At 40.8% G+C, this 258,605-nt stretch overlaps 5 protein-coding genes, 1 long non-coding RNA gene and 1 pseudogene across 16 annotated transcripts; 2 read left to right on the top strand and 5 right to left on the bottom strand.

The window, feature by feature from the left end:
* Positions 1-16,652: 16,652 nt before the first annotated feature.
* Positions 16,653-19,333, bottom strand: MOS (MOS proto-oncogene, serine/threonine kinase). The gene has a single exon (XM_061448452.1). The coding sequence runs from the start codon at positions 18,227-18,229 to the stop codon at positions 17,180-17,182; it is 1,050 nt and encodes a 349-aa protein (XP_061304436.1). The 5' UTR covers positions 18,230-19,333; the 3' UTR covers positions 16,653-17,179.
* A 7,201-nt stretch (positions 19,334-26,534) lies between these two features.
* Positions 26,535-79,305, bottom strand: PLAG1 (PLAG1 zinc finger). 10 transcript variants are annotated; one of them, XM_061448443.1, is made up of 6 exons: positions 79,071-79,305; positions 51,787-52,188; positions 49,386-49,613; positions 39,077-39,176; positions 34,788-35,146; positions 26,535-34,194 (listed from the first exon to the last, which is right to left on the bottom strand). In XM_061448443.1, exons 5-6 carry the CDS (start codon positions 35,027-35,029, stop codon positions 32,931-32,933), a joined length of 1,506 nt encoding a protein of 501 aa, XP_061304427.1. In that variant the 5' UTR covers positions 35,030-35,146; positions 39,077-39,176; positions 49,386-49,613; positions 51,787-52,188; positions 79,071-79,305; the 3' UTR covers positions 26,535-32,930. The 10 variants fall into 10 exon arrangements, with proteins under 10 accessions (XP_061304427.1, XP_061304428.1, XP_061304425.1 ...); XM_061448444.1 differs by lacking the exons at positions 49,386-49,613; positions 51,787-52,188 and adding an exon at positions 78,156-78,244; XM_061448441.1 differs by lacking the exon at positions 51,787-52,188.
* Positions 79,306-79,477: 172 nt separating this feature from the next.
* Positions 79,478-92,130, top strand: CHCHD7 (coiled-coil-helix-coiled-coil-helix domain containing 7). Of its 2 annotated transcripts, XM_061448450.1 has the most exons (6): positions 79,478-79,620; positions 81,733-81,907; positions 84,560-85,032; positions 89,933-90,007; positions 90,560-90,658; positions 91,440-92,130. In XM_061448450.1, exons 4-6 carry the CDS (start codon positions 89,957-89,959, stop codon positions 91,539-91,541), a joined length of 252 nt encoding a protein of 83 aa, XP_061304434.1. In that variant the 5' UTR covers positions 79,478-79,620; positions 81,733-81,907; positions 84,560-85,032; positions 89,933-89,956; the 3' UTR covers positions 91,542-92,130. The 2 variants fall into 2 exon arrangements, with proteins under 2 accessions (XP_061304434.1, XP_061304435.1); XM_061448451.1 differs by lacking the exon at positions 84,560-85,032.
* Positions 92,131-110,628: 18,498 nt separating this feature from the next.
* LOC133266828 (epidermal retinol dehydrogenase 2-like) lies at positions 110,629-122,083 on the bottom strand. The gene is made up of 7 exons (XM_061448438.1): positions 121,978-122,083; positions 118,935-119,278; positions 115,671-115,802; positions 114,524-114,623; positions 113,231-113,375; positions 112,519-112,644; positions 110,629-111,964 (listed from the first exon to the last, which is right to left on the bottom strand). The coding sequence occupies exons 2-7, from the start codon at positions 119,253-119,255 to the stop codon at positions 111,871-111,873; spliced, it is 918 nt and encodes a 305-aa protein (XP_061304422.1). The 5' UTR covers positions 119,256-119,278; positions 121,978-122,083; the 3' UTR covers positions 110,629-111,870.
* Positions 122,084-139,821: 17,738 nt separating this feature from the next.
* LOC133266351 (uncharacterized) lies at positions 139,822-150,048 on the top strand. Its single transcript, XR_009742337.1, has 2 exons — positions 139,822-142,166; positions 149,365-150,048. It is a non-coding gene; the product is annotated as an uncharacterized LOC133266351 (long non-coding RNA).
* A 12,445-nt stretch (positions 150,049-162,493) lies between these two features.
* Positions 162,494-170,638, bottom strand: LOC133266827 (epidermal retinol dehydrogenase 2-like; annotated as a pseudogene).
* An 8,491-nt stretch (positions 170,639-179,129) lies between these two features.
* On the bottom strand, positions 179,130-183,865 carry PENK (proenkephalin). The gene is made up of 3 exons (XM_061448437.1): positions 183,531-183,865; positions 182,926-183,068; positions 179,130-180,110 (listed from the first exon to the last, which is right to left on the bottom strand). The coding sequence occupies exons 2-3, from the start codon at positions 183,061-183,063 to the stop codon at positions 179,445-179,447; spliced, it is 804 nt and encodes a 267-aa protein (XP_061304421.1). The 5' UTR covers positions 183,064-183,068; positions 183,531-183,865; the 3' UTR covers positions 179,130-179,444.
* Positions 183,866-258,605: the final 74,740 nt, after the last annotated feature.

The following is a 258,605-nucleotide window of genomic DNA, read 5'->3' as shown; positions in this document are numbered from 1 at the left end:
GCTCCCCGCAGCATCCTCAGCGGCTGGTTGCCTCTGCAAGCGCGCTTGGGCTTTCTGCTGGGAGAAGTGCCGGGTTTTGATATAGCCAGTCTTCAGCGCTTCCAGTGGTAGCGAGCCCGTTCCCATCTAAGCCTTTATTTTCTTACTTGTTTTTTTTCCAGTCATTTTTACTGAAAGTGGAGGTGAGGGTACAAAAGCTTGAAGTAAAAGTGCAGGTTTCATGCTTAAATTTTAAGTCCTTAAACTTAATCACAGAATGACTCGGGTTGAAAAGAACCTTAAAGCAAATTCAGGTACAACCCGCCGGTACAGGCAGGGACTCCTTCCGCTAGACCAGGTTGCTCAAAACCCCATCCAGCCTGGCCATGAACACTGCCAGGGATGAGGCAGCTGCAGCTTCTCTGCACAGCCTATGCCAAGTGCCTCGCCACTCTCACAGGAAAGAACTTTCGAATACCTAAATCTACCATCTCAGTTTGAAGCCATCATTCCTATTTATTGAAGTTGCTTTATTTATTCAGAATAAGCATTGAAGAGAAGATTTTTAATGCAAACAGTCATTGATTTGGCCTGGGCACTGATAACAGACCCAAAACCAGTGTTCTGCTAAGAGCATGCCTGTTCCTAATTACATCACTACTTGAGGGGTTTATTGAACAGGAGAGACAGATGTTACATATTAGGAAATGATGGTCTATGGTAGTGTCGCTGTGATTATCTTTTAAAAATAATGTTCTAGTTTGGGGGTTTGTCCAGTAATGATGGACATGTGTAATGTTACCAAAACTACTGCCACCTTTGGAGGCTTAGTAATTACTAGTTACTCAGAAAAGCCTGCTTGGTGTTGTAGCAGGAACTTAATTTGAGCTATCATGCTGCACTTACTTAGTATTTTATTTTTCCCTACAAAATGCATTATACGTCTTCATATGGTCCTTAAGCCTCATGTGATGCAGTTAATTTTTTAATGCCAATTATTCAATTTTATGCACAATTTTATGCTCAATTTTAGGCTTGTTTTGCTCTTGGCTCATTTGTACTTGCTCTTTGAAATACCTGGTTTACTAATAACTTCTTTGGACCAGATGCTAAAGCAGTTAGCTTTAGCTCTGATAAAGCAGTTCCAATAAACACGGATACAGAAGTTGTCATCCTGTTGCTGCTCCCTGAAATGCAGCCATGTCTTTTGCCAATGGAGATCAGTACTTCAGACATCTGTTCTGATGGTAGTCCTGTTTCTCTGGCTTCTTTCTCCCTGCAATAAGCACAGAATTTGGTTCTAGGGGTTTGTTTTCTGAGCCATTTAACAATTACATTAACAATTTTGAACTTGTTTATGCATAAGCAACCTGGTTTTACTCTGTTATCAGCTATTCCAACTACTTCCTGAGGAAGCTTTCCATCCATAAGTGTTTTATATTCATCACTCTTAAATACGTGACGTCACACTGATCATGCTGAAACACTGAGTTTACCATTAATCCAGATGGTTCCCAATCAGCTGTCTTGCTACATTATTTACTTAGAGTTTTTATGAAAGTTCTTAGTAAACTTTATTTCCAGATAAAATACTGAGTAGCTTGCTGCCAAGAACTAATTCCTGTGGGATTCACTTAGAAATATGTCTGAGTCCTCAATGATGACACAGACCTGTAATCTTAGTTTTAATTTATTGACTATGAACTCTGCGTGCGAAACAGTGTCAGTTTGCATCCTACTGAACAAGTTAATGTACAGATGTGTTATATCAACACTGTGCCTATTGTCTATCAAATGTATGCTGTAATTGCATGAGGAAAAAAAAGTCAATCTGAAAATATCTTTTCCATACATTTAAACTGTGTAATTTAAGCAGAATTTCCTCATTTATTTCTTGTTCCTATATCTAAAAGTCAAGTTGTTGGGGTTTTTTCCCTCAGATTAATGCAAGGTTGACAGTAAGTTCCTGAATTTGTTCCTTTCTTTCTTATTTTTCTTGTATTGGCACCACCTCAGCTTTCTTGGAGATTTCTTTTTTTTCCTTAGCTTCCCCAGATTTCTCAAAGCTTATGGAAAATCCACATTAACAGCACACAACACTCCTTTGCCAGCTCTTAAAATTCTTGGATGCAAGCTATCTGGAGCTGCTGATTTAAAACCCGACTTACTTCTGTTCCTACATTTAAGGCTTTCCTTAGCTATTGTTAGAATTTTCTGATCTATGTTGGTTTTCTCCGCAAATGTAGAACAGAAGTTTTGTCTGAATTTTCTGCTTTCTGTGAAATAGACTGTAAACACTCCTTCATGCTGTTCATATGAGTAAACATCCATTGTGTATATCTTGACCTCTTGAGTATTTTGTCATTCTTGCCTTCCGATTCATATTTTGTGTTATGCCTGGTTTTCCTTTGGTTACATATTGGTTTTAATGTAGGCTTTGCTCCCCAGCTAATGCTAACTTTAGTTACAAGATTGTGAGTTTGGATTTACAATACACTGTTGGCATATGCTTTTTAGATTAAGCTTCCGGGAGTGTTTTCCTCATGACACGTAATTAAGAAGAGAAACTGTTAAGAAGCAAGACATGCTTTTAGTCTGTAGCAGAAACAATTTAATAGCTAATTTCATGATTTAACATGCACAATATTCTTCTGTGTGCATTCGTGACACTTTCTGGTTTTTGCCTGGAAAGAGTTAGTGGTTTGCTTTTTGCTTGTTTTCTCCTCTGTGACAGACCAAATTATACAGTTTTTACCTAGAAACAATGTCATAATGTTCTACAAATCTATCCCATTTAGTCTAGATGTCAGTTAACTTTTTGTCTTCCTTTGTTCATGTGACAAAAAGGGTATTTGAGGAGATCTGCTAGATGTTTTTTGTAGTGCTTGAGTGGTCATAATTTAAGAGTAGATCCTGGTATGAGTTTACCTGTGTGACTGAAGTGTTTACTGAACGAGCACATACCTGCTGTCACTCAGCACCTCAGTATCACAAGAACTTCTTGAAATGAAGGCTTGTGGTGTCTTCTGGTGAATGCTGAACTCTGATATACCTTTGGATGGTTCAGGAAGGACAGATGTATTCACCCTGGCTTTGCAAATGGGCTTGTAAACACCATGTATTTTTTTGAGTAGATTTATTCTGCTTATTTCAGACAGGTGGCTTGTGGATAGTTTTGGCAGGGCTCGCAGTAACTTCCTTAAATCTGCTTTGTCATAGGAATTATTTGATGTGGGCAGCTCCCTGGAAACTGGGTTATGCCAGCCTCTAGGCTTTGCTTTCAATGGTGATTAACATATTGCCAAAATATATTCCTTCTATATCACTTATATATAGTTATATATCACTTCTTCTCCAAGGCCTTTGGGATCTCAACACACTTCTAAAGGTTTTGTTTGAACTTCTGGTCATAAAATACCTGTGAAGCAGAGTCATACTCAAGGCTTTTCAGGAAATAAGTCAGTCAGTGTTGGAGTATCTAAACCAGTCAGCGGCAATCCAATGAAGGCTGTTCTCAAGCCTTTTAAGAAAGGCTTCAGCATCTGGTTGGTCTTAATTGTAGATATCTGCTGATCCTCTTGTGTTAGTTTGAAGTTACACAGTTGTAGCATGTCTCAGAACTCTCCTCCAAGTTCTTTGTTCAGCAGTTAGGTATTGCCTGTTAATATCCCTTTGTCCCCTCTAGGATTTGAACATCTGTATTTATTATGTCTACAGGTACTTCAGCTATTGAAACGTCAAGAAAACCCACTGGAACTGAAAATAGCCCCTTTTCAAAGACCGATTTGTGTAGCTGGGTAGTTGTAACTGGGAATTAATGTTCTCTGCAGGTAGCAGTGGGACAGAATAGCAGAGTGCATGAGCAGCACCAGCCTGCAGCTGGAGTTCTCATACCACACTTAGCCTGTCCATTTTAAGTTTTGTAAATTTTCATGCCAGTTCTGGCATAAAGCTTACCATATAAAAATGCACACCGCCCTAAAAATGCTGAGCTCTCTTTAACTTGAAAATTGCTCATGTAACCATGGAAAACATGAACTCGGGAAAATTGTGCTTTGACGGAGTTCTTTACTGTTGACAAAAGTTGTTGCAGATATTGATTGTTCAGTGACTTTTTCAGGTGGGCAGCATGAACTTCATAGTTTTCACCACAAGCTCTTTCCTTCTAAATATGTACTTTATACCTGAGGGATAGTCCATTTGCCTTCTAGTACCAGTGACCTGGTTAGAGCAAAAATTCGCCTTTGTTGGTTTGTTTTGCCTTGTTCTTCTGATACAAATCAGTGACAAAAAAGACATAGCTGCTAATATGCTAGAGCATTTCTGGTGACACCAAATCTGTGATAGATCACTGCAGTGTGCCTTTGAACATTCGGGGTTGAAACAGGATTGTACATCTGGACTGCTTTGAGGAGGATGTTATTTGAATTTGTCTTGCCTTAGTTCAGTTGTCTTTTCAAATTGATGAATTATATCTTCTGTGCTTGTCTGGAAGAATATTTGTTGCTTCTCCACTCCTTGCTCTGCAGATGTGATGCTTCTGTCAGATCTGTAATAGTGAAACAGCAACTTTTTGCAGAGAATAACTGCAACTCAGAGTCTTGACAGCACTGGGGCAGTTTAGTGATTAGCAACATGTAATTTGCCAGTAATCAGTGAACTGCATATTGTGGATCGATACCAGCAATACAACCGAAATCACTGTACTAGATCCTTACAAAGTGTTAACAAGCACCTACAAATTTCTTACACACCCTTCTACAGCTGATCCCACTCACCTATTCACACAGTTCTTATGCACATCCCCTCTCTTGTGAGAATCATGGGTTACAAATTCACACTTCCACTTTTGGGAGTGCAGATTCTCCTGTTCCTACATCCTTCTTGTTGGAGGTGTGGGCATGTGTACCTGTGCAGCTCATGCACGTGCCAATGGAAGCGTATCCTGTGTGTTCTCACATGTGCTCTTGAGCAGTGGGTCCCTACCGTTACATCTTATCCTCTCATCCCTTTGCCTGTACAGAGCAACTACGGACTGTGTCCAATGGTGAGGATGCTGTCATGCTTTAGAAGTAATAACACCTGCTGCTGCCACCCCAGGGTTTCTAACAACAATCACAAATTCTCATGCTGGTTTTCAAGCCTTTAAAGGCTCTCAGAAATCTAATCCCCTGGTTACTGTTTAATCTGGGTGATCATTGTCTTAAGCAAGCTTTGTTATTGTTAATTTCCTCTTGGTGTTATCAGGTTTTGGGCAAACATCCTCTCAGAACATGCTGGTTTGGGTATTCTGTTCACACACACTATTTACCCTCACATTCCTACCGTACCATCTGTTGTTATCCAGGCTATGTTACCAAGAGGGGAGCACACAATTCCTGTACAAAAAACACGCCAGCATCAGTCCAGTGAAAGCAGAACTAGTGGACACACAGAAAAAAAAATGTGGTTTTGCATCCAGTTTTTATTTTGGGAATCACCTTGGAAGGCTTCATGTGTGGAAAGGTTAATAAAGTATAAAAAATTAATTCCAAGCTACTGGAGTCTCTCCGGTCCAGATTTGGCCACTTGAGGCAGCACTGCTTGGCACTGTTTGTCCTGATCTGTTTCACTTTGCAAAAACAGACACTCGAAGAAGACTGCAGTAGTTTGTAGCATGTGTTGAAAAGTTGCATCTACTCCAGTAATATCAGTGAGACTGAACACAGCAAGCTGTGCTAACAGCTGCATTGGAAATGGCTTCCAGGATGCTAGTTGGCTTGCTACGCTTACCTGGCTGGCTTCTCTGTGGACACTTTGCCCTTGGAGGGTTTAGGAGCTAGGGGTGAATGCCAGTGTGTACGAACTCCCACAGTACTGTGCTAATAAAGACTCTGGAGTTGTCTTTCGTCCTGATGTCTACCTCCTGCAAAGACTCTGTGGGAAGCTACCAGCAGCGGAATGTTGGCATGGTTGGATGTCTGTCCTTGAGGAAGAAAATGTTGATTAATTTTACAGCAATTATGTTTACCAGTACATGTAGTCCACATGGACTTTTGCCCATGACCCTCTGTCTGCTCTGTCTGGGTTTTAGATCCCAGTTATGAAGCCACTGATCACGTTTTTTTCTTCCCCAGACCAGTTTAATCTAATCTAATTCTTTGTCGAGACAGGGTAGGAGGGAATTGTTTCATGGTCCTTGTGCTGCCCTTCTGTCATGGAGCAGGGATAATTTAGGGAATGATCCTGACCACACACTGCCTTACAACTAAAGGAGGAAGTTCTCTGGATGCAGCATCGCTGCATCATGGTTTTGTTGGTTTTTTTCCTGATAAGTGTTTCCTCATCCCGTTAAGATTAGTTTCCTCTTTGCGATGTTCTTGATACAACCAGGTTTCAGATGATGAACATTTCCAAGCACAAAATTTAGCAAATGCTTGCCATAGATGGTGAGATTTAAAGCGAGGGGGGATGGCAATCTTGATGGAACAGGACTGTTAGAGCAGCACATTAGTTGCATCTCACGGTTTTATCTAGATTACATCCAGGTGTCAGACTGACTTCTGCGGGACGTGTGAAAAAATCCCCTCCCCAACACCGGCATCTGTAAAGAAAGACTAAAGAAAATTCAGTAAAGCTTCTGCTGTTGTGACCTGACCCTCTGTGTACTAGCCAAGTTAAATGACTCAAAACCTGATAGAAAGAGGAATAATAAAACTTAGGACCTGGAACTAAAGAAGATGCTGTGCTGTTAAAGATATGCTTTGGAAACAGGAATTAGTAGCCACTGAGGAAATCATTACACTGTGATTGTTCAGAACAGCTGGTCGGATCCACAATGTCACATGAAAGTGATCCAAGAGGCATCAAGTATTAAGAAGTTTTGGTTTCAAAGGGCTCACGGACTTCTCTGGAAAGCTAATGTGGCAAAGCGGCAGCTGCAGTTTACTGCACACCAATTACAAGGTTGCAGTAGGGGGGGCAGGAACAACCACTGTAGAGTCTGTAGTGTCATTCCATAGGAGACCCAGCACTTCTGTTTATGAGAACAACTTACAGGAGTGAACAGCATGTCTATTAAACTCATCTTTCACCTAAATAGATGTCAGAAGTTCCTACTTGTAATGAAAATGAAGCTTGTACACGTCCTTTCATACCAGTGTCTAAAACATCATTGTTACAAATATGGAATGTGGTTTGATTATTCTCTCAGGAAATAATATAAAATAGAAAAGTCTTTTGCCCCCCACAGCAATCACTTAAATGTTGTAAGAGCAACTATCTGTAGATGCACATGAATGCACTTCCAACATTTCTACCTCCATGCACAGTGAAAACTAGCAACAGGTTTTCCAGACGCAGATGAAGGGGAACAGTACTGTCTACAGGTTTAAAACTGAGGAGATTGTAGTATTAGCATTTAATTCGATTTTTAGGCAAATAAAATGAATTACTGTGGTATACATAGAAGGTGGTTTTGAGGATTGAGCTATGTCTCCTGAAAAAAAATCCAGAAATATTAATACTTGTAGTTTTTTCAGCATGATGATCTCATGCTTTTCTTGTATTTACAAAATGTGTATATTACTAAATAATCTTTCAGTAATTAGGACTGTTGGAAGATGTTTCTGAGGGCATCCAGCAGGTACTTTGTTCTATCAGTGGCCCCCTTCCCACACCTTAGCAGCAGGTATATTTCCTTTTTGAGGGTCCCTTCATAGGTAGAGGAAGACTTGTGTCTCATATACTCTTGAGAGATGTTCCTGGTGTGAGGCAGAGCCAGTCACTTTGTTCTGGCAGGCACAAAGGCTCATGCTAATACTTAGGGATTTATTCTTCTCTTTCCTAAAAAAAGAACAACACACCTTTGATATGGGAAACTGAACTTTGTACTCTTAAAATCTTCTGTATATAGAAGAAAAATCTTTTCCAATGAAGAATCCATCATTACCTGTGTACTAGTATACATTGATAAACCATTTGTGGTGTTAAAAGTATACCACTAAGTAGCCATCACCATAATTAGCACATAATGCAATCATCAAGAAAAGAAAGAAAAGAATCTCACAGACACTTGGGGGGCAGGTAATGGTTTGTAGAGCATTTAAAATTAGCCAGTTTTTCATTTTGATGGGCAGGTGGGATTTGGGAAGGCTGGGAGTGAGGGGAAGGCTATGCTTGTTTTAACTAAACAAGACCAGTGATCGCTCTGAACTGAATCAGTGGTCTTGTCTAATTTTAAGACTAGCTCAAGACCTTAGTTTGAAAGTCACCCGGGTGCTGACAGCCCAGTGGGCAGGTAGCTCTAAGTCTAGAATAGAGCACAGAAATTCATGTGCCAGCATTAACTTTGTTCTCAGTGAGAGCTTCACTGATTGAAAGGCTTGTAGCATCCAGGTTTGGTTTTGGGGGTTTCTCCTCTCTCAGTGTTCCTAGCTTTTCTCATTGCCTCCTCTAGCCACCTCCCTTGTGTCCCTGTGCAAATGGCTCTTTCCTACTACCCTTGCTATGATTGCTCAGATAGTGCTAGTTTTTATGGTTAGGACCCTTTTCCAAATGCTGTTTGCAATTTAATACGCAACTTTTTTAAAAGAACTGTGTGTGAAAATTAAAAAATGTAAAGGAAATTGATTTCCTCTGAAGTCAGCTGTTGACAGGAATGATTAATTCATTATTAACAATATTCCTTTGCTCCCCTTTAAATTAGAAAACATCTAATAGCAATCATTTCATTCCCAAAAGCTATACAAGGACTGACAACTTTAAGGGAGATCTGGTGAAGTTCTTTCGCCTTCTATACAAAGAGAATCTCAGGTGGCATTCACCTTACTGGCATGTCAGTGCACTGATACATTCCTTCAGACACTTTGCGTGTGGCTTTTGTGTTATCTGCAAGCCATTTTATTGGAACTGTTAGATAAGAGAGAAACAAGGTTGTGGCCACAGTGAACAATAGGTCTCTAAACTTCGTGTATTATATATATATATATGTATATGTATATATATAGTATTTACTACTACTAACAAAAAAATAAAGATCCAGCCTCCCTGGCCTATCAGTTCCCATATTTACAGTCAGGTTTTTCCTACCTCTGTTCAGAAGCAACTTTTGATACTTGTCTCTGGGGCCAGCTTCACTTTCAAAACCCTCTTGCTGTTTTTGAAGTCAGTGATTGAGAAAAATATATGGCTTGAAAATAAAACCGGTTTTCCTTCCACCCTTTTTGGGGGGAGGGCCTTAAAAAGATCTGGACGTTTACGTTTCCAGTTTGCAGCCTACTTCACTCTTTGTAGCCTGGCACATGTGCAGTAGAATATTTATTAAGTTATGAATTACCCTATTATCCCAGGTGCCCTGCAAAGGCAAATGCGATCACCTCCCTTCTCTGCTGAACACTCAGGCTATTGAACCTCAAGCTGGGTAGAGACCGAAACTCAGTCTCGTGCTCAGAGAAGTCCAGAGGCGGATGGTGCCTCTACTGTCAGATTGTCCCATGGCATTCTTAGCTGATGGCAGACTGGGAGAGATGCCAGTAGTCTTTTTTTGTTCCATTTTCCTCCTTTAACTGGTTTTAAGGCTTTTCATCTGACAGGCAGACAAATATTTTGCAGCTGGGTTAACTGAAGCATAGAAAGAGGCTCTTTGAGCACTGCATTAAGGTATTTGCAGCAGATAAATGGCTAAAATACAGTTTAAGTAAAATGTTCAAAGTACAGTTAATTTAAAAAATAACCATTAATTTTCTAGTCCTATTTCTATCCTTGTTCTAGTGGATGAATTCATAAGCACAGATGCTAAAGGTGCAAAAATTGATATACAAGTCAAATATTAAGCATGCACTGAAGTCCCAGTGAATTTACAAATATTTATGGTATATTCTGTAAAACATTGTTTTGTTTTCTGTTCTGCAGATATATCTTACCACAGGGTATAGAAGACACCCATATATGCTTATGTCTTCACGCTTCCCATCGTACCTTCTGTGTTATGGATGTGCCCACCTCCAAGTTACATAGTATTTTTATTATTTAAGATAGCAGTGTTACCTCTTTCTTTCTGGGGTGAGATAAAGCACGGAACCAAAAACTAAAGGGTAAAATAATAACAAAAATAGGAAATAAATGAGCACAGAAGAAACCTCTGAGGAAAGAGAAGCAAACAACGAAACAAACCAGGAGCAAGATTCCAGAGGCTCCTAGCTGATGGGAAGCCAGAAGCTGTGTCAAGGAGGAACAGATACCCTCCTTGTTTAGTTATCAAATATGTTTAACCATAATGCTCCAACCCACCCCCAAATAAAGAGAGTAGCATCAGAATTGTAGCTTCTGCTTAAAAACTTATTATGAAAAATCTGTTGATATTTCTATTTGGGAACCAAAGCCACTAAACCTATAGTAAGTGAGGAGTAATACAGATAGATTGATAAAATTACACTTCCATGCTTTTTCTTCTTCTTTCTCATTCTTCCTAGAAGCTGTACATTACAACTGCGTACTTCCCATGCTCCTAGCTATCTATTCTTGTCTTTCCTCTAATTACTTAACCACTAAAGTAATTGTTGCACTTCACAGAACTCAACTGAGCACGTGGATGCTGCTTTTCATCATGAAGAAAAGTATGAAAAACAATATTTGACCAAAATCCATTTCAGCACTGACCAGTTTTGGCTCTTTTGGGGATTCAGTTTGAATTAGATAAAATTACCTAAAATCTCTTTCTTAACTGCTTCCTGTCAAGTTTTGCACAAGTGGCCATTTCAGGGAAAAAAGGAGACTGGGGGGAGGGGGGGGGGGGGGGGGGGGGTGTGCTTCTGGAGGCAGTGGATGCCACTTGTTACTAAAAAAAGAAAAAAAGCCTGGAATTAGAACTTTTAATCCACGCTTTCCCTTAGTAGGCATTGTATAAACAAAAAAGCACAAAATATCTCACCTTTAACATGGTTAGTATGTCCAAAGCTACTGCTGTCCATGATTAGATATGAGAATGCAGGCACTTTACAGTACCTTCTTTATATGCCCCTTCTGAAATTAGTAAATGCAGCCAGATGTGGTAGTTGGGTTGATGAGATCTAGCTGAAGTTTCCATGCAGGCTGTGGTTACCCCAGACTGGTATGAGGCAGGAACTCAACCTGGTTTTCAAAGGTTAGGTGTTAACTGTTGTCAGTGCTGCAGAGGTGGAAGTTTGAAAGGCAGCTTGTGCTACTTATGGACAAAGAACATAAAATCAGAAAACCAACTCACCTTGAGAACGTGGCCACTGGGACATGGGATCCCACATGAAATGGCACTTCAGTTCCTGCTATGAAAAAAACCAACCAACCAACCAACCAAAAAACAGAAAAAAAACAACCACCAAACAAACCTAAATACAGCAATTATTTATTTCCAATTAAAATAATAATATGAAGCTGTGGAACTTATTTGATGACACAAGAGATCTGACGTTTACCAGATGGGACAAAGGAGGTTTTGTTCCTTCCTAAGAACACAATCGAGGTGCACGGTTGCTCTTATTTGGGGAGGTTCAGCCTCCTCTTAGCATCACATAACTCATGCTCTGAATAGAGCATACCTGGCTGGCAGAGGGCTGGAGGGAACAGCCCAAAAAATTATTACAATACCACTGTGCCTACACTTACACTAATGCTGCAGCAGCTGAATCTGTGCAATATCAGATCTCATACTTCCAAATTTGCTAGACCCTTCAGACCCCACCAGGACTTGAATGCTAGTTCAGCCTTTCAAATTCCTTATGCTTTCATATATACACTGTGAAGGCATTTAGTCCAGAGAAAGAAAAAGTGATGTCCCTTTTTACGTTTGGTTGGCTGCCTGATTGGAGCAGCCATACAAAGTATCCTCAGCACTGGCTTCACACAGTTTCATGCTCAGAAAGCATAGCAAGATGTTGATAAACTACAATTACCTGGTTGTAGCACTTCCTCCAGGTCTTCAATACATCTTCTGTTCAGGCTGATCAAGCTGCTTGTGATCAGTTCCAGGAATGAAGAGAATAAACTAGGCATGAGTAGCCCTTAAGGTTTATCCTGACTTACAACCATGTCTTGCTAATCATCTGGAACTGTGCTGCACACATATGAATGGCGAAGGAGAGATAAAGAACAAAACCAACTTATAGAAAGACTTGCGGGAAAATATGGGTGAACAGAATCCTGTAAGAGTTGTAATGCAATTGCCAGCAGCTGCTCTGCTAGCATCATGTGCTTCTGCTAACATTTTATCTGGAGGTGTGCAAGTGTGATAAAGTCAAAGAGCCATGTGCTGCTACATTCATTAGCTTTTGTACCAGCTTTAGAAGCAAGAAGGCATCTTTTAAAAACCTGAAGCTGAGTCCAGGTGAAGGAAATGGAAAGGATAAAACTCTGGTGGATTAAATATAAAAATAAATGGAAGAAAACTTCAAGGAACTAAAGTAACCCCATGGTTTACAGTTTTCAGAATATAAAGGAATCTGTCAGACCTCCCTGGTGGATCCACCAGTGTCAGGTTTTTAAAAGAAAAAAAAAACAAAACAAAACCTAATCATTGAAACTTGATCCCTCCATAAACAACAAAGCCATTGCAAAGAATCAAAGTGTGTTCCTTGCATGTGTATTGTACCTGGAGGAAACACAAAATAGGCTCATGCTAGGAGCACTTCTGCGGGAGAGCTCAGGAGCTGTCTGAAAACCAAGCATCTATAAATGTTACTGTATTTTCAGAACTTTTGTGGTTGGAAGGGACCCTTGGAGATTGTCTAGTCCAACCTCCTGTTAAGAGTAGGGTCTGAGCAGCTTGGTCGGTACTGTGTCCAGTTGGGTTCTGAATATCTCCACGGATGAAGATACCCCAGTCTCTCTGGGTAACCAGTGTTTGACCATCCTCAGAGTAAAACTTTTTCTCTTGCACTTAAATGGAGTTTCCTGTCTCAGTTTGTCTCCAATGCATCTTGTCATGTGACTGGGCACCACTGAGAAGAGATTAGCTCCATAGTTACTGCCTCCCATCAGTATTTATACAAACTGGTAAGATCCCCTGGAGCTTTCCAGGTTGAACAGACCTGTCTCTTAGCCTCTCCTCATATGAAGAGGTTTCCATCCCATAATCAGCTTAATGGCCCTTCACTGCACTCCTGGTCCAGTACATCCACGACTTTCTTCTTCCGACAGAATCCCAAGGTGGCCACAGAGCTCCAGATGTGTCTCACCCGGTCTGAGTGGGCAGAGGGGAACGATCTCTTCTGGCAGCGCTGGCAGCACCCTTTGTAGCGCATCCCGGGATGCTGTTGGCCACCTTTGCCGCAAGGGCGCATTGCTAGCTCATGTTCAACTTGGTGCCTCCCAGGAGCTCCCCGTGCTTTCCTGCCAAGCTGCCTTCCAACCGATCTGCCCCCAGCCTGTGCTGCTGCATGGGGTTTCCTGGCACTCCATCAGGTGCTAGGCTTTGCAGCTCCCTGCACTGATTCTCATCAGCAGATTTCTCCAGTTTGGTCAGGTCCCTGTGAACACAGCACAACCATCTGAGGTACTGACCACTCCGACCAATTCTGTACTATTTGTGAGCTTGCTCAGGGTGCACTCTGCCCCACCAGACAGACACTTAAGGGAGATGTTAACCTGTGCTGGGACCACTATCAGTCTCTGGGGTACACTGCTAGTGACTGGTCTCCCACTGGACTTATTGCCGCTGACTTCATGCCCCTGAGTCCAGCAGCTCAGCCAGTTCTCAGTTTTCACTGTCTAGCCTGTACTTCATCGGTTTCTGCACAAGGATGCAATGGGAAATGGTGCCAAAAGCCACACTAAGGTCAAGATAAGCAACAGCCATTGCTCTCCTCTCATCCAGCAACCAGTAACCTCATCACAGAAGGCTACCATGTCACAACTTCCTCTTCACAGATCTGCCCTGACTACTCCCGGTCACCTTTTTGTCATTTGTATGCTTGGCAGTGGTTTCCAGGATTATTTGTCCCACCACTTCCCATGGGATTTAGGTGAGGTTGAATGGCTTGAAGTTGTCTAAATACTCTGTTCTAGCCATCTTGCAGATGTTAGATTTGCTTTCTTCCAATCCTCAGGAATCTCTCCTGACCACCATGACCTTCCAAAGTTCATCAACAGTGGCCTTGCAGTGACATCAGTGAGCATTCTTAGTGCATCACATCAGATCCCATGAACTCAGGCATGTGTCATTTGTTTGGATGTTCCCTAACCTGACCCTCACTACCAGCAGTGAGTCTTTCTTGCTCCAGACTTCTCCTGGTCTCTCAACCCTTGCATGTTTATTTGTTATGTTTCAGTTTAGTCAGGAGCAATATTTTATCCTTGCAAACATTCTGTCACCTCTGCTTGATTTTCTGCTCATCAGGATGTACCTATCTCGAGCTTTTAGAAGCAGTCCTTGACTATGAACCAGGTATCCTGAGGCTCTCTTCTCTCCAGGACCATAGCCCATGAAACTCTTTAAAAAAACCTCTGTCCTAGTTACATGGTTGACATATATTGCTAATACCACTTCGCTTGGAAGGAGTTGTGCTGTGTTGAATTATATTGGAATTCTTTAGGAGCACAAACAGCATGCAGATAAGGACCTGGCTGATATGTTTGCTCCCTTTGGATTTCCAAAGGTACCTGAAAAATCCTTCACTGCAAACTTTTAAAGGTACTCAGCAGCCATATTTAGGGGAGAAAATCCTGGGCTGGGTAAGTCAAAAGGTAGGAGCAGAGTGTAAAAGTGACAGTTCTCTCAACTAGGAAGCTCCCACTGGTGTTTCACAGGGTCATGTGTGGCTCAGCACATCCATAAATGAAGTGCAAAAGGGTGAGCCACAATATAACCCCACCCTCTGCAAATTTGTTTATTCAGGACATGAGTGCAAGGGCCAGCTACAAAGTGGCAGGAGAAAATTCAAGGTAGATTGACATAAAGTGAGGCAAATAGGCAAAATAATCCTTATCACATAGAACTATGGATTCTGAGCCATCAGGCCTGAGGTGTTCCTTGATTAGAATTAACTCAAGGCTCATCAGCAACCAAAAAGAAGCATATCAAATCTTTGCAGATGCTAAAGAATAGAAAGCATCTTTATGACAGCAGGTTATGATGTGCCTATTTTGAGGGCTGTGCAGAGTTCTTACTCCCATTCAAAAGGGAGCTCGGTAAAACGGACGGACACATCTGCAGAGCTGATTACACCTTCAAGAGCAGGTCTTGGCCATCCAGTATTCTTCTGTCAAGTACAACAGAGAATTTGAAGGGTGCTTGATTTTTCAGAGAGACTCAAGTAGCACTTATTGATACTAAAGTATCATTAAGCACAATAGCAAGTTCGTAGCAGTTTAAGCAACAAGCTACCTAGACTGTCAAAATAAATACAACACATAAGTATCTAGAACTACTAAAACGCTTTAATTCCATTTCTTTATTATATTCTTTTGAAGACTGGAGAATTATTTTTATCTAAGGCTTGATGTTAAGGTGAGGCATGCCAGTTTCTTTATCCAACATTTTATCTTATATGCCCTCAGCTAATAATTTTAAAAGGTAACTGGCTTGTTATGATAAGCTTTATAAGAGATTCTTGTTATGCAACATGAAAAAAAACTAAGTTCTTTTCCTATAGCACAATTATTTTGACAGAGAGAACGCAGGAAATCTATTCCAGAATTTACCTTGGGTTTTTTGATCCCACGAAGCATTTTACAGTTCCAATTAAGGGGGACAGAAGAGCAAGAAATAATTAAGCTTAGATATGCTTTATAAACCATTAATTTCAATGGCCAAGCCAAATACCATAAAGACCTACAAGAATCATCTCAAATTCACATAGCTGCTCACTTCCAGGATTTCACAGGGCTAAGAACAGATGTGTGTCAAAAATCAGGAAGCCTGCTTAATTCCTTTGGGATTTTTCTCCAGAATGGAAGCAAGAGGGAGGAAGGGGAAAAAAGTAAAACAGTTTGACTGAAACATCACTCACTCTCCTATGTCAAGAAGTGGAGTCTTTGAACTGAACAGCAATATCAGCTACAGCAGACAGATCTTCCTAGCTCCAGATAAGGGTTCAGAGCTCAATAGATGTATAATTATCAGTTCTGATAAATCAGGGATCAGAGCAGCTTTTTGTCTCCAGCATTGCCTACTTTTTTTCTCTCAGTACTTCTTTTCTCAGACACATTGCAACCAGGTTAGGAAAGATAGCAGAGAAAACATAAGCAGTACAGAGTATAGTTCAATAGTGCTTTGAGCAGTGGCAGAGGATCATTATTGCTGCTTTAATCAGTTTTCCTTTTCAGTATTTCAAGTATCTTATCTAATACTTACCCATGCATTACAAAGAGTAACACCCCCCTGACCACGATTTAGGAGGTTTTGGTATCTATACATCTCCCTTCATATTTTCCCAATTATTTTTGTTTTTATACTCTGCCTGTACCTCCAAAACCTGGGAACTTCCTATTCCATACAAGATACTCTTATAATACTTCAAACTAAATAAAGTTTACAATATACCAACTAGCAAGTTGCAGCTATACACCTGGCAGCACAGAGGTCTCACAAAGGCACAAATTGTTAATGATTGTTCTTACTCTTAATAGCCTTAGACTAACAAAAATGTTCCTTGTTTAGATGAGTGTATGGGTAGTTCACATCTTCCATTTCAGAAAGAGCATACTCACCGAGATTAAGTACATCTAAGAACAAGAAGAAAACCCACTGACACTCTATTTCTTTTTCTGTATTCATTGATTTGTGATGCATACTCATTCCTTCGTAAATGAGGAGGAAAAGCTCAAACACACAAACCTAGCAAAGAACTATTCATAGCTGACATTTTGGAAATACCAAAAGGCATTAAGTACAAAGAACCTTCCAGAAGCAGCCCCTTTTTTAGACTTATTTGAAAACAGCTATTTCTCTGCACATCACATTCCCCATTTTCTCCCTGAGCAAGGAAGCTCACAACAGATCAACCAGAGAAAGCCAGAGTTGCTGTCTCGATCCTCGCCTCTATCCCCTTCCATGCTAAAACCCCACAGTTTTGATAAATGTATTTATTTATAATCTTCTTACAGCAAAATATCAAAACAGTTTCTCTTTTTCTTAAGTATAAAACACAGCAACAAAACCTTTAGATCACACAGGGGCTAAATCATCATGTTCAGAGAAAAGGCAGGGGGAAAGAAGAGGCAGCAGCAAGGGAAACAGTCCCTAGTTTTCCTAGAGGCTCTGCTTGAGGGCCTTGAGGCTGGGAAGCAGCTGGGCTGCACTTAGGCGCTCCTCTACATTAGCCTTCCAGCAGCAGCTGATAATGCTCTGCAGTCTCTGTCCCACTGGTGACTCATGGAAAATGGCAGCAGCCAGCGAAGGGCGCAAGTTGTAGGCTACCACAGCGTAGAGCACGTACTGCCGCTCGCCCAGGTAGGGCTGCTCCCGCATGACGATCTGCCAGAGGGTGATGCCAAACGAGTAGATGTCTGCTTTGGCAGTGACCCTCTCGCCCTTCAGGAGCTCAGGGGCACGGTGTGTGTATGTGCCCCCCTGCTGGCAAACATGGGGGCTCTGGGACAAGCCCTCCTCCAGCTTCTGGGAGCATCCAAAGTCTCCAATCTTGCACACTCCCTGCTCAGTGATGAAGACATTTGCAGGCTTCAGGTCCAAGTGCACAATGCCCTGTGTGTGAAGAAAGGCTAAGCCAGTCACAATGTCACAAGAATAGCACACAGTCTCCTCCATGCTCAGGGCCTTCCCTCCACATCCTCCTTCATCATCTTCACCCTGTCTCCACACACCTCCAGTGCCATAGATTACATGGTGCAGGGTGATGTTGCCCACATACTCCATAATGATGGTGCCCAGGCTGTTCTGGCTGGCTGGGGCACACGTGCTGGCAGCCACCACACGTACCACATTATTATGCTGTAGCCAGGCTACATTCAGCTCAGCCCAGAAGCTCTGCCGTGACGCCAGCCGGTTTTTGCTGCTCTTCTTCACCTGCTTCACAGCCACAGTGGCACCATGGTAGGTGGCTTTGTAGACAGAACCAAAACCCCCAGAGCCAAGAGGCTGCAGGAGGCGGAGCTGATCCCAGTCAATGGAGCACCAGGCCAAGCGTGGAGGCAAGCGGCGGGTCCTGATAGATGGAGTTCCTCCCAGAGAGCTCTTGCTGTCTTTGCCAGGGATAACTAAGGGGCTGCTGCAGGGTCGCAAGTCCGCAGATGGGGAAAACTCAAAATGGAGAAAACAATTAAGAGGAATGGGTGATGGCATAATAAGGTGGAGAAAACAACAGGCAGGCAGTTTGTCACTAATTGTTTTCGCCTGTTAAAACAGAAGACTGAAAAGTTTTCCTGGCAGAAAGGACTCTGAAGAGGCTTTCAAAGCCTTTTATCCTCTCTTCACCATTCTCCATCCCACCCACCCCCAAATGAACTGCGTCTGTCACAACTAGCTGAACCCAATGAGGCTCACCTGGAAACATTCTCCACCCCTGAAGCAAATTTCTAGAAAGTCAAGGCAAATGGATTTAAAGCTAAAAAGGTATGAACTCACGTGTATTTCACATCATTTCTAATCTCAAGAGGAAAGAAAGATGTTCTGCCCATTGAATGCCTCTAGCAAAAATGCCCTGAGATTAAATAATGCAGTGATTGGTGAATCATTTCACCATGGCTTCAGGCACAAATGATCATCAGATACATTAAACAGCTCAAAGTCATATCAGAGGAAGCAGCTGAAATTGTGATTGCTAACATTTGATGAGGCTGTGGCAGGCATAACCGGCTATAAAAGTGTGTTTGTAGAAACTTGCCACTTAAACTGACTAGGATAAGGAGTCCTGTTTAGCTGCTCAGCTTTGCCTGTGCAGGACAGCAGCCTTAGTAGCAGCATAAACACAAATGATTGCTTTGTATAATCCATTAGATATAGCAGCTAGAATTATACATAAACATTTGGTCATCTTCCCATTGCACCCCATGCAGTTATTACAGGTGTGTATTTTATCTCTGGATCCTGCTTAGTGAGCTTATTGCTAAATTCACAGAGCTGCTGTAGCAGAAATCAAGCAAGCATGATTTCACCTTGCTGGTCCCAGTAGTTTTCAAAGGAGGTTTTGCTCTTTTCACCCTGCTTTCACGTATTCACAGTGTTTATGCTATCTGCCTTTGTGTTTGGCACCTGCTGTACCTGCTGTGCAACAGAACACCATTATGGGACCTATGGAGCTTTTGGGTATTTTAGTAAGTATCTTTCTTCATGTGTTGAGAAATATCTTGGAAAGTTTGGTCCCCATTTCCCTTCAGAATCTTCCTCTGGATGTCAGCTTTGCCAGTACAGATCCTGGTGTGGGTCTTCAAAGATCAGCATGCCTGTTTCTCCAGAGTTTACCTTGGTACTCTGCAGGCAGTTCCTGAGTAGTTTTCCTGGTATTTCCTCTTCTTTTTGGTTTGTTTCTCTGTATGAGTTGAGGGGTGCTCAGAACATGTGCAAGCAGAACTGGAGCATTCTCCACCTTAAGATGGGTTTAGTTGCTCACCCTAACAGACCCATATAATGTCCCAAAGACATCTTCTGACCTTACCTGAATTCAAAATCAGCTCAGCCAGAGGGTTTTGTAGTGAAACCAGTGATGGATATCTTCCCTTGTGCTGAGATTTAGGAGAAATTTGATCAGAAGAAATTTGTCATCACAATTCACAGGGAAGCAAACTTAGACCAGAGTTGAATGAGAATGGGGTATTTGGGTTATCACCTGCTACTGTGAAACAGATAGGCTGTGGAGGAGCTACATAAATAGGTGCTAATATGCATTCTAGGAGTTGTTAACAAGTGAGAGTGCAGGAAGTTAGGGGTGCAGAGGGCTTTCTGTGAGACAGTCCCTGCAGATGGGACTGCTTGACAGCAAAAGGCTCTTCTTCCCTTGCCCCTTCCAGGAGGGACTTGACAACCTTGTCTCTAAATTGGAGAGACATCAACTTGATAGGTGAATTGCTCAGTGGATGAAGAACTGGCTCGATGGCCGCACACAAAGAGTTGTGGTCAATGGCTCAATGTCCGGCTGGAGACCAGTAACGAGTGGTGTCCCTCAGGGATCGGTGTTGGGACTGGTCTTGTTCAACATCTTTGTTGCTGACATGGACAGTGGGATTGAGTGTGCCCTCAGCAAGTTTGCCGATGACACCAAGCTGTGTGGTTCGGTTGATACCCTGGAGGGAAGGAATGCCATCCAGAGGGACCTTGACATGCTTGTGAGGTGGGCTGATGCCAACCTCATGAAGTTTAACCATGCCAAGTGCAAGGTCCTACACCTGGGTTGGAGCAATCCCAGGCACAGCTACAGGTTGGGCAGAGAAGAGATTCTGAGCAGCCCTGCGGAGAAGGACTTGGGGGTGTTGGTCGATGAGAAAATGAACATGAGCTGGCTTCAGTGTGCGCTTGCAGCCCAGAAAGCCAACCGTATCCTGGGATGCATCAAAAGGAGCGTGACCAGCAGGTCGAAGGAGGTGATCCTGCCCCCCTACTCTGCTCTCGTGAGACCTCACCTGGAGTATTGTGTGCAGTTCTGGTGTCCTCAACATAAAAAGGACATGGAACTGTTGGAACAAGTCCAGAGGAGGGCCACGAGGATGATCAGGGGACTGGAGCACCTCCCGTATGAAGACAGGCTGAGGAAGTTGGAGCTGTTCAGCCTGGAGAAGAGAAGGCTGCGTGGGGAGACCTCATAGCAGCCTTCCAGTATCTGAAGGGGGGCTGTAGGGATGCTGGGGAGGGACTCTTCATTAGGGACTGTAGTGATAGGACAAGGGGTAACGGGTTAAAACTTAAACAGGGGAAGTTTACATTGGATATAAGGAGGAAATTCTTTCCTGTGAGGGTGGTGAGGCACTGGAATGGGTTGCCCAGGGAGGTTGTGAATGTTCCATCCCTGGCAGTGTTCAAGGCCAGGTTGGACAGAGCCTTGGGTGACATGGTTTAGTGTGAGGTGTCCCTGCCCATGGCACGGGGGTTGGAACTAGATGATCTTAAGAGCCTTTTCAACCCTAACTATTCTATGATTCTATGACATCAGACATGCAGGGAAGTTTTGGGGATGGGAGAACGACCAAAGGAGCTTGCGTGTAGTTTTAAATGTGCAGTGAAGTAAGCCATGGAGACAGCAGGTATTTTATGCTCCTTTTCTGAGTGGCACTATGATTTTATGCTTGTATGCAGAAGTCTTCACTTCTGATCTTTGCAGAGAATGTTTTCCAAGCAGGTCAGTTGTGATGGAAATGAAAAGCTGCAGTAAGCAGAATAAGCTGTAGGGGAGAGAGAAAGGAATTTTATGCCTATTTTCTGAGTGCAAATAGGGCTCCAATTGTAGCATGGACATCAGTGCCATGTAGTATATAAAAGCAGCAGGGAGACATCTGTGCTGTGAATTCTCCAGGAACCTCATCCTTCTCATGGGAGAGCACTGGTTACACCCTATTTTCACCAGGTTATGGTGTCAGAGAAGTTCAAAGGGAAAGTTGGTTGAGGGAGAGGAACTAGGCAGAAGGATGCATGGATGAAGGGCCTGAGAGTGGACTTGTTAAGCTGACAACTACAGGAGCATTTCTGGGGATTCTGAATGCTACAGAACACAGCAGTAAAATTGGCTGAAGTCTCATTTGGAAGGACAGAGCAGACCTTCCATGGTACTTTTTCTAAACTCCATGTTCTCCCCTCTCCTTCCAGTTGTCCCTTTTTTGGAAATTTTCCTGTTACCCTTTTTGGTTAGAAACCTTTCTGGTTTGCCCCTGTCATTCCAGGCAGGTTGTATTGCTCTTGGGGAATACACTGGATTTCTAAACTGGAAGACAACTGTGTTTTGGGATTAAATAGCCTTAATGCAACTCATTGTCATGTCTCAAGCTGACTGCTGAGGACTGGAGCAGGGAGACATGCAGTGTCTTGCAGCATGAATGCAATTAAAGCAGATTTAAAAGCAAGCGGGTTTTTAATAAATGTGATTTTCCTGTAACCCATTGATGGCTCAGGCCCAGTGACCTCCCACAAGACACAACTGCTGTACGACATCCTTGACACACTGCACAGCCCTGTTTGGCTCCAGCATTACCAGTGGCTGGAGGAGATGGCCACAGCATGGTCCAGGAAGCCATTTTCAGAGGCAAGCAGGGCTGCTGGGGACAAACTGCCCCCTCCCTCCTGGCCACCCTGCCCCAGGGAACCCACAGCATCACAACTGGTACCCAGGGAACCCATAGCATCACAACTGGTATCCAGGGAACCCATAGCAGTCTCCAATCACTCTGCTCCCATTTCATATTTCCATGAGGGAAAAGGAAGCTGTATGAACCAAAAGCCATCAGCAGAGAATGCAACAGGAACTTTCACAAGTGACAGTCTGTGTCCCAAGGGCTGCAGTTTGTCACAGCTACCATAACCTGTGGCAGTGATGGTTTTGTTCCAAGCTTGTGCGTCACATTGTACTTGCACAGGCAAGTAAAACATGCCTGTGCATCTGATGCTGCAATAGCTGCCCAGCCTAATCTGTGCTTCCAGATGAGAAGAATTGCTCAGTTCATGCATTTATATTTCACTTGGATATTGGGAATACAGAAACTCTTTGGTTGCCATCACTGTCAGTTAGTATTGCTGTTGAGTTGCTGGACAGAAGTCAACCTCAATAGCAAGGGCCTTAAAGGACTGTGGATGTAACCCACCACAATAGAGAACTTGTACAAAACACCAGAGTTTCAATCTAATCAAAATGCATTACTATTGTGGTTCTTAACAGCCAAAGTTTTGTCTAAAACAGGAGAAGGACAGAGCTGGTGGTTGGAACTGATTTCAGAGAGTCTAAGAGTGTATCACAATCATTACTTTGTACATTTGGTTGGTGTACCATGTAACAAACCCTTGAAGGCATGACTGTCCAGTGGCTTCTAAGAACTGTTTTACAGTATAGAGGTAGCACTGTATTTCTACTAGATTTCTTTATAATCTCGCTAAAGGAGTCAAATTTAAGTAATTAAATTACAGTCCTACTCTCAACACCACACTGTCCCTTAGCCTGTGTCTTAGTGATTTCTGAGAGGTTTTCTTCCCAGTTTCAAATCAAAGTTTTCTTTTTCTCTTCATTTACTTGTCAGTCCCTATGACCTCAGTTTAGGATCTGATGATGAACTTACATTCTTCCTTATGGATATACTGTTTCACTGTCCAAATGTTGTTTCCAGTCACACCTCATTTACCTCAGATGATATTCAGAGTTGCCTGAAAGCAGTTCTGATATGATCAGTTGCACAGATGTAAGTGATACCATTATTTGAAGCCAGTCCATGCAGGCTCGCTCTGAAGATACACCAACTGATTAACGTGAAGCTTTTTACTACAAGCACATGCCAAAAGAGAATCCAGTTCATGTTTCAGAGTTTTGTTGATTTGGTGAGACAAATGCCACCTTGGAATAGCAAATAAAAGCAAAGTTTCATTAAGGCAGTCAGAGGTAAACCCAAATGCAAAGAACAAACACATTTACAAGAATTGTGATGCTATTTTACTGATGAGAGACATTATTTACAAAGGCTAATCCCTAGTTTATAAATAGTAAGTTTCAAACCCACATTATTGCCAAGCAGCTGCTTGATGCTTTTTACCTTCCCAGTAAGGTTACTCCATGTGTTCAAGAGCACGAAGTGAAGGCCCTCCTTACCTGAGTGCATGAGGTTCTAACTGGAGGTACTGGCAATGCAGGTGAGGTATTTACTGTGGCCTTGGTGACCACCACTGACCAGGGTGGACCAGGGATAACAATCTGGTACTTGCTGCTTGTGATAAATATCAGAATTGCATAAGAGCACCTTGAGACAAGCTAAAGGAATCCAAACTTAGGGATAAAGGTAATAAATGTGAAATGTAGGCTCTCACTGACAGCAATACTTCCTGGCCATGCAAAGACGGTACCTATCCTGGCAGATTTACAGTTTTCACATGGCAGGCACCTTATGCAGTATTGGTTTTACAGTCTTGCCCCTGGGGTAAAACTGACTTTGCTGAATGACAGGATGATGACAAGAAGTAATGGCAGAATTTCAGACTTGTACTTAAGGACTACAAAACAGCTTCAATGCTTAATGAGAAGAATGAAATGCTCACAGCAAAGGGCCCAGAGGGTAACACTAGTGTGATTCCATTGCCTGGAGACAGCTGCTTTCCCAGGTATGTAGATTTAATGCTGATGACTAGGACGGAAATATGAAAGGGTCAGTCTTTCCCAGCAGCTCGCACAGTCCCATTCATGCACATCATGCCCAGCTCTGTGACTCTGTCAGACACATCACCATAGCAATGCAGTGGCTCCCTGCACACAGCACACCTTCAGAGAGCTGCAGAGATGCTGGAGGATTACCTAAATGTGGTGGCTCTGAAATGATGGCCTGGGCATGCTGATGGGCCACAGACAATTATCAGAAGTTGCCCTAAGTTACAGGGTTTTAAGACTCCCAGATTAAAAGGGGTTGTACAGTTTAAGTACGTTGTTACAAGGTTTGCATCAGTGAATAAGCAGAAGCTTCTTGTAAAAATACTGCTGAAGAAGCAGTAACTAAGCTGAACGGAGCAAATAAACTGTGGGGCAATCCTCTAATGCTTTATTGGTGTAGGGAGTCAGGCAGTGACAAAGTAAGTGGAAACAATTCTCAGATGAGGGCAGACATCAGTGAGTTGGGGAGTTTAGTCTGTGTTTGTCATTTGATATCTATTATGCTACAGCTCAGATGCTGCTCATTTGTGGCATATAACCGTAGAGAGCCTGTATTTTCAATGTAATAATTTGTGAGGGAACTTAAGGATTCACCCATGACCATGTGTGTAGCAATTTAACACAGCGCCAATAAGGCAGAGTGGAGCTTAATTTCAGAGGCACAGCATACAGACCTTTTCTACTGAAATTGTATCTAACACTCCACAAGGGTATCTGACAAACACCTTTCCCCCGGGAGTCACTGCGCCCTGGAGATAAATTGCTGTCACCCATAGATTAATCATGTATTTGGAAGCAGCTCTCCCAACTTGCCTGGGAAACCACACGCTGTGTTAACTAGGAGATACCTTTACAAACCGCATGATTCATTTTGGACTTGTAAAGCACAAACACCTTACACTTAACCTTTTTGAAGTCAACCGAAATGAAACAAGCGTCTCAACTTTTCCAGATTTGATTGCTACCCTCCCACGCACGCATACATACATACACACACACATATACAAAAGTTTTAGCAATGTACTAATTTTCAGAAACTGTGAGTATTCAGGTTCTCTGCATTATTTACACGCATCAACCAGAGAAAGGGGCCTGTAAGAAAGATGGGGAGAGACTTTTTAGCAGGGCCTGTAGCAATAGGATTAATAGTTTTAAACTAAAAGAAGGACATTCAGGATGGACATGAAGAAAAAATTTTTCAGTGAGGGTGGTGAAACACTGGCACAGGTTGCCCAGAGAAGTGGTGGATGCGCCATCCCTGGAGACATTCAAGGCCAGGCAGGATATCGATGAGAAAATGCACGAGCTGGCTTCAGTGTGCGTTTGCAGCCCAGAAAGCCAACAGTATCCTGGGCTGCATCAAAAGGAGCATGACCAGCAGGTCGAAGGAGGTGATGCTGCCCCCCTACTCTGCTCTCGTGAGACCTCACTTGGAGTATTGTGTGCAGTTCTGGTGTCCTCAACATAAAAAGGACATGGAACTGTTGGAACAAGTCCAGAGGAGGGCCACGAGGATGATCAGGGGACTGGAGCACCTCCTGTATGAAGACAGGCTGAGAAGGTTGGGGCTGTTCAGCCTGGAGAAGGCTGCGTGGGGGGACCTCATAGCAGCCTTCCAGTATCTGAAGGGGGGCTGTAGGGATGCTGGGGAGGGACTCTTCATTAGGGACTGTAGTGACAAGATAAGGGGTAATGGGTTAAAACTTAAACAGGGGAAGTTTAGATTGAATATAAGGAGGAAGTTCTTTAATGTTAGCGTGGAGAGGCACTGGAATGGGTTGTCCAGTGAATGCTCCATCCCTGGCAGTGTTCAAGGCCAGGCTGGACAGAGCCTTGGGTGATATGATTTAGTGTGAGGTGTCCCTGCCCATGGCAGGGGTGTTGGAACTAGATGATCTTAAGGTCCTTTCCAACCCTAACCGTTCTATGATTCTATGATACAGTTCTGGGCAACCTGATCTACTTGAACATGTCCCTGTTCATTGCAGGGGGTTTGACTAGATGAGTATTGAAAGTCCCTTCCAACTCAAACTATTCTATGATCTGCCTCATTATATGACAGTGACACTAAACCATTCTTCTTTGTACACTGTAGTTCAGTGCAACAGTGAAAATCAGTGTCAATGGCAACTATTATGGATCAGTTAAAAAGGTTCCCACCCAGCCACAGTGTGCAATACTGAAATCCTGCTTTCAGAGTGAGTGCTCAGCTGACAGTTGATGTTTCTTTAGTCCCCTCTGAGGCAATCTAGCTTCGTATCTGGTGATTTTACGACATAAATGTCCTTCAATGAGACAAGGCTGTGGAATGATGATGACACTGAAGAACACAAGTGTTAATTATATTTTTTTTAAATACTTATTTCTCTGAAAATGTTCATTTCTTGAGGACACTCAGACCATTACAACAAATAAATATTATGATTTAAAAATAAAAATACCAGGTAAGACGTTACACCTTTATTAGGAGTAGATAAAGCTTATATTGAATTACCTGGGATATAGCACCCAGCAGGAACTTGAAACTTCACAGTACCGCTGGGGTCTGTCACTTTCAACACCACTACCTCCCCTGTTGTTTGAAACACACAGAAACACAGCACTGCTGTTTATTTGCTAAAGGCTTCAGCTCATAATGATAAACAGCAGCTAATCCTCCAATACACTTCTCAAACTTTTAAGCACAGACTAGATTTTGCAAGAGAACTTACCTTACTGCCTGTTTGAGATCACTAGCCCTTGCTGTGCCAATTGTGGCAACTGCTGCTCTGGGAAACCTAATTTCTATCTGATTTAATACATTGTTTTGATTTGAAAAGCAGGGAAGCCAAGAGCATGTAGCTGCTTGGTTCTTGCTAGTCCATCAGGAGCTCAGCATCACAATTCTGGATTTCTCTGTCACCCCCTCCCCCCCCCCCCCCCCCCCTTTATTCTAGGGCATGCTTGTATGTAGGAAGGATATGAAGGAGAGTGAAGGGGGAAAACAGAATAGTCTTTCTCTTCTGCTCCTGGAAGGGAGCAACACCAGCTATAGAGGATGCTGAAGGACTATTTTTCTGTACTTTTTGATGCAAGTTTTGGAAAGGGATGGTTATAGGAATGAGGAAAGGGAAGATGCCCATGGCTCTGAATTTAACAAGGTGAGCTCCGGAGGGACTGCACCAAGAGGTCTCTGGATATAACACAGATATCATACATGCAATCACATTCCACTTACTACTCTGCTCATCTGGCTGCCTAGCACCTCTTCCCGCAGTACATTAGTCAGACTTCTTTGGCAGTGTCATGGGCAGATGGGAGATCTATAGGACCAAAGCAACAGAGTGTCTCCTGAAAGCATCTCAGAGAGACAACCCGCATACTAGGTCTAGCACATGCTACACTCTTACAGTGTATCCTGCGAACTATAACAGTCAATGTAAATGACTTGCATTAATCTGGAAATGATGGAGAATCACTCACCTACATCTCTCAGACAACTGGTCCCACTACAAAATCCCCAAACTCATCTTCCAGTGTTTCACAGCATTTCAAAGTGCAATTTGAGGGCAAGCTGACTTGCTTCCTTCAGTTCAGATGTGTCTCATCACAGACACAGTAGCATCATCCAGTTTGTTCCTTGGTGGAATCATGAAATGCAGATAATTTTGCTTTAAGATTGTCTGAAAAAATGACATTTTACCATCTGTAAATTAGAAAGACAATTACACCTTTGCACAGTCAGAATAACTACACCGAGCAAAACTGAATGCATTCTGTAATCCCAAACGTGCAGAACAAGGTTATCTATTGAAATGCCAGGCATAAGTTATTCATTAACTAAAACCATTCTGTAATTTTATTGATATATTTTGTGGAGTTCACATATTTTTGTACAGCAAACATAACACTGTAGGCCACAAGAAGCTGCAGCACTATTGTTTAATAGCAGCAAGGTATATTTTATAGTCAGGGTATGTGGACAATAAATAGTCTGTTTCTTTGGATGTGAATGTTTAAAATGAAGTTCTGCTGCAGCTTCATAATGTGATTGCTATTTTACAGAGCTTATACACAAAAATATATATGCAATCTTTTTGTCTATATTTTATACAAATACAACAGTAGTTTGTGAATACATTTTAAAGTACATATACATGATAAGCAACTCAATTTCCCATATCACAGGATAGCAAATTTTAAATGCAAGAAAAATATACAAATTCAGTCTGGAATGCAGGGTTTTCTGTGTTCTTTTTTTTTTTCTTTCTCTATTTTTGACTCAAAACTTTTCTCATTAAAACATAAAGTCCAAACCATTTTTCCACTAGCTAAAAATATAATTTCAGCAATCCAAGTCAGGTTTGGGTGTGTCATCATTCCCCAATATACTTCCCCCCAGTTATTGTCTAAATTCAAAGGCTTTTAGTAATATATAGTATGTTCTTCACTCCACACCATATAAAAAGCCCACATTTGAGTTTAACTAGCAGTCACCTGTGTTTGTGAACAAGAGCTGGGCTTGTCAGCGTTTAAATTTGCATGTCCAAAATTTTACTTTTGCAAGTGCATATGAATACATTGTGGTGTTGCACAAAGTTCATTAATGACAAATTAAGTCACAGTATAAAAATATATCATACAACTATAGGTCTAGTATAGTCCTTTTTTCTATGGGTAAAAATACATCTGAATGAGACAGGGAGGTTTGTAGCACCATGAGAGGAGTTGTATCCCAAGTTACATTAGCAGCATGATCCAATATAACAATATTGCAGGAGTGTTTCTGAGGAGATAAACATTCACTCTGGTTCAACTGTACCACTGAAGCTTATACTGAAAAGTGTTTACATATGATTAGCAATAGTTCTGTGTCACTTCCAGGGCTAGATAACTGTTATCAAAAGACACTGCCTTCCAACAAAAGTAAGACACCCTTATTGCATAAAAGCTTTGGGACTATCCAAATACATTTTGAACTACTGTGGCATTATCTGTACGTTGAGCATAATGCTATATAGGCTGTGGCTTTAACTGTACGCTGGGTGGATGCAGGATGGGCAGCTAAGCCTATGCGGTTTACTACATGCTAGATAAGTACATTTATTTCAGAGGCTTATCTACAGACTGAGAAGAATACAGGATGAGCTGCTAAACCAGTGTATGAGACAGACATAACGAAGGATGCAATCCTGCTCCCCCTGACCTTTACGGATGCAGGATAAGGCCCTAAGTCAACTTCAGACAGCAGCATAGCGATGACAGGATATGATAAAAAGATCTGTATCAAATACTGCGTGTTAAAACATTTTTGCCATAGTTTACCATACAGAACTCCAGAGGACACAGTTTGCATTTGGTGAGGACAAACTCCTTTCGTTTGACTGATATTCAAAATGGCAGTAGAAGACAGTGTAGTTTGAAACATGTAAACCTAGTAAAAACCATTGTAAAACCCTTAAGAAAGACACACTGGTTCTGTGCAATATAGCAAATTGATAAGAAAACACTGTAAAAATGTACCTGTTTAAAATTACAATGTCTACCATTTTGTACACAAAGCATTATACCAAAGGCCTACATATATGTAATCTAATGGCACTTGAAACAAATTATAATAAAAGGTTTTATAATAAAAAGCATAACCTGTAAGAAATTTTCTTAAAAGGTTTAGGTTTTCTTTTTGAAAGTGCTATATCTTGTAATATGTGTAACATAGAGGTTGACCAAGCTTTTATTTTAAAAAATATTGGCCTATAATACAAGTTTAGCTCACTAGGCAAATGATCCTGAAAATATGTACTCTTAACATTCATTATTAGCTTAATAAAGCAATCAGCTCTGGCTCATGTTTCAGTCAGTATATGGTTTTTAAAAACCGCTACTGCCAAATTAACAATAAATCACTCTATTCCACAATTTACTACTAAATAAAGCACAAGCAACAAGTACACAAAAATAGATATATTAAAAAAAAAAAAGGAAACAAAACCAAAACAAGAAAACAAAAGAACCTTACTAGAAGTCTAGAAGTTGCACAAAGAGTGGTGCATGATCAGCCAGCCCTCCCCCCTCCCACCAAGAATCCATCTGAAATGGAGAAGACAGGGTTTGAAAAGTGATGGTTTAGTAGTGGCCAATAGTGACTCCGCCTAAGTGATACTCAAAAGCACTCTGGTGGTGGTAGTATTGCTTACAGTGTCAGTCTGCTTCCATGTTACCATACATCCTAGTCCAGTGGCAAACATGCTTGGTGCATGTACCCACTGAAACCCTGACTGAATGAGGTTCAATACCTTGTCTGAGGTCCCTGTTTCTTAAGTGAAATGTACATCTAACTCCAAAGTGAAATGTCAATCCCTTTACAGGAAGCTAAGGCACAAAACAAAGTAGTAAGGATTCTGGCTACGTGCTGAGAAATAGGTGTTGGCAACGTGTCTGTTTGGGGTTTCTTTTTGTAAATGAAGTCTAATCGGCAACTGAGCCTGATAAACAGCCGCAATGGATTGGGAATTTGTGTGCCTGAGGCTGCACAGCCACACCGCTGGGCTGGCTGCAGGATGCTGAACACTCCCAACTTTCCAAACCACTGGAGGAATTAAGTTCATTTATCTTCATCTCAGACTGATTTAAAGGATTGAGAAAAAAACCGAGTTCCTCCTAGCTGCGTTATGGTTGCCAATTTAAACCAGAGTTACATTCAGTTGCTTCACCTTGTGCTCTGTTCATCTGTGTTTTTCTTTCGTTTAGAAAGGTGAAAGAGAAAAGAAGCAATATTGAACAAATCATTCAACTAAAGATGTAAGCGAGCAATCTGTTTCACAGAAACCAGAGGAAGCAGTCATGAAGCAGAGCTAAAAGCCCACTTTGAGATAACGTGCTCCTAAAACCAAAATCTAGGAGTAGTTTGCAGAATTTCAAAAGGTATTTTCCTTATTAATACATCCTTATTTTAATGCCTTTGGAACACAAACACATTTATAAAAATGTTATCTTTTAGTAATAAAATTTAAATACACATACGTATAAAATAGTAAAACTACACCTGCATATTGCTCCTAGAATTACAAAAAAAAAAAGTAGGAGCTACTGATAAAACATCCGGAGCATGAGCTCCTTAAATGGGAGCAACTTTTGTTTCTGTGAAGTATATTTAGTTTAACCACTTAAAACCTTGTACGAATTCTCATTATTGTTTGAGAGATACTAATGTACTTGATCTCTATTTTTTAATTCCTTGTACAAAAATGACAAGGAAAAGAACGTTACTGTTGAAGTACAGCAAATCTAGTTTGCTTTCATGCATCACAGGGTTGCTTGTTTTTTTTTTTTTTTATCTTTTGGTTATTAGGGGTTGGGGAATAGAATATATTGCATTAGGTAAAAGTGGTGTAAGCAATATGCTTTTACTTCACTCCTAAGAGTCCTGTCTTTAAATCTTGGCAATGGGCAAAAAGTCCCTAACCAAGTACCCAGGTGTAGAAAGTGTGATTAACATCTAACTTGTTGCTTAGGAGGACATAACACACCATGTAACACAACTGAAAAGATAATTTCAACAGGAAAAAAAAGAAAAAAGGCAAAACAAAAACAAAACCCGGTATTTGCAAATTTACATTCACTCTCTGACTGCACACTAGTTTTGAACTGAAAATAGATACACACTTTCTGGCTGGACTTGAACCACCCTTTGGCGGTGGCAGCTGGGAGAAGACCGATGCCTACAAATGTGAATACACTACTGGAAGATTCCTATGAAGTACTCTTTCTATACTACTACAGAGAAAAAACCAGCAAGAATTAAAACAAAAACTGCGACAAAATATTCTGCATTACTACATTACAACACTTTTATATTTCAAGATCAGCCATTCATTTTGCCTGTTTCCCTATACCAGAGTCATGAAAGCACAACAACAGAGTTCCAAATTCAACTTGAAACATTTGTCATCCAGGCAAGAAGAGATTCTCTGTTGAAATTCTATTCAGCCATGATTTTAGAGAATTAAACTAATTTTGTTTTTCATCTGTTATCTGTAACAGGCCAAAAAAATTTAAGCCAGAAAATGGCAAAAATTCTCAACACCTTTTATAATGACTTCAATACAAGTCAAATGCTATATATATGTATATGTGTATATATGGAGTTCTATATATACACACACAAGTTTTCAGAAAAATCTGAATTCTCTATTTATTTAAAAAATTTAGATTTGTCATTATAGAGCAGATCAGACATGACACCATATGGGAAGAGGATTTGTTTGGAAATGAACTGGAAATACATATTTTTTTCCCAAATCTTCAGGAATCTTTGTGATACATACTTTTATCTGGATTCTTTGCAAATAGTAAAATATATATTAAAAGTGGTGGTAGCTCTACCACTGACATCAATAAAATGGAATAGCTGGTATGGTTGAAAAAGTTATGACAAAGGGATGAGCGCTGAGAGTTTGCTTGGGATGACTGTCTACTGAGCATTTTCAATGTGTCAATTGGCAGTGAAAATGAAAACAATACAATGAGACTGCTTAAAAAAAACCCAACAAAGTAAACACAGCTGAGAATAAACACTTTCAAAACATTTTTAAAAAGTTAATTTAAATTTCTTACTGGCTTCATGAGATTGGTACTGTACAAAAGCAGAGAATTTATAATGTCTTATAGTAGGCACTAAGTTAAAAAAGGTCACCTAAGGCATTTCTACAAATAGACAGTAACAAGCCAGCTTTGTACATCCTATTGGAAAGCTTGATGAAATCGTGGTAGGGTGGTGGTTGTGCTTAGACTGCTTGTGAAAGCTGCTGACAACGAGTGCAGAGACCCAAGACCTATACTATTGCTAGGATCTTGTGGATCCTGGGTTTGTGGTGGAAGTTGAGTCATAGAAGAATGTGCCTCCTCTTGCGTATAACTCATTCCGAGGTTCCCCACTGAAACGGAAGGATTATAGGGAGGGCCGTTTACAGGTATGAAGTTGAACAGCTGAGAAAAGTCCAATGATGGGGTGTTTAGAGGTTCACTAATAGGAACAGAGCCCTTGGAAAGGGAAACCTCCCCAGACCCATCATCTAGTGGCCCTACTTGTGGATCCAGCCCTAGTTTTGATGAAGATGCTTGAGAATCCTGGGATGAAGAAGGCATACCACTTTGCAACTCCATTAAGTAACTTTCGATTTCCCCTTTCAATGGCTGTTCTTTTTCAGGCATAGAAATTGCGTATGAGGTAGTACCGAGTGGATATTTCAACGATAGCTGGTGAGGAGGGTGGACAGACTCCATATCTATTGGACAAGGCATTCCCAATGGTAATGATGTGGCAACCATTTGGTGTGCAGATGCAGAACTCTGCATGGACTGAATCTGAGTGTTGTAGAGATTTAATTGCAAAGTGTTTGTAAATGGCTTTGATGTCAGTTCACTGGAAGGTAAAGACATCACTGGAAGCAGCTCATCTTTAATAGGCACAGAAACATTGCAGGTAAAGGGATCTAGAAGGTCCATTGGCTCTGTTTTGACCTTCAAAAGTTCTTGGTTGTGACTTTTCTTCATGTGACGCGTGAGGTGATCCTTCCGCCCAAATCTCTGTGCACAGTACTGACAGAGGAAGTCCTTTCTTCCAGTGTGCACTACCATGTGTCTACGGACATCCTTTCGGGTGTAGAACCGACGATCACAGTGTTCACACTGGTGTTTTTTCTCCTTCACTCCACCCGATGACTTGCCTGCGTGAGTTTTTAGGTGCTCCAACAGCACTCCTGTGCTTTCAAAAGTCTGCAAACATACCTTACAGGTGAGGTCACCGCTTGTTGCAGCATGCAAAGCCAGGTGACGTTTGAACCCAAGCTTGGTATTGTAGTTCTTTCCACATTCTTCACACTTAAAGGCCTCTTTGTTGGGATTGTGTGTATGTAGGTGATTCTTTAGGTGATCTTTTCGGTGAAACATTTTCTCACAATAATTACACTTGTGGGTTTTCTCAGGAGAATGAGTAGCCATATGCCTTTAAACACAGATATATTCTGTAAGTAATTATTTTGATCAAAAAACACATGTGCTCATTTTTTAATGGCAGCTAAACACTACACTAAAGGCTGCTTTGCAACAGAACCTTTTAACTGAAAGCATGACACTACATAGACAGTTCAACAAATTTAAATATAGCAAAACACGAGCCATTTCTCTTAAATCGACACTTTTAGGTTTTGGTGGGTTTTAGCTAGTGTAACAGGGACATATAGGCAAGTATGAAAGTACTCATGTAAAAGTCCATAGCCAAAAAATTTTCAGTCCATACTCTTTTTCTCACGACAATTCCTTATACAAATGAAAATTCTATGCTCATTTAAAAACAAAACAAAACAAAAATAAAAACAAACAGAAAACAAAAGCAGAAAACAAATTAAGAAACAAAATCAAAGACATTAGCTTGCAAACTTAGGTAATTTAGAATTCTAGAAACAATCCAATGGCTACTTTAATTAACACATCCTCTCTGCAATCAGCTGAAGGCGTACAAATATATACTTTTACACGGCTTAACACGGCCAACATAAAATAGATAATATAATCTGAAAGATAAATAGAGTTTAATACCTTAGTAATTTGTACTTAGAAACAAAGGCCTTGGTGCAGTCTTGTTGTGTGCACTTGTAGGGCCTCTCTCCTGTGTGAGAGTATGAGTGAACCTTTAATTTCTCAACACTGTTAAAGGCCTTGTCACACAGTTGGCAAGGAAAGTTTTTTCTTGGTTTGGTTTCACCACGCTTACGTTTCCCTGAAGGGACTTTCTGGGTATCTCTTACTTCTGACAAATCACCAGGAATGACAGTGGCCATCGCAGCCTAAACCAGGCCTTCTTGTTGGACACTTGGGAATTGCCCAACTCCACTAAATGATTTAGCTTTAGATGGCTTCTCAAGTTTCATGTGGTCGTAAAAGAAAGCAAAAGGGGACTGGAAAAAAAAAATAAGAAACAACTAGTTTGTAACTAAACTTAGATTTTGAAGTTTACTTGCTATGTGATGCTTCTGAATAAAACTTAAAAATAAAATTAGGTTCAGCTGGTCTAATGTAATACCTGCAGGTTTGTTTTTTGTTTTTAACACTATTTGCTGCAACTCTTATAATGCATTGCTCAGGAAGAACAGATCCACATATGCCCTGAAATCACACCTCGCAACCTTCCCCTCAAGTACTGATGGAGAACAGCAAAGTTCCCGTCTCATTATGGGAGTCACCAGGCAAAGAGCCTACCTACCTACCTACCCAGATGGCTTTTGGCAGCTTCAGATTTCAAAGGAATTAAAGGCACGCCTGTGGTGTTTGCACAGACACACGCATACACACATGCACACATGCACACACTTATCACAGTGAGAATCTGTAAGGCTCGAAGTGTTTGAAAGCCTGGGCGAGAAGTGGCACTACCCAATGCTGACAGTCTGGGGGGGCAAAGCTCATGTTCTCAGGTGCACTTCCTCGCTGAGGTTACTGCACATCTGTGCATCTACTCTACTGAAACATAAGCACTGACACTGAATGCTAATGCCAGGTGAAATTCTCCTGTGAACTTACCCTTTGCTAATAGAGACCTGATGCATTAACAACAGAAATCCTATGGATTAGGGACAGATTAGACAGATTAGGGTTTTATCAGTGCAGTAATGGAGACCTCCACTCCCCTCATGCTATCCTAGAAGATGTAGGGGCTATAAATGTTCAGATTCAGGCTAGCTCAGGGTGGAGGCTCTTAGTCCTGTTGGGGCATTGCAAACCATAAACTAAACCAGACACTTTCGGCTAAAGGAGGTGCATGATACTCATGTCTAAGCTGTGGGTGAACAGCTTGAAATTCATCATCTGGTAACATATAGTAGCAACTGGGCACCTGCTATTACATGGCACTCAACAGCCCTCCTTTGTCAGGGGTAGCTTACAGCATTTTTTCATCATCAGAGCACAACTGCTACTACAGATACCAAAACCCAGTGCAGGAAAGGTGGAGTGTGAGGTCTGCGGCAGCGGGAATGAGGAAGACAACAGGAGGACAGCACTCAACACAAGCGTTTAGCAGGGCTGGGAAGCCCTGAAGAGTGGCTTTTCTCCCTCAAAAGCATGCCGTCCCCCCAGCCCCGGTGTCATGGCCCACAGCTGCTGTCCGCTCCAGCCTTAGCCAGGGCAGCTGCTGCAGCAGAGGCGGCTGTGCTGGGCAGCAAGGAGGCCAGAGGCTGTGGCTGGGACGGGGCCTCAGTGGCCGGCCACCCGCCAGCAGCTGCTGGGACAGGTGGAGCTGGGAGCCTGGAGCTGGGCAGGGAGCTCCAGTCCGCAGCTGCTCAGCCTAGCACCACCTCCTCAATGAACAGAGCGGGCTCCTCACTGCTGGCAATGAGGGAAGATGAAGAGCTCAGGGCGGCCTGGGCCTGGCCTCAGCTGTCCTCTCTCCCTGCTGAGGCTCAGCTGAGACCTGAGCAGTGCCCAGGTGCAATGGGGGCAGAACTAAATGGTCCTTGCAAGAGCCCCAGTGTGGTCCTAGAGAAAAGTGAGCCTGTGTGTTCCTCAATGCATGGCAGGATGGGAGGGCTGGAGGGGCAGGGAGGGGGAGAAGGGGGATGCACCTCCTTAATGTCTGCATTTTACGAAATACTCAGACTGACATCTCCACTTGAAATGCATACACAGAGCATGCTGTTGTCTATGCCTCTTCCTCCCTCCTCCCCATGACTTTTCCTTCGTCTTTACAAGAGGAGAGAAGTACTGGCACACCAAGATGGAAATCTGCTGCCTTCCAACCTAACGTCCTTGAATATCAGGTTAAACTCTACTACCATCTTTAAGTGAGACATTTTGTAAGACCACCTTTACTCCCCCCAGTTATATATGGAACCACTAACCTTTTTAAAGACACCCAGTGACTAAAGATCTTTCTTTAAGGACTCTTATGATTTCAGATTTGTCTCGGACTCATTCCCACTCATGCGACAAAGTTTGCAGACATCCGTTCCATGAATGGGAACATGCACAGGTCTTCAAAGGATCAGCTTAATTTTATGTTCTGTCTCATAACCAACTATCTAGCTCATAAGTGAAAAAATGAAACAGTTGTTTGGAGACTTGGGAGCAACAATTTTCTGCAACAGAAGTAAATGAAGACCAGGTCCAATGTCAATGAGGCCGCCAATGGAATCAAAAGGAAGGTCTCATTCACATCAAAGTTGTGATATATTTGTGGATTGAAAGATATTTTCCAATATACTCTTTAATCAGAATCTGGTAATAGAATTAATTTTGCTTTCCTGTAAACAAACACACTGGTCTTCTATGCATATTGGCCTGAAAATAGAATGAAATCTTGTTTTAGTCTAATGTCTTCTGACAAATGAAGTCTGCGGGCAGGGGGAGAAAAAAATCCAACCTGATCTACTTAACAGAGAGTATATCTATACCACGCAGGCACCTACAGAAGACCTGCTACACCGAGCTGACAGTGCAGCAGCCATGACCCTCACTGCGTCGCTAGGACACCTAGTTTCAGCGGGGCAAGAAAAGGCTGTGATCTCCTTCACCTCCCTACCAAATCTATAGGCTGGGACAAGGCAGCATTAGCAAGCAAAGGGCAAGAGAACCACCTCTGCAGTCTGTGGCTGGGGAGCATGGTTAATTTGACCATGCTGGGTCCAGAGTCCAGCAGCAAGTGGCTTCTCTGCCTAGCTGGTGACAAGGGAAGCAGGCACAGCTGGTAGGATACAACAGAGAAAGTGAACTGTTGCAGGGGGCACAACGGACAGAACCTAGATGGGGCTATAGGGTCAGGGAGGTGTAGGGAGCGCTGCATAGCGGTTGGGAATATCTAAGAACATGAGGATAGGAGTGAGTTGATGGGGACAGGTGGGGAAGAACTGAACATGCATCAAGTCTGGGAGATGCAGGATGTTAGGGCATGCAGAAGGGTGATATGCAGGGTCCGATGTGAAGCCAAAAGCAGTCCTTGCTGTGGAACAGCATACTAGCTTAAATTAACAACTCTGACAACTTCCCCCTCCTTTTCTCAATGCAAAGATCACACTTCAGGCTGGAGGTTTAGATTGGACATTAGCTAAAATTTCTTCACCAAAATGGTGATCAGGCATTGGAACAGGCTTCCCAGGGATGTGGTGGAATCACCATCCCTGGAAGTGTTCAAAAAACGTGTAGATGAGGCCTTCAGTGAAATGGTTTAGTGGTGGACTTGGCAGTCCTGGGGTAATGGCTGGACTTGATGATCTTAAAGGTCTTTTTAAACCCAGCTGATTCTATATTCAGGCCAATCTTCTCCAAAACTTCAGGTAACCTAGTTGCTGCACCAGAAGTAATTCAGAACATTCACAAGATGAATTCAGGATTTTTTCCTCGATGATCAAAATGAATTAAGCTGACTTTGAACTGTGCTTAAATGTCCTTAAATATGCATCACTAGAACAAATATAGTGTGGATCCAATCTTTGATAATGACAGTGTTTTATTAAAAGACATGTATGCACTATTATCTCAGTACCATTTCTCAACAGATGAACTTCAATATTGATCTCTGAATAGCAAATAACCACCTTTTTTTTTTTTTCTTGTGGACTGAGCAATGGAGATAAAACTTAAAAAACCACTGATCCTCAAATATTACACTTTCCAAAGACCAGCTGAAAGAATTTTATGAGTAATATTGCCTGCTTGTGTCTCAACATATTATCACTTAAAATCCTGATTCTTACTGGTGCTTTCACAACTGCAGGATGAATGATTATATGCAGTATCAAATATAACAAACACATTACACAAAACCTCATATAATACTATCTTTAAACAAGCATATACTTAAAGCAGAATTAAAGCAGCCTCTGTTCAATGCACACCTGATGTTTGCCCACTAAAGTCCTCAGATTTTGGTCTTAACCAGTTCCGCTGACTCTTCTTGGACGAAACCAGAATCCAGTACTTCCCATTTTTACTGGTCTGAAAAACAAAAGGAAGAACGGACTAGACTCCAGCGAAACCAGTACATTCAGAAAGGCTGGGATGCAACAAGACCGAGGGATGGAAAAAATCAGAAAGGAAAAGTTAAAAGGAATAGATCCAACCCATGCACAGAACATTATGTACTGTTAATTATAAACTGTAGGAATCAATCGTTCTTGCATTATCAGTAGCAATTACGCACTTCAATTTGCAGTATACTTACATCATTTTTCAACTAATGCTATGCTGGACAGTAACACATAAAGAGATAAAATTAGACAAAAGCAAAGGAGTTTTCAATAAAGTTAAAAACAAAACAATAATTTCCACAGACCACAAATAATTTAGAAATAACAGCAAAACATGTAAAATGTTGGGCCCTGACTTGAGTTTCTTACTCAGGAAGGACTGAATAAGAGAAGATTTCTGGATTAGGCCCAACTTTACTAGAACCTAATGCCTTCATTCTGCTTAATTATACAGGAAATAGCAGCTTAAAAGGTGACCTGCAAAGGAAAATAAAATTAATTTAAAAAATAATAAAGCCTTTTAATGATGTACATGCTACAGGTAAATCCCAGTGGAGGCAAGTCTAGGTGTGCCTGAGCAAATCCAGAGGGCCTTTCTGGAATTTCCCTTACATCTCCCTTTTCCTTGCCACCATCCTTTTGTAATTTGCAGAATGTCTTCCTTTTCTTGCTAGAAGGCCTCCTGGATGACACAGGCGTAAGTGGAAAATGTTCAGTGCCTCACTGTAATGGGAAGGTTTATCCCCTCCAACTCTTGCAGAGAGTTAAGGGCGAAGCCCTATGCAGTGTGCACATACCCCACGTGGCATAGCAGGCTGAAGGTATTTGGCAGGAACCCAGGAGTAATGTAACATTTCCCTCACACAAACCATCTTCCCTTCGCACTTCCCATTCACCCCATCAAAGTATTCTTCCTTTTGGTACCAAGTTCAGCTTCACACAGCCTCAGCCTCCTCTGACGGTAAGCATGAATGTGAGCAAACTAGCGTCCTTGAACGTCTATTAAAGGCAAAAGTGCTTCAGAGCAACCAACTGAAGCTGACAGTTGAAGAGCATTTACTTGGGGCTCCAGTACCCAAAGAAAAAGTGAGAGATTTGTTTTCCACTAAGAAGCAAGAAAGTGAACACAACTCTCATCTCTTTTGGAGGTCCCCAAGTCATCTTCTTTCAGGGCAAAAATGCCAATAACTCCTCATTCACTCTCCCAGCAAGACCCTTATAAATTAGTTACCCTGCAATGCCTATCTCAGCATCTTCCACTGTCACAGCAGAAAGGAAGAGCTTCACTATTCAGATTTTTCTGCTAATGTAGCTCACAGTATGTAGACAATATTTAAGACAGCCACACAAATGTAATGAACTAAGTCCTCATGGACTTAGTCCCTCCACTACTGGTATTTACAGACTATTCCCTATTCAAAACTACACATGCCTCCCGCTCCCAAATTCTGCCTAAAATATTATAATGCCCTCTCAACACTGTTCATTGTTTTCTCTTACATGCTTATAGTACTCGGTTCTCACCACACATCTAAAGTCTCTCTAGCAAAAAGCAGATGCCCTCAGAAGACAGGCCATTAGAGGCATGGAAAGACTTGTATCAGGGGAAACTGAAACAAGTAAGCAAGCAATCAGATGGAGTAAAAATGCTGAAGGTACTCTTTATTCATTACTTTATTAATTTAGCAAAATCACAGTGCAGTGGATCCAGACGAGGTCAATGCTATACCTACTATTAGCTGTGGTCTCAGCTTCTAGACCATGATTAAGCAGAGCTCAACAACATACACACAAAAAGGGGTAAGTCTGTATGAATAATGAAAACATTTGCTACACTTGACAGGATTAACACAAAGTATACTATAATTCTTATGCTTTGTGACAATAAATCAGCTATTTGATAAAAGACATTTTCTTCTGCACAGAATATAAAAGTTGTCTCTGATAATGCTGAATTTTAGAGCACCTTTCTCAGAAGCTTTTGGAGCTAGGAAACGTCTGAGAATACTGAACAAAGATGAACCATCCTTCTCATAACTGCTTAGAGTGTTATTACGTTTTCTTCTGAACTAGATGAGTTAGGAACAATCTTTTAACAAATAACAAAGCTCAAATTATTTTCCACGTGAAGCAAAGAAGCATCACACTGCAGAAAGCACTGTCACAGCACATGCCCCAAACACTTTTGCGAAGTAGTAACAAAATACAACTGCTGTAATTTGTCAGATTACAATTCCTAGATCATCTCTGCCAGTATCTGTGAGGCACTAATTCTGCTAATTCTCCAGGCACCCTGTTAATTCCAGATTAGACAATATTTGAATTTCTACCATCTAAGAAGCCAAAGAAAACAAAACAAACCCCAAACCATAAGCTACATCTTTTACTCCTAGTTTTAATATTAAAAAAGACTAACATACTTTTTTTCAAAACTCACAGTTCATGTTTAAAAATCTGAAAAAACAGCTACACTTGAAAATGCTTTAAAACATTATTTGATATCTAAATTAAAAGGATAATGAAGATATTACATGAATGCAACCAATAATCCTCCTCCTAACTTGCATTTGTTACTTTTCTTAAATGTCCAGGCACAGTAAAGGACAACACCAGTTTCATGGTTATTTTCTTGCAAAATAAGAGTAATAATGAGAACACAGCATTGAGAACACTGTATCTGTCGTTCTGCCTTGTATACAGGATAGTGAATCTATCGAATCTTGGTATTAATCGAATCGAATCTTGGTATTAATCCATTTTAAACCAGAAGCAGATTCCTAGAAACATTAGTCATAATAATGGTGGAACTGGTTAAGAATTTAATAGTATTACAGAGTCATCCTGGGTTTTAAATATTTCTTTAAGGAAACAAAATGAAAAGCAGTTACTTACCCTATGGAAACTGTGATTCTTTAATAAGTGCTGTCCACACAGATCCCAGGTGAGTATGTACTCACATGAACAGGATCAAGTTCTCTGAAGACAGTAATGTCCACCCAGGCTGTGCCTGTGAACCCTCCCAACTGCTACTGGCAGTGGCATGAGGCGAAGGGTTCCTGACCAGCGCCATGCATGTCATCACACCACCTAACACGCTCTGCAGCAACAGCAGCTCCCAGTTCTGCTCTTCACTCACGCCGTGGGGAAAGAGCTGTTACATATGCCACTGCCATCAACATACTGCTCTGGGAGGTGACAACCTCCCTCTTCAGTAGCTGACATAGCCCTGCTGTTCCCAAACCTGATGCTGATGTAGAGGAGCTGACAAAGTTTGCTGTGGCTGAAGAAAGGGAGCAGGGCCATGGGAGAAGAATATGTGGGCAAGAGGCGATGTCCTAGCTGGGAGCACAGTGTGAGGAGTGGAAAGCTGAAACACAGACTGGCATCCTGGGTAGGGAAGAAGGAGGATGAACATGTGCAGCCCAAGGAAGCCAGGAGCTGCTGCTCACGGTGGTAAGGGAGCAAATTAAGCTCAGGATGCCCGATAACCTCTCTCACTCAGGTTTGCCAACAGTAAAGGCTCATTCAGAGAGAAGGACAAGAAACTGCTTGTGGTGCCTCTATGGAGAGTGTGCCTGGAAGAACCACAATCACTGTAGCATAAGTAACCATTTTTCTTCATTTCTGTATCAGGAGACTATTAGTCACCTGACTAAAAATGTTGTCACAGAGGAAACCTGCTCTGTCCAAGCAGTCAAGGATAGCTGCGGGAGCTGAGCTGAAGGAGGCATCAGCAAGCATCAGTCAACACAGCCATGTACCGTGGCTCCGCTAAAGAGCAGCAGAACTGAACTACAGATTTCATCATGTCTGCTCCTCACAGCTGAGGCTGCTAAAACTTGCAAATGTCACCAGTGCTTCCAGAGGTGAAGAGATCTACCCCTGGGTTAATGCAACTGAAGAAGGAGCACCATTTAGCTGCCTGCTTTCCTTGTGCTATGGGCTTACACACAAGTCTCTCACTGGGCAGTTCAGTTTGTGGAGGTGCAGATTTAGCCTTCCTTCCTTCAAACACCTCTGCTATGACAGCTGTTGGAAGGGGCTGAGGGCATAAGTGGTGACGGCTCCAGGACAGCACACTGAGACCTGCAGCCCTGCAAAGCTCAGCCACTCTTCTTGGCTCATCAAGGATCAACGTGCCTACTGCACACTAGCACTCAGAGCAGTAGATCTCACAGGCTTTGTGGAAAAATGCTAGGCTTTTTGCAGCAGAAAGCCTCATCTCAGAGCGGGAAAGGGGAAACAAAGTGAGAACTCTATGGCCTGAGGTCTCCTACATCTGGAAGCTCAAGCTGAGGCTTTGATGGTGGAGGACAAGGAGGAAGAACAGGCATTGCTGGGGTGAGACTTAACCAGAAGGTGGGTTTGACTGGGGAGCCTGCCTATGCTAGGAGGGGCTCACGGCTGCACTTTCACAAAGTGATACTTCATTTAATTTCCTGCCTATTTTATTGTATAATTTGGAAGTGATTTGAACAGGAAGCGACATGTATGCACATGTTTCTGCCCCAAGCAGTGAAGACACCTGGCACAACTGTCTACAAACACAGCACTGCAAGACAGCAGGAGGGACAGATCTCAACCCCTAGAGCCCTGCCTGCAGCCACCATGGCCTTTCAAAGGGGAGGCAGCAAGAGGGTCAGAGCCAACAAGTACACTACTGGACAGCAGCCAGAAGTTAAGACAGGGCTCTACAGCTCCTCGCCTTCAGCTTGCGAGGGAACAGCTTGTAAGAAGACACAGGGGTCCACGCTGAGGCCCGAGGAGGACAAGGTGGCACTGAGAGGTGGGTGAAGCCACTTGGCCTTTTGCATATTGGGGCAACAGTTACTGTAAACAGCCATTCAAAGATTTAGACACTGGCCCTACCACACAGCAGTGTGTCATGTAAGGGGAACACAGACACACACGAACAGCAAAAGAACAGATAGTTTGGTTGTTTTTTTTTAATATATACAAGGCTGTATTTATCTTATCTTGAACTTCAGGACTTCTCCTTATAGCAGGCAGCTAAGCTCAGAGACATCCTTCATGAATTCAAGCTCTAGCCTATATTACAGAAGCCTGGCCAAGAGAGCATGGCAGGACAGCAGCAAGAACATGCACAGGCTTCAGGAAGACACAACCAACTCCAAGCATGCAGCAGGAGAACTGCCCATGAAAGCTGCTGCAGGGAAACAGAATGATGTGGGCAAAACAGTGAAAATATCTATCCAGTGATCTTAGGTATAAACGCAAGAAATACTTAGAGATAATAACACAGAAGACTTTACCCCTCAGGGAAACAGCCCAACAACAGCCCAACATCAGCACTGAAACTAAACCCAGGCAACCGTTATAGTCTACTATTAGTGACAGCACATTACTAATACCTACTGTATGCAGAACAATGCTTATGATGCAAAGGGTATTACATAGAAGGTAGAAAGAGACAAGAATTTAGGTATTTCATCAACTCAAAATTTTAACAAAGTCCTTGTTGGTGTTCTGGGGTTTTTTTTGAATACATCCACAAACACAGAAACCTACTGAATATGCATAAAGCAGGAAAAAACCCTGACCTTTCAAACTAGTGTGAAATATGGGTAGCAAGGGGAACAAATGCACTAAAATGATGAAATCCACTTATTTTCTTTTGGGCAGTAAATACACAGATTACACTAGCAAACTTGTTTTAAACATACATACCTTTTATTGATTAATAAAGCAAGCATTTGAAGGAAAAAACCACTAGGTTGCTGTGGGACAGTAACCCCCATGAAAATAGGTATTTATACAGATTTGAGTATGAAGTATGACATGGCTTTTTTCACGATTTTGAGTAAGACCACTCACAATTCTTAAAAGGTATACTACAGTCACAAGATTTGGACAACCAGATTTTTAATTTTAGAAAATAACTCATTATTTTAATATGCTACACTAGAAATGGCATTACACAACCTTTTTCAGAATATAGAGGAAAAATTCTACCATGCCTGCCTTTTTCTCCTTAAGTTTCTGGAAAAGCAGAACATGAATTTACCAACATTTATTTTATCATGACCTAACAGTCTGTAATTTAAAGGAAAAAAAAAATCACAATACAATTCAGCATTTCTTTGTGGGCTTTCCATGTTTCAAATTGCTTAAGTTCAGTTTAAGTCTGAGAGCTCAGTTTTGGTTACTAAATGTTCTAAGGGATTCCCGATTATAGACTATATTTAAGAAAACAAGAGCAGCCTAGAGTTAACCTATCTGATAACTGTGGTTTTATGGACTTTTTAAGGATCAATATGGCACTGCAGAGATGTTTTTCTAACAATTTGGAGAGGCCATCATACAAATAACGTTAATATTATCACTACTGTTAGAATGTTTAAAACATACTTTGGAATCACACCACCCCACTCCACCCCCCAGGAATAATCTGCATCCATTTTTAAAGTGATGATGCTTCTGTTTGGTTACTGTTTAATCTGCATACAGGACCATGTCAAGGCTGAGAGAGTTGGGGTTGTTCAGCCTGGAGAAGACTCCAGGGAGACCTTATTGCAGCCTTTCAGTACTTAAAAGGTACTTAAGAAGGTACTTATAGGAAAGATGTGAAGAAACTTTTTAGCAGGGGCTGTTGCAATAGGATGAGGGGTAATGGTTTTAAATTAAAAGAGGACTGATGTGAGGAAGAAATTTTTACAATGAAGGTGGTAAAACACTGAAACAGGCTGCCCAAGGAGGTGGTGGATGCGCCATCCCTGGAGACATTCAAGGCCAGGCTGGATGTGGTTCTGGGCAACCTGATCGAGTTGAAGATGACCCTGCTCATTGCAGGAGGCTGGACTAGATGAGTTTTGAAGGTTCCTTCCAACCCAAACCATTCTATGGCTCTATGATAAACCTTAATCAAAAGCAAATCCTGAATATGTAAAAGTAAACACAAACACACATCATAAAGGTACATATGAGATTATACACTAATATGATCAGAAGTTAACTGATGTTCAGAAGGAATATTATTTTCCTTTGTCTGAAGACATCCTAAAATGAGACTAGACGCTTAGGCTAGATAAATGGTACATCCAGGCCAGTATTCTATCTCTGGTAACAGCCAAAAGTACGGAACAGGTCACAAACGTGTGATTTTTTTTCCTGTGTACGTTCTTGTTCTGAAAGGCAGTGGTTAGTCTGCCTCTTCCTTCCTCTGCAGAGATCTTCATGATGTTGCCCTCAATTCATTCCTTTCCCAGACCAAAGCCCCAGCTCACAGAAGTGTTCTTCATATGGAAGCCACCCCATGTAACTCATCATCCTTGCTGACCCTCTCTAAGCCTCTTCCAGTTCTAATAAATCCTTTCTGAGATGAAGGCTCCAGAAGCACACATAGCACTAAGCGGGGAACTGGACCATGCACTCTTGTAAATCACATTATCAATTTTATTCTATATTTCTTTCCTCTGACATTTGGGTTGTGTTTTGGTGACCAATGAGCTCATGATCTCACAACCAAATCCCCAAATCTTACTTCTCAACAGTAATACTCAGCTCAAACTCATTACCTTCATATATAATCAGGATTGTTCTGCCCAGTGCTCCTCAGTTAGCCTCATTTATCTACACCGAGTTTCATCATCCGCCCTCAGCACTTCTATGCCTTTCTACTCATCTCCACAGCTGGCTCTCCACAGCAAACTCGTTCACCCAATTGCTCATCCCCTTACTGATACCATTTACAAATGAGTTGAACTGCACAGACCTCTGTGGAACATAACTGGGACCCTCGTTAACTGAGAATTGACTATCTACTTCTGCCCTTTGATCCTGCCTTTTAATCTGTCATTTACTTGTACAAAGACTTTGCTTTTACAATATGGCTCCTCAGTTTCCTTAAAAAGCCTTTTTGATAAAGTTCACTTTGATTTTTGAACCAGAACATCTTGCTGATGCCTCCAAAGAACTCCCAACTCCCTAAGACTCCCAAAAGACAACTCATGAAGGACAGAAGTGACTGTGAGAAAGGACAGTGTCTCCAGCACATACACCACATCCTGGATGTAGGTGGTAAATATGTGGTAGTCCAAAGAAAGCAGCAGAAGTCCAGTCCTGCCCTGAATATCACACTGCCTGAACAACACTGCTGGGAGCAAAAGCTGTGACAGGGTTTAACACTGCTTGTTCTGTAACTTTGGATTCTCATATGATTTATTGGAGGTATTCCAATTAAAATGCTGATCCTGGTTGCCAGTCTCCTCTGCCTCTTATCCCAGCCTTCAAAGAAAGGCAACATGCAAAAAAGAGTGCCCAATCCCCAAGCAGCTGCTAATCTTCTAAGATACCCTACAGTTGACTAACTGCTGTTACATCTGAAAAGAAAATACTTACTAGATTATTGTAATTTTATCTTAAATAAAAAGTGTCATGTTTAGTCATGATGTCCTTTACTCCTACTGCTACAGCGGTGATGTTGGGTGACTATATCAGTGACCTCATGAGCTAAAACACAAAAGCCTTAGGAAAGGATAACTAAAGGTGCAGAATACTTAGCGTAATACCAAAGCAAATCCCTTTTCAAAGCAGTAATCAATGACCCTTTTAGATCCTGCACAGCACAAATATTGAATGTATTTCTGACTGTTCACGTACCAGCTTTGTCTATGCTATGATGTTAGCATACACCTTAACAGCTTACTCTGATTAGGGTGACTTCACAGAGTGCTGGCATGTCATTTTGCTATGAGGGCATCCTTGTGAACAAGGTAAGTAAATAGCTCTGCATTTGTTCCCATCTCTCATTTAGTGCATTGTGCAGTTCATTCACAGTGCTCTGCTTCAGTTTCAGTCATGCAACACATTTTGGGATGTACATCTGAACCTGTAAGCATTCTGAGACTTTATGCCAGATTGAGGAACAATTAAAAGCAGTTATGCATGACTGAACATAGCAGAGGGAGATGAAGCCAGGCAGTTAGTATCCAGAACAATCACTTTGAGTACAATTTTTGGATTTAGGTGACTGGCAACAACTACTGGATTGGGTTTCAGGCAGCAAAGGCAGAACCTGCCAGAAGTCCACACAGATTCTACCCTGGAGCTGCAGGAACAGAAAATCAGTCTGGGAGCTCCTGTCAGCCTGATGAAAAGTTGTAACGATGTAGTCACCAAACAACTTTATCACTAAATCACAAGGTAATCAGCTTATTATTGGCAGGGCAACCAAGTCAGGAAGGCAGATGGAGCACGAGAAGGTTTGTTTGAAGGGATAGGGTTTCCTGCTGGCACAGAAGCAGGTTGAGAAATGCGTATCTGTTGCCCTACTCTACCCCAGCTCTACCTCCCAAACACACAGGCTTAAGACTTTACCAACACAATGGCATATTCCTTCACAGTCCTGTTGGACACAGTTTATGACAGTAAGAATTCACCAGTGTCAACAGTGGGTGCTCAGTGATGAAAGGCCTGTGTCCTGCAAGGTAATATTTGCCCTCCATAAGACACCAAAACAACTTAGTAGGTTCTGCTTCCCTGATTTCCAAGCCTACAGTAAGCAATGGGAGAAAAAACACATGAAAGACTCTGCCTTAAATAGCTGCAGACTGCCAGTGGAGCAGGCTTCCAGAAAGGTGGAAGGAAGATGGTGACAAAAAAGATGGAATTAAAAACAGTCTTATGACTGTATGGCATGCATCAATGTTTCATGCACATAATGGGAAAAAAAGTCCTGGAGGGCAGATGGAAACACGAAATGGAGATGCTTTTGAAGAGTCCCAGAGAATGTATTCCTCTAAAGTGCTCTCCAACAAGATGCTTGAGCTCCTTTCATGCTGTAGGTAAGTAGCTGTAGGCTAGCAAAGCATTTGCAATCAAAAAGGTATGGTTTAGTTTTATTTTACTTTTAAAAAGTTGTGAAGAGTCTTACAATAGTTGTGTTCAATTAATTTTTCAGACAGGTGTTTAGAAATAAGGATTTATTTACTGACTTAACTGATGGTGAAATTTTTTCAATGAAAAAGTAATGACCTTAAAAACAAAGGTCATGCAAGGAGTGCTCATCCAGATGACCCTGAATACTGTCCAGGAAACATTTCTGATTAGCTCAACTGACACAGTGGTCTCAATACAGAACATCTTTCATGTTTCGCAGGGTGTTGGAGGTAAAGTGCTGCTTGACCAGTGTTTTGTTACAACTGTTTACGTTTAGCACCTTTGCATTGCCTGTTTCTTGTCCCCTTCCAGAACTGTATAATCCATTTCAATCTTCTGGGAGTTCTCCAGGAAACCTTCCTTTCACCACTCTGCCTTTGCAACCTCTTGCTGAGCTGAGCTGAGAATTTCAAGGTTCAGATCCACCTTTTGTTTATCTTCTGAAATCTGATGGCTATCTTTTAGCTAATAATTCCCCTCTTCACATGGGCTGCAGCTTTTTTATGTGCTAAGAGAAATCAGAAAAAATAAAGATGTTACTGGTCACCCCACTCATTACAATCTCTATTTTAATATTGCTAATGAGTTCCTTTGTGACCACATTCAAATTCCTTTCCCCCAACTCTTCTTTTCACCGTGTTCCCTTCAAAACTGCAAGATGCCTTCCAAATTACTTCCACATACTACATATGCTGTTGTAGGCTTTTTTTCTGGGACATACGTAATGGGGTAAGTTGGTTGCTATTGTTTCAGAACTCGAAATGGTCATACACTGTTGGATAGGCATTTGAGTATAAAGCGTTCTGCTTTGGGATCTGTTTTTCTTTTTTAAAAAAGGAAAAAAGAAAAAAACAGTAGGCATTACATTTGTAACTGCACACATGTGCAACTGGCTGTCCTTACGCTGAAGGATATTACTCCCTAGGAAAATTCCTAGGAGACTTAAGGGCCTCATTTATAAAAATAACAGGCAAACTGTGATAATACACTGCAAGGCTATCTATCAGCAAGCCTTATCCAGGAGTGCTAGAGGAGCATTTCCTCAAAGGAAAAAAAACAAAAAAAAGAAAAAAAAAAAGAAGGGGGGAGTGGGGGTGGGGGACAGGAACAAAAAAGAAAAATGAGGAAATATGCTAACGCCTCCTTTACCTGCAATGTTTGTGTCAAACCTCCCTCCCACACACTCTTTTCACTCTTTTTATGGCTCCTACAAATTACTGTAAAATACACTGCAAAGTTAAGACAATTCTGTAGCAGTTGTTAGATACAAGCTCACTCTACTAAACAAAAGTTTTAGAACAGCAACACAGTTCAAAATTCCTTGTGTATTTCACCCTGAGCAAAGACTGAGCATGCCAATGAAACTCCGCAACAGCACAGCATTATAGTTGAGGCTGCATTAAGATTTATAAACACACTGAGCATGACTAAGGTCTGGAGCAGGGGGGCAGCATAACCAAAGCTGGAGAAGGCTGTGATTAGCAATGAGGAAATGAGATTGAATCAGCTGAGAGAGGAGGCAGAAGTACAACAAGTTTGGGACTTGGCATAGCAAAGAAATATACCAGCAGAGCTTTAAAGTGAGACCAATGAGAAGATGCCATTTCAGGGAGAGGAGCAAGAATTTAAAAAAAAAAAAAAAAAAAGTGAAAAACATAAAAGCATCAGAAAGTGCGATCAAGAGCTCTGGTATTTGTAGTGTCAGGTACTGAAGAAACTATGAAGCCTTGAGTCAGCAGCACAGATGTGACAGATGACACTGGCTGGAAGGCATACCAACACTTGTTAAACTGAAGGACATGTTGCATGGGCAGGGGTGCAGGCAGCAGCAGGAGGAAGCAGAGCCCCATGTAATGCCATCTGTCCTTTACATCCGTGCATCCCTCAAAACATGGTCCTGTTCAGCCTCCAGACTGTTTCCCCTTGCACACACACATGGAGCTGAGCTTCAGGGAGCACAGAGGTGAACCGTGCCATGGCTCCAGCTCAGCTGGAACACGAATGCTCCATGCTGTGTCCAGTCGGGCTGGGCTGCTTCCTGCCTTCCCCACAGCCCCAGGGCTCCCCAGGGCAGGGAAGGGGCAGAGTGCTCACCGCTGTCATCAGCACCAAGAGCAGGGTCACCTCTACCCTAGAGATCTCCAGGCCTCCCAAACAGGGCAAGGTGTCTACAGGGCAGAGCTACAAAGACTTGGGCAGTGAAGATAACTTGATGACACACCTCATGGGATGGATCTTTTACACAGAGGGTGGAGAGAATAAGGGGGAAAGAGAAGACATGGAGGTACAAGAGAAATTATATAGTAAAGTTTCTCAGAAATCCTTCAGTACAGCAGGACTGGTAACTAGACAAGGGTAGCTGAAAAGAATTTGCTGGATTTGTCATGCAAAATTTTGGGATAGAGGATACCAACAGTAAAGGCTGTTAATCTGGGTGAGACGGTTAGAGAAATGTAGGGATGCAGGGACAGCAAATGAAGTGCAGAGGTGGCCAGTGAGTGACAGTGCATCTGTGGGGACAAGGAGCAAATAAATAAAACAGGAGTCTGCTTTAAGTTTGAGAATGGCAAAGGGAAAGTTGCTACCTGAGCAAGAGAGCTCTGCTCCAGAAAAAGTAGTTTTTAAACTGTGAAGTTTCACCTCCTGTGAAGTTATTGTGCAATTGGGCATGCAATACTCACCAGATCGGCTTCCTCCTTCAGCCTCTGCAGGATCCTGTAGCAGTTTCTTGGGTATTGTTCATGTCTGATGAGTCACAGTGCGCGCAGCAGGCCCAGGCCCAGCTGGACACTATACCATAGGTGATGCGACTGACCTCTATTTGCTGGGTTTTTATCCTGTTACCTTGGGCCTCTACTATGGCACTGTGCAGCATCCCGCAGACGGGGTGGGGGGTGGGGGAATACAAATCACTCCGGGATTCAGCAGCAGTATCACTTGCAACACCACAGCCCAGCACACTTACGAGGGCACTGATCAAGAATTCCGTTGTGTTTCTCTTCTGCTACATCCTTTGATTCATTCCCAAGGCCAGGTCCAGGTTTGCTTTCATTTATGTGGGCAGTGACCTGTACCTATTCATCCTGTAATGATTTGTATCTAAGTAGGGTCAGACAGATGAATCAGAGACCACCAGAGCTTTGGCAGACTCTTCAAAACTAATCAGACATTACAACAAACTTGCTTACAACCCCCACCATAAAAAGGTAACTCTTGACTACCTACAACATGTGTGGAGCATTTACCTCCAGTCAGAATGACCCTGCATCAAAGTACATGGGCAGCAAGTCAAAAGGGAGTAAATGCAAACTCCAGCACATTATAAACAAAACCCAAAGAAACCTTAGAGTAGAAACTAACCCATCACAACAAGCATTTACTGCACTTGCTAGAATAAGCAGTCCGTTTTGATATAACCTTGAGAATTAAGTTCAGAATGGACACATGATGCCATAAGAGGAACTGAAGTGTGTTCAAGGTAACATCCTACTGCAGACTAAGCCGCATTAAATTTTGTTAGTTATTTCCCACTGATCAACAGCCTAGACATTCCCTCTCACTACCTCCATTTTAAGGTTTACAAAGGAACAATCCTACCTATTATCTGCTTGAGTGAATCCTATGTTTTCATACTTAGAAAAGCAAAATAAAAGCAAGAACCTGAAAATACAGTAAAGTTTGCATGCAGTTTCTGTTTGTTACGGCAAATCTTTATTTTTACCATGCAGGAAGAATATCATGCAGAAGACAAAAAAAAAAAAACAAACAAAAAAAAACACCAAAAAAAGCAAGCATTCAAAGGATTATTTCTCATCCTCTACCTTTAAAGACTACTCTAAAAAATAACACAAATGGGTCTGAACAAGTTTATAACTGTTTTAAAGCATATCTTCTCTAAGCTACTGATATGCCAAAAGAACAATTCGGGTGGACGGACATTTCAGATCTGCATAGTCTTGGTCCTCTCTCACATACCCCTCTGCAATTTTCAGCAAAAGCAGCTCATACCTACTGCATGTCAGCTAGTGCAATTTTTATCAACCTGCAATCCTTGCTCAATAAAGAAGCAAACCCACTTAACTAAATCCAGGCTACCTCTGTCAAGGATGCCCTTCTCCTGCAACCTGACCAAACCATCCCTAGTTCCCAACATACAGCCCCAGTTACTCTGCTCTCACGGATCCTCCATCATCCATTAGCAATTGCAGCACCACACTCCTCCTTTGAAGGTTTCACAGCTCTAATGGCAAAAGTTAAGGAACCACTTCAGCTCCTTGCTGCAAAAGCCCGTAGGTCACTGTGAATCAAGTGTTGGAGTTTTCTATTAAATACACAGGCTGATCTTTATTTACAAGGCGGATGTTAAAACACCACTACAAACAGAAGCAGTACTTATTTACAGATATCATTAGCAATTTGCAAGAAAATGTAATAAAAACGGGTCACATACGAATGTCTGAAGCACTAAGTGGCTAACTGGATATTTCAGCTATCTTAATTAACTTCAGTATTGCATCAAATGCTGTAAGAGAGCGACAAATCACTAATGCCAAGTTAGTCATTTTCAGTAACAGTTCACATGGAATTTTTTCCTTCTAAATAATCAAAACAATTGGTCATTGGACCTTATAAGGAAAAGTGCCGTACCAAACAGAATTCCATAAAATACAGCTGTTTTAACTTCACAGTTCCTTCCAGCATCTTTGCAGCACCTGAATTCTGGGGCTGCATTTTCACGTTTGTTTTTTAAACAAGAGGACAAGATAAAAATATTAAAATAATGTGCTCAGATGCTTTCATCAGTTCTTGCGACAAAGACATTCAATAAAACCACACCATAGCAGATTTTAAACTAATAAACACCAATACTTTATTTTTTACCAGCAAAGTATTAGCCTGTGAGATTTATTGCCAGAAGGTAGCATACAGTTAGACAGACAAGACTTCTACACATAATTGGATCATCCATAATTATAATAAGATTACAGAAAAAGAGGAACACCAACTCTCTTTTTTCCCCAGACAAAACCCAAACCACCAGAGAATTAAATAAGAGAGGGTCTTCTCCTCTGAATCTTGTTATGCCACCCTTAAAGCATCTATTAGTAGCTAATATCAGGACAAAATACAGGACTACACAGAACTGCAGTTAGAATTCCGGAATTCCTGTGCTGTATGAAATCTAGAGAGGATAACACTTTTATGAACCCCAAATAGCAGCCTCTGCTCTCTACAGAGCATCTCCTGAAACACTCAGTTAAGCTTGCCTCGAGTATAGCAAAGTATGTTTTAAGACCTCGGGCACTGGGATACCTGCCAAGTCACAACAAATATGTATACATAATCTAATCTACTTAAATTTTGAGTGGAAACTCTGTGCCCTTTAGCTATATTCCTCAAGGCTACAAATAGCATACTTGTCGGACAGGATGAAGTGTCCCTGTGTAAGTAATAACTGAGCTCTTCTGGCATCTAACCACGCCTCCTGACTTCTTCCAAAACCAAAAGATGGGGGAGGGAGGAGAGATGAGGATGAAGGTGAGGTTTGGAGATAGAGGCAAAAGAAGACTTAGGAAGGGGAAACAGAGACAAATTATAGGTGGATTAGGACCAAGAAAGCAATCTGGCAGGTGATGAGCTGGTAAAAAAAAAAAAAAAAAAAAAAAAAAGAAAAAAGAAAAAAAGAAAAAACGGGGAACCCCATGAAAAGGAGGCCTAAAAAGCAAAACGGAGCAAAGCAGAGGCAAAGTAGCAGACTTACACTGCAAGGCACTCACTGTCCAACAGCTCTGAATACAGAGAGGATTACTACCAGCCATGGTACAGTCACCTTTTCTTAGGAAGGAAAGCAGGTGAAATGCTTGGGAACCTGTATGGGCTTCTACTGCTAAAAATAAAACTAGCAAAACAAAAATCAAACCCATTCAGAATACACACAAATGTAAACAAACAGGGGCATATTTTGACAGCACAAAGCAGTAGCTAAATAACTGCACTGCCTTCTAAAATGAGGGAATATTACTATTTTGCTTTAAAAGCAGGTGACTACTGGGTTTGAAATTTCATACTACACTTGTTTCTGTGACCTATGAACCTTCTGTTAAGAAAAGCTAAACAACTGGATAAATTTTAATAAGAGATCTTTGCATTTGGACTCTAGAAGAAAAATTTCACTGGCAGCCTTACTTCCTACCACTAACCAATCTCTTAAAATATAGTATCTAGTAATCCTTTAAAGCACTTGGTGTAATTGCACACAATAATGGGCAGACTTACCTGAAGCAGATCTAATGTGGTCTATGGTACTTGTTTTAGCAATAAAGAGAAAAAAATAATCAACCTGCTACCAGATATGTTACAACTACAAATTTCAAACTGCAGCTGCCCTGCTTACCCAAATCTAAGTACCAGAGGGCAGACAAGGGAGATGTGGAGACTTGTGCCCATGCCACCAGTGTTTCCAACTGCACAAACAAGCAGTCTTTAAGAAAAAAAGAAATACTTGTGAACACTAAGCGCGGATTCACGATCAGCCAATGATGTGCAATACAGTCTGACAGCATGGCACCCACCCAAGCTTTCTATCATAAAGAACACGTGAGAAAGTAACACACTGAAACTCGGCTGTAGAAATTAGATTTCTTTCCTGCCTCCTATCATATCACAGAATCTGGTGGAGTCAAGAAAGGTATGCATCTCCTTCTCCGGCAGAGAGAGCTGGAAGCTCATCTTACTAAGGCACACTTGTTACATATTATCTACCACACATAACACTCCTTCCTGACCTGTAGCAATGACAATCTACCATCCCTCTCCCCAAACACACTGTTCTCTCCTAGCCCTGCCACTTAACATAAGCTGATGCCACAGATTAGAGCTAGGGAGAAACCTCTGCTAAAGGGCCAGCTATAAAATGGTCAAAGAGAGTTTGGGTTATGTGAAGGTATGGCTAAGAAAAACAACATAACACTACCAAAACAGGTACAAGTGCCTGATAACTTCAACATGTCCCTTTCTGAAATAATTTTGTTTCTTTACCAAAGAAGACATGTGCTTTCAGAGGAGCCTGTAACCCAAAACAGAACATGAGAACATGTCAGGCATCTGTATTTCAGTCTCATTATTACCACAGTTGTCACCAAAACTTCACTGTTTGTACCCAAAAGCCTGTACTTGCAAAGACAAGCGCTGATACTTCCCGCGAATTACAGTGCCACAGAAACCAGCAGTGAGACATCACTTTTTAAAGAACCAACAAAACCAACACAAAAGAAAACACTGAAGAATCACTCAGCATGGATATAGCTCTGGTACAGATAATTGCTGCCAGTTAACCTCAAGGCCTGATCCCTCATCAGATCTGACAGCTGCCTTGGCAAGCAGCTTCAGCAGCTACTTTCTCATCTCTGGACCCAATCCCAAAAGCAAAGCAGCCACCTCCAGAATTAGGTAATTCCACCCAAGCAAGCTCTGGTGCATCCATAGGCAGAGGCAGCAGTGCCCAGCCAACACTATGAGCCAGCCAGACACAAGCTGCTCTCCTGACTGGGCTGTGCAGTGAAAGCAGTGCCAGGCTCGAGTGCCCATGAGCAGTTCAGAGGCAGGGGGGCAACAGCTCTAGCACAGCACCTTGTTGAACACTTTGGGGCTGGAGATGGACACATCTGTCCAGCTGCCACGGTGAAAAGAACACAGGGCAGCCCTCTGTCAGCCTATCCAGACCTTTAGGCATTTTAGGTGTACCTCCACACTGAAACAGTTCTAGGTACAGTGCTTCTTCCTCCCTCCCTCCCTTTCCTTCTTGCACTGTGCTTGTCTGGCCACACAGTACCAGACCAGAGAGATAAATGAGCCAAATTAACCCTACAGAAAAAATGCTGTTTCAGTGCAGTCTAATTTTGGAGTATTTTGGTGCCAGCACAAGAGGAGGCAGAGAAGAGCTGTTTCAGGTACAGGGGTGAGCAGGCTAGAATTCCCGCAGCTCTAGCCCAACCTCCAATCACTGAGAAAGTGCAACCACAGATTTCATCCTGGCACTAACTGGAGTGAGCAGCTGTTCAGAATCAGAACAGCAGAAATTTCAGCACCCTACTAAACAAGGGGATTTGGCACCACCTCTGTTTTGCAGACCCAAGGTCCAGGAGGGCAGTGAGGGGAACCAGCCTGGCAGAACAGATTGAGCACAACAGACTGAGTATCACAACACAGTGAGATGCTCTCACCTTAGCAGGGGTGATGAGAGGTACTAACTGACTAAGTTCATTTTACTGGCAGTGCACAGATTTCCTTGAATAAACTTGGTCAGAACTAAGTCAGCCAAACATCTACAATCACAACAGAGAGAAGCACTGGCCAATTGTTCCAACTCACTATTTCCACCACAGTGAAAACAGGTAGAGGTTTACAGTCCTCTGCATCAGAGTTAGCTACCAACCATGGAGACCAACACAGGGGGTTCTGAAAGGTCAATCTGAAAAGTATCACCTGTATGTATATAACCTTACCTTTCATACTGAAATACTGTGTTCTGATTTAACAGAAAGCAAATTTGCCATGTGATGAGATGGAGGAGTCTTAAAACAGCATCAAATCCAAGTAAACACTTTTTGCCTTATTTCAATACTGAGGAAAGGTAGAGAAAAGTTATCTGGACATACAACTCCTAATGACATCACGCCCTCTTACTTGGAGCATGTTTTCAAAGAAAGAATGAAAACATGAAGGTAAAGAGAAAAATCGAATAAAATGTAACATGATTCTTAAAAGTTGAACCATGTCAAACATCCAACTTTTTTTCAACATGGCAAAATATTCTTTATACAAAGGAAGCACAAGAGTTCAAGTCTCACTTGGCAAGAAATCTGATACATTACCACCTGAACAGTAGTTTGTTGAGCTGAGAAGGGTTAGTTCAAGAACAGTATGGCAGGAAAAAGAGCAGATCAAGAAGAGATGACAAGGATTTCTTTCTGAAAGGTGGAAGGATGTTATTTATGGACCTCTGCCAAGACTGGTCTTCAGTCTTTCTTGATTCAACATTTAAATTTTTTTTATGCTTTTAAATGAGCACTACCAAAATGTTTAGAAAATACAAGACTAGGAGGTACCAGAAGTATAGTGCAGACTGAAACAACACATGAGAAAAATGGCAACAAATCTTAAGGTCAGCAGTGACAGAAGTGGGATGAAAAGTAACAGCAAAAGAGTAACAGAAAGTAGGGAGTTCTGCTGAAAAGTGACCAATCATCAGCTGGAAGTAGCAGAGAAGGAGAATGTTTGTGTATAACCATCCTGTAAGCAGCTAGTAAAAATCACTAAAGAGGTGCTTCAGATGAAAGAAAATACAGGAAAATTAGGAAAAGCAGCTGTATTTCCAGTGCAGAAAGGGACAAAGAGATGCCACTACAGCAGACTATCAAGATCTTGCTGGAACACCATGTATAAATTGGTAATACATATTCTCAAAAATTTATTTGGGATAGCACAACAAAACATCGGACCAGAAGTTAAAAAAAAAAAAAAATCTTAAGTACACCAATGAGACAATCAGCAGGGCTGGCATAAAGAGTAAGTGTAAGCTTATTGAAAGTAACTTTAGGCTGGAAATTAAAGGGGTTCCTAAGCAACCAAACACTGGCTTTAAATTTACATGTCAGAAGACAGGGATGTGATTAGAGGAAAAAAAATGTAACTAGCTTGCAAGTGAACCTATATAGGTTTACAGAGACAGACATGGCTTCTGTGTCAGTAAGGCATTTGGCTCAGGCAGGGTGATTTGTTCCAGTTCTGGGTGATTTGTTTCAGTTCTGGGCGCTTCCATACTCATCAGAACACAACGATGGTCCTAGCAGGTCAGAGCAGAAGCCCATACAGCCCAGCATCCTTGCTCTAGTACCAGCCAACAGCACATCATGAGGGAGGCAAGCATATAGTATTTTGGATAGTATCACCGTTTGTGATTTAGGGGCTTCCCAAGCTAGACACTAATTTGGTAGGCCCCTCTTGCGCCCATGTAAGCTTTTTTACTCACACCACCCAATAGCAAGGAGTTCCGCAGCATAATTTCACATTTTATTAACAACTGCTTTCTTTTAGCTTGTTCTGAACCCATATCCCACTATTTCTCTTTTCTCTGAGGTAATGATTTCGCTCCCTCTTCATCCCATCTATGCCACTCACGATTCCTTTCTGATCTCATGTGACATGAAACCTCTACTGTACTCTCCCTTTTGTAGTCTCTTACTAGGCTACCTAGCCCTTCCTTCCATGGAAGCCATTTCACTACTTATTTTCATATTCATTGCCTTGTCCTGTATTCTTGCTATTCTACATCTATCTTTTGTATAGTACTCAGGAGACAGGCACACCACAGATTTCTGCCTTTTTTATTGCTTTCCTAACAATTAATTCCCTATGTCCAAAGTACTAGAGTAAGCTTGACATCTACATCAGGCAAGTGAGCATAAACTTGAGTAACAGTGGGGGTGGTAGGAGGACACATGAACAAACACAACATATTGGTGAAAAGGTAACAAATCATGGAAAATCAAATCAAGCTCTGCAACGCAAGCAGAGTTCTCTGAAGGAATGAATACACATGTAGATACGGGAGATGCAACTGAATGACATGCAGGCATACCTGAAGTGGTTAGAGACTGACAGGTGAAGCTGAACAGACTGGTAGTTACTGCCTCTTCCAATAAGGAGATGTGAAATGAGATGACAAGGACACAGACTCAAGAAGGAAATGTACTGTTCTTCACATGCTTCTGCTGGGGAACTCCTTGCAACAGGGTGTTTAGACACCTAAAGAGTTTACAAAGGCTCTAGAGGTCACAGTAAGTAGCTACAGAAAAAGTCCAGTAAAGGTTAGTAAATACAAACCCACTATGCCTGGCTCAGGAAGCCTTTGACAAGCGAATTACTGAAGATCACAAGAATACTCTGAGAAAGCCAGCCAGATATGATTGCCCTGCTTCTGCACCTTTCACACCTTTGGTTTTGCCACTGCCAGAAACAGAACACAAGGCTTTGATATCCACACAAGTGTAATTATTCTTATTGTATAAAATGCAAATACAGAATTTGATTAGCATGTATCAGGTTGATTGAAAGCAGTATTTGTCATGTCAAGGCCTTGATTTGGCTCTTAAGATCTGCGATAACAGTTCTCTAACAGCTTGATCTGAAAGCAGGTCAATTCCTCTGTTAACTTGCACAAGAGCCGATACTGCTCTCAGTAGGTACAAATGCTAACTCAAATCCAGCATATTTTACTATTGGCAAAATGAGTAGGATCACATTTCACCATGCTGCCAAACACTTGCCATTGTAAGACAAACTCTTCTACATCAGAAAAATCATGACTTTGCCAAACTGCCATTGTTTGGGATGAAATTTTACAAGTTAGTGTCTGGTTCAGTGTTTTGGTTCTTCACTTTTTTTTTTTCATTCAAAACAGGACAGCCATTTCAAAAAATAAAGGTTAATGTAAAAAAAAGTTCTATCTGTGTTAAAAGCTTCTGGCAGGTTTTTCATATTCCTAGAGCTTTGAACCCGTCCTTTGGTATGGAGACTTGAAATTAACATGGGGATAGTGGTAAAGCTGTCATTTCTGTGAACTCTACCCAAATCAGGCCAATTTCTTGATTACTTATTTCACAAGCCCTTTATAGTCATTCAGAAACCAATCTTTTGAATCAGATAATTGAACACTGTCCTAGAGGACTCAGATTCTACTAGAGATCTCTGTGTCATCTAAACTGAATGCTACAGAAGAGGCCATTAATTTTCCAGGTCCTTGGCATGGGTCTAGAAGGAGTGATTTGCAGAAATACTTAGTGCCTGCAGCTGCAGTGGAAAGCAGTGAAAGTTGTGTTGTAAACAGATTATGAAGACAATGGTTTTGAAAAACTCAGCCTATGATCTCAAAACAGGTTCTCAAAAAAAAACCAACCCCAAAAAACCCCTCAGAAACTTGATTCTTAAAAAAACAATCCTCAGAAAAAAATACCCCAAAAGATCCATTTACTTTATTCTCACTCTTTATTTTATCCTGTGTATGCACTGCAGGGTTTGGTATCAAGGTGTTTACAGTACAAGCGTCATGATGAAGCTTGGGCAAGTAGTGTCTCTCCATCACAAGGGTCAGAAACAATGTACAAGCAGCTGGGTGTTTCACTAGGGTATGGACTGTGGCTGTAGGGCAGGATTTCTCACAGTATCCAGAGCCTGAGGCAAAACATCAAACGTGCTAGGGAGCATACCAGAACTCAGTATAAATATGTTCCATTGTCAAGATCCATGTATAAGTTTCCAGCCAGCAAACTGGCTTGTGAACTCCCATCTGCAGGATACATACAGCTCCGAGAACTAGCATCCCACTGGGTATTTGCCTTCAGCGATCCAGGGCCTGAAAAGCAGGATAGCATAGGAGTGCCCATTGTGATGACTGAGAGGAACATAATTTGGCTCTGTGTAAATGAGGGGCAGCTGAATTTACTATTTTATTTAAAATTCATAGTGTCAGCTGCTGTTGTTATATTAACACTCAAACAGGGTGCATATATGCAACCACAGGTACTTTAACTGCATTTCCCCTTTCCTTTCCATGTGTCTCAGTTCTCCTCCTTCAAGTAACACTGTAAGCTTGTCTGGGGAAGGGCAGATGCCTGCTCTGTTTCTTTTCAGCCTCTAGTACACTGAATCCTAAAAATGGATGCTACTTTTTTTTTTAAGACATGAACAAAGCAACACAACTCCAAAAGCCTCCTTTAGTTCTATTTATTCTTACCCAGTCATCAGTGCTTAGAAACAAACATTCTTCCTCTCTACTGCTCTCCTGTGAAAGACCACAGTATCTATAGTTACTGGAGAAGAGTGCTTCAGTTATCTAGGCTCCAATCCTTCCCATGCTTTACTTTTCAGCTTGCCCCAGAAGGCTTGCTTTCTCAGAGGACAGCAGAACCAAGATTTCTCCTTCCAAAGGCTACTGAAATTCTCTCAGATCACTGGGAAGCTCATCACTCCTTAAGGGAGCCAAATACCAAGATCACATCTGAAACTAAAGAGCTGAAGAGTCACTCCTGATCAACTTACAACTTCCAGACAACTTGCCAGGCCTCCCCAGTGCAAGCAAAGCAGTGAGACTGCAACTCTAGCCCTAACAAATGCTGTCTGAGAGCACAGGCTGAGCTTTATTAAAAAAAAAAAAAAAAAAAAGCACCATCAACTTCCCCCAAGACATTTCTTTTCCTCTTAGCTGTAGGTCTTCCTGCCAAAGGAAATCATATTGGGCAGGTGGCACACACCACCACAGCAACACTGCAAAACTCTCATCAGAAGGACAGAAGCAGCATCAGAAACAGCACCTCAACTTCCTTCAAAATATCTGTGATTTTCTAACAACCGTAAGAAGCAAACATCACCATAGCTCCCTATCCTAATACAGAATGGCATGACGGAAAAGGGGACAATTACATCAAACAAGAATCTTTCCTATTCCTTTCTTAAGCCATGCCTGCCCTACAAATGTCATATTTATGTGAGGTTGCCACATCTCCTCAGCCACTTGAAAAACAAATTTATTAAAGACAAGACTGTATTATTTTCATAGAGGTCGCTTAAGAGCTTTCCTCCTTAGAATCCATGTGAAGATACTTCCCTCTTTGGTTCAGTGGAGCAGCACAAATTTGTGGCTAAGAAATTTTGGGCGTCATTCTGAAAAGAACAAACAAGACAAAGTCCAAGTTCCCGCAAATATCCCCTCAGGACAGCTATTTATTTTACATAATTCTTCCAGCTGTGCAAAAGGTGCTCTAAACAAACACAAGTACGTTGCAGAAGAAAGGGAAGCAGCTCAACACAACCTGCATTACGGCAGAGCTCTTCCCCGCAGAGGAGAAGTCTGAGCCCAGGAAGCTGCTGCAGCACGTAACACAGGGCAGCAAGACTCAGGACCTGAAACTCTGTTGGCAGATGAACATTTCTGATGGTTCATCTCAAGGAATGCGTTAAGAATAGCACACAGGGATTCACTGAAGCATTCAAATAGTTAGAGGATCAACATATTTTGCAGGTATGTCCTTGGCCAGAATCTGCTAGTGCTTTGTTTGTAAACTACTTATCAATACAGAAATACACTGTTTTCTACTGCTCCTGTGTCACAGAGCAACATCAAACTGTGCAGAAATAAGCACACAAACATTTTTCTTTTGCAACCGATGAGTAATATGTGACTGAAAAATTATGAAAGCAGAGTAGAAAAGCAATCTGGGACTAGGAAATGATACATTAAAAAAGAATAGTAATAAAACATTCATGAGAGGATGAATCAAAATAAAAACCAAACTGAACATTTCCTATAAATCAAATATTTCAAAATACTAAACAGTAAGATCTGAGTATGCAAAACCTAAACGCATGCAAAACTAAAAGGGACAGATCAACAAGGTGTTTTGAAGTAGTATTAAAGCAGATGGTCCACCTTGAGAAGGTAGTTTTCACATGCACTGGTATCTCCTGACAACCTTATTTTATGTTTCCCCCCTTTTTTTTTTCCTTAGAGATATAAATAAAAGACGCTGTTGAGGAAAAATGCACAACCTTTGAATGAATAACAAGGTGGGAAACAAGTTATTACTAGGCACAAAAAGAGAGAAAGCAGAAATCCAGAAAACCTGAAGCATAAAAATCAAAACCAGTTTATCTTTTTTGAGGGCAACAGGATGCAGTGATGACGGCTAGGAACACACACTCTTCTGATCCTCTTTACTATAAGGAATTTATCATGGGCTTGACCTCTCATCTGTCTTGGCTTTTTACATTTAAAAGTTCTGCTTTGGCAAACACATTCTCATCTTTAAAATATAATTATGGTCTGAAAGTTGACACTAAAAATAGCACTAAGGAGATTCATATTTATGTCTTCCTGATTTGTGTATCAATTTACTTGATTGCAACTGTCAGGCGTTATGTCCTCTGGTCCTCACAACTGAGTTCTCTATGAGGGTTAGTCCTAAGGAGATGTTTGACAGGATGACACTTCTAAGTATAAATCCATAAATAACACTTGAAATATCAATGTGTAACTGTAAATACATATATATAAAGGACAAAGCACTCACAAGTGTTTAGCAACTTTCTTAAGAAAAGCAAGTATCCGAGTAAAAAAAGAAAAAAAATCAGATTAGGGAAACATTAAAAAAATAAAAAGAATACATATCCCACTAATCCATACTAGCATGCCAGGAAAACTTAAAGACAATTTGGAATAAACTTCACAAATTCTTACAATTAGGAAATACATGACGAATAACATCATGAATAAGACTTCAAATTAGGTCCTCAAATTAGCAAGTGACCAAGAAGTATATGCTTTGCCAATTTCAGTTCAAATCAAAATACTTTATGATAAAAGCATATTTTTAGTACTTTTACAAATAAGTGAGTGAGTTCTCTGGAATAAGATTCTTCACTCACGTTATTTTTTTCCTGTGGTGTCAGAAACAACCCTTTCAATATGATTTTTGCAAATCTGCAAATTGAAAGGGACAATTAACATGTAATCTCATATGAAGTTAGAGTCTTTGAAAAAAGGACAAAAAACTTTTAAATATGAATCTTGGAAAAGTTAAAAGTTTCGGGTTTTGGTTGGTTGTCTGTTGGTTTGGTTTTTTTTTCTTTCACTTTAATAACTGCCTGAACTCCTGCACTAACCTGATGACACACTCATTTACTATATTTTCTTATGCCCGTTATTCAGTTGTTGGCAGGAATACAACTTCATTTAGCAACAGCTTGGACCCCTCAGTAAGGGAATGTGTACATAGTAGCTCTCTAATCTTGCTGCCCAGCTGCTAAGACAGTCACATGAGTCACTTGCTGCCTTTAGAGCAACACACACCACTTGCTGAATTTAGAGACATTCTCTGTTTCTGCACTGGTCATACGTATAAATTGAGTAATACCCTATCCTAATCACACACAAAACTGTTCTCCGTGGTTTTTTGGTTTTGCTTTGTTTTGGTGGGTTTTTTTCAATTTAAACCGGTGAGTCAAAGAACGTATTTCTCACTAATGCAGTTAAAAACCCAGCTCCAAAAAGTGATTTATGTACCAGTTTTCAGCATTATCGTTTTCACTCCAGCTAGGTTAGCTTCAGGATTCAGTTCAAATGTAGGTAACTTCATCTAATTGCTCAGTGAAAATCCAGCCCTGAAAGAACCAGGAACTCTATCTGCCAGGACAATTCAGCATACAGCTTCGGAACAAACCACTTTACAACAATTCCTTCCTTATCAGGATCTTAAACTGTGACTGTTTGGAACAGCACCTTCTTCAACAGTCTATTTTAAAACAATTTACAGAAAGACTGGCACAGTTACTTTCATGCAGCGCTTCTGTCTACTGATACTTAAATCTCCTTGTGGAAAATAACTTTATTTATTAACATAATCTACAGGCACTACATAGGAAGTGCTATCACACACAAACAGCACGCAGCCTTACAGCAAAAACACTGTGAGGATAATCTTTTGTGGATTGTCACTGCGCCCTCAGTGTAGGCCCTACAATGTTTCATTTTGCTCTGTATCACACTCTTTCCAGTATTTTCACTGCAGTTTATTATGGCACTGTTCTTTGCAGATAGTTGAATACGGAAGTGATCAACAACACAACGTATTATGCTCGTATTACGGCCATAGGTGTTTAGACTACCAGTGTAACAAAAAGCCCATAGAATCATACTTCAAGGTATAGAGTTAATGCCACCAAAACCAAGGGTTCTTTTAGATTATATGAAACACACTTATCCAGTTCAAAAATACCTTGGCCCAAAAATTACAAGAGGTGTTTAGTGTCCCTAAAGAAGAAAGCAGCATGTCAAACCTTACCTACCTCTGTCAGTTTCACGTACAACCAAGCTTTCCTTAAAATGGTCTTTACAGACTTCTTGCCAGTAGGAAATCATAGTAGGCAATGTCCCAACTCACCAGTTGAGCAGCAGCATTTTTTCAAGTTAAATACTCTAATCTGTCAGATAACATTAAATGCAGCTCCGTAACTAGCCAGAATAGTATCAAGTAGTAACAACTGAAGTTTTCACTTATCCTGTGCCATTCTGAATCAGCATTTGTAACAATAAATGAAAATAGCTATTTCTAAGCTGTTTCAGCAAACTTTGCACCCTAACTCAACTTGCAAATCCAAGCAAATTCCTTGTACTGGCATTTAATACCTAAAAAGTAGGTGTTAAAAAGTAGTCACTGATGTTCACAGCGGCAGTCAACCTACAGTCAAACTTCAGGCTGACACATACGTATCTACTGTTCTTACAATTAACATGTAAGATTTCTGAAATCAAAAGATAAGGCAGAACTACATTTTTCTGTTGTATTTTTTGCATTTCACAGAATTTTCTGCCAAGTCAGTACTGCCAATTCCCATGTTCATGTGACACATTATACAGTGACAGTATGCAATTATAAACATTGAATGAGGAAAATGCAACTTCAGAAAATAAAGTGGCAGAGGAACATGCAGCAAGATTAGCAATTGAAACTACTAATGCAGTTGAACTTCAGAGTTTCCAATCCAGCTGGCATAAATTCTCATCCTCCTTTACTCTATCTTTCCTACAACTGGTATAGCATTCCACTCAGGTATTTGGCTATCACAACACAGTATTCTACATCAAAATTAGGAATTGCTACACTGCACACACTGAGAAAAGGTTTTTGCATATACCATTTTTAAGCAACAATTTGACTTGAATAACCAAAATGCCTTAAAGCAGGCCAAACCATGCTGACATGTAAAACAATTCTTGGAAAAAAGGCTGCAATTTGATAATGCATGTACTGTGCATTCAATTAAAGAAACCTCTCTCCTCAAGAATTTGAGTTTATGAGTATTTTTCTGAGATAACCTGAAGCCTGTCAGATGGACTCTAGTAAGAGGTAGCTGCCTGGAACAAAAACACTGCCTACAGAATGATGTATGATGGCTTAATGGATTAGCATGTTAAAAGCATAATCTCTTTGGACAAAGCTATTAAGTGGTCTTAGGAAAAAAAGTATAAGATGTTAATTCTGTTTTCCAATAAACATAACTTTTGATCTGCTGAGTCAGAGGTGTTACGCATAATCATCGCAGCAGGAGTACAATGCTATTTGTATTTGTTTGGAGGAAAAAGCATGAGCACAATTCCATGAAAATAAGAAGGAAAAAAAAAAAAAATCACTGAGCAAAATTCAATTAAAGGCAAATACACCAGAGAGAAACAGTATTTTCCGACAAAACAAAACACTTGTTTTCCTAGGTACAATCCCCATTACCAGTAAGTCAACTCCATGCAGTATTTACATTCAGGTTTTATAACCTACACTTCCAACGTTGGACTAAAATACTTTGTGCTACTACATCAGTACCATACCACTTCTCTATGTATCACTTTTAATTCTAAATTCAAACTCACAAAACCAACAAGCTAACTAACCTTAGAAAGCACTTTAGAATACACTATCTGCATGCAGTAGAAAAATCTGGTGTTTGTACAGCTCATAGAAATAATAATGGCAGGGTCCTGAATACCTACCATGCCTAGGTACCTAACCTTTACACTACAAAAAAAAAAACAAAAACAAACCCCCCAAAAATGGATGTACATGGACAAAACAGATTTTTTTTTTCTGTTTTCTTTTGATCAAGTTCTGATGTTTTCTTTAGTGAAAACTATATTCCTCTAAAGGTAGGTTATGTATTATTTTCATAAATATATTGATACAACACACATTCCCTGAGAGATCCAAGCCATTTGCTAAATGAATCTCCCACAACAGATATCCATGTATTACTTAGTTATAAAGCATCATCAGATTAGCATAGCAGGTATTTGTCTCTGCTTTTTAGACATGTAAATATTTTTCCAAGATCTTTAATAAAAGGATTTTTGTCCTTTTCAAACACTCTGACTTTGTATGTGGTTACACTGATTGCCCTTTCAAGTTGATAGACTTGTAAAAATCATCCTGAAGTGCCCATTTCTGACAGCGGAGGAAAAAATGAACATGTCAGTGAGTGAAGGAAGGATCTTATTCCAAATAATTGATTTATTTGTTAAAATCAGAGTAAAGCAGTTCTCTGTCCGCACAACAGAAAAAGACCAGTCCTTCACTGCAGGTCTACCCCTTCCACATTTAGGACACTGCAGTTCCATCATTAAGAAGCATCGCCTGCTGAGAGGCACATGATTCTACTGTTCCATGATGTAGCCTTAATGACCAGCAGTTTCCAAATAATGTTAAAAAAATTACTGGTTTCAACCTATAAAACCCCCAACCCTGACAAGCTTGATTCTTGACAACCTGAAAGATCAACCGCTTTCATGAATGCTACCTGAAACAATCTCAAATACGCATTACAGTAAAACAAAACACCAAGAAATAAACAGATGGGGAAGTACCACTCACTCTCTGAGAAACATTTCCACTTTAACACAGATTTCATTCTGAGACAAGCTTAAAATGTTAGCATTGCAGACTATACAGTTACTACTGTACATTTACTAATGACCCACCCAGAATTAGATAGATGGAAATGATGATATTTGGAAAGCATGAAGTAGAGGCTGCATACCCTGAAGGTCACAGTGAAAAGAACTGTCAGCGTCCAACTGGACTTTAACAAGCTTTGCCAGAGGGACCCAGGACATGCATTTTTATTGACTGTTCAATTTAAATTGTTCTGATTTATAGCAAAGCACTGCTGAAGAGGCCAAGGAAAGTTTCAAATAATCTGGTCAAGATCAGATAGGAAAACAAAGTCTATGTCTTCCATCTACAAATTCTGTAGTTCAGGTGATTTAAAAACTTTGCCAGCCACTGCAACATATAAAAAAACTACCAAGAAATGGAATTCCTAAACAACTGATGAATGCAACAAGTGGCAGGGAAAAAACAAACAAACAACAAAAAAATCACACAAACAAAAAAAAAACATTTTTATCATCACATAACAAGTCTACAAATACCTAAAGCAAGAAGATAGAATACTCAGGCTCTTCAGGCCTGATCTCTGCCACGCACAGTCAGGGAGTATACATATTTTTGACTATATACTCTCTCAGATGTACCCCCAAACACCAAAACACATCATGAATTAAGGAAATTGCTAAGTAATAGTTCATTCATAAGAAGGATACAAATACATTTACGATCTCCATCCACTAGACCTCTTACCTTCCTACAAAGGCCTAAGTTACAAAAGATTTGGAGAGGGAGATACATGGATAGATAATCCTCCAATCATTGTTGGCAGCAAAAGTGGTGGTGAATTTTTATGTATATTGGGAAAGGAAGAATTAATAATGAAACTAGCTCAATATCTGAATGAAACAAATGTGATTCAAGTACTACTTCAGGTAACAGTTACAGAGCACCTGAAACCTGACAGCAAATTTCTGCCTGCCTTTAAGGTTTTTTGTTAAGCTACCTACATAAAACCTTTGTGCTAAAACTACCACCAAATATCCAACCACCTCCTTAACGATAAATGTTGGACGCTTACAGAAAGCGTTATTTGACCTTAAACCACATTTTAACAACAAAAACTATGAAAGGAATAGGAGAGGTTTAGGTCATCTGTGACATCTTTGAGGGTTTGCTCAGGGTTGACTTTCTAGTCCTTGATTTCTGATAACTGGAACACACAGCACAGTACTCTAGTACTTATTCAAACACAACTTTGGGGAATTTGACCTGCTTAATGAAGAACTGTGGAGTTCACCTCAAGATAACTGAATGTATTATCAGTTTCGAGGCTGCACCATTACTATGCAGCCAAAATCACAAATTCTTAGGATTTAAATATTTTGAGACTGAGGAGCAGTGATTCAAGCCATTAGAGCCCCTTCCTGACCACAGCTCGCATTCCACTCAGGGCTTGAAGAAAGATCCAGTCTCCTTTTATGCTCAATATTTTTTATTAGACAAACTGCAGAAAAATAGAAAATAACAATACATATTCAACCTTGCCAAACTAAAGCACCTTTCTACTCCAACCAAATGAATGGATACTCAATGTAGTTTAAAACTGCTTTAAATGCACTTCCTTTTCAGTAAAAATATTTAAATACACTGAAGAGTAAGAAGTTTGTTTTACATGATGCATAGATAAAAAAACTGTACTAGAAACTGAAATGTATTACTCAAGATGGACTTAACTTACATTCTCAAATATTCTTAAGTGGTCAAGTTCTCAAAAGTAAAATGATACTGTATTACAGAGGAGACCTCTAAACCCATTTCTCCTTCCCTCTCCCTCCAAAACCTATTTCATAGCTTATCATTTCTGAAAGTGTAATCTAGATTTGTTTGCCTTCTACAGCAATTGATGCTAGGAGAGTGTTCGAGTATTTCTTATAAGGAATAGTGATATCACATATTTGATTAACACTACAAGGCTGCAAAACCCGACATCTTTTCCTCATAGGCTAGTTTAACATTCAGCCAGTTTGGGACTATTCCCATCATCTAAATACCATTACATTTGCGTTCCCCATGTTATACTACACCCAATTTTTATACTTGTAGCATCATCAGCACAAGTTAATTCCACAGTACCCCTCAGCACATTTTTTCTAGTACAAAAATTATCATGACCAACACTTAATGAAATACAAATTCATTCTGAGGGAATGAGAGAGGTTTAAACAAGTGAAAGAACTGCTGGGCTCAGGAACGAGTGTATCCAAAAGAAAAGGATACACTCGTCCAGCTAAGACAAAAACCCTTTAAAATTACAACAGGGAAAACATTGCATTTTACAAGTAATTAGAAATTAAATGAGCTTGATATAAATATTTCACATATAGATTTTAAAGCAATTTCAACACATATTAAAACCAGCCTGAATAATTAGGATAATTAACATATTATGATTCCCGGTTAACTTTTTAAGTAATAAATAGTGTAACTTTGCTGTTTAGGAACAAAGCTGATTTCACTGTACTGGTATGCTTATAACTGTACTTAAACACCATTTAAAATAGCATGTAGCAACACCATCCTTTGACAGATGCAATAATATTTTTATTACTTTTTCTGAAACTGATTAAAATACAGCCATAAGCTATATATTTGTGCTGGGGTATAATTAGAAGTGGTAAGTCTAAACACAAACCCAGTATTCAAAAGAATTAAAGAAAACTGTCAAGTTACAGAGGAAAAAAATTCTACAGATTCCAATTAATTGGCATTTATTGTGATCAGCTATGTCCAAGCTCTTCTCTAAGCTATGTGGTTCACCATTTCCTAATGTCTTAGATGAAACAAGTTCTGGATGTATCGACCACAATAACTTCCAGCGAACAAAATAAGTTTGAACAATGTCCATATTTATCTTTTAAACACAGCATAAAATCCTGACAGGATTTGAAATTTGGTTTATTTTAGTTTAATACTCACTCTTCTTGAAGTACTTGTGAGGGTAAGAGAGCCAGTAGCTGGTAGCTAGCACCACAAATTCACACCTTTGCAGTGTATCATCTTATGAAAACCTAAGAACAGCTGTAGGCAATTTCTACTTTTACATATATTGTACCTATACTTCCATGTGGTAAATACAGTATTAAGGCTTGCATGTAGGCAGCTGTAGTAAATGAACAATTAGTACAAATGAAAATTCCACATGTGACAGTAAGAGTTTGAAGAAACTTAACATTTACAAACTTGTAAATGTTTTATTACTAACTATACAGGCTTGATTGAAATTTAATAGAGAGCTGCCAGAATCTCTTTCTGCCTTTCCTTCAAACAGGTCTCTTTAAAAAAAAACAAAACAAAACCAAAACAACAACAAAAAACAAACGACAACCAAGAAAAAAAGAAAATCCTATTGCAAAGACATAATGTCATCCCTAAACAGCCAGATGTTACCTTAAAAGGGGTGTGTGTATATCTGTAGTACGTATAAATGTAACGTCCATGAGAAATACAGGTACCATGATTTAGACAGTTCTATTAGAAGTGAGAAACACTTGGGATAGAAATCTGATTTGCATACACATGGTCTTTCTGCTGCTCAAACATTCAGTGTAATAAGATCTCATTAATTCAGAATCAGATGATTTGCAGGGCTTTTTAGAGAACCCATGCACTAGTAAATCTGATATCATGCAGTATACAAGCAGATACTCAATAAATGAACAGGGAAGATAAGTTTTCTGACATTCTTGTTCTTTCATTACTTGGCAATTCACAGTAAACATGAAGAAGACAAAATCAACCATCTACATCTTGTTTCATGAGAAATACTTCAGATTTGACAGTCTCCAAAGCATAATGTGACCCACAACCATAAAGAAAAGCTTTTAGGGTGAAAGTTAGTGATACACAGCATCAGGCTACCAGGTAAATTACCTGTATCATATGTAAATCTACATGCAATCTGCACGGTGAAATGATATCAAATGAAGTATTATATACATAATAGGGAAGAGATTATTGTTAGATTATTATTAGTTATCCTAACCTTGGTAAAAAAAACAACTTCGACAAATAATTCCCCTTATGCACTTTCTAATCTGATTTCTAGGGATATTCTCCATTAAGAGAGGAATTTAGCACATTAAGTGCAAAAGAAGATTATAGCGATTCAGTTCTCTATAACAGACACTTTCTGCATTTTTCCAAGTTCCTTTACATAGTTATTTCTTAATTGCATCTGATGGCAGTTCTAGGTTTTACTTTCCTGATTCCCATCTGACTTCTCAAAGCTGATTTGAGCTATTTTACTTCAGAGCTTTGAGTTATTGTTCTATATATTACAGCCACAGTTGTCTACATACATTAGTTTTATCTATCTCACTTTTTTGTTTTATACTAGTTCAGACCTGTTTGTTGGAGGGGTGTTGTGTTTTGGTCTTTTTTTAGTCTGTTTTTCATCTTTCCTTTAAATAAATAAAATTATGCACACTGGGCCACATTCTACTTTCTTTGTGCCCTCTTGTAAGTCTACTAAAACCACCATAGTTGGACATGCATAAAATAGCCCATCGCTCTGGCCATGTATTTTAATGTATTTGACAAGGTATCTCTACACTCTGAACAGACAGTGAATTAGGAAAGGGACAGAAGTTATTACAAAGGTGGCTATAATAGAAACCGATTTATTCCTTCCACTCCAGAATAACTATATAAGCTTTCCCACTTTTTACTGTTAAGTATGTACTTATGTAGTCTTCTCAAAACCCTATGTGCAGCGGTTAATTTTAATGCCATGATCCTACAGTAACTGTTTACAAGAGATGCAGGGTCCACTTAAATATTAACAGTTTTAATATACCCTATGAGAAGGCCCCATACTGTATAACTATGATCACATAACTGTTTTCAAAAAGTTGTATCTTGTAAAAAATTTAACCCCCCCATCTAATTCTATTCATTTCTGCTAATTCATCCTTCGAAGATGAGACAGGAACAGGTGAACACTGATACTGAAGTAGACAAAAAACACTTTAACAAACCAATCTAAATAAAAGTAAAACTGAAATTGCAGTAACAGTTACCAGTTCTGTTCAATATTAGGCTTTTATAACTGGCTTACAATTAGAACTTTTCACATTTGATGTCTGGTGGACAACAGGTCATTTAAAATGCATTAGTAACTGCAATCTACTGAGTTTCACATAAAGGGTCCCTATATTCCTTGAAAAATTAAAAATAAAATACAGGCAGCTGTGTAAGTGATTATATTGACAGTTGATTTTTCACATTCAAATTACAAGTTCATACAATTTAAAAAATTAATATAAATTTACTTTAAATCTATATGTGATTTTTTTATTAGCAGGAAAAAACCACAACCCTCTACTAAGAAGATCTTCAGATAAATGAAAAAAAAATCCCTTACACTTCAGAAATGTAAACATTTTACTTCTGATCAATATAAAAAGTTACTTTGTTCTAATATATGAATTATTTTTAAATAGTTTTTTAAGGCTACCTAAATGTTTGGTAATTGGCGAAAGATGCTTAACAGTTCAGTGGATAGACACTGCACTTTTCTTTCAAAAGCAATGTAAGCTAAATCCTCACTGGTAGCAGGTATTTGGAGAGTATCTCCTTGAAAACAAGTGCTCTCTCACTTTGGTGGTGGTGGCTACTAGCTCCTTTTAAATCTACATTGATTTGAGAATGGTCTAATTGCTCTAACATATTTCACATTTTCCAGAGTATCTCCCTTTTGTAAACAGATAAACTTGTTCAATAACCCTCCCAAAAGGTACTTTCTGACAAAAACTGGTTTTAAATATGTGAGAGATTCCAGATACAAAAGTTAAACTTATGCTTTAGACTCTGAAGTAAAACATCTCTTTTAACAAAATAACCATGAACAGTTACAAACAGTGGTTTATTTAGAACATGAGCAGTGCCCTCTTTAACCCTTAATTTTAAAACACTTGCACTACACTGAAAGGAGGAGACTTAAGGGCACCATTTTGACTGACTAGCTGCGGAGATGGACAACCATTAGAAATGCCTGCACTTTGTATCCAGTGCCTTTTGGAATGACACAAACTTTTAAAAAGCTTCTTAATTTAATCTCAAAGTTCTATACTGGGAAACTCATTTTTCAGGATAATTACTAAATGAAAAGTACACACCAAGAGACACACTTGAACTAAGCATTCAAGAAAAGATGAATGCATGTCAGTTTAGATTTCTGTGTTTGCTGTACTGTTACAGAATACCATAGTTATTAACTTTAAAGCATTATTGAATAGGATTGGTAAGTATCTAAAAGGGATTTTAATACATTTATAACTCCCCAGTTTACCTACAAAAAGTAGGGTAACTTTGGCAGCAACAGCTTATTTGCTTCCCCAGATGTTTAGATTTTAAAAAAATCTTGAAAAAATAATACTGAACAATGTATAGAATCAAAGCAACATATAATACAGATAATTATCTTAACTCTTATAAGAAACTTTGAAAGTTACTTTTGATTTTATTAAACACCACATCATCCCTGCAAGAATAATTCAGTTTTCTACAAAAAAGAGAGTAAGTTTGTAAAAAACAATCCTAAACAACATTTACCTTCTGCCATCATTATCCCCATCTGGATTATACCTTAAAATTAAACCCAGCTCAGGAGAGTATCAAATTGTGTGAGAACACCCTTTCCTCTCTTTCCCCCCTATGTCCTGAATTTTATACTATGGTTGGATACCCTGAATTTACTTTGTAATGCATAACTGTAAGTCAAGAAAGATACTCCACAATGTGTGCTTCTGCCTTTTTTCAGGATTACAATATTAATGATTTAGAAGCTCTTAATTAAGTAAAAATGTAGTAGCACATTAAACACTTCATACTGATGATCACAGACACAGTATTTGAGGAGTTCTTAAATACTGCTCTCAGTACCATTAAGTAGTTTATGAATAAAGTTAGTTCTGCACATCTACTAGTACTTATCTACCCTGCTACATCAAAAACACCGACACATGGTGTGCTGCTATTAATTTATCAAATTTCTATGCATTTCAGCATAATGTTACTTCAGTCAATAAAAAGAACACTGTATGAAATATTTGGAAAGGAACTTTGAAGTATGAATTCTTTAAAACTATAAAAGAGATCTCTAAATCATAAAAAACAGCTTTGAAAAAAATGTTCAATTTCATTCCTTTATACAAACTGATTAATCTGTCTTCCTTAATGAGACTTTTTTCTAGCCTAAGAGTAGCTAGTGTGATTTAATTTTCACAACTGTGAGTCACTGGAAAACTTTGAAATTTCTTCCAAAATCTCTAACCACAAGACTATGCCAGTCAACAACTACTACATAACAGCTTCTTCGGTCACACTTGCAGAAAATGTACAGACAATTTGCAAACACATGCTATTTAATACAGAGAGCTATCACAATTGATACTCAACTTTCACAAGTTCAAAAAAAAAAACTATTTGCTGAAACTGCCTCCCTACAAGTTCAGTACTCCATCTTCCCTCTTGAGAACCACATACCTGTATTCAATTTTTAATCTAGAATTGAATACAAAGACTACAAAAACAAGGCAAATGTAAAAGAAACACTGTAATTCCGCATAAAGATACCAGATTGCCATGTTAAGAGGTGATGCAAGTTTCTTAAATAGAACATTTCAATAAAAATTAAAATACATAGGGAAAAGCAAAGCATTTCACATCATTACAGTCAAACATTTATAAGTTAAAAATTAAGCAAAAAAACTGTATCAGCCAGAACCCATGCTAAAATCATGCATGCACACACACATGCACACATATACATGAAACTAGACCACACTTAGGATGATTTTTCTTTTTTAAAACAAAGCCAGAGGCAACTCTTCCAAGTGATGTTATAATTACACAGCTAAGGTGTACTTGTAAAAAGCCCCTACTCTGGCCAATTAAAACCTACAGTTATTTTCACAATTTTCCAAACCTTTTGGGACTGTTCAGAAAGTTTAAGCATAGAACAAGCTCCACAATACTTTTCAACAAACTCAGGTGTCCCCAACAAAACTTAACTTATTCAAAGTAAAAATAACGTACTTCACAACTTCTGCAAAATGCCTGTGAAGCTGCCCTGTGCACACAGGTTTCCTCCCTGGGAGTTCATAGCCAGCAGAACAGCACTAGGTTTTAATATTAAACAACCTGAGACCATTTCATTTCTGCAACACCCATTCCAAAAAAAACGCTCTCCAAAACGCAGCATTTTAATTGACACACCAAGAGAACTCCCCTGAAGACCTGCGACACACAAAAGAATTGCTTTCATCCAAACGAGTCTGCACGTTTTCCCCTATTATCTTGCCTTAATTTATCAAACCAGGGCCGATTTGACGCCTTTCCATTACAAAAATAGACAACGAACCATCCCTCTGCTAGAGGCATCATCTCTGCAGAGGTGATGATAACCCTAGGAAAAGAGAACCTGTCTCTTTAAAATGCCCTGCTATGTCCCTGATCCCACGTGGAACCAACATCAGCAGCACTTTCGCATTAACTTCAATGTGAGGCGAGATGAGGCATCATTATTTTGCATAATTAAAACGAGGAGACTGCAGAACACATTCTTTGTAGGAGACAAACAGGTGAACTAAACGTGCCAGGGAAATCAGCAACCACCCGCAGAAGAGGTGCCCTGTGCCTGAGCCCTCTCTGCTTTCCCTATGGAGCATTACCTCAACCCCACACTACTCTGAAGAATTCAGTTTAAAGAGAGGAGGGAGCCACCAGGAAAACTGGAAATTCAAAGGCAACGAAAATGCACTTTATAAACCGGAAAGGTTTACTCTTTGCCTCACACATCCTAATTAGATCAGGAAAGTGACACTACAAAGGCATTACATTCCGGCCCGGGGAGGGACGCAAAAAAAAAGGAAAAAAAAAAAAAAGGAAAAAAAAAGGGGGGGGGGGGGTGGTGATAAAAGAAACAAACAAACAAAAAGAAAATAGAGGAAAAGAAAGGGGCCCCCATCTCCCCAAGACCCCCAAACATACAAAAAAGCATCTTAAAAGGAAGTTATAAAACAGTACATATAGCATTTATCTTATCTAGAATCACTCCACATTACCCCCAAGTTATGCACTTTCTGCACTATCATCTCCCCCTACCTCTCTCTCCTGAAAGGGATTTTCACGTTTTCTCATTGTCGGTGGCGAGTTATAAGAGGCTTTTGCCTTTCCAAAGAATTCATCAACAAAAAAAAAAATAATAAATATTAACTCTTTGCTCCCTGAAACCTTAAAACGGTCTCGGGAAGACACGGGTTTTATTCTGTTACCTTGACGAAGAAAAGGGGGAGCAGCCCCGATTTTTAGGTATTTTTTGGCATTTTTTTTCTGATTTTTATTTTGTTATATGCCTCAGTTCTCCCTCCATTTTGGTTGTTTATGATACTGACAACAAGCTGTCCCTGCTCTCTCTCTCTCTCTCTCTCTCTCTCCGGATCTCTCCTGCTTTCAGTTAGCAAACCCCCCTCCCCAATGCAACACGACTCAGCACTTACTTGGATCCACACTTTTCTCTAAACACACATCGATGGGGAAGGGAAAAGCTTCTGGGCCACTCGGAGGGGGAGAGCAGGCAAATTCGTTTCTTTATTACGAAAAAAAAAACTTTTGTCCAAAAAACGACGGGAAAGGGGAACCGAGTGCCCCAAAGTCACTCCGGATCCCCCCAAAGACGCAGCCGCCAGGTCCGGGGGACACCCCACGGGTAGCCGGGTCCACGGGGAAAATTTCTGTGCGAAATTCGGCCGGTTTGATGCGGGGGGCGAATTTATATTAATTTTTTCCCTCATTTTTCGGCACCGCGGTCTCTAATGTCTTCCGCTCCCTCTCGCCGCTCTAGCCGCTGTCATTGCATTCACAGCACAGGCTCCGGAGAGGCGAGGAGGGGAGGGGGCGGCCGCGCAGCTCCTGCTACTGCCCCACTGCCGCAGCCGCGGCCCCAGCCCCGGCCCGCCGCGGGGGTCGGCGGCGGCGGGCACCCCGCGCCCTCCTGCCGTCCCCCGGGCAGACCGCTGCCTCGCCCGCTCGCTCGCGAACCAACATAGCGCCGCGGGGAGGGAGGGAGGGGAGGAGTGGAGGAAACTCCTGAGAGAGGGCTTTTTTTTTTTTCTGAAAATCATCTCTTTTTCCCTCCGAGGGAGGGGAAGGGGGGGCACCGCTCGCCTCAGCTCTCCACCCCAGCTCTTCCCCTCCGGGGAAGTCCGACGCGGGGCGGTGGGGGGCTGCGGGAGATGGGGGGGGGGGGAGAGAGAGAGAGGGATGGAAGGGAGGGATGGTTAACACAAACTTTTCCTCACTGCTCCTCTCTCCTCTCCCCCCTCCTTCTCCTCCTCCCCTTTCATAATTTAAATAACCCTGATATTTCCCTGCTAAACCCCGGCGCCTGCCCCCCAAACCCGCAGCAGACTCACCGCGGGAGCCTCAGCATCCCCTCTGCGCCCCGTTTCCACCCTTTACAGTGTTCTCCGATTTTTCTGTAATTTTTTTCCCATATTTCGGGCTGGACGCGGCGGGCCTGGAAATTGTTTGCTTTCCCGTCTTTCCAGCAGCCATTGTAGTGTATGCGCTGCGGTGCAGCCCAGCCTGCCGCACACGCCGCGCCCACACCGCCCGCCGCCCACACGCACCGCGGGTTGGACACCTCCCCCAGTCAGTCAGGGCCGCAGCCGCGCCCCGCAGCCGGCGCCTCCGGCCCGCGCCGCCAGCCCCGTTGGTGGAAGGAGGCGCCGCTCAATGCCGGGGCGGGCCCGCCGCCTCCGCTATTGGCGGACAGGCGCTGCCAGTCAGCGCCGCCGGGGCGTGGGCGGTGGCGGCGCTGGGCCGGGGGGAGCAGCGAGGCCGGGAGCGGGGTAGGCTGCGCCCGTACTTAAGCGGGCTGCCCGAGCCGCTGACGTCTTTCGAATTGGAGACGAGCTGCCCCCCTCCCGTCCCGGGCTCCCGCGGACACGGCCGGGGACCGAGGTGAGTGCCGCCACAGCCGACTCGCGCTGCCTGCCCGTCCGCCTTCCTGTCATGCCTGCGGCTGGGCGCCGCTTTACCTTCCCTGTCAGGAGAAGGGGGAGGCTCGCTCGCCTTCTCGCCTGGGCCCGGCGGCGGGGCCCGGGCACCGCTTGCTGGCGGCAGGTGGTGCTGAGAGGAGGCTGCGCTCGCGCCTCTGCCGTTGGGGCACCGGTGGCCGTGGGGCAACGGTCGATCCCCGCGGAAAACGGGCAGAGGGGCTCGGGGCCGGGCTGGGGTGTTGAGGGGTCGGACCACCGGACTCCTCCAGACACTCCCCCGTTGGCGAGGCAGGGGCTGGGTGGTGGGCGCCGGCTGTGGCCGGTCCCGGTGGCGGCGTACGCGCACCTGACTTGCTTCCCAGCCCTCGTCTGGAGGCTGATCTGCGGGCTCAGCGGTGCCTAGCTTCCGGAGCCACCGGCTGCCCACTCCCGCTCCCCGCTCTAGCAGTGATAAAAACGGTAAGGTTTTTATACGGCCTTTGCTCCGGGGTTTAAGGTTTAACGAGTTGGGCTGTATTGCAGCGTAATTAGTAATTTTGTATGTATATATACGTTTAGAAAAACTCAAACACTTTTCAATGGGAGGGAGCCTACAGAAAAATATCCTGATGGTTTATGAACTGAAAAAGCCCTAGGGCTAAAGAGTGCTAGCAACAAATTCATTTCTCTGTGGTACAGTTTACAACTGTTAATGTGTTAAAGCATAATTAAGAACTGTGGCATAGACAAGCCTTTGGTTGTGGTTGAGTTCAGACCTGCAGTCTGCAAGCAGGAAGGGAAGCCCGTGCATGGGTACGGACTGGAGGGGAAGGCTTGCTTCCTGCCCAACTGCTCATTCAATCACACTGCAGCGTTTCAGCGTGACCTGCCTGCCCTTCTAGCTGGTAATGTTTCAAACCCTGAGGTACTTCTGGGCGGAGGAGGGAGGAACAGGCACTGGAGTGGTCAGACTTTGGTAAACTAAGTATGTGTAAGCTTTTGCCTACTTCAAACTAAGCAGCTTCATGAGAACCTGAACTGCCTGTTCACTAAGTAGCTATTTAATCTATTGTGTGCATTGTGCCTTAAACTGGGCATGGTTGCAGACTGGTAGTGTAATCAAGTTGAAAATGTTAATTGCAGCTTGTATAATGAGCACTGATGATGGTACATCTTATGACTCACAAATAGCCTTTCAGAGAGTAAGACTGAAGTCAGTACCGCACACCTTGAGGCACGTCTGCTTAGGTGGTACTTGCACCTCTAAAGCTTGCCAGACACAAACCAGTCTCTACAAAGATTGTGTCTGTCCTGCTGACTTAGATAAGCCACTGTGATATGCTGCCTTTGTTTTCTACTAATGCTCCTTTCCCTTTAAGTCTTCCTGATGCAGTTCTTTAAAAGGCCCATTTGTAGAAAATGAGCATGTAGAATTAAAAAAAAAAGTAAATCCAATACTTCAAGCACCAGGAAAGTATACTTGTAAAAGGTGCAAAATCTAAGGGTTAGTCACCTGGAATACCTTACTCTTACTGAAAGAAGAACCTTCATCTTGAGACCAAGCCATTAGGCCTTAGCTGACATAACTTTGCTATTTTGGAAGAGTATGACCGCACACACTTAACAGAAACCTGTCTGCAAGTAAGGACCTGCCCTCCTGATAGGGCATGATATACAGTAAGTTAAAACTCCAGTATGTAGGCAGCCTTGCATCTGTTTTTGTAAGTTGCTTATAAGCAGGGACATCCCTAATGGCAAAATATGATAACAGTTTGAATGAAGAACCAGGCATGTAGCTCACAGGTATTAGCAGTTAATAATACTAAGCTCAAAGGTAAACAGCTGTAAGAATCCTGATTGATACTAGCCTGTAGACTATAGTGGTAGCCCTAACCCAAGTGCACAACAGGATAAGAAAACCACAAGTTATGTAACTTGCCGAATTGTATGAATGTATCCTTTAGGTAAAATTGTATCAAGATGAAAAGTAGATTTAAAAGAACCCCTAAGATTTACTGTTCTTTGGGCAGGTGTATGGAGGTTTGAACCCCCATGTGCTCCTGGTGCCAATAAAGGCTTGTGCTTTACTTTACAGTGTGTACTGTGGAGTGATTTCTTTGAATCAAGTTGGCAATCCAGGCAGGAGACTGTCCATTCGGCTGTGAGACCTTCTGGGGCCAGGGACCCTCAGGGTGCCCCTGGAGAATTCTCCAGAGAGACTTTCTCGTTTCCATTGGATCATCACAGGAACGGACAAGACCCTGAGACAGGTACACAACTTCAAAGCACTACATTACTTTGAAGGAAACACTTAGTTTGTGGCTTAGGGCTACCCATAAGTCATATGCTGGGTATTGCAGCACTGACCTGCTAGCGGTACATAGGTGCTTGGGGTTAGAGTCCCCATTGTCGTTTGTGTGGATTGCAGGTTAAAGTCCTGCCTGGATTCCAGGCTATAGTCCTGATTTGGCATGTATGTAGATAGAGGCTGGAATTTGTGCAGTCCTAGCTACTGTTATCAGCTTCCTAATTTATTATGTACGGATATGTTTTATGCCTTTGAATTTGGTACCTTGTATCTGTTGAATAATGTCTGTCTCATAGTAAATGCTACTCTGTCTAGTCTGTCTTTAAGACGTGACTAAATGTATGTTGAAGAATCCATAGAGGATGTTGCTGTAGAATTGGTAGGATTATCACTTTGTGTTTAGTGTTCACCCATTTTTGTGTTATCTGTAATCAGTGTGCATTTTTGGGGAAATTTAATATGAGGGAAGGGCAACCTGGTTATGAAATCCAATTAGAAATAGTTCAGCATTTGCTGGAACAAGAACTATCTATTCAATTATAACTGCATGGTATGGAATGAGTGAATGTATGTGAAAGACATACAGTTAGGTATAGTGTGAGTGTGGAGTTCAATCTGTGGTTCTGTTCTCCCATAAGGGAAATGGAGATGAACAAAGCGAAAGTAACATGGAGTGAGTGCACAAGTAACACAATCATCATTGGAATGTGATATTATCACAAAGCAAGTGCAAATGGGAAACCAGGAAAGTCAGCATTTTATACTAAAAATCCCCTGGGATGTATCTTAACACACAGGAAGGAAATCGGGCATCCCCTAGGAGGAAGCAAGAGCAAAAAGACCTTGATAAAATATTGTAACCAGTGGTGGCCATTGCATAAATTGGAAGGGGGAGAAAAATGGCCAGAAAATAGATCCTTAACTGTGGTATGATGTTATAGTTAATGCTTTTCTTATGAAGGTGGCATGAAGTCATGTACGCAGATACATTTTTCACACTGAGACCATCCGGAGTGGCAGAAAGACTGTGGGATAAACATTGCACCCGATAAACATTGCACCAAATTCTGTTTGTATTAACACTAGAAAAAAAGAAATAAAAAGCAAGAAGTTGAAGTGGTGCTGCTAATCATGCATCCTATAGAAGGACAGAGGTGCTTGAAATACAAGGAGGAGGGGCCTCAGGAAATGCTAGAAGGTTTTCTTAGTCCCAGGGAAACTGCAGAAGTATTAACTCCTCCCCCTTCCCCAGAGCATGGGAGGGGAAGGCAACAAAACTCCCTGTCACCATCCTTTTCACAGCTAAGCAGAGAACTCGGGCCAAGTTGTGAGCTTGATTGGCTCTGCCCGTATTGAAAGATAAAGGTGTGATGCAAACCTCTCTTAGGGAAGCTGAGGGACTCATGAGGCTAAAGGTTAATTTCTCTATGGGAGACTTAAGAAGTTGTAAAGCAATAGCAAGAAGTTACAGAGAAGATCCCACAGGCATGGCAAAGAAATTTACAATCTTCAATAAAGCCCTAGACCTGGATTGGGCTGATACTGATTTAAGGTTAGACGCCCTGCAACTGAGACAAAAACGAAAGGAAGAAGTCAGGTTGAACAATCACCTATGCAACCATTGCAGTCTTGGGAAATAAATTATCAAGGAGATAGAAAAACCTTGAGATGCATCGGAAGAGTCCTTTTCAGGTCATAACACGAGGGCTCCTAGTAATAGGGTAAGGGCTAATCAGTGTGGTTTTTGTAAACACGAAAGGCAGTGTCCCAAATTGGGAAGGGAGGAGGGGGACCTCCCATACCTTGCTGAATTAGAATAGGGGGAATTGGAGGATCAAACTCCAGACAATCCCCTGGTTGTAATGAAGCTGGGGAAAGAAGACGCAAATGTAGAAATTGTAGTACACACCAGAGCTACGTTTTCCATGTTAAATCAACAGTTAGCTTTGATTGATAGCGAATCTTTAAACGTGATTGGGGCGAAAGGCCAGCAACAGAAGGTACCATACATGCAACATCTCTGATACAAAATGGGTAAAATGGTAGGAATGCACATATTTTTATATATGCCGAACACCCCAAAATCCTTATTAGGAAAGGATCTGTTTAAAAAACGTTGGAAGCAGAGATCAAGTTTAAAAATGATGAAATACAAATGAAAACTAAAGATGATCAGTTAATGGAAGTATTAAGTTTAGCTCTAATCCAGCCACAGGTAACAAAGCAGATCCCCTTGGATGTCTTAGATCAAGTCTGTCCAGGAGTGTGGGCTGACAGAACACCAATTAAGGCAAAGCATGCCAAACTGATCCAGGTAAGACTGAAGTCTGGGACCCGACTGGTAAGAATCAAACAAAACCCCCTCAAACTAGAAGACAGGAAAGGAATTAAACCTGTGATTTATTTTTTTTTTCTCTTCAAATTTGGCCTTTTAGTAGAATGTGAATCCAAACACAACATCCTCATTTTGCCAATCTGGAAACTAGATGGGAAAAGCTATCCATTACTACAAGACCTGAGAGCTGTTAATAAAATAGTAGAAGACCTTCATCCCATAGTGACCAACCCTTATACTTTGTTAACAAAGAGAATCTTGTTTGGTTTACTGTTTTAGACTTAAAAGATGCTTTCTTCTGCCTGCCCTTGGATCCAGAAAGCCAAAGGTTATTTGCTTTTGAATGGGAAAATCTTGAGTCAGGTTGGAAATCCCAACTCACCTGGACCGTGTTACCCCAGGGCTTCAAAAATAGCCCAACATTATCTGGAAACCAACTGTCAAATTACCTTGAGGACTGGATGGCACCCACTGGGGAAGGAGTTTTGCTCCAATATGTAGATGAGCTGTTGATAGCCACCAAAATCTTAAACAGCTGTAGGGAATGGGATAGTAAGCCTGTTAAATTTCCTCGAACTTAAAGGATATAAGATACTCAGAAAGAGGCACAAATAACGAATCAAGAAGTCACCTACCTGGTCTATGAGGTCTCAGGGGACAGCGGAAATTAGAACAAGAATGCAAAGAAACAAATTACCAAACTCCTCAGCCCAGGACATCTAAGGAACTTTGGATGTTTCTCAGGATGACAGGTTGGTGTCAACTCTGGATCTATAATTATAGTAAAACCCCTATACCAGTTGCTGCAAACAGAAATGAGGGAATTACAGTGGGCTGGGGAAACAAAACAAGCACTTAATGAATTGAAGGAATTCATGAGGGCCCCAGCCCTCAGACTCCCAGATGTCACCAAACCATTTTGGTTATTTTCACATGAGAGACAAGGCATAGCTGTAGGGCCTAGCTCAAAATATAGAACCCTATAAAAGAGCTGTAGCTTACTTCTCAAAGCAACTAGATGAAGTAAGCAAAGGATGGCCTGGACTCTCATGGGCAGCGGCAGCTGTTCTGAAACATCCAGGAAGCTTGAAAATTCACTATGGGAGAAAAAGATGACTGTCCTGATACCACATACGTATCTGCAGTACTGGGTCAGAAAGGGCGGCACTGGCTGTCTCCCTCTCGGTTCCTTAAGTACCAAGCAACATTGGTAGAACAAGATGATGTAGACATAGTCACTACTAATACTGTCAACCCAGCCTCTTTTCTCAGGAGTGCCACAGCAATCGGGGAGCCAGTAACTCATGACTACCTAGAAACCATTGAAGCTTTTTACTCAAGCTAGCCTGATTTAAAAGAGCAACACTTGCTGGAAATAGAAACCTGGTTCACTGATGGAAGCAGCTTTATTAAAAATGGAGTTTGGAAAGCAGGATATGCTGTAACCACTACTCAGAGAGCTATTGAAGCCTGAGCCCTCCCAGCAGAAACATCGGTGCAAAAAGCCAAAATGATTGCTCTAAAAAGAGCACTAGAATTAGCCAACAGAAGAGACATTAATATTTGGACAGACTCAAAATATGTGTCTGGAGTAGTGCATGCCCATGGGGCTGTGTGGAAAGAGCATGGGCTTTTGATTTCTCACAGAAAACAAATCGAGTACTCTGTGGAAATATTGAGGCTTCTTGAAGCTATAAAGTTACAGAAGTGAGTGGCAGTGATGCACTGCAGAGGACACCAAGGGGTGACATGGATCAGGATAAAGGGAACCGACTGGTGGATCTAGAGGCAAAGAGCGGCAGAAGTAGTAAACCTACTGGTCATAATACTAACTGTAAAGATAGGAAGTGTTACTTCTGAAATTTCTTAATCAAAAAAAGATTTAAAACTAGCTTAGGATTTAAAGGCACAACTTACAAATAAAATTTATGTTCTTCCTGAAGGACAAATAGTAGTGCCAGAACAAATATTATGGAAAATAGTTCAAGAACATAAGACACACTGGGGAGCAGCTGCCCTATATAATAGTTTAAAGAGACAAGTAGTGGGATGTAACCTGTACACCACAGTAACACAAATAACAAAACAATGCAAACTCTGCCTCTGTAATAATCTCCAGACTACTAATAAACCCAGTTTAGGGACAATTGGGAAGGGCAGTGTCCCTGGAAAACAATGGCATATTGATTTCTCTGAACTACCCAGAAAAGGGGGGTACAGGTACCTTTTAGTACTAACAGGTACCTTCTCTGGCTGGCCAGAAGCCTTTTCAACCTGGAGCTACAAGGCTCGAGAATTGACCAAGGTGCTCCTTAATGAAATAACCCCCAGATTTGGAGTACCAGCGACCATATTTTCAGATAGAGGTACTTGGTTTTGTGCACAAGTTGTACAGCAGATCAGTCAGATAGTACAAATTGATTGGCAGTTACAATTAGTTAGCTAATTTAAACTGCAGTCAAGCATTACCTCTAGCCTTGTTGCGGATAACGGTTAGACTGGCATTAAAAGAGAAACTAAGCCCTTTTGAAATGCTTTATGTATGACTGTATACTGTACAATATCAAGGGGAAGACTTATATCAGGCTGATATCTCAACCATAAAATTGGAATATATTATTAACCAAAGCCTTGTAGGATGGGGAGCCTGGATTCAGTCTAGAATACCCTGTACTAGACACAGAATGGACTTGATGGGATGGTTCAGATCAGGAATGGGAGTCTTAAACTCTGTTGATCAAGAAGTCTTAGTAAATAAATTAAGTACAGTTACCTCGGAGCTAGGAAATCTGGAAATTTCACTCAGATCATCTCACCTGACCATTGCCCAAACACAGCAGTTGGCAAGTGATCTTACAACAGTGTTAGCAGAACACACTGCCCGGGACCTATATCACATTATTAATTTTATAGGGAATTTGCAAGGAAATCTGTCTCTAGCTTTAGACTGGATTCAGTCACAACTCTGGTTACAATCTGTTGCAGTGGCTATTATTAGGGAAGGAGAAACAGGACTTTTGTGACAAGAAGTATGAACAATTATTGTTAGAAATAGTACTGATTTTGAGAAAACATCAAGCATGGTGGGAAATAGTAAATTTCACATATAACCCATTTCAGAGGGAAATTACTGCTTTTGTGTTGACAACTGAACATGACAAAGTATTAGACATGTTTCCTGTGTTTGTCTCTAGAGACCATACACCAAGCCATTGTAGTCAGACCGATGGGACACAGTGTATGGGCAAAATTTAAGACCCAGAATTGACAAACTATAAGCATAGAGGCTTGTACTCAGAGAGAACAGTTAGGGTTCATCTGTGAAAATGCTATAACTGAAAATGAAGATATCTCTCTCTGTACTGAAGACATCACTTACATTTTCAAAATTATCCCTGTCATTCATTCAAGCTCCCAAGTATATTCCATTGAAAAGGGATGTTCTTGCATAAGAACTGCGTGTGAGAATATAACAATTGATAGCTGTATTGAAGAAACAAGTGCTACCAACTTTTCTGTATGAAATTTCACCAAAATCATTGGATGTGATTTTAATTACACCATCCCTGTAGCAACTAATCAACTAATACAGATAACTGTGTTATACCACGATACATCTCTCCTACAAATTGGAATGAAATAGAAATTTCATTCTTTTCAAAGAAGATGTTGCATCACCCAGACCTCGAGAAGATGATACATAAGGTCAGTGAAACTTCCCAGTGAGCAGTGTGGACTGTTAAGCACAATGTAGAAGAAATTAAAGAAATCATCACCAACATCAAGACAACTGGAGAACACCACTGGTGCAAAATTTTCTTGGGAGGGACAAAATGGCAATCTCCTATGGCAATTCAACTTCTGAATTTTCTGGTCCACCCCGTTCTTATGCTAATACTGACTATAGCCTTATTAACTATTGTTAATTTGTAGATATGGTGGAATGTTCGCACGGTAGCTCAGCAAGTGTACATACTATGGACTGCACAAAAGAATTTGCACAATTTTGAAGAAGAGGGAGGATTGAGACCAAGCCATTAGGCCTTATTTGACATAACAGCTATTTAAGAAGAGTATGACCACACATGTTCAACACAAGCCCGTCGTAAGGACCTGTTCTCTTGGTCTAGAATGATACACAGTGAATTAGAACTCTGGTACGTAGGCAGCCTTGCGTCTGTTTTTGTAAGTTGCTTATAAGCAGGGACATCCCTAATGGCAAAATACAGTAACAATTTGAATGAAGAACCAAGCACGTAGGTCACAGTTATTAGCAGTTAATCACTCATACTGTGTTCAAACGTAAACAGCTGTAAGAATCCTGATTAATACTAGCACAATAGGATGAGAAAACCACAAGTTATGTAACTTAACCGAATTGTATGAATGTATCCTTTAGGTAAAATTACATCAAGATGAAAAGTAGGTATAAAAGAACTCCTAAGATGTACTCTTCTTTGGACCTATGTATGGAGGTTTGAACCCCCATGTGCTCCTGGTGCCAATAAAGGCTTGTGCTTTACAGTGTGTATTGTGGAGTGATTTCTTTAAATCAATCTAAAACTTTGTTTTCTGTCTGTGAGCTAGTAAGAGCAGTATTTGCCTTTTTTTGTTGTTGTTTTTTGTTTGGTTTTTTTTTTGTTTGTTTTGGTCTTTTTTGTTTGCTAGTATCAAGCAAAACTGGCTTTTTACTACAGTTTTGCAGTTACCAGTCTCTTATGTGAACAGAAACAGGTTTAAGTTAGAATTAGCAGCAGTGTTTTTAGGAAAGCCCCAATAAGATCAAGCAAGGATGTTCTTCAGCAGTTTCCTTGATCAGCTGTACTTTAATTTGCTGCAAAGACAGTCATCTGGTCAACGTTATTTTTTGTTAGATTTCGTGTTTGTTTAGAACAAATACCTGCATGGCCATATGTGTGCCTGAGGCAATGTATGGGAAGTTGTAAAGGGAATGAGGGTCTGCTGTTCATATTGATGTCATCATCTTGGATCAGTTTGGGTTCTTGGCACTGAACTCTGTTTCAAGCTTACAGTTCCTAGAGTCAGTATTAAACTACTGAACTGGTGAAAAACATGATTCAAGCTGTCATATGCAGTGTAAGTGGGTCTGGTCCCTCCTTGCAGTGAAACCATTTCTTCTTCTGTTAAGTAAGATCTGACACAGCAGCACAGGAGGTGGTTGGGCACTTGTTACGCCTGGGAGAGCTCAGTGGAGATACAGATGTGATCTAGCAAAGGAGTAGCCACAAATCTTGACAAGTTTACTTGTACGTTGCTCCCACACACTATTTAAGTGTCTCCAGTGTGTTGGCTGTGAGCATGTTCTGTGGAGTTACTTCTACTAGACAAGGTCACTCCCTCAATGATACGAGAGGCTGGTGTAAGAGTCACTGCCATGGCTCTGTTTTCTGCAGGAGTTTGTTAGGGAATAAGCACTCTTGATGACAGGCTAAACTTGCTTGAGTTGTCTTGCTGCTAGTGCTTTTGAAGTAGTATTTTGCAAAAGAAGTGTGGTGGGGGTGGTTTGTTATCTTTTTTTAAGACAGCCAAACTGTATGTTATTGGAGGGCCTTTATTACATGCTGAAGCCCAGACTTAATCCTGATTTACTATTGAAAGTGGATACTTAACCTGTTACTTTTCTGTTTCTAGCCAAGGTACAAGTGTCTGTCCAGAATGTCCAGGCATGCGCAACTTAGAGACCATGATGTAAATCCATGTATAGTGGTAAGATGATCAAATTGGGATTTCTGTTTGTATGTTTTAAAGTTAAATAATACAATTTCTAGAGGATTTTTTTTTTATGAGTAGCACTCTCACATTGGCTTTTTGCATTAAAAGTTTCTTAAAGAGTCTGAAGTTGGGAAAATCATGCATTATAGTAAGTGTGAAATAACAAGTAATTCCTCATAAATAGGAATAATACAGCTGATAACAGTCTTTTCAATTTTCTGTCCTTAAAACCAGAGCCTGAAATCCTGGTTAGACAAGCTTGGTTGATTTTTAGAAATGTTTTGTGTGTTATTCCAAGCATCTTTGTAAACAACTATTCTATGGACTCTATCCTTACTATTTAAAGAGCACTAATGTCTGTTATCTTCAAATGAAGTCATTGCTTGGACTTACTGATTATTCTTTGTGGTAGATGTTCCTCTGCTCTCTTTGATAGTATTTCATCTGAGAAGCTGCCTCCTGTCTCTGTTCTGGGACTTGTTAGAATTGTTAGACTTTGAGTACATTAACTTCCGTCAGCCCTGAACTATGTTTTCCCTAATAAAGGAAACAGATGCCTCTAATAAATGCATGGATGACAACAACTATAATAAGGATAAGTGTACTGCTTATTTCTTGAAGTACAGAAACTGCAGAAAATTCTGGGTAAGCACAGTAGATTTTCTGAATTTTACTCTTTGCCTTGCTTTAAGTACATTACTTCTGACACACTGCTTTCTGAACTCTGCAGACTAAGTGCTGACTGCTGCTGTTTTTATGGTAACTTGCAGTTACCTAGGTAGTCTCAGTACGTATTGCTGAAAGAGTTAAGCAGGTGCACATCAAAGTACTTGGTTCTCTTAAATTTACCCTCTTGCATTATGAGTGTTTTTGCAGTACCTGATAATGTTTCCCTCTGAATTTGCGTCAGATGTTTCTAGTAATAAGTTTTGTTTTAAATGGATGTAATGGAAAAAAAACTGAAGTAAGTTCCCATTTTTCCATTGTTTTGGGTTATGTTTACTTGAACCTAAGATAAAGCTTAGGAAGAGTTCATTCTTATTTGATGGTGTCCTTATTTCCTTCTCTCTTGTGGAAGAGAAGCATCATGAGGAACTATGTGCAGTTAAACTGTTCTCTGTTTTCGCATGCCATAGTAGTAAAGAGTTGTCTAGCTTAGCCTTGCACAAACTATAAAAAGAGTATTTACAGATGTTAGTTGACATAGTGAAGTTACAGTATTCTCATTACACTATTTTCTGAAGCAGCAAGGTAAACTATCTGATTTCTTCAATTAAGTACTAGCACATTTAGTTATCAGCTAATCAGACTTAGAGTATCAGGCTCTTGATATATAAAGAGTACTTCTATTAAAGGATCTTATTCAGAGCTCCAAGGCAGAGATTTCTGAGAAATCGGTGTTCTCATGGTCATTTTCTATTTTCAGCATGCCGTTATGATGCAAAGGAGAAGAAATGGAGTGAAACCAGAGATGCCTTCAGCAGAAGAGAGAAAGAAAATGTTGGAATCGATGGGGAAGCCCTACTGACTAGAAACTTGGGTTGCTTGACTTGTTTTCACCATACATATGAAGATTTACCGGCAGCAAGTTTATCTTTCATGAACTGGAGTTTACAGTTGCCATATCTTGGATTAAAATAAGCTCCTAAATTTGGAAATGTGTGAGCTTTCTAGGATAAAACTTCTTGGTTTTATTCATACTCCCTGTCTTGGGAACTTGGCCTCTCACTGGAAGACACAGTATTGACACAAATTATGTCTAGGTACTTTGGAAGTAGAAACTAACTTGCTCTGAAATGCTAAATATAAAATTAACGGGACTCACAGAAAATCTGTTTGAAAGGAGAGAACTGGTGAGTGTTGCTGTGTAGTTCTAACAATGGAGCAGGTTAAGAGACTGGTATGTGCAACGTGTTGCTGGTATCCAGCTATTCTGCCTAGTAATGTGTATTTACTGTGTGTGATCTTACCGCTGTTTTCACAAGTTGTATTCTGTGTTCCCAGTTTAATAAGACCATTCATGAACTAAAATCCCAAATCCAACAAGCTTGTCATTAAGTCTGCCACTGCAGTCATCAGTGAGAGCAGAAGCTTGCAATAAATCAGGTTTGCTTGTTGCAAGGTTAGAGAGATTGATGAAAATAGAACTGAACTCCTTGGGTCTGAACTGAATAGTATCATCTCTGAATAGTAAATAGATACTTCACTGGTGGACACGTGGGAGGGACTCGCAGACGTGTAAACATATACTGAGTGACATGGCAGGTTTAACTATAGTACATCTCTCTAAGGCTCTCTGGACAGCTGAAGCCCTAGATTTGGAAATGCTTACTCATACAAGACTATCAAAGCTCAGTTTGAACAGGTACTCTAATCTTAAGTGAGACTGATTCCTTAGCTAAACTGAACAACTGCTAAGTGTAAATGAGTTGCTGTCTACTGGAAACAGTTTTGTTACCTCTAGTACCTTCTGGTGTCTTGGCTTAAAAGCTTGTGGTAAAACACACAAAAGGCTGTCATGAGCTCAAGTTCCATGTTAAATCCTTTAGGACTCACTGCAATCAAATTGGCAGAACTCTGGCTGACCTCATGGAGGATGGTGTAAAAGTGTTGTCTCTCTATTTAGACTGTTTTGGAAAGACTTCATGGCTTCCTGTTTCTCCTTATGTCTGGCTTGTCTTGTTTCTTTCCACTGGAGGCCTATTTCTGTGCTAATGGGATTTTTATGCTATTTCCACCTTCACCATTGTTACTTGACCTGACTAGTAACAATTGGAGATCTGCTTTTGCTCCTCTCTTCTTTCTGTCTGTTGTTCCCCTTATGCATCTTGAGTTTTGAAATGGATTGATCATGCCCTTTCTGTTACTGGAAGGAGTGTGTAACTCTATGCTTTTTGACTTCTCCGAGCATAGCTGTGCAGCCTCCGAGCCATGTCACAAGTTCCCTGGTCAGTTCCTGGCAAGGGAAATAGACTGTTTTTTTCAATCAAGATTGTCAGATTCTTTATTTTAAATTACTTTCTCTGCGCCTAAAATTAAAATTTTGCTGATATTTTTGTGTGTGTAATGGAGAGCAAACTTTCATTACAGATTCAAAGGCTCTTTATTGCCCACCACCTCCTTGTCGCCTTCTTCCAATACTGTCCTACATACCGGTTTTTCCTTTTTTGTCCATTTGGCACCAGTTCTTTTTTGCCAATTTGAGCATTTTGGTCAGTTCTCATTCAAGCTTTTATTTTAACTAGTAGTTTTGTTTTGTCTCGGATCTGATGATGTAGTCTTGCAGTGACTTCTAATAAAGCTCCTTTTGAAGGTCTTGTTTTCTCTGTTCAACCTGTCTTAGAGAGCTCTTTGCTTTCATTAGTCAAACTTAACCATAATACTTCCTCATTTTCCATGCCTCTGCTTGATGATCTTGTTCATCTGTAGTTTTTGGGGAGCTGACTGTCCCCTCTTCCTTAGGGTTGTGTCTCTTTGGACCCTTCTGGTTTTGCTGCATTGCTGTCTAAGGGCACCTTCTCTCCTACTTGGCACAAGTTTGTCATTTGGCACCTCTGCTGTATCTTTGGGCATGTTCTTTGCTTCTGCAGCTTTACCTACTATTCTAGTGCTGCTGTTTGCCTGTTGCTATGCTCTTATGTTCTGGGCTTACATGAAAATATACTGTACATTTTAGTTCTATGCAAAAAACCCAGCATCTCCTCTTGATGTGGTTATGCTGATTGTTCCTTCCATAAGCTCAAGTTCCTTAATATTATTTATCCTAGGTTTTCCTTTCAGGTTTTCTTTGAGTGTCAAAGTGCCCTTTCTCATAGGCTAATAGTTGCATTTACAAAATTTTCCTGTCAGTGTTTACTTGGAAAGTTTCCACTGTTTTTGTTTTCTTTTAAAGAATGACAGACTTATCTTTAGATTATAATAGGCACACTATACTACTTTGCAAAGTATTTCTAAAGAACTGTGACTGGACTGGACTTTGGAAAGTCAGAAAAGGAGATGTGTTCCCTGCTTTCAAGTATCAATGCAAGTATGTGGGATCACAGGACAGGCTAAGGCACATGTAATGCAAGATCAGTATTCTAATATTAGACTTCCTGGTCATCACTGGTCACACATGGTAAGCTCCCTGTGGGTGTTATGACAGAATTGATTTTAATGAAGAACTGGGGGCAATTTAAGCAGTGACCTTGTAGGTTTAGTTTGGGCAGTCTGTTAACCATTGCAGAGAATGCCACTTACTCATTTATTTCTGTTGCATATGCCTTATAGTTATTGTTAAATAAGACAACTTTATGAAAAATCTTGGAAAGCAAGAAGTTTTCTTCCTCAGGTCATAATGATTCTTGAGTAATTCATTACTTAAGTCTAAGTTGTCATCATTTTTCCCCCTAACTGAACGTTGATGTTCTTGCTTTCACTGTTGAGGCTCAAGAGTGGTAAGTTATGATAGCTAACACATAGGCTCTTATGTATGAAATTGTTGATTTTGTTTCCATTAATTTTTCTAGTGTGGTTAACTGTATTTGATGGTGAGCCAAAGATACAGTTTTTTTCCTCATACTGGAGAGTTTGCATTCCACACTTCACTGAAACACTGAGGTAAGCTGTAGCCTGCCAGTCTTAACTGGGCAGAAAAACTAGGCTGAGTTCTGTTTTGCTGAAGTATGTTCTTGTGTACTAGGCCAGAAAACACAACACAGTGGACCAATATAATTAATTCAGAAGCTGGAAAAAGACCTACGGGTTTTAATAGGTGTAATTCTTCATTTTGCTTGTGGTACGAGGACCAAATCTGCGTAGTGGCAATAATGTTTTATTTTTTTTGACAGCTGGATGGTGCTGTTGCACAACAGACTGCATGAAAACAGACTCACTCCACCTACTACTGGCTCTTTTTCGAGCTTTTTTTTAGCCTCTTCCCACAGAGATCACAGAAATCATGCAGGAGAAAGGGAAGATTGGTGCTGTCTCTATAAACAGAAGAGGAGGGCAGTTTCAAGCACTGCTGGAAAGCAGGAGGTTTCTGTATAGCCTGAGAAGCTTTGGGATATGGTCCTGAAAAGAGTATTTTTCACTGTGGTCATTTGATAGCAGCTGCAGGCTCTCTGTCAGGCTCAGGTGAATGTCCAGGCTCCTGTCTGTACATTTTTACCATCTCATCTTTCCCATTATTTCCCAGTGCATGTTTGTACTTGGTATGTTTGGCTCGAAGTTTTGTGCTGCCACAGCTGGGATTAGTCTGTGCTCTTGAAGGTGCTAGAAGTCATCTAGCTCTAGTGTCCCGAAAACTTCTTCAGGTTTAATAGCTGAAGCTTTGAAAGGCAGGGAGCTGCATGTTCTGCGGCTCTGAGTGGTCTCGTAATAAAACTTTCACGCTCTTGTTACCAAGGCCATGTGTATAGGGAAGGTTTCCCTAAAACTTCTGCAGAACAGACAGGATGAATGTAGAGTATACAATGTTGTTCTGTTCCAGTACCTTTGGAGGCAGCCCCTAACTCATGCTGAAAGTATCTGCACCTTCATAGTCAAATCTTCAAAAGAGGTTTGAAAAAAAGTAATCTTATTGTGAAAAAAAGTTTAGAAAAATAGTACACTATTGCAGGCTGTTCTCTTGAAATAATTTGAGGCAACTGGAGGAAATAGTTCTGCAAGTGTTGAAAATAGTGCAAAGTAAAAGAAACATGCTACTTGAGATTTTTTATATTTTTGTTGCAGCCTGTTTGATAGAAGAAAATTCTAAGAGGGAAGTACTGGATTATACTGACTAAATACAATGGGTCATTAAAATAAACCCGTAGTATGGTTTATACATTCTATCTTAAAATTCCTTTCTGAGGATTTTCAGTCTTAAGGCCTTCAGTGTAATGATCCTCAAATCCCACGTGATTACCTGGCTTTTGGCAATTGAGCTGCTAACTTGAAATTCCTTTGTGGCTTGCCTGTCTTCAGCATCCCTTTCAATAAGCTCAAACCTCTTGTCTTCACACTGATGGCTATGTTCTGCCCTGGACACCGTTTTCCTATTGCATTATTATTTTAACTTCTTTTCTTCAGGTACAATAAAATCCTGATGTCAGTAATATCTTTTTGCTTTATCAGTTACTCTGCTTTCAACCCTGTGTTTTAACTTTGATCACCATCGATGCTTGAAGTTCAAAGTTCATCTTGGAGGTTTTGTTGTATGGCTTTATCCTCCCTAATTGCCTTATGCCTAGTAATCTTTCACGAGCTAATTTCCATTCTCTCTGGCTGGAATATCTTCCCTGCTCATATATGTATTATACAACTGATTATTTTAATCTATTTTTTGCGACACTATCTTTCCTTTCAACCCAAAATACACATTTCACACAATGTATTCTTTGTTTTCACAAAACACAGCTAATTCCCTGGGATTTAATAAAAAAGGCTATTTTAGCAGCAAACTCCAAAACTACCTGTGTATCTACATAAACTGCTAATTAGGCAGCTAATGAAAACATCTCTTAAGTTAGAATCATAGAATCGTTAGGGTTGGAAAGGACCTTAAGATCATCTAGTTCCAACCCCCTGCCATGGGCAGGGACACCGTACGCTAAACTGTATCACCCAAGGCCTCGTCCAGCCTGGCCTTGAACACTGCCAGGGATGGAGCATTCACAACCTCCCTGGGCAACCTATTCCAGTGCCTTGAAGTTCTGATAGCCCTTTCTAAAAAGAGCTTTCCAGTCTCCTTTGTTTTATGGTGGTACGTTGTCTGTAATTCAGGCTGTTGGCTCCTTGAGCAGCAACCTGCCATTTGTTGTTAGCCTGTACACAGCTGTGGCACTGAAGGAACAATAAAAATAACACTAAAGTTGGGCTGAGAGCTACAAAATGTTTCCTGCCTTTCTGATGCTGAAGTAATGTGGCAGATGGTCTAGTTCTTGTTACTAGTTCCTTCCCTAGCAAATCTCTTACGAGGACTGGCATGAGAGCCATTTAGTATGAAATGCTTTCTCCCAGTGCTGTCTATGGGAGCAATTCCTTAATCTGTTATATAATATCTGACAAAATCAGACAAATTGGATGGCATGGCTCTTCTGTCAGCTGGACAGATTTCTTTTGTTGTGGGTTCTTTTTTTTTTTTTTTTTTCCCCAAACTAATAATCCTTATTGTCAATGAAGAAAGGCACACATCTATTTTTCCCTAAGAAGACTCTTTTAAAATTAATTTTGAGAATCGTTTTTCATATCTAGGGTTTTTCCACTTCTAAGTAAATAGTGGTATTTGCATTAACTTCCGTGTACTTTATACCACAAAGGATTAGTCATATTCACAACCTCCATGTTTATTTGCAACATTTAGTTTGAATAGATTCTGTCTGGAGCCCCAGCCCTAATTTGAATCTATCTAGAGGTTGTTCCAGAACCTGCTGTTGTTGCTTGGGTTGTTTGTTTTTTTTTTTAACTCAAACATTAATTGCTGATGAATTACTGCTCTCTTAAAAGTCTACCTACCCTTGGGCTACCTCTTTACCTATTTTACTTTGATAAACAGCTGTGCACTGCATACTTCCTGATATTTAAGTGATTTTGGCAGAACACAGACTTGAAACAAAAATGAAAATTGCTCAATCCCTGTTGTTTTCTTTAACATTGCTTTCATTTTCAAACAGTTTCAAAAACATTTTGCCTCCTTTCATATTTATTCTGGGTCACATTAGTGGATACAAGCTATGGGCAATGTTTAGAAGCTGCTGTGTAACTAACATTTTCTGTCAATGCCAAACTCTTATTTTACCTGGAAAACATTTTAGCCTTTTACAGCAGACATTACCACAGATAATTGTCTTCTGTTTTAGCTTTTTCTCTATTGTGTGTTTCATTCTCGTCTAGCAAAGGGTTTATCTTGTGTCTAACATCCTCAGTGGAACAGAAATGCATGCAGCTTTGCCTGACAGTCCTTTATGTTTATCTCTCACCACTCAGTATTTTAAATTCACATGTTCTCCAATATACTTTGTATTTTTTCTCTTAAAGGTTTCCTAATTCAGCCTTTTCTTTTGGAAAGATGCTCTTAAATTCCTGTACTTCAGCACCTTCACTATGCCGTGTTTATGTTCTGTTTAATACTTCATGTGACAGTTTCCTGGCACAAAACCTGTCCTTTGTGCCAGGGAATATTAATGTTGTCCATTGCCCTGTAAAATAAGAATAACCCCTTCTCAGTCATTGCAAAACAACATTTCACATGTGCTATGGATCTCTAGATTTAAAATAGTAACAAATCAACAAAACTTTTTTTAAAAAGCAACCCTTTTTCTAGATTTACTGGAAGGGATGAAGAGAAAACATTAACTGCTTTTCAGTAAAAGCTGTTGAATATGAGTGGTGGATAATGTTAAGTACCTGCAAACTATACAGTTAGGGAACTGTATAGGTCAGGGGTCAGATTTTTATTTCATATGAATGCAACAAAATTGAATTAGTGTCTGTCAAAATGGGAGAAGAACTTTAATATGAATTAGGTGATGTATAATGAGGAAAAAAGATAATGTCCAAGTTAGAAAGAGACACTCGCTGAATATACTAAAAGCAATTCACAGCTCTAAGACAAAGCTAGACTAAGAGCAGAAATCAGTTCAAGCTTACAAACACTTAAGCCTAAAGAATCTAAACATTTTTCATTGATGATAAAAGATTGCAGTCTGTTTGCACAGAGACAGCCTGTTGGTAATATTTCTTTGTCACATCTAAAAAATTTTTCTTGCCATGAAACGTGGAACCCTGAGCAGTCCTTGGTTCTGGAGTTGCGAACAATTGTTGAAGTGATCAGGATGGATTGAAGATAGAGGAGAGATCCTAAAGCAGGATGTGTGCTATGAATTTGCCGTATCCTGCAATATCAGTCTTCAGTTCTTTGCCTCTACGTCTCCTAGTGGTGGACGGATTTGCACAGATGTTACTTATGGTCTAAGAAATGCTGTGGTTTAGTATTCTACTTGACAGCTAAACAAAAGCAGTTCCTTAAATAAGTTAAAGATGACAGTTTAAGATCCTGGGCTGGTCCCATCTATATAAGGTGGAAGGACCACTTTGACTCTAGGATTTAAAATGTAGATCCTTAAGGGCCTATTGGTTGTCTCTGTGTTCAGACATTTAGAGTCTGTGGATGCCAAACACTTTGATATCAAAAGCCCCTGGTGCTTCATGTTCTGCTTTGCACTTTTTGCACTTTGGAGCCAGCAGTGCTGATGGACCAAGTCTTTGTCCACACCTTGGCCTTTTGGGGATTTATGGAATAAGCATTTCACTCCTTTAGCCCTGGGGAATGATTGTAAAGTCTACTAAAAGCAAACTTATTTTCATTGTGCCATATTACTTGATGGTCATATTTTCAGTGCATCCCTTCAGCAACTGCCATTCCAAGTTCCTTGTTCCTGCCCCTCCAGCTGGTGCCTCTTTCTGATCCTCACAATGGAGCTGGTGCACCGCTTCAGCCTGGAGAGTGTGTCCAGCTACAAAATAGAAAAGCAGCAATAGGAAAAAATGTTGCTTTTAGGCCCAGCTAGACGCTGGGCACCTCAAGGTGTAGCTGCAGCCACACTCCTACCCCTGGGCTGGATGGGATCATGTAGAGTGTCTGAGAGAGCAGCAAAAGACAAGGAGCAAATGCTGAAGCCACAGCTGCTATCACAGGTCAAGCAAGTCTTTTCTGTGCTTGAAAAAGAGACTTAGGTATTCAAAGCTGTGAGTACACAAAGGCTGTGGTTCTTAGAATTATCAATTAGTTTAGGTTGGAAAGGACCTTGTGAGATTTAGTCCATCCACTAACCTAGCACTGCCAAGTCCACCACTAAACTGTCCCTAAGTGCTGCATCTACACGTCTTTTAAATGCTTACCGGGTTGGGGACTCAACCACTGCCCTGGGCATCCTGTCAGTGCTTGAGAACCCTTTTGGTGAGGAAACTTTTATCCAATATAAACCTCCTCTGGTTCAATTTCAGCCTGTTTCCACTTGTTCTATTGTTTGTTAACTTTGGTGAAAAGACTAAACCCCACTTTTTTGCAATCTCCTTTCACGTAGTTGTAGCTAGTGATGAGGTTTCCCCTGAGACCCCTCTTCTCCAGCCTAAACAGCCCCAGCTCCCTCATCCAGCTTGTGCTCTAGACCCTTCACTAGCTTTGTCCAAGGCAGCAGTTCTGCTGACCCCCCTCCTTACTTCTCTGAGAATTGAAAACTCATTTTGTGATTACTGTGCCCAAGGCAGCCTCCAGCCATCACATCACCCACAATTTGTTCTCTGTTCACTAACAACGGGTTCAAGGGGCACCTTCCCTAGTTGGCTCCCTCACCAGCTGTGTCAGGAAGTTATTTTCCACTTGCTCCAGGAACCTCCCGGATTACTTAGTCTCTGCTGTATTGTATGAAATGGCAGACAGATAAAACCTAGAAGGAGTCACAATTTCCTAGCATCTCCAACTGGGCAGTTTAAATAGTCTTCTTGACAGTGTGCCAGTCATTTTAGTACCAGATATGATCACACTGCAATTAAGTGCTGTAAGCCCACATGGATGAGGAGTAGAAAAAAACTGAAAAGGCTCACTGATAGGTTTTACCTACCTGTGCATTAAAAGCAGTTATCAGGTTTCTGCCCTTTAAATTTTAATGTTCAAAACCCTGAGAATCAATTATGTTAATAAATACTTTAACACCTCAGCTCTTTTAGAGTCGCTGTGGGACAAGAAGAGTTCACAAAGTGCTTTGGTTTTCTGCAGTGTAGAAAAATTGCCAGCCAGGAGTTGGCAGAGAGCATCAGTATCTCTCTAGGACTCCTCCAGTTGGCAGCTGCAGGATATCAGCCTGCCGGAAAGGCTGCTGTAAAGCTGGATGTTTGCAAACAGCCAGCTGCTCCTTGCGTCGGGGAAACCTCATGCTCAGTTTGACCCAAATGGGTACTAATATGCTTGATTTTTATACAGGTCTGGAAATGCACGCTGGTCATATGTGAATGTGCTCATGAGGTCAGTTGTTGCTGATTATTGCTGCCAGTTTGCCTCTGTAAAGCAGCAAGAAACTGACACTTTCTAAAATCAGAGCAATTTGCTAATTTAAAATGTTAATGGATTCATTTATGGGGGTTTTTGCATCCTTTATCAGGTCTAGAACTGCTATTCACTTACAGAGAATTATTTTATGTGCATGTTTTCCCTTGTGATTTATTTCTAGTCCAACTTTTACATTGCTAAATTCTGCACTAACCCAAGTGAAATAATATTTTCTGCTCAGTGAAGGATTAATACTTTTGATGAGATGTTTCTGACACAGGAGGTCCACAGATGTTCTTGCACAAGCTTTAAAAGGGACATTCGACATGTGGTATTACAAGAACATATTCAGCAAATTTAGGTAAGTGAATTCACTTAATAAACTGCTTTTCATTGAACTAGATGGAGCCAAATCAACTACTTTCCCAATAAATTTATTTGTGCAGTATAGTTTGGTGCTTACTAAGCTATCTGGTTCATGCTGTGTTTTGGAGGGGAAGGAGTGAAGCCAGTGGCACTGGGAAGTTTCAAGGCAGAAAAAGGGCAGCTCCCTAGGAGTACAGCAGTGTGCTTACTGCAGTGCTGCTGCTTCTCCAGATTTTGAAAGAAGGGATTCATGTTGTGCTACACAACCATCCCTGAAACTCAAAAATGTTGAAGCCAAAAGAAAGATGAGCTATTTTGGATGTCCCCTTCACTGCTTTTCATTTCATAAGTAATAAGGTGTCCTGAAGGGGCTGGAATAGGAAATTCTCACAGCCCCAGAAAGCATCCTGGGACTCTGTTTCTAGCCTCACAGTTAATGTCTGGAGTTTCTAACAAGAGGAGCCATTCACTGTGTTAAATTCACATGCATAAACCCTTTTGTGGATACTGAATGCTTTGGCATATGCAGAGTTCTTCTTTCAAAAGCCCATATTCAATACAGATTTCAACATTTCTGGACAGTAAGTCATCTCTATCCATCAAGACTGAGAACCACAAAAGTTGGGTGCTTTTTATAATTGAGTGTGACTTCTCCAAAGAGAGATGATTGCACCATAAGAATGGAAATTTTTCTGCCAGAATTTGCCTCCCTGTATCACTTTCCCTACTGAAAGATGTGCGTGGGATTTGGGATATGCTGTCACAATGGGTCTTGGATGAGACATTACAGATCATGTGCTTTGGATTTTGTCTGACACGGAGTCTTTGTCAGGCAGCTTGCTGATAACACTGACTCCTGCAGTATTTATCCAAATGACCTCAAAATGACTTGGTCAAAGGAAAAAAAAAGAAAAAAAAAGAGGTTATAGCTTTCCACTCCTTACCTCGAGCTCTTGACCTGCATAAAGATCAGATTTCTTTAAGAGATATCGGAGAAGACTTTGTTTATATTCCCCTTATTTACATTACAGCTATTGTCTAGTATGTCCTGCTCTTTCTGGGTAGGCAGCACTCTCTGAGTGCTAAACACAGCTTACTAGGCTGCCAGAATGACAGTTCTACATCATATTATGAAGGTGGGTCCTTAGTGTGGATTTTATTAGAGTAAGGCATCTGCTTTCACTGCCCATGATCCCACCCTAACCCATCGCTTCTGCTTTCATTCCCCAGCATGTGCTGACTACTCTGTTTTCTTAGGTAGGGTTTAATAAGTTTTTCTTGATGTTATGCAAAATAATCAGGCAAACCAATATTAGATGCCACCACTTCAGCCTCTGGAATAAGAGTTTTGTTAGCAAAGTGAGTTAGAAAATAGTTTTATTTTGAAACAGTAGCATTTGGGTATTTGCTTGCCAAGTTAATTTTATGTTTCTTAATACACATATTCCTTAGACTGAGCCATCATTTCCTGGTTTCTGAAGCTGAAACAATATTTGTTTCCTTCCTAATCACATGGTTTTAGTTAAAAAGGAGTTTTGATTTGGTTCTCTTAAAATTAGAAGCATATTTTGTTTCAATTTGATTATTTTTAAAGTTCGGCAACTCTGACGACAGGAAAAAAGACTCCTAAGAGCACTTTCTTAAAAAATTCTGGACACTTACAAAATAAATGAAACACCACCAAGTAGTTTTCCTTCAATAACCTCACTATATTTTTATTTCTCTTGTATTTCTTCTAACAGTGTTATCCACTAATATAACCCAATGAAGATATTTCAGTCATTGCATCCATAAACTAGCCTTGATTCATGGAGAAGCATCCACACAACCTCTCCTAAAGATCTGAGCTGGCAACTTACACACATGTGAATGCTCATTAGTTTCACTGATGGATGTGAGAGAACCTGTTAGCAGACTGTAAAGACTGAGCTTCAGTGTTGAACCCTTCTGGATGACTGGGGGGAATAAGATTACTTCTGTGAGATGGATGGGAAACTCTTAAACTCTCAAATACCAGTTACAAGTAAGAAAACACATTGTTCGCATCAAGGAGTTTAGACATTCTTCTTTTGAATGAACCTCAGAATGTCACAAGTTGCTGTAAATGAGGATAACCTTGTGAAATGTTCTCTCTCTGCTGAACAGAATCAAAGCTGTTTGAAAGAGACCCAGGTGTGACATCCTGCTTACTAGCAGGTGTGTTATCTGCTCCTAACAACTTATCTGGGGGTGAAGCAAGCAGCATGGGTGAAGATTTGCTTCATATATAAACATTGAAATAAAGAGCCCACAGCCTCTGGCAACTCAGCAGAGTTAAAAGGTATTTAGATTCAGTAAAGACAGTAATAGGAAGCCAAAGTATTTTTTTTTTTCTGTTACCGAGAAGCCAGATCATATCCTCAGAACCTTCTTCCTCAGGTACTACAAAACCTAATTCTTGAGATAAAATCAAAAAAGACATCAGGCAGTAGCTCATTGCTCCTTATGTCCTCCCTGATTTTTGCCCTGCTACCAAGGACACCTTTGATTTTATTAATCAGAAGAGAAAAACAACTGTCAGATTCCTCACACAAATCACATTCTGCCAGCTGTGCTAAAAAAAAAGTGATGCAAGGATCACAACTATAATGGCTCCTCTGGAGAGGCCATCTCTAATCCTATTATGAAGACAGGTATTTTTCCAGGTAAACTTATACCAATGGTTTCATTGTTCAAAATTCTAGGCCTCATTCCCCTAAAAATCAAACAAAAAGCCACACACCACCACCAGAGAGGAAACCAGCACACATCTATGAAGGCATTTACATGTCAGTGTTCACTGCATGTGTATGGTCATGGGCATGTTTTCCCTCTGGAGAAGAAATCACATTTTAGCTCTCAAAACTAGGAGCAAACATTCCTCCCCCCTTTCTCTGAGACCTGTGTAAACTATTTGGATATTATTAAGCTAGGTATCATTTGTGAGGATAATTCAAGCAAGCGGAAACAGAATGGAAGAAAAAGAATACTTGAAGAGTATTTGCAGATTTTAGTATTTAATAATGCAACTATGTTTTTACCTAAAAGCAAAAAAATCCTCTAGAAGAGGGGCTTTATTGCCAGTGTAAAATCTGCCTTAAAATAAATATATAACAGGCTCAAGCATTGTGAGTTTTAGATGAAGCTATCAGAATTGAAAGCTGTGATTTTAGGCAGTGTGTCTTCCTTGTGATTCTTGGCCCTCTGGTTATGTCTCAGGCCATACTCATAGTATGGAAATGCCCAACCACTTGTTACATCTCAAATCCTCACCTTTAACTGTTCCTATCACATTTGTAATGTTTTTATACCTTAAGAACTTGCACCATATGCTAAATTCCTGACTCCTTCTGTCTGGGAAAGTTTGAGGAAAAAGAGCGGCAAGATACGGGAATATTTTGCCTTCACTCATGCTTCCTTCATAGAAACTGAGCTAATCTGGGAACCTGGAGCCTAGTTCTAATCCAGTTTTCTTGTCCTGAGGTGAAGCCAAAGTTTACCTTTCCATTGAGAAGACAAGTGTGTCCACTCCTTTCACCCCCACCCTTGACGGTAGGAACTGTTTTGAACCCACACTGCATGGTCAGAGTGGAAGTACAGTAGATGATCCTTCTCCATGGAAACTACAGATCAAAGTGTTTTTCGAGACATATTTTGAATGTAGCCAAGTGTTCTGAAGCATTACACAGCCTGTGAATTTGCTTTTCCTTCACTATGGGTTAATGAATAATCCACTGTGTACTTTTATCTTGCAAAGTTTGGTCTTTAATTGTTGGTTTCAGGAGACAGAAAGCAACTAAATATTACTGATTTGTTTTTTTTGGTTTTTTTTTTTCTGTTAAGTAGTATGTGAAATCAGTAAACGGAATGTTGTGAGGTTTGTTAAATTGTAGCTAACAGCTCACCATTGTCAGATGGCATAGACCCTGCTGCCTTTACCCCATCCCCTTGCTTAAGACAGTCTCATCTTCAGCCTTCTGCCAGGTCTCACACCTGCTGGATCTTTCACTAGCTCATCAGATCTGCTAACCCAGCAGGAACAGCTTCTGTAGGGTTAATGACTGGTCTTATGCAATTTCACACTTTAGCAAAGTGATTGTGCAAGGACTGGAACATGTGAGCTACAGGCACCACATGGCATCTGCTCACAGATAACCATTTGTGACTGCTGCCCTTCTGTTCAGTTTTGAACATTTAGGTCAAGAGACCTCCTGTGTAAGCCTGGGCTGCCACCAAACAAAGTGGTGAGTCAAGACTCTGCGACAGCTCATATCCTCTGTGGCTCACCAGAAAGACCTCTAACACTGAAAGACTCCAGTTGCATGACAGTGAGTTCAGTTCCAATTTTCCCATCTAATTGTTCCTTTAACAACAAAAGTCTGCAAAAAAACAGCCTGACAAACCAATCTTATGAGTACTGCTTCCTGTTTTCTGAAGCTGAATCCAGAACAACAGTTTGTGTAATGATGATGAGCTGTTAAATAAAATTAAGTCTTTTTCCCTATGGACTTTGTAATAAAAACTGTAAACAATATTTTGCAAATAAAGCTGCAGGCCTATGGGCTGTCACTCCCAGATGGCATGAATTAGTGGAGGAAGATTTGTTGTGTTTCCTTTTCCCAGCTGCCCCTCCTCCCTGGGTTTTGGATGTAATAACCTTGGACAGGGATGATTCAGCTGCTGGTGAATCACCTGCAATGCTAAAAGCGATAGCTTGGCTCAGTTTCCTCAAGCAACCATGAGCTGTCAAGGCAGACTAGCAATAAAATTGTCTTCTTCTGCCTAGCTGGGAGAATTTCCTGCTTGCACATCTAGACTCGCTGCAATTAGAGGTGGTTGCACAGATTTTAGTGTGACTTCAACAATCCCTGTTGAGATCTTGTTCAATAAAAAGCTTCCCTGTGCAACTGTGTGTTCATGATGGGGCTGTAAAGCTTTCTTAAACAGAAAACCAATCAGTGAATAGCTAATGTACAGTGTAACTGGAGAAATACTGATCATGGACATTTCACTGTTTTCCAGTTGGTGGCATGGAAAGTAATGGAGTATTTCCAACCAGATTGTTCCTGAAAGGAAATGTGATTTAGAAAAATATTCTGAAATCTTGCTGTTTCAAATGACTGTTTTCTGGACTGATAATAGTGGAGAAAGACAGAACTAAAACTAAAATCAACATGGAAAACTTTGCCAGGCTCTACATCTCTATGGGAATGCACATGTACAACCAGCTGCTAGGGAGAAAAACATGGAGAACCTATTGTCACTGTCAAGTGAGTCTAAATGTCCTTACAAACAGAGACTATTTGTGAGTTACAAATCAATGCTAGTTACCACAGTAATTTCTAACTAATGTGCTCAATGGGTCTTTTTGGCTATTTCTTTCAATATCAGTACCTTCTTCAATAGTCAAAGTTTAGTGTGTAAGGCAGCCGCCTGTTCTCAGCGACAGTAGCACCAACCACTCCTGCTGACAAGCAAGCAGCCATTGTGAGATCATCTCCAAGTCTTTGTTAACATTGGAAAGAACCAGCATGCCAGGTTTGCTCATGCTTACTGTCTCTCAATAAGCCTTCAAATTAGTCTTATGATAAGCATGTTGTTTGAGAAACAGATATGTTTACTCAAAGGCATTCCTTCACATATTTTTTCATTAACATCCCACATCTTTCATATTAAACAATATTCCATTGTCTGGAATAGCAGACATTGGACTTAATGATATTTGAGGTTCCAGAACATCACCACTTGCAGAATGCAGATATCCAAATATTTACAGAAAAACAAATGCAAGGGTACACATACATCTCTAAATGACATTAATATTTTGTACTCTTAATAACATTCCAACCTCAGTGGAAAGCCACTGCTGTGTGCTCAGTTTCATGACAGCACACACAAATATTTCTTAGAGCCAAACAAGTATTGTCAGCATTGTACTGTCTGTGATTTGCTGGTTTTTAGGCAAATACGAAATCACAAAGACCAATGAATTGATCTTTCTCAATTCATTTTCAAACTATCAGCCATTTTAGTGATGGAATTCTCAGACTAGTGAAGTCAACTATTTACCATTCTATTAACTGTAAAATAAAGTTAAGCATAATATATGTGTATGTAAGTTTACAGGTAGTATTTTTTTTTCCCCATCAGATTTTCCCATGGCTTTTGTTAAGAGGGATCTTATTTCTTTTATTAGATTTCTTATTCCCTTCTCAATCAATTCATCTTGGTAGTCTTTAAAAAGCTCTAACATAACATCCATCAGTTTATAGCAGTCCTTTCTCTACAGACAAAATAAAAGGTTTTTAGTATTTTCTATCCAAGTCTCCTTATAGTCCAACTTGGGAGTGGTAATAGGATGACAGCCAAGGAATTTCCAGAAATCTTGAAGTGCTAGTAAGTCATTACTGATGCAGTGCATGAATATTTGGTTGATGAAAGTTTCTGCCCCTGATTAACAGATATTGTCAATGCATCCCAACAAAGTCAAAGCTTCTTGCTTGCTTATGCAACAGGGAAAGAATAAGAAGGGTAGTTAGTTCCCCACTAGGACCAAACAAAACCTTTTAGCACTCTCTAATCTCAAATAGTCTCTGCAAGAGTCTATTTTAGCTACCGCCTCTTCTGAGTCCCTTCCTCACCTCAAGTCATTCTTCGTTTATGTTGTATTTGGTTTAGAGTTTAAAAATTAATAGATCTATTGGTGTGAAAATGTATGAATTCTGGAGATCAGTCTTGTGGCAAAGTATGCCTTCTAAAACAGATTTCATGGAGTACGTGGGCATGAAGCTTTAACAAACGGAGACTTTCATTAGGCACCACAGAAGCTCTAACTGTTTGTTTACATGTAGGAATGTAAATATTACAGGCAGATTCCAAACAAAACTTTAATATTATACTTCATGTAAGTATAATTGAAGTATATATGTATGTATGTTTGGATATATAGAATCACAGAACAGTTAGGACTGGAAAGGACCTTAAGATCATCTAGTTCCAACCCCCCTGCCATGGGCAGGGACACCTCACACTAAACCATGTCACCCAAGGCTCTGTCCAACCTGGCCTTGAACACTGCCAGGGATGGAACATTCACAATTTCACTGGGCAACCTATTCCAGTGCCTCACCACCCTCACAGGAAAGAACTTCCTCCTTATATTCAACCTAAACTTCCCCTGTTTAAGTTTCAACCCGTTACCCCTTGTCCTATCACTACAGTCCCTAATGAAGAGTCTCTCCCCAGCTCCCCTATAGGTCCCCTTCAGATACTGGAAGGCTGCTATGAGGTTTCCATGCAGCCTTCTCTTCTCCAGGCTGAACAGACCCAACTTTCTCAGCCTGTCTTCATACGGGAGGTGCTCCAGTCCCCTGATCATACTTGTGGCCCTTCTCTGGACTTGTTCCAACAGTTCCATGTCCTTTTTATGTTGAGGACACCAGAACTGCACACAATACTCCAGGTGAGGTCTCACAAGAGCAGAGTAGAGGGGCAGGATCACCTCCTTCGACCTGCTGGTCACGCTCCTTTTGATGCAGCCCAGGATACGGTTGGCTTTCTGGGCTGCAAGCGCACACTGAAGCCGGCTCATGTTCATTTGCTCATCAACCAACACCCCCAAGTCCTTCTCTGCAGGGCTGCTCTGAATCTCTTCTCTGCCCAACCTGTACCTGTGCCTGGGATTGCTCCAACCCAGGTGTAGGACCTTGCACTTGTCATGGTTAAACTTCATGAGGCTGGCATCAGCCCACCTCACAAGCATGTCAAGGTCCCTCTGGATGGCATTCCTTCCCTCCAGCGTATCAACCGAACCACACAGCTTGGTGTCATCAGCAAACTTGCTGAAGGCGCACTCAATCCCACTGTCCATGTCAGCAACAAAGATGCTGAACAAGACCGGTCCCAACACCGATCCCTGAGGGTCACCACTCGTTACTCGTCTCCAGCCGGACATTGAGCCATTGACCACAACTCTTTGTGTGCAGCCATCCAGCCAGTTCTTTATCCACTGAGTGGTCCATCCATCAAATTGATGTCTCTCCAATTTAGAGACAAGGATGTCATGTGGGACAGTGTCGAACGCTTTGCACAAGTCCAGGTGGATGACATCAACTGCTCTACCCCTGTCCATCAGTTCTGTAGCCCCATCGTAGAAGGCCACCAAATTGGTCAGGCAGGATTCCCCCTTAGTGAAGCCATGCTGGCTGTCACCAAGCACCTTGTTTTTCATGTGCCTTAGCATGCCTTCCAGGAGAATCTGCTCCAAGATTTTGCCAGGCTCAGAGGTGAGACTGACTGCTCTGTAATTCCCGGGGTCACCCATTTTCCCCTTCTTGAAAATGGGGGTTATATTTCCCTTTTTCCAGTCACTGGGAAGTTCACCTGACTGCCATGATTTTTCAAATACGATGGTCAGTGGCTTAGCAGCTTCATTTGCCAGCTCCTTCAGGAGCTGTGGATGGATTTCATCAGGTCCCATGGACTTGATTCCTCCCCACAGGTTTCACAGCCTAAATCATGGCACCTTCATGGCATAAAGTTTATGGTGCCAACAGACAAAACCTCTTTTTGCTATTGGAGGCATCTGCCAGCAGTGCTGTAGCTGCTGCTCATGTTCTGGCTCTGTTAATTTTCCTTTCTGTGCCACAGCCAGGAATGCTGCCACTGGACCTCAAGACACACCACCTTCGATAAGGGCGACATCTCTCAACAGAGCTGTACCAATAATCAAGGTTTGTTTTGATCAAGCAGTAAGTACCCAGCAGACCCAACACTGCAAGGCACCTTGGCACACAGCCTTTGCCTTTGTCATACCTTTTTCATCCATCTGTGTCCCAAGCATGAGAACATTCTTATTCCTAGTGTGAATATTGCTGAGGGCAAGTGAAGAAGGTGTGAAGGAGTTTTCTACTTTTCTGCCCCAGACAAAGCTATTTTCCTCAGGTATATGCTATCTTCATAACATCAGGATGTGAGCTTGGTGGCTTTGGCAAGCAGAAAAAAAATCTGTTAAGACGGAGATACCTAGGATTACAGAGAAAGGGTGTTACACAGTGAGTGGACAAAAGCCACTGCCTGTAATGCTCCCCCACCTTTTGAAACTTCAGTGATCCTCATAAGCCTCACCAGAGACACAGTAGTTCTGCATTCCACTAGAATATCTGATAGCTGTGAACCCAAACCGGACTGTCACAGGGAAGAAGAACTCAGTCAGAGAAGCTATTTTGTTAAAAGATTTATTTTAGAAGGCTTAGGGTTTTGGACAGCTGCTTACTGAGGCACACAGTCCACACAGGTGAGCATCAACTGCCCCAGGAAAGTTACCAGAAAAGAGGAATCTGCTTGGCTCCTTCCTCAGATGAGATCACATCACCATGAAGACCAGTTTCCAAGCAGCTGCCTATTGCTCTGGGGTATGATTTCCAAATCCATAAAGTAAATAATAATAGAGCCTGTATCTCAGCTGCTACTTTTTTGTTGTTGTTTTCCTTCCCAGTTTTACTCAGAGGATCAAGTTAGTGACAAGAAAAATTACATTCTCTGTGCTTTGAAGCATTACAGGATAGTAAGATTTCTGTACCACAGGAACATGAACTCACATGGAAAAGAAACAACAGGCGACAAAATACCATGTTCTGTACTGTCTTTGAATCAGCAACTGTCAAACCAATGCAGCCACCCCAGTCAAATTTGGAACCCAGTCATTTTTTTTTAGAGACTATTTGAAGTTTCAAACAATGGTCATGAAACCAAGGATTCCTTTGCAGGAGCTGCATTGTACTTCATGCTGTCAGACACGATGCTGTCACAACTGAGATGCTCTGCCACTTCATGTACCATCTTCTTGTTAGGACTTCACAGCAATCCCTCTGTGAGTCCCAAGATCACCACCTCCAAAAATTGATATATGTTTCTGTTTCTGCACCAACACAGAACATATTTTCATTTCACAAAGCTTCCATTTGTATAAATTCAAATCTGTTGTTTCAGGAAGCTCTTGAATTTCTCAGCTTACCAGCGAATGGCAACAGCACCAGCAGTGCTGCCCCTCCTCACATTTCAGTGAATGATAGTGAGAAGTCAGGTCTACAAGAGGCTTTCCTGGCTCCCTGCCAAATACATGTGGTTTCTCAGTCCCTTCTCCCACAGAAGTGCCAAGTATTAGTCTGTGATGCAGGATCATGTTTAAGGCATTACAGCAGACATAACTGAAAGGACTAATTTCAGTTAATGTATTTTCACAATAAGGTGAAAAGAAAACAGTTCACTGGATTAAAAATGAATAGTTTGAGTGAAAGCTACTGATTAAGAGCCAACTAAAAAGCAATTTTCTTAAAACCTGTTACTAATGAGAGGTGAGGCTCCTTCAGTTCACAGCTGCTAGAGAAACAGTTCTTTCCTACCACCACCACCTTCAGCAAGGTCCACTTTAGAGCTGCTGGTCTCTGAATCTTGTGCTTTTTCAGTCCTTCTTTGCTCGACCTTTGAAGTTATCCATGACATGGAGGGTTCCAAAATACTCCATAAGGAGAACAGAAGCTTTCACTGGTAGGATGCTGTAAGACAGGGAAGTTGAAAAGAAGAAAGAACATTAACAAATAAACAAACCAGAACAGACATTAGTAGAGTTCTGCATTTTTATCACAGAATTAGTTTTACCTGGCAAATACTAGCAAAGACAGTATTCTCTCTAGAATATACTACCACTGGTCCTCTCAAAATATCCCTTACACTCCCTTGGCAGCCTGAGTTATTAGGCAGATCAATTCCCCAGTCTGGCTTGCACCAGTCAGAAGTGCCCTAATGCTAGAGCAAGACACCAGATATGCAGTTACTAAGAAGCAGGCCTAGTCTCTACAGCCCACAGTAAAACTACAGCAAATGGAGTCAGCAGGTCAAAGTCAGACATTCCTGTCACTGTTCTGTGGTCCAAGGGTAGAGTGAACCCCTAGAGATGAGGAAAAAAAAAAAAAGACAGAACTCCAGAAACATCGGTGTGAATTTTCAGTAAGTTCTGTCCCAGTGGAAGCCTGGTTGGCACTTTTAGTCAAGCACATAGCTGAAACAGACCTGGGCAGAAGAGAGGGAAAGAAGGAGAGGCATAACTTACTTTTTCAAAGCAAAAAAGAAATAAAGAACACGCGGTAGCAGCAATATTTCTTGGTCCCGCCGAACAGCGGTGATTATCTTCTCAGCCACATACTCAGGCTCCAGATTGGGAAGCACATGTGGCCACCTGGAAGAGAAGGCATTTCTTACTGTAACAAATTGCTTTGGATTCAGAAAGCAAATTTTTTACTCAAAAAGTCTCAATTTTGCAGCTAGTCAACTAAAAGAAGAAATAAATACCACAAATCCTATGAACAATAGAACCTTCATTACGGTAGAGAGTGAGTGGCCACTGTTACTTTCCCCTTGCATGATTTCTCGTAACACAAGCAGTCCTCATATTAAGACACAACAGGCTTTTATTCAGCTCCTCAAATTCTGTCATTATACAAACATTCTAGCAAAGCTATGCCACTGATTTCAGGAGGCAAATGGGGGTTTAGAAAACAGAGAGGGCAGCTGGAGCATTTGGCTTCTGCAGAGGAAAGGACACCAACTAAGTTTCACATTTCAGCTTACATGAATATCAAAGTACCAAGGGCTTTGCCATTTGGGTTGCCCACTCACTGGATAAGCACTGTTAACACCCACCTGAGGCCCTAAAAATAACACAAGCAGAGAAAAGCCTAGATCATGAATTTCATAAGGAAATAGGAGTATGCAAAATACTAATCATGCAAGTTGCATTAAAAACCTCACACAGGTTTACTCACTTAGTGCTACAGCCATCAAACATCCCTGTGTTTATGAAGTAAGGGCACACAATTGTGGTTTTAACACCAGTCTTTCCCAGTCTTCTCATCTCTAGATTAACTGACTCTGCAAAACCAACAGCTGCAAATTTACTTGCGCAGTAATCTGTAAAATAAACAAAACATTGCAGTTAAACATTTTAATCTACTAATTAAACTTTACTAAACAGGTTCAGTAAGTCCTGCCACTGAATACACACACAGGAGCTGTAACATAACAGAGAACTGGGACAAAACTATGTTCTAGCAAGTAAACTATCTCACCACAGATTGGCGTTTGTTTTTTAACAGTATCAACTTTACTACACTTTACTACAGAAATTATATATACACAGTACCTGCAGGAAATTACCGTCCAATAATAAAATACTTTACAACAGAGTAGCAACTGTTTTCAGGTTTAAGTTACAAATGAAATTTGACTTTGATGTGACTCACTCCTTTACTTTCCCCTTCCTGAGTTAACTGTTGTTTCTAGACTGGCAGACAAAGGGTTTCTCACCACATCCCAGCAAATCACCTTTCCACTCTCTACTGAACAACAGCAAATGAAATGACCTTTTCATACCAGACCTTATCTTTGAATTCATGCACTAGCTTCTTGCATCAAACTCAAGCTTTCAAGACTCTAATGTGGTTTCAACTCCAAACTCGATTTGTCTTATCAATGCCTTGAAGCTACACTTGTTTTACTGCTATGTCACCTTATTTCATTTTCCTCCCCCTTTGCATACATTTTTCAAAATGCCTTCTGAGTTACCCTAATCTCAACACTTTCTTTCCATCGTTGTGTGGGCTGTCTTGAATGAATGGCTGAGACAGAGAATGCAAAATGAGATATCACACCTCTGCACCACACCGGGATTTTAGTAGCTCTCTGAATCAGGGAAGCCCGTACAGGGCTCTGCTTAGCTTGGGAACATACTTGCCAAAACCAAACCACCAAATGGCCTCTTCCCTACCAAATACCTGTGGGTTAATTTTAGTACCACTGAAGTTCTTGGTTTCCAAAGCTCTACATGGCTCCTAGATCCTCTAACTGCCTTGGCAGAAAACCCTATTTCACAGCACTGTGAGTGAAAACTCATTTGAAAGGAATGGTCTGCTTAAGGTCAGCTAGTTTGAAAGTGTGACCATTTACTTGACCTGTACGCAGACACAGAAACTCAAAATCAGCATTTATTTTCATGAGTACTGATTGTAGAGTTTAAATCAGACTAATTTTCTAGGTGAATAACAGCTTTAATACAGCACCTGAAAGAAGATTGACTCCAGTCAGTCCCGCTGAACTTGCAATACTAACCAAGTGTCCGTGGTTAGAGGCTATCATTGCTGGGAGGAAGGCTTTGTAAGTCTGCAACAGAAGTCAGAGTTGCAATGAAATATGTTACTAAGTAAGATATGTGCTATAATATTCTGAAGGTGTTGTTTATAAAGAAATTCGCCCTACAGTTTAAATAAGGGGGAAGGAGTTTGTTGTTTGAACTCCAACCTTCAGCTACAAAGCTGGGACTTTCCAGGCCCCACCAGTGCCAGTTTGTCCTCAACACCACAGACAGATGTAACTTGCTGAAAGCTAAACATACAGCTTCAGCTAGTTGTTAAGTTTCTTTCAGCCTAAAGCTCAGCACTGCAATGCTTCAAATGAGAATTAAGTGTTCACTGTGAATTTTGTAAAATGGCAAAACTCTGAGTTTCACTTTTTCCTTCTATTAAATTCATTTAATCTTTGTGATTAAATTTATTTATGAAGAAACTGAAGCATGTTCTAGATGATCTTAATTCTAGATGATCTTAAGGTCCTTTCCAACCCTAACTATTCTATGATTCTATGTTCTAATATCTCCTTTGCAATTATTTATGATAGGAACACCATATAGATGACCTGCCTTCCCTGGAAGAAAAAGCACATTAAGTTACTCATTTTGGACAAAAGCCCCACTTAAGAGCATTGTCTGAACATGTGGTATTTCTTGCTGAAACTATTATAACCACAAAGCAACTAGAACACAAGCAGAACTGAACACTTCCCTGTTAGCAGACAGCAGCAACTTTTAGGCTGAGCCTCCTTCATGTCAATTGATTTTGAGATTATAACTATTAATTTTGAGATTATGACTAGCTTCAGAATTCAGCAAATGGTAAACTTCAATCTTAAGAGCATTTCTAAATATGAAACAGTTTTGCTTCTATCTACATACCCCAGAAGATCCCAAAGGATCTGTTCTTGCACTCTTATTTTACAGACTTCCATAGAAAGCAATTTCTCATATCATTTCTGAATGAAGTTACAAGGATCTATATATCCTTTCATATTTCTCTCAATTCCAAAAGGCAAAATTAACACTGAAAACATGTTTAACCAATGTCTTAGCACGTATATGCAAAGTACAGGTATTACCCAGAAGTGTGCCATTATGTTCACTTCCATAGTTTTTTCCACAAGTGAATCTGGAGAATCAATAAATCTCTTCCCAGTTACAACACCAGCATTGTTGACTACAATGCTAACATCGCCAACTTCTTTTTTAACCTAAAACGAAAAGCCTCGAGATATAATGCAATAAATACAAAATATGCCTTCTAAGTTTTACATATGAAAACATAACAAACAGAAACATAACATGTATCAACTTGAACTTCTTATGCTTGTTACAGATGCAAACATCTCAGGTTCTTGCATGTTCCCACCCGATGTCTTTCCAGAGCCGAGCTCACAACTGGAATTAGTTTGGAGGTATGAAGCCCAACAGCTCCACATAGGCTTCTGCTTTCAGCAGCTCTGCTTCTTGCTGTGACTGTTCCAGACAAGTTTCTACTGCAGAGAGTTTAATTAACACAAGTATTTCGATATAGTGAACCATCTTAAAACCAACAGGCAATCCTGCTCACAAGGCCATTCTTATGCCACACGGTGAGGCACAGTACATAGATACTCATGCAAATTCACCAGGATGAGGTACATCAAATATACATGAGGGCTCCAATATCTAAACGTTCACTTGGGAGGTTCCTTGCATTATATTCAAACCCTCTTATGTTTTCCACAGAGCAACTTGAGCACAGAAAAAGTGCTGCCATACAACTTGAAGGCTGAAGTTGCACAGTACTCGAGTCTTTTGCTGATTGTCAAGACACTCAGCCCAGGCTTCCCCACTCTGCTTTGAGGCAAAGTCTAGGAGACCTTTACTGAGCCTTTCCCCTAATTGCTGGAAGAGGTGAGCTTGCCAAAGCTCTAAACCTCCCCATTTGTGCAGTGCAGGAAAGTATGTTCCAGCTGATCTTATTAAACATCTTTTTGAGGTACAAACACTATTTCTTGTTTGTTTCTGCATTTATATTTATGCTTTTATATTGAAGTTTAGTAGTGAGCAGTTACCACAGTTCCCAAAGACCATCCCAAAACAGCTTTCTAAGAACCACAAACCCCTCCAAACTGCCTACAAGAGGTGGAAGAAAGCACCGGGTGTTCTATAGGCAGCGCAAAATACCACCAGGAAGCATGCTTCTACTGTTGCTCCTCTGCAAAGGAAAGCATTCTGAGAAAAGAGGAAAACTGGCTGCAAGCTGTCATCTTGACTAAGCAGAAAAGACAATGGATAAGCAAAAGAGATAATATGCAGGGGATCCTGGAAGTAAATGTGAACCCAGATGTCATTTTGCAACATAATGAGGAAAAGATTTCTGGTTCTTCAAAAGTAGCAGGATCAAAATACCCATAGAGTTACTCCCTCTTTCAAAGCTCTAGATTCTTAAAAGTTCAGCTGAAGTCAAGGGAGGGAGGAGTAGGTCAAAGAAGGCCACATTCCTTTTGGGGTTGGGTACTTCTGGAACAAGGATATTATAATTAAGTTTCCTGACAGCCAAAAACTGTTGTTCATCCTGGTGGTACAGGAAAGGAACAAGGACACCACCATGTGCAGAGCTTTTTGGTTTTCTTCCTAGTGGAATGGCTATTTCCAGGTCTCTCTGTGGCTCATGAAGTACCAGAAGCAGGTATTTAAGGTATACATACATTTTGTATTGGCTTTGAGATTGTTTTAATAGGCACAAAGTTTTCAACCATATCCTGCCCTGTGTGCATGAATTTAGTTCACTATAGTCTTGCAAAACTCCAAATCTTTGTGTGAAGCTGAATCACAGGGCGGGGGGAACAAAACCTGGAACCATGCTGCCTCATCTTGCAAAGCCCAACACTGAACACTATGATCCAAAGTCTACTGCACTGCATTAAGTGAACAGTGGCACCAAGCACCAATACTAGAGTCTTGTTGTCAACTAAGATAGGAAAGTTGTCAGTATGATTCTACATCAGTTGTCAGTAGGGCATGACATTTCTGAAATAACCATAGTAGGGTCTTTTCTTCTATGTGGCTCAGCAGGAGGATTATTAGCAGATTAGCTGTTAATGAACTGCTGACAGAAGATTTTTAGTGAGGAATCATGCACTGAGACCCTCTTACCACTTCTTGTGCTAGGCTCCTGTCTACCTCTGGTTTTGTCATCCCAAATCCGTATTACATACTCTGCTACACCCTCTTCTGTTTGGCTAGAATGGCTCTGCTATTACTTTCCTCCATGGGACAGAATGGCTAGCCCTTGAGTCCTGAAAACTGAAGGTTATTTTCTACCTTCTTCATTCCAGTGTCCTTCACACTGGAATACTCCCTCCTCCACTGCTTCCAGCTGAGCAGGAAGCACAGTTGCAGGGCTGTGGTGAGACATGTGCAACTGCTCCACAGGGACAGCAGCTGTGCAACTCAGGCAGCATAATGAGGCTGCACAGGGGACCAAGGGTGACCAGCATTACAAAACCAACAGCATCACCCTCGAACAAGCTTTAAGTCATGCACAAGCTCCTCTTATCAAGAAGTTTGTTCTAGTCATTTTTGCAGATATAAAAATGCAGAAGGCTGAAGCTTCTTATGCAGCACCAAAAGAGGAACACCACCGCAGCCAACAGATGTTCCTGAAGACAGCTGAATCTTTATTGTTTTTTTAAGAATTCATCCTCAGGCAAACACTCACTGTGGAAGTCTCCCAGTCCAGCAGTTAAGATTAGCAACATGTTAAGCAAATGAAGACAGGTTGTTATAATGGAAACCGTTAAGCAATTTTAGCTTCTGGCAGTTCTACTTGTCTGCCCAAAATATTTAACCACGTGCTATATTTACAAAGCTCTTCAGAAAGGAAAGTATGAAATATGTAAGACTTCTGGATACATTTATTAATGCTGATAAAGTGGGCCTGCAAGCATCTATTCACAGCCATGGAGCTATCTGAAAACTGCCAAAGCAGTTAATCCTTTTTACAATGTATGGTCTTTAGGGTTTACTTTTGGTAAAAAGCCTGCCAGCACTTTAAACACTGCTTTAGCTTCAATAAACCGATTTTCTGCACTTCACCAGTAAGATCTTGCTCAGTAATTGAATGAATGAGAAGCTCCTCAGTTGAAATGAGCTACTGAAAAAGAGAACCAGCCCTTTTTAAAGGAGCAGACGTACACAAGTCAACTCTAAAAACCAGTATTATTGAAAAAGGTAGCATGTGAAGTACATTCTGAATCAATCCACTTTAATCTCTTGCTTTGAAGTCACCAAAACTTACCATACATATGTGCATGCACTCATCTTACAATAGCATCAAAGCCACAAATGATGCTTACCTGATCAGCTACCCTGTAGACATCCTGCCTGTTGCTACAATCACAGACATAGGAGTGCACTCTCACCACTCCATTTTCTTTGACCAGTTTACTTGTCTCCTTAAGCCCCTCTTGATTAATGTCCCAGAGAACCACTGTGGCTCCAAGGTTGGCAAACTTTAAGGATAAGAGTCTCCCAATGCCACTTCCTGCTCCTGTTATTAATACTATTTCACCACTAACACTCTTCTTCCGTTTAGGCACAATTGAGAACACTAGTGACTCCAGCAAGTAATAGACAAGTAGTCCAGTGACTTTGAGTGTTTCCAGGAAGAAGTTCATCTTGAGAATATTTCTTCAGATACCTGGTAAAAGAAAATGTTTTTCAGACAGGTTAAGCCTTAATGAGAAAAAAAAGGAACATCAGTATTTCAAAATGCATTTTCAGATCCATTCTACATATTTTCCTGTAGCCTGCTTCTGAGCGTTGCTTCAAAAAGCTATATCGGTTTGTATCTGCACATCAGACACATTTGTCCCTCCTGTATCATCACCAGGTTGCTTCAACTGCCTTCCAGAACACAGCATACAGTTGATTTAACATTTGGCAGAGGCAGGAGACACCTGTCCTCATCTGCTTCAGCAATTCCCTACTCCTCATGTCATGGGTTTACATCTCTGCTCTGTCAGCATGTGAACTCAAAAAAGTGATGGCTACACCCTGAACATCTTAAGCAGAAATTCATGGCAATTACCAATCAAACCTTACAGCTTGATCAAACAACTTCAGAGCTCACAGGCTAGTTCTTCAGGTCAGGAAAAATTTCTCCTTTTAGAACTATGACATTTTTGCTTTGTAGGCACTCCTTGTAATTAAGAAATCATATGCAGACCAAGTCACAGCCTCAACCCTGCTGACAAACTGCCAGCATAGGAAGCTTCAGAATACAATATGCTTAAAAACCTCCAAACCACACCTAGCTGTCACTATTTGCTTACAAACTACCAGTACTACTATTATGAAGGAGAGCCTACTTTTAAAACTGAATAGTTTTTTGTTTAGGGACACACTGCAAACCTATAGAGTTTCTTCTCTTCACCTTCCTGCATTAAGCAAATGTCATGGGCTTGAATCTCAGGTATGCGTTAACTTCAAAATCTGTACTCGTCAGTAATGCTTACACAAAGCAGGAATTTAAGTCCTTGAAAGAATGCTATTGACTAACTGTGGTTTAACTATGGATTAATATCTTCCTTCTCAGCTAAATGTAGAGCACACTGGGACTTACACTTCAACCTTTAGCACTTCATTCCCAGGTTGAGCACATCTCTTAGTTAACACTGCTATCTATGTGTATAGGTAATCATGTTTGACAAGTACCAAAGAGATAAGTTACTTAGATCTCTGCTATTCTGAGCAAAGTTCATGAAATTCAGCATGTGGACATACAGGTGTTATCATGAGTCTCTGGCTTTATACATAGGAAGCAAGGAAAGACCTGAAAAGGGACAGGCCTCTGCTGAAACACAGCAAATTACTTCAGGGAGTTTTCTTGTCAGAAGCATTAGGACATAACAAAAACATTCCAATAACAGAAAAGCATTCATCAAACCTTAGTGGGTAGGGAAACAAGTTCTTTCTGAAGAGAAGCCACAGGATAAGGGTTTTTTTTTGTTCCCTTTTTAAAAGGGACAAAATGCGTGCAGAGGCAGTAACACCAGTAAGAAATGGAAGAAACATCAAATCAGCACAGGAATATTTTTCTAGAGCCAACACTGACATTTCCTGCAGTAAGCTCACATAGAGCTGCTACAGATATAAACAAAACCAGAGCTGTACAGGAAAAGTGTTACTAAATTTCATGTGCATCAAGAAACCTGCAAGTTTTTGGAAACAGAGTTCTTTGCTGGACCTAAAACAGAAGCAATAAATAAGTAGTTGCTGAATTTAACTTGAGTACACTGACTCAACACACTCTGAAAGCAGACTGGTATCTCTGAAATAGATAAGAATGTTGTAGTTAATCCCTATGGAAAACTAAGGGCAGCAATTACCTTCAAAATATAATACACAATTTGACCTAAACCCAGTTTAGAACTTGGGTTAGCAATTTATTAAGCAAAATAATAATGAATTAGGTTTGCACAGGGCAGAGGCTGATTAAATCTTAGGGAAGTACCGACTTTCTTTTAGAGAAATAGAATTGGTTTAGGCATACAGACCACAGGGGACTTTCTGTTAGATCACCAACTCCGCATCCTTCAATGAGATGCTTAATTCCCACTGACACATCTCTTGCCAGCCCAGCTTTGACTGGGCCAAGTGTCCTCCATTCTCACTGCATTAGCACTGCTAATTACACAGCTACTGTAACCAAGCATATCCATAGACAATTACATTAGCCAAGGCTGATTTTGGCTCCTCAACTGGAGCAAGCAGGGATCTGTTTACAGGTGAATTAACCAAGGGTACCATCAGCACAAATAAAGATCTCAGATCCCTTCTGATACCATGCATTGTTTTTTAATATGCTACACCCAAACAGACATAACTATGGAGCGTTTTTATATTGTAGTGAAGCATCAGAGGATTTACAATAGCTTATCACACAGATTTCTTTCCAAGCACAAATAACTTTGCCAGCACAGACTTGCTGGTAGGTGTGCTAATGTTTACAGCCGAGAGGCTCTTGCAGACTCCCAAGTGCTCAGGAAACACAAGGGCAGCATTAAGGCTGGCACCTGAACCACAAAACACTTCTACTACCCAAAGGGATTAAAGGTTGCTCACCCAGTCATCTGAGTGGAGTTTGGCAAGCATGAATTTACTCATTGCGTCTCTAGGGTTGGGTCTCCCCAGAACCGTACTGGTCCTGTGCCACGATACCCTCCTCACCACCCGCAAGCCGCTGGGCAGCCCTACTCTCCTCTGCTAACCGCACTGACACCACTCAAGCCCCAAACCGCACGGGCAGCTCTGAGCAGCGGTGACCCGCTCACCACCTTCTCTCACCCCCGGGACCCACGCTCCCCACCTCCCCAGCACCGGGACAGCCGCGGGTACCTCTGCCTGTGGAGCTGAAGGACACAGAAGGCACCCCACCTGACCGGCGCTAACAGCCCCGCGGCGAGCGAGAGGTTGCAGCAGGAGGAAACAAGCACCACCACGGAACCGGGTGGGGAGGACGGGCCAACCTTTACACCGCCTGCCCGCCCCGGCGTGGGGCTGACCGGAAGCCCGGGGGCGGGGCGGAAAGAAAGGGCGATGCGCTGCCGGCGCCGGGAAGCCGAGCTGGAGCTCCGCTGCCGCTGTTCGGGCTGGCGTTGGGAAGGGGAGCTGCTGTCTGGGGCGGCGGTCGGGGCTTACGGGGCCCCTTGGCTCCTCGCTGAGGCTGAGGCTAAGGCCGGGGGAAGGGCTCAGGGCTCAAGGACGAAGCAACGTGTTGGGCGGGGGTTATCGGGCAGCTCTCTCCACTTTAAAGGTAGCACCATTTATAACGTGCTTTCGATCTTGAAGAGAAGAGTCTCTGTTGGAGAGATGATCGCTGGGAGCAGGCGGGTTTCGTGTGGCTGGGCTAGATGCGTATTGCGGGGCTGGTGCAGGAACGATCCTTACTGTGCGGCGAGGAGCTCAGAAAGACGTGTGTGGCGGCTGGAACGGTGCCAGAGTGAGGATAGGGCACGCGGCGGCCTCGGAGGAAATCTGGAGGAACCGGTTTGGCAGTACTGAGCTTTGGGAAGTATAGGATTTAGGGAAGCCCGTGTAAACAAGCCGCTATGCTTTGTGTGCTTGTTCTGCGTAAGATCTGCACCCGAGGGTATGCTTTGGGTATGATGAGATAACCTGGCCATGTGAAGCCATGCTGCACGGAAGGGGTTTCACTGGGGTGAACGTGGCCCTTCCAGGGTGGTACCCTTTCCAGGGTGTGAAGGAGACTTGGGCTTGTGAAATGTGTTCTACCTATAGTCAAGAATACTAGTATAGCCAAGGGTCTTGAGTTCAGCTGCAGCGGTACTGCCTACACCATGGCAGCATCAGTGTATTCCAGGTGTTCTGGAGTTTGCCCTTATTCCAGTGCAGTCTGGATCAGTCCATGGCAGATGGCAGGGCTGTGTTTCCACCCCTGGGGCAGTCAGTTCCAAGTGAACTGGACACCCCTCCAAGTAAAAGCAAACTGTGGCCTGCACTCTGCTGCCAAAGGAATTGAGAAAAATGCATTGGCAATATCAATCGTGGCATACCACTTGGCTGCCTTTGACTCTAGTTCATACTGAAGTTCTAGCATGTCCGGTATGGCAGCACTCAATGGTGGTGTGACTTCATTCAGGCCACGATAGTCAACTGTTAGTCTCCACTCTCTATTAGACTTACGCTGACCATATGGGGCTGTTAAAGGGTGAGTGGTTCCTGCTGATCACTCCTTTACTCTCCAGTCTATGGATCAACTTATGGGTGGGAATCAGGGAGTCCGGTTGGTGTGATATTGCCGTCGGTGCACCACTGATAGTGATCAGCACATAGAATCATAGAATAGTTAGGGTTGGAAAGAACCTTAAGATCATCTAGTTCCAACCCCACTGCCATGGGCAGCTGTCCAACCTGGCGTTGAACACTGCCAAGGATGGAGCATGTTCTCCAACCTTCAGCAACCTCAAAACACACCACAAAAAAAATATGACTGCAGGTGTTTTCTTGGCATGGATTAATATGCCTCCTTTGAAGACTGGCATGTTTGTGTGGCTGGTATACTTCTGTAGAAGTATGGAAACACAGCTTTTTGAGTGTTATTGTCATCTGATGAATTAAGCAAACACTTGCTTATGAAACACCAGATTTAGTATACTGCTTAATAAATTAATGCATATGAAACAGCAATTCGTAATGTAAGCTTCCTTAGGCAGCTTCAAAAATCTGACGCTTGATCCAGTAATTCCAAAGAAATTTTAAGACTTTTCGTGTGCACAAACACTTCCAAGGAGAAAGGATGGAGAGCATCCTGGGTGATACATACTGGCAAAGGAGTACGTTGCTTTACTCGCTTGTCTTGGAACATATAACTCCCTACAGTCAAGAAGAGCAAGGGCTTGAAAGGTGCAGTGCTGTTTAAATAAATACTTTTCTTGCTTCCCCTGCACATTCTATTGTTGAAAGAGGTCAAAAGGTCTTTCAGGTACACAGTTTTGGGTCAGAGTCTAGGTGCTTGACTAAAAACTGCTGCACCCTCAAGAGCTCTTCAGAGAAGAAAAATTAACTGCTGGATTAGAATAGTGGGAGTTACTATGTTACTGTAGTAAAGCAGTAAATTCAGGAGCCTAATGATACCCAGCGACAGTGATGAAATACAGTGTTGGCTGCTGCTTTCTTTTTGTGGGTTGTATTGTTTACAGTGACTCGCTTAAAACAAGGAAGTGTAAAAAAAAAAACCACAACCCAAACAAACCAACAAGCCATTCATGTAATTTGCAAAAAGGTGTAAACAGAATGTGCTTTGTAGTAATACTTGGAAATTAATAACATTTAACACTGAAGCTGACCTTATGATCAGAGTTGAAGCTTGGAAGGTAGGAGACCTGACTTCTTTCTCTAGCTTGTACAAAGGCTTGCTGCAAGTAATAAACTAACAGACTAAAACTTGACAAAATGAAACTCGCCAAATATCTTCAGTTTACTCGTCTGTATGATGAAAGGCTAAAATTAGCCTTCAGGCAAAGAAACCCTTTTTAAAGAGTCACATTAGTGTCTTCCACAGTCCTGGGTCAGAGAAGACCCAGGTGGAATCGTTACTCTTGATTCAAGTCCAGAAACGGAACTACCCTAATTCATATGAGGATGTCTCCATTTTGCCACACATTATTTTGGACCAGTTTGTGAGTGCTGGCAAAATTCCAGGAGTGCAGAATTGGGACTGGTGTTGTTTGTGTGCTTTGGGTAACATTAAGCTGGATATTTTCAAAGGAAGCCAAAGTCGTTCAGTCATAAGAACAACTTTGTAAGTGGTCTCACTTTTGCTTGCCTGCAGTACTTGTGCTGCCCGAGTGTACTGCTAGTCTGTAACTGTTTTTTACCTAGGGCTATACTGTATTTTGGTCTACTTTAATTTCCAGAAAGCCTTTGACATTTGTTGTTGGGTAGATACTGGCACCTGTAGTGGAACAACGCAACCAGTAGCACACTGAAGTGCTATTTATGCTTCATGTAGATCTGTGATAGATTCTTTATTACATTGACCTGACTTCCGTACCATTTCGGCATGATTATGAATGTGTCACAACAAATGAAGATAAAGCAAATAGAGAGTAATGGTTGCTCGAAGCTGGATAAATGCAAATGCATGGTGATAGGGTACTCATCCTCACTATAATAATAAACACCACCACTACCCTGGTGCTGTTGGAGCCATATTCTCTTAAAAGCTTTTTTTTTTTCCTTTATTATTGGAACACTCAAAATGTGATAAATATTTTGATGTCAAAGCATTATTTATCCTCCACATACCCTAGCTGTCGAAGATAAATAGTGTAACATGCTTGTAAATAGTCTGATCTTTCTGCTTTCTTTTAACTGGCAAGAAGTACAAAAGGAAGTACAGGTGATACCACTGGTGCCTATATACTGTTTTATTCTAGGCATCTACTGTGAAACCTGTAGAATTCCAAGAAGTTTCCAGTGGCAATGTCAGCTGCTTTAGCAATTGCAGGTACATAATTTCAGTTGCAGCCTACACAAATTTGTCTTTAGTCACATTGCAACTGCCCAGGGAAAAGTGGGTCTTAGTTTGAAAACTACTGCTTTGCTAATACAAGTCAGATGTCTTCCACATTGCCTATGAAGGAAGTAGGGCAAACACCACTTAGCCAGAATTCTCCAAAATCTACCTTTTCTCCTTATTCTAGAAGAAGAAAAACAACTGGGGCAAAGGAGATTCCAGTCAAACGATCCCAGATCAGCATCCTGAACACAGAAAACTTCAGTTGCATTCTGAAGTTTCATTCATTATACACATTTTGATTGATTCATATTTACCCTCTAACAGGAGTTGATTGAATTCTAGTTCCCCTTATCAGCAGACTGAAAACACAGGAATTCTACAAGTGACAAACAACCCACTGGTGCCCTATTCACTGCATCTGGAAAGAGTGTCAAGTCCTGTTCAGTGAGGGTGAGGGGGTAAGATGTACTGTGCTAACATCTGTCCAAGGTATTTACTAACACCACAGCAAATATCACCAGTGGTGTACTGAACAGCATGCTTCTATCCCTTGCAAATCAAATTCAGAAAGGGACAAATCCTCAACAGAAGAGGAACACAACACCACTAAGTGTCATTACAAGTTAGTCATTAAATGCTCAGACCCCACAGTTCACAGCCTGTTTAGCTGTGTTTACAGTATGATGGTCAGTGTCAGGTCATGACACTGTCTTTCATTTGCTGAGCATTTCACTGCATGTGGTGACTCTCATCAGAACTGATAAGTAAAACCCTGCAAGAAAATAATTGGGGTTCGTTTTTTCATCTGGGCCAGCTCTGTAATCAGATTTACCGTATGCCTACACAGTACAGAGGATTGTGTGGGAAGAGGAGTGAAAGCCTGCAAAGTGAGGCTAACTTAATCAGAGCTTCTGCATGGGCAGAAGTTACTAACCCCGGCAGTACGTAGCATTATAGACAGGGGTGTGTCTGAAATCATCTTCTTTCCTCAGACAGGAATGCCTGTTAATGTTAGTCCTCTAATGCCAAAGTCCAATTGTTCCTTGTGTATGTAAGTGACTACATCACCTCTTGTGACTAACCGGTGTTTGCTAATGGTAAAAGGGGTGTATGCCCTTCAGTCACGAAAACCTGCCAGTTTCTGTTACAGCAGGGTTACGAGGTGAAGGACCTAAACGTGCATTTTTCACCTCCCAGGAGGACATGTCAAATGCCTGGTTATAATTTCTTTATCAGAGCTGCAGAGCTTTGAGTCACGCTGGGCACATGGGTACAGCACAGGTACCTGGCCTTGCTGATACCTACCCTCACGCAGCAGTACAGAAGTGGATGGCAGCAGCAGCATCACCTTTTTGAAGTCACAAAGTGTGGAACTTTATTGAACTCCCTGCAGTAGGAATGGAATTGGCATGCTCTGCTCACCTCTGGGTGCAGAAGTGTTCAGTGTGTTGATCCCAAATACGCTTTGGCACAAAGTAGCTGGGAGTGGCAGCTGAGTGCTCGCTCAGGTAGGCAGGCAGGCATCATTGGCTGAGCTTTCATCTGTTTCCAGAGCTGAGCCACTTTACTCAGAACAGCAAGACGAAAGAAAAGGTGCAAGTAATTCTAATGTGATACAGAAGTGTTAAAGCATATGCTCACATATTAAGTATGCGTGGTGTTATAAATCAGGGCCTTGTCTGGCAGCACTGGGTGTTCTGATCTGTCACTGGGATTTTATGCACAAATGCACAAGCTTTAACTTTGATGCACAAGGAACACGGTCAGTACCCTGCCACAGTAAGCTGCAAAGACTGCTGCTAGTCTTTTTGCTCACTGTTTTTTGCATGCTGCCCTATGTGCACATGGTATATATTTCTCGTAGTAGTTTTACTTGTAAGAGAACCTGCCTGTACTGCGTGAGGAAGTGGCCCACACGATTTATCTCCTTTCTCTGTGAAGAAAATACATTCGTGAGTGGTTACTTGGGGAGTTTGGGCTAAAACATCATTCACAATACAGACGTCTGCAGGCTGTCAGGATGGATTTAAAGGGAGAAGGTGGGAAAAATAAAAAAGGTAATTTATAATCCTCACTGAATAGTAAACAGTGAGGCAGCTTCCTGCCATTTAGGACTTGCAAAAACTTCTTCCTAAGAAAAGAGTATTACAGGGTTTCTGACATGGAAAAATTAAGAGACACAGCAGGGGAGCAAAACTAGCAAAAGAGATCTGAGCTCCATAGTGATGTTTGGGAAATGAGGCAGCAAGGCTGATAGTCAGCTAACAGAAAGAAGAATCTGCAACGTTTTAATTAATTGAGTGTACATGATAGCGGTGGGTGGGAGACTGTGTTGTAATACAGGAATAAGCTAAACCACTCCCCAAAAGCAGATAAGGGTGTACAGGCCTGATTTCTAGCAGGTGGTTTTAGATATGCCTCAATGATACTCATTTATGTGGCATGGTACACACAATACTACATACAGTGCAAGTCAATGATGTAAAATTCTGATCCAAACCAGGGAGATGATTTGTATTCAGGACTTTTGAGGTCTTGAGTACTAACATGGTTATTTGCCTCTGTAGTGCTCTGTGGGTTAGAAAGTTAAAGAGTATAAGGAAAATGACATTTCAGATATAAAAGGAAGAAAAAAAATCATGTCCAGCTCTTTTAGACTTATTTCCCATCCTTTATGTAAGTTCTGCTACATTTTCATGTACATTAATTACTATATTTACAATTTGATGGCTTTGTTACATCAATTTGCCCAGATTTATTTGATTTGCGCTTGTTAATACATTTTTTCCTACAATAAACTGTTGTATCTTTGTGTATTACATATTAGATTCATATTCTTAAAAGTCACTGTTGTCACCCTTCACGTCTGATTTTAATGCCTGTATCAGGCTTTTGAGGCCTGAAACTGAGCATCACGCTGTTAGGTGGCAAAGTGATACCACAGCAACATGAAGTGGTATGATAAAAAAAATCTCAGTGAAGTTTGTGAAGAAAGGAAACCTGTCCAGGAGGAGCTGGAAAAACACATTAAGAAGGAAAGATCAGTAAGGAAGCTGGGAAAGATCTTCCCATCATGTTCAACAAAGGACTACATCCTTTTTTTTTTTTTTTCTTTTTAATCAACAGACCACTCAAACTTCTTGAACAGTATTTGCACTAACTTCCTGAGCAAAGGCCAGCTTCTGCACTATTGTCCCACAGGTTTTCAGTTAGAAGCAACCAAAACCAAAACTAAGCGTTGCAGATTCAGCTATTTTTATATAGTCTGTATCTGCTTATTTATACTCCCAAATACTTGTGGGTAGAGTCCTGTTTTGCTTGTTTATGGTGATTTGATAGACTGCCGTTTCATGTTTGGCAAAACACTGGGTGAGAAAACACTGGCTGGGAAGGTATTGCCAAAGAGATGGCCCAGCTATCAACCTCATGTTCTTGGTCTTTCCTAGAAACAACCAAAGAGCCAAGAGAAACTAAAAGACGCATGATACATCTGCTCATCTCAGGTTAGGAAGAACTGGGCAAGGGTCCCTGTGGAGTGGTACACAGCCATGGTGTCTGCCTCCTCCAGTCTCAACTTTGTATGAGGAACAGTGCCCATAAACAGTCACAGCCCATAGGCACCGCAATCCTCTAACAACTGTTACTCTCCAGGATGTCTGTGAAGTGATTACAGAGATCATAAATTAACAAATGATTCTTAAAAATCAACCTCTCAAATGCCGCAGCCCTGAAAAGGAAGAGGCTGCTTCCCCCACGAAACCACCGGAGCCAGCTGAAAAGTTCCGTGCTGACTGGCCCTACCGCCACCGGCCCCAGCAGCAATGGGGGCTGAGTTAAGCGGTCTTGCTTTTTTTTTAGGCTGTTGGGCTTTCCCCCTTTAGGTTTGCACCTACACCAGCCGCCCCCCCCCCCCCCTTCCTTCCTTCTTCCTTCCATGGTGCATCGAGCCGTTGATGCTCCGGAAAACCACGGGGGGAATGGGGAACGAGACTGAGCCACCGCCGCGTCCTGCAGCAAAGCGCGCTACCGGCCGCCGCAGGTGCCGAACGGCCCCGGTGAACGCCAACCAAGCCCCATCCCCCTCATGGGCCCCGCTAACGGCTCTCCCAGCAGGCCCCGCGGCCTCCACGGCGCCGTTCCCCCGCCCGGGGCTGCTGGGAAACGTAGTGCTGCCACGGCGAGGCGGCAGCGCGGAGCAGCCGGAGCCAGCGGGCAGAGGGTTTAGGCCTGCTTATGGGAATGGTTATGGGCATGAGGATGGCGGCCTCCGCCGCAGCCCGCTCGCAGCCCCCTCGGGTGAGCGGAGGCTGTGTGAGGTGGTCGGGCCCCGTGTCCCACAAAATGGCACCTGCACGTTGGCAGCGGCCGTCGGATCTGGGTGCAAAGCTCCCTCACATACCTGCGGGCGGGGGAGCGGCAATGCACCAAGGGTGGCGATTGAGCAATGACAGCTGATAACGTGACAGGCATCCAACATAGTAACGTGGGTCACAAAATGTTTTCTCTGAGGATAGGGCTTAGGTGTGCCCCTGTGATGACACCTCCATGAGTGGGGAAAGCACCTGGGCACTTCGTGTGAGCAGGTTTCCACCCCTCACATCCACGGTGCCAGGAGGGCTCAATGTTACAGGCTGTGTTGCAAACAGACTTACTGCTCCCTGTTGCCACGGCTTGTATCTCGTTTTCCACATCTGTGATGTTTAAGGCTTGAATGATGTGTAATAAGCATGAATGAAATTCGGCTGAGAGGCAAAGTGCTCAAGAACAATTCACCCAGGGGCTTACTGGCTTGCTTTGTTGTTGGTTTATTTTTTCTTTCTCTGTTTTAGAGAAACAAAGAAATGAAGAGATGTTTCTTCATCTGCCAGATATTTATACTACATCCCGTTGTTCAGGTATGATAGGAAAGAAAACCCACCGGGGTTTATTTCATGTACTTCCCTCTAAACCTCCTTCATGTTTGGCAAACTTGCTTTGCCACGAGGAAAAGTGAACTATAAACACTTTGAAACTAGCTTGTCTTTTTAAGTTTTCCTCTGAAGCATTTATCATGTTCCCTAGCAAATTATTCCCTAGAACATTATTTCCTGATGGCCCTATAATAAAACAGAATAAAAATTTAAAAGTTTTCTGAGTGCTGTAGCTTGGATATAGTGACTGAAGAGGCAACAGTCATTAGGTGTTGCTGGAATTTACACATGCCCATCTTGTAACAAGATACACTGAGTGGAGCCAGAGAAAGCCACACAAAAAAACATGCAAGAGAACAACATTTCAGTGTTTCATGACTGAGAAGGTGGTCAAACACTGGAACAGGCTTCCTAGAGAGGCAGCCCAAGCCTGTCAGCGTTTAGCAGGCATTTGGACAGTGCCCTTAATAACATGTTTAAACTTTTCATCAGCCCTGAAGAGGTCAAGCAGTTAGACTGCGTGGTCACTGTAGGTCCTTTCAACTGATACATCCTATCCTGTCCTATCATTCTTATTCTTATCCTTATTCTTATTTAATTCTTATTGTTTTATTCTTCTCTAATGTTGAAAGTCGGAGAATAAAAAATTATGTTGGGAAGTGTAGTTTTCATCTCATCTCTATATATTTGGACTTACATACTGGTCACATTAACTGCCTGTAAAATATCTACACCTCGGGACCATTGAATGTATGAAGGTCAGTGCAGTACATAGATTTCAGATTTGATAGGTTAATATGATTCACAAAAGAATCTAATTCTAAAGAAGATGTGTTTGTACTGGCATAGAGGAATTTACTCTGTGTGTAATTTTAATATTATGGCTAAACCTCCTACAAGTGTGAAATCTTAAGTGAAGGACATGTGGCTCCTTGAGTAGTTGAGCCAGCAGTTGTCTGTCCTGAACAGCTGAGCCAGTGTTGTCTGGTTTTCAGATGTAATGCCCAGACTAATCAGTCCTTCCAGCAGAGCCATTACTGGTCTGTCTGTTCTCAGCATCTTATCTCTGGTGTCCCTTTGTAGAAAGTCCCTCCACCAAATTTGCACTTTCATATGGTTTCTCCTGTTTCTTCTTTATCAGTGTAGCCTGTGAACTTCATCTGGTGTGTTCTTCCACCTCCTGCATAGATGTAATCATGCATTCCTTCATTTGTTTAGGACTTGCAGCAACCACAGTGAGAAGTACACACCAACATATTTACTGCCTAATGAAATGACACCTTAATTTGATTTATTACCAAGAAAAATGGGACAAATGTAATAAGGAAGTCATGTGCTTTCATATTTGTGCAATTAAACACATGTAAAATACAGCAGGCAAGATTGTCAGAATGTTTTCAGCCTTACCTAGCCTCACTACAGTTCCATTTGCTGGAGACCATCTCTTAAGGCCTGATAGAACTGGGTATGAATGTAAGACATCAGAGATGAGAAGGCTCAGGAGTGAAGTATTATAGAATCAGAGAATGGTTTGGGTTAGAAGGGACCTTACAGATCATCTAGTTCCAGCCCCCCCGCCACGAGCAGGGACACCTTCCACTAAACCAGGTTGCTCAAAGCCCATCCAACCTGGCCCTGAACACTACCAGGGATAGAGCAGCCACAACTTCTCTGATGGAATTAGATGATCTTAAGGTCTTTTCCAACCCTAACCATTCTATGATTCTGTATCTAACCTTTTTTGGTTTAAAGCCATTTCCCCTTGTTCTGTCACTACATCTCCTTGTAAAAAGTTCCTCTCCATCTTTTCTCTGGGCTCCCTGTTGCTATTAGCAGAAGTCAAAAGGGCACGTTAGATTTGAAGCAGTATGTATTTGTTGCCTCATACAGGCTAAGATAACTATGTATCAGCAGTGTAAGTATGTGTATCTACCTCATACAGATCAATGTAGTTTAGTAATAAAACATATCCAATCACCTTGTACAGATACACCTGTAAAATAACTTTATACTGTTGTTAAAAGGAGAATCACAGGAACATAGAATCGTAAGGGTTCCAAGAGAAAAGAAGGGCTCTTTTCCAAGCCAGTGTTCCTCTAGTCCTAAGTTTGTGTTCACATCTACCAGAGTTGCACACCTCCGAGACTTACATGTGCTAGAAAGGTAAGATTTGCTTCCCTTATGGGGTTATCTTTCTGTTGGTGCTTGTAATAAGATGTTAATTTTCAATTTAAATGTGTTCCTTTTCTTTTACATTTATTTTCCTTGTTTGTTATCCACATAGTCAGACATGTTGTATGCTCCATATTACTGTAATTTTTGAACTTCTTACATCTTTTCTGTAGAGCATTGTTCTTTGCTTACGGATTGTGTAAATGCAGCTTTTGAGGGCTTTCTCCTATAAAGACAAGAGCACAGTACTAGGTGTTTCATGTGAAAATTAGACACACTTTTACAAGTCCTGAGCACAAGCACATTACAGTTTCACAAGCTGAATGTTAAAGGTATCCATTAAAACTTATCCCATTTCTCTGTGTCCAGGTTTTATATTGTCAGTTTTACAACACAGAAACACAAGCTGAAGGTCAAAACTGAAAGTGGCTACTGTATTTGCAGGATGCAGAATTTTTCCCATATTCCATATCAGTTTCAAATGCAAACATATTTCTTTATATGGAAAAAAAATGTACACATTTTGTACTCTACAGAATAGCTTGAATAGGTAAAACCCAAGCTTGTTAGGCTTATGACTAAGTTTACAAGAACACCATGCATAAGCTCTTAAACCAATAAAACAGGGCCAACAATGCATTAAAGGCTCATGAGAGATAAACTGTCCTAATTTTTTTGAATGGGGTAGTCACACAAGGGGAGAGAGGATTCCATGTGGAAGAGTGAGAGGGAAGTGGGTGAGTTTGTGATTTGCAAAGCTTGGCCATTAGCTCAGTAATCCTTCCAGTTCCACTGTAGAAGAATCTGTTAACACATTGTCAGACTTGCTCAGTAATGTCTCTCATGCTCTTTCAGGATCTGCAGTTCTGTAACTTTCTCATCTATGAAAACCAGAGTGAAGAATCAAGGTACATGCTAATGCAACCTTAATTTTGCCACCTGGCATGGGCAGTAAGGAGTTGTCTGCTGGTATCCGTCTGTGTCCCCATCTTTAGATGATGCTGAATTAAGGGTTATGGGGATTAGCTGGAGGAGCTTGAGAGAGCTGTTATTGAGGGATGAGATGATCCACCCCAATTATATAATCAAAAGAAATCAAGAGAGATTCTCTAAGGGATACAGAATGGCCAACGCCAAAGTTTTATACCATGTTTAAGTGGTGGACTCCCATAGTCTTGTTAGGGCTGCTGATGTACGAAGGAAGAGGGGGTTGTGGGTGTCCATTGGTAGGCCTGTGAAAGTACAACCTTGTGTAATAGTTATGTGGCTGAGAATAAAAGAAATGGTTGTAAAATTTAACAGGGTTAATTCTGGGTACCAGATTAAATTTGAGTGCACAACTGTGTGGGAGGCTTTGGTTTAGTATGTCTCATGCAAACATGTGCTTAGATTTAGCAATGAGATAGATTCAGTGTCAGAGCCTCAATTCTAGAAAAATATCTATATTCTTTGCATATGCAAAATATATTTATGTGAATTAAATTACAGTTGCTCAAAGAAAGCAGAGCTTAGGTGTCTTCAGTGAGTAACTTAACTCACTATTGCGTGACTTCAGAAGTTTTAGTGACACTGAATGCAGTGCATGGTTCCTGTGTGATTCTAGTCTAATCCCTCCTCCCTATAGTACAGCTCTCTATAGTAGAACATGGATGGTGGTCATACTTTGAAATAGCTAAAATATGTTAGGGCCAGTGAGGGAAACAAAAATTCAGTCTAACTCTGCCAGATCCTGCCAGCATACTGGGGACATCCCTCTCCTTTCCACTTCCCTGCTCACCTTACCCCCAGATAATCTTGTCCTTGCCCAGGGCAACTTTCCCAGCTCACCTTCTTTAATTGCTATTGAACTGTTGCAAGTGGCAAAGTTGTGTATAAGAAGCTGGCGCTTTTCCTCTTATGTTTTCTGTTGCTGAATGCACCATAGACACCAGTTTAGTTTGGGATTCAGTAGTTCTGGGTTAATTGATGTACCTGATATGCTCCATGTGGAGATGCCTCTTTGTAGTGAGGGGATTAGCTTGATTATTTTTCTTTGAGAATGAAAGAGTGAGACTCTTCTAGAGTTCAGCCTAGTGAATTTGTAGCAAGATCTGACAGAAACAGAGAATGCATGGCAGTAGCTAAATCACTATATTGATGGGGATAAATCAGTGCGTTGGGTGGAAAATGAGCCCAGACCAGTGACTGCTCAGTAATTTATGCACAGGTATGTTAACAAAGAGCTTGTGATCGTGATTGCTGTCCAAATCATGTATAACCATATAGGTATAAAATGCTCCAGGGATGTAAGAAATAAGAGATTTTCTGGCAGCAGCTTCTGGAAGGAACACAACTGAGATCTGAGATTGCTTGTTCGAGCTTTGTCTACTCATCTGTGGTGTCGAGGAGACTTATTTAAATCTCATGAAAGTGGACTGTACTGCAGTTTTGTCCTTCCCAGTCTGAGGGTTAAATTTGCATTGCCTTCAGTGTCTCTGCAGCTAAGATGAAAATAACTTCCATGTGTCACTATTTCTCTCTTTAAAAATAGTTGGAATTCCCTCTAAATTATGTTCAGTATTCAGTGTATATCCCCAAAATACAAATATCCCCAAGTACTTGAATACAGTTTTAATTTCTTCATTTCAGTATGTTCCTGAGTTAGAAGATCTACTCTCTTCTTTCTTCTTCAGTGATAAAGAACAGCAGTCTCCGAACATACAACCAGTGTCTTAAACTCCCAACACCTTTCTGAACATTATTTTTGATAAGTGTTTTCATGTTTGTGTTACACAGGCAAAGAAATGAGTGATGTGAAGTCTCTTCATGGGAAGCACAGGGAAAGTTGTGTTTTAGCATGGGTTGAGACCCCAGGATTCACATCTCAGAAGCCTGATTTCTGGCCACAAGAAGACATACTAACCAGGATGTCTTCTGGCTGCCCTGCTGGTAATCCCATCAGGAATATTTGGCAGAAGGACATAGAAGTTACATTTCCATACTTTTTTTTGAGAAGAGTTGTAGGAGTGAAGAGAGTTGAACTGAGGGAAATGCAGAATGCAGGAAGAATTGAGTCACTGTGGGCTCTGAGAGGCAGCCAATGCTTGGCCAGTCCTCCAGTGCTATCTGGAGAGGGTGCTGTCAGTCCCCAGCCAAACTGGCAGGAGGTATGGAGAGGAGACAAGAAGGGTGTGAACTGAGTATCCTTAGCAAGGGTGAACTGAAGGTATTTCTGGGTCCTGCCTTGGTGGAGAAGAGTTGAAAGAGTTGTACTGCGGAGCAGGAGAGATGCAAGAGAGGAGACTGAGTGCTGTGACAGTGCTGCTGAGGAGATGCAGGGCATTGTCCAGGAACGATTAATTGTGCTGCCCCTGGAACAGCTTATAATTTAGAAGCTCTGATTACCATTTAGAGAAAGGGATGAGAGGAAAACAAGGGTGGCACGAAATAGTTCTGTTTCTTTTTGTGATGAAGTGAGTTTTCAGTGACGGGCACAAGATCACATTAAGGGCCAGTATAGCTTTGCAGGCTCTTTCACCAAGAATGTTTTTGTTTCTTTGAAGATGAGATTACTGGATTCTGACAGAGCTGTCTGTCTCCATGGTAGCAGAGCAGGCTATGGAGGGGACAAATGCAAACCCAAGTTTTTGTTTTGGCTAATGCTGTTTTCTTAGGACTTGCCTGCATCAGGACACTCAGGAGTCTTGAAATAAGCTGATGCACAAATGCTAAGTTGCACTAAACCTTTACATTGATGCTCTCAGTCATTGTAACGTAGGTCACCATATCTTAGCCTACTGTAAAATAAAACTGCCTTTCTTCTGAATGAAAATGCAATAAAGCCTCACTTATGTACATTGACTAGTTAATTTGTCTTGTCTAGAGATTTTTCTTAGTGCCCCATGTAAATGAAACCTTAAGTGAAGACAGGACTGGGGCCACATTGTTGGCAGTGAAGATTCCCAAGCTTAGCTGAGAGTGGTGTTAGGGTATGATAGGACTAGGCACCAACTTCTCCTTAGGAAGCCCTTGTTAACACAAATCTAAAAATATCTGCTTCTTGATTCAAACAGTCACATCTATTATAGGACATTTCAATCTGCCTTTTTGAAAAAGTTTATAGTGAGTGAGGCAATTCTAGAAATATTTGGAGGCTTCGTATTTCCTAGATCCCAGCCAGATTGGTTTCAGGCCTCATTATGGTAGGGAAACTATAAGACTGTCTGTCTTACTAGCTTACTGACAATTGCCAAAGACTATTACATATCAATTATCTAAAAAAATAGGGTCAGGAAGTTTGGGGAGATCCATGATAGGCAGATATACTTCGTTGGCAAATACATGTCACAAATACACAGGCACTTCTTTCAGTGTAGAAGGTCACAGTGGAAATTACAACTGATCTTAACGTTACAGGATTTATTGGATGATGTTTGACAAGGTACAGTGAATACGGAGGCTAATCAAGACAGAATGTCACAGAAGTGACTCCACTAACTGGCAGAGCTCAGAATTTTCTATTTTGTGATAATGGGCAGACAAGTGACTTTGAATGTCTTGAATACTTGAGTTTAATTTATTCTGGTCTTTGAAAATCTAAGAAGCTGCCAGAACATTGTATCAATGATCCTAGCTACAGGTAGTCTTGCTTACCCAGAAACTAAAAAGCATTTCTGACAACAAGAAATAAGATGATTAAGATCTTCAATCAGTTAAGAATGCTTTTCACACTTTTGCTGTTACTTTGAATTTTTATCTGAAAGTGCATTCCCACAGGTTAACAAAGGTAGGAAACAACCTTGTTCATAGGGGATGCTGACTGTATCTCAAAAGTTAGGTGAATTCTGAAGATGGAGATGTGAGAGAACCACAAGACTCAGCAATAGCTCTTTGGAAGATTCAGAGCTGAAGACTCACGATCTGCTGTGTTTGTCAGCCCATTTGAGTATGTTTGTGTGGACCTGGATAATGTCACATTCTCTAAAACAATGTTTCTCTAAGCCCTGAAGAATGTAAAATGGCAGGTAAAGAGAGAATCCAGAAGTATACGGGTGGTATCTCTAAACCAGAGCAGAACTGTATGAATTTTGAATGCTCTTTTTCCAAATTGTTAGTTGCACTCTAGAATGTAATTTTCTTTTTTTTTCACCAACAAAAAGAGTAATAGTTAAAAGAATTGGTATTAAAAATGCACATTTTGCTGAAACATTGAAAAAGTGATAAAACCCAGGAGATTCCAGCTAAAATAAAATTGTTGCAATGAAAAAAGTGAGGCAGAAATACTAAAAAAAGAGTAAAGAAATACATTATACACTGAGGCCACCTACTGGGTATTGTTGAATTAGCAGAGCAAATTGAGTCAGATGGCAAGAGTCCAAAGCAAGTAAGAGAATTATCTTGCTCTTAAAAATAAAAAGAGAAAAAACTACTCTTCCTAAAAAATCCCAAACAAACAAACAAACAAAAAAACAACCCACAAACCTGTGAAAAAAGAGATAGCAAATTTAGGTTCTGGAAACTGAGATTTTTTTTTTTTTTTCTAAGAAGTTTCAGAAAAAGAAACTGAACTTAATTGTTATTGCAGCTATCAGTCCTCCAAAGGGATGTTATAATTTTTTTCCAATGATAATATTGTCCCTTTTGCTCTAGTGAAAGTGTAATGGCTGAGCTGGTGCTCAGACTAATGCGACCCTTTGGATCTGGGTTTGGCTATGCAGGCTGGAAAGCATGTCTTCAACTTTCTCCTTTGTAAAATCACAGTAGGTTAATCTAAAGGAATCTCAAAGAAAACTTATAAAACAGGTAATTCCAGTGCTTTAAACTAGTCCCATTCAAACCGAACAGTGCAGTTCTATGATGATGTCCTCAACATAAAAAGGACATGGAACTGTTGGAACAAGTCCAGAGGAGGGCCACGAGGATGATCAGGGGACTGGAGCACCTCCCTTATGAAGACAGGCTGAGAAAGTTGGGGCTGTTCAGCCTGGAGAAGAGAAGGCTGCGTGGAGACCTCATAGCAGCCTTCCAGTATCTGAAGGAGGCCTATAGGGATGCTGGAAAGGGACTCTTCCTTAGGGACTGTAGTGATAGGACAAGGGGTAATGGGTTAAAACTTAAACAGGGGAAGTTTAGATTGGATATAAGGAGGAAATTCTTTCCTGTTAGGGTGGTAAGGCACTGGAATGGAGGTTGTGAATGCTCCATCCCTGGCAGTGTTCAAGGCCAGGTTGGACAGAGCCTTGGGTGACATGGTTTAGTGTGTGAGGTGTCCCTGCCCATGTCAGGGGGTTGGAACTAGATGATCTTAAGGTCCTTTCCAGTCCTAACTATTCTATGATTCTGTGATATGGTAGGAAAAGTGCATTTTTATCTCTTGAAGTGTGGTCAAGAGAGTAGAAATGACTGATTATCATATCCCTGAACGATTCCTTTCAACTTAATCATTAAAATGAAGTTAGTATCTGGATTTGCTAATGTCAAGGTAAGGCAAAGTTGCTCCAAGAAGAACATAGCAGTAAAATTGGTATGCTAGTGCTTCTTATGCTTTAGAAAAAGGCATTGGTCTTATCTAGTTCTGTTAAAATTCAGGTTGCTTTTTTAAATTTAGTACTTATTCTTCAGCTTTAAGAGACAGGTTTTCCTGGACAAATTCATGAGTTCAGGAAAGTCTTTTGAGCCATATAAATGTCTGAGCAGAGTCAGGGGAATATGAGTGACTGTAACACACATTCAGCACTATCTTTATGAGAACTTTGTATGGGTGTAGCCTGATGGTAAAACTGCAAGATTTACAAGTGCTGGAGACTTTTGATGTCTGATCTTTTCTGCCACTTGACTAGCAAAATCCTGTCTAAGAAGCGGAGTATTTGGGAAAGGTGGAATTCCATCACCAGAAGATGCCTGCCTTTTAGGCACTTCTCCATTCCTTTTCCTTTCCACAGCCCTTCCCTCTGTTGGTGTAGATAAGTATGACTAACTAAAGAATGTATAGAAATTTGCACTGATTTCAGTGCAAAATTCACAGCAAAACATAATCTACACAGAAAACTCTTATTCCACCACCTGTAGCAATGAATTAGCAGAAATGTCTTATGATTACACTAGATTTTAAAAGGATCAGGAGCAAAATATGAAGGATTTGGCAGAGGAATATTCTCCTTCATTTCAGTGTGGAAGGTGGCATTAGGTTACTTTAGACACTAATGTGTTGTGGATATTGTGATAAGCTCCACACAAGGTCCTACTGATGATCCCCCACTGGTGGCAAGAGCAGTGCTGTGGCCCCAGTCCTGCCCCTTGAACTCTAGTGCAGCTTCTTGGCAGGACAAGACCTTTGCATGTCCGGGGAGATCATGGTATAGGAAAAATGTGGTGCTCTGCTGTAAATGCATGAGAGATGGGCTTTGGTGTGTCAGAGGGGTGGCCAAGGCCTACTGGTGTAATTGTCCCAGGTAATGGCATTGGAGGGAGCACAACGTTTTCGCCTATATCCACAGCTCAATCAGACTCTGGAAAACTCAATTAACCAGAAGAGCTTTTCATCCAGTAGGGCAGGGCAAGAGTCTGCTGAGTTATCCAGCAAAAACTTGGACAGTTTTGGCCTCAGTTGTCATGATTTCTGCTTCTGGCCATTTTGTAGCTAAACAGTGGAGAATATAGAGCTCAAGAACTATTAAAAAAGAACAACGCAGGCATGATACAGACATGGCTACAGTGATGGGGAGAAATCTGAGTGAAACACATATTATGTGAACAAATTATATCATTTTTTACTCAAAGCAGCTGTGCAGTGCCCTGTGCTTGCTGATGCTGAAGCATCAGAAGGGGGGAAAAGCACTGTCAAGGCTGAAAGACTGCTGTGTGGTTTTCTAGGCATTTCACTGCAGATTTATAGTCGGTAAACTTGGCTTCTGAATTATAGGGATGTATTCAATTTTTTTTTCTGGCTTCAGTATGTTGCTTATTTTCTGTGTACAATTTTTTTTCTTCAGAAAAATTTCCAGTTCCTAGTGAATGGATTGTAGATTTAAGTCCTATTTTTTTGCCCTGATGAAAGCAATATGCTGGTCTTTGACTAGTTTGCAAGAGCAAATCTAGCTTTCAACACATGTGCTACTTGGTATGTACTGAAACTATCAAAGTGATTATGTAGTCACAGCCTCATAGAGTATAACCAAATATACTCAAAGCTCAATGAGAGGCATTTGTCATTCTGAATCAGGTAAGAACAGACTGTACTGGCACTGAAGAGCTATCAGGTATCTTGTCAAGAGACTGGCAATTTGTACAATGCTTGGAGAATACCCCACTTCACACATTCTTTGTTTAGAATGATGGTCTGAATTTATTTGATGGAAAATATTAAGAAACTTAGGAGCTATACCTTGAAACTGCAAGTAGTATTGAATGAAAGTAATGCAGACAGTTATACAGAGGTCTCTACCATCTAAAATATTTAAATTCACTATTATAAGAACAGTTACAGTCATGGCAACTTTATTCTACTTTCAGTGTTTGATTTAACGGATATAAAATTATTAATGTTTTAGCTGAGAGGTAGTTTTCAGCACTGAAAAGTAGTATTTGCATGTCAAATCTAAAATATTTTGGGACAAAAAATCTTTTATCTAATAGATTTTGATCTCACTGTAATGTGTTGGCTCTGCTATACAGTTAGTTTTACAAAAAAGTATAACGCTGATGGAATCAAAAGCCTTTCTCTTACGTGAACTTTCCTGAATATACTTAATAAAATAAACTTTTACTTAATTACAATAACAATTATTCCTCATGCCATAATTAGTATTATTTCATAAACTGGTATTAGGCCAACTTTTATACATAAACCACAGAAACTTCTTCATAAACAGGTTATGTATTTAAAATATGAGTTTTGAGATTGAAGTATCTTTGTTGTTAAAAGAAGAATTCTATGCAAAACTAAATTCTTACTCAGTTATAATAGGTGTGAATCTTTGGATTAGCCATCATAAAATACTTACTGGAATACTAGAGTAGAAATAATACTGTTAAATATGTATGATGTTACTTTCTCTTGCCATACATTCTGGATATGTATGTATGTGGCCTAAAATAGTGTGTGACGGATCATACCTTCCCAAGAAAATTCATAGATTCTGATTTTGATGACACTGTGGAAGACCGTAAGATATACGATGTATGGTTATGTCATGTTTTTGGTAGAGCTTTGCTAGTCCTGTTTCTCTCATCTTCTGTTAACTTAATTTCCAAATTTATTTGTGGGCGTTTGTGTGCTGTTTAGTTTCTGTTTATAAGCCTGTATGGGATGGGCAAGGAAGGAGAGGTGCTGGAGTGGGTCCAGAGAAGCTTCTGAAAGGTCCAGAGAAAAAGTCTCATGGGGAGTGGCTGAGGGAATGGGGGTGATTTAGCCTTGAGAAAAGGAGGCTTGGGGGAGCCCTATCACTCTCTACAACTATCTTAAAGGAGGATGGAGCAAGAAGGTGGCTGTTGGTCTCTTCTCCCAAGTAGCAAGTGATAGGACAAGACAAAATGGCCTTCAGTGGTGCTGGGGAGGTTTAGATTGGATATTAGGAAAATACCCAATATCCTATATCCTGAGATATTTAGGATGGACATGAGGAAAAACTTCTTTATTAGACTGATAGTGCAGCACAGGAGAGTGAGTCCAGGGAGATAAAATAATCCCATTCCAATTTTCAAGGCTCAGATAGTCAAAGCCCTGGCTGACCGTGTTGTGTTGAGTGGGAAGTAGGGTTAGAAACCTCCAGAGATACCTTCCAGTGAATGTATCTATGATTCTGTGATAAGTCCCGTGAAAAACAAAGATGATTCTCCTGCTTGAAATGAAAGCTGGCAAAGTTCAGCTGCACTTACAGCCCATGAGTATTTTTCATGTGATTTAGGCATTATTCCAAACACAGTGACATCATTCACACAGCTCTGGACTGTACAGTGCTTCCAAAGAATCACTGCTGTCATTCTTTGGCTGTCGATAGATGTCTATATGGCGCTAATTTAAAGCAGAAATATCTACGGAGCCCCTGCAGTTGTTGTCCCAGGTTACTTGCAGATACATGCTGCATAAACAAGAATAGAAAACACCTCTGCACTGTGAGTTTTTGAAATAGTTCAACAGCAAGTGGCCCATGAATCACAAGAAGGAAGTGATCAGTCACCACAGCCTTCCCTGGCTCCTCCAGGACTGTGCAAAGATGCATCATACCCTTGGTTTTCATCTATCAGCGTCTGCATCTGTACTGGGAAAGAAAACAGCATCAGAGACTGACAGCTCTTCAAAGGTCATCTATACTGTAGCATTATTAGTGGGGCTTGTCCTTTACCAGTCAGCACTCTCCCAAACAATGCATGGCCATGGTTTTGAGGACAGTCCAGGCCAGGGGTGGTTCCCTGAGGCCACTCCAGTTTTTTGAGGAAGAGAATTTAAGTTTGCAGACCTCAGCAACATGACATTCTATTTATCATTCACATGCTTTTTGCAACACAAAATAGTCCAAAGTTGTATGTACCTACAAAGAGTCAAGAAACACAGTGTGGTTTCTCAGGTGTCTCATTAGACATAAAGAATATTCAGTCAGTGGTAAACATCAAAGTATTGCTAGTAGGTTCAAGTACCATAAAGACTGCTCATCTGGTGTCTAAGATTATTTAAGAGTTTGCAGCTGTCCTTCTGATAAATAGGAAGCTGTAATGATATACACATTTGTACATACAGTGCATTTTGTTGCGAGTGTCACTTGATGTCTCCCAGATGTTTTAGAACAGATTCTTTATTCACCTTCTTCATACTACCCTTGATATTCCTATCTCTCTCCACACTGGGTTTATAAATCCTTATTTATTCTACCTCTTCTTTATAGGAATACCACTTTCTGGTTCAGAATTATCCATGCTAGGTTTCTCTCTACCTTTTTGATTTCTGCTATGCACTTTCACTCATGCTCTTGGTATTCGTAATGAACACAGTTGATTTTACTCAGTGGCATAACGACATTTTTTGTCATGTTCAGTGTTTATTTCCTAATAATTCATAGCATTTCCCTTTTTTTTTGTTATTCAACACAGGTATTTGATGTTTGCCCTATTATATCTTTAAAATCTTACTCCCTACTAGTAATAGCTAATTTGGTGCCATCATTAAATTTGTATGCAAAGTTAGGATTGTATTTTCACTTATTATTTTACATTTGTTTACATAAATGTAATTTCCTCTGTGAAATATTTGTGTACTTAGTCAATCTCCTGAGGCTCTTCTGTAGTTCATTTTCATCCCTTATGATGAATTATAGCTTCATCAGCGGCACACTGTGTTTCTTTGTCAGTCATACCTCTTTTTGTGGTCATTTTGGATATGGTGAACACTTTGGATCTCAGCACAGTTCCTAGAGATGCTCCATGTAGTCTGTGACAGTTGGCATTTACTCCTGTGTCTCCTGTTTTGTTTGTACAATGGTAATGACACAAGGGCTTTTCCTGCTAGCCCTTGTCAGTGTATTTTTTTAATCTTGTCAGATGTCCTCTTGGAGACGTTTTCTCCATTGTCTGTAGGCTTCTTGATTCTTCAAAGAACAATAAATCTGTGAGGCAATATAGTAACTTCTCTGAAGTGTATGAAATTCTGTTCTTATTCTGTATTGCTGGTGTCAGGCATCTGCAGAAAACAGGTATTGCCTCTGTTTAGTATAGGTAGAGATATATTGAATGACATGAATGGAGATGGACACCTAAAACAGTGCAGAAAAAGTATTTCTGGAATATATAATTTATTACTGATGAAAGTTATATTTTCCCATGAAAAAATTCCTGAGTAGTTATGGAGAGGCAACTACCCACTAGTAAACAGATACAATTACTTTTTGCTATTCCATTGCAATGAAGATGTGCAAAATATAAAGCAAGGCTACAGAATCTGTTTTGACCAGACAGTAGTTTGTCTGTGCTGTGAATAAGAAAGTAAAGAATGAAAAAGAATTGGAAAAAATATCCTGACAGGCTCATTATATTTAACTGTTCCTGTCACTAAATCTTCAGTCTTCATTATGATCAAGTAACTTAAGACATTGCAGAGCTCAGGTGCGGATGATATGTCAGCCCCCTCTGGGTTCCAACAGGCAAGAACTTACTCTATAGAAGAAATAGTATTACTTGATCTCAGGCCTGGCCATTGACCTACAGAGAAGTTTAGCTTGTGTGGCTAAATGTCACTTACGTAAATAGAAATGACTCCTTTTAGTATGTTCACATTCTCCCATATCCTCCCACAACACTTGAGATAGTCAGCTGTGAAAACAAGTTGTTTCCTCTGAAAGGGAAGGATGCTGGAGAATGTACTAAGTTGCTTGGAGTCCTCTCTTGCAGGCTTGCAGTGATGAGTACTTGCTAGATACTACTGGACTGTTCACATGTGTAGTTCAAGAACAATCTCTCTGGGATCTTCTTTATCATCAAGCTAAACTGATCAGGTGGCATAAACTCAAGTACTAGAAAGAGGTAAATGATACACTGTTCTGTCTTACTCCATACAACTTTGACGCTGTTTCTGTCTTGTTGGCTCTGTACTTGGACAAAGTTAGCCCAAGGATGAAAAACAGCTGTGTGAAACAGAACCCATGCAAAGAATCATGATGTGAGGAAAGGCTTTCTGAGGAGCACAAAATGCAGTCTACTTTGGAGCTAGTTGAGTCACATCTGTAATTGATCAACTGAATCTATAATTTAGAAGTCCTTTTACATTCCTTGATTGTGCTAAGTTTGGACACAGCATTACCCATGAGTAATGCTTTCTGTGAGCTTTGATTGGCTAGAAGACCCCATCCCATGCTGGCAGACAGTGACATGTTACTCAGTTGTTCATGCTTCACTTGCTTCCTGGCTGGTCTACAAGAGTCTGTTGTATTTGGTCACCAGGCTTTTCACCACTTAGAACAATTCACCTCCAATAAAAGCCCTCAGCCATGCTGTTTATTTTGAGTGTATCATCAGACCTGTCCTCAGCAGTCTACAATCTCTTCCCACAGAAAACTCAAAAGCAAGATTTGGTCCTTCTTGTCTCAGCAGGGTTTTCTATGATGGCCAAAAAGCATCCAGAGCTTAGTGTTGACAGCTGTACTCATCTGTTACTGCAGACCATTCCCTTTGCTGTCTCTCTCCACCTCAGTAGGGGTAAATGCTGTCATAAAAGTCTGTTCAGGAGACAGAATGTTCTCGGAGACCACTTTGAGACTGTGAAATTAATTTCCTTGGATATAAGGACAGTTACAAACCTGACCTTTCATTCAAAGTGTGAGACACATTTATTTGAGCTTCTCTATCAAAAACACTGAGGCAACATAAATCTTTATAATCAAACCAACTCTATCAAAAGATGACACTTCACTGCCCTATCATGTTCCCTTGGGAAGAAGATGAAAGAACAAACACCTGCAACAATCAAGAAGTAGTCATGCTGCTTAACGTGTTTTGGAATGACTCTCTGATGCCACGCTAGTGAGTGAGGTATAGTGAACTCCTGCAAAGCTGAGCAGAAGATTGCTCAGAGCCTGGTTCCCGTGCTATAAGCTGGTCCTGATGCAACTTTGATACCTGCTCCATTAAGCAATGTGTAAATGGGGTTGAGAAAGTAAATGCACCCTTTCCTTCAAACACACTTGGTTCTTCCATTTGAAGTTGGCAACACTGTCTTAGGTCATTTGCATTCATGCATTCAGATGCAAATGGTGAATACTCAACATTTTTCTCTTGTTGAAGTTTTTATGATTGAGGCCCAAACCCTGCAAAACCACAAACCAACCCCTAGTTATCCTCTGTGCTTAGCCCCAAACTCCTTAACCACTGAATTCCAGTCTCCACTCCCTCTACCAGATGCCAGAATTTTTGTAAAGCTTACAGCTTCCTTTATCCATGACAAGAGCTCTTAGTTAGACTTAACCAAAACATGAATGAACACAAATGAAAGTGATTGTAATACAGATAGGAAAGTGCAAAGACAAATATTAATAAAGGAATAAAATTAAATGAAGGTAGTGCCCTTATTTTTCTCTTCTGCCTTTCATAAGAGTTCATCTTCCTCCCTCTTCTACGTCTTGACAATTCAGCAGAAACCTAAATATACTTAACATGTAAGTTGCAAGGCATTTTAGTGATAAACAGAATTGTGTGCACTTAACAGAAGTATGTGCAGTGCATCTTGTGACAGAGATTCCTGTCAGAGTTTCATGAAGGACCTGGGACAGACATTTCCATGTCTCATTCTCCATCAGATATAAATAAATATGGACTCTGTAGAGGGACACTTTTTCTACTGGTCATATGTCATTTTGACCATTGCAGACAGTGCCATGGAGACACAAGTTCTAATTGATACTTACCACATTTTTTCTAAGAAAAAAAAGTACATACAATTTTGTAGCACTCCTGTCCAGAAACATTTGGAGTTTCACTGGTAGGTCCACAGCTTAATTCAAACAACCTAACTCATAATACTAAAGGCCGGGCTGGAGATTACATTTCTGGAACCTTAGGTAATAAAGAAAGTATCAAGGCTAGCCACTGTTGATTGAAGCTTATTTTATTTTAGAGTCCAAGCAAATTCCAGAGTCACCACAGAATCTTTCCCTGGCACTTTTCTTATTCCTTGTATGTTCTTACCCATTCCCAGTGAGTCCCAGTACGGAGCCTGCAGTTGCCTGGTGTGCTAGGAGCCGCTATCCCATACTACAAAAATCCACTCTGTTTGTGTGCCATCTTGGCTTTCCAGCTTCTTCAGGGGCAGGACTGCATTTGGGATTGATCAGCTGAAAGGTAAGTTAGCAGAAGACAGGTACAGCTGATAGATGTCCATTGCCCTTCACAGAGGCAAGAGCTTGCTTGGCAATGAGAATTTTCCCCAGGTACTCTCTGCTACAGTTTTTAGAGATCAATAAAAGACCAAGACACTGAATTGCATTGGAATTGTCTTCAGTTACTTTTATGCATCTAGAATACTCTGTGACAGGAACTAACATTCTCTGTATTTCAATGTGAAATTACTGTGTGTGTTATTTGACCTTGTGCATAACTGTGTGCATATCTGCACACACTGGTGTGGAATTTGCAGCTGAATGCCATAGCATGAGGAATTCCTTTTGCAGTTTCTTTCTATCACACTCTAATTTGAGAAATCACAAGTAGGTAGAAAAACAAAGATTTTTTTTAGAATACTCATTAAGAAATACGTAAATATGGTTAAAGAGGAGAAACTTCAAGGCAATAGTTTTTTTTTGAGAACATGGGGGTTTATTTGTTTAATAGTTGTTTATATCCGTTGAGAAAACTAGTTTCTAGAGAAGAGGGAAATCATGCCTGCTCCACAATAGCATATTTCCTCTTTCTTACTTGATTCTTTATTTGATTATATGCTTTTTAGTTTTTTGCATTCAAATGTTTTCATGGCCTATACACCCACCACAGCCCCATGCATCATCAAAACAGAAGGCAAGAAATTACAGACAGGAGAGATTCTCAACTATTTACTGACAAATAGAGTACACAGTTTCCAGAGTTTACAGAGAGATTAGTTAAAAATAACCTTGTTTGAAAGTACTTATTTTACTGTTTTACATGCAATGTGTAAATATATACTAAAATAACTTTCTTTTAGCATTTAATAGGGAAGATCTGCAAGTTCAGCTAGATTTAGCATGAGTTATTTGCTTTATTTAAAAAGTAAATAAATTTTCTACGTATTTGTGTAAATATTATTTATATATTATATATATTGTTTCACAAATAATGTAATAGCAAAAGAATAAAGAGCAATATTCACAGCATTATTTTTTTTAGCAGACCTTAAGAACAACATCCTGAAAAATCTTCAGCATCATACAGAAAATGTTACCTAAACAAGGACTAAACCTAAATAACTCATTAATTCTGCTAATAATAAGAGAAGAAGTTTAAGTTGCTAGTACCAATATTTTAAAGCTGTCTAGTCCTAGTCCTTCCTTTTCTGAACAATGATGTTATCTAGGTGATTGAAAATCCCAAAGTAATTAAAAATGAGCATTGTTTCTTTCCTTGGTGCAAAATTGAGATGTCAAGTACAGAATTTCTGTCAGTCCATGAAATTGTAGAAATCACCTTCTCCTTCCTCATCCTCAGTAAGCCGATCTAAACTCAGAGTGGTTAAGTCACACTTCACGGTATTTCTTTAGGTCTCCAGCTTTCATTTTCATTTTATGTTTGTAATGTTACACAGGAGACACCAATAATAGATGACCAAGAAAATGAGGTTAGATGCAATCACAGAGATTGCTAAATTACTGGCATTTAAGATCTTCAGAGCCATTTGTTTTCAGTCATTTCTCTTTCATTGAGTGACTCTTTAATGAACTGAATAATTTCACTCAATGAAAGATTGCAAGGTGAATGAAAGAAACTAGCATCACTTTTGAAGATGCCAAACAGGATACATTTTTAGTTAGCCCTGAAAATATTATATGTTCCTGTCACTAAAAGTATCTGATTAGCCCTTACTTATATCTAAATTCCCCCCATATTAAAATAGTTATTGAAATATGCTATTTAGCTATTACTGTAATACTATCTTCTTTGGTAATAAATTTGACGATCTTGCATTTACATTTCTGACACCGTTCTCCATGATCTATCTGACCTTCTCAGGTTGCAGATGAAGAAGAATCCTCACTTCAGTTGAACCCTGTAGTTGAGAGAACAGTCAGTAACAGAGGCTTTGGAAACCAGGAATTGTTGATTCCTCCCTCGGAGGGCATTTTGCCAGAGAATTCTGCTTGAGACGCGTGGAAATTCTTGAACTAAATATATGTGTGCATGGGACTGGAAAAATATATACGAAGCATGTGTTTCTATAGGAATCCTATTCAGCTAAAGCATAACAAGATTTGAAAACACTTTTTCTTGGTAACTCAGATTGGAAATGACCATAAGCGTGATGGTCTATCAGGTTGCACATTTTTACCAGGTTTTTAGCAATCGATATTTGCTAATCGATATTTGGCAGAGAAAGGAAAGAGACCATGAAGAGGAAAGACACATTCTTAAGTGCTTAAGTAAGAGTGTGCTTGTGTTTTTCCACTTGAACTTCAAGCGTGATCTTTCTGACGGCATACTGTACGTCTGAAGTAGAAAATGAAAAAGTGCACCTGATAAAATAAGGAACGGGCATTAAAAAAAGTGTGAAGTTTCACATTCAAGTTTCCTTATTTTAGAGCAAATGATTTCGGTATCGATTCTCCAGTCTCACAGAGTTGTCCCCTAATAAAATCTGTCAGAACAGCTGCAGACAGTGTGAGCTTTTAACAATGAATAAATAGCACTTATTCCAGAGCCTGGTGAAATTTATAGGACTTTTTCCCACAGTAACTGACTTGTTCAAATGTTTACTAACTCGTGCTATGTATAAATATTCAGGGTTCTCCTTCTGTAAACGCATGCCTAATCTGGGCCAGCTGAAGGCAACTCTCTGTGCTCAGTTTTTCCGGCAGTGATATGGACGCTTTTCTGGGAAGGCAGACTTAATTTGCATGCTCATATACACAAGGAGGACTCAAGATCTCAGCAGTACTTCAGATTATCTGCCTTCAGTTTCCTTTTCTTTCGTCTTTTCCCTAGCTGTGTGGGGAATACATGCCAGCAATTATGATCAACAGTTCTCAGCACATTCATTAAACACAATGTGTTAAAGATGAAGCTTGTGGCTGATGAGCAGTTCTGCTGGAACAGCCTGACATGACCATTTCAACATTACCTGGGATATTGCCTGTCTAGGTAACTAAAAAGGATGCTGGAGTTCCTGGGAAAGCCCTTTTTCTTTCTTCTGCTGTGTTACACATCAGGAACTGTAACATGCTGTGAAATACTTATGCCTTCCAACGGAATCTGAAGTAAAAGCTTGAAGAATTTCAGTGTCATTTGATGGGGTGTTCAAACTGAATCTAAACTTGATTAGGAGGAAGCATTTGTTCTTCAGGACTGAAGACTATAGGAAGCGTACAAAGATTTTATCACAAACATATGTAGCCATGCAGTGGGTATCTCAGCCTGAGAGCGCTACACATTAATTCCAGGTTATTCACATGGTCACTCTGGATTGGATATGCCAGTAAAATATACCCATATGCTGTGCAGGCTTTGCAGAGCCAGTGAGTGACAGGGCCTGTGGATGTCTGCATCTGCCTCACAATATCTGCCTCCCTCAAGCGAGTGCATGAAAGCACCTATGGTTTTTACACTGCATGTCTGTACAAGGACATACTTTTCCCCTTTGTTTCTCAGGATATTTGCTAAGTAGCTGTTCTCCACAGGGAGCTTTGTCTGCTTCATGAGGAGGAAGAACTAAGCCTTCTTGAGCATTAGACCTGGACTACAGGGGCATCACTATATTTTGACACTGCTGTACATCCTGGATATCCTCATGTTTACAGCAGGTAAAAACCTCCATTCAGAACATCTCAGCTCTGTATGTAATGCCAAAGGAAACCTGCATTGCAATGAGCACAATAGTTACGGTCTCCTGCAGTAGACCCTAAATACATGACTTTTCAATGTAAATTAGATCAGTGATTTATTTGCCTCTTTCACATGCCCTGGAGAACATTATTTCTATTATGTGCTCTTAACTATCTTCATCACTGCTAGTATTGCTGATGTGCAGCGAACGTGATCCCTAACTTTTGCATTTTTCTATGTTCATCTTTCTTTACGCCTGTAAACACTGGGCAAGCTCACTGACTTCTGTTATTTTGTGTTACCGAAGGTTTCCAAATTTGACTCTGTCCCCTGTCTAATCTTCTGGATCCAGCAGTCTTCTGGACATCTCTTTTTAAATATCTTGCTGTGCTTTCGTAACAATTTGCCCTCTCAATTTCACTTGTGTGCACAGTCATTTCTTATTGACAGGCTTGCAATTAATTAAGGTATTATTAAGGCTGTTGTCAAAAACCTTAAAGAAGGAATACAAAAAGTGTCCCAAGCATATGAATGACTCCAAGATGCTTTATAAGGTGCACCTGATTTTTCTGATATACAAAAAAAAATATTTTCAGCTCAAAATCATGAAAACTTCATGTAGACTTTGAAATAGTCATGAAAAGGTATTGCTTTCAGTATACAAATGTTGTTATTCACTAGAAGGCACTCCCTCGTTTACAGTGCCTTCCTGGGATAATCCTTCTTCTTCCTTCGGGGAATGAGTACTGCAACCGAAGACTATGTATGTTTGTTTTGGCCAGTCGCTAAGGATTTTCTCCTTTCCAAGTAACTGATGTGTCCTAGGAATTATATGCTAGGGGTTGTTGTGATTTAAGCCCAGCCAGTAACTCAGAACCGCACAGTTGTTCGCTCACTCCTCCCTTCCCTCTCCCCTCCTGGCAGGATGGGGAGGAGAATGGAAAGAATGTAAACACCATGGATTGAGATAAGAATAGTCCAGTAACTAAGGTATAACATAAAACCACTACTGCTACCACCAATAATAATGATGATAAGGGAAATAACAAGGAGAGAATATGAAATTAAAAGGGGAAAAGAAAAAAAAAACCACCAACAATAAACACAAGTGATGCACAATACAACTGCTCACCACCCACTGACTGATACCCACTCTGACCTGAGCACTGATCAGCCTGTCCTGGCTAGCTCCCCCCAGTTTATATACTGGGTGTGCTGTGGTATGGAATACCCCTTTGGCTAGTTTGGGTCAGGTGTCCTGTCTCTGCTTCCACCCAGCTTCTTATGCCTCTCCTCACAGGCAGAGCATGAGACTGAGAAAGTCCTTGATCGGGGTAAACCTTACTCAGCAACAACTATAACATTGGTGTTATCAGTGTTGTTCTCAGACTGAACTCAAAAACACAGCACTGCACCAGCTACTAGGAAGGAGAAAAATGACTGCTACTGCTGAACCCAGGACAAGGGGAAAACACAAAAATACAAGCATTTGTATGGTGTTACATTAGTAGATGAAATTCCTTGAGTAGACGATGCTGATTTAATAGAATTAAATAGTTATGAATATAGTGTGTTTGTAAGGAATACAAAGTGGCCACTATTGATGAATGCCGGGCTAACACGGCAGCTGAGGAGAACACTGCAGCAGTGGTGGCAGGGGATGAGGGAGGGTTGGCCATGCCTTCTGCTGCCCACATGGCACAGCTGGCCTAGCAGGGAACAGTGGCCGCATGTCACAGCAGGTGTCGGGCACAGGCCAGACCCCTTGCTGAGCTGGTGTTGGGATGTACGGCTCTGGGGGGCAGTTACCCCAGGTACCAGGGGAACTAGTGCGGGTTTAGGTTTAGGCTAGGGCTGTGGCTTCTCCTGCCTTCTGTTGGAAGATGGGACAGTATGTGGGACAGAAACCAGGGTACCAGGCTGCAAGTAGGTGAGAGGATGCCCTTGGTGTACAGATGTGTGTGATGCAGGGTTACAGCCAATGCCTTTGTATCAGAGCATGCTCTGCAGTTCGGTATACAGGCACCGACCTATACCTGTGTAAAGCTGAGCGAATTAGGCCTACGTCCAGGTACTAGGTTCAAAGGGGAAATAATATGGTTCCTCCTTTTTGCCCATGTACTTAGAATCACAGAATCATAGAATAGTTAGAGTTGGAAAGGACCTTAAGATCATCAAGTTCCAACCCCCCTGCCATGGGCAGGGACACCTCACACTAAACCATGTCACCCAAGGCTCTGTCCAACCTGGCCTTGAACACTGCCAGGGATGGAGCATTCACAGCCTCCCTGGGCAACCCATTCCAGTGCCTCACCACCCTAACAGGAAAGAATTTCAGTCATCGAAATGCATGATGACATATTGATCACTGGCAATAAACTGCACATTTCTAATTTGAACCTCTCCGGTGTGTAGGTAGGTGGAAATAGTGAGTACAGAGTTTAGGATCTTTGTGCTTCAGATAAAAAACTCAGAATGGGTACAGCTTGGCCATCACTGCAGCAATGAAGTCTGAGCAATGCAGGGATAGCAATCATCCACCACCAAATCTGAGCCCTCTGCTGTTCAGCGCTGTGGTATTGCACTGTAAGTGGAGGCAGGCCATAGCTAGGGCCTCTGAAGCTTTCCCTGCCAGATTAATCACCTTTAAATTACTTTCAGACTTTCGGTGGGTCACTGAGTTCCTCGTTTCTCCTATATTCTGGCCATAGCGCTGTCTACACCACCCCTGGGGAGCCATGCCTTCAGTGAACTAACCTGAAAATGTTGACCAGTTTTCATCTGGGGAAAAGCCCCCAGAACAGTTGGTTTGCCTTAGTTTAGCTGATAGCTAACTCTGCACTGTGGATGCCTGAGGCACAAAGGTACCAAGTGGAGGAGGGAGTGAAATCAATTATTAAAGTGTCCATAATATCGTCAGATGATTTTGTTACTTCACCCTTTATTCCAGACGAGCAACAAATGTATGAAATGAGGATGGCCCCCAGGACAGATCTGTTGGGGTACCTCAAGCAGCACCCCCTCCACTCTGGAGATCAGCTCTTCACTCTTACTTGCTGTCCCTACCTTTTAGGTAGTTGTTTATCTATACAACGACCTTCATTTTCTGCTCCATAGCAGCTTAGTTTTCGTAAGTGAAAAGCAGCATTTTTAATTAACATAGAATGGGGTAAGGTACCCTAGGAATCTGTATGATAAAAAAAAAAATATAAAAAATACAGAATTTGAACCCAAACTTCACCACTTCATCAGTATTTTTCATTACGTTTGCCTTTCTGAAACTGTGAATAAGAAAAGGGAAGCAATTCTTCTAGCCAAGACCACACTTACTAAGGCTATTTAGAAGTAGGAACTGCTCATTCCTAATCTTCAATAGCATTTCTGAGGATAATATCCTGTAAAGCATAAAAATCTTTCACATGACATTGTTCTCCACAAACAATGAATGATGTGAAGCATATTTTACCAGAGAAAGGCCATTTACCTAAAATACTGATTTGAACACCTGTAGCTAATTCAGTCATCATAGGAAAGACACCTGGTGTTTTAACAGCCTGCTGCATTCAACTCAGCTTCTATTGTTTCCAGCTTGCCTAGTTAGTTTTAATTTATTAGTTAAAAATAATTGCTAATCTATGATGTGAAGAAAGAAGGAATAATCCAACATATCAACAGCATTGTGATGTTTTGGCATGGTATTTGGTTATAATGTATATGTGGGTTTTTAATAACAGTTTAAACTTGGATATAAATAAGCTATATCCTTCTTGTCTGTTTTGTAAAAGTCCAAATATTTAGACTAATATTCCTAAGAATATAGGGTGGAATTCCTTTGCTCCATTTTTAAACATTTAAATTGACATCTCAGGATAGGAAGTCCATTCAGATTTCTTCATCTGCTGGTAGAAATAAATTGCTGTGAAGTGATTCATGCTATCAGAAACCAGTCAGGCAATGAAATGGGTCTGCCACCTTGCTTCCAAACAACCAAAATTAACTGAGACAGATCACATACTGCTGTGGGATCATTCAGGTGGGCAAACAGATTTTAGTATAACTAAGGAAGTGTTTCAGAGATCTTCAGTCAAAGTGTGCTGCAATTCTATGTTATATACTTGAATTTAAATGAGCATTGTCAGTGGATGTTGACAGAATAAATTATTAGCTCCGGATTACAGATAGGTATCTAAAGAAGGAAAGGCATGACAAGATACAAAAACACACCCAAGAGTTTATACCTCTTTCCTCCCACCTCAAACCACAGTATTACCAGGCACTGCTGCTGATACCCATCTGACTAAACATAAAGGACAAAACAGAAGTAACTTTCCTGCTTTTTACTCTGTCTTGGTACCCTTTGAAAACTTTGCATCTCAGACAGACAAAGGGGGAAACTTCAATTTTCTGATCTTTGTCTAAAGCAGCTAATCTGGTTTATGTGAAATTTTAAAGTGAAGCAGTTTCCAAGACATGTAAACTTGGGTGATATGGTTTAGTGTGAGGTGTCCCTGCCCATGGCAGGGGGGCTGGAACTAGATGATCTTAAGGTCTTTTCCAACCCTAACTATTCTATGATTCTATGATTTATTACAGACACAGTTTAAGTGTTTACAACTTCTTTGTTGAATTAGAAGAAGGTCACACTCCTGTTTGCTTAATCCCCTTCTCCAAATGTCACAATTTTTAATGACACATAACTTGGAAGATTTACTCTTCTAAGGAATAACAACACATAAGCAAGAAATCCTACCCTTCTGTGTGGCCTTCCTCCCTATTCCTGCAGCCACGCTGGTAGGCAAACATTCCTTAAGCTGCATTTTCTCAAGCTAAATTAAATCCCTCTTTTTATTCTCTTTGTCAGTGACATAGAGCACTAGGGTATCTCCATCTTTATCACAGTTGAAGGCAAGCTGCCTTTCAATCCCATCTGAAGTTCTGCTTCTTCAGCAGCACTTTTTCTGTCTGGAAGAAACATAGATGATATAAAAGCTTAGAGAAGATTCCCAGGGGTTGAAGAGTCTCAGAAATAGTTTGTAAGTTGCACATGAAAAACACAGAGGGTAATTCTCTAATAAGAAAGCAAACAAACCAGAAGCAAAAAATATTTCATTGAAATGTAAAAAATACCAGGACAAAAAGAGGGCTTGTGCGTTAAAAGAGCTAAATAGGTACCACCCCTCTGTTTTGCGTGTGATGCTAGTTAATGCTGGGTGCTTCTTTCTTGTATTTCCCCAAAAGATGACATGTAAAAAGAAACATAATGTCGCACGTGTAGTGTTATCAAATTCCCCTAATGTTAATCTCCTGCACTTTCCTTTTAGATATTTTAACAGGTTATGTTAATAAGCATCTTAATGCATCTATGTTGCAATAATAAGAAAGGGGCTATTTTAAAGGTATTTTGCATTTGGTGGAGTACAACCACTAAGACTAATCAATTAACATCATTAGATATGATGCTATCTCCAAGATGGAAACAAGCCTTTTACAAAGTGCGTGCGACAAGAATTTATCCCAGCAATGCATCAATTGCTGTTATGTATGGCTGAAGTAACCTAAGATTTACACTGTGAGAAGTGTACCACACTTCCTTAATTATGGAGGTTGTCCCTTATATAGGAATTCGGTCTCTTGCTTCTACTGATATATATCAAACTTGCTTCTTATATAAATTACATATATTTTCCTGATTCTTACTTTAGTTATTGCAGTGCCTTCTGACTCTCATGTAAACATATGTGCCTTCTTTGGAAAGGAGATTCTAAAAAATGCACACTGAAGGAAATAATTAGTCGACAGTCACTGTAAAGTTGGCATAGGAAGCAATCGGCTGTCATGAAACTATGTATATTAAAGAATTGTATGTATAGGAGAAACACCACCAGTTTATCAGGTGGTAAACATATCTGTATTTCAAAGGCATGGCTTTTCTCTTAATTTATATGGGACTCTTAGATTTACCACTTTAGCAGTGAAGGCACTGCTATTCCTACAGCTTCCAGGGAAACGTAAGCTATAGATAAGGAAAGACTTCAGATAACAGAGCAGACATCAGGTCTAGCCTGATTTCTTACTTTTAAGCTTATTTGCTGTCAGGCTTTAAGTCGCTTTCAAAGACCTTTCTCAGGACTATCACACTCCCTGGCTTCTTTCAAACTCTTTCCTGTTCTGAAGCAGTATCTAATTCCTGATTTCCTTTAACCTCCTAGCATATCACCCCAGTCAGACAGGCTCCTGACACTTGACCCAGTTCTACTCAGCCCATTCTATTGCAGAAAAGAAAGTATCTTTATGTGTGCAACCGTAAGAGAAGACTATATATGCTTGTATCTGCATGAAATTTGTATTTCATCTAACTATAGGGGAAAAAAAGCGAGAAAATAATCATTAACTTCTTAAAGGTTAGTATGTGTGACTTAGCTAGAGAAATTTCAAGGAATTTAAGTTGTTTGGGGAAACTCTTTTTCTGATATACACAGCCTAGCAGCTACAACCATATAATTCATATTTATCCCCCTCTTTCATCGACAGTGATTTGCTTTAATTATATATGCACTTTCCTTCAATACTAGACTAAAATCCCTTGTATCATTCCTTACAGGACAGTTGAATCCTGTGTGCATTATGTAATGTCTAAAACTCAAGAAGCACATTAGAGTGTGTTATGATTCTGCTGCAAATTATATTAGGTCTTTCCTGCTAAAATGAAAAACATAGGGATTTAAAACCATGTTCATAACATTTTTTTTAGATACTTAGCAAGGCACATGCAACTTGTCTGACTGTACAGTCAAAAGGAAGAGTAAAATTAAAACAAAAAATAAATTGCAATATATGGAGATGCCTAGAATTAAGCCATGGGCAAAACTGACAGCATCTGAAGAGCCTCAGAGCTCTTAGGGTCTTAGAACATCTAAGTATTTCACAAGACTTGCTTAGTTCTTAATTACCAGGTATGACGGGTTAGATAAAGGAAAAGATTTGAATTTTATTCCTGGATGATTTGTCTTTTGTGTATCAACATCTCTGTTGTTTGTAACTGGGGTCATCATTGCAGCTACTTTACAAATGTTTCTTCTTGAAGGAGCTGAGTTTGATAAAAGTTAAATCATTTAACAATGTAAGACATTTACTGAGTAATTTCTTCATACAGAACTGATGATTTGCCTGTACATCAAAGATTTTATTTGTGAGCCCATAAATATGTAATTAGAAATGCTAACAGTGAAAAGATAACTGTCAATAATGAATTTTGAAGGTTTGTGGGATTTTTGACTAAGCAATTGAAAAATGGAGTAATAAAACAGCAGTTTCCATCCTTACATCTTTCTGTCTCTCATGAAGCCCACGGCTTGGTGGGATGGCAAGCAAAGCTTCAAGTGAAGTACTGCTACAGTGGTGCAGTGAAAAAAATGGAATTTGAGATTTCTGAGTCTTCTATTAGACAGGAGGGCTGCCCTACTATCTGGGGAATTAAGCTGACCCAAAGTAGACCACCTGTAGACACAAGGCACTTAGACAACCTTAGACAGTGCAACAGAGAAAGCATTCAAGGGTATGATTCATCTAAACCAGACAGCAATAAGAAATCAGGCGATTGCTGACTTAAACAGCACCCAAAATGCATATTAGAAATATTAATGTGTTAATGTGTTAATAACATTTGTGAGAAGGAAGCAATGGAGGAATTGACAGACCAACTGCTAGAACGCCACTTCCACCAACAGAATACATTTGATCAATGCACACCAGGGAAGCATGGAGTTTATGAAAGCACTGAGCAATGCCTCATGACTATTTAAATCACTGTTGCCTCAGGCAGTGCTGTCAGCTGACGTTAGTTAATGAAATGGATGGCCACCTGGTCATTTATTTAGCTTCAGCAATGGTTCTGTGCAATGGTAAATGGCAATTAGATCTGTATTAATTATTTTTTAAATTAAACTAGTCATTCTTTATTACCAGTCTGTGGCATCCTGAAATATTGAACAAAGACATTGTATTGATTGAAGAAACAGACTCAAAAAATCCATAATATTAACCAATGCTGAGCTCTTTGTATTGATTCAGGCCTTTCGACCTCATAAGATTAGATAGTTATATATTGAAAAAACATGAGATAATACAGAAAGTAGTAACATTTTTCTAGGTGTAAAAGTTGAGATCAGGATTCTATTTCGAGTTAGCTTGAAAAATTGCATAAGCATGAAGCCTCTTTTTCCATAGTTTTAATAGTGAAAAATACTGAAAAATTATACATACTTTATGTCTTTGTGTTTCCCGGTGTACAAATAGGGATATTAAAAGAGTGGGATTAAACCTTTTGGTCAATGACAAAGGTAGTGACAGAAGAACAGAGAATTTCCTGCTTTCCATCTCCAATCTTGTTTCTCCACAACTGTCCCATTACCTGTGGGAACTGTGAGTAACACATCTTTCCACATAGAGGCTAAGACAAAGATACAAGTTACTCATGAACAAGACTTCAGATATTGCATGACTTAAAAATACATTTTTCACTGTTAGTATGCAAAACTAGCCTCAAATTAGCTCAGAGTTATCATCTTGGAAGTCTCTTTTCATAAAAGCTGTCCTACTAAAATAATTTCTTTTGTTCCTCACACTCTAGGCAATCTTGCAGATTTCCCAGTTTCACTATTAACACTCAATAAATAGGAGAAGGTGACACTGAGAACTCCTAGTATCTAATAAGCAACATGCCTGTAGCACATGTTTTAACACTAATTTAATAGGGATCTTCCTCACAGTGAGTAACGTGTTCCAGTACTTACTTATGTATGCTACTCAGAGGTTAGTGTGCAAATGCATCTGCAACCTTTGTGCAGGCTGGGAACATCTGATGGAAATGAACTGTCCTTACCTGGTATCCTGATACTTTTGGCTGGGTTTTCTGCAAACACTGGCATCTTGAACCTTGCACACAGAGGTCTTCAGTGTAAGGCTGTCTTTCCCCATCTGTTTCCATTGGTCTTCCTTTTGACTGTACTAATCATTTACTCTCTCAGATTGTTTTCACTCTTCAAAACTGGGATCCAAACAAGCCCATTAAACTACCGAGTTTTCTGGGCTGACATTTATGGGGGGTGATTGTCTTTTTGGAAAGGCTGAGATTGTTCTGGAAATGTTTTATAATTTAATGGGATAATGACAATTCAGGTGATTAAACAAGCTGTCAGAATGTATGGGAAAATCCAGTTGTTTCTATGATCTGCTACAAGTTACATCTCAGTGTCTCTAAGCTGTTGTTACATGCATATATGCATGAATATAGGTACATATTCATGCATATATGAATATGAGAAACTGCAATGATGACTTACAGGAATATAAAATGAATTTGATTGGGTTGGGAAAAATTTCTCTCTCAAGTAAAAGAAGAACCAAAAAACATAGGAGAACATATGTAACATCTCCATCCCCATGCAGTGGCTGTCTTCACTAGAGCTGTGTACTTCAGATGGTTATCCTGCTTTGGCTATGACACTGCATAGCCAAACAGAAACAGGAGGAAAAATGAAAATAAGACTGCCTTCCAGTCCCATCTGCAGCTTTAGTGGTAACAATTTCTCCTGCAACACTGGTTTTGTGTGGAGGAATTCACAAATAGCTGAAAGCCTCAAAAAAGGAAAGCACACATTTCTCAGGAGTTGTCAGTAACTCTGAAATACCTCTTATATGGCACATTATATTTCAAAACACAAAAGATAATTTTATATTAAAAACCATGAACAGCATCTAATTGCATCTCCTGAACTTTAACAGGAAGTTTTTGTCTTGCAGTTTTAGAATTGTGGTACAGGATCCATCACACTTCTTTTCTGCACAAACAAAAGTTGAAATATTTTCCTGGTATTTTAAAAGAATGATTTATTGATTTCTAGGGCTGATTACGAAGCTCTAGCAGATCGTTGTGAGACTTAGAAAGTATAAGCTTTACAAATTCCCTCTTGAGGCAAGCAGATTAGCCAGAAGAAATAGATCCGAAGAGTGCTCTGGGATGAGATTGCAGCAATACAGAATAAGGCTCTGCAATGTGACTCTGCGGAGTAAGTGAAATATGGCTTAGAAAACAAAGCATTGTTTCCTTTACGTTACTGTTGATTTTCTCATCCCCTGTATATATTGATGGTAAACTTAGACTTTGTTCCTGTCTCAGTCTAGAGAAGAAAAGCAGATTTCAATTTCAGATCATCTAGGTAGTTTTTCAAAATACAGATCAATAAACCTTGCTTTCCAAAGAGCCAAACTTCAGATAGTTTTCTTCTCTCAGCCAACATTTTCCCACTGTAGTATCTACAGCGCACATGAAAGAATTTACTGAGGGTATGTGTACTTTGAAAACACTGGGATTTAAAAACATAGGTTTTGAATTCGAACATCCACTCTTATGGGCATTTATAGCTGGAAGGGAGCTTGTAAGTATGGGGTTAGTTAAGTACAATAAAAATACAGTGACAAATGTGGGCAATAGAAGACTGTTCAAGGTTCTCTAATTCCTTACAGTAGAGTTTTATAAACTATGCTTTGTAGATTCTCTATACTGGTCTGAAATGTATTTATTTTTAAATTAAGGAAATTATTAATGTTTTATGTTAGGATTTTCTGGAAATTTGCATGAAGATTGATTTTTATCATCAATTAAGAACAAGCACATACTTTTGCTTAACTAATCTTTGATCTCCTGTCCTTGGGGAGTTTTTTCCTTTAGACCCTTTACATTGCAATTACATTTAAAGACAGCTGAAGGACACGTGTGTGACTTCTCTTCAAATGTAAGAAGATATTTTGCCTATAAACCAGGCCATAATTGTCCAAGAATATGTGAGGTATTCCTCTTGTCTGTATGCCTTTTCCATGGTTTACAGCAGAGCTACGTTTCACACTAACAGGCCACCTGATTGAAGTTTCAGTGTCTGAAAGTAATAGAGTCCCTGCAAAGCTGGTAAGTCACTTTACACACGAATTATGTGATTTTAAATTTTAATGGTTTTCCAGAAGTTACTCAGAAAATTGCCAAAGATTTCTTGCACAGATTCCTCACAGTGCTCTTAAGAAAATAATCTTCTAACTAATTTTACTAATTTAAGGTCACTGAAACTAAAAAGAACTGTGTGGACCAGCTTGCAGGTCCAGATTCAGCTGCTGATTTAGGGACCCAAACTGGGACACAACAGCTTGAACCCAGTTATCTGGCCTCAGCAGGGTGCTTCAAAGTTGCGTACAAGAAGCACATTTTCTGTCAAAGAACAAACATGATTAAAAATAAATTTTTACTGATTTTTTTTTTTCAATTAGATGGCACTTGAGGTCTTCAGAGTATTTTAGTTTCAATCCTTTTTCTTCCAACTGAAAGCTTTATCCAAGCTGTTGGCAATCTTAAGGAAAGATTGAATGAGTAGTACCATTTTTCTAGGAATGAGACTGTTGAGACAAATAACAAGTTAGCTTTATGGTTTTTAGAAAAATGTTTTAATAAAGAAATGATAAATTTATTATACGTGCTCAATCCTTCTAAGTCTGGCAATAACACATTTGGCACTTCAGTCTTATAAATGGGAGAAATGAATGACAAACCAAGCCATTTTGTGGAAGCCCAACCAGCAGTGGAAGTAGTTGCTGGAAGCAGACAGCTCTAGCCTAGGCATTGCTCCCAGTGCACCATCCCAGCAATATTTCTATACCCAACTATAGCTTAAGATGTATATTACAGATAGAAGTGTCCATAGGAATGGCACTCACCTAGATTATTAAAAGTTAAACCCTCTCTTTCTTCATAATTGTGTTGACTGGATATATATATAACTGGATTGACTGGACATAACTGGATTGACTGCAGGAATACTAACTAAAGGACTGTTTAATCTAAACTTTCCTGGCATATATGTTAGCATATGGCAAGGGAAGGAAGGCAATGCTAGAAGTTAAGTCACATTCTTACATTTTAAAAGCAAGAAAGCGTAAACTCAGAGGCATAATTAGATAAAACTTTTCCTTTTGAATTGCATCTATGATCTTGCTGGCTACATACTCTGCATCACAAACAGGAAGAAAAGGGTGGTTTCTGGTGAAAAAAGAAAAAAAGCATTATGAAATTCTAAAACTTTACTTTTGAAATGCATTCTAACACAGAAATAATTTAATTAAATTATTTAAGAGTATTCCCTCTTCCCTGTAAGTAGTCTTGAAAAGGAGTCTCCAATCTCTTTGTTCCTGCTATCACTAAAATAAATTCAAAACACTTTGATTTGTGTGACTTTTAATGACTTCTGTGCAAGCCCTGCTCTGACCCCAACATAAGTGATGCCCACAGTGACTGCAGCATTGTAAACTTCCAAGCCTAGCCATACTATGTGCTATTCTATGCATAATAATTCTGCCCTCCACACACTTTCTCTGACTCTACTGGAGCTACTGAGGTGACAGCTAAATAGGCCAGAACCAGGCTTGCTTCCAGTGAGGAGGAAGGTTGTGCTCTACATAATATTGCTACTACAGGATGGTAAGTGTTGAAAGGAGGAGCAGAGAGCTGAAAAAACAAGATCGCTACTGCAATGGCAAATTTGGTACCTCCCATTGCTATAACCATAGAGCCACCTACCAGATACTACCACAACAGCTATTCTCATTCAGAGCAGTATAGTACCTGCTAATATAGGTGGAAGGCATAGTTGTTAATGACAGATCATGGTTTCTTGACAGCCATAACTGTAATCACTGTGCCAGAAATACTTGGGGGCAGAGAACCGCAACATTTCCCATTCTACTGACAACGCTGCCTTAAATACTGCTGTGCATCCCTAACCATTCCTTAACTGCAAGATCATAGCACATCAGTTATTAACTGTATACAAGTTTTGGATTTCTTACGTCAAGAGACATTGTTGTACGTGCCAGTAGGGCAAAAATACTGACCTGAAAAGCAAATCAAGCTTATAATAGTTAGGGACTGAATATGGATACTGATTATTTCTCACAATGAAATAGTACGCATCTAAATTTTACTTACTGGCTTTGAAAATCTTCAGCTAATTCAGTATTGATAAAAGAAGTACAAGTAATTGTGGTTTTAATGCCTTGTTTTCCTGCATGATACAGTTCCGAAGCTAAGGCTTCCATCATTCCAATGAGTGCATACTTACTTCCAGTGTAATCTGAAAAGTGAAGAAAGAGGAATTATCCAAAATATGTCAAAAGCAAAACTCTTAAGTGTCATATACAGGATTTAATGTATTTGAATATTATTTAAGCCCTGATATTACTTAGTTATATAGCTTGTAACTGGTATTTTAAGAATGCTGTGCATCTTGGTGATGCTCTGAATATTAAAGGCTCTTCCCATGACTGTTCTACAGTTGTGTAAGGTAAGATTAATCCTTTCCAGAGGACTTTCTTCAGTGCACTATAGAGAGATACAGAAGATGAGCTTATTCAACATGTTATTTCCAGATACTCAGATATTGTTTCAGTTCACAACGTCTTCACCCTTTAATATCAGAGGTCACATTTCAGTAAGAACTAATTCTGATGGTAAAATCTAAATACCCTCCTTATAAATGCTGCTCCAATCTATTACTTCTTCTGATTTGCCCTGCAACTACAATGCATTTTGTTTCCCAGGAAGACTGAATCTTGTCTGACTTTTATTGTCTGATGAACATATGGAACATCCTTGGAGATAATCAAAATTTGCCCTCAGAAGGCCCTGTGCAATCTGATCTAAGTTGGGTCTGCTTTTATTTGGAGATATAGACCAAATGACCTCCAGAGATTCCTTTCAACCCAAATTATTCCACTGTTTTGCAGCCATTAAGAACCTTATTTTAATACAGGAATGTACACGTGGTTTCCTAAAGCTTTTTCAAATGTAGACAGAACAAAATCCGATTTTCCTAAGAGAGTAATTTCATACAACCTGAAAACGCATAGCTAAGGTGTAAAAGTTATAATGCATGGATAGGCAGGCCCACTCTCATGAGCCTTACAATTAAATAATGAAAACTGGACACGACCTCTTTTCAAAACTGAATCTGACCCAATGATAACAGGCAAATAAACACTACAGTAACACCGTGAATCATGGTGAGATACATATTACACTTAAGTTCACATTCTCATAGGGTAGGTGACCTAATGAGATAATGAGATCAGGATGGCACAGAAGCTGGAGGATACACTGGGCAGCAGACCCAGCTGATTAAATACTCAGGACTGTAGCAGACAGCTCTCCTGAGGGAAACAGATAAAAATATGGAGCTGTTAAATAGCTTAAACTGCTGTCGATTTAAAAATTAATTTTAATGGAAATTCTCCCCAAAATCCTTCTGGAACTGAAAACTGTTTTCCAACTATAGTTCCAGGTATAAACCACGTATATCTCATGACTCAGAAAACCTGGCATGAGAAGTACTAGACAACTGATAGGCAAGGTTCCATTCCATGCACATGTACAAGTATTGTCCTTCCTCTGTGGAGGAAGCAGGCTGCAGTCAGACAGTAACACCTGAAGTGAGCTCCCTGCACTACCCAGGCAACATGCCACCATCATCCTCTTCAATACAGCACCAGCATTCTTATCTGCAGGCTCTTCCCGAGTGTTTGTATGTCAGTACAACTACTTAAGCAGTTGGGATCTCCAAGAAAAGTTACTGGTATGTACATCTAATTTATAGCAGCACTTGAGGATAGTAACCTGACATTTTATAGACCCCCAACAGTCCTGCTGCACTGGCTGTGCTAACCAGGTGTCCACAGTTACAGGTCATCATGGCTGGAAGAAAGGTCTTGCAAGTTTAGGAGACATATAAAAAACCCCTTTATAACTGGACATGCCAAAAACGTTGCATTACAAATTAGGCTTTACAACCTGATTTGCTTTCTGGGGCTTCAATATACAAGAAGCCTAAATAACCTCCTATCTCTTTATTTATAGACTGCATCAAATAGAACATAAATACATATAGATATAAATGTAGGTATAATATAAACATACATAGAATATTCCTAGAATTATAAATGAGACAGCATTTCCTTGACTGACTGATCTCTATCTGAAGATCTGCTGGCATTAAAATCATAGTATTAAAAGCAGCAAAGTTTGTATTTTCTCTGTTTCCTGTTTCCTCATGGTTTGTCTATTCAAGACTACTACCAAAGGTTTGGTACACAAGAGGGAGCTAGAAGTCAACACATCAAGAGGATGGTTCAGTGGTCTTTAGGCCCTACTACAAACCAAACTACCTGGAAACACCAGAACCTCAGATCACTGCTGTGGGTGATGCTAACTATATAAGGAGGACTCTAATGTTTTATGAAGGGGAAGATAAGGCAGAAGACAAGAGCAGTAAGAATTTTTTTTCAATAGCTGAGATGTCCTGCAATGTCTATTTGACTCCAAATATGTGTGCCTAGTAAATGTTTTTTTTTGGTGGAGGGCCCACGGTCACTGTCCTCCTGCCCTATACCTCTTCAAACCTGTCAGGAGGAACATCTCTCCCAGTCTCTCTGCCTCTAGTATTTGGATAAATGATGCACTGTGGGCTGCGAAATTATTAGAGAGCTTCTATCTGCAGTGATTTTCCTTTGAGAAATGCCATTTAGGGAGGGAGTGCAATGCTTCATTTTTCCCTGATGCAGGCTGCTCACTCAGGCATATAAACAACAAATGCAAGAGGGGGCAAGAGTAACACTCCCTCACAAAAACCCTCCTAAAGATCTACTGAGATCCCAAATAACAGCAAATTCCTTCAGAGTTATGAAAACAAAGCAAAGATAATACATACTGCCCAGATTAGTCTTCTCTGTAGATTAAGCAGACGGTGACTAGGAATGAAAATACAACCTGAAGACTGACACATGCAACCTAGATAGAAACATCTAGGTTGGAAAAGACCTTTAAGATCACCGAGTTCAACTGTAAACCTAACATTGCCAAGTCCACGGCTAAACCATGGATGTGCCTCCCCAGATGCTACAAGTCTGATGCCAGCAGACACCAGGAGCTGCCATGTCAGCACTAACTTTAGCCACAGCTCTTAGAGACACAGCATGTTCCACAACACTGCCATAAATTTTTAATCTACCGAAGCCCCCAGGCAGGCTTGTGTTAACATCACTGAGGCACAGGGGGACGACTGCCAATTTGGTGTGTCTCCAGTTACAGGATGATAAAAATATGCGTCTCCCCCCATTCAAGGTCCTTCCCATCCCTGTTCCAAACTGCGTTCCCCAGGTAGGTGCCACCATGGTGATGTTCACACTAAAACACTTGCCTGTAACCTTTCAGTCACACAGGAGTGGAAAAAAAATACATTACCCAGACTTGAGAGAGGAAGTTGACTCTTAAGGTCTTTTCAAAATCTGCATCTGGAATGTCACAGAACTTTTTCCCAAGCAGTATACCACCATTATTGATTAGAACAGTAACATCCCCAACTTCTCTTCTAACCTGAACAAAAAAGATAAGCAGAAAGCTTTAGAAGGTATCCTTGCCTCTTGTGTTTCACTTATCAAAATGTTAGTGCTATTTGCAATTCTTTTTCTCTAACGGAAATGTAAGTATGTAAGAACTGTTGTTTGGCATCAGATCAAAGGTTCAGCTCTTTGCTGATATGGGCACAGCAAATTCTGCAGGCTGGAGCTCTGTGGCTGATTCAGTTAACGTGTTTGGAGATTGAGAGTAACTTGAGTGCACAAAACAAACATTTTGAGACTGTTAAATGAAGAAAAACCAAATCATTTCAAAATGTTCATCACTGACAGGGAAGTCCAACAGAGAAATTACTTACCTAAACTAATAATTTTGGAGCATGTCTTTGCAAGAAGCAGAAAGGGGATTTGATGCCAACTGGGAACAGGGATTTGATGCCAACTGAAAATGTTATTTTTTTTTTTTTTAAGAGATTTGATCTTGGTAAATTAGAAAGTGATTTTTTTTCCTTGCAAAAAGGGGATTATGAAAGAATTGCTGTTTGATTTATAGTATCACTTCAAGTGAAGATCAAGTGTCACATTTTAAGTACTGACCACAAAACTGCAGGAGTCATAATCATAGTCTTACACAGTCTTCCGTACTGCCCAGGCTCCTTGAACACTGTGTTTTGGGTCAGAACAGGCCAGAACACTCAACAAATTGTTCATGTCTGCAGAAATACTATTATGGTATGATATATCCTTGCCCAGGTAATGCTGTAATACCACTTGTGGTTCTTAACATCTAGTACCAATGGCCCCAAATGAAGATTTTTTCTGTGCACCGTTAGTTGGCTGTGCCTGTAAAGAACAGGTAAAATAACACTGCTGACTGCAAACATAAGAACTGTGGTTCCAGACAACTTAGATCCTGAATCCAACTTACCCTTTAGAATTACTTTTCATTGGGAACATTTCTTGAGCAAAACCATTTATTTCAAATTTTCATAGCCATGTTCAGAAAAAAAGTAATCTGTTCTAGTTAAAGTTAAAAGCAACAACCACAAAACAAAGAGGCCCCTGACAACTCATGGGAAATTAACGTTACATTTCAAGGTTATCCCAAACCAATCTATCAAGATTCACGTCTCATGAAATATTTTAGCCAATTTCTCTGATGTATGCCATCAGACACAAAATGTCGAAGATGTGACCTGACAGTCATGTATATTAAGTACATACACTGAGAATTTAACATAAGAAGAATTTATCCTTGGCTAAAACAGCAGAGTAGCTAACTGGATTACAGGTGAGGTTATACTGGGAAATGTTTTCAGGCAGTATGTAGTTTAAAGACCAGTAAAAATTAATAATGGTAATTTAATGTCCCATTTCTGGACTCTTATAATAAAAATAATAGTTTAAAAAGCATTATGTCAGCACAGCAGAAGAGTCTCATTTAAAATGGGTTCTCTCTCTACCTTACCTTCCAGCGGGACTGACCAAAAATTAAACTGAAGCTGACTCATCAATTTGACTGGAGACTAGCCATGTACTGATGGTATTTCTGAAGCCATGACCCCACATCACCCTGACAGAACTACAATTTTCTAAACAAATAGACAAAGGACCTCCCCCTTAAAATTGCCACTGTTTGGGGTTTAAAAAATTGGTATCCTAAAGAAATTTTAAAGCCTAAACAAGCTAATACATGGAGCTAACCTCTCCTGCATGTTTTTACTATACCCTTAATCTAATCTCACAAGAAAGACTGGAAATGGATACATCTAGACAGAACAAATTAAAAGACAGTCACTTTATGGTGATCATAGTTTAAGTTCCATCTAGAAGCTACTTGTCAAAAAAATGAAAGTCATTGCCCTGTGTGTTTACTGACCTTTAGTGAACAGCACAGATTCTAGAGACAAAAAGATAAAGATTCTAAAAAATATCAATAACATACACTATTAAAAAGAAGCAAAAAATCAGAAGCAAGAAACTGTATCTTACCTTGTCTGCCTGTTCACAGACCTCCTCCCTGTTGCTGTAGTCACAGTGGTAGGCAAACACTCATTTAGCTCCATTTTTCTGAGCTAATCTGCATGTTTCTTTGTTACCTTCATCATCAGTGTCCCAAAAAACCAAGGTTGCTCCTAAAGGAGCAAAATTTAAGGCGCTCTGTCTTCCAACCCCATTTGTGGAGCCCGTAATGAGCACTATTTCCCCAGCAAAACTTTTTTTGCATGGAGGAAATATGAGAAAGATTAACTTCTCAAGAGAGGAAAAAATCAGTAATTTCAGGAACTGCAGTATCTTCAGGATGCTTCTGAACATGATTTCTCAGGCACGAACACTGTTCTTCTGTCACAGAAACCCAGAAATACAGTTTGTTACTGGCCCTCCAAAACAGTGACACACTAACTAAAGAAAGATTGACTTTCGAACAGCAACTTCTTTCACGCTGTTCTTTTGCGCAAGTACAAAATACATTACTAAAGATGGTTCTGTGAAAGCTGCCAGCTTCGTACTAGTAGGATTAAAGCAAATACCTCCTGTTAGAACCTACACACCTGCTGCTTTGTCCCAGAGCGCTCAGTTTCTCTCTCTGTTTTTAAGGTTCAGTAACGCACAATACAGGTATGTTGTGGCAATGGCTCTAAATGGTTTGTTTTCATAGCAAGGTGGTATAAGCTGACCAGGAAAAGGACTGAAAACGGTGGCACGGTATCAACCTTAGGAAGGAGGGTGTCTTCCTTAGCAGAAAGTATGATCCGCCGTTTCAGAAGTCAAGTAAGAAGATATCCACACCGTGTGTATGTTCCAATGCTGTACGGCCAAAACTACACAAACTGTATCAGTTTGAAAGCAAATTGCCAACCACAGAGCAAAGCACGGCCCGTGAGTTATGAGCCTTGATTTTCACCCCGCATTTAGACCACACCACTTCCCGTACAGCACTTTATAGAGGAGAACGGCAGGGATAAGAAAGAGCGGCCATCACCGACCCGCCGGCCTCAGGCAGCCGGGCTGCGGCCCGGGGAAGTGCCTCCTGCCTGCCTGCGGCCCCCTCCCCACGGCCCCTGTCCCTGCCTCCGCGGGCCGGCACCGCCGCCGCCCCCCCCGCCTGCCCCCATGCCCCGCAGCCGCCGCCCTCACCACCGCGCCGTGCCGCCCGCACCGGCCTGCCCGCCGTGCCACAGCCGCTGGCCCGGCCCGGGGGATTGGCTATAGGGAGGGTGGAGGCGGCCCGAGGAGCTGCGGGGAGCGGGGCAGAGGCTGGGGCTGCGGCTTGGGGCAGGTGGCACTTCGTCGCCGGGCGTGTGCGGAAGGGCCCGGCTGTAGGGAAGAGGCGTCAAGCCTGGGTGGCTTCCCAGAGTCGGGTGTCGGGAGGAGCCGCTTGCTACCGCGCTAGGAACCTGCGGTGCTGCTCGGTTAAATGAGCAGTAATCAGCGCTATTTAAAACAGTATAAAATCACAGAACCACAGAATGGTTTGGGTTGGAAGGGACCTTAGAGATCATCTGGTTTCAACCACCTGCCATGGGCAGGGACACCTTTCACTAGACCAGGTTGCTCAAAGCCCCGTCCGACCTGGTCTTGAACACTGCCAGGGATGGGGCAGCCACAGCTTCTCTGGGCAACCTGTACCAGGGCCTCGACACTCTCATAGTGATGAATTTCTTCCAATATCTAATCTGACTCTACCCTCTTTCAGTTTAAAGCCATTTCCCCCTTGTCCTCTCACTACAGGCCCTTGTAAAAAGTCCTTCACCAGCTTTCTTGTAGGTCCCCTTTAGGTACTGGAAGCTGCTCTAAGTTCTCCCCGGACACTTCTCCAGGCTGAACAAACCCAGGTCTCTCAGCCTGTCTTCATAGGAGAGGTACTCCAGCCTCTGAGCAACTTTGTGGACCTCGTCTGGACTTGTTAAGTATAAATAAAATAAAATAAAACCCCACAAACAAACACCCCCCCCCCCCCCCCCAAACCAACTATATGTACCTATCTATGAGAGCTTCCAGTAACAAGTTTTCTGATGGCTGGCATTAGTTTTAATCATAACAAAACTTTTAAATATATGAAACATGGCAAATGCACAAACTGATCAATTTAAAAGTTAAACCTTCCCTCCTGTGCCCTAACTGCCCAAGCCAGGATGGTAGCATCTTGCTTGAGGAAGGACCTGGGTATGGATTTGGAAAGCAAGTACTTTTCCCTTCCTCTGCTGCTACTTGATTGTAGTTATGAAGTTAAACACTTCTTAGTTTATGTCATAAATCACTGTTCTCCAGCTTGCCTGTTTGCTGGAATGGGAATGAAAAGGGAGATGCTGATCATAGATGTCTCCCCAGTGAAACCACCTGATTACCATTGTTTCACATGTTTAAAACAACAGTTGTGGTTCCTCAGTTTTCATACATACATTATCCAGCCTTAAAACTGCAGTTCCACACCACTGTACTGTATTTTTCTTTCCAAGATTGAACAGAAAGCCATGTTCCCTCTTAGGCCTGTAAGACTGTGCTTTTCCTGTTATATTCTCAGCTTGTCTTGATCACTGTGACATCCTCCACATACTTTCCTTAGAAAGGCAAATGTACAAATTTGCTGTACTTTGCATTTTGAATAAGCAATACTAAATATCTTCTCTTGCTCATCAGCAAGTCATAGAAGGAAAGAATTTGGTTGAGGTCACATTGTGTTCTGGTCCACATTGTTCAATTTATGGGGAATCATGGGACATTCTTCATTTCAGCTGAGATAAAATGGTAGTTCACATAAATTGATGCAATTTACATCAAGAAATATGGAGGGAAAGTCTATGCTGTCAGTGTTAATAATTGTATGGAAGTGATGTACTTCCATGCACAATTTACCATTGTGTATTCTGTTTAGATGTTAGAAAAAGGTGGTGAAAAAAAAACCAACGAAATAATCTGGCTTTGCTGCCCAGGGTGGAATGTCTATATTCTCCAGAAGAAGATGGGGAGCAGAATGATGTCTTCTGTGAGTTAGTCAGACAGAAAGTCTTTTCTTCTGTACTCTGACCAGTTCTTTCTGTCAGATGATATTCCCTGTCTCCCAATTATTTGAAAATACTAAAATTATTTATGACTGTGGAACTGTATATTCTTTTCTCTCTTCAGCCCTTTTCAGCTTGAATAAGAAGCAATTGGGCTGTTCAGCTATTTCACTCAGATGGGTTGTTTATCTGCATGTGTGCACAATGGCACTTGAAAGTACTCAAATAATTTGCCTTTTTTCTTGGATACTGAAAAAATGGGTTCTTACATTAGTGACAGTGGTGCTTAGGACTACAGAGGTGGGTTGTCTGATCTTTTTGAGCCTTATTAAACAGTACACAGTGTCACTGTGCCACTGTGGAGCCGAATAGTAATGGGTAATGGGAAGGAAATATGGTGCTCCTGCTCAGGAAGGATCTCTTTTCTGAGATCACTTCCTGAGATCAGGGCCTCTGGGGTGCCTTCAGGGACTCTGAACTCCAACAGTAGTGTGACAGTAGAGGGCAGAAGGCAAAGGGGATGTGCTGATGGGTGTCTGGGCACTTAGGCAGACAAACTGCTATGTTTTATAGTAGCTGGAGCTTTCTCAAGGCATGACTCAATGCATCTAATGAGCTTGAGAAATCAAATAGCCTGAAAATCACCGAAGAAAGAAGAACAATGCCAGGAACAAGTGCAACCAGGAGACCAAAACATCTGGAGTGACCTAACAGTGCAAGGGAACCAGAGATCGTTAAGAAGATTTCAAAGCTGTGCAGGATTTGGAGGGGAAAGTGTCCTCAGTAGTGAAGAATATTATTCAGAAAATTATTTTCTCTAAGCATTTCTCTTTACCTACTGCTACACCCATTCATTTTACCTCAGGTTAAGCTTAGTTAGTGATTTAATTGCTCCTTTCACTAAGATATTGAGAAAACTGAATGATGATGGTATTCACATTTACACAGAAAAAGGCAGACTAGATGTGTCAGCATGCTGCCATCTTTCTTGGCCAGACCTCACCAGTGACTTTAGCCTTTTGAGGGCCCACGAGGATTGGTGCTGGGACAGTGAAGACTGGTATGTTTAAAAGGCATTTGAGGGCACTATGCATTATGAACAGTAGTGACGCTGTGAACAGATTCATTTTATGCAGTGATGGTGAAACTTCTTGAATCTAAGGGATCTCTGAGGAATTCAGAGGGGAAGCTATTACTTCTGAACCTCTTAATCTAGCCTGAGAAACCTGTTTAAGTAATTTTTATCTCCATTACTACAGAGAAACTCAGTATAATGGATACCTGGGAGTAAAACACCTCCCATATCCCGAGCCTGTTGATCTGCAGATGGGTAAGTGAAGTTTAAGCATGCATGAACTCCCATGGAAGGTCTTTGCTTTGACTAGTTTCCACTGCTTCTGTTCAGATGGAAGCTGACAGCTTCTTTATTTTTCTGGCTGATGGGCAAAGAATGAGTTAATCACTTTTTGAGAATGACTTTGTCACATTGACTGTGTCACCAGCAGTCACAGCATGACAGCTACGCCGTGTTCACAAAATAATCATAATATTTTCTATGTAATATTTTTCTGGATGGAGAAATGTGGTGCAGTTGAAAGTTCAGCCCCATTTCCTACCCTTATCAGCCAGTTGTTTGCAGAGATGAAGATGGAAGTGTGAAGAACTGTGAAAGTCCCACTATAAAACCTATTTATACTGCAGGTCATGATTGAAAAATGCTGGTGTACATGTTCTAAGAAAGGCTTATGTGGCTTATCTGCCTCAAGTGCTTTTATGAGAGAAATTCACCTATTATTTATACCACTGCTGCCATTGTCTTCTGCTCAAGAGAGAAAGAAAAACAATTACCTGTATAAGTGATTTAGAATATTTTCCAGAGGCATTAAGTCTAAGGGTTAAGATGCACATTCTCATAGGAGTGTAGGAATAGTTTTCATAACTCAGTGTCCTGTAATTTTATATGGACTGGAATTGAAATGAAGTCTGATGAGAGGTTTGCAGTTGGAGTGCAAGTCAATGCATACATTTAAATTTAGTAGGGAATTACAGGGTTGGTAGGATCTTTTGCAGTCACTTGTACTGAGAAAGGGAGTAACGGCAGAAAAGCGAGATGGAAAGGTCATGTATGCCCCTGTATACTTACAGACGTGGATAGCTATGGAAAGGTTTACTGCGCATAGTCTGTGTGCAAGGATATGCCAGCCTTTTCCTTGAAGAAGCAGTGCAGTGCTTTTAACAAACCGTTTAGCAGAGCAATGTGCTTTTGTGATGACTGTTTAACCTTGAGAGATTTCATTCCATGGTTTCAGCAAGGATTACAGTAAATGCTCAATTGAGGTAAAGTCACAATCTAATTAAACAAATGCAGTCTAAATCCCTGCTGGGCCAGTAAAGATTTGTCTGTCAAATACCTCTAAGCATTTTCGTTTTCTATAGCAACAGTTAATTGGATATGCAACTGTCAGTTTAAATGCTCTAAATGAGGCTGATGGGATTAGTAATTGAATGCTCAGATTAATGATTTACAGCTGGCTTTGCTACCCTGTTCATTGCTTACAGCTATGTTCATGATAGCTTATCAGGTGGGTGGAGTGATGGTCTACACTTAGAATATAGTTATGATATTATGAAATACAATTGTGAGACAGATTTAATGTAATTAGTGCAGTCCCATTGGTATGTATGACTATTTTTAATATTGTGGGCAGCAAAGGATTATGATCAAAATATTAAAAGCAGAAAATCTAAAAGCAGACACCTCATCTCCACAGCTGGGACTTGAAACTGGAGGTCTCAGTTGTTGCCCAATTAAATGTATACAGTTGTCTTTCATGATTTGAGTCAGAAAGCAAACCTCAGTGTTGTGGGTGATGAATTACATCCAAGGCTGTGAGTGGAGGCTGACGAAGGGATTTCTATGGGAGGTGGTAGGACTGCAAAGGAAGTAGAAGAGATGAAGTCTGAACACTGCCAAAGTGGCTGCTCTTGGAGAAAGAGACCAGACTGCAAAACTTAGTCAGGCAGAAGGATCTTTTTGGTGATGCTTGAATTACCCATCTTGGTGAGAACTGAAGAGAAGCATGAAAGTTTAAAGACTGTGATAGGGAAGTTACACTGTTACCTGTGTGACTTTTTAGATCCCTCTTCAGTGCTTTAAAAGTATATAGTATGCTCCTTAGGGTTGTCTCAGAACATCACTGTGGGTTTCAGGGCCAGAATTTCTTCATTCTCAAAGCAACCTAGGCTCAGGGACCTTAACCATTCATTTGACTTTTAAGTTGCAAATTCTGGGGCATAGGCATATCCTGTTGGCATAGGAAGGAATCTACTTGTTTCAGCCCAGCTGAAGAAGAAGGTTGTGGCACTGATATGTATACATAAACTGTAGAATTGTGCTATGAATTTGTCACTTTGCCTTATCTGTAGGCCTCCAAAACTATCCTTCATGACAGAGAGGCCCTTATACACAATACATTGAAAACTTTGCTTCTTGTTAATTAAGTTCCCTTCAGAATTAAAATGAGCCAGTGCATATTTAGGGTCTGTGTTGAACAGAGTTTAATAATACTTATTTCAGTATATTAAATTAGAACATGTTGCTGTTCTTATAAAGATTCTATCTTGGGAAACATTATCTGAAACAGTTAACAGCATTAATGTTGTAATTACTTGTATTTATGATATGGTTATAAACAACTATAAAGTAAATTATTATAATTATTTAAAAATAAGTACATACTGATTATTGTAATAATAATTTTGTAGTTATTTATATATATTGTATATCATACTACATAGTAATTTACCAGGAAACTCCCAGGAAATTCAAAGTTCTGCTCTGCATATTTCAGTTTATAGAATATGCCAAGTTAATCTGAGATGTGGGAATGGCTCTATGACCTTTCCTCATTATCCCAAGATTTATACTTAGGTTTTCAGGCAGAGCTCCAGCTCCATGCAGTTTGGTATTCAGAAATTATTGTATTCATCAGTTTCTCTCTCTCTCATGATCTGCTCCTATATGTGAACTGCATTTGGTTCAGGAAATCCTTTTTTTCCCCTTCCTTCCTCAAATTAGTTCCTATTAAAAAGCTCAACTCATCCTTGCCTAACCTCAACTAGCCTTTTTCTTCCTTTTGTTCCTAATGCAGAGGAATTAATCTTTTTGGTCTAGATCCTTCTAGCATTCATTGTTCACATTTAGTTTTTGTTATACTTACTATTCATACCAATGATCCTATATTTGATAATGCTCTGGAATATTGATTACCATTTAAAAAAGCCAGGGAAAGGAAATGTAGAATATGGGGTTTGGTTCAGGATTACATTTCTTCTTTCAGAATACTCCTGCAATTAATTTTCTTTCTAGACATTGGGCTTTCCTCCCTTCTGTTTATATAAAGCAATACAGCTGTTTCAGTAATCTTCCAATGAAGTGACACTTCTAGGGGATATATTATAAGGGGAAAATTAGAGGACCCTTCCACAACTTGAACCAAGAATGAGATGCCCTTTTTCATCTCCCAGCCCAGTAGACCCTACCTTCAACATTAGTTTTGATTTGTGATTTAGTAGACTTCAGAAAACCTTGCTTGATTCACTGGCACATTTTGAGCTAATTTCATCTGAAATATTAATTACTGAGAATGTTAGAAGACTTTAGTGTTAGAGAGCCCCCTCAGTAATGGTAATTACTGAGAATGTTAGGAGACTTTAGTGAGTGATGGCATAACTGAAAGTTGTAAGATAAGAAATTCCATGTCAACAGAAGAAATTAGATCTTATTCTGATTTCACTTATTTTGAATTATAATTATTAAGATAGAAAGCGTCTGTCTGGGGAGGTTTTCAATTATAGTGGAAGGAACGAGGACTATTCAGCTTTGTTATTTCTTTTAGAGAATCAAAGTCACATCCCCCTTCCATGTACATTGACACCTACCTGCCTGTACAATCTTGGAAGAGACTCCACTTTGCTTGTCCTCACTCCTGTTTTGGGCTGCATATATATATCCCAACTAGATGTTTGTATCACGTACTTTATTACTACATGAATTGATGTAAATGAGGTGTAGTAAATCAAACCATTCTGCAAGATACGCACTAGGTCTTTAGATACACACTAGGTCTTTAGAACTTTAGGAGTTTTATTCCTCATTAAATCACAAATTTTTTTATTAACTGTGAAGGATGGGTAACAACAACTGGTAAACCTTTTGCATCATCATGTGCAACAATGCTTGTTTTAGTTAGAAGGCTGGCAAGGGCACCTTTCTGACTAAATTAGAAGGAAGTAAGTTTTAGGGAAAAGAAGAGAATAAATGTTGAAGGATTAGAGATACAACTGCATTGTCATTTTAGTTCTTTCTGGAGTGTATGTTTGAAGCAAACCTGTTACTATTGCCTGCATCCCATGTGTGACTAGGCTTAGTGAGCACAGCCTGAAGTCCTTACGGGTAAAACCACTGAGGTCCTGTGTTCCAGGAGCGAGGCCGATGTGATGAGCAAGTGCTATGGGGGGAAAAAATGGGAAGTAGACATTACTTGTGGCTGGTGGCATCCTGAAGCACTCACTAGAAAAGTGATAGGGAACACAACTGAATCCTGAAAAGGCCATGGAGCTGCTGCAGGCAGCTGTGTTTTGTGCCTGGTACCAGGCAGAACCTGATATCATCAACTCTGTAGAGCAGGAAAATAGACACCCTGCTTTTTAATGAAGGAAAAGGAATATCTTGTGGTTTATCAACCCTTCAGCAGGAAGGAAATGCACAATGGGATTGGCCTGGCCTTTGATATAAGTGACACCTATGTAAATGCCAAAGGATCTACACTATGTAATAGTGTTGGGTTTTCTTTGTTCTCAGATTTACTTATACTAGTTTTATCTTAACCAGAAAAGACTGACCAGCAGTTTCCTGTATTTCAGGAGCACCAAAGTGATTTATACTAGCTGAGAAATAAAGCACAAAGCTGTTTCACAGAAAACTCTTTATCAGGTGCTTTGTAATATTAGGATTTCAAAGGGGTTTTAATGCAGTTTTGGGTCAAGTTTATTTTGTACAAACTGACTGCTTTTTGAATTAGCACTTACAACTTTAAGGCCAACTGTGAAATCCTATCTTGGATGGATAGAAAAGATGTAACTAATCAAATGTGACATTGTGTTGGGCATTGGAGTAATGTTTTTAGTGCTTGAAGTCAAACACACGATTTTTTTTTCATGTGAATTGGGTGAACGCTGTGAGTTACATATTTAGGCTTTCAACATTTATTCTGTTAACTGGTTAGAGGAGTTAGAGCAAATACACATATTCACTTTACAGCATGTTTATTATTCTAGTACTCTAAGAAACTGAAAACTAAAGACAAAATTGTGTTTCAGCTGTTGTGTGTGTAATACAAATTCTGTAATTACAGAAAAGAGGTTGGCATTGCCCTGATGCTTGAAGAAAATTTGAGATGATATTTGATTAGATTACATGACTGAGAGAAAACAAAAAACTTCTCAGAATTTATGCAGTTAGGATGAAGAATTTATTGTACATACAGTTAAGCAACTCTACTGTAGAGGTACTTCCTCTAAAGGAAATGAATACAGTAATCAAAATAGTTCTAGCATGGAAAGTACAATACAGACTGAAACTTGACTAAAACTAAAATTAGTTATTTGACTTGGAAGAACACAAAACGTGAAACAACAAATCGCAGGTTGCATCATTAACCAAGGACAGTAAAAAACTGTACAGTACAAGCAACACGTTACAATAAGTTATGACCAATAAGGCAGTCTTTCTCATTTAGGACAAAAAGGATAAAGGGAAAGGTATTAAAATCTCATAAATCCACCATATCTCTTTTCCATCTCTGGGACCTCTTTGGAATAAGTTTCCCCATCTTCTTCTGAAGGGAGAATGGAATCGGCGAAGCGCTTAAGAAACCCACCATATCGTTTCTGGTAATCCAGCCACCATTCTGGCCTGCCCACTCTTCTCATGAAGCCACCGTATCTCTTTTGCAGCTCTTTGGCTTCATCTTCCAACTCAGGGCTGCGCTTTATGCTTCGCATGAAGCCTCCATATCTTTTGCTGACATCCCCATCATTTTCATTTATCTCTCGGTAATGCCCCGCTTCAGGGTTATCCCCTGTTCCTAGAAGCTCCTTCAGCAGATCGGAGGAATTGGCAAGGGCATCATCATCTGAGTCTTTCTTCATAAACCCTCCATACCTTTTAGCTAGGATTTCTCCTCCATTAGCTTCATCCTCTGGTTCTACCCGGTAGAGCTCATCCATCTTCTTCATGAACCCCCCATATCTTTTCATGAAGCCTCCATACTTCTTCGCAAGCAAATGGTTCTCATCCAGCTCCTTCTTGTCTCCTGGAGCTATGTTGCCATCCTCAGAGAGATCCAGCTTCGCCAGTTGCAGGAGCTCCTTGCAAGTCTCCCAAGCTTTGGCAGAAGGCAACTTCCCTTCACATTCTAGTGTACATGCCTGAAAAATGGATGTGGTTTACTGAGAATGATTTGATAGCAGCAATCACCTCACTGCAACCTTGTGTTAGTGGTACTTGTTTTTAGAAGACCATAAGCGAGCCTCTCTCTGTGAGTGGCTTGGAAGGGCTGCTCTTTGTGGGCACCTGATTTACTCCCTATGTGTTCTCAAGTTCTTCATATCCCTCTCTGAAGGATATGGTAGTCTCCACTTTAAGAGACAGGACGCTGGATGAGATAGATCGTGGGTCCTATATGTCAAGGCTGCCCCTATGTTTCTTTTTCAAAGGAAGCCACACATACAGCTCCTGCACCTCCCTTATGCTTGGATGCATTGTTATGATTCTTTATTCTTTTTATTTACTACTGGGAAGCTAAAAATAAGTTGTGGTTTTCTTCATAATTGAAGTGTAGAAGTGTATTGAATCTAAATAATTTAAACATTCGGAAATTTTAGGAAAGAACCTATGTGGCACTGTCATTGCAAAGAAGCCAGCTGTACTGTACTGCTCACTATCTCCACTACATTGCATGGCACTAAAGGCTGAATTTCTGTCTTATCATTAGTTTCTCTTCATGGAGCAGGTCTTTCAAATGTGTACCAATACAAATGCAGAAATACAGGCTCTCTTAGGCAGGATCAAAGTTCTGGCTTTGCTAGTTTGACATACAGAGTAGTGACCACCAGAAAGAGGGGAAAAAGTCCTAAACTGTGCTGCTTCTGACTATAGTGAAAACATTTCAGGCTAAGACATAAAGTTTTCAGTATGTGTGTGCATATCTCATAACCTGTCATGTAATGATAATAATGTACATATTAGCTACTGCTGTCTCTGTCACTTCTTGTTACTTCTTGTAAAGCCACATTCTTCAGTTTCAAAAAAGGTGAACCGGGGGGAGGGGGGGTTCTTCTTGTCTATGGTTTTCATATCACAACAATTAAAGAAGAAATCAGCAATATTTTCAATAGAGAAACATTTATTCTGCCTATGGACAATGCTTTCTAAAGATCTCAATATGCTTTAAAAGTGTGAAATTAAATCCCAGCACAGTTCTCTCTAATAGCTTACTGACCAACTCCTTACCTGTCTCTTCATCCCCATTTCAGTCTGAGAAATTTATATATGACTTTTTTATAATAAGAAAATAAAAGGGATTTATGTCTTTTGTGACATAGTAACTTAACTGGCACTAGATGCTTATTGCTATATGATACAGTTACGCTATAAAGAGAATGGAATCTCAGCTTTAGTCCTGAGTTTGAAATTGCTCTCAGTCAAAGCAAGAATAGGTCTTTCCCCTTTTCAATTATTTTTAATAGATCCCTGTTGGCAAATGAACATGAATATGCTATCTTATAGGTGTGAATAACCAGGTACAATGGGATAAATCTTGCATCTTACAGATACGATGTGATAAATTCAGTCATTGTGTTACTAGATGCTAGTATCTAGAAACATTTTCTTCTAAAAATCATCTGTACATGTATAACGAACATAAGGTATGGCACATTGCTTCTTTTCCTATTCAGCTAATAAGTGTTGTTACTGAATGAGACTTTGATTCTGTCCTGAATATACACTGAAGGTGTATAAAAGAGAGTGTTAATATAGACATCCACAAGTATATCACATACCTCTCCCTCCAAAAGAGCAAACTACCACTTTTTTCCCCTAGATGACATTAAAGCTAAGGTTTGATTGAAAGCTAATGCAAGCAAAAAAAGTACAGGGAACTGTTTTGCCATCCATCCTAAGAATATCGCCCTTATGAATCTGCTGTGGTCAAGAGTGAATCCTTGTGCTTTTGGAATAAGCGCAAGCACTCAGTGATTCCTAATCCTGCAGAAGAATAGGGTCCAGTCCTTCCTTTTATGTGCTCCCAAGTAATCTACGACATCATAGGAACAAAACTTTTCAGATTATTTAAATGTGCTGAGAGCATGATGCCTCAATATCCATCTACCTGAGGTCAGGAACCACAGGTGCTGCTGGCAAAGGACTCAGTAGCCTGAGTTCCTACCTTCTTCATGGAGGGCTGAGGGACCCCAGATTTTCACGAGTTGCCTCTGTGAGTATACTTTTAAATAATTTCAGTATCATTAAAGTTACAGGTAAACCTCCCTCTGCATTCTGGAGTTCTCTTGGCAGGATTTGTTGTAGGAGACTATCAAAGGGATGTTTTACAGGCATATTCCTAACGCTGTGCAGCACTGCACAGAGAGAAAGAGCAGCGGGAGGTATTGCTAGTCAAACCAGACTTGAACCTCACTTTTGGTGAGATTTCAGGCAGATCCGCTGCTTTCCAGCTCCTCAGCCATCCCGCGGGGACAGTGCTCACCCTAACGGGGAGCCGGCAGCTCGGAATGGTCCCTGTCCTTGCCTCTCGTGCTGAAGTGCCCGGCAGCGACCTCTCCTTTCCCTCTTCACCCGGATTTCCCTTCCCCTTCACGTTTTCACTTGGCTTTTTCCTTGCTCCCCCCGAGCTGCCCAGCGCGGGGTGTACCTCCATCCCCTCGAAAGCCGCCTCTCGCTGACGGACAGCGGGCAGTCTGGGGATGCGGTATCCTCGGGACGCACTGGGTTTATGCCGCCCTCTCCCCAGCGCTCCAGGGACCCCTGTGCCGCCGCACGCCTTCAAACCTGGGTCTTCCGAACGACCCCGTCATCTTCCCCACTATTTATTTTTGTTATTTTCCCTCCTTTTCCCGGTTCCCCTTTTTCTCCCTCACGAAGTTAACCCAAGGGGGAGCGGGGCCCGGCCCGGCCGAGATGTCTGAAGGGGCAGGCGGCCCCCGCGGCCCCGCTCCTGCTTACCAAGGGGTGTATGCCTGCGCGGGGTCCCAGCCGGTAGGCGCAGGCAGCGCAGTCGCGGCCGCAGTCCGCCCTTGCCCGCGGGAGCAGGCAAGCGCTGAGGGCCAGCAGCGAACAGCCGAGTCTCAGGAGCATCGCCATGGGGGCTGCAAGGACAGAGAAGTCAGCCGGCAGCGGCCTCCCCCCGCTCCCACCCCGGCACTGCATCCTCCAAAGGAGGCACAAAACTGTTCGGCCGCCGCGGTTTAAACCCCAAGTCCTGGCTCGCACGCAACTCTGGTGGCTCGCTCGCTCTTTGGAGCCGGCGTGGTTTCCGCTTGCGAGGTAAGCAGGCGCTTAAGGCAAGCAGGCTCTTAAGGTAAGCAGACGACGACCCTATGTCCGGAGCCGGAGCCGACCCAAAGATGAAGCGACCAGAAAGACTTTTTCCCGCCCTTCCCGCAAACCCTCCAGGGGAGAGACCCGCCGCGGACAGGAAGGCAGCCCCTCCCGGGAAGGGATTCCCACCGCAGAGCCCCGAGTAGCCGCCCCGGCAGCGGGCACCAGCCCTGGCAGAGCCGCCTCGGCCCTCCCCGTCTCCCATCCCGCAGGCTGAGCGGTTCACTCACACACAGGCTCCCCTCGGGGCTCCCGGGAGCTGGTCAGGAGTGAGCTGCGCCTTGCTGGAGCCTCGGCGTCGAAGCCGCTGTTATTTATAGCGAGGCCCAACAGACTCTGCAGAAACCTCAGAGGGTGCGCGGTGCGAGGAGCTCGGAGCCCGCGGCTTCTGACAGCGGAGCGGCTCGGGGGTCGCGGAGCGGGAGCAGGTGCGGGCGGCGGCGGCGGCTCCGGCACTTTATAATTAGTGACCGCGAGGAGAGCGCGGCCTCCCCCAATCGCCGTCGGGCTCCCGCTGACGCAGCACCTACGACATCCCCCCCTTCGCTGCTGCCCCACCGTCAGAGCCTCCGACGGGGCTTGGGATGGAGGATGGAGGGGGTGTGCCCCTGCCGTCGGGGGGAGCGGGGGACCGGCACCGGCAAAGTTATCGGGGAAGTTTTCCCCGGGGGCGGGCGGGGATGAGAAATCTGCGTGAATCACGCCGGGGACGGGGGAGGCACCCAGCGTGGGGAGGCAGCCCGTCGGCGGAGCCCCGCTCCCCGGGGCGGCGGGCGCAGTTTCCCTGCGGAGCGCTGCACAGCGCCGGGCCGCGGTGTTGTCTTTGCGGGGTTTGGATTTGATCGTTTCACCCTGCCAAAATATCGAGCGCTGGTGCTGAGGGTCCCTGCTGCCTCCCTCCCTCTGCCTCGGGTGTAAAGCACTGTGTGTGTGAAGCAGGTTTCACCAGAGCGAGTGAGAAGACAAGGTTTTTGGTTTGAAAAAAACAAACCCAAGGGTTTTGGTTTGAAAAAAACAAAACCAAGGGTTTTGTTCCAGCATTTTGGTTTGAAAATACTGGAATCTCACAAGTGTGGATATATTTACCGTATTTTCATAATTTTGCTGACCAGGAATGCACAAGCGGGAAGGAACCAGATACAGGCAAAACCCCAAGCACTTCTGCAAGGTTATCAACCCCAGCAGCTGGGGCAGGTCACTGCTATGCTCCTTTTGACATCCTGGGGAACTGGTGTAGAGCGATGATGCTGATCCCTGGCCCCTCTTGTTTGCAGAGGGCTCTACCTCAGCCACTCTAAGATGCCAGAACTGTCAGAAGCCACCTTCTGTTTCCAGCCCCAAATTATTTCTGGCTGGTTTATATCTATTTGATCTTCTTTCAGCATTGTTTTTCAGTTTAGTGTTTTTCTCCCTCCTGGTTTGTTTCTAGGTGGGATTATTCTCCCTAGTCCTCATTTTGCTGAAGTGAACAAGCTGTGCTCTTCTACTTTCTGCCTTGAGATAGGCCCTTTTCATGTGCTCTGCCTTTGCTATGTTTGGTGTTCATCATTTCTGGACCTGAGTGATGGGAACAGTATGCAGTATGTCAGTTGAAATTTCATTAGGGCATTAATGCATAATTATCTCCCTTGGAAAAGGAAGACATCACAATTTATACCTTCTCAGATCTCATATTAGCCTCTCCTAATGCTGCAGCACATCAATATCACACACTTGTCTGTTACGTGAGATACAAGACAGGTTTTATCCTTCAAAACTAATACAAAGTCAGCACTATTGTATGAAAATTGTGTTTACTGCTGCCTGTTAGTTTTCACATCATCTTTCCCACTCAGGTTAAGGATGCTGAAATGAATGCCTGCGTTTTCAGAAATGCATCCATTCAAGCCAAAGACACAGCTCTTGCCTATATATTCAGTGTAAATGAGAAGAGAATTAGGCTCTCTGTTTATGTAGTACTATCAGCCAACTTTGTAAGTGAACCCTCAAGAGAAGAGGTAGACATTTTCAAAATCATCCCAGTGGGTATATTTAGGCTTGCATGTGAGGGATCTGTATTTGTAGCAATGAGCAAATTGTTATGCCACTGAATCAGCAGGAATGCTGTGAAGTTTGTTCCTAAGATGGTTAGGGAAGCACTGACTAACTCTAGAGGTGACACATTCGGTACCTCCTTTGTAATAAAGATGCCCTCTAAAAGTAGAGCTTTTTGTGATGGACATCATTACTCCTCTGGCTACTGACCCTCAGCTCTGCCATCATTTATTGGCTTGCACTGTACTAGTCAGCATGGTGTGATGGGACAGATAGATAGCCCAGTACCCTCCTGATTTCTCCTCCCACAGCATACATCTCATGTCCCTGGGCTGCCTGGCTCCTGCTTTCATCGTTCTACACACGAGTGTCCGTGCTTAGCCTGCTCACTCAGCTACTCAGTCTGCCGTGTTCTTCAGAACTCTGTTTAATGTCACTTACTGTGTCTAATATGGTCATGACAAAAACCCAGTCAGTGTCAGAATCCCACTGTGCACAGAGGTGCAGATAATCTCTGCAGATAAGATACAGAACTATAACAGGAACAAAGGAAGGATGAAGTAAGAGCAAAGCATATAAAAGGACCAAATAAAAGGCATGTAAATTCTGTGTAGAAAAGGAATAATGAGGAGGGCTGTTTTATAGTGGATAAGACTTATAGCTGTTGGTGGGGACCAGGGAAGAGGAAAAGATGGGAAGAGATTGGGTGTGAAATGCAGAGGTGCAAGGACACCATAAGAGAGGAGAGGTGTATGAGCGCAGCCACCACTGGGCAGAGGAAATGCAGCTGAGGCTGTTGGAAGTGCTACAGGTATCCCTGAATCTCTAGTTTGTTGCTTCTGTATATCCTCTGTCATTTGAGTCTTGGCTGGTTCCTCTCACTGGTCCTCATCCTGCATCCTTACAGAGTTTGTATGAAGGTCGCCAGGGCCTGGCAGGGCAGGGAGCAGGACGAAGGGCCCAGCCATACTCTTTTTTTATGCTTTTCCCACTAGATGTAGCAGTGCCTGCTACGCAGAGTCCTCTCCTTCCTCCTGCAAGATGCTAATATTCACAGAGAATGAGTAGCAATACAAGGAAGGAGTAATGAAGAAATTTTTTGTTGAAGAGCTCACTTTTCCCAGTGTCAGCAGATGAAAGTGCTATAATTCCCAGCCTTAGTTCAGTTTTGTACTGGGCAAGTATCGTTTGCAGAGAGAAGATGAAAACAGGAGAGATTTTTTGAAATTTGGATTAAATACTACAAAGCAAAAGCTACATAAGGAAAATATCTCACTGTAGGAGTGGAGGATAATATTTCCTCAGTAACAGAGGACTGAGAAACAAAGAAATAGGGAGGCATAAAAAGATAGAGATCACTTTTCACAGCTTAGATAAGATAACTTGATAACAAGATAACTTGTTGTACTCTATGAACATTATAATAAAAATGTCCCAGTGTTACTAAAAACTTTGACATTTATATAATCCAAAGTTACCACAGACATCAACTGCTTTTTATCTGTCATCAAAATATACCAGCCAAAAGAAACCTGGTTGTATTACTGTAGTGCTTGCATCCCCGAGGGCTGTTGTCCTATGGCTTGTCCAGACTCCCAGGCTCAAACCAGAACAAAGTGAAACCAAGGTGAAATCTTCATTTTACTGATCAAGAGCACAATTCAAATGACTTTACAAAGTCTTGTCAGAAGGGGGGAGCTGAATTAGAAACTAAATCTCTCTCAGATTTCACTGCAAGGACCTTTTACTGCAAGGACCAACTTTCATTTCCAAACTATACTCATCATGCTAATTAAGCTGCTATAAGTTCATTCTGCTGGATGATGGATTTACAGAAATATGAAATAAACATGCTGTTAGCACCCCAAGCAACCCTTTTTGCAACACAGAGAGTTTTTGATAGAATTGAAATAGGGAATGTAAACTAGCATGTTATTTTCTTCATTTCAGTGCAAAGGGTCACAGCATTTCTTAAGACCAAACAGTCAGGTTTCATTTGGCTTAGTCTAAAGAAGCTTAATTTTTAATGGGAACTTATATAACTGGGACAAGGAAGGTGGTCAACTCTCCTATACCAAACTTATCATCAAAGTAGCTTATAGGCCTGTGTTATTAAGCTATAGACACAGGGTATGCATTGCTACTTTTAAAATACCTTTGTTAAATTATGTCTAATAATGTAAGCAGAGGGGAATTGTAATATGCATCCAATGTATGGTTGGTATAGCACTGTCCAAAATGTACCTTTACAGGACAGAGATGTTCCACTGCTTACCATATCTCTACATATCCCTTAATATGCATCCAGGTGCATCATTTAAGATATGAAGAAATATGAAAGATACCAGTCATGCACACTTTTGTGCACACAGCTGCTGAAGACAAGCTTGTACAAAGAACTGGAATGCTGAACTTTTCATCTTAGACAAAGCTGGGTCTGCTTAATAATATTTTTGCGCTTGAAAAAAATTGCACCTTTTTTAGAAGGCATAACCATGTGCTGATTTAGTGGTGATAAGGAGATGATTTCACTGGAAGAGCACTGACAGCTACTGTCCCCATCTCATAGCTGATGCTATGCAGCTTTCTAAAGGGGGAAAGAGGTTTCACACTACTTTCTGTGAGTGAAATGGTGTGATACCCGTTTGGAATGCACCCTGGAGGTGTTCAAGGGCAGATTGGATGAGGCTTTGAACAATTTGGTCTAGTGGAAGTTGTCCCTGCCTGTGCCAGGAGTGTTGGAACTAGATGAGCTTTAATGTCCCTTCCAACCCAAACTGTTCTGTGATTCTGTGATTTAGTATAATCATGCAACAAATATAGTTTTGGATGTATTTGTTTACCTGCGACTGTATCAGACAAGAACAAAGCAAAGAAGTTTATACTGTTCTGTCCAGATACATGGAGAGTCACCTTATTACATGCTTCTCTGTTTCTCACAGGCAGATGATTATGTGCACTCAAAGATCTGGCCTGAATTGTAGTAAGTACAATGTGCTGCAAAGTAGAACAAACAGTACAAAATACATATTTATAAAAGGACTATGTTGCTTATTTCCACAGAGGCCATGGGAGTTTGGTTTGTTTGTTTTTTTTTTTTTCATCAAAATAAGAAGAAAACAGAATGCTCAGCAGCAAAATACACTGTGATGGAATCCAGGCACAGTGGTTATTATTTAAGACAATAGCTACTCCATGAGTGGAGTGATTTATTCTAATTTCTTAAATTAAGAAGACTCATCCATTACAAAGGAAGTACTAGATCCCATCTATGATAAGGATTGCAGTGTATAATGCATATGTGGAAGGAGTAGCTGAAAATGGTAAATGAGCGATTTTGATTACTTCAGTCATATTAAGAAAAACAAACAAAGCAGAGTCTAAACAATGTATCTGGAGTGCAAGCTTCAACTATTTTCCCATTATTCACATTAATACAGCAGAATTTTGGAGCTTTTCCTCCATTTCCAGCCTCACATTTTCATTGCTAGTATTTTATTGCCCAGTTGGGGAGTGCTGTGCTCACACTTTAGCACATCATCCAAAACAAGTTGTTTTTGAAGACTGGAGCTGTAAGGAGAGCCTGACTCATTACATGCAGACAGGGTAAAGGCTGGCTGGATTCCTTGCTGTGTTCCTCAGGAGGCACAGCTTGGTGCTGCAGGGCAGGCAGAGGTGACTTGAAACTCCCATATTTTGGGCAGTTCATAAATGTAATTTAAAATGGTGTTGGTGGCTGCTGTGATTTCCAGCTGCCCAACAGGGAGTGTTTTATGGTTGAGCACCAAGCTCTCTCCAGTCCTACCATGGCCCAAGCATGACCTCTCTCACACCATTTCTTGGCCATGAAAGGAGCCATGGCGAAGGGCCATGTGTGCTCTCCCTCTTCTGCTGGAGGGATTCCCCACAGGTAATCCAGATAGCAGTGAGGGTCATACTTCATTTTGTTATACCTCTGCTGGAAATTCCCCTTGTCCACACTGGGGATCTGTCTGCCTTACAGCCTCCTGTGGCTGTAGCATGTGTGCAAGCAGCATGAAGCTTCTTGTGCTCTTACAACATACCTTGGTCTAATGGTGAGCTAAATTCCTCATCTGCAAAAGCAACTTTGTGCTCATTTATGGTGGAGTTCACTCTAAATTAGCTACAGCCACAGTTGTAATCCCTGTGGAACTGCAAATACTAAACAGATGATGTTCGTGCACTAGGATGCCACTCAAGTCTTGGAAGGCAGATGCAGGGACTGTGAGAATGAAGAACTTAGGCCCGCTGTAGGAGAGGATCAGGTTTCAGATCATCTTAAGAACCTGAATATACATAAGTCCATGGGACCTGATAAAATCCATCTGTGGGTCCTGAAGGAGCTGGCCATCATATTTGAGAAATCATGGCAGTCAGGTGAAGTTCCTGATGACTGGAAAAAGGGAAATATAACCCCCATTTTCAAGAAGGGGAAAATGGATGACCCAGGGAATTACAGACCAGTCAGTCTCACCTCTGTGCCTGGCAAAATCTTGGAGCAGATTCTCCTGGAAGGCATGCTAAGGCACATGAAAATCAACAAGGTGCTTGGTGACAGCCAGCATGGCTTCATGAAGGGGAAATCCTGCCTGACCAATCTGGTGGCCTTCTATGATGGGGCTACAGAACTGATGGATGGGGGCAGAGCAGTTGATGTCATCTACCTGGACTTGTGCAAAGCGTTCGACACTGTCCCACATGAAATCCTTGTCTCTAAATTGGAGAGACATCAATTTGATGGATGGATCACTCTGTGGATAAAGAACTGGCTGGATGGCTGCACGCAAAGAGTTGTGGTCAATGGCTCAATGTCAGTGCTGAGAAAGTCGGGGCTGTTCAGCCTGGAGAAGAGAAGTCTGCGTGAAGACCTCATAGCAGCCTTCTAGTGTCTCAAGGGGGCCTATAAGGATGCTCGGGAGGGACTCTTTATCAGGGACTTTAGAGATAGGACAAGGGGTAATGGGTTAAAACTTAAAGAGGGGAAGTTTAGATTGGATATAAGGAAGAAGTTCTTTACTGTAAGGGTGGTGAGGCACTAGAATGGGTTGCCCAGGGAGTCTGTGAATGCTCCATCCTTGGCGGTGTTCAAGGCCAGGGTGGACAAAGCCTTGGGTGACATGGTTTAGTGTGAGGTGTCCCTGCCCATGGCAGGGGGGTTGGAAGTAGATGATCTCAAGGTACTTTCCAACCCAGACGATTCTGTGATTCTATGAAATGAAGTGGGAAGAGTGCATAAAGCACAGGGGTGTCACAAGCACCCTGTGAAAGGTCCACCATTTTTTTTTTTTAATGTAAACAATTTTCAGTTGCTTTATGTGAATTACAGTTATGGTCAAGAAAGTGGTTTCCATAGGAAGAAAAGCGGGAGGTTTAATTAGTCATAGATTCATAGAATGGTTTGGCTTGGAAGGGACCTTAAAGATTGACTAGTTCCAACCCCCTGCCACAGGAAGGGTCACCTTCCACTAGACAAGATTGCTCAAAGCTCCATCCAGGCTGGTCTTGAACACTGTCAGGCATGGGGCATCTGCAGCTTCTCTGGGCAACCTGTTGCACTGCCTCACCACCACCCTTATAATAAAGAATTTCTTCCTAATGTCTAATCTAAATCTACCCTCTGTCAGTGCAAAGACTTTATCCCTTGTCCTGTCACTACATGCTTTTGTAAAAAGGCCCTCTCCAGATTTCCCATAGCCCTCTTTTAGTTAGTGGAATGCTGCTATAATGTGTCCCTGGAGCCTTCTCTTCCCCAGGCTGAACAAGCTCTGCTCTCAGCCCATCTTCATAGGAGAGTTGCTCCAGCCAGCTGGTCATCTTCATGGCCCGTCTCTGGACTCGCTCCAACTGGTCTACCACGTTCTTTTTTCTTGCTGGGGACCCCAGAGCTGGATGGAATACTCCAGGTGGGGTTTCATGAGAGCTTAACCAAGTTATCTAGCTAGGACCGGGAAGAAGATGCTGATACAAAAAACCACTCTGAGTGCATTTGAAAATGAAATAAGAAACATTATCATCACATTCCTTCATTTTACACACATTTGATCTTTGTTCCACTGGTCATCATTTGTACCTCTTTGTGCTTTGTATTTCTATTAAAAACCCTGGAAACTGAACTCTGGCCTTTCCCTTCTCTGTTTACTGGTGTACATTCGTTTTCTTTAAAGCTGCTTAATTTATACTTGAAAGTCATTTCATTTCTCCTGCTGCATAATTGAACACTCCAGAATCTAATAGCGAGCCCAGCCAGCTGAGCCCTTATTGCTTTTCCTGCCCAGAACTGGTGAAAGTATTTCTTGGAAGCTGAAGCTGTGAATTTGAGTGGGGCCCAGGTTTAACCTGAAGGTTGAATTTATGTAGAAGCTGAGGAGATCCTGAACGATTTTGAAAGCAGAAGAGCTATTACTTTCAGTGAAAATGTAGGTGCGGTGACAGTGCATAATAAAAGAAAATGACAGATGTGCTAAGATGTTTTGATTATTTTAGGATGATATATGTATTGGAGGAGATTGCCTTGTGGTTGACTCCTTTTCCACCTTCCAGAGATAAAGAGATGCATTTGTTTTTTTGTACGGTCTTGACTATCATGATACCTAGATTTTTCTTTGTTAGTTTGGAAGCTTGCAGACTGGAGCTAAAATCAGGGTGGCAACCCCTGCTAAAATGGAGATATAATGCAAGGTTTGTTTTTAGTACAAAAGTGTTCAGAACGACATTGTCACACAGCTAGCCAGTGCTGTTGTGTCTGTTCTAGTTCTGCCAAAAGCTTTCTGTCTCACCTTTAGATGTTGATTTTGGTAGATGAAGCAATTGATGCTATTTCACAGCCTTTGATTGAGTTCATTCAAAGTGTCAGGTATAGTATTTATAGCTCCAGGACAAGACTAAAATATCAGATATTTTAGACTTTTAACTTTGTGATTTGGGCTACCTTTTGAGAGTCCCCTGTCTACCCTAGGATTTAACCAGGTGATGTGTTCAGACGCATCTAAGATAAACAGACTGGTGTGTACTAAGATTTCAGAAAAAAAAGGCATAGAATATAAAATAATGTGAATTTTGCAATATCAAAATACTAATATATTTTAAGCAGAAGTAAGTTGTACTTCAACTTATTCAAGTGCACTTTGAGTATACAGAATGAGTACTGTAAGCAGGGGAATAAAAATGAGTCTAGGATGAGGTAGAATGGGGAAAGTTGTAGTTGCAAAGATTTTATGAGATTAGGCTAGTTTATGTCATAAAACATTCCTCAAGATGATTATCTTCCTCTTATTTCTCTGCTGGTGCCTGCTTGTCTGCAGGTAGCAGTGCTAGACAGTTGGTGAGGCAGACTCTCCACCTGTTTCTGAGTGCATCTAGTAACTGCCGTGTCACCTCAGCCAGATCTTCAGGATGAGGCAGAGTTTTACCATGGGACACGAGGACTAGAGAGAAATTATTTACTGAAATGAAGATTACTTCCCTGAAAATGCATCAGCGAAGTTTCTGTGCTATGAGGTTGACTAAACTGCTCTGCTATTTTCTTGTGGCAATAAATAAAATGACTCATTTGCCTAATTGTCTTTTTTTTTTCCATAGTTAAACTGTGCTTCAATTTCCTGGATATTTAGGATTGGTCTGGTGTGTACATTGTGCTAAAACTGGATGTAACCTGTGTGCCAATAGAGTGATGCCAGAATTTGGAGGAGCTTTCTTTACTGGTGTTTTCCTGCTGGTTCTTTTAATGTCAGTTTACTTTTGAAAACTAGCAAGCTTGCTATTTGAAAGACTGCAAAAATAAATATTAATGAATATCTTTAAAATGACAGCAAACTAAATGATGTGGCAAAAATAATTGGCATTGGTATTGCCTGTTCAACTGATCAAAATACCACTGCAAACCTACAGAAGGAAGTGGGAAGCTTTCAAAGAGATCAGGGTGCTTCTAGGCAAGGGTGACGACTGTCACCAGCCTGGTTGTTCAGCTCGTGGCTTCAGCACTTGGGATAGAGCTGTGAATTGTTGCACAGCTGCTTTGTTTCCCTTTGAAGATGGGATCTATAATGTAATTCACATACGTAAGAGCTGACTGTCATTTTGAGCCTTAGTCCAGTGTTTGTACCCCTCTTTAGGTAGTGCGGAAAAGTACAGGATTACCTGCAGGTGGTGGAGGGAACCCTAGGGGACCCATGTCAGGTTTCACCACTGACAACATATGCAGCCGTTTGCCTTCTAAATGTATCTGAGATGTCAATTTTTTTCTCCCTGGAACATTTCTGATTTTGTTAGGACAATGATGGAACCTGTGAGAGTGCTCAGCAGTCAAGCTTCTGGTTCTTCTTCCGTTAAGAACATGTATGAACTCAGGAACAGAGTTGCAGATGGGATGCCCAACACAACTCACATATGTGTAAACCTACTGAAATAAACTACATGAAGTAAACTCACTATTAATTAATAAACCATAGGTATGAATCAGTAAACTGGAACTATCAATGTAAAGCTTAAAGTTAGAAGTCATGAGGGAAATTGTCAGACAAAACACTTCGCTAATGTAATTTCCAAGTTTTTCAAAATGAAAGCGTTCATGCAGGTCTGCTCGACAGATACAGTCCCAGTGATTCCTGCTTTACCTTGCCTGCAGACTTATTGTCTTCTGGATGTTTGATGGCCTTCATGTTTTCTACATCCAAACTGGAGCTCTCTGTCTTTGTGTGTGGTGGGTCATGGACAAATGAGCATCTCCTCTGATTAGCTCTTACGAAGAATATAACTACAGCAACAGAAAACGGACAGGAGAAAGTATCATCCACACCATATTTTTCAGTCTTGTCAAGTTATTTTAAATTATGGTGAAAATCTTCCACCCGTCATCAGATTTAGTGTGATGTCCATGTTTATGTTATCTTTCGTTATGGGGTGTTGAAAGGTGCTTTGAAGGGGGAGAAGTGGTTGCTCCCTTTTTACACTCAAGTCCAAGAAAATAATTACCACCCCACTTTAACAAAATGTGCTCTGTGTAGAGATAACCCAGTGTTTGAAATCCAAGGTTGGTGCTTTGGGCCTGGCTTGGCTACTTGGCTGGAATGAACTCGGCTGGTTGCTTCTGGATCTCAGTGTTTTGAGTCAGTATCACATCCTCCTTTCTCACATAAGCTATCTGTCTTCTCTGCTAATGTTCATAGGAGTGTATATGAGTGTATATGAGTGTTTTTTTTCTACTGCACACCTCCAGAGTTTTCCATCAAAAAGTTAGACAACAGAATGCTAGTTGAAAACCAACGACTGGGAAATCCTTTGTGGATTATCATGGTCTGTAAGGTACTAAGAAGAAAAATGAAAACAAAAGGCAGGACAGTGTTAATTCATTTGACCTCTGTGGTCTTAGGCATTATTTATGGCAATATTTAGCAGTACAATATGGTAATTGTATTATTACATATCCATCCAGAAAAAGGAACTGTAATTTGAGACATTGCAAATACTTTGCAGAATGGGATGGGAATAATGGAGAGAGATTGAAGTTTAATTTTTTTAAAGGTTGAGTACATTTTTAATATATCAGATATGGATTAATTAGTTTTCTTTTATCAAATATTGCAATAACATATAAAATAAAATATAAGTAGTATGGAGCAATGTGAAGTTCAAAGAAAGGTGGTGACTTTACCTCTTATTAGTACTTTCAGTTAAAAGTTTATTTCAATTATGAATTTGAGCTTCTCACAAAGTTACCACTATGAATATGCTGGATCCTGTAATGTCCAGTAATGCACACACAGAAATGGGTAATGCATACATTCTTATAGGGTGAGAACTTTCCTCTGAAAAACAACTAAAATCAAACTGAATCTGGTATTTTCAAATGTGTCTTACAAATGCGGAATTAAAGCAATTCTGTAAAACTTTTCATTTAACTTTTGTAGAGGTTTGTGGCTAATTTATACGTGGCAATATGACATTCAGTTACAGGAGTTTGAAACAGAGGCTCAATTTTAATCACATATTCCATCCTTGATCTTGTGAGAAGAAACTCTTCACTTTGTTTGAGTTGTGAATAGTACCTATTGTGTGGTCAGCTGTTGTGGTTTAAGCCCACCCCAACTGGTAACTCAGAACCGTGCAGCTGCTTGCTCACTCTCCCCTTCTCACCCCCCACTCCCGGGGGGATGGGAAGGAGAATCAAAAGAATGCAACTCCCACAGGTTGAGATAGGAACAGTCCAGTAACTAAGGTATAACACAAATCACTACTGCTACCACCAATAATAATAATGATAAGGGAAATAACAAGGGGAGAGAATATGAAACTAAAAACGGAAGGGAAAGGAGAAGAAAACCCAAAACCAATAAACACAAGGGATGCACAATACAGTTTCTCACCACCCGCTGACCGATACCCAGCCTGACCCGAGCAGCAATCTGGCAACTCTAGGTAACTCTCCCGGTTTCAATACTGGGCATGACATGCTGTGGTATTGAATACCCCTTTGGCTAGTTTGGGTCAGGTGTCCTGTCTGCTCCCTCCCGGCCTCCTGTACCCCTCCTCACTGGCAGAGCATGAGACTGAAAAGCCCTTGATTGGAGTAAGCATTACTTAGCAACAACTAAAACATTGGTGCATTATCAGCACTGTTCTAAGACTAAAGTTGAAAACACAGCACTGCAGCAGCTACTAACACAGAGAAAAATAACCGTTAAAGCTGAACTCAGAACATCATGGGTTAGACATCAGAAGATATGAAAGTTGCATTGAAACAGCATCTGAAGTGCAGTGATCTAAGTATTAAATAATTGCTGCTTTTGTGGATCATTTCTTCTTGAACATCAACTTCAAATAGGAAGCAATTACAATATGTTACAGAATGAAACTCATGACATTAGTACCCATACTAATATTTACTCTTTGGGTTACTCTTCCTTCTTGTTCCAGCTTTCCTGACCAGTAGGAAAGCCTTACAGGTAATTTGCTGTGCTCGGTGATCTAGGCTTCTTGAGTCGCTCTGAAACACCACCATTTAACTCTCTGTTTAATGAAATCACCCATGAAATCATGAGAGATTTTCAGTGCTCGATGTTTCCTGCCTTTTCAGAGCAACCTCCTTGCCTTATCGTACTTAATCTCTACCTAAAAATTAAGATCCCATGTCTTAGTCCCTTGAGGAATAATTTTGTGGCTGAGGAATACAAAGTGTCACCCTTTAGAAATTTAGTGCCAGTATCTTGGCTTGTCCAAATTCATGTAGCTTCAATGATACCATATATTGTATTCTAGATGAAGTTCAGAACTACTTTTCCTTGTCTGCATGTCATGTACTCATGTTAATACTTTTTCCAGTCTGCCAGTTTTTATGGTGCTGATCTTTTTACTTGCCATGCATCGCTTGATTTAATTCCATTACAGACAATGATTTATAACTGCTCTGTTACAGAGGAAAACAGTCAGAAAAGAAGAAGATAAATCTATAACTGTGAGCAGTGACATTGAATTGAGCTAATATCTGCCATACTTTATAGGAAAACCTTTTAATGTAAAGAAGTGCTTAGAATGTACCCCAAAATTAAGCTACATATGAGGTAAGTGGTGGCATCCCTACTGTTTGACATAATTTCATAGAATCATAGAATCATAGAACCGTTAGGGCTGGAAAGGACCTTAAGATCATCTAGTTCCAGCCCCCCTGCTGTGGGCAGGGACACCTAATGCTAAATCATATCACCCAAGGCCTCGTCCAGCCTGGCGTTGAACACTGCCAGGGATGGAGCATTCACAACTTCCCTGGGCAACCCATTCCAGTGCCTCACCACGCTAACAGGAAAGAATTTCCTTCTTACATCCAACCTAAACTTCCCCTGTGTAAGTTTTAACCTCTTACCCCTTGTCCTGTCACTACAGTCCCTAATGAAGAGTCCCTCCCCAGCATCCCTATAGGCCCCCTTCAGATACTGCAAGGCTGCTATGAGGTCTCCACACAGCCTTCTCTTCTCCAGGCTGAACAGCCCCAACTTCCTCAGCCTATCTTCATATGGGAGGTGCTCCAGTCCCCTGATCATCCTCGTGGCCCTTCTCTGGACTTGTTCCAACAGTTCCATGTCCTTTTTATGTTGAGGACACCAGAACTGCACACAATACTCCAGGTGAGGTCTCACAAGAGCAGAGTAGAGGGGCAGGATCACCTCCTTCGACCTGCTGGTCACGCTCCTTTTGTTGCAGCCCAGGATATGGTTGGCTTTCTGGGCTGCAAGCGCACACTGAAGCCAGCTCATGTTCATTTTCTCATCAGCCAACACCCCCAAGTCCTTCTCTGCAGGGCTGCTCTGAATCTCTTCTCTGCCCAACCTGTAGCTGTGCCTGGAATTGCTCCAACCCAGGTGTAGGACCTTGCACTTGGCATGGTTAAACTTCATGAGGTTGGCATCAGCCCACCTCACAAGTGTGTCAAGGTCCCTCTGGATGGCATTCCTTCCCTCCAGCGTATCAACCGAACCACACAGCTTGGTGTCATCAGCAAACTTGATGAGGGCACACTCAATCCCACTCTCCATGTCAGCGACAAAGATGTTGAACAGAATGGCCCCAACACCGATCCCTGAGGGACGCCACCCATTACTGGTCTCCTGCCAGACATTGAGCCATTGACCACAACTCTTTGTGTGCAGCTATCCAGCCAGTTCTTTATCCACCGAGTGCTCCATCCATCAAATTGATGTCTCTCCAATTTAGAGACAAGGATGTCATGTGGGACAGTGTCGAACGCTTTGCACAAGTCCAGGTAGATGACATCAACTGCTCTACCCCTTTCCATCAGTTCTGTAGCCTCATCATAGAAGGCCACCAAATTGGTCAGGCAGGATTTCCCCTTAGTGAAGCCATGCTGGCTGTCACCAAGCACCTTGCTGATTTTCATGTGCCTTAGCATGCCTTCCAGGAGAATCTGCTCCAAGATTTTGCCAGGCACAGAGGTGAGACTGACTGGTCTGTAATTCCCTGGGTCATCCATTTTCCCCTTCTTGAAAATGGGGGTTATATTTCCCTTTTTCCAGTCGTCAGGAACTTCACCTGACTGCCATGATTTCTCAAATATGATGGACAGTGGCTTAGCAGCTTCATTCGCCAGCTCCTTCAGAACCCGCAGATGGATCTCATCAGGTCCCATGGACTTGTGCATGTTCAGATTTTTAAGATGGTCTCGAGCCAGTTCCTCTCCTACAGTGGGCCCAAGGTCTTCATTCTCACGGTCCCTGCATCTGCCTTCCAAGACTTGGGTGGTGCAGTCAGAGCCTTTGGCAGTGAAGACCGAGGCAAAGAAGTCATTCAGAACCTCAGCCTTCTCTAAATCCTGTGTAGCCAGTTCTCCCAAGAGCTTCCTGAGAGGGCCTACATTCTCCCTAGTCTGTTTTTTATTTGCTATGTACCTGTAGAATCCCTTCCTGTTATCTTTAATACCTCTAGCTAAGTTTAATTCTAACTGGGCCTTAACTTTCCTAACCTGGTCCCTAGCTTCCCAGTCAACATCCCTGTATTCTTTCCAGGACGCCTGTCCTTGCTTCCACTTATTATAAGCCTCTTTTTCCATTTGAATTTTCCTCAGGAGCTCCTTATCCATCCAAGGAGGTCTCCTGGCCCTCCTGCTGCACTTCCTTCTGGTTGGGATGCAACACTCCTGAGCTTGTAGCAGGTGATCCTTGAATATCAACCAACAGTCTTGGGCCCCTCTGCCCTCTAGGGCTGTATCCCATGGAACCTTACTAAGCAGGTTCCTGAAGAGGCCAAAGTCTGCTCTTTTGAAGTCCAGGGCGGTGAGCTTGCTGCACGCTCTTCTCACTGTCCTGAGGATCTCAAATTCCAGCATCTCATGATCGCTGCATCCAAGGCTGCCCTGGAGAGTCACATTTCCAACGAGCCCTTCCCTGTTGGTGAGCACGAGGTCAAGCATGGCACCTCTCCTTGTCGGCTCCTCTATTACTTGCAGAAGGAAGCTGTCTTCCACACAATTAAGGAACCTCCTGGATTGCTTGTGCTGGGCCGTACCGTCCTTCCAACAGATGTCAGGGTGGTTGAAGTCACCCATGAGAACAAGGGCCTGCAAGTGTGAGGCTTTTCCTATCTGTCTATGGAGTGCTTCATCCGCAGGTTCTCCTTGATCAGGCAGTCTGTAACAGATCCCCACAGTAATGTCTCCCATAGCTATATTCCCTTTAACCCTGATCCACAAACTCTCTGTGGACTGCTCACCTGTCCCCAGACAGAGTTCCATACTCTCCAGCCTATCCCTAACATAAAGGGCAACTCCCCCTCCCCGCCTGCCAGGCCTGTCCTTCCTAAAGAGCCTGTAACCTTCCATTCCAACACTCCAGTCATAGGAGCCATCCCACCACGTTTCTGTGATGCCTATTATATCATACTCCCGTAGACGTGCACACATCTCTAATTCCTCTTGTTTGTTCCCCATGCTACGGGCATTTGTATAGAGGCATCTGAGCCGAGCTCCAGCTGAAGCCGGCTCATTGGCTGGAGCGGCTGGGATATCTCTACATTGCTCCAGGCATTTATTATAGGTTCTGGCAACTGACTGGGTGTGTTGGGACGGAATGATGCCCCCCTCCCCCAACACATCTAGTTCAAAGCCTCCTTGACCAGTCTGGCAAGCCTCCTACCAAAACTGCTCTTTCCCTTCTTTATCAGACCAGCTCCACCAGCCCCCACTAGACCTGGCCTACAGACTTGGGTCCCGTGTTCAAGACACCCAGACCCCTGCCTATGACACCACCCTTCTAACCATTTATTAACCTGGCCAATCCTCCTTTTAGGTCCTCCCCTGTACCCTGGAGAATTGATGAAAAGACCACCTGAGCTCCAGAGCCTCTAACCACCTCCCCCAGGGAGGTGGCCAATTGATTTAATTATGCAGTGGGGAACAGTATATCAGTGCAGTAAGGATGCTTAGGAAAAGACACTCCACCTCTTCTTTTGATCTTTGATGCGCAGTGTGTTTCAATGAGAATGTACCTATAAGCCCAAAAATATCTATATGCTGAAGATATAGGCCTTGCAGACCTTGTTAATTCGGTTGCTATTGGCAAAGCCAAACATATCTTTAAAGAATCAATAACATTTTGAGTTTTTAAATAATTTTGCCCCAACCCTTTTTTTTTTTTTTACTGTATCCGTATGCTTCTAATTTCATCTCAAGGCACTTGGATTGAACGAACTAGTCAATATCATTCCTGCAAGTGCAGTACTCCCTAGGAAATTTTAGGGATTAATGTGTTCATCTGCGTAAATCCCTGCTTTTACCCTGTTACCTGAATTGCCTCCTTCTTGATCAACCTATTTATGTTTATATTTTTTCCATATACCATTCACTTCTGTGTTTTCCCACATACTCTGAACTTTTCTGATTTCACTTTGTTAATTTTCTCTAATCTGCCCTAAAAACATGGGGGGAGGTGATCCTCACCTGAAGACCTAAACCTCAGATTATTAAACCTTTCAAAGGAGGTATTTGCAAAACATTGTCATTTCTTTGTGATCTCAGGTTTGCACCATAACCCGATCCGCATGTGAGAAGCTCAGAACCTTGTGATTCCCATTTTCTTGTCCTCTTGAATGACATCTCCCATTTAACATTTACATTGCTGCATCTCAGACATTATAGAATAAATGGCCATTTCTTTTCCTGTCCAAAAGCAGTTTATGGGACTATAAGTGTTGGTGTATATATATTTCAAGGCCTTCTCTTGTCTCATACACAAAATTTATGTGCTCTAAATTCTGCACGTAATTTTAATTCAGCTAAATTGCAGTTGCATACTTATCATGTAAATATATGTATATAGGTAAACAAGTGAAGCAATTCTTCATATTTAATGCATATTTACATTTATTTTAAAGCCATCTATAGCCTTCTGTTGCTTGAATTTTACTCTGTCAGGTGGCAGCTTTACAGGTTTGATTACAGATGACTACTCATGTTTCATGTTGATAGGGAAAAAACTTAGTTCAATTTCTTGAAGTTTCCAAATCTGTTCTGTAAACAAGTTTAAAAAATGTGGGTAACAACAGATAATGACAGGAAAATATTAACTGCCTGTCACAGGAGTTGTTTATGAGAACAATGGAGCTATGTCTAAGAAGCTGTTGGTAGCATCATGGATATGAAATTTTATTTCCATTGGCAATGATGTCTTTTACCATTCAAGGTCAGCAAACAGAAAATACCAACTTTCCATAACACAAATGTTTAACTTTTTAGCAAAAGCAGCAGGGAGGCAGCAGGATGCAAACCAGACAAAATAAAGAATAAATGCATGTGATTATAGATTTCAGTTAAATCAATCACAGCTTTGCTTAAGACATGTCTACATTTGTCAAATCCAAGACAAACTCCGTAAACCGTGATAAATACTTTGGAGCTGCGGTTTGCAAGGCTCACACAGACTAAGGTTATCTTAGCAGTAAATTATTTCTTATCCATCACTCCCTCCATCTTGATTTATTGCAAGACAGATTTGATAAGACAGGATTACTTGCACAAAGGACAGCTTTCCTCCATTTCAGATCACACATCGTAGTCTGTTATATGTACTCCTTACACTGAAAAGCAATTTTCTCTAAGGTAAATCAGTCCATATGGAACCAACCTTTGGAAAGTAACCTAGATTTCAAAATGAGTCAGTAGCAAGCAAAGCAGCACATTATCTTGGTAAGACTTGACTAATAATGAAAATCTCAGTGATGGCAAAATGTTAATTATTCTTATTTTAAGGGTGACTTTCAAGGGATAAGAATTATTCATCATCTTAGGTCTTTAAACAAAATACAGTCCTGCAAGTCTACAATATAACCCTTCCTGTCTCATCAAGCAGCTCCTCATCCCTGCTGGCATGCAGAAGTACAGGAGTAAATGGGCAGCTGGCAAAGTTACAAAAGCCACAACTCAGGCTGCTGAGTGAAGCAAGGCAATAATGAGCCAACACCAAGGAATATTCTGGCTAAGCTGGAGTGCTGAAATGGCAGAGGATACCCTAAAAATCTTAGTAGGAAGCTCAGGATACAACGGCCAGGTGATGTTGATCCCTGCGAAGCAGCTTGCAGGCACAGAGGAAGTACAGAAACAGCAAAAGATTTTTGAAGGATTTTGAATGGACATTATTTTCTTTTGAGGAGTTCCATGGCTCAGGACCATCTCTACCATCTCTAATTCATGAAGATTTCAGGTTTCATCCAGCCTATGTTCACTTTTCACAATTCTAGTAGTTTATGCCAAATATGCCAGAAATTCCAGTCTAATTCTGTGTTGTCTAATGTTACAAACATTACAATTACTTCCTCCTGCCGAAATGCAGTACATGGGTGAAGTGATGCAGCAATGTGTGAATTTAATTTATTACTGTCTCTTGTATACTACTCCCTGAAGAAATAGTGCATATGTCCCCACATTCATCATTGTCTTTATTCAATATAGGTAAAGATGTTTAACGTTACTTTTATATTTATGGAGGAAATTAAACAGTTAATAGGTTCTTATGTTTTTATTTGAATCCCATGTACCCAAGAATTACTGTCTTTTAATAAAAAAGACAGAGCCTTTGCAGGTGACAAATAAATGCAAAATACCAAATAGAAAGGTTAGTTTCTTTTTCAAGTCCATCCCTCTGTCTGCTGCTCTAAAAAGCAAAGGCATCCTTGTTGTCAGGTGATGAACAGTGAAAATAAGATTTCTTTAACAAGGAATAATATTAAAGAATGAAGAAGAAAGCCACCTAGTGTCCTTTTACCACTGATATCAGGAAGGATTCATTGCAAGAATAATGAAAAATGCCACATTTATGACATTTCAAGCATAGAAAATATTTTCAGATAATCATAATATAAATCAACGCTAAAGGTCTAATAAGTATCTTCTTGAGCCCCTTCCCCTTTAATAAATTACATTAAAATAGCAGATATTGTGTTGTTAAAATGAAGTTGGACACAACTTCATGAATTTTGCATAAGGAGAGGAGTCATGTTAAAGTTGAGCTGCCTTTTTAGCTCTTTCCATTTCCTCTTAATGTGCCACATTAGGAGCCCAAAGAAGAACTCTTCTATTTAACACTGAAAACAAAAGCATTTTAATTGTAGGAAATTTGCTGATACATGTGTAAAGATGCAAACTGGTTAAGTCTGATTAAATTGTTCTGCCGTATGGTTGACTTCACTAATAAAGCCGCTAAGGGCTGCTCCTTTAAATTGAAAGTGTTAGTTTCAGTATTTCAGCATTTAAGGGTAGTGGTTTTAAATGAGGAAAGCAGAATACAATGGAGAATATCTGGTTATCAAGTAACATATGTACCAGGCTACATTTCTAGCATTTCATTTGCCGTTTGCCACCACTATTTATTCCTCAAATGTTAAACACCTCAAGTGTTAAATCTAGGGTTTGTGAAATGACTTTCCATGGTGCATCTTGTCACAGACAGGCAAAACTATCTCTTTAAATTTCTTCCTTCAATTTCTGGGGTTTTAGAAAGACTCAGATTCTATTTATAGTACTTTTTCATTCCTGTATGCATCATTCCATCAAGATCCATCAGCCCACGTGCACCAATCCATTGAAAGAACTTCAAGATACAAGTTATTTAACATTTTTTGCTATTCTGGTGAGCACTGCACAATATCTGGGGACTTGTTTACTTTTTCTTCACCAAGAGAACCAAAGAATTTTTGCTCACTTTTTTTCTGAGTAGTATTACTACAGCAGATTGCCTTTCAGACTGTGACTTTGCTCCTAAGTACTGTGGTACTCCAGTAGCAGCACCTGCATTAAGTGAGAGTGGATTCCATCAAGTCTGCAGAGTAATTCTTTACCACGTTTTTCAGCTTTCTAAACTTTGATTCATGTCATTTTCTATTGATTTTAAGACTAGAACTGACTGTTAAGGCCAGTCTTATCCTCCTGTTATCATAGGTCATTCAGCTTCATTCAGTTACCTCTTAAAATGCCAACATCTTGGCTTTAGAAGCAACAGAATGCTCTAGGGGTGTCCAGAAGTGGAGAATGCTCAGATTCTTTTCACAGCTTTTCCCAGTAATTAGCCTCTTTCCCCATAGTTAAACAGTGATGCCCAATTTTTAATTTAAATTAGTTTTGCTTAGAATTCAGCTCTAGATCCTTACAATCCTTCTTCTGCAGGATTACACTGCCTTTCCTACCTTTTATTTTCTTTCCAGTGCAGTATTTATGCACTGTAATCAGATCTTTTCTAAATGTACTTTTTCAAATGAGCTATTAAGATCTGTCTTGTCTGGTTTCTCGTCATAAAGGATTTTCTCCAACTCTCAAATAGTTCTTGTAGTCTCTCTATTTCCCTAGTACTTTTAGAGAACATTGATCCCAGAAATGGACACATCATTCCAGCAGTCATCTCTGTCAATGCTGTTATCTTAAAGAAGGAAATAAGTTTTGACATAACTTTTGCCACACTGACAAGTGTTAACTACCTTTTTGGATCGGTAAATGCTGTGTGATTCCCTATTGAATCACAATATTGAAATGCAGAAATAGTCTCCCTGTCTCTAGCATAAACAGGAACTCCAACAGCCTTTATATTAAACTAAATAACTAATATTTTATTCCTCCTGCAACATGCTTAGGAGTGCAAAATGCTTAACAATCTACCAATGTCAAGTTTTCCTTAAAAAGTGATTTTCCTTAAAAAGTTTTTTTAACATCAGGTGTGTCAAAGTCTCTTTCTCAGGGCAGGAGGAGAGATTTCTCTATGTGACAGATGATCTAATTCATGTGCAAAATCGGGAGATAATCTGCAAGTTTAGAAAGCAGGGGCAGAGACAGCAATGGGATATCGGCCATCTCTGATCCCAGGACTGGGATTCTGTTCATGCCATGGTGTGTTTCTTCATCCCAAGATGGTTTCAAAATTCACTACTAAACTCTACAATCAACCTGCAGATATTCTGACTAACACTGAATAATATCTGATAAGAATTGCATTGCTGCAGCATGAAGCACAGCATTGCTCAACGTAACTGAAAGTAAGAAAAATTTGGCCCCAAAGAAAATGACTCATGATGGTCTCTTTTTGCAGTTATTTTAATAACAAGGTAATGAGGACTCTTTCTCTTCAGCCCACTGACAAGTCTTTCTTATGTCACCCCTGCCACTGCGTCCAGGTAGCTGATGGCTATCTTGTTAACAGGAGGATTTATGATTTTTCTTCCAAGGAGTTCGTGCTCCACACAATCCTTTTATCCAATTGTCAAATTGAAGTACAGTTAAGCTTAAGCACAGTTTTACTACTTAAATATTAGGTAAAATACTCTTTACAGCATTTATTGAAAGATGAAAAATGCAGAAAGCTTTTAAGTACTTCCTTGTATTGAACAAAACCCCCACAGGATATGAACTTAATTGATCTGAGTGTTTTATTTGTCTTATAGCCTGGGATGTACATAGTCCTGTGTGCTCCTTAGGTGCCCCTTTGACAAGAAAGAACCAGTCTTGGAGTCAGGCTCCAACTTGGGCTTGTTATTGTGTGGGATCACAACATGTTCTTTGAAGGAGGGTAGACAGAAAACATCTCAGCTTCCTAGATTCCTGATGAAATAACTCCTATTTTGTGACAATTTTTTATCTAGGAGAAATTATTTTTCTTATTCTAGTGCATTTGTAGAAAAGAGCTTGATTGCATTCCTATAGTCAGAATTTCGTGACTGCTAAACCCTTGAAGTCAGTGGGAGCTGAAGACAAGATGTAGCTGTAAAACTCAGTTTTCTGCAGTAGGAGTGTCTTTAATCTGAATACTGGTGCATAAGTCTGGGTGGAGGCTGATGCATTTTCTCTTTGGTAAAGTAGAGCACAAGAATTCAGGATCATAAACCAATCTAATTTTGTGATAGCTTTCTTTTCTGTTGAAGAAAATCCCTTTTCCTTCTCTCATCCAGATAAAATGAGTCATACTGGCTTAGACCAGAGATCCATTTAGTTCAACACCCAGTTTCCCACCATGTCCATAAGTACCCGGTTACATCACTGTCTAGGAAAGTGCAAAAGCAGGCCAAGCATTTGTAATACTTCCCTCTTATATTTGCTTATCCTTTAATTATTTCAGCACGGGCACCTCCTGAGCTAAACTGGTTTCTGCGTGTCCCATAGCAGAGGAATTCTCTCACATGAGCAGCTCCCTTGGAAACTCTGTCACTTTTTAGCATTCACAGGGTCATTTCTTGCGAAGGCCTGCAGCTCCACTACTACAGGTTATCCTTTTTGCTATGTTAAGTATAAAGAGTAGACGGACTGTTTTTCTTTGCAGAACCGTAGCTTCATTTGACGGTTGTAGCACCATAGCACAAACAGTAGTTTAGTGAACATTATGTAGTTATGTGATTTAGATTTACACTAGATACTAGTTTTGCACAAGCTTTTACCTTATTTTTCTCTGGTAGACAAAATGTATAATTGGAAATGTAATTCCGGGCTTCACTGGCAGCAAGGACAGTGCTTGTTTCCTAAGCAGTATAGTGTAGAGACATGTCAAAGGATTACTGATACTTCAGTATCTCTGGCTGTATGATGCTCTGAACATATTTCTCAAGAGAATAATGAACAGCAAGCTGTTCACGTCAGTACATCAGTTTTTCTTTCTTTTTAATTTTTTTAGGTTTTTTGTATTCTTCACAACAGATTATTTTATCTTCTTGCTGCTGAAGCAGCTTGTCTGCTTTACTTTGGTGCCCCATCCCACTTGATGGGCTCTGAAAGGCATGGTGGTATTACATTTAGTTTAAATCCAGATTCAATTCTAATCTAGTTTTCCTTTGAGGACATAGGAGCTTTTTCTTTTGCTCTGTTTTCCAAGGAATTTGGGGCCAATAAGAAAGGTTCCCCAAAGAACACAACTACACTTTTTAGAAGGCAACCGAGGTTATGTTTAGCTTGTTCTGTATTTTCTATGAACTAACCCTGTGAAGCTGTTCCAGTGAAATAAATGCCTGGGGGTTTTCTTATAAATGTTACTCCCAAGAGATGCTGGGATGGAGTGACTTATGACTGTAAAGGGTCTGTATTATCTCCTTATCTGAGGAGCTGTGATTTTGTTGGAATTCATTTATTACATAAATTCACAGAGTTAAACACATGGCAAGCTACGTGTATTTCCCCTGATTTGCAACAACATTCCCTAAAGGCTCTCTCTCCTGCTTTATTCATGTTCTTCAGTATTACAAACAGGGACTATTCCTCTACAGCAATGTAAAATTTAGTTGAATTTTAGAACAGTAACACAACTAAAAAATATATCACATAATGTTTAGCAAAATATCTCTGCTGAATACATGAAAACCAGAAGTTGTCCTGTCATCATCCCCACTCCCCCCAAATAACCCAACAGAAACAACTAGAAGAAGGTACTGAGGTTTTAGGTTAATTTCAATAAAACCCTGCCGAAGTTCTTTAGAACCTGATTGATTGAATCTCCATAAGGGATATTAATGGTCTGTTTTTTCCACAAAGGAAAAGTTGTTTTCTGTGGCACTGGGCAATGACTATTTAGTTTACCGATTTCTACCCAACATTTCCTACTAGATAATGTCTGATCTGAAAAGTCATAAAAAGTTTCTAAGGGACCTAACTGACTATACTGAAAAATCAGTTCACAACATTTCTTTGATGTTTAGCCTAAAAGCAATGAAGAAATATTAGTTGGAGTGCTGGTGTCATTCCATACTGAATTATTCTTTTGATGAAAAAGATCAGCACTATAGTTCTGCTTATTATATCACTTTGTATGCCCTATGCACATAAAATTAGAGATATTATTGCAGATGTTGGTCTTTATTATAAAAGGAGGACTTTTTATACTTTCCTTCTAACAGGGATTAAAAAATATTTAAAACAATTTAGTGAACCTTTTGGGTTCAAGAATGGCATATTCATGTACAAAACAGTAGAAATACATAACTTTGTTACTCACTGTATGTAAAATTACATTATTTTCAGGCATTATTTAGAAAGGTGCTATCCACAGTAGCATTGGTAGCTGTAAAACTACCAAGTGAATGAAACCATGCATAGGAAATTTGCTGATACTTTATTCAAAGAGAATGTAATCTACTCATCTCTGAATAGCCAACCATTATAGAATATGGTGAGGGTAGAGGAGAAGATGAGAGGATGAGAATTTCTCTTTTGCTGAAGGTGACAAGATTTAGATCTGTACTTTTGGATGGAAGCTGCCTGATGGGTTTTGAAGCTCCAAATGAAGAGGAGAACTGACTGCATTTTGGTGAAGGTTTGATGTCATCTGTGTTGGGAGCCGTGTACGACACTGCTATTGAGCGGCAGGACAGCAGTTTAAAAATAGACAGCTTCTACAGGAGCAAGGCAGGAGTATGGTCCAGGGCAGCAGAGGGCAGAGCAAGCTCTGCATCAGCTGCTGGTTCAGCCAGTGCTTTCCTCTGTACGAAGAGCAAGGTATAGTCTGCACAAAATCCCTTGCATGTGACCCTGGAGACCTGTGGCAAAGTAACAAGTTTTTGGTGAGTCATTTAATATTTGCTTTAGATAATGACAAATTCAGTATTTTGAAGTTATCCTTTTTTTTTTATTTTCGTGCAGAAAGTGAATGTGAACAAAAGGGGAAAGAAAAATTATAGGAGTGAACATAAAAGAAATGCTAAATTTGAAATTAAATGAAGTTCAGATAATCATCTGTCACTCAGTTTCCCAGTATTATCCCTTAATAACCTTATTGTCTCTTTGCCTATTTGCTTCTTATCTATTTAAAGCAGTTGTTTATCATTCACAGCCCGATTGGTTCATCATCTATGTCTTTCCAAAAGAAAGGGATGCTAATATCCCTAGGACCCAGATAGTTTTTCCTCCTTTTTGTTCCCTTAGTTGACTAGAAAGTGAGGAATTAGCATTAAAAAAACTGCCTTTGCTAGCATTAGATTAAAGATAGCCTTGAAATACAGGGCTTGGAGCCAGATCCATCCTTCCCAAAGTTTGGATGAGCTCAGATTTGGGCTTTAGGGGTTGGCAAAATGCTAATTCCAGGCTAGCAAAGCATAAAGTCCAGGAAAAGCAAAACCTTTTGTTCCAACTGAATAACTGAGAGACACTGAGGGCTCTGGCTGTTACTTGTTTAACATATTTAGTGTGTGGAGTATTCCAGGTTCCCATAAGCCCAGAATTAAACAGTATAAAGTGCTTAAACACATGCTGAGTTTTAAGAGACCTAAGAACCCTGACCCTGGCACAACTGACCCCAAGAAGCTGCTGCAATGGACACCTATGAACATGTTCATCTTCACTTATGGAGTCATTCAGCTATAGGCAGTAGGTTTGGTTTTACTTGTCAGTAAGTACTGCCAAATATGTGTGTTCCAAGAATGTGTGATCCAAGAACGCGGAGTTAAGGTTTGAAGTAGCACTTTTGGGGAGAGCTAAGTAAGGGATGATCAAGAAGGGGAAAATGGATGACCCAGGGAATTACAGACCAGTCAGTCTCACCTCTGTGCCTGGCAAAATCTTGGAGCAGATTCTCCTGGAAGGCATGCTAAGGCACATGAAAAACAACAAGGTGCTTGGTGACAGCCATCATGGCTTCACTAAGGGGAAATCCTGCCTGACCAATTTGGTGGCCTTCTGTGATGGGGCTACAGAACTGATGGAAAGGGGCAGAGCAATTGATGTCATCCACCTGGACTTGTGTAAAGCATTTGACACTGTCCCACACAACATCCTTGTCCCTTGTCTCTAAATTGGAGAGACATCAATTTGATGGATGGAGCACTCGGTGGATAAAGAACTGGCTGGATGGCCGCACACAAAGAGTTGTGGTCAATGGCTCAATGTCTGGCAAGAGACCAGTAACGAGTGGCGTCCCTCGGGGATCGGTGCTGGGACAGATCTTGTTCAACATCTTTGTTGGTGTCATGGACAGTGGGATTGAGTGTGCCCTCATCAAGTTTGCTGATGACACCAAGCTGTGTGGTTCGGTTGATACGCTGGAGGGAAGGAATGCCATCCAGAGGGACCTTGACACACTTGTGAGGTGGGCTGATGCCAACCTCATGACGTTTAACCATGCCAAGTGCAAGGTCCTACACCTGGGTTGGAGCAATCCCAGGCACAGCTACAGGTTGGGCAGAGAAGAGATTCAGAGCAGCCCTGCAGAGAAGGACTTGGGGGTGTTGGTTGATGAGAAAATGAACATGAGCTGGCAGTGTGCACTTGCAGCCCAGAAAGCCAACCGTGTCCTGGGCCGCATCAAAAGGAGCGTGACCAGCAGGTCGAAGGAGGTGATCCTGCCCCTCTACTCTGCTCTTGTGAGACCTCACCTGGAGTATTGTGTGCAGTTCTGGTGTCCTCAACATAAAAAGGACATGGAACTGTTGGAACAAGTCCAGAGAAGGGCCACGAGGATGATCAGGGGACTGGAGCACCTCCTGTATGAAGATAAGCTGAGAAAGTTGGGGCTGTTCAGCCTGGAGAACACTGCACGGAGACCTCATAGCAGCCTTGCAGTATCTGAAGGGGGCCTATAGGGATGCTGGGGAGGGACTCTTCATTAGAGACTGTAGTGACAGGACAAACTTAAACAGGGGAAGTTTAGATTGGATATAAGGAAGAAGTTCTTTCCTGTAAGGGTGGTGAGGCACTGGAATGGGTTGCCCAGGGAGGCTGTGAATGCTCCATCCCTGGCAGTGTTCAGGGCCAGGGTGGACAAAGCCTTGCGTGACATGGTTTAGTGTGAGGTGTCCCTGCCCATGGCGGGGAAGGGGGGCATTGGAAGTAGATGATCTTAAAGTCCTTTCCAACCTTAACTATTCTATGTTTCTATATTTTATTTTGTGTCAGAGTATTCCCACATCAGCCTGGTTTTAGGCATATTGGTGCTCTCAGGACTGGTAGCAGAGCTGCAGGGCTGTTTTAGTGTTAATCCACTGTTAATCCACATATGAACTGAAGCTTTGTCCCAGCTATGTCTGTAAGGGTGCGCCCACCAGACCCAGCAGTAAATTGGTGCTGCACTGTTTGAATTCACGGTGGATGTCAGCCATACTACTCTCTGGTGTGCTGTTGGCCATGGAAATAGATTTGGTTTATTAAACAGATTCAGGTGGGCGAAGGTATATCAGGGGTAATCCATGTGTGTCAGCTTCTCCAGTGCAGATGAGAATAAACATGATGTGCCAACTCCAAATACACCTAAGTCTTACCTTTGCCATGTGGTTCTTGCTTTTGTTTCTGTGGTACGGTGTACAGAACTACTTTGATGTATTTATCACACATTAAAATGGGAACTGTTACTAAGTTAAATATGAGTAAAACCCAGTAACAGAGCCGGTGCTACACCTGCCCTCCCTTCAGGTACTCTTATATGAAATTAAGTATTGATTGGTTATGCTTTCTTGCATCCTGAGTTTTCAGTCCCATCTGCAATGGTAATATTGTGTGCAACATCTGGAGGGTGCTAGCTGAAAGACAGCTGGATGGATTCAAGTATGTGTGAGACAGTTTGCAATTGTATTATAGGTTTTGGGATCTCAGTCAGATTTTGATGTGATAGCTGAAGAATTTACCTCATCTGACCATCATTTGCATCTGGGGCTGCAAAGGCCTGAGCCATTTTAAACCAAACCAGAACTGATGGTACTTTAACTCACATGCTGGGCTGTGAGTGAGGTGGTAGGCTAGCATGTTCAGCTAAGTGTTGGTAGCCTTGGGCAGGTGGAGTGGGAGGATGGAGGGCACAGAAACCACTGCTGCTGCTGCCCCACCATGGGCTGTCAGGTGTAACGAGGGGTAGAGCAGGCAGTGTCACCTTTAGTGAGGGGCTGGAGTGAACTGGGATGACTGAAATGCCCCACTAATTTCTCACCTCCAGGAGTGGGATCTGTAGCACTTCCTGATCTATGGCAGCTCAGCAGGCTGAAGTAAACAAAACTTATGTTTCATACTCCAGGCTGTAAACTGTGGAGATGGGAGGGCAGTCGTGAGACTGCTCAGCTGTGGTCCAACCTGGAGCTTCAGGTTCAGGACCAGATGAACAGCTGGGAGTGGGGGGCAACTGATCCAGCCTAATCCAGAGAAATCAGCTTTTTCTTACCTAAAGTGGTGGATATTTCTGTCAAGGCAATCAGCAGTGAACCTGTTATCAGTGCTGGCACTTGAATGAGGGCCCTGGGTTTCTGAAGGAGCACCCTGCAGCCACCCTGCTTGGAGCCCAAGCTGCAGCCACTGGCAGGGACTTGGCATTCACAAAGCTTCAGCTGAGAAAGGTACGTGTCTCCAAGGTTCCTCCCTGCTCATTCCCAATTGTGTAACATGCCTCTTATAGCTAAAACTATTGTTTACATGGAAAAATAATGTTATTCACTTTTTTTTTCTTCTCTGTTTTTTTTACACATCTTTTAATATGTTTTAACAGCTGGAGATGAGGAGAAAGCAGCACCAGGAGAGCAGCTGACTCTCTGTAGATGCGCAGAGAGTGCTCCAGGGACTACCACTGGTCCATGAATGACAGATGGGAACTTATGTTCTATAACTTAACAGATGGATCACAGCTTTGTCTTTTACTTGCATGGAGTGAATCAAATGATTATGGGGTGGCTAAATAAAAGCAGCTAATCAGAAAGATGTGATTCAGTGTAGTGATTTAGGAGGATATAATTTACAGGGATGAAAACCTTGTGGCAGTGATTAATGTGTAAAAGCAATGACAAAAAGGATGAATTATTGCCCCGATTCACATTCCATAAAACTATATTTCATCGATAAGCATCTTTTTTGTCTGCCACTCACTTTTTTTTGTGTGTGTGTGTGTAAAAACATGTTTTTGCTTCAGAAAGTGAAAATTTAATTTACTGTGAAGGCCAAAATAGAGATGTAATGTTGCATTTTGATGTCATATGCTAGATATGCATTTACATACTGATTCGGCATTTAATTTATCAGCCGCTACTAAATTGACAAAATCAACAAGAACTTTTGTGACCTCTGTCAATCTCTGACCCTTTGCATCATAGTGGGACATGGCACATCTGTGTATCTGTCATTGCTGATAGTGTGCTGCCTTTTGTTTCTGCATTTCATGAATGCTTGTCATGGTAAGAAATACATTTGCTATCATTATCTTTATTACTATGAAACATACAGTAACAGCACACATGCAATACATTAAATACTTTGATGCCTGCATTTCTTAGTAGCTTTCAAGATCTTTCATGATTACAAAACTTAGCAAAAACAAATGGGATGCAACAAAGTCGTTCCTGGTAATGGAAATCTCAAAGGCTACTGTAAATTCAGCAATCTGTTTATCAGGCTGTAAGACAAAATTCAATTTAAGGCATGTCAGCTTTCAATGGATGAAGCTACTTCTCTTTTACCCGGCTGCCATGGCACACCCAAAATTACTTCTGAGCAGAACTGTGGTTGCTTGTGGGTTTTTTTTAGGTGATGCTTTCTTTTCCCAAGACCAAGGTGAGTTTTTCCTTATTATTTCCCAACGTTGCCCCAAGGGTATGTTTTAATTTCATATCCTGGTTTTTATACGCTGATTTCTGAAGGAAACAAGACCTGTGCAGTCTTACTGTGTGTGCATGTGCTTTAACTGAACTCCCTTTAACAAGTTTTGAGCTTGCTCAATTTCAACGCCCTTTAACAGAATGGTGGAAACCTCTCAGCTTGTAAGTTCCTGCAAGACTTAGTAGACAGATGCCTGTCTAGATAGAGAGGCTGAGACTCACCCTTTGTCAGACATCAGAAATCACAGTGGAGAGTAAAGGTCGAGAAACCTGAAATTTGAGTTTCATTAATTTTGCTCTTTATTGAATTGCTCATCTTCAGAAACTTTCCCAGTGTCACCACTTCAAGGCTTTATTAATGCTGAAAGCTGTTGCAAGGCTTACTTTCAGCGTGAAAAATTGGGAAAACTGTGACTCCTGACAATTACTGATTTATAATGAAACACAATGTGTGTTCCTTTCACACTAATACTGAGTAAGTTCATCAGGGTCAGGGCTGAAGTATTGGAATGAACTCCAAAAGTAACTTATGATGGGTCACAAAGGAAGCTGCATGTCAGGATGGTGATTGCTACAGCAGTATGCGACATCCACAGTGAAAAATTAACACATCTTTATGAGGGCACTTTCAGGGGATAACACAGGGAGAAACAGCAAAGATGCAATATTAAAGACCCACATAAATTACAAAGTCATCTTTTGCTGATTTGTGTGAATTTAACATGGTGTATTCTTATTCAACGTTTGTCATTGTTGATGGGGTCATTATTAAAAGAGGGAGCAAAGGAAGTCTTCAGGAGTACACAGACATGAATATAAGGAGAAGAACTACTTAAAAGACTTGTTTAGTTTAAAGATGGCAGTGGTTGCAAGAAAAAAGAATAACACTTGACATTATGTTGTCATGGCAGTAGACTTAACGCTGTCCTATGTATGAATGTATAAAAAGAAAGCCATAAATATAATGTGGATATCTCTCACTTAAGCCTAGCAGACCATTAATACCTTCTGTATTGCAATTTTTGATCCCACCTGAACAGTGCATAAAGCAAGATAGGCATTACTTGCTGTCCTGGGTTCATCAGTAGCAGTCATTTTTCTCCTTCTTGATAGCTGGTGCGGTGCAGTGTTTTGACTTTCGGCTCGGGAACAGAGCTGATAACAATGGTGTTTTGGTTTGGCCAAGGACTTTGTGTGCCTCATGCTCTGCCAGGGAGGAGGGGAAGCCGGGAGGAAGCAGAGACAGGACACCTGACCCAAGCTAGCCAAAGAGGTATTCCATACCACAGCACGTCATGCCCAGGATGTAACTGGGAGTTAGCCGGAAAGGCTGGGAGACTGCGGGGTTGGACGAGGTATGGGTCAGAGCTTGGTCGGGTGGGGAGTTATCAGTTGGCTGGTGGTGAGGTGTTGTATTCTCTTCCCTTGTTATTTCCTTTATCATTGTTATTATTGGTGGTAGCAGTAGTGATTTGTGTTATACCTTAGTTACTAAACTGTTCTTATCTCAATCTGTGGGAGTTTCATTCTTTTTGACTCTCCTCTCCATCCCTCCGGGAGCAGGGGGAGGGAAAGAAGGAAGTGAGTGAACGAATTGCCTGACTGGGTTTAAACCACGACAGTTCTTTTTGGCACCCAATGTGGGGCACGAAGGGTTGAGATAACGACAGTTCTTTTTTGGCGCCCAACGTGGGGCTCTGTGTTGGAAGAGAAGTTAGAAAGATCTGATTTCAAAACACCTCCCTTAGACAGTTTTCTATCAAATTGCAAAAATCATTATACTCAGCAGCTTCAGTGTTTGGTATTTTTTCCCCAAAACATGGCAGCCTATATTCTATTTGGGACTGGAATCAGGAGCCTCTTAGGAATCCAATTAGAGCTAAAAGCATGTGAAAACAACTGTTGCTTGAGCTACAGTTGCTACTTAGAAGGTGCAGCTAGGATAAGTACTATCCTTGATGAACTGGGTGTGATCAGAGATTCGTAATAATTCCCATAGGATTTCTGTCACTGAGGATACTGGAGAAGCTTTCCTCTAGCATCCTTTTCAGACACTCCAGCTTTGGTAGCTAGAGATACATAGGATGACATTGGAGCATTTTGCACAGGAATGCAAGAATGGGACTTTGGAGTAGTTTTGATGGGGCCTGAAAACTTGTCAGTCTATTGACCTTCACACCCAGGAGATGAGGTAACAGAGCAATTCATGGTAATGGATCATCATGGAATCTAAAGCTCACTCTGTTTAGAAGGAAGATGGGCTCATCCTCCAGTCAAAGCCATGTCTCCTGGGTTACTGCAGGGGAAAAGTATTTGGGCTGTAGTTGTGCTTTATTCAATTTAACCTGAAAGCATTAGGAATGAGAAGATGTTTATGGTAAACCTTACTCCAGGGATTTCATGAAAGGCACAGACTTTTTTCTCCCCATTTATTCCAGCTTCCTCAAGGAAGCATGCAAAACAAGTCTGTAGCTGGACGTAAATTGTCCATAGGAAGCAGCAGATGACTTACGGGAGCAGAGGGCCTGGGTGCACGTTGGCATTTATAGAAAGGTTCAGATGTTATAACTGCTATGGAGGAGATTTGGGGGTGCTAGTGTGGGCAGGGAGGAAATCTGCCAGTTTGACTAGGGTGTAAACAAAAGGAAGAGTGGAGAGAAAGTGTGGATAACCAAGGTTAGCTAACAAAGCTTTCCACTTTGTTCTGTGCTTCTGTGGCACTTAGGTACATTGGCTTTCTGTTAACATGGAAATTGTATCATGGCTTGTACTCTCAGTTGCATAACATCTGTGTGGTATGACTGCTGTTTATTGACAAATATTATTAGGAATGTCTCTTGTGTATGTTTTTTAATCCATTAATGCAGTTTGGCAGCTGGAGAAAAAGAAGTTCAGCCAACTCCCCACAGACTGTGGGCAAATGCTTCTTAGACTGCAATAGGAGGACAGTTGCATGTTTAATACTATTCTCTGTAATTGAAAGGTCTGCTTTGTTTGGGGATGTGGACACTGGCAGTCATAATCAGTGGTTCCCCGAGGCTTTGTGGTTTTATGGCATCATCTAACACTCTATTGTACAATTTAGTGCAATGCGGGAAAAACTTCAGAGTGAATGGCCTGTAAAAATCAACATCCAGGCCCACTGTGACCTGGTATTTTCTTGAAATTCAGCATGACTGTTGCCATTTTCAAGTTGGGTTCATCAATTTCTCTTTCTTATAACTCTCTGGAATGGTCACATATAGTTTTGTTTCATTCTTACATAAAATTGTTCCATTTCTACATCATGAAATTTTGTTTTGATCTGTCTTGCATCTTCAGTAAATTACATTATTAATTATGCATTGGTGAGGTGATATGTTACCATCTTTTCTCAAGATGCATTCAAATTTCGCAGTATCTCAGTACTCTAAGGGCTAACAAAGGTCAATATCAATCCTTTTTTTCCCCTGCTGGCCAGATGTATTAGTTCACACTTTTTCTGATTAAGAGTGGAAGTAATGTACCTTATTCAAGCTGTCTTAACGTATTGTGAAATGAATACACAAGCATAACAAAAGTCTGCATTTCAGTTTGTTTCAAACCCTTGTTCATTCCTTTGATTGCATCCCACCTTAGTCACGGGTGTGTGTCTACCCCATGTTCCCTTGCAGGGGAACTGCTTTGTTCACTTGCTCAACAGTCTGACTAATGCCAGCTTGTTCCAACTTCATCTGTGAATGTGGCCGTTTCCTAGTCCTTGTCATGTTACAGCCTTTGTGAGGCTGATGAAAATCAGTGTCTGTTGTGACCAGGATGTATTTGGGGTCCTGGTCTAGTCCAGCCTGTAGGTTCCCTCCAAAGCTGGGCATCATTGCACAATTCAGCTCTTGTCCACACATGCAATGTAGGGAGGTTTAACCTCTCACATAGGCCTAGTTGGTACATCATGTACTGCTGTGCTGAACTGCTGCTCCTTCCTCTCTCCAGAGAAATGAGCACAGCCCGTTCTCTTCATCAGTTTAGGCATCTTGTTGGGTGCCCAGACTTTTGCCCGGTGAGAGCAGTTAATTTCATTGTGGAAATGGGAAACAAATGTCTATGTACTCAGTCTTGTCCCCTCCTTTATGCAGAGCTGCCTCTGGATCTTTTTAGCAATAGCTATCCAGAACAAAACAACTTTTTTAATGGAATGGAGAAAATATCCAGACAAATCTTAACTACTTGTAGGATGGATTCAGTGATGAAGGAATTCCCTAGAGCTGCTCTGTTATGTGCTCTTTGTTTCTAACAGTGTTTTAATCCTTATGAAACATATCATGAATGAAAAGGCACCTGTGGTTTATAGCATTATTTGAAGATATAGAGACAAAAGGCTCTGCTAACAGTAATGGCATGATGTAGTTTTAAATCCCAGCTTTTCAAGATCTGCATAAACTTCTAGAAATCCCTTTAACAAAACACAATCCAAACATGTGAAATGAAGCGAGAGACGAGAGAAGTGATTTACACAAAGAAAGACTTTGCCTGTTGGCCACACACAGCAAGACAAGATTGCAGCAGCAGTGTTTCTGTTCACCTGAAAACGTTCACCTTTGTCCAGATTTCTTTGTTTGCCTCAGTTCTTAAAGAAATGTTAAGAAAAACCACAGGAAAAAACAAAGTCAGACATATCGGGGGACACAAATGATGGCTAACTTCTACCGGCAAGACTGATAATTCCTGGATGTATGAGCCAAGGATTTAAAAGTGTTAGTGTAAAGTACTGTGTGAATCCAGCCCCATTGAATCTATGACAATCCATCTGTTTCTACCCATTTATTGCAAAATTTTTGTTCTATAGATCATCTTCTACAGGTCTAATGTACAACAGACCAAATAGTTTACAGCCAGAAAGACAGATTTGAAGCGTAGTTTGTCTCTTAAAATGACTTAGTGGTGGTTTCAGGTCGTACAGATGTCCCAGCTCTGCTGGGCACCTTTTGCTTTTAAGGGTGCCAGCTAACTGCTTTTTCCTGATTATCTCATAGAACTGGTGTTACTGGTCAGCTGGAGAGCAAGGACTGGGGGGGGTGTGTGTGTGTGTGTATAAAGTTGTTTCAGAAGATGGAAATATAAATTATTTGAATCACCCTGTGCGCATTTCCCCAGGTTATTCACTGAGTAGCAGTAAGAAGGCAGATGTGACGTACCAAGAGGAAAAGGTAAGTGCAATGTCATGTTTTCAGTTTTCAATCTTCCAGTGGACCGTACTCAAGTTTTGGTTCTGGGAGGCCACTCTCCTTCACACATTCCCAATGTTACCTGTCATGTGGGTAATGACATAAGTAAGTGGAAGTACCAAAGGCTCCTACCACTGTTTACTCTTCTTTCATCTGCGGGTAGCTGATCACTTGCAAGGGCAGCTGCTGTTAGAGAGGCTGTTTCCCATGCTGAGCCATGCACAGCGAAGGTTGCCAGCTCTGTGCTCTGTTGCATGCTTCTCATTTCTTTTTAGCTTGAGATCTTTTTGCTCCATTTCTCCTTCTCCATTTCTGTTACATTCTGCCCCTGCTGCATAGCTTGTATTTATTTGCATAAAATAATTACTTTTACAACTGCTTACATAAATGCATATTCAGTTTCTGCTTAACTCATTCCATGCATCATTCACTCATGCTTTATACTCTTCACAGTCCTTGGCGTTGCCACAGTACTGTTCCTCCATGAAAGTACTGTTTAGCAGGAGAGCTAATGGTCTGCAGCACAGCAGCATTGCCAGCCTGTGCAAATGTAACACCAGCCTCTTAGAGGTGCTTCCTAAAGCTCTGCCTTGTGGCAGGCATGTAAAGGTGAATCTTCCAATTTATCTTTAGCAGAAAGGATTGTATTTTCTAGCTGTCTTAGTGAAAAAGAGAAGAACCTGTAAAGTAAACTGTAAAGAATATCCTCAATGAGAGGAAAATAAAAGGAATTTCACTTCTACCTGTCTTAGCTTGGTTTCCTAAGTAGAGGAAGCAGAGGTGATTTTTTCTTTGTTTTGTGCAAGTTTGCAAACCATGTGTACAATATGTAATTCTTCACTAGTTCTGTGCAGGCTTGTCAGTGCTTAAAAACAGACTGAGATTATAATAGGGGCAGCTGTTAAAGCTCTGGCTATTCTCATCCAGCTGGCAGTCACCCCTGGGGCTGGATTCCCTGGCAGGCCAGCACGAGCAATGCTGTGGAGGTGAAGTACTGGCGCATATGTGGGTAGAGGCAGGATTTCTGCGGTGGTGTTTAGGGGACAGAGAGCCAGCCAGAGGAAGCAAAGATCGTTAGTTACATGAATATGCTCCTCATGGAGCATTGTTTTTACGATGGCCTGACTCACAGAGCCTGAGTCATGATTTTGGAAACCTTCCTGTTGGCAGTGGAGGAGCTGGTGGACCCGCATGTACAACCTCTGCTTGAATTTTGGATTAAAAATCTTCTGTAGCTTCTTTATCTCTCACTTGTTCTCTTGGGGAAATATCACCCACAATCTCAAACCCACAGGCATCTGGTGTCAGTTTGTTGCTGTGTAGCATCCCTCATAGTCCGTATCAGTTTTGACACCATAAACCCCCTGAAAGCAGCTTTTTTACCAGTTGCAATCTTTTATCAGCCCATAAAAATGGATTAGTGCAGAGAAACTTGTCAGACCAAACTAATACAAGTTTATCACAACATTTTCAATCTCTGGATTTGGAGAACAATGATTGTAATAATGGATATTGGTATCAGAAGTAAGAAGGGGTGTTTCAAAGTTGGTACTTTGGTACAGGAGGCTGGTAGTTTGCTCTTTTTCACCAGGAAGCTCATTTGGTAAACCATAAATATTCCCTTAAGTTTGCTGTCATATTAAGATTGATTTTACTCTTTATTTTTTTAAGCTGCCCTTTATTGCACGATTATGATTAAAATAGGAGTATAAAGTGTAATATCCAAATGATTCTTCTTTATGTTTTTCTGGTGTACTTCCTGTACTGCATGGTACTTAGTTGCTAGCTGGTTTTAAACCGCAGCAATTCCTCTCTATAAATCCCTTGGTTTTAACATCATCCACATTTTGTACCTTGTACATGTAAATTTACTTGCTCCTTTACACTTAGCTTGAGTGCAAGTATGAGCTCAGCCCACAGGTTTGCATTTTTGTTGTGACTAGACTCTAAGTGTCTTTGTTAGTGAAGGCCCATACACTCTCCAGTTTGCCTTGAGCATTGTTAGAAATTAGTGTTTATTGTTATGATAATTATTAGTTGGTAGATTTTTATCTTCCACTGTAAGCTTCTGTGAACAAGTGAAGGCAGTCTCTATATCCAGTGATAACTGCTGTTTTACACATTGGGTCCCTCTTTCATTTTTTTCAATAATATAAATGTACATAATATTCATATAAATTTGTTTGCATAATGTCTGTACTTTGCAATCCATTGCACTTTCATTTATAATTTCACGAGTGCCAGAGAGTCAGGTCCCCTGAGCTTTACAAAATCAGTTTGCTGTGTTCCAATCTGAATGTGTTGGAGTGTGTCTGCTTCAGTCTTCTGCAGCAGGGTGGCACTCTGATGGGAGAAAGGCTGTGCTGATGTGTGTCAGAACTTCAGCACATTTAATAGAAAGACATTTTGTCAATGTAAGAAAAGTCCATGAGGATGAAAAAACCCAAATGTGCTTTAGGTATTATTTTAGATATCATTTTCCTATAACATTCAGACTACTTTTTCCAATGCTTTATTTCTAACCCAAATCATCTTGCATTCCTCCTGGTTCTCAGCTGGATGCATGCTGCTGCATTATTTTTGTCCCTAGCATTTTTATTTCTAAGGTGCCCTGTCTACTTTCTCCAGGAAAGTCTTCTGGAATGGGTATAAGTGTGCCATAGCCCTGTGCAATGTCCTGTTAGAACAGATATGGGAGAACTCAACATTATATCAGAAATTAATTTAGTGTATTTTGTGTGTGACTACATTAATGGGACTAGGAATTCTGGCATAAGTATGATGAGTTGTTAAAGCTTCTAAACTACAACAAGATCAAGCATTTATTGGTATTGAGGCTGTATCATTTCATCCCCTGCAATGAAATCTTCCATTTTCTAGAGCTCTTTTGCTTTGTTGACATCAAGTGTGATACAGACCTAGACTGATGGCAGGGGAGAGAGCTGCAGCCACATGGCCATAACCTGATCAGGTAATGTGAGCACATATGCCTCTGAGACAGATGCCTGTGGGAGTCCTCTGAGCTTCCATGTCTGAGGGAATCTCTTCCCACATAGTGCTACATATAGTTGGAGACTAATTTTGAGGCATTTCTGATGGCTTATTTAATAATTTTTACAGTACTTTGTAATTGCATGGATGAGGTCCCTGATGTCTGTGCAGATTGTGATGCAAAGCAGGAGGGGATGCTTCCCTTTCCCTGTTCGTTCTGTGGCTCCCTGTGCCACATGTCACGGTAAAGTCTCTTGTCTCCCTGTTCAGAAGAAGAGCCAGAGATGAGTAATGGAGAAGGGAAAGGATTAATGAGCATGGAGCTTGAGAAATCTGAACTTTGTTTCTTCGTGTAAAACATCGGTAGCAGGCCTTGCAGCCTCTTTGCCAAGAGGGAGCAGGCAGTGTGTGGCATTGTGGGGGCTGCGTCAGGCTGTTGCTGAGGTGAATTGTGTTTTATTTATATATTTTTAAGAGAGTATCTTCTGCTGCTTTTGTGATTTCCCAAACACTTGCTTATTGTCCGGTTAGCAATTTTAGGGAAACGCCTTACAAAGACTCGTTGCATTTTCACTAAAAATTTCTAGAAACTGAGACTATTTGCTTTTTTTTTTTTTTTTTTTTTTTTTAGAGAAATGAGAAACGGATGTCAAATAATTGTTTTGCTTTCAGATTTCTACATAGTCATAGCAGGAAAAGATATGGGTAGACAGGCAAAAGAGTATCTACCTTATGAAACCACCTTATTTGCGTGTGACTCCTGCATCTCTAAATGCCCAATACAACCAGCAGCTGATGACAGATACTTAGTACAGTCATCACATGTTTGGGAACAAAATGATGGCAATATATGGCTGTTCTGAAACACAAGGATCGAGATTCTGGAGTAGGAGAATAAATGACTAAATTGTTGCTCATTTCATGACTTTAATCTCAAATGGGAAACATTTTACACAAGATGGAAAAATCAGAGAGCAAGCTAAAAACCAGGCAATCCTAGGGTCAAACCTCAGCTTTGGACAGGGCTGGATGATTGATGGATTTGGCTTCAGCAGGGTATGTGTTGCAACTGGGGAAAGATGGGGAGTAAGAATAATTGTAGCAGAGAATTAGCCTAGCTATAGTCAAGAATACAGGATTGTAGGGGGCACCGAGTGTGGCTCTTCAGTCTGCTTTGGTATGAAAGAAGATCTAAATGTACCCTTACATAGCAGCTGCTCTGCAGGTATTATAATTTCAAATAAAGAAGTGAATGAGGAAAATGTTTAATGTTTCTAGTAAATTGACCTTTGGGGTGAAGGACAGGTTAATGGTGGATATGTGCATACTGATAAGCATATATGCATATGTGATAGGTTACAGTCAGAAATAAAAAACATTTTACAAGCCTGTTTTCTAACACTGAATGGACCTCTTGAAAAGCTTTTTGTTTAATGAAATCTTGATTTCATTAAAGATTTTTACAAGAAAAGCCTGTGAAAAATTCCTGAGAATGCCAAGTAGTAATTTTTTGAATAAAGCATTTTCATTTTTGACTTTGAAATGATTGCTTGAGTCAATTTAAACATATCATATAGAAATTTAAGGAGTCAAAAGAAAAATAAAGTTGAAAGAAGATATTTTGACTCATCAGAAATTAACCTTTGCCTCTAAACCTTTCCTGTGATGTTTGAGATTTTGGATTTAACTCAGAAATTTCAAAATTCTTGTTGAAAGAAAGTTTCCCAAAACATCACAGATTTTTTTCTGTCTGCCATATAGTTTAAATATAATACTGTATATAGTTCCATTCTTAAAAAGTCTGTGTAACAGGCAAAGTTCTTGGTTTAAAATATTATTAAAATTAAATTAAGACTTTTAAAATAGAGTCTCCTAATATTCTTGATGTGGAATTATATGCTTTGAACTGATAAAGGCATTTGTCTGTTATTTCAGTTTATGCCTTTTTTCCTTTAATTTTGAAATTGAATGTTATAAATTATATACTGGGCTTGGTTTCTAGGAGGAAGCTCCTATTTGAAGGAATCAAAAATAGAGAAGACATTTGAGCACTACAACGTGTGCTGTATTTGTATACTGTACTCAGTGGCAGGAAGAATGATTTAATTGTACTGTACACTCACTGAAAATTCATTTCTTTACTACTTTAATTATCTTTTTTTGGGTAAAACCTCCACACATTCTAAATGTCTTCTTAGTCAGTTTATACAATGTCAGCAAGCAATTATACCATTAATGGTTTAAGTAATGAGCCAGCTACAGAGGATATGTTTTTATAATTTTCATATTTGAGGTAATCATTTTGCAATCTTTAGACATACTTGGATAGATATCAAAGACTAAAAGAATCCTTTTTTTTTTCCAGAGTGCAGTGATACAATTTTCTTTTATTGTTTAGCAAAGCTCAGAGACCATGCACAGATGGATGACTTTAATACCCATCCAGCACTGACATTTACGAAAGTGCCATATTTGAGACAAATAATTGGACAAAAGGCTTTGCATTGTTAGCCTCAACTCCCCCAAAAGACACAGCACTGCAGCAATATATACACTCTTCTTCTAAGTACAAAGAGGTCTGAAAGTCTGTTAATGAATTGCATAAGAAAAGGGTTATTGAAGTCTTTTGACTATAATAATGTCTTCCCTGCTGTGAAGTTAATAATCTCTTGGCTCTCTTTTCCTCTTCTGAACATTAGTTTGAAGAGCTTCCATTATTGTTTTGTTCCTTGCTGGGGAGAAAGCAAATTCTTCAACCATACCAATATGGGGGGGTGGGGGTGGGGAGGGAAGAGAGAGTTTTTCCTTTGTTATTGCAAAACAAATAGACAAACATTTTTAAGCAACAGCTTTCCACCTCTGCCCAGCTGAGTGGCCACAAGGAGCTTCACATCCATGTTCTATACAGTACCTTGTGTTGGACTGTACTCAATGGCCCTCTTTCCCTTGAAAAAGAAGGATCCTGGATAAGAGCCAGGGTTGCAGTCTTGTACTAAAGCATGTGTCAGTGTTTCTTCACTCCCAATTCACTCCCAAATGTTATCTGAAAATTGCTGAAGAGTACTTGCCTCAGTCTTTATTGTAATTTAACATATAGATATAACTTAGTGTGTGCAGATATACATATTTATATAATACTTTCCTTTTTAATTTGACAGCAGCAATGGTGTATGAAGAACTTGGATGCCTGTAATGAAAGAGAGAACACCAGTCAATCAATAGTGTTGTTTTTTTCTTTTTGTTGCCATATGAAAACAGAGAAAAGCCTAAGAGTTGGTGCATTGAAATGCAATTTTTGTCTGTCAAATGATGTCTATTATCTTAATAAGGTACTAATAGATTTTATCTCACATTCTCTTTCTTGTAAGGTTTACTTAAATCAAGATAACATGACTGTCGCTTGCCTGAGTGGCTCTTATACCACGATGGGAATGATCAGAACAACATGGATAGGATTGTCCATAGAAGTTATAAACTGGCGTAGACAAAAATTATTGGCCTGCTTGATGAGATGTCAAGATACAATAAATGGATCATTATTGACAGATGATCTAATTCACAAAACCTGACCTGCTTCATGGGTCTTATGATCATGTGGATGCTGTTTTCTTTTTTTTTGTTGTTTTTTTAGATTTTTAGAATTTTCAAGTTGAATTTAAAGCACTAACAATTCTAATAAGAAAGCCATACTTTACCCATTTTCATTAACAAAGTATTTGAGATATGAAAAAGGATGCGCAGAATCCTTGTTTCAAAATCTGGATTTCGCCTCAAGCTTTTATTATATCTGTAGTGCTTGAATCTTTGCTTTGGATGTGGGTCCATGCCCTTGTGGCAACATTTTTGCTTACTAATTTAGGAGAATCTAAGTGAAGCTATAAGGAACCTGAAAAGCAGTAACTGAGAACTGAATATTATGCTGTCTTCTTTCTTGGGGCAATTTTTTAATTCACTTCTCTTGGGAGCTTAAGAAATGAAACAGTCAGCGTTTCTTAAAGAGGATATTCAACAACAACAACAAAAAGACATTTTAACTTGGTGAACTTCTATTATTTGTTTCTGAACATTGACTTCTTAACAGTTTTGAAATACCTACAATCTCTCCATATCGCTTTTCTCTCACTCTTCTTGAGGTGTAGGAAAAGGGAAATACCTGTTTAGATTTCACTGTTCTAAGGAGAGGGCTCTGAGTTAAATAATAAAGACTGTTTTCCCAAATAAGAAGTAGAGCAATTTGTACCTCCCTAGCATGTGAGCTTGAGTAACTATTTTATGAAAAATCACATTTACATTTTAGCCCATCCACTAAACTTGGGACAAAACTCAGTTCAGCCATGGCTGGGCATGCAAAATGGTGGGAAATCATCTCTTCCTAGTGACTTCTTTCTGCAGATGTTCAGCACTGACTGTATATAGGAGTAAGTCATCTAAGAAGTAAGATCATGTAATTCATGAAGACCAAAACTAATTAAAATGAGAGAGAGGGTGCAGCAGTCACTGTCTGCAGCCTAGATATTGATGTAGAGCAACCTGTCTCATATCTTGGTCATGTACTTAAGGCTGGTTTTTGTCAGCAAAATAAATTCTCCCCTTTATTGTGGTTAAAATCTTTTTTCAAGCTTTCCTATTTCAGGAACAGAGTTTGAGTAACACCACTTTTCCTGTAGCTTTTTTTGAGTCAGACTCTAAGCAGATTTCTATGAGAAGATATTATGCATTTTCTGTGGATATAACAATGACAAAGGAGCATATCAGTGCATGGAAAATTTGGAAACTAAGAAGCTAGAAGTGTGCCTTAATTGCCACACAGTGAAAGCCTTTTGTCACAGCAAAGCTTTTAGCATCCAGCAGAGAGTTTATGGATAGACTAATTTCTTATTAATCAGGAAAGTGCCTGTTATATTACTGAGTGAAGTGGGGTTCCAAAAATTAACACTGTCTAATTGCCCAGCTGGAATTGTAAACAATTATCAAATCTGACTGCTGATGTCACAAATCCATCTTTAACATGGATTATCATGCTTCTTGGACAGAGTGAAAATAAAAGCTGTGCTTGACTGTAGAAGATAAACAATCAGTCGAATGGTTGTGATGTCAGTGCAGTCTATCTGGATAATAGTTCTGCAGATGTTGAAATAGATAGGGAAAATATTAAATTAACAGGGCTGGAAAGCTGAAGGAACTTGTTCTGCAATTTCCGTGTTCAACCAGTGCTAATCCCATTGGTACAGTTCTCCTGCCGCACTTGGAAGTGGTTGATGCTTCCCTTCTTAGGTTTCATAACTAGAAAATTTGGAGTTAATATTTGCTTGTGTGGGCTGTTCCCCCACAGAGGCAAAACCTGGAGTTTGTGTCTTTTTCTGAGCTGGGCAATGAGAGATGTGAGGACAAGGATCCATGAGCAGGTCTGCTCTTGTGTTTGGGGTCAGCCTAGAGGCTGCCCTCGGCCAGCTGTATGCAGGAGAGGAAACTTTGCCAACCGCCTTAACAGGCATTTTGTGCCAGCTCTGGCACCCAGTTTGTGGGCAGAGCTCTCTCAGGAGCTACTCTCGCTGCTCCCTCGTACAAGTGTTCTTTACTGGCGATGGCAGAGTGTGGCACAGGGCAGAGGAGGGCAGGGGGGCAGATGAGCCCCCTCTCACCTCCCAGGCACTGGTGGAGATTCCACAAGAGGTGCAGAGGACAGGAGAGCTTGTGCTGAAGGCTCTGCATACACCTGCAATGAGACTTGCTCTAGCAGTGAAAGTGGAGATGATTTTGGGCTCTCAAACTTGCTGCTGCTTGCCTTCCTAGCTACTTGTGTTGCTCAGTGCCATCACATGAACTACAACTGTCAAGGGCTGATTTCCTCATCTTCACATGGGGTTACCTACAGCTCAGAGTGAGCAAGCTCTGAAGGGACTTAAATTCCACTTAGACATTTCCATTAAGGTCTCAAAAACACTTGCAGATACCTTTACCTTCAGCATTGCCGAAGCCAAAGCACCAGTCATCATCTTATGAAGGCAGACCTGGGACTCAGAAGTAAATAAAATAAAGGGTCCACTTCTTACCTGATTACATGGCAATATAGAACCAATTCTGTCGTGGACATGGATCAAAAGTATGATACATTCACAGCTGAATAGCCCTAAGGAACCTTTATACAGATTTGGAATAAAACCTGGAAAAGTGAATTTTTTTGCTCTCTAACTTCTTCTCCTTGACCTGCGTCACTACATTTCCATCTGCCCTCAGGACTTTTCTGAAGCGATGTTTCATTTATTGTAAACATCATTTCATTTAATCCACAATACTTCATATGGAAATATCATTTTTGTTTTTTTTTATGTATTTCACACTTGCTAGATTTCTCAAAATAACCAGTTAATCCTCCTTAGATGTTTTCAAACTGAAAAGTTTTGTGCTTTGTTGAAACCATGTTATTGACTTTAGAATTCAGTTAATGGTAAGATAAACCCTGAAAGGACATATACTCAAAACAAGCCATTTTAAAATCATTTAAAACAGATAATTTTGTTGGGTCTCATACGATTTTGGGAAGATCACTTTTATAAGCCTCTTTTCAAGATTTTGACTTTTGTTTAATTCAAGATGGATATTATTATTTGGCAGTTAATTTCTTTACCTGTAATGCAAATAAACCTTTGTGTACTTGTAATTCTGACACCAGAAACTTGAAAATTGTTTTGATAATTTATTCTTGATAAAACCTTACACTACTGTGAAGCTCATAATATTACCATGTTTATAAAATTCAATAAAAAATTCTCAGATGGCTATCAGTACTGTGAAACCGAAACTAATATTTTCTACTATGAACAAAAGTGCTCCTTTTCAGTGGCAATCAAAGAATTGGTGACAATTTGATTCAAGCTTTCTGGTAATGCACTTTAATTTTCTCTTTTTTTTGACTGTGTTAGGTAACTTTGCACATTACATAGCCCCGAGGGAGCCTGAAATCAAATCCACCAAAGATGGTAGAAAAGCTCATATTGCTTTCAGAAACCATTATGCTGGGCTCACCAGGAATAAAGTGTAAGCTCTTCTAGTTGTGCTGTACTGGTCAATCCTTTTATAATCACTAAACAACAACTTCAGAAAAGATACGGTAACATTTCTGATATTTAGTCTTTTCTTTTTAGTGGCGACACAAGCATGACATGAATGCTAATAAAGGGCACAGCTGTCTCTGCAGTGAATTATTCTATTAACATATACTCTGTTTAGCTTCTGTTACTAACAGCTAGCATGGACACAAGAAAATCATCTCACTGTCTTAGAGCTACTGTTACAGCTGTTGTTTTCTATTGTCTAAAAGCAGCACTGGCCACGTGGACCACTGCTTATCTGAGGTTGTTTCCCAAAGCACCTCTCCTGACATCTCTTCATTTGCAGACCTGGTAGGTATTTTCAATAAACCTTCACATTAGCAAAGGTATATGTACCTCTGTTGCTCTGATCACATACACGTTCGTGTTTTTTCCAGAAAGAGCAGTTTCAAATCATAAGGTAATTTATTGCAGTTCTGTTTTAAATGGAAAGAGGGCACAGAAATAAGTTCCCAGAGTGAAGAGAATGAATGTGATGCATTTTCTTAGTAGTTCCCATGTTTCAATGTCAGTTGAAAAGGATAATTTTCCCCTCTCTAAAAATATATTCTGAAGTTCTTCTACAGGGAGAGTTTATGTTAGCTTTTGAGCCATCAGCCTCTGATTATAATTTCAAAGCAGTACTGATAGCTATTGGTATTCATTTCATAATAAGTTTGACCACAGGAGGTTGGGCGATGTACTAAGACAATTAATCACAGAGTATCATTGCAGATGATAATTTATGTTAAATTTCAGCTTAGCAAGAATGGAGTTGATGCTGTGTCTGTGCCTTGGCAATGATAAGGGAACCTTTGATGAGCATTATATTCTTCTCTGCTTTCAGAAGAAGTATCAGCGAAATGAGTATTTGAGATAAAATATTAGTGAGACCAAAGCAGTCATGTCAGTGATGCATGCAGAGACCCTTAATGATTCCTGCTGGCTATGAATAGTGATTTAGTTACACAATATAAGAATGTCTTAAAGGTTTGCAGTGATATTATCCTGTTGTGATTATTTCTCATCATTTGATGGAACGCTTGTAATCTTAAAATCATGTTTTTCCTGTGATCATACATGTGGATGGTGTCTGGAAGACAATTATCATTTGTGGTACTCTTGATGTGTGCTCTTTCTCCCTGTCCACACACTGCACTAGCTTTACGACTCATGAGTCTCAGCTTTCATTCCTGGCTGATGATACTACGTTAGAAAAACAAGAAACCTCAAAGGTGGCGCCGCAGGCTGCCAGACTCCACTTGTTTCCTCGTGAGAGACCTCCAGAGTAACTCTTGCCCCCACACCCTGCTATTTGCTCAGCCGAGTATTCTACTGAGATGCCCTGTATTAAGATAATTCACTGTTTTTTTAAGCATCTGCCAGCAGACAAGAAGAGGACAGTGGGGATGAGTGAAGGAAAATCCTCTGGGTTATCAGCTGTGCATGACACTCCAGTGGTAGCTATCTGAACCTGTGCTGGACAGCCTGTACAGCTGGTGTCCCCTTTGGCCTGGAACTGACAGAGTCCACCAACAGGTAGAGGCACAGCCTTTGCCTAAGGATTGGCAAAACCAGGCAGCTTCCTGATTTTGCCTGTGTAGACAAGATAAACATTATTGCCCAACATACACTTTGTTCCTGACAAGAGCTGGAAAGCTCACTGGAATTCAATGGATGACGCTTTTGGCCTCCTCAGTGACATAACAGCATTGAACTTTTCCAAAAGGAAAGCTCTTAACTAAAACCCAGCTAGAGACAGACACTCCCTATGGTCTGTCCTTGGTCTTTCTTCTTAACCCAGTAGAAAACGTAAAGTTTCAAATTTCTGGATGTCTGGGCATGCAAAAGTTTGCTACAGTTCATATAACTACTCTTGCAGGATACTAAAGCCCTGTCCTAAGCAGCCAAATCAGCTCCCATTGTGCTCACCTTCTGCATTGACAGGAGCTGGGTTAGACCTATCTGATAAAGGCGTTATATATAACAGGACTGTATTTATTTTGTCAGAATAGATTTGCACAAATAGCTGGAAATCCATAAAACTTGTGCCTGAATGTTTTTGAGTTTTCCTCCTAATGAGGAAAACCCTGCTGTATTGATCTAATTTGAACGGTAAAAGTGGAAACAGTTGCTAAAAAGCAGGCACTGTATTCTAATTTTACATTTTTAGCTCTATTGAAAAATACCTGTGAATTTTAATTTTCACAGCCTGAGTGGTCTAACAGTTTTCTGATCCTCATCATCCATTCTTTTTCATCTCAGAGCAATCAGGTTTCTGCCTGTTTTTTTCAGCATTTTCTTAAATCCCCATGTGCACATGCCAAACATTGAAGCATAATTATGTTATCTCTAAGGTATTTTAATCTCCTTATAATTCAATTAAAAATATTTGCTGTGGATTTGTTCAGTGATAATGGAACACAGGGCTTTGCATTCATTTAATGATTTAATTGAAATCAAGTTCTGTCAAAACAAGAAATGATGTTGCCTAATAGATTCTGGGCACAGATTAGCTGATCTGAGTGGGCCTGTTTCCTCAACAGTTCTGTTTTCTCAAGAAATTGCAAATCCCATTGGAAATTCTTGGGATTTTCCCTCAAAAATATTCCTGCCATGTATATGAGCACAGACAGGCAGATTGTATGCCACTTCACAGCTTCGTTTCTTGGATTTAAAGCTGTTTGATTTGCATCCAGACAGAAACTATCCCCATAGCCTTTTAGTAAGCAGCTCACAACACACAGAAATATGCTTCCATGTCTCAGTCTTTCCCCATTTTGTTCAATCTATTTTATATCTTGTATAATATACTCACAGTCTGCCCATTAAAGGTCTTTTAAAATACCAATATACTTCTTTTAAATTACCAATATTCTTCTGCTCTTTCTTAGTCAGTGCACAACACTTCTTCAAAAGAAGTAAGATAAACTGAACATCTTCCCTTGTTAAAATATAACATAATGGACTGGGTTGCGTTTAGGGTCCCTGAAGTTATCTACAGTCTGTAGATTAAAGGGAACCCTTATGCTGGATGATTGGACCCCCATTTGCAGGTATCAAGGTACATCCCTCCCCCACTGGCAGGAGAAGCATTTTAAGTAGCTCTAACTTTCTCCCCTTGTTTCTCCTGTAATACGGATCAAACATCAGATGAGTCTGGGTTGTTCTCCTCTTGGAACGACTGACAGTCCATTCTGCCTGCAAAAACTTGTGCCAATGTCCATGTTGACAACAAAAAGAATATATTGTCACAAGTCAAAAACATGCAAATGTTCTTCAAAACCTGTGCTTTTTCTGGTGGTAACACCTTGCTGGATATTTCCACTTACTTCCAGAGGGCTACTTGCTGGGTGAGATTTTAACTCAGTGTGATTAGCAGCCAGGCAAAGTAAAGACATTAACTGTATACCGAACAAGCAGATACATCCAATGCTTTAAATATCACTTTCATTTTATCTCAAAAAGATTCTGTAACTACCAACTGAGGATGAATGACTTCATCCTCATTTTTCCCCAGGCAAGCTCCTCTCATCTCCTTTAAAGCCCCTAATGGTTCTTTCCAGTGTGGAGGAGGAAGTCACATCGTCAGAAACAAGGTAGTGATTGAAAATCCTTGATAAAGGTCTAATTGGGCAGCCCCTTCTTTCGTGGAGTCCTCCGGCAATGTTGAATGAAATTGCATTTTCTATATGTCACACCAGCTCAGTTAGCTCAATCACGTGGGAAGCCTTTATATGCCAGGGAAAGTACACAGTTTATCAGAAAGGCTTTTAGATGAACTGACCTCTGCTGAAAATAGCCACTGAACTACAAAAGCGCATACTCTGCTGTATATGAAAATAAACCTTTAATTCTTTGTCACAAATGGTAGGGAGGAGGAGTAGGAAGCCACGTGATATGTGGCAAAGGGTATTTTGTCAAGCATTTGCAGGGGAAAATGCAAAATACCCTACAGAAATAACAGTGAATTAATCTAGGAACTCTGGATGTTAAATCAGACAATTTCTTATGGAAGCATGAAAAACCTGATCCCCTAACGAGTTTTATCACCTACAGTGTGGGTGTAAGAATCGATATGAACATTTTCCCAATCTTGCTTAGTGTATTGGAACAAATCAGTCTGAGCAGGTCTTTGGCTTTGTAAATGCAGGCAGCTGTCAGTCTTCAGTGGGGGAGTTGTGCTTCATAACAATGTATGAATGTGGGAAGTAAATCTGTCACCTGCCAGTCTGTCTGAAATGTGCATAAGGTTCCTCACTTAGCCAAAGAGCGTTAATTGCACGCAGTGACAATATGTGGTATTTAAAAGAAATGTTAAGCAGGTATTTATGGGAAAGTTAAGCAGAGAGTATATTCTGGCCCTTCAAAAAGAATGAGAGAAGGTGGCAGAACCAGTCTATGGAATAAAGAGTGCTGATTGTTTCCTTGACGAAGAAAATTACTCAGATCTTGGTGGAAAGTGTTTTAGCATTGCAGGGCAGCAAGAACTTTCTTTGGCAGCTCAGTGTGATATGCATCATAAATGAACATTAGCAATAATTATCAGTTTTATGTTCTGTTAAGCAAAACTCCGTTTTTTGTTCTCATTTCCTTTCCACATTCACATATACTCATTTTACAAAATGATAGATTTTCATAGAAAATATTGGATGCTGGGATGAAAGTCTAAAGAATTATCTGACGTTTCTAAGAAAATAAAGGAAAATCAGTTAAAATATTCAATACCCAATCACAAGATGAACAGGCAGTCCCAGTCCTTTTACTGTTGAATTTTCTGCAAATCACCTGGGTTCAGACCTGGTTGGATTTTTAACTGGGTTCCATGAAGAAAGAGTGCATGGTGCATGTCATGACCATGGCAGACTGTGTCCTACTGTGTTCCTTTTCCATCTGGCATTCAACCAACTAAAACCCCATGGGGACACTGCATTTTGTGCTCTGGAGGTCTGCCTGGTGTATTGGTTCATAACTGACACCTACAGAAGCAGCCTGGATACTCTTGTTTCAATTTGCCCAGCATTTCCTTTCTATTGCCTTGCCTGTTTTTCCAGAACAGGCCGTTTGCATTAATTTGTGTCCATTTATGCTGATTTATTAGTGATGTGTTTTATCCTGCCACATCCTATTACACAATTAAATTGTTATGCCAATTAATTTGTTCTGGCTAAAACCATACAACTCCCCTGGCTTATACCCCACCTTTTCTGGGGACTGACACGCTTCCTTCTTCTTCATCCTTTGACCTTCTTCTAGACACGCTATCTCCTAGTATCAGGTTCCTTGTCCAGTTTAAGCTGTTCTTACACATACCCATTGGCAATTTTGTCCTTTTCCCATTACTCTTGTTTAAAGAGCTTAGTGAGAGAGCATCCATTCTTAACCAACCTCTCATGTACATCTTCCTGTATTTGAAGAAGTAAAGCTTCCTGAGAGGGGAGACCCACATCCACCTCTACTGGAGAGCCTGGTGAGTCCGTCAGCTGGCATCAGAGTGAGCAGTGACCAGTGTGCTCAGCTGGTTGAGGGAAGCTTGACCACCTGAGTACCTCCTCCCTCCCACTTAGCAACTTGGAAAGCAGGACATGAGGTATAATTCAGATCCAGCTCCCAGATGGACATTTCACTTGCCTCAGGATGGAAGCACTTACCATTATGACTATCAGCACCACCTATTCTGGGAGAGGAGGATGTGGGCTATGTAACTTCTCTTATTCCACCACAGAAAATCAATCACCCCAGATTTGCCCCACAACAGAATTCTTTACCAGCTAAGTGTTTTTTTTTTTCTCTGAAGGAGCAGTGTTAATGCCTTTCTATCCAAGGTCAGAGGAATTAATGTTCCTTGAGAAAAAAACGGCTCCTCTTTTGTTGGTACTATTCGATGCCTTGGTACAGGGCAAGCTTATTTGGATTCCTTTTAAATAAAAAAAGATTAAATAGTCCTGTTTCTGAATAAATACTTGCAATATGGTGTATTTAATATGGACAATATACTAAAGCCTGTAGAATTTTGTCATAGTTGTAAAGATAGATGGGAGTAAGAACATTGATACCAAAGTTACAAGACTAATCATATACCTTCCTGCAGAGACTACTTTGATTGATTGCAGAGGGAAAAAAATGTAAGAAATATTTTAAAAGATAATTTTTAAATTTTTCTCTCAGTTTAAGCTTGGATGTGGTTTAACTTCATTTACAGATAACATATCTGTTGTGATCGGAACAGATATTTTTTGTCCAGTTGCCAAATTTTATTGATTTACAAATTTGATTCTCTGTTTTTTCTGCTAAGTGAACTGTATCCAACTGCAACATATGCAATTGTCATTTTGTCATCCAGCCAGTTCAGAGAGGTGAAACTTTTGGGAGAACTCTCGATATCATTTTCCTCCTAGAGATTGAAACTGGAGTGCTTAAATCAGTGCTTCTAAGTTCCAAGTCGTTTTTTGTTTTCATGAATATCAGACTTTTCTTCACAAACTCCTGCACGAATCATGCTTCAATGAAGTCGGTATGTCTCTTCATTAAGGATTAACTCTGTATCATTTCCATATAGCTCAAAGAACTGAAATATCATCACAGGCTTCATAATAAAGATTTAGTCCAGGTAGGGATTTAGCCTTCAGTGACACTTTCTGATTTCAGCTCATTTGCAGCTTGCTGTGGTGCTCAGGGAGGCAAAACATGGCTGTGCAGTCTCAGGAATGGCTCAGGATGCCTGTGGATGGAGAGCAGCTGTCTTCCTGCTCCTCCCCTGACTGCAAGAGAGAATGAGGGAGGGAGACACTGCTGTTTTCCACACCTCTGCTAGTATCCTGCAGTGTCAAAGTAGCTTCTACAGCTCACAGTGTCATTTAGATGTTCCCTAGGGTGATGAAAACACTCAAACCATTGAATTGTCTGCTGGTTTTCTTTATTGTCATTTTAGAACATAGGTAATCTTACGATGAAAGAGGGGTTCTTCACCAGGATTTGGGCATGTGGCTAAAATGTGACATAATAAGAGAATGGCACTGGAGTAAAAGTGCTGGAATAGCAGTCATAAGCTTTATAGCTGTCAACAGAAGAGATTTCTTCAGTACATTTTTGTTTCTTTGCTCTCAACTGCTTTTCAGTTTATTAGTACAACTTTTTCAGTATGAAAGCTCATCTCTTCCCATGCTCTGCATGTTCAAATGAAGATAATTCTTAAAGTATGTATATAAAGCCAAGTGTTTCTTTATCTTGGAGTAAACATGCAACTGAATGTGAATCAAAACACACACAAAATATTTAATTAGAGCAGATGTTGAGTCATTCTAGGAAGATAAAATCCCTACCCTGAGATGGCTTCCAATACTGTTATAATGACTGTTTCCTTAAGATCAGCTGTTTGCCTGTGTGATTTTCATTCAAGCTGACAAAGAATAGAAATACTGGAATTTATGGGCACAGGTATCCCCTTTGGAAAGATTTACAGGGTACCAAGCCTGAAGGGCTGAAGGGACCAGAATGAATGATGTTTTGGTCACTTTCAAATTGTGTCCTGATGAACCTTGGTGGCTTATCTTTGTCATATCAGTTATTTTCCAACAATGAAAGAAAGACAGGATACAGAAGTTAAATTGCTGATGGAGGCAGGAAGGTCATTAGCAAGTCCTTTAACCCATTCCTTTTTTCTAGTATCTGACACAAGCAGCAGTCAAATACGATGACTGAGCTTTCTCGTAGTAGGTAAGTAACTGATGTGAACTCTTATCTGAGCAGCACTTGTTTCTCCTTCATAAAAAACATCCTGTAAATGTTCACAATTACCTACGGCATTTTGTCCTTTTGTTAAATACAGCATCCTTCAGACATGCCCCTGAGACTTACTGCATCAGAATTGTACTCAAAACTCTTGTTTACGCTGTGGCCAGGAATTGTCCTGGATTGTGATGAAGAGCAAATAGCATCATGAGAAAAGTTCTGTCAGAAAGTGTGTTTAATGCTTCAGAAACTGACTTGATGGTTACAGATATTCTGAAATATTTGCATCTTCAGAATGCATCAGGGCTGGTGCCCTTGTCTTTCCCTTCTGTTTATATGAACCTCTATTTTAATAATTTTCTTTTAAGAAAATCTGTTGACTCAAAAACCCTGTTACATCTGAACCCTGTGGTTTTGCTTTGGCGGTCTCTACTGTGAAGCAACATTTAGGATTAACCTTGATCTACCTAGGGAAACTGGCAGTAGCTGTAGCTGCACCTATGCAACATCCTGGCACAAAGAAGGAAAGCGGCATGTTGCACTTCTGGAGATTATGTTGTCTCCTGCCTTCCAAATTTTCATTGTGATCATGAAAAGTTTGTTTTAGCAACTTTGCTGACTGATCACAATCTGGTGGGGATCTCTCCAGATAAAAATTGGCATTTACATGAATAACACAAAGGCTTTATAGCACTTCTATTATCAATTGCCATATGTGTATAAAGTCTTATGTCTATAAAATCAAAGGCTTTCAATTAATTTCCCTGGAAAGATGCTGGAGACATCACTTTATTATCCTGCTCCTCAGGTTCATGGCCAGTGATGGCAATGATGGTATTTCCATCCTTCATAAACTGTTTTGAGGCCAAATGGTGAAAACACCTCTTTTAGACCTTGACATCATTATATAGCAAGCATTTTATAGCTGTGAAATTTTAAGGTTTTATGAGTTTATTTAATTTTTTTTTCTGAAACAGAATGGACAAATGGGTTTGTTTGCCTCTACTATTTATGTAATATCAATAAGCAGTATGAATTTAAGACATGACCTGCAAAATCAGGGACAGAGGACACTGTTTACAAATGACATTTAATGACTGCCACAAAAATAATAGTTGGCTGAAATTCACTGCTTTTATTCAGATAGCTGAAACTGCCTGAATGCTGCTCACTGGGGCTCAGGGGCTGTTGTGGAGCTAGAAGGGGAACTGAGAAATGTTTGGCTATAGTAAGCCAGAAAGGACTATTAGTGCTCTAGTCTTGATAGGTACTGAGTGGTGTCAGTATGTAAGCATATGGAAAGATATGGTTCCTTCCATACCACATCTCTCTGAGATTCTGCTCTCAGTAGATTCTTCTCTCAGAAGGTGGGAAGCATACTGACAACAGCACAAGATATTTCAGCTGCCTAAGGCCCATTGAGGGCATTGGTTTCCTGGCTTTTAAACTTACTACCTCTATGTCCCGGGGCACTCTCTTCAGGTCAATAAATTGTACATCACATGAAAGGCAAAAATAGACTTCTGTTTCTTTACGGCTTTGTTTTCAGAGGTCAGCAGAACATGAGATGATGGGATAGGTGTTCAGTATAGGCTGTATTAACAAATTAATCGGAGTCGGGGGCTCTGGTTAGGGCTTTAAATTGTTAACAAGCTTCCTCGAGTTTTTTGCTGATGTGCCCCTGAGTCCTCTCAAGCAATGGCCAAGCAGGGTTGAGGACCAGCTTGTACCAAGCAGCCATTTCGAATAATCTGGAGGTGGTGGGTGAAAGTGTAGTTATAAGGATTTGGGCTGTGCTGTAATACTCGGTTTCTGGGTCACAAAAGTGTCCCCAGACTATGCTGGAGAGCTCTGTATCTCTGACTTTACTACAACAGTGTTTGCAGCTCAAAATAATTTCTTAAAATAACCAACCAACAAGATTTTAGAAAAGAATTTTAAGCTTCTTGCATAATGCCTATGATTTCAAACGGTATGTGTATTCCTATGACATTGCCTATAGATTGAGACCACTATAGGTAACCTATTGTTCCATTATGGAGTGCTATAAAAGCTCACAGACTGAGCTGAGGAATTTCTGTTCTCATCTGAGATGACAATAAAAGACTGCAGTTTGCAAAAAAATATCATAATAAAAAAATAATATAACAATTGCACAGCTGGAAAAAAAATCATGCTGTTCCAAGTAGATCTTTTTAAATGAAGGACAGTAAAGAAGAATGAATGATGTCATCTTCGAGTCTTTTCTTATTGTCCTTCATGTTTTGATAAGTAAAATAAAGTTCTATAAAATGTCAGAAGAATCCTCTTCATTAATCTTTTACTTGTGCCTGTTTAGGACACTATTTTGTAACCTAATCTATGCTTTTATTATGATTTTTAATAGTTTTCAACATTGTTTCATTCTTTAATAGAAAATTAACTTTTAATTTTCAGGAAAAGTTGCTCTGAGTCGTCTTAGATACAAACAGATCGAAGCAGTATTGCTAAAAGACTATTTCATTGGATACGTTCCTCTTCCCCCACTTATATAAATATTGCTATGAATTCTAGATCTGTTTGATCTCTAATGAGCTTTGCAGGTAATTTGCCAGATTTGTTAGGCATTATACGTAACCTTGATTTTGCAAAGGAAGAATAAAAGCGAATCACATTTAAAACTCTGTAATTAACTGATAAAAGGCTGAGTTCGGGGCCTCCAGTTCTAAACTCAAGGAATATATTCTTCATGAAGACATAAAAAAAGTCATCTTGTTCCATTGTGCACTGTCCTCTTTTCACAAATTCATAGAACATTGTATCTCTTCTAAATGTTCCGACGGCTAGGATTCCTCCCTTTTCAGATCCTTGTGACTGTAAATGTAAATTGAACATTTCATTTGTGAAGGATATCAAGTTTAAATATGTTTGAGAACTTGGCTATGAAAAGAGGCTATTAAAATCACCGCACAATGCATAGGAATTATAGCAGAGGTTAACTTAATCCATCTAAACTAGTGCAGATTCTACTCAAATAAATGGTTTCTTAGACTGTATTCCTGTGACGCATTTGCAAAGGATGAACTTTGCATATAGCTATCCTACTGGATTTTGATTTCCTTTTGTTCCTTTAAAAAGTTGAAAGTCCCCTACTGGGTTTGGTATTGTAGCAGGAAGAGAAGAAAATAGGCACCCACCCTCCCTATTACAGAAGTGATCTAGGAGAGCTGACACACTTTGGAATACCGTTAGATTTCATGTCATGTTCCTTGTGTGGCAGATTGAATCTGTAGTGTTCAATGGAAAATTACTGTCCAAGTTGAAAAGCTGGCAACAATTCGCAGCACTGAAATAACTGAGGTTTAGTGAGATGTTTCTTCAACGCTTCTTTTTGTCAGCATTACCAATAGCTTAGGCTAAGTGCGTACTCCACATTCATATGAATCATAGAATCATAGAATAATTAGGGTTGGAAAGGACCTTAAGATCATCTAGTTCCAACCCCCCTGCCATGGCAGGGACACCTCACACTAAACAATGACACCCAAGGCTTCGTCCAACCTGGTCTTGAACACTGCCAGGGTTGGAGCATTCACAACCTCCCTGGGCAACCTATTCCAGTGCCTCACCACCCTAACAGGAAAGAATTTCCTCCTTATACCCAATCTAAACTTCCCCTGTTTAAGTTTTAACCCATTACCCCTTGTCCTGTCACTACAGTCCCTAATAAAGAGTCCCTCCCCAGCATCCCTATAGGCCCCCTTCAGATACTGCAAGGCTGCTATGAGGTCTCCACACAGCCTTCTCTTCTCCAGGCTGAACAGCCCCAACTTCCTCAGCCTGTCTTCATACGGGAGGTGCTCCAGTCTCCTGATCATCCTCGTGGCCCTTCTCTGGACTTGTTCCAACAGTTCCATGTCCTTTTTATGTTGAGGACACCAGAACTGCACACAATACTCCAGGTGAGGTCTCACAAGAGCAGAACAGAGGGGCAGGATCACCTCCTTTGACCTGCTGGTCACGCTCCTTTTGATGCAGCCCAGGACACAGTTGGCCTTCAGGGCTGCAAGCGCACACTGCCAGCTCATGTTCATTTTCTCATCAACCAACACCTCCAAGTCCTTCTCTGCAGGGCTGCTCTGAATCTCTTCTCTGCCCAACCTGTAGCTGTACCTCGGATTGCTCTGACCCAGGTGTAGGACCTTGCACTTGGCATGGTTAAACGTCATGAGGTTGGCATCAGCCCACCTCACAAGCGTGTCAAGGTCCCTCTGGATGGCATTCCTTCCCTCCAGCGTATCAACTGAATCACACAGCTTGGTGTCATCGGCAAACTTGCTGAGGGCGCACTCAATCCCACTGTCCACGTCAGTGACAAAGATGTTGAACAGGATGAGTCCCAACACCGATCCCTGAGGGACACCACTCGTTACTGGTCTCCAGCCGGACATTGAGCCATTGACCACAACTCTTTGTGTGCGGCCATCCAGCCAGTTCTTTATCCACCGAGTGGTCCATCCATCAAATTGATGTCTCTCCAGTTTAGAGACAAGGATGTCGTGTGGGACAGTGTTGAACGCTTTGCACAAGTCCAGGTAGATGACATCAACTGCTCTACCCCTTTCTATCCGTTCTGTAGCCCCATCATAGAAGGCCACCAAATTGGTCAGGCAGGATTTCCCCTTCGTGAAGCCATGCTGGCTGTCACCAAGCACCTTGCTGATTTTCAGGTGCCTTAGCATGCCTTCCAGGAGAATCTGCTCCAGGATTTTGCCAGGCACAGAGGTGAGACAGACTGGTCTGTAATTCCCCGGGTCATCCATTTTCCCCTTCTTGAAAATGGAGGCTATATTTCCCTTTTTCCAGTCGTCAGGAACTTCACCTGACTGCCATGATTTCTCAAATATGATGGCCAGCGGCTTCACAACTTCATTTGCCAGCTCCTTCAGGACCCGAGGATGGATTTCATCAGGACCCATGGACTTGTGCACGTTCAGATTTTTAAGATGGTCTCGAACCAGATCCTCTCCTACAGTGGGCCCAAGGTCTTCACGCTCACAGTCCCTGCATCTGCCTTCCAAGCCTTGGGTGGTGCAGTCAGAGCCTTTGGCAGTGAAGAACGAGGCAAAGAAGTCATTCAGAACCTCAGCCTTCTCCAAATCCTGTGTAGCCAGTTCTCCCAAGAGCTTCCTGAGGGGGCCTATGTTATCCCTAGTCTGTTTTTTATTTGCTATGTACCTGTAGAATCCCTTCCTGTTATCTTTAATACCTCTAGCTAAGTTTAATTCTAACTGGGCCTTAGCTTTCCTAACCTGGTCCCTAGCTTCCCAGACAACATCCCTGTACTCTTCCCATGTCACCTGTCCTTGCTTCCACTTATTATAAGCCTCTTTTTCCATTTGAATTTTCCTCAGGAGCTCCTTATCCATCCAAGGAGGTCTCCTGGCCCTCCTGCTGCACTTCCTTCTGGTTGGGATGCAACACTCCTGAGCTTGTAGCAGGTGATCCTTGAATATCAACCAACACTCTTGGGCCCCCCTGCCCTCTAGGTCTGTATCCCATGGAACCTTCCTAAGCAGGTTCCTGAAGAGGCCAAAGTCTGCTCTTTTGAAGTCCAGGGCAGTGAGCTTGCTGCACTCTCTTCTCACTGTCCTGAGGATCTCAAATTCGACCATCTCGTGATCGCTGCATCCAAGGCTGCCCTGGAGAGTGACATTTCCAACAAGCCCTTCCCTGTTGGTGAGCACGAGGTCAAGCATGGCACCTCTCCTTGCCGGCTCCTCTATTACTGCAGAAGGAAGCTGTGTTCCACACAATTGAGGAACCTCCTGGATTGCTTGTGCCAGGCCGTACCGTCCTTCCAACAGATGTCAGGGTGGTTGAAGTCACTCATGAGAACAAGGGCCTGCGAGCGTGAGGCTTTTCCTATCTGTCTATGGAGTGCTTCATCCGCAGGTTCCCTTGATCAGGCAGTCTGTAACAGATCCCCACAGTAATGTCTCCCATAGCTGTTCTCCCTTTGACCCTGACCCACAAACTCTCTGTGGACTGCTCACCTGTCCCCAGACAGAGTTCCATACTCTCCAGCCTATCCCTAACATAAAGGGCAACTCCCCCTCCCCGCCTGCCAGGCCTGTCCTTCCTAAAGAGCCTGTAACCTTCCATTCCAACACTCCAGTCATAGGAGCCATCCCACCATTTTTTTATGATGCCTATTATATCATACCCCCGTAGACGTGCACAAATCTCTAATTCCTCTTGTTTGTTCCCTATGCTACGGGTGTTTGTATAGAGGCATCTGAGCCGAGCTCCAAATGAAGCTGGCTCATTGGCTGGAGCAGCTGGAATATCTCTACATTGCTCCAGGCATTTATTATAGGTTCTGGCAACTGACTGGGTGTGTTGGGATGGAATGATGCCCCCCTCCCCCAACACATCTAGCTTAAAGCCTCCTTGACCAGTCTGGCAAGCCTCCTACCAAAACTGCTCTTTTCCCCCTTCAGACCACGTCCACCAGCCCCCACTAGACCTGGCCTACAAACTTGGGTCCCGTGTTCAAGACACCCAACCCCCTGACTATGACACCACCCTTTTAACCATTTATTAACCTGGTCAATCCTCCTAGCTTTTTTTAGGTCCTCCCCTGTATCCTGGAGAATTGATGAAAAGACCACCTGAGCTCCAGAGCCCCTAACCACCTCCCCCAGGGCTCTGTAGTCCTTCTTTATGTTCCCCAGGCTACTACTATCTATATCCCTATCACCCACATGTATCACCAGGAGTGGGTAATAGTCCGTGGGACTTACTAGAGCAGGCAGCCTCTCTGCCACATCCCTGATCCGTGCCCCTGGTAGGCAACACACCTCCCTTGAGACGGGGTCTGGCCGGCAGACAAGTGCTTCTGTGCCTTTCAGTGTAGAGTCCCGTACTACTACAACCCGCCGCTCTTTCCTAGCAGCACCAGTAGAGATCTTCTTTACCAGTGCATCAGCCGGCTGTTTCTGGCTCGAGTGCGTTTCCTCATTAGCCCCCTGCAGGACAGCAAAGCGGTTCTGCGTGGGGACAGGGGATTTAAGGGGAAGCCCCTTGCTTTTGGTTGTCCTTTTCCTACTTTTTTTTTTTTTTTTTTTCTCTCACTAATTCTCAGCTTCCCAGGTTAACGGCCTTGTGCACCATTCCCTCACCAGACCAGTGCAGGCACTCTCTACACCCCGAGCTCTGCACTGCACCCTCCCCTCTCATCAGCTCTGTCTGGGTGCCTACGCTGGCCACCGCCAGCCAGAGCAGAGCTCCCGGACCGGGCCCTGGTCATACGACGAGTGCTCACCATCCCGCTCGCCTGCCTGCGCAAACTGCCATATGAAGGGAAGTCTAAGCTTCAAAATACAGCACTGTCAGATCTTTCCTTGTGTCAAACCCTCCTTATCGTTCTGCACAGAAGACACTCAGCTTTCTTCAGTGCAACTGCAGTACAAACCTCTGGTTTCTGGTTCTGAGTACACCATCATCTGGCAACTGCAAACAATCATCCTGGAGACATCTACGGGCAATGTACTTCTTTTTTGCTGTCAGTGTATCTCAGAAGATAGGCTTCTACATTATTTCCTTCAGTTTTGCAAGTTCTGCATTAAGCTTTGAATTCCGCATCCACCCCTTTTTTACAGGAAGGGACCTCAGATGCAATCAGCAAAAGTAACCACCACTTTCCTTGCACTGCTCACTGTTACAAAGGAATTTCTTTATCCATTCAGAAAAGTGTGTTGATGGAGGTCTAAACACTGTCATCAAACTTTTATGCTTCCTTTAACTTTTCTGAAAGCTTCAGCAGTGCTGGGTCTTTCAAGTGCTTTGTAATTCAACGATGTTATTTTCTTAGCTCATTTTACCCCCACACTATGTGTTTTCCATCACTTAGTGGAAGCTGAGAAACCTGAGAGAGCTCTGCCTCTTTGACAGCTGAGTCTTAACAGACCGGCACTGTATAGAATGAGCTATGGCACACCACAGGGCTGCCAGATGGCTCCTGCAAGTCACCAAGCCACCCGTAAAAACTCAAACACCTACAAAAGAAGAGAAGGGACAGGAGAAATCCAATCATGAGAGATGAAAAATTAAGTTATCCTTTTGTTTAGCTTAGGTGAAAACATCCTACAGAACTAAGGTAATGGACAGATAGCAGATGGATCAGTGGTTGCCAGAGAAGGGCTCTCTGAGGACCATGTCAAGCTACTGACCAGTGGCATGTGTGGTGGTGCTGGCTGATGTTTTAAGAGAGATGATAACATAAGATGATGCCGGAGAGGCAGATTTTGACTTCAGTAAGCCCTTTGTCTTATGCTGAAACATCTGTTCCATGCTGATATTGATAAAGGAACCATTGAGACCCACTTGATGATACTGGAAGCAACTGAGCTGTGCACCTTTGATGCTTGTACAGAGGAAACCCAGTCTGTTCCGTGACAACACCAAGGGTTGAGCTCAGGACTCTTGTGGCAAAAAGCAACAGCAGTTGTGGGATCTGACCAATTGACAGCTGAGTAGGAAAATCTGCTGCACTGATTGCTCTAAGAACATCATTTTAGGGTTTTTCCCATTATAGATTCTAATCCCCATTTTGCCTCACCATCACTTACCAATATTAAGTAATACAGGAGGAGAACATGACTGTATGCTCCTTTATCATGAAGCAAAGTAGATTATTATTTCTCTTTCTCATCTTATCTTTGTCACAAGAAATGATAGCTGCAAGACATTTTGTTTGTGTTCATTTCAAGATAAGATTGTTTCCATAAAGATTAAACACCCTGCTTTTGTCTCTGTTCAAAGCAAAAGTACTTCTTACAAGAATGGCTTATTGCAATATATTGCTGTGCTTAATTCGTTTGGGCTTCAGTCCCCAGACACAGATTATATCAGAAGCTGAGAGCAGACTAATCTGTTCTGAAATAAAAATAAAGGGGAAAAGGATACAATATTAATCAATTTTTGTGGTAAGGTTTCTAATCTCATAGATGTTTAGGGTGGCATGTAAGCAAGGGTTTTTGCATTCCAGACCTGCCAAATAGGTGGCTCTAGTACAACTTCTTTAGGGAAAGCAAATACACATCTTTTTAAGAGGTTCTCATATCAGTCGCTATGAGTGGATGGAATAAGAGGAGAAGAATTAATATGGCATATTAGGTTGCATATACAAGATATATAGAGAGGGACAAAGATAATTCTGCACTGGTTTTCTTAATTGATGCAATAAATGGTTAGCTGAAGCCTAGAAAGAGTAGGCAAAAGTGGCTGAGAACTCTGAAATTTGCGCATAGCAGAAACTTATTATGGTCTCTGAAAGACGAGAAATGAAGACAGGGTTTAAAAGTAAGGCATCTTTAGAAATAGAGTCAATTGCAAAGATTAAAATTGTAAAAGGAATATTAGTGAGTTCCCAGTAAGTCAATCTAGAAGTGTTTGTGGGGCTGTTGGCACCTCTTACCCTACTGCCTTTAGCCTAAAGTGTTTGCAGTTTCATATTCATCAGTGATATAGGTAATCATGGAACCAATGTGAAGTTAGCAAATACAAGTGGTGAGAAGAGCTTCATGCTGTCTGTTGCTCCTCTGCATTAGAGAAACTGGAAATCACAAGTTAAGGTCACATGAAGACCTGTTGTCAACATTAAACAGTTCTCGTTTATCAAACCCCTGATTTGAGTGCCTCTTTGACCACTTGGCTGCATATACTGCTGCACATGCAACAGATAAATATTAATATAATGAAGCTGTACTTTTTTAAACGTTGGTATTAATTAATCTCCTGTTTAAAAAATAAAATTTAAGAATGGTAGTTGCTAAAACAACCATTTCACTGTCTTACAGCCGGGAGGCTTCTTCAATATTTTTAAAGACATCTTTATTTCAAAAGGTTAGTTATGGTTTACACCTGGAAAACTAAAAATGGTAAAAAGATAAATTTTCAGTGAGCTGAGACAAAACTTTTTCTTTTTGCTGACTGTGGATGAAAATCTTTGAAATTGTTTTTCCTTCTGAAATGGGCTGAGAGAAAACATTAAACCTCAAAAACTCCCATGGGACAATGAACCAATCATCTGTCCAGACCTATTTACCTATTACGTATTGTAACTCTGTAAACACACATCATGCCTGAGAAGTTTAGGCCTCAGGCAACCACCAAGAAACCCTCATTTCTCACATCAGGTTCTGCTAAGACTTCTAGCACTTCATCTTTTCATGTTGTGAGCAAAATATAGTCGTCTAAGTCATGCTCTTCCTTACCATGAATGTAACAAGCATGCACAGTTTTCAGTTACACCAGCCCATATCAGTAACTTTGGTTTAATGTACTCACATTTTATTTTGATTTTTGAATAAATGGATAAATCATACTTGGGAGGGGTGTTTGTATCTGAAGTATGAAATTCTAGGTAAGCCCATCAATTTGATGGATTAAAAATTAAAATGAAGTTATGCAGGCAGTTGAAAATTATTTCCTTTTTCTTCAGAACAGATGAATTGCAAATCCTTATAGTGTGGATAATAATTGACTCTTAATCTCCTTTTCTGGAACACTGGATGGAAGGGAGGGAAAGTCTGTGCATCTTTCCCTTGGGAAAATGGATGACTTTAACAGAAGAAAAAAGAAAAGACCCAGTTATGAACAAAAGCCTGTCAGAAAGACCCAGAACAAAAGCCTGTCAGGCAAACTCAGGAACTACTATTCTGCAGTAAAAGAGTGTTATTTTGCTTCTGTCCTAAGCAGTGCTCTGGACACAAATCAGGCAACTCCACTAGCAGAGGACGAAAATCTCTTTTGCCTCTCCTTTTCTTTTTAAGCTGTGCTGATGAAAACCCAATGAATGTCAACACAGCACTCAAAGCCTCCTGTTCATCAATCACCTGGGAAGAGCTTGAACACTTCACAGGTTCATGCTTCTTTTAAGCAATCCTGGAGCAGGCAAGAGAGAAAACAATTTCATTTCCCATTACTTGAAGCCCCGTTTTTTTCCTGAGCAATCATGTAGCTCAGTTGCCTATAGGGTATAGCCCAGTGGAGATTAAACTGATAAAAAGTATCAAGCACATTCCACAAAGACAAAGTGAATTCAGTTCCTATTTCTGAACACATAACCGCACAATAGTCATTCCTGGGGTAAAAAGTCATTTTATAAAGGCAGAGGGCTGGATGCTTCCAGTTTTTCTAATGCATGTGTGGCTAGAGCATAGACCTTTGCAGCCATGCCAAATGCTACTTCCCCTTTTCAAAGCTGGTTTGGTAACTCATCCAATTGGGGGAGAAAATATTTAAATGCAAGGTGGAATAAAATCTAAAGGGAGGAGGCAAAATAAAATTAAATTACTTTCAGACTGATCAGTTTTCTGAAGTTCTTCACTGTCTATTTCTGGACATAACATAGAAAATTAATAGTTTGGCAAATAGCCTTTCAACACAGATAATGTGATAATAGTTATTATTTCTAAGACTCTGGAAGTTGTCTCTTTGAGGTGGAACACCTGTGGATGCCAAATGTAGATAATTTGTTTAATAGGAATTTGAAAATACAGGGAAAGCTATCAGCACAGATTTCAGGTCTGGTAATTTCTGTTATTACAGCTTTGTGCCAAATCATCCCTGTTAGGGGAACTGGGACAGATCTGACAGCCCAACAGAGATGAGACTCCCACGGGTCATGTCCCCATGTCCAACCATGCAGCGAGGCTGAGCATGTATTCCCAGTAAGCACATGCACATGCATACAGCGCATAAATACATGTGTACATGGCTGGCCATATAAATCAACACCCATACACATGCAGAAGACCTATATGAACACTGACAGTACCGGGGCCTTATTCTGAATCCCTTTTTGTGTCCCATACTGTGTCTGACACCCTTAGGCATCAAAATCCAGCAGTCTGAAAGATGCTCCAGCACTGATTCATTGTGATGGGTTTCACTCCTGGATGGAGGGCTGAGTGTCTCCTGGAACAGGAGGGGTCTGGACAGGGTGTCCCTTCCTCTGAATCTTTCACTTACCCTTGTGCACTTCTCTGCTTGTGGAGAATGGTCTTTGATGGGTTGATGTTCATCAAAGTGTGGTTGGTGATGAGAGGGGTATTATCTGGGGCTCCCCATTCATGTCTTTCTCTGCTTCTTTGCAGGCATGAGAAGCTGCTTTTAACACATAATTTAACAATCCCAGATACATCTTTTTAGTGGTTGTATACCCAGTCTTAATTATTGCACTAGCTTTGGTATTGAAGCTTATATTTTCATCCAGATACCTTCTAGAGTCGATGCACTTATGTACTGCAAAGACTAAGACTCTGTTTGATCCACAGATTTTAATAACATGTAAAGTAAAATTCATCCCAGGACTTCATCGGTTCACTGGATAGATCTCTGTGTGCAGGCTGAATAAATAACCAAAATCCAAATCCACAGGAAAGTTTTAAAGCCTTAGAATGATTTTAGTGAAAAGATCTGTTCAAAATGAAAAGATAAAATAGATATTAAATCCTTAGATGCTTCTTACATGAAATACTCAAAACATCTCCAAGCAAAAGGCTAGGACTTCATTTCATTGACTGAAAGTTTTAATGATTTTTGACTCAATTTTTAGAAATGCTTTTGTTCTCCATAAAACATTGATTTTTCAGTGAATTCACCATTCATAAAAAAAAAAAAAATAAATGTGCCAAGCACTAGATTACATGTGCTATCATAACATTTATCACATCCAGAACAACTGTTGTTTCTAATGACTACCTTTTATTTAAGAAATGTTCATCGATTTCAGCTGCCAACTTGTTCCCTCTCAGCAAGAAAATCCCTGTTTGAAGAAGGTTGCTACCAGCTAAATGCAGAACCCCAAAGGCTGTGCAGGCCCAGTCTCCCACCCGAGACATCCCCAGTCTTGATGTGGGCTCTTCAACATGTTTGCAGAGCTGCCCCCAACTCCTGGGAGGCCGCAATCCTTTCCTCTCCCTGCTGACTGAATCTGGATTGGGATCTTCTGTGCTCTCTACTAGTTGTAGGTCTTCTTTATTAAGGAAGACTTCCTAGGTCATGCCAGAAACATTGATGGATATGTCATAGTATTTATGGATGTCTCTAGGACTGTCTGGCTGAGGGATCCTGCCCCTCCAGGGTCTGCAGAGGCACAGAGCTGTCTCCTACCTCCTGATTTGAAGTATACTGTAAGACAGTAAATTAAAACTTTATTGATTGTAAAGTCATATCTTAGCTATTATTATTGTCCTGTTCTATTCCTTCTCTCCCTGAATATACAGTCTGTTCTAAGAAAACAATGTAATAATTCCTATTTTATCTACTGAACTACTCCAAATTAGGCTGAGCGTTACATCAAGTTCCCTATATAATTTCACTAAGCATTTCTGAGAAGATCTGGGTGGAAAAATGGCACAACAATAGCTGTGTAAAAACCAATTTAACAAAATCCAGCTGTTTCCTGAATTTAGAACTGTGGTCTCCACCATTTTGCATGAAATATTGCTTTTTAGAGGTACCTCAAAATAGCAACATAAAAATATGCGCAATAAAGCCATTACACAATAAAGAGAAAGACCCCATAATCCTGAATTTCAGAGACACTGAATATTGCTCACCCAAAATAGAAATCTAGTTTTTAAAGGGGTAGGTATTAAACTTTTTGAAGTCATTCTTATTTCAGGAGCCTGGTGGTGGGAGTAGAAAGGTGTTTTGTTTGGTGGCTTTGCGCGCCAGTTTTATGTCTCCGTTTCAAATTGCAGCAATCTAAACCAGGTCTCCACATGACTTTGCTGGCTCCTCTGCCCCTCCAGATCTGTGTTGTGTGCTTTCACAAAGGCTTTGGCTGCACAAAAGTCCTCTCTCACCCGCTCCTAAATTTCCTCCCCATTGTCAGACCCTTGCCACTGGTGGCTGCATCAGCAGGGAGCGCCTGGGTGGAGAAGATCTCATGGAAAAGCAGCTGCTGTAGGCTTCATGCTGTTTAATCCTTTCCAGAGCTGGTCTCATCTCCTTTTTAATGCTGTCAGCCATGGAGCCAAACGAATGGTTGTGTTAAATATCAGGGGGATAAAAAAAATAGAAATCCTAGCAGAGGCAAAGGCAAACAAATAAATGAAGAAACAAAGCTCAAAAGATCAAAATACAAGTGAGATACTCTGTCTAAAAGAAGCATCACAGTTGGCCTGTTTAATGTGACAGGACTTCATGTGATCTCTGGATGCCCTGAAGTTAGTTCCATTGCTGAAGCAAAGGGAGGCACCAAGGTGCTTATTGCCCCAGATCCAAGTGCTCCATGTCACCTAGAGAAAAGTGTTCAGCTGTTCGGTGCTGTTTGCCCCTCCACTGTAAGCTCCTGTGGCTGTGTCCCTCCATGGGCATGTGGAGCATATGGAAGAAACAAGATGTATTAGGAATTTTTTTACAGGTCTCTTGACAATTATGGTGTTTAGAGACCAAGAACATGCTCCCACTGGCTGCAGTCCTGGACCTGTTTCCAGAAAGTGGCTGGTGTCTGAAGCCTCGCTGTAAGAAATGAGGTGCTTCACAAGTGTTATTGTGGCTGGGGAACGCTGCTGCTACTTCCTTTTGCTGTCTGGCATGTGTCTTTGCGTATACGAGTGTGTGAAAGTACTGAGCGGCTAAGGGCCTTAAAGACTTGGGCAATGTTTTTTTGGTTTCTAAGGTTCAGAGCAGCCTTTCTGATAATTTCTACAGAGAAGACAAGCGAGGGAGAATAATATCAGTTAAAAAAAGAGCTTTTGGGGTTAGCACAACTCTTGTTTGTGAAAATGTAGGATAGTTTTCATTTTTGTTACAGTGAAGAATAAAGGTGAACTCCAAAATGTCCCAAATTGTCATGAAACACAATTGCTGTTCTCTGGCCACTGTGTCATAAGGGAAGGTCTCTTCAGTTCCCTGTCTTTTATCTAAACCCCACAAAACTTCATATGCTTTATAAGCTTGCAGACTTCCTATGTAGCTGAGTTTATTACAAATCTTGTTCATTTTGAGCCTTTTTAAGCTCTTGGACTGAGTGTTATTTGGTGGTTTGGATATTAAAGGATCACATCCAGGAGCTGAATAAACAAAGAAATCACTTTGATTTTCAATGCTGAAATTCAGAAATTGGGAATAAGCAGGTCTTCATTATAGGAAGTAAAAAACCCCAAACTGATGCATAGAAAATCAGTTGCAATTATGCCTTAGAGACTGAAACTTTTTTTTCCTAAAATTCATTGCACTTGTCTTGAGGCCACAGAGCAGGAAAGGGGAGCAGAGCTTTAATATCTTAAAGCAAAAAAGCCACTAGAAATTCTACTTTGTAGCAGAGCAAAAGAGAGATGAAATAGACAAAAGACTAAGGAAGGTCTAAAAGTGATTTTCATAGAATAACAGAATGGTTTGGGTTGGAAGAGACCTTAAAGATCATCTAGTTCCAACCCCCCTGCCATGGGCTTTAGTCTTCCAGATGTTTGGGATTTCTTCACAGAGTCCTTTATTTCTGTCAGTCACCAATCCTCCCTAGCCTACCCAAAACAGGTTGCTATAAATTGCTATAAGAACCAAATAGTAAAACGTTCTTCATTACCTGTCTAAATACTCTGAATAGGTGGAACTGGTTATTGGAATAGCTGGGTAAAAAACCCAACACATCAGCAGTTTGCTGGTGATGAACTTGAGTTTTTACAAAAGAAGGAAAAAATAAAAGGCTGTTTTGCAACAGCAGGTAATACACTATATATCACAGCCACTGGCTGCTATGGTAAAATAAAAACCAGGGAACTAGGACAGACAGAAGGGACTGTCAGTGGCATCCTAACACTGGAACACTGAGACTGCTTGGGAGAATTTTTCCTTGAATAGAGACAATTGTGACAAATTGAATCACATAAAGATATTTGGCATCCAGGAAAACTCCTCTCCCACCCTGTTGTACTGCTGAAGCAATGGCTACAACTGGATGTCTAAAGTAGACTGGTCCTTGCATCAATCCCGGCTTCACATCAGGAGTCTGAGTTTCTGCTGTGAAGTGACAGGCTCAATATATTTGCCTCCTCTGATCACCTCTTTTCATCATTCCGTCCCTTTCTTTCCTCAGCAAACAGCAAAGATGAAATCTGGAGGAGGTCTGCCTGCAAATAAAATAGTCATGCTGGCTAAGTCATGACTAGGAGATTTTTGAAGAGGCAGGCAAACGAGCAAACCCGCAAGCTGGACCAAGTCATCTGTGAGCGCAGGGCAAACAACAGGCATTCCTCACCGCTTGCTCCTGGCTTTCTGGAGAGAGAAGCACAGAATGCAGCATTCTTCTGAAATAATACACTGCTCTGCTATTTTCCATCTTCACTAGACACTCCGGAAAAAATCCCTGGCCTATGAGAGACCTAGTGAAATATCATGGCTTGGCTAAGTGATCGAGGAGCGAGGAGAACATGGAACGAGGAAGATTGTGGAAATGCACTTTCTGTCCTTTCCATGAACCTTGCATTGCAAGCAATGCTCAGCTGCAAAATTGAGTCAGAATTTCATACCCCATTTGAAGTGAAGGTTTGAAAGCACAAATAAGGCTTAAACAGACACTTGCTGGGTCATACAACCAGGATTAGCTCAAGGGACAACCATCCCAGTACAGACACCACTCTGCTAGCTGAGCTCTGACATGTTACAATACAAATACTGCAAACACAAAGGGAGCACTTGACAAATAATTATTATTTATTCAAGAACAATTTCAAAACTAGCAACTCTGATCAAACCAGGGTTTTACAGTCGTAAAAAACACACAGTGAGATAATCAACTTCAAAAAAAATGTTTGAGGTTACCAGGAAATTAATAAGTACTCCCATGACTCTCTGAAACTCTGTTGTTAGTTTTCTGCAAGATAATGTTATAAACCATGGTGTACATCTAGAAAGCACTGGTGACCGAATTATCCAGGGTATGTCTCTGAATTTATCTTTTAGCCAGGAGTTATTCTGTGCTACTTAGGGCCCATCTACCTCACACATATTGCGAGAAAGTGCAACTCTCATATATCACAGCATCTCATTAAAAAAATATCCTTCATAGAAGGGCAGCTCTGAAGATGAGCTCTCTAAAAGTATCCTAAGGCATTCTGTGAAGTGTAAAAGCAGTATTATAAAGCTAATAATAGTTTTTTTTTCTGAAGTTGCTGATAAAACAATTAGTGTCATTCTTCATCCAACAGCAATTCTCATTCCATTAAACACTGGGGGGTCTAATTTTCCTTAGCTAAGCTGAGTCTTTCCTACCCAGAACAACTCCTGTGAAATGACATGCGACACCAAGAATTGCATTTGCAGGTCTTTTAGCTCTTTGATATCTATAAAGATGATGACCCCAAGAAAGTGTCACATTTGCAATATCCACTCAAGCATGTACAACAATAAGAGTTAAGGATATGCACTTTATTTCCATTCTGCTACACTTGACTTAGACTGATATTGGTCCCAGAGAGAATTTTTTAGAAAGACAGCTATTTGCTTCATTTGTTTCTACTTAAGTGGATGAATTTAACTCTCTTGAGCTGGCGGGAAAAGCAGCAACAGTAGTTGAAGGAGAGCATGTAGCAGGCAAGCACAGTTAGGAAAGCTCCTGCACTGCCAGGGTTTAGTATTCAACAAAATTTCTGCATGAATTCCAGGCTGAGTGACAAACTAGACTGACACCACTTCTGGCTGCAAGCTGGTGGGAACATGTGTATTGCTTGTTGGTGTAACGCCTCTGAGAAGAGAAGAGCTGGGATAGGAAAGTTAATCATTCAGAACTGCAGCTCCATTAAGACATATTTTGTATAGGACACACCTTGCCTGGTGCCCTTACAGTAAGCACCTTTCTAGGAAGCACCCCAGAATTTAAAAAGTAGAAGATATCAAAATCATGAGAATGGACCCCAAACAGGGCATCACCTGCGTTTTGCCAGCATGAGTTTTCTTCAGCATGTCTTCCTTCAAGGAGTGAGCTTGGAGGATTTTTCCACCTGGCAGTGGAGACCCATCTGTGAGGTCCTCCCCCATGAGGGCTGCTAGTGAGGAGACATAAAGGGGAATGTGGACAAACAGCAAGGAGCGAACGGTTCCCTGAAGAGAGAAGGAAATCCTTCAAAAGGAATGACAAATCCATCCAGGATCCTTGCAAATTATTCTTTCTAACAAGAAAGATTTATTATGCCCAGGTGGACTTTGCCTTAGCATCAAGTGCCTTCAAAGAAAAAAGCCCTACAGATTCAGCTGTTGCACTGGATTTCATTTCATTTCCAGAATATCATAAGCACACTGAAGCAGGATTCATTATTTACAACCTTTTGTTACTGACAGAACAAAATGAATAAATAAATTTTAAAACAGATAGTTAAAAAATCCTTTGTTATTGATGACTTATCTTTTAACACAGTATCACTTGTAGCTGTTGTGCCATTATTAGGATTTTCAGCCTTCTTATTATGGGATTGTCTTTAGCAAATATGCAGTTTGAAGGTTAGTGTTGCTGAAGGCCTATAATGGCTGAGTAATTGAGAAACCAAATGGAAAACATGCTTCTATTTCAGATTGTCAATCCGATGAAATGGAAACTAGATAAAAATACCTACTGGTTTTAAAGTCATATGACGTCAGAAGACGACATAGAAAACATGAGTGAGGATGTCTGCATAATTACAATTCTTCACACAAGTAGAATCCCTAACTTACTGTATTAACAAATAAATATAATTAGCCCATTTAATCCTTGAACTAATGAAGACAATATCTAATTTTTCAATGAAGTAAAATAGTATATAGAAATTATGATTTTGCCTTCCAGATACACATATGAAAATTTATATACCTTCTGAAATATTTATTTTATTTCTCATGTTTCATTTCTGATGCCGGTTAACCTAGTGCATAGATTCCATGGGGAAAAAAATATTCCCCATTAGTTAAGCACCTGGCCCTGTGATATGTGTTTTCTGTATTGTTTTAGACAGGAAAATAAATAAAACCTGTGGGTTGCAGAATCAGAAGGATTTTTTGTTATATCCTTTTCTTGAATAATAATACCTGCTGATTAGAGCTATTAATACCTTCTTTTCTAAATGTAAGTAATTTAGGAGCTACCATTAATCTGGAGTAATTCTGGCAGGAAAGTCAATCCTCAGATAATATAAATGACATTAATTGCTTCGTCCTCTGAGGTAAGAGGCAAATGTAACTGCCCCTGGGGCATTGCCATTCAGCACAGAGGAGTGCAGCAAGGTGGCATGACACAAAGGTTTATCTGAAGATGAGAAAGAAGGTCTGTGAACAGAGGTGTTCTTCAGTTGCTCCTAGGAAGGCAGAGCTTTTACTTGCAAGTACAGTTTCACTCAGAGAACTGATGGTAAGTGTGGTGTTGTCTATGCCTTACAAAGTCTTTTTTCCAGGCTGAATTTGTTTCAATTATTTTTCTGTTAGGTCTTTATGTAAGGATTCAAACCTGTCTGTGGAAGACCTCCTGTACAACCATGCATTTGATTGGCAGACTGGTCTTTTAGGACAGTAAACAACCATGTTTGTTATTCCTCCTTAGAAAATATTTTTTTATAGAAACGTAGTAAATGGATAGGAGAATTGTCAGGAAACAGGAGTAGAACAGGAGACTGTGTAACTTTGAAAGGAAAGATTAGAAGGAAAAAGTTACAATATGGAAGAATTTCTTGACCTCAAATACCTGCGTACTGTTTCAGAGACTGCCTTGCTTGCAGAAGATAAAAGCTGTAATGTTTTCATCTGTATCACCTTGAAGGAAAATGGCTGGCTGGTTGCTGGGGTTCACATGGCTTCTAAGAAGCAGAAGTAGGAGTGAAGTAAAATATCTAAATGGTCCATTAAAAATATTCCAGGAAGCCTTAAATCAGTAAGGGCTTTGAATGAGCACTGTTTACATGTGTATTTTTTTCCCTCCAAATAGCAGAAAAGTATATTACCTTTTACTTACTGTTCTTCCTTAATCCTGCAATAGGAGCTACTGATATTATTGCTCATACAGAGGTATTAATACATTGCATAACAAAAAACAATTTCTAAACCAGAAATGTTTAAAAATGCAGCAAGTGAAATGCATTATTCATATGCAGAAATAAACTACTAAAAGCTATGCATTTGCACATCAAGGTATGGCTGTAACCATTGCTTTCAGTCTTGTGTCAGAAAATTTATTTTGAGACTGCTGCGTAACTTATGTTTGTGGTTTATTGATAAGGTAAAATCCCTTAAAGGTGCTGGATGAGTCTTTTAAAGAAATAACCAGAAGCAGAAATGTATTTTTATCACACAATTAAGCACAGAAAATTGTTCATACACAATACGCATTTCTTGAGAAAGAGTATTAGAACAAATTCACAGTACCTATTCAAGGTAGGCTTAATATTTAAGTCAAGTTTATCCCTTGTGCCAAAGTCTCTAGAATCCCTAAAATTCATACAAGCTTTTTTTCACTTTTTAAGAAGGTCTCTGAGACCTTATGTCCCTACTCAGTTGAGACCAAAACCAGGGAGAATATTGGTAGGTTGAGCTTCTCTGGCTCTTCTGAGACTTCAGTGCAGACATGTTTATTGCTAGGTCTAAGTTTTCTTTTGGGTTCAGACTTAAACAGGGGAAGTTTAAATTGGATATAAGGAACAAGTTCTTTACTGTAAGGGTGGTGAGGCATTGGAATGGGTTGCCCAGGGAGGTTTTGAATGCTCCATCCCTGGCGGTGTTCAAGGCCAGGCTGGACAGAGCCTTGGGTGACATGATTTAGTGTGAGGTATCCCTCGCCATGGCAGGGGGGTTGGAACTTGATGATCTTAAGGTCCTTTCCAACCCTAACTATTCTATGATTCCATGATTCTGTGATTCTTTTATTTCTAGTTTTTTTTCCCTCCACAATTTTTCCGGGAATTCTTTAATCTGTCTTCATTCTTTTAACAATTTTGCGGGCTGCTAATTTAAAGGGAATGTAGTTGCTGTCCTGTACATTTTAGTTCTTTTACTCCAAAGTGAAGATAAGAAATGGGAGAAATGCCTAGAAAATATAATTTGTTATGCTGTTGGAGTTTGGTTTTGGGGAGTTTTAGAAAGATGTTCTGCTCTGTCTTTGCTAAGTACCCCAAAAATATCAATAATCCATCCACTGGGATCCTCTCACACCATGTAACCTTTACTCTGGTGGTGAGTGTTAGGTTTAACATTGTTCCAATGAATGAGTAATACATAATGACTGTCTGAAAGAAGCCTGATGAAATACTAATGTTACTGTAAGTCCTACTGAAGAATGTCTCCTGTTTATATATAACAGACATATTTATGTTGTGCGGCATTTTGCATGAAAAAATTGTCTTGAAATGTCTGCATGCACATTTGTCTATGAGCGATGAAACTAGTTCATTGCAAATCATTCTCATCTCTGCAGCACTATGACCAAGATTTCTTTATGGAAACACTCAGCTATATGCAAAAGTGCAGAATAAATTTCAAGTCTAAGGTTAGAAGTTTGATTTAGAGGAAAACAAAATCTCTATATTTTTCTATTATGGTGACAGTTGTAGAAACTGTATTGATTTAAATTAGTTGGAATGTCCACAAACACATAAATCAACAAGGAAAGAACACATGTATGTGGTCATAAAGTTTATAAAACCATAATTAATACAAAATATGTGAGATGTGACAGCACAGATGATTTTTCTTTTTTTCTTTTTTTTTT

This window comes from Pezoporus flaviventris, unplaced genomic scaffold (assembly GCF_033815535.1).
Source record: "Pezoporus flaviventris isolate CSIRO_AGI_PZ_B2104156 unplaced genomic scaffold, CSIRO_AGI_Pfla_v1 ptg000007l, whole genome shotgun sequence".
Classification (NCBI taxonomy): Eukaryota; Metazoa; Chordata; class Aves; order Psittaciformes; family Psittacidae; genus Pezoporus; species Pezoporus flaviventris.
The sequence above is the reverse complement of the archived record's forward strand: the minus strand, read 5'-3'. Positions and strand labels throughout refer to the sequence as shown.

Coding starts and splice junctions, on each gene's coding strand:
- MOS (XM_061448452.1), bottom strand. CDS start 18,229: ATGCCATCACCCATTCCTCTTAATTGTTTTCTCCATTTTGAGTTTTCC.
- PLAG1 (XM_061448444.1), bottom strand. CDS start 35,029: ATGGCCACTGTCATTCCTGGTGATTTGTCAGAAGTAAGAGATACCCAG. Junction 34,195..34,787: donor TCTAAGTACAAATTACTAAG/GTATTAAACTCT, acceptor CTGTGTTTAAAG/GCATATGGCTACTCATTCTC.
- CHCHD7 (XM_061448451.1), top strand. CDS start 89,957: ATGTCCAGGCATGCGCAACTTAGAGACCATGATGTAAATCCATGTATA. Junction 90,008..90,559: donor ATGTAAATCCATGTATAGTG/GTAAGATGATCA, acceptor TCCCTAATAAAG/GAAACAGATGCCTCTAATAA. Junction 90,659..91,439: donor GAAACTGCAGAAAATTCTGG/GTAAGCACAGTA, acceptor TTCTATTTTCAG/CATGCCGTTATGATGCAAAG.
- LOC133266828 (XM_061448438.1), bottom strand. CDS start 119,255: ATGAACTTCTTCCTGGAAACACTCAAAGTCACTGGACTACTTGTCTAT. Junction 115,803..118,934: donor TCTACAGGGTAGCTGATCAG/GTAAGCATCATT, acceptor TTTTCGTTTTAG/GTTAAAAAAGAAGTTGGCGA. Junction 114,624..115,670: donor ACATAATGGCACACTTCTGG/GTAATACCTGTA, acceptor CTTCTGTTGCAG/ACTTACAAAGCCTTCCTCCC.
- PENK (XM_061448437.1), bottom strand. CDS start 183,063: ATGGCGATGCTCCTGAGACTCGGCTGTTCGCTGCTGGCCCTCAGCGCT. Junction 180,111..182,925: donor GCGCAGGCATACACCCCTTG/GTAAGCAGGAGC, acceptor TCCATTTTTCAG/GCATGTACACTAGAATGTGA.